The 277,181-nt window shown below is 43.2% G+C and overlaps 11 protein-coding genes, 1 long non-coding RNA gene and 3 other non-coding genes across 29 annotated transcripts; 12 read left to right on the top strand and 3 right to left on the bottom strand.

Moving 5' to 3' along the window:
* Nucleotides 1-20,781: 20,781 nt before the first annotated feature.
* On the top strand, nt 20,782-24,832 carry LOC124014210 (E3 ubiquitin-protein ligase TRIM39-like). 2 transcript variants are annotated; one of them, XM_046328980.1, is made up of 8 exons: nt 20,782-20,874; nt 21,497-22,074; nt 22,231-22,326; nt 22,550-22,783; nt 22,940-23,087; nt 23,183-23,209; nt 23,487-23,668; nt 23,920-24,832. In XM_046328980.1, the coding sequence occupies exons 2-8, from the start codon at nt 21,499-21,501 to the stop codon at nt 24,316-24,318; spliced, it is 1,662 nt and encodes a 553-aa protein (XP_046184936.1). In that variant the 5' UTR covers nt 20,782-20,874; nt 21,497-21,498; the 3' UTR covers nt 24,319-24,832. The 2 variants fall into 2 exon arrangements, with proteins under 2 accessions (XP_046184936.1, XP_046184937.1); XM_046328981.1 differs by lacking the exon at nt 20,782-20,874 and having other exon boundaries at nt 20,881-22,074.
* Nucleotides 24,833-38,396: 13,564 nt separating this feature from the next.
* rpgrip1 (RPGR interacting protein 1) lies at nt 38,397-50,231 on the top strand. Its single transcript, XM_046327973.1, is given in 30 exon segments — nt 38,397-38,603; nt 38,902-39,135; nt 39,362-39,475; nt 40,140-40,257; nt 40,388-40,599; nt 41,054-41,156; nt 41,665-41,811; nt 41,983-42,088; nt 42,216-42,242; nt 42,335-42,481; nt 42,590-42,663; nt 42,893-43,113; nt 43,280-43,386; nt 43,534-43,584; nt 43,702-43,881; nt 44,217-44,334; nt 45,300-45,478; nt 45,480-45,674; nt 45,677-45,815; nt 46,067-46,362; nt 46,619-46,970; nt 47,406-47,602; nt 47,709-47,768; nt 47,894-48,232; nt 48,652-48,727; nt 48,849-48,946; nt 49,070-49,259; nt 49,357-49,441; nt 49,582-49,715; nt 49,891-50,231. Coding segments are annotated over 29 exon segments (4,383 nt in total). The 5' UTR covers nt 38,397-38,603; nt 38,902-39,047; the 3' UTR covers nt 50,121-50,231.
* Nucleotides 50,232-50,500: 269 nt separating this feature from the next.
* Nucleotides 50,501-65,677, top strand: fam113 (family with sequence similarity 113). 4 transcript variants are annotated; one of them, XM_046327830.1, is made up of 13 exons: nt 50,501-51,147; nt 51,558-51,639; nt 51,992-52,071; nt 52,588-52,668; nt 52,821-52,972; nt 62,039-62,189; nt 62,414-62,660; nt 62,996-63,061; nt 63,574-63,627; nt 63,921-63,998; nt 64,222-64,361; nt 64,674-64,860; nt 65,121-65,677. In XM_046327830.1, the coding sequence occupies exons 1-13, from the start codon at nt 51,145-51,147 to the stop codon at nt 65,258-65,260; spliced, it is 1,461 nt and encodes a 486-aa protein (XP_046183786.1). In that variant the 5' UTR covers nt 50,501-51,144; the 3' UTR covers nt 65,261-65,677. The 4 variants fall into 4 exon arrangements, with proteins under 4 accessions (XP_046183786.1, XP_046183784.1, XP_046183787.1 ...); XM_046327828.1 differs by having other exon boundaries at nt 63,529-63,627; XM_046327829.1 differs by lacking the exon at nt 50,501-51,147 and adding an exon at nt 51,161-51,388 and having other exon boundaries at nt 63,529-63,627.
* A 79-nt stretch (nt 65,678-65,756) lies between these two features.
* Nucleotides 65,757-110,798, bottom strand: LOC124013526 (dynactin subunit 1-like). Of its 8 annotated transcripts, XM_046327821.1 has the most exons (33): nt 110,699-110,798; nt 108,006-108,107; nt 87,722-87,976; nt 86,307-86,391; nt 85,946-85,977; nt 85,747-85,764; nt 85,044-85,067; nt 84,557-84,610; nt 83,693-83,863; nt 83,355-83,378; nt 82,760-82,957; nt 82,339-82,543; nt 79,253-79,331; nt 78,953-79,112; nt 75,883-75,987; nt 75,399-75,590; nt 75,052-75,168; nt 74,699-74,851; nt 74,400-74,566; nt 72,968-73,136; nt 72,583-72,651; nt 72,294-72,415; nt 72,123-72,213; nt 71,791-71,952; nt 70,989-71,120; nt 70,681-70,806; nt 70,383-70,525; nt 69,853-70,019; nt 67,815-67,945; nt 67,314-67,512; nt 67,139-67,212; nt 66,931-67,020; nt 65,757-66,835 (listed from the first exon to the last, which is right to left on the bottom strand). In XM_046327821.1, the coding sequence occupies exons 2-33, from the start codon at nt 108,024-108,026 to the stop codon at nt 66,698-66,700; spliced, it is 3,873 nt and encodes a 1,290-aa protein (XP_046183777.1). In that variant the 5' UTR covers nt 108,027-108,107; nt 110,699-110,798; the 3' UTR covers nt 65,757-66,697. The 8 variants fall into 8 exon arrangements, with proteins under 8 accessions (XP_046183777.1, XP_046183782.1, XP_046183775.1 ...); XM_046327826.1 differs by lacking the exons at nt 108,006-108,107; nt 110,699-110,798 and adding an exon at nt 91,903-92,065; XM_046327819.1 differs by lacking the exons at nt 108,006-108,107; nt 110,699-110,798 and adding an exon at nt 89,780-89,797.
* On the top strand, nt 89,064-96,604 carry LOC124013528. Its single transcript, XR_006834887.1, has 2 exons — nt 89,064-89,524; nt 96,380-96,604. It is a non-coding gene; the product is annotated as an uncharacterized LOC124013528 (long non-coding RNA).
* Nucleotides 110,799-111,534: 736 nt separating the features above from the next.
* tdrd7b (tudor domain containing 7 b) lies at nt 111,535-139,455 on the top strand. Its single transcript, XM_046328546.1, is given in 20 exon segments — nt 111,535-111,700; nt 113,216-113,428; nt 113,934-114,078; nt 123,237-123,456; nt 125,489-125,568; nt 126,366-126,619; nt 127,021-127,223; nt 127,225-127,647; nt 128,261-128,456; nt 128,677-128,788; nt 128,912-129,114; nt 129,376-129,510; nt 130,035-130,118; nt 130,486-130,620; nt 131,152-131,265; nt 133,400-133,551; nt 133,707-133,924; nt 134,145-134,328; nt 134,567-134,727; nt 136,060-139,455. Coding segments are annotated over 19 exon segments (3,453 nt in total). The 5' UTR covers nt 111,535-111,700; the 3' UTR covers nt 136,281-139,455.
* A 1,614-nt stretch (nt 139,456-141,069) lies between these two features.
* LOC124013958 (calcium-binding protein 2-like) lies at nt 141,070-146,811 on the bottom strand. 2 transcript variants are annotated; one of them, XM_046328543.1, is made up of 8 exons: nt 146,706-146,811; nt 146,073-146,144; nt 145,550-145,682; nt 142,877-142,907; nt 142,377-142,520; nt 142,177-142,286; nt 141,801-141,948; nt 141,070-141,575 (listed from the first exon to the last, which is right to left on the bottom strand). In XM_046328543.1, exons 2-8 carry the CDS (start codon nt 146,141-146,143, stop codon nt 141,547-141,549), a joined length of 666 nt encoding a protein of 221 aa, XP_046184499.1. In that variant the 5' UTR covers nt 146,144; nt 146,706-146,811; the 3' UTR covers nt 141,070-141,546. The 2 variants fall into 2 exon arrangements, with proteins under 2 accessions (XP_046184499.1, XP_046184500.1); XM_046328544.1 differs by having other exon boundaries at nt 145,550-145,679.
* Nucleotides 146,812-151,307: 4,496 nt separating this feature from the next.
* Nucleotides 151,308-174,128, top strand: LOC124014527 (SH3 domain and tetratricopeptide repeat-containing protein 1). 2 transcript variants are annotated; one of them, XM_046329628.1, is made up of 20 exons: nt 151,308-151,755; nt 155,197-155,268; nt 156,888-157,018; nt 157,630-157,735; nt 158,182-158,325; nt 159,439-159,637; nt 162,691-162,767; nt 163,041-163,239; nt 163,537-163,667; nt 163,793-163,834; nt 164,008-165,387; nt 165,501-165,609; nt 165,723-165,783; nt 168,663-168,855; nt 170,705-170,885; nt 171,004-171,154; nt 171,251-171,373; nt 171,907-172,057; nt 172,877-173,073; nt 173,482-174,128. In XM_046329628.1, exons 1-20 carry the CDS (start codon nt 151,596-151,598, stop codon nt 173,758-173,760), a joined length of 4,086 nt encoding a protein of 1,361 aa, XP_046185584.1. In that variant the 5' UTR covers nt 151,308-151,595; the 3' UTR covers nt 173,761-174,128. The 2 variants fall into 2 exon arrangements, with proteins under 2 accessions (XP_046185584.1, XP_046185586.1); XM_046329630.1 differs by lacking the exons at nt 151,308-151,755; nt 155,197-155,268; nt 156,888-157,018; nt 157,630-157,735 and having other exon boundaries at nt 158,182-158,299.
* Nucleotides 174,129-175,121: 993 nt separating this feature from the next.
* On the top strand, nt 175,122-193,396 carry LOC124013991 (serine protease HTRA3-like). Of its 2 annotated transcripts, none has more exons than XM_046328617.1 (9): nt 175,122-179,440; nt 188,077-188,176; nt 188,446-188,668; nt 189,853-190,047; nt 190,217-190,249; nt 190,579-190,693; nt 191,499-191,556; nt 191,651-191,746; nt 191,995-193,396. In XM_046328617.1, exons 1-9 carry the CDS (start codon nt 179,020-179,022, stop codon nt 192,161-192,163), a joined length of 1,410 nt encoding a protein of 469 aa, XP_046184573.1. In that variant the 5' UTR covers nt 175,122-179,019; the 3' UTR covers nt 192,164-193,396. The 2 variants fall into 2 exon arrangements, with proteins under 2 accessions (XP_046184573.1, XP_046184572.1); XM_046328616.1 differs by having other exon boundaries at nt 190,498-190,693.
* A 28,394-nt stretch (nt 193,397-221,790) lies between these two features.
* acox3 (acyl-CoA oxidase 3, pristanoyl) lies at nt 221,791-249,901 on the bottom strand. The gene is given in 19 exon segments (XM_046328325.1): nt 221,791-222,539; nt 233,729-233,815; nt 234,254-234,321; nt 234,598-234,772; nt 237,061-237,176; nt 243,082-243,195; nt 243,498-243,620; nt 243,911-243,982; nt 243,985-244,030; nt 244,135-244,257; nt 244,858-245,040; nt 246,234-246,330; nt 246,745-246,833; nt 247,011-247,154; nt 247,361-247,450; nt 247,821-247,895; nt 248,597-248,830; nt 249,004-249,157; nt 249,673-249,901. Coding segments are annotated over 19 exon segments (2,247 nt in total). The 5' UTR covers nt 249,810-249,901; the 3' UTR covers nt 221,791-222,419.
* Nucleotides 249,902-249,923: 22 nt separating this feature from the next.
* On the top strand, nt 249,924-263,106 carry LOC124013797 (sentrin-specific protease 3-like). The gene is made up of 11 exons (XM_046328326.1): nt 249,924-250,116; nt 250,897-251,640; nt 251,932-252,090; nt 252,723-252,834; nt 253,936-254,083; nt 257,738-257,785; nt 259,188-259,265; nt 259,530-259,667; nt 261,484-261,567; nt 261,697-261,747; nt 262,034-263,106. The coding sequence occupies exons 2-11, from the start codon at nt 250,935-250,937 to the stop codon at nt 262,142-262,144; spliced, it is 1,635 nt and encodes a 544-aa protein (XP_046184282.1). The 5' UTR covers nt 249,924-250,116; nt 250,897-250,934; the 3' UTR covers nt 262,145-263,106.
* Nucleotides 263,107-264,307: 1,201 nt separating this feature from the next.
* On the top strand, nt 264,308-273,998 carry LOC124013795 (eukaryotic initiation factor 4A-I). Its single transcript, XM_046328324.1, has 11 exons — nt 264,308-264,394; nt 265,753-265,804; nt 265,976-266,108; nt 266,662-266,801; nt 267,566-267,734; nt 268,186-268,295; nt 268,907-269,050; nt 269,969-270,106; nt 270,998-271,087; nt 271,671-271,750; nt 272,293-273,998. Exons 1-11 carry the CDS (start codon nt 264,372-264,374, stop codon nt 272,435-272,437), a joined length of 1,224 nt encoding a protein of 407 aa, XP_046184280.1. The 5' UTR covers nt 264,308-264,371; the 3' UTR covers nt 272,438-273,998.
* Nucleotides 267,870-268,012, top strand: LOC124014644. The gene has a single exon (XR_006835068.1). It is a non-coding gene; the product is annotated as a small nucleolar RNA SNORD10 (small nucleolar RNA).
* On the top strand, nt 269,517-269,655 carry LOC124014645. Its single transcript, XR_006835069.1, has one exon. It is a non-coding gene; the product is annotated as a small nucleolar RNA SNORD10 (small nucleolar RNA).
* Nucleotides 271,894-272,036, top strand: LOC124014643. The gene has a single exon (XR_006835067.1). It is a non-coding gene; the product is annotated as a small nucleolar RNA SNORD10 (small nucleolar RNA).
* Nucleotides 273,999-277,181: the final 3,183 nt, after the last annotated feature.

Below are 277,181 nucleotides of genomic sequence, written 5' to 3'. Positions count from 1 at the left end.
GATCAACTTTGGTACTATGGGGGATAGCAGATTGTCATAGGCTAGAGCTTTTGCTGTTTGTTAGGCCTAATCATTTTGTTGGCTGACGAAAAGTAAATGTCTACAATTCTTCCAATATCTTCAATATAAGCGCCGTTGCATCCCCGATGTGTCTGTCTTCACTTGGAGCCTGTGAGAATGATCCGATCACGTGGCAGAGAGACCTGTGAGTGAGAGGTGCTTCGGCATGCAGCTGGGAGAAGGGAATTATAATTACTATATTCAGCCCAAGGGCACAATGGTCAGTGGCTGCAAAAGGCCTGGATTCTTTAGGGAGCATTACAGCCACAACAAAGGGGATGCAGTTGGGAAATTTGAAGCATTATCAAGTGCTCGTCAAATTGGGAATGAGAGACTGATGAAGTGTGTGCAGCCTGAGCAAAAAAACAAAGCAGAGCTGATGCCTTTCATGCAACTTTTTTCAAATCATCATTGGAGTCGCATCATGCAGCCTTAGAATGTATTTTAAAAATCTAAAGATATAGCCCAACATTTGTATCACAACTAAAGTTACATAAATAACTCTAAATTAAGCATATAATGTCTTTGTTAACTGCTCAACACAGAATAGACACATGTGCGCACTCCCTCAAATCGTTTGGAGAAAATATCCTTTCTATTTTATTCAGCTATGTTAAATTGTATTCCTAATACTATAAAATAATATAAAATAATGCCATGGAATTCTAAGCAAATCTTGTCTGCTATGTGAACAAGTGTAGCCCACAGCCATACGGCATAGCCAGATCAAGCCCTAACATAAGGACAACTCAGAGTACGCTATTCAATCTGTTTTTCTGATATAGATTACATTTTCTTCATATCATGTTTCTTTAGACCTGTCCAAAATAAATAATGGATTTATTGTGGTGTGGGCTATATTTGATGGATTTATTATACTTTTAAAAATGTAGATGTTCCAAAGGTCTGCATCAGTGTAGGCTATGCGTGGAAGCCAGGAGATTCTACATGTGTTTATATTCATTAACGGTCAATTACCATGAGGCTGGCAGTTATTTGCTTGACAATCACCAGCTGACAAAATTACACGACCGCCACAGCCTTAGCTCCACCCCCAAACAAGACCACATTATGTTGGTCCGACCAGACCAAATATGAAATTATTATAGATGTCTGTGTTTCACAAGTTTGGACATCACAGTACAGCACAGTAGAGTACAGTACAGCACAGCACAGCACAGTAGAGTTCAGTACAGTACAGTAGAGTACAGTACAATACAGTACATTAAACTGTACTCTACCCTAGTGTGCTCGACTGCATGTACTGAACACCACTGTACAGCAATCTACTGTACAATACTGCACTCTATTTGTCTCTACTGTACTCTGTTGTGCTGTCCAAACCTGTAAAACATAGACGTCTATGATTGGTTCAGATTTGGTCTGAACTGACCAAATTTCAACTACTTTTCAACGTCCATAGACGCCCGGTGTCGGTCGGTGCTCAGGCATGAGGATGCTTGTTGCAGTAAATGGAAAGGTGGTAGGTGGTAGGTATCATGGTACAGTAGGTGTCAGTTAGAGCAGGGATAGTATACATTAACTGGAGAGAGAGAGAGAGAGAGAAGATAGAGAGCGGCAGAGAGAGAGGGAGGTTGAAAGTGAGGGGGTTCTCCAGACTGTTTTCAAAGTCTTGCTGTGACCACCAGACAACAGAAATATAAAATTACTCAATAATTCATAATGTAAGGTTCTGAACAAATAGAGTAAACATTCAAACGAATGAGTAGGAAAAAGCTCAAACCAAGTTTATTCACCCCACTGGGTCATACAACTGCAAAGACAACATACAAGTCACACAAGCACATCTTTATACCGTCCAACTAGGTGGAGTCATCTACTTGCATGTCTAAGATAGACACTCCTCTGTTGTTAGGAAGGAACACAATAGGTTCCTCTTACTGGTATTTTCATTGCCCTTCCGAAGTCTAGGACCCTCATGGGCATGGAAATGTGTCTGCTAGATAGGACTGTAATCAGATGGTCTTTGAGGTGGGCCCCTGTGGCCAACCTCCCAGCAGTCTTCTCTCTTCAACTGTTGACGTTATCTGGAGTTGAGTTCCACATCCCTCAAGGTCCTGGTCCCGCACAGCAACTGCCTTATCAGGAACTGAAACTAGACTGTGGCACTTTGCCTCCCTCCTTAGGAACATTCATATTCAACAACAACATATTTGAACAGAATATGAACTTCCCCTTTTCTCACTCAGTAACGTTCCATATCACTCAGTAACTTTCCACACACAAAGTTCCTTGATCCCTAACCCCTAGTTCTGATATGGTAACATGAATAAGTACATTTCAAGCTAGAATCTAACAATAAACAAACTTGAGATCATTAAAAACACTATAACTAATTGGTAGGTCTACTTTTACTCATTACTTCTGAGAGCTTTCATTATCCTCTTGCCCCATGAGGGCCATGCATTATCATGCTGAAACATGAGGTGATGGCGGGGAATGAATGTCACAACAATGGGCCTCAGGATCTCGTCATGCTATCTCTGTGCATTCAAATTGCCATTGATAAAATGCATGGTGTTTGTTGTTTTGAGTTGGGGCGGCAGCGTAGCCTAGCGGTTAGAGAATTGGACTTGTAACCAAAGGTTTGCAAGATCAAATCCCTGAGCTGACAAGGTACAAATCTGTTGTTCTGCCCTTGAACAAGGCAGCTAACCCACTAGGTCATCATTGAAAATAAGAATTTGTTTTTAACCTCTAGTGACTCCCCATCCCGCATGAGGGAGCGTAATCATCGCCTGACACTAATTAGCATAACGCAACGGACATAAATATTCCTAGAAAATATTCCTATTTATGAAAATCACAAATGAAATATATTGAGACACAGCTTAGCCTTTTGTTAATCACCCTGTCATCTAAGATTTTCAAAATATATTTTACAGCCAAAGCTAGACAAGCATTTGTGTAAGTTTATCGATAGCCTAGCATAGCATTTTGTCCAGCTAGCAGCAGGTAACTTGGTCACGGAAATCAGAAAAGCAATCAAATTAAATCGTTTACCTTTGATGAGCTTCGGATGTTTTCACTCACGAGACTCCCAGTTAGATAGCAAATGTTCCTTTTTTCCAAAAATATGATTTTGTAGGCAAAATAGAGCTCCGTTTGTTCTTCACGTTTGGCTGAGAAATCGCCCGGTAATTGCAGTCACGAAAACTGAGAAAAATATTCCAAATTAGCTCCATAATATCGACAGAAACGTTGTTTATAATCAATCCTCAAGGTGTTTTTCAAATATCTATTCGATAATATATCCATCGGGACAATTCGTTTTTCAGTAGGACCGATTGGAGTAATGGCTACCTCTGTATTTTACGAGAGAATCTCTCTGGGAGCATCAGGTGACCACTTGCACAATGTAGCCGCTTACGGGTATTCTTCAACATAAATGCGTAAAACTACGTCACACTGCTGTAGACACCTTCGGGAATACGGAGAAAGAGAAAAAAAATATGGAGAAAGAGTAATCTGGTTGATAGCCCATTCACTGCTCAATAGGGACTCATTGGAACGCAGCGCTTTCAAAACAGGAGGCACTTCCGGATTGGATTTTTCTCAGGCTTTGTCCTGCAACATCAGTTCTGTTATACTCACAAACAATATTTTTACAGTGTTTTCTATCGTAAGCTGTCAAATATATGCATATTCTAGCATCTTGTCCTGACAAAATATCCAGTTTACTACGGGAACGTGTTTTTCTCCAAAAATGAAAATACTGCCCCCTAGTCACAACAGGTTTTTAACTGACTTGCCTAGTAAAATAAATTATTCCTGCCTATACCATAACCCCACCTCAAACGGTGTTGCATTACACTAATCGCACTGGTGACCTTACTTGAATCAAAATGCAACACTTCAAAATGTAGCTATCAGTCTTCTACAAATTGTCCTCTTAACAGTGATGTACACACTATTCCTGGTCTGTGTGCTTCTTGAGCTGTGTTAGTTTTAACAGGACTTGCAACCTCATCTACCCCCTCTCCCAATTCATTTCAATGTGATAATCCATCCAAGTTATTTGACAAAACAGTTTGTTTCTCTTTCAGCTACCAAAATGTCGCTGACTGTGTTCGGCAGGTTGTCCTCTAACCAGTGCTGTAAAAATATGTCCAACAGCACATATCCCTGCTAACCACTTGACAAAACAGGGGTTTTGGTTTGTGTGTAGTTTATAAGGTGGTTGTTTAAAAAAATATAAGTAAAATGATTGCTAGTATCGTTTTAAGGAAACCAATGCTAATACACTGCACCGTGAAAGTCCAGCGTGTTCGTTGCACTTGGCCAGTCAAGTTTATTTGAAGTGCAAACATTTGTTTAAAAAATACCCACCCAGGATGATTTTAAAACCCATCCACAACAAACGTCTGAGATTTATCATAGTAAATTAACCCCAAAAAAGCTGGTGTGATGCTCAGAGCTACTGCAGAGTTCGCTACACAGACCTGGCCAGTGTGAGGAAGCAGGATTAGATACAGACACGAGTAGACAATGAGGCTGTGTGGCTCGGCCTGTTCAGACTCCTGGAAGTGGTCAGACAGAAGTGACTCCTCCTTCAGATACTGGTAGCCTTGACAACCCAATAATGACAGAGGGATTCAGTCCTGTGATGCTGCAGTGCACAAGGCACGAGACACGTGGTCAGACAGATGGTTCAATTGGAACTGGAATGACAGCTATCCTTTCGTTTGCTACAGTTGTGAGTTACTGTATAGACTCTTCTACTAAAGTGTGAAAGAAATACAGTATTCTGTATTCTTCCATTTGTGGTCTTTGAGTGTTACACAAAATTATACTGTTGCAACCTTGAAATATAGTTATAAACAGTTTTCCATATACAAGGTCTAAAACATGTTTAATGCAATTTGTAAGTAAAAATTTGTGCAGAACAAAAGGACGGTATAACTTTCCTTTTACTTTGTAACATTCACTGCGATCAACATGACGTTTTATCCACGTCGGTGTATTTGTAAGCTCCTCCGGTGAAGAAGACAAAGTCGGTGGTGAGAATGAGGCTGACCCCAAATGACCAGAACATGGACCTGAATGAACCTTGACTCATTCCACATTTTGTTGTGTTACAGCCTGAATTCAAAATGGATTAAATCGATTTTTTCTCTCTCCCCCATTTACACACAATACAGCATAATGACAAAGAGAAAACCTGTTTTAAGACATTTTGCAAATCTATTGAAAATAAAATACAGAAATATCTAATTTACATAAGTATTCACACCCCTTTGCTATGGCACCCCAATTTGGGCTAAGGTGCATCCAATTTCCTTTGATCATCCTTGAGATGTTGCTACAACTCGACTGGAGTTCACCTGTGGCCAATTAAATTGTTCGGACATGATTTAAAAAGAAACACACGTCTATATAAGGTCCCAAAGTTGACATTACTTGTCAGAGCAGAAACTTTACCATGAAGTTCAGGGACCTGTCCGGAGATCTCTGAGATACAATTGTGATGAGGCAAATGTCTGGGGAAGGGTATACAACTATTTCTAGAGTGTTGAAAGTTTCCAAGAGCACAGTGGTCTCCATCATTGGCAAAATTCAAAAATTTGGAACTACAAAGACTCTGCCTAGAGGCACGTGAAAGACTCTAAGATTATAAGGCAAACGGTTATGTGTTCTGCTTAGAGAGAACTGTGACTCTTTGGCCTGGAGAAATCCAGGGACAGCTCATCACCCGTCTAACACCATTTCTACCGTGAAGCATGGTGGTGTCAGCATCATGCTATGGGGATGCTTTTCAGTGGCAGGGACTGGAAGACTGGTAATAATAGAGGGAACAATGAATGGAGCCAAATACAGGCAAATTCTTAATGAGAACCTGCTTCAGAGTGCAAACGACCTTAGAGTGCAAACGACGGGGCGGAAATTTACATTCCAACAGGGCAATGACCCCAAGCATACAGCCAAAGCAATGCTGGAATGACTTCAGAACAAGAATGCAAAAGTCCTTGAGTGGCCCAGCAAAAGCCCAGACATGAGTCCCGTTTAAAAAATTTGTGGAAAGACTTGAAGATTGCTGTTCACCATGTACCGTTTCCAGCTAAAACAGTCATTTACAACATTAACAATGTCTACACTGTATTTTTGATACATTTTATGTTATTTTAATGGACAACAAATGTTATTTTCTTTCAATAACAAGTGAACCCAACATTTTGAATGGTAGTGTAGGTTCTGGATAGCAGGAAGCTTTGCACCAGTGATGTACTGGGCTGTACGCACTACCCTCTGTAGCGCCTTACGTTCAGATGCAGAGCAGTTACTATACCAGGCGATGAGGCAACCAGTCAGGATGCTCTCGATGGTGCAGCTGTATAACTTTTTAAGGATCTGGGGATCCATGCCAAATCTTTTCAGTCTCCTGAGGGGGAAAAGGTGTTGTCGTGCCCTCTTCATGACTGTCTTGGTGTGTTTGGACCATGATAGTTCATTGGGGATGTGGACACTAAGGAACTTGAAACTCTTGACCCGCACCACTACAGCCCCGTCAATGTTAATGCGAGCCTGTTCGGCCTGCCTTTTACTGTAGTCCACGATCAGCAACAAGAGGTTGTTGCCCTTAGTTTGAAGATGTAATCTGTAGCCTTCTGTGTTCTCTTTTTGACCCCGTCTGCATATTTGCAATCAAATGCCAGAATTGTCGCCATCTCCTTAGCTAATACACTCTAATTCCACTGATGTCAACACTTGGTCCTCCAGAAAGTGGAGAGCATCACTTATGCAGTTCTACTACGTGCCATCTTTCAAAAAAGCCGTGTCAGAAAAGATTACCTACACATACTGACCAGCTCATATTATAGCTAGAACCGTGCTACATGGTTGACCAATCCGAACTCATCTCTCGGAATGTTCAGCCCACTCATTATCTCAACCAATCATGGCTAGCAGGAAGGTTTGCCATATTTTTCCATGGCTAAACAAACTAGGCTCGTAATTTAACAATTTATTTTATATTTACAGATGGCATACAAGTTTGCCATTGAGGCACATGAAAGTTCACATGTTCCAGAAGGCATTTCTGCCAAAAAAATGCATTTGGATAAAAACATAAATGTCAAATGGCGCTCCTGTGAGGTATTGACACATGATATATGCTTAGTTTTCTGAAACGAGTTACATTTGGATAATAATGCATTTAAAGACTGACAATTAGTTGTTTTCCAGATTTTAAATATATATATATATATATATATATATATATATATTTAACGATGATTGACGGGAAAAGTATTGTAATACCCATTGGGTATCTCACTGGACCCTCATTTACCATGTCTTGAAATATGAAGACAGACAAATTAAAAGTACATTTCCATTGTAATACTTCTGACAGCCAACTCTCTAACTCCGCCCATAACCTTTGTACTTTATAACATTCCCAGAAGGCATGGATTTTTATTATGTAATGAAAAATTAGCCTGGTAATCTAATTTAATTTACTGTGGGCCTAAGACCTATGGGTTTAACCTTATGAATTAATTATTATATGAGTTCCCGAGAGCCCATCAATTACACAAAAAAAAATAACAGGAATGTATTTTGCCTAATAGTTTTTATGACTATATATAGTAGGCTATTAAATCTATTTTCCTGCATGAATTAATTTGTCTGCATGTCTATTCAACAGCATCAATATAGCTTCCCTCCCTCTCCTCGCCCCTACCTGGGCTCGAACCAGGGAACCTCCACACACATCGACAACGGTCACCCTCGAAGCATCGTTACCCAACGCACCACAAAAGCCACGGCCCTTGCTGAGCAAGGTGAACAACTACTTAGCCTAAAGTAGGCTAATGCAATTGAAGGCAATAAATAGTTGCTTACTAAAACACACAAAGTTGTCCAATTTCTTTAATAGGATTTGAAGCAATAGCCTACCCGCGTGTTGTCAATTATTTCAGCACCGTTTTGCGCTGCTTTGAGACTAGCATGGGGATTGGTTCCGATAAATCCGATTTTTATTTTCACTGAATCTTTGTTTGGATATTGGTTAGGCTACAATTAGGCTGTGGAAATGCAGTGGTGGAAAAAGTACCCAATTGCCATACTTGAGTAAAAGTACCTTAAGATACCGTAGTAGAAAATGACTAATATAAAAGTGAAAGTCACCCAGTAAAATAATACTTGACTAAAAGTATTTGGTTTTAAATATACTTAAGTATCAAAGGTAAATGTAAAAGTATGGATCATTTCAAATTCCTTATATTAGGCAAACCAGACGGCACATTTAAAAAATGTTTTTACAAATAGCCAGGGGTACACTCAGACAATTTACGAACAAAGCACTTGTGTTTAGTGAGTCTGCCAGATCAGAGGCAGTAGACCAGGAATGTTTCCTTGATACGCGTGTGAATTTGACCGTTTTCCAGTCCTGCTAAGCATTCAATATGTAACGAGGACTTTTGGGTGTCAGGGAAAGTATATGGAGTAAAAAGTAAATTATTTTCTTTAGAAATGTAGTAGAGTAAAAGTCGAAGTTGTAAAAAATATTAAAAGTAAAGTACAGATACCCCAAAAAATGACTCAAGTAGTACTTGACACCACTGTGGAAATGTTAGGATTATTTAGGCGTACTAAATGACTGGTCAAGGTGTACAGCGCCACATTTTCCTAACGGAAACCCTGAGGCCTACATATGCTACTTTAAAATGCATTTTTTGTTTTTCTTGGAATAGAAACACCATAATATTGATCAAAGATGCCCTCTGGTGGTTGAACTAGCATTAATGGCAACAATGGCCGACAGTAAAATACTATGATGTCATGCACTCAAACATGCCATGCCATACCATACTTACTGCAAGCTGTGCTGTGGTATGACGCAACTTTTAAATGAGGACCCACTGTAGTATTTGAAATAAAGGTTTTAGTATATCTACCATACTGTAATGTGTGTTTATTCTTAGATAAGTTTTACTATTTACTACAACAGAACACTGTTGTCATAGCATGTTCTACCCCCATTGGACACTTGAAAACAATTTACTGTGTTATGCTTGGGGTTCGTCCCAAACGGCACCCTAGTCCCGGCCTATATAGTGCATTACTTATACAAAAGTAGTGCACTATATAGGGAATAGCGTTGCATTTGGGATGCACTTGTGGCGGTCTTTATGTGTACCATAGAAGAACCAAGAAATGAAAAGCGACACCACGGCTGTCTTTTTGGGCATTTATGTAGATCAGCAAAAATATTATGAAAAGACAGGACAGGAATACATCAGTCTCCAATTCACCATCTGACAAGTTGTTCTACAGAGGAGCATGAAGAAAGGTAAAACACATACCCCGTCTTACATCTCCAATACATTACTAGGTGCTTTCAGTGTTAACAGTATTAAAATACAACAACTCATGTACAAAAACACCGTATTACAAACAATCTACAACGTGAAATCGCATTTATCCCGTTCAGACCTTTGAGGGTTAAAACTACATATCCCATAATGCAATGCTAGAATAAATAAACAGCTCAGCTAACCATCTGCACCACAGAAAGACATGCTAGCTCTGTAAAACTATATCAATAACGATAAAGCTCTGAAAGTTACATGTTTCAATAGTCTCACACTCCCTTATAACAATACCTATAGCATTAACCTTGGAATGCTTTATTAGTTAACGTTATGGATTTCTAATCTGCGACACACCTTTCTCTCAATGTTTTATCGGATGAGGAGAACGGGAGCTACGGGTCGTACCAGGGTGATTGTAGGTAATGTATGCACCCAGATGAAATAAAACACATTTAATTTGAAAAAACCCGAAGATGTTAATATCATCCAGCTACTGTAGCTGCCTACGTAATATCAACAGGCAGTACTAGTAGTTCAACAATTGAAAATAGAAACCAAAAGTAAAGTTCCTGTTGATCAAAGCGATCTGACTCCCCCTTCTGTCTGAACTTGGAATATTCCCTATCGCGGGACTTGGCAACTGATCCTTAACCTGGATATATTTTCTGCGTTGTGTACTATTCTAATACTTTCAAAGTTGATGGAATAACCATATTAACTCTCATACACATCCATGGTCCCAACAACTACAAGGAAACATTTGGTAAGGAACAGAAAGGGGAAGCCCTTAAGTTAGAGGAAGCCCCAAAGGTTTTCTAAGATAGAATGCCATCCTGGATAGTATCATTCCATTATGTAATGTTCTGAGTGTACTGCATTTACATGGAAAGGTGTCTCGAGTCAGCTCCAGAATTCATGCTCCCTTAATGTACAGCATGTGTCACATTACGACCTGTGACTATAAATGGAACGTCACATTACAGTGCCCTTTTTACTATGTAGATTTTATCCAAGTGTTACCATAATTGGCTTACTGGCATGGTGAAACATGGCACTCATAAACATGTGACAGAATGTCTGTGGTCTGTCTGATAATAATGTTGTAATGTAGTTCATTCATCCTTGTGGAAATACGTAGTTACTGTAGCTGCCAGAAACTAAGGCTGTGTCCCAAATGTCACTCTATTCCCTATGGGTCCTGGTCAAAATTAGTGCAATAAAAAATAGGCTTCCATTTGAGGCACAACCTGACAAGAGAAAAAAAAAATATTTAGAAAAGAGATTTTGATGAGGAGCTCGCAGAACCCTGAACACTGAGGAAATGCAAATAACCATTGCCATATATGGATCTGTGCCATTCACTTTGAACTGGGCATGTATAGGTCGGAATGCGGTTGTTTTGAAATCAAAGCGAAGTCTCCAAGTAGCCACATGTGCACATTTGTTCATATTCTTTGCTAGTAAGTGAGTTATTAGCCCAGTTATAGCTCATTTCTAGTCAACAGTGGTTGCTTTCAACAAGAGCACAAAATGTGTGCATTTCTAGCCATCTTTGAAAAGCATTCAGGTAGAGAGTGTTTTTTTGTCTCAAAGGGGCAGTGTTGTATTTTGAGACATCTTGAAAAAGCTAAGTAGCCACTAGGCAGAGTTTAGCGTAATTTGTCTGATTGTCTGTAAAAATGGTATGTGAATAATAATGCATTTTATTTTGTAAATTGATTTCTTTCATCAAACACAACATTTTCGGTCACCTCCTTGTCTGAAAGACCGGTGGATAAACGGGTTAATGTCAAGCTCTGCATGTTTTTTCCCCCAGAAGTCTCATGGAATGGTAGGCCTACATTGAACACCACACATTGGCTGCTACTGTAGGCTGAATGATAGAACAGCTATTTCCATGTTAAAATGTTATGGGATGCATTTTCACCACGCTTTTGATGGTAGGCCACTCTGGTAGGCCTACATTATGATCAAATAGCCACAGTAACTTACTTGGCCACTGTTAAAACTGGAACTTTGAGCAGGTACAGCCTCAGTGTTCACAGTAAACGTTCATTTTTAGTTAGGGCTCAGCAGACCTGAAATCAGTGCTGAAAATTATTTGACGGAACATTGGTAGGGGTGCTATCCTGGCCACAGAGTAAACCTAATCATGGAATAAAAAGTATTTTCAATTGAGATTCTCCATTAGGCCTAGTAATAGACATAATTTAACAGTAATAATGTATTACTGCCACGTTGTATAATGATAGGAGACAAGCGCAGGAATACGTAATAGGTTTTTTATTTTCTCCACCCAAACAAAGAGCGTGGTGTAACCCTCTAAATAATACACAAGATGAGACCTGTAAAACAAGTGCACAATAACACACAGCATGGAAGCCGATACAACAGCACAGGTGCTCACAAGACCAACAGACATGGTAGCAATAACCGACAAGGACAATGGGGAACACACATATACACATACTGATCAAGGGGAATGGCAACCAGGTGTGTGTAATGAGACAAGACAGTCCGGGGTTGCTGGTAATGAATCCAGTTCAGTGACGCCTAGAAGGCCGGTGACATAGACCTCTGGAGCTGGTGAGCGGAATGAGCAGCAGTACAGGGGGATCCTTGACAAATACCTGATTGTTAAACAAATCACTTAAAAAAGTAGGCTACCTGTGCATGTTTGTCCACTCCAAAATAATTCCAGCATCCAAACAGTGCGCTGCATGTACACTCGCTCCATCTGATGAATGGAAATAGACATCTGTTAACAAAACACCAAGCAGTGTGCCTTATGACATTCAGCGATTGCCATTGATTAGGCCTACATTAATAGATGTGTCTTGCTAACAAATTGACTTTTGTTGTAGCCTGAAAAGTTGGGACACCTGAAATGGGGCTGAAACTGTCCAGGGAAAAATGGGATGGTCACCCTAACACACATGGCCATGTAACGGATCTCGTCCTCCTCTTCTGAGGAGGAGTAGCGAGAAGGATCGGAGGACCAAAACGCAGCGTGGTAAGTGTTCATGATGTAATATTTAATGAATCAAAACTGAACACTGAAATCCAAAAACGTGAACGAACGAAAACCGAAACAGTCCTGTCTGGCGACATACACAAAGACAGAAAATAAACACCCACGAAACACAGGTGGAAAAAGGCTACCTAAGTATGATTCTCAATCAGAGACAACTAACGACACCTGCCTCTGATTGAGAACCATACTCGGCCGAACACCAAAAAACAACATAGAAAAACAAACATAGACTGCCCACCACAACTCACGCCCTGACCATACTAAAACAAAGACAAAACAAAGGAACTAAGGTCAGAACGTGACTGGCCAGTTTACTAGACTAGGCCACAATGTGTATTACCATGAACATCAAATAGGCCTACCGGTAACAGTGACGTGGTGGTAAAGAAATAGGTGGGTAGACTGATCGCCGGTCACGGTGAAAAAAGTACTCTCCCTACTCTTTCAACAATGCATTTTTTGGGGAAAAAAGTGGGTAAACTGTGTTTACTTGCATTTACGCCTGAGTAACAGGCAGTTTACTTTGGGCACGTCAGTCATCCGAAATTCCGAACAATAACCAGTATGCCAAAGAAGTTATTAAAGCAGCAGAGAGACAGGCTGAAAGGCTCGTCAAAGAGCTGGAGCGGGAAATCACTTGGCGACAGAGAAATGTGTGTGTGTGTGTGTGTGTGTGTGTGTGTGTGTGTGTGTGTGTGTGTGTGTGTGTGTGTGTGTGTGTGTGTGTGTGTGTGTGTGTGTGTGTGTGTGTGTGTGTGTGTGTGTGTGTGTGTGTGTGTGTGTGTGTGTGTGTGGACAGATGTTTCTGGACATCGCATCACAAGGAAGTTGAGTGCTTAAGAAGTAGATGGGTACATATTGTTATCCCATGGTGTGGGACTGCCAAACTATGATTGACACTGGAATATCACATCCTTGAAACAGTTCAATTCAACTCTTGTCTAGCTAAAGTGAAATCAACCCGGTTAAGCCATGGTTTATTTTTTACCTTTCACTACTAAATATTTCACAGGACTAACAAATCATTGTCTTCAGTAAGGTGGGGTTTAAGACATTATTTTGAAGATACTGTAGATAATGAATCATAAATCATTTTGCACCAAACAACTCACCTGAAGATAATTCAGGCTAAGATCATTTCAGGTGTTTTTCCCTACCTTTACCATGGGATCACTTACACATGTCCTTGTTTTTGAAAGAAAAGCTACATTTTATGTCCATTAAAATAACATCAAATTGATCAGAAATTCAGTGTAGACATTGTTAATGTTGTAAATGACTATTGTAGCTGGAAACGTGTTAAGGGATTTTTGGTCAATAATGACTAATTATGTATACATTTCAATCAGGACTGAATAATCAGAATACTATTATGTTACTGTATAGATGTATGAATGTTCTTTTAATCCTAGTACTGAATATAATGTGTGTAAATATAATCAATAATTAGAACAATGACTGTCTGTTGCTTGGTAGAAATGAATGAACTTATCGTCAGACTGGCTAGAATGCTTATCTACACAGGGAGACCTTGGCTCGGTCATAAATTATATTTAATTGGTGGGAGACAATGTGGAAAGGCTTGAGATACTGCCTTTGTAACAGGGTGGAGAAGAGACGGGACAGTTCGAAAACTAATGACGTCATTTTCAGTTTAAAACCTGTGGTAAACTGTATCGTGTTCAGTACTCTCGAGAATAAATGCTACTGATTGATTTTGAGACTGGTCTCTGTTCATTTTATGCAAATCAGGGACTTACAAATTCTTAGGAGTGGACAGAGTGTTTAATTGAATTGGTTAATGAGCATTTTCCTGTTTGTTTATGGCGGTACACAGCTCATTTAGTGCGGTCTTAGTGCCAGCATCGGTCTGTGGTGGTATGTAAGGAAGCTACAAAAAAAACTGATGAAAACTCTCTAGGTAGATAGTGTGGTCTATAGCATATCATGAGATACTCTACCTCAGGCGAGCAAAACCTTGAGACTTCCTTAGATATCGTGCACCAGCAGTTGTTTACAAATATACATAGACCGTCACCCCTTGACTTACCAGAGGCTGCTGTTCTTTCGTGCCGATACAGTGTGTAACCCGCCAGCTGCATGTGTTATGCAGGTGAATGAGGACCCAAAAGCGACTTGGCGAAAACAGAGTCTTTAATCCAGTTTAAGGAAATAACAATACTCCTAGACAAATCGGAGCGGTAAATAAAGCATAAGAAACAATTTCACTCGTAATCACGAGAACTGACTGGAGACTCGATAATGAACTGCAGGTTGCCTCGGGAAGGCACTTGACCGTAGCAGACTCAGACACCTGCTCACCACGCAGCATCTGAGGGAAACACGACACGACAGGGCGATACAAAGACACAGCACGGTGAACAGTATACAAGGATCCGACAGGGCAGAAACGGAAAACAAGGGGAGAAATAGGGACTCTAATCAGGGGAAAAGATAGGGAACAGGTGTGGGAAGACTAAATGATTGATTAGGGGAATAGGAACAGCTGGGAGCAGGAACGGAACGATAGAGAGAAGAGAGAGAGGAAGGGAGAGAGAAAAAGGGGAACGAACCTAAAAAGACCAGCAGGGGGAAAACGAACAGAAGGAAAAGCAAAATGACAAGACAATATAAGACAAAACATGACAGTACCCCCCCACTCACCGAGCGCCTCCTGGCGCACTCGAGGAGGAATCCTGGCGGCAACGGAGGAAATCATCAATCAGTGAACGGTCCAGCACGTCCCGAGACGGAACCCAACTCCTCTCCTCAGGACCGTAACCCTCCCAATCCACTAAGTATTGGTGACCCCGTCCCCGAGAACGCATGTCCATGATCCTACGTACCTTGTAAATAGGTGCGCTCTCGACAAGGACGGGAGGGGGGAGGGAAGACGAACGGGGGTGCGAAGAAAGGGCTTGACACAGGAGACATGGAAGACAGGATGGACGCGACGAAGATGTCGCGGAAGAAGCAGTCGCACAGCGACAGGATTGACGACCTGGGAGACACGGAACGGACCAATGAACCGCGGAGTCAACTTACGAGAAGCTGTCGTAAGAGGAAGGTTGCGAGTGGAAAGCCACACTCTCTGGCCGCAACAATACCTAGGACTCTTAATCCTACGTTTATTGGCGGCTCTCACAGTCTGTGCCCTGTAACGGCAAAGTGCAGACCTCACCCTCCTCCAGGTGCGCTCACAACGTTGGACAAACGCTTGAGCGGAGGGAACACTGGACTCGGCAAGCTGGGATGAGAACAGAGGAGGCTGGTAACCCAGACTACTCTGAAACGGAGATAACCCGGTAGCAGACGAAGGAAGCGAGTTGTGAGCGTATTCTGCCCAGGGGAGCTGTTCTGCCCAAGATGCAGGGTTTCTGAAAGAAAGGCTGCGTAGTATGCGACCAATCGTCTGATTGGCCCTCTCTGCTTGACCGTTAGACTGGGGATGAAACCCGGAAGAGAGACTGACGGACGCACCAATCAAACGACAGAACTCCCTCCAAAACTGTGACGTGAATTGCGGACCTCTGTCTGAAACGGCGTCTAACGGGAGGCCATGAATTCTGAACACATTCTCGATGATGATTTGTGCCGTCTCCTTAGCGGAAGGAAGTTTAGCGAGAGGAATGAAATGTGCCGCCTTAGAGAACCTATCGACAACCGTAAGAATCACAGTCTTCCCCGCAGACAAAGGCAGACCGGTAATGAAGTCTAGGGCGATGTGAGACCATGGTCGAGAAGGAATGGGGAGCGGTCTGAGACGACCGGCAGGAGGAGAGTTACCTGACTTAGTCTGCGCGCAGTCCGAACAAGCAGCCACGAAACGGCGCGTGTCACGCTCCTGAGTCGGCCACCAAAAGCGCTGGCGAATAGAAGCAAGAGTGCCTCGAACACCGGGATGACCAGCTAACTTGGCAGAGTGAGCCCACTGAAGAACAGCCAGACGAGTGGAAACAGGAACGAAAAGAAGGTTACTAGGACAAGCGCGCGGCGACGCAGTGTGCGTGAGTGCTTGCTTAACCTGTCTTTCAATTCCCCAGACTGTCAACCCGACAACACGCCCATAAGGAAGAATCCCCTCGGGATCAGTAGAAGCCACAGAAGAACTAAAAAGACGGGATAAGGCATCAGGCTTGGTGTTCTTGCTACCCGGACGGTAAGAAATCACAAACTCGAAACGAGCGAAAAATAACGCCCAACGAGCTTGACGAGCATTAAGTCGTTTGGCAGAACGGATGTACTCAAGGTTCTTATGGTCTGTCCAAACGACAAAAGGAACGGTCGCCCCCTCCAACCACTGTCGCCATTCGCCTAGGGCTAAGCGGATGGCGAGCAGTTCGCGGTTACCCACATCATAGTTGCGTTCAGATGGCGACAGGCGATGAGAAAAATAAGCGCAAGGATGAACCTTATCGTCAGACTGGAAGCACTGGGATAGAATGGCTCCCACGCCTACCTCTGAAGCGTCAACCTCGACAATGAATTGTCTAGTGACGTCAGGAGTAACGAGGATAGGAGCGGACGTAAAACGTTCTTTTAGAAGATCAAAAGCTCCCTGGGCGGAACCGGACCACTTAAAACACGTCTTGACAGAAGTAAGAGCTGTGAGAGGGGCAGCAACTTGACCGAAATTACGAATGAAACGCCGATAGAAATTAGCGAAACCTAGAAAGCGCTGCAACTCGACACGTGACCTTGGAACGGGCCACTCACTGACAGCTTGGACCTTAGCGGAATCCATCTGAATGCCTTCAGCGGAAATAACGGAACCGAGAAAAGTAACGGAGGAGACATGAAAAGAGCACTTCTCAGCCTTCACGTAGAGACAATTCTCTAAAAGGCGCTGGAGAACACGTCGAACGTGCTGAACATGAATCTCGAGTGACGGTGAAAAAATCAGGATATCGTCAAGGTAGACAAAAACAAAGATGTTCAGCATGTCTCTCAGAACATCATTAACTAATGCCTGAAAAACAGCTGGCGCATTGGCGAGACCAAACGGCAGAACCCGGTACTCAAAATGCCCTAACGGAGTGTTAAACGCCGTTTTCCACTCGTCCCCCTCTCTGATGCGCACGAGATGGTAAGCGTTACGAAGGTCCAACTTAGTAAAGCACCTGGCTCCCTGCAGAATCTCGAAGGCTGATGACATAAGGGGAAGCGGATAACGATTCTTAACCGTTATGTCATTCAGCCCTCGATAATCCACGCAGGGGCGCAGAGTACCGTCCTTCTTCTTAACAAAAAAACCCCGCCCCGGCCGGAGAGGAAGAAGGCACTATGGTACCGGCGTCAAGAGACACAGACAAATAATCCTCGAGAGCCTTACGTTCGGGAGCCGACAGAGAGTATAGTCTACCCCGAGGAGGAGTGGTCCCCGGAAGGAGATCAATACTACAATCATACGATCGGTGAGGAGGAAGGGAGTTGGCTCGGGACCGACTGAAGACCGTGCGCAGATCATGATATTCCTCCGGCACTCCTGTCAAATCGCCAGGTTCCTCCTGAGAAGTGGGGACAGAAGAAATGGGAGGGATGGCAGACATTAAACACTTCACATGACAAGAAACGTTCCAGGATAGGATAGAATTACTAGACCAATTAATAGAAGGATTATGACATACTAGCCAGGGATGACCCAAAACAACAGGTGTAAAAGGTGAACGAAAAATCAAAAAGAAATAGTCTCACTGTGGTTACCAGATACTGTGAGGGTTAAAGGTAGTGTCTCAAATCTGATACTGGGAAGATGACTACCATCTAAGGCGAACATGGGCGTAGGCTTGTCTAACTGTCTGAAAGGAATGTCATGTTTCCGAGCCCATGCTTCGTCCATGAAACAACCCTCAGCCCCAGAGTCTATCAAGGCACTGCATGTAGCACCCGAACCGGTCCAGCGTAGATGGACCGACATAGTAGTACAGGATCTAGATGGAGAGACCTGAGTAGTAGCGCTCACCAGTAGCCCTCCGCTTACTGATGAGCTCTGGCTTTTACTGGACATGAATTAACAAAATGTCCAGCAAGTCCGCAATAGAGGCACAGGCGGTTGGTGATCCTCCGTTCCCTCTCCTTAGTCGAGATGCGAATACCTCCCAGCTGCATGGGCTCAGTCTCTGAGCCAGAGGGAGATGGTTGCGATGCGGAGCAGGGAAACACCGTTGACGCGAGCTCTCTTCCACGAGCTTGGTGACGAAGATCTACCCGTCGTTCTATGCGAGCATGGCGCTTGTAACGCCAGGGTAGTGGGTTCGATCCCCGGGACCACCCATGCGTAGAATGTATGCACACATGACTGTAAGTCGCTTTGGATAAAAGCGTCTGCTAAATGGCATATATTATTATTATTATTATTATTCTATGCGGATGGCGAGAGCAATCAAAGAGTCCACACTGGAAGGAACCTCCCGGGAGAGAATCTCATCTTTGACCACTGCGTGGAGTCCCTCCAGAAAACGAGCGAGCAGCGCCGGCTCGTTCCAGTCACTAGAGGCAGCAAGAGTGCGAAACTCTATAGAGTAATCCGTTATGGATCGATCACCTTGGCATAGGGAAGCCAGGGCCCTAGAAGCCTCCCTACCAAAAACTGAACGGTCAAAAACCCGAATCATCTCCTCTTTAAAGTTCTGGTAATTGTTTGAACAATCAGCCCTTGCCTCCCAGATAGCTGTGCCCCACTCTCGAGCCCGGCCAGTAAGGAGTGAAATGACGTAAGCAACCCGAGCTCTCTCTCTAGAGTATGTGTTGGGTTGGAGAGAGAACACAATATCACACTGGGTGAGAAAGGAGCGGCACTCCTTGGGCTGCCCGGAGTAGCAAGGTGGGTTATTAACCCTAGGTTCCGGAGGCTCGGCAGACCAGGAAGTAACAGGTGGCACGAGACGAAGACTCTGGAACTGTCCAGAGAGGTCGGAAACCTGAGCGGCCAGGTTCTCCATGGCATGACGAGCAGCAGACAATTCCTGCTCGTGTCTGCCGAGCATGGCTCCTTGGATCTCGACGGCAGTGTTACGAGCGTCTGTAGTCGCTGGGTCCATTCTTTGGTCGGATCCTTCTGTTATGCAGGTGAATGAGGACCCAAAAGCGACTTGGCGAAAACAGAGTCTTTAATCCAGTTTAAGGAAATAGCAATACTCCTAGACAAATCGGAGCGGTAAATAAAGCATAAGAAACAATTTCACTCGTAATCACGAGAACTGACTGGAGACTCGATAATGAACTGCAGGTTGCCTCGGGAAGGCACTTGACCGTAGCAGACTCAGACACCTGCTCACCACGCAGCATCTGAGGGAAACACGACACGACAGGGCGATACAAAGACACAGCACGGTGAACAGTATACAAGGATCCGACAGGGCAGAAACGGAAAACAAGGGGAGAAATAGGGACTCTAATCAGGGGAAAAGATAGGGAACAGGTGTGGGAAGACTAAATGATTGATTAGGGGAATAGGAACAGCTGGGAGCAGGAACGGAACGATAGAGAGAAGAGAGAGAGGAAGGGAGAGAGAAAAAAGGGAACGAACCTAAAAAGACCAGCAGGGGGAAAACGAACAGAAGGAAAAGCAAAATGACAAGACAATAATAATAATAACAATATAAGACAATTGGCCAATAGGACCGATGGCAAAGGCAGATAAGGTACTCGTCTGCAGATCCTCACAAGGCACCCGATCTCCTTCCGCGATACCTCTTCGGTCTTTTTCTCCTGCAAATGACGGGGATGAGGGCCTGTTCAGGTATTTGATTTTGAGAAATCATGGAAATGTATTTTTTGTCCTTCTGAATACCTGCCTATTTTTTGTCCTTCTGAATACCTGTCTGTTTTTATCCTTCTGAAAACAAATACATTTTACCTTTATTTAACTAGGCAAGTCAGTTTGGAACAAATTCTTAATTTCAATGATGGCCTAGGAACAGTGGGTTAACTGCCTGTTCAGGGGCAGAACAACATATTTGTACCTTGTCAGCTCAGGGATATGAACTTGCAACCTTCCGGTTACTAGTCCAACGCTCTAACCACTAGGCTACCCTGCCACCCTAATACCTGTCTGTTTTTTGTCCTTCTGAATACCTGTCTGTTTTTTGTCCTTCTGAAAACCTGTCTGTTTTTAGATGTCTGTTTTTTGTCCTTCAGAATAAAAGGAAAGGGAAAGGGAACACCAATACCTTCCTGTTTGACAGTCACTTTTTACATTGGAGTAGCACCAGGAAGAAATCTTTACTATTGTTTGTGTTTCTTCAAGTATTGTGATGCAATGTTATAATGTGTGTCAATGTAGCTCAGTGGTGAAATGGAGTGGAAAGAGTTAATACATCAGGAAGTTCCCATACATACACTATCCCACTTTATGAAGGGGAGGGGCTTAAGCAATTGATTGGAACACAGCAGAACCTAGATAACTCTACTCTGTCACCTGAGGGCAAACCCTTGGCTGCCAAGGTAAGTGACAACTTTGATGGGGATAAGTTTAGTTTCAAGGAAGAGGTTATGACTTCACACCGAGGCAAGAATTAAGGAGAGAGAAACTCTTCAATGCAGTTATTTCCTATTGACTATAACCTAAAACGCTGGGTTGGCTGTCACAGTACACTGGTTTCCTGCTCTGAGTATGGGCTATGATGACTCTTTGTACTTTGACCGCTGATATTTTTCACAGACAGCTGATAAGGCATAAGGGCTGTATTCACTAAGAATCAAACAGGTCGAAACGGGGAGGGACTAACCTGAACTTTTCCAATCAGAAACGCTAGATTTCATCGAAAAATGTTCTGCTATGGTGTGCACTAATGAATACACCCCGGGGCTGAGTTTTAAGGTCATGGTTTGTCGCTAAAGCAACTGCATGCAGGGAGCTACACTATAAGTTTGAGTTAACTGTTTGATTTACTTTCTCTGAAGCATAGTGTTTTACATGGGATTATAATACATTTGAGTTTTTTTTAATGATCAAATTAGGGAGTATTTGATTTCATTTACAGCTGAAATACATTTGAAAGACTGCTTGGGCTATTTTGGGCTGCCTTTCTGAAACGGTGTTTGATCCTATCTGTTCTATCTGAAGACATGGCTTCTTCAGGCGATATATTATCTGAAGAGCAGTTCCAGTGCTCTATCTGTCTGGATGTCTTCACTGAGCCAGTCTCCATCCCATGTGGCCACAGTTTCTGCATGGCCTGTATAAAGAGACACTGGGATAGCAGTGATGCCTGCTATTGTCCCAAATGTAAGAGGGTGTTTGCGGGACGCCCTGATCTCCTCGCGAACTCATTCGCTAAAGACATTTCAGAAAAGATCAGGGCGAACAGACGGAACGGAATCAAGCAATCGGATGCCAAATCTGGAGGCGTGCACTGTGATGTCTGCATGGGGAGAAAGCTCAAGGCCCTGAAGTCCTGCCTGGTGTGCCTGACTTCTTACTGCGAGACTCACCTGGAGCCTCATCAGAGAGTGGTGACTCTGAAGAGACACAAGCTGGTGGACCCTGTGGAGAAGCTGGAGGACAGGATGTGTAAGAAGCATCAGAGACTCCTGGAGCTGTTCTGTAGGAGTGACCAGAGATGTGTGTGTGTGCTCTGCACGGAGACGGAGCACAGGGCTCACGACACCGTTCCAGCAGAGAGAGAGAGTACAGCCAAGAAGGTAATGCTCTGATTATTCTTTCATTTTGACTAAATCTCATTTGTATTTTTAGCCAAGACAAATTCCTACGTTCCTGATTTTCATTCGGAATCTGATTCCAATTCTGGTTCCATTTCTGGTTTCAATTCTGGTTCTTCATCTGATTCTGATTGACAGGCTCAGATGAAGAAAACTGAGGCAGAGGTGCAGCAGATGATCCAGGTCAGATTGAAGAAGTTGGATGAGATCAAACACTCAGTCAAACTTAGCAGAGTGAGTCCTTATATTGAGCATCTTGTTATCTACTATCACTGATTCAGTTCCATAGGCACACCCGAATGTGACTGTTTTCTACAGTATTTCCTTGTTGTCATCAAGCAAGTTCCAAGAAAGAAATAGAGGGCAATGTGCACAACGTCAATGTTCATTTCTGGGTGGGTTACCATAGGGTTCAACTCTCGGCCTAACTGTTATCAAATGTATGTCATTTGATCAGATAAATTCAAAGAAAGAGATAGAGGATGGAGTGCAGGTCTTCACCGCTCTGGTTTGCTCCATCGAGAGAAGCCAGGCTGAGCTCATCGAGTTGATCGAGGAGAAGCAGTCAGCAGCAGAGAGGCGAGCTGAAGGGCTTGTCAAAGAGCTGGAGCAGGAAATCACTGAGCTACAGAGGAGAAGCACTGAGCTGGAGCAGCTCTCACACACTGAGGACCACCTCCACCTCCTAAAGGTCAGTGTCCCTCTCTTAAGTTGAATTTTCACCTACTCCCTCATTTCCATCAATGAATGACGAAATGAAAATCCGACTTAAGTGGAAGTTAGGATTCACCTCACTGTCAACATCAGAGGATGTTGTCTGAAGTGTTTCTCCTGTTTCCCATGGTAGATTTTTCCATGCCTGTGCACCCCTCCAACCACCAAGGACTGGTCTGAGATCAGTGTTCACTCTGACCTGTGTTTGGGGAATGCGAGGAGAGCTGTATGTCTTCTGGAGGAGACAGTGGAGACAGCAAAAAACAAACTGTCAATTAAAGGTCGTTGTCATCTTCTGTCTTCTCACTACAGTTATGAAATCCATTGTAAGACGTACATTTTTATGTTGTGTTTTCTGTGGTTCCTTACCTTGCAGAGCATGAAAAGATACAGCTGTGTGCAGGTAAAGTTTTCTTTATTGTTGGAAATGGAAATGTATCATTTGAATTAATACTTTTTCTCTTCATTGTTCAGCTGTTGCTTCCGTGATGGTGATTCCCTAGAAGAATGGCCATGCAGTACAAATATAACAGAATCATTTGAACGTTGACACATGTAAATGTTCAATGTGTTTAATGTTATATGCCTGTTGTTACCTTTTGACCCTGTAAATTAGAGCACCAAAGAAAAATATGGACAATAACATTTTGTTTTCTTATCTATTTTCTGTCTCCTCAAAGTTGACGTATCCCTGGACCCGAGCACTGCCAACCCCTGGCTGGTCGTGTCTGAAGATGGTAAGCAAGTCTGGGACGGGGACATGGAGCCGAGCCTCCTGAACGGCCCTCAACGATTCGACACGGCACCCTGTGTCCTTGCCAAGGACGGCTTTGCCACCGGGAGGCACTACTGGGAGGTCGAGGTGGGTTTGTACTGAAATTACAAGGAAAAAGCATGACTATCAGACTGAAACATTGGTTAAAATGCATTAAATCTGTGGGGCATCATGATCACCAAAGTTCTGGAGATTCTTTTATTTTTCAGTGTAAAGTTTTTCTCCATACCCCTGGTGATACTGTAGGTATAGGTAAGCCTATAGGCACCTTACCCTTAAGTATTGGTAAAGCTACTGGACTATAGGGGTGTGAGTTGTACTTTTTTCAATTGGTCAAGGTCGGAGACAAGACGGCTTGGGACCTGGGTGTGGCCAAGGAGTCCATCAACAGGAAGGGCATGGTCACACTGAGCCCTGAGGACGGCTATTGGACGATATGTTTGAGGAGAGGAAGTGAGTACAGAGCATGTGAGGGACAGTCGGTGTTGCTCCACTTCAGAGAGAAACCACGGAAGGTTGGGGTGTTTGTGGATTACGAGGAGGGGAAGGTGTCGTTTTATAATGTAACCGACAGGTCTCATATTTATTCGTTCACGGGCTACCAGTTCACTGAAAGGATGATCCCTTTGCTCAACCCAGATATGCGTGACAGCGGGAACAACATATCACCGCTCATTATATGTCCTGTTGATGTTTTCAATGGAGGCGGTAGTTTGGATGATGACATAACAATATGAAATTGACTTTGTCATGGACAATACATTTCATTTTGAAAGTGTCCTAAAGAGGACAATAGAAAACAAAATGGACTTAAATTGCCATGGACTAAAATTGATAAATGGGTTATAGAAAGATTCAGTAAGATTCACTCCATTTAATTTTGTTGAATTCAATTAAATTATGAATGCTCTTTTAAATGCAGATAGGTTGTGTTTTATTTATTTATATTTTATGTCATTGTCTGAGAAGAAGACAAAAGTTAACCAATCTTTATTAGCTCATGTCATTAGCAACGGTCATCAAAATGTTTTTTTTTTACTATTTGAATGAATGCAACAGTTGTACAATAGATGAAGATATTCCAAACTTTTCAAATCCATCATATACTGACTGAATAAAACATTGTTCAAGCATGGACAAATCGTTTATAGATTTGGGGTATTTAGGTTGGAATTCAGGTATTCAATGTACTGTAAAATGTTTTTTTTTTTTAATATATACGTTGTGAAAAATAAATCTATATGTGCCTCATTTGCATACACTATCTATACACTATATGTATTTGCATACACTATCTATACACTATATGTATTTGCATACACTATCTATACACTATATGTATTTGCATACACTATCTATACACTATATGTATTTGCATACACTATCTATACACTATATGTATTTGCATACACTATCTATACACTATATGTATTTGCATACACTATCTATACACTATATGTATTTGCATACATTCATAAGTTAACATAAAGGGGTGGAACAGGGCTACAACCACCAAAAAATGTATCTGTCTCGGACTACCTGAGCTGTCTAGACTGCCTCATTAATACTTTTGTCACATTTTATTACATAATTTAATAAGTGTGTCAATGGAAGGATGATGTAGTAACCAAAAAAGGGTTAAACAAATCAAAATTGGTAAAAGACAAAGTCCATATTACGGCAAGAGCAGCTCAAAAAAAGCAAAGAGAAATGACAGTCCATCATTTCTTCAAGACATGAAGGTCAGTCAATCTGGAAAATTTCAGGAACTTTTAAAGTTTCTTCAACTGCAGTTGCAAAAACCATCAAGCGCTATGATGAATCTGGCTCCCATGAAGAAGGAAGACCCAGAGTTACCTCTGCTGCAGAGGATACGTTCATTAGAGTTTACCAGCCTCAGAAATTGCAGCCCAAATAAATGCTTCACAGAGTTCAAGTAACAGACACATTTCAACATCAACTGTTCAGAGGAGACTGTGTGAATCAGGCCTTCATGGTCAAATTGCTGCACAAAACACTACTAAAGGACACCAATAATAAGAAGAGACTTGCTTGGGCCAAGAAACACGAGAAATGTACGTTAGACCAGTGGAAATCTGTCCTTTGGTCTGATGAGTCTAAATTTGAGGTTTTTAGTTCCAACCGCTGTGTCTTTGTGAGACGCAGAGTAGGTGAACGGATGTTCTCCTCATGTGTGGTACCCTACCATGAAGCATGGAGGAGGAGGTGTGATGGTGTGGAAGTACTTTGCTGGTGACACTGTCAGTGATTTATTTAGAATTCAAGGCACACTTAACCAGCATGGCTACCACAACATTCTGCAGGGAAACACCATCCCATCTGGTTTGCGCTTAGTAGAACTGTCATTTGTTTTTCAACAAGACAATGACCCAACACACCTCCAGGCTGTGTAAGGGCTATTTGACCAATAAGGAGAGTGATAGAGTAGTGCATCAGATGACTTGGCTTCCACAATCACCCGACCTCAAACCAATTGAGATGGTTTGGAATGAGTTGGACCGCAGAGTGAAGGAAAAGCAGCCAACAAGTGTTCAGCTTATGTGGGAACTCCTTCAAGACTGTTGGAAAAGCATTCCAGGTGAAGCTGGTTGAGAGAATGCCAAGAGTGTGCAAAGCTGTCATCAAGGCAAATGGTGGCTACTTTGAAGAATCTCAAATATAAAATAGATTTTGATTTGCTTAACACTTTTTTGGTTACTACATGATTCCATATGTGTTATTTCATAGTTTTGATGTCTTCACTATTATTCTACAATGTATAAAATTATAAAAAATTAAGAAATACCCTTGAATGAGTAGGTGTGTCCAAACTTTTGACTGGTAGTGTATGTTTGCGAGATCAGACATAATATTACTATAATTCGAGTGCTCATTTTTGGAAGATGCTTTCATCTGCAAACATTTAAACTGTATTAAATCTTACTTTTTCAATTGCACGAAGAATTAACACCCACTTCTCTTTCTTGTGATGTAACTGTCGAGCAAAGCGTTAGCGCTCTTATCCATGCAACAGAAAGCCAATGTATTCCATTGAGCCCATTTTAGCCATTGCCGGAGTGTGTTTGACAGGTCATTACAAATGTTTCCGCAATCGTTATGTCAACAGGAAAACACTAATGTTACAAGCAAGTGTGGGAAAGATTTAAGTGACACATGGATTTTAAAAGCAATCAATCCATTGAGATGTAGGTGCAGTAGCAATTTTAGCATGTATATTTTGGTGTGGCAAAACAAACAAAAAGATATGCATGCCAGCAAAGCCACTACGAAACACAACACTAAACAGTACATTAATTGCACTATAATGGTGACAAACGGTGCCCACAAACTGTTAGGGCCTACATAAAGCTGTCCCAACAGCAGTCCCAACACATTTACATTACATTTACATTTAAGTAATTTAGCAGACGCTCTTATCCAGAGCGACTTACAAATTGGTGCATTCACCTTATGACATCCAGTGGAACAGTCACTTTACATTAGTGCATCTAAATCTTAAAGGGGGGGGTGAGAGGGATTACTTATCCTATCCTAGGTATTCCTTAAAGAGGTGGGGTTTCAGGTGTCTCCGGAAGGTGGTGATTGACTCCGCTGTCCTGGCGTCGTGAGGGAGTTTGTTCCACCATTGGGGGGCCAGAGCAGCGAACAGTTTTGACTGGGCTGAGCGGGAGCTGTACTTCCTCAGTGGTAGGGAGGCGAGCAGGCCAGATGTGGATGAACGCAGTGCCCTTGTTTGGGTGTAGGGCCTGATCAGAGCCTGGAGGTACTGAGGTGCCGTTCCCCTCACAGCTCCGTAGGCAAGCACCATGGTCTTGTAGCGGATGCGAGCTTCAACTGGAAGCCAGTGGAGAGAACGGAGGAGCGGGGTGACCTGAGAGAACTTGGGAAGGTTGAACACCAGACGGGCTGCGGCGTTCTGGATGAGTTGAAGGGGTTTAATGGCACAGGCAGGGAGCCCAGCCAACAGCGAGTTGCAGTAATCCAGACGGGAGATGACAAGTGCCTGGATTAGGACCTGCGCCGCTTCCTGTGTGAGGCAGGGTCGTACTCTGCGGATGTTGTAGAGCATGAACCTACAGGAACGGGCCACTGCCTTGATGTTGGTTGAGAATGACAGGGTGTTGTCCAGGATCACGCCAAGGTTCTTAGCGCTCTGGGAGGAGGACACAATGGAGTTGTCAACCGTGATGGCGAGATCATGGAACAGGCAGTCCTTCCCCGGGAGGAAGAGCAGCTCCGTCTTGCCGAGGTTCAGCTTGAGGTGGTGATCTGTCATCCACACTGATATGTCTGCCAGACATGCAGAGATGCGATTCACCACCTGGTCATCAGAAGGGGGAAAGGAGAAGATTAGTTGTGTGTCGTCTGCATAGCAATGATAGGAGAGACCATGTGAGGTTATGACAGAGCCAAGTGACTTGGTGTATAGCGAGAATAGGAGAGGGCCTAGAACAGAGCCCTGGGGGACACCAGTGGTGAGAGCGCGTGGTAAGGAGACAGATTCTCGCCACGTCACCTGGTAGGAGCGAACTGTCAGGTAGGACGCAATCCAAGCGTGGGCCGCGCCGGAGATGCCCAACTCGGAGAGGGTGGAGAGGAGGATCTGATGGTTCACAGTATCGAAGGCAGCCGATAGATCTAGAAGGATGAGAGCAGAGGAGAGAGAGTTAGCTTTAGCAGTGCGGAGCGCCTCCGTGATACAGAGGAGAGCAGTCTCAGTTGAATGACTAGTCTTGAAACCTGACTGATTTGGATCAAGAAGGTCATTCAGAGAGAGATAGCGGGAGAGCTGGCCAAGGACGGCACGTTCAAGAGTTTTGGAGAGAAAAGAAAGAAGGGATACTGGTCTGTAATTGTTGACATCGGAGGGATCGAGTGTAGGTTTTTTCAGAAGGGGTGCAACTCTCGCTCTCTTGAAGACGGAAGGAACGTAGCCAGCGGTCAGGGATGAGTTGATGAGCGAGGTGAGGTAAGGGAGAAGGTCTCCGGAAATGGTCTGGAGAAGAGAGGAGGGGATAGGGTCAAGCGGGCAGGTTGTTGGGCGGCCGGCCGTCACAAGACGCGAGATTTCATCTGGAGAGAGAGGGGAGAAAGAGGTCAGAGCACAGGGTAGGGCAGTGTGAGCAGAACCAGCGGTGTCGTTTGACTTAGCAAACGAGGATCGGATGTCGTCAACCTTCTTTTCAAAATGGTTGACGAAGTCATCTGCAGAGAGGGAGGAGGGGGGGAGGAGGATTCAGGAGGGAGGAGAAGGTGGCAAAGAGCTTCCTAGGGTTAGAGGCAGATGCTTGGAATTTAGCGTGGTAGAAAGTGGCTTTAGCAGCAGAGACAGAGGAGGAAAATGTAGAGAGGAGGGAGTGAAAGGATGCCAGGTCCGCAGGGAGGCGAGTTTTCCTCCATTTCCGCTCGGCTGTCCGGAGCCCTGTTCTGTGAGCTCGCAATGAGTCATCGAGCCACGGAGCGGGAGAGGAGGACCGAGCCGGCCTGGAGGATAGGGGACATAGAGAGTCAAAGGATGCAGAGAGGGAGGAGAGGAGGGTTGAGGAGGCAGAATCAGGAGATAGGTTGGAGAAGGTTTGAGCAGAGGGAAGAGATGATAGGATGGAAGAGGAGAGAGTAGCGGGGGAGAGAGAGTGAAGGTTGGGACGGCGCGATACCATCCGAGTAGGGGCAGTGTGGGAGGTGTTGGATGAGAGCGAGAGGGAAAAGGATACAAGGTAGTGGTCGGAGACTTGGAGGGGAGTTGCAATGAGGTTAGTGGAAGAACAGCATCTAGTAAAGATGAGGTCGAGCGTATTGCCTGCCTTGTGAGTAGGGGGGAAGGTGAGAGGGTGAGGTCAAAACAGGAGAGGAGTGGAAAGAAGGAGGCAGAGAGGAATGAGTCAAAGGTAGACGTGGGGAGGTTAAAGTCGCCCAGGACTGTGAGAGGTGAGCCGTCCTCAGGTAAGGAGCTTATCAAGGCATCAAGCTCATTGATGAACTCTCCGAGGGAACCTGGAGGGCGATAAATGATAAGGATGTTAAGCTTGAAAGGGCTGGTAACTGTGACAGCATGGAATTCAAAGGAGGCGATAGACAGATGGGTAAGGGGAGAAAGAGAGAATGACCACTTGGGAGAGATGAGGATCCCGGTGCCACCACCCCGCTGACCAGAAGCTCTCGGGGTGTGCGAGAACACGTGGGCGGACGAAGAGAGAGCAGTAGGAGTAGCAATGTTGTCTGTGGTGATCCATGTTTCCGTCAGTGCCAAGAAGTCGAGGGACTGGAGGGAGGCATAGGCTGAGATGAACTCTGCCTTGTTGACCGCAGATTGGCAGTTCCAGAGGCTACCGGAGACCTGGAACTCCACGTGGGTCGTGCGCGCTGGGACCACCAGATTAGGGTGGCCGCGGCCACGCGGTGTGGAGCGTTTGTATGGTCTGTGCAGAGAGGAGAGAACAGGGATAAACAGACACATAGTTGACAGGCTACAGAAGAGGCTACGCTAATGCTGTTATGCGGGTGAATGAGGACCCAAAAGCGACTTGGCGAAAACAGAGTTTTTAATCCAGTAAAGTTACTTTACAAACAAAAGGCATAATACTACTCGTAATGACGAGAACAGACTGGAGACTTGATCAAGAACTGCAGGTTGCCTCGGGAAGGCACTTGAACGTAGCAGACTCAGACACCTGCTCACCACGCAGCATCTGAGGGAAACACGACACGACAGGGCAATACATAGACACAGCACGGTGAATAATAGACAAGGATCCGACAGGGCAGGAACGGAAAACAAGGAGAGAAATAGGGACTCCAATCAGGGAAAAAGATAAGGAACAGGTGTGGGAAGACTAAATGATTGATTAGGGGAATAGGAACAGCTGGGAGCAGGAACGGAACTATAGAGAGAAGAGAGAGCGAGAGAGTGAGAGAGGGAGGGGGAGAGAGAGGGATAGAAAGAGGGAAAGAACCTAATAAGACCAGCAGAGGGAAACGAATAGAAGGGGAAGCACAGGGACAAGACATGATAATCAATGACAAAACATGACAGTACCCCCCCACTCACCGAGCGCCTCCTGGCGCACTCGAGGAGGAATCCTGGCGGCAACGGAGGAAATCATCAATAAGTGAACGGTCCAGCACGTCCCGAGACGGAACCCAACTCCTCTCCTCAGGACCGTAACCCTCCCAATCCACTAAGTATTGGTGACCCCGTCCCCGAGAACGCATGTCCATGATCTTACGTACCTTGTAAATAGGTGCGCTCTCGACAAGGACGGGAGGGGGAGGGAAGACGAACGGGGGTGCGAAGAAAGGGCTTGACACAGGAGACATGGAAGACAGGATGGACGCGACGAAGATGTCGCGGAAGAAGCAGTCGCACAGCGACAGGATTGACGACCTGGGAGACACGGAACGGACCAATGAACCGCGGAGTCAACTTACGAGAAGCTGTCGTAAGAGGAAGGTTGCGAGTGGAAAGCCACACTCTCTGGCCGCAACAATACCTTGGACTCTTAATCCTGCGTTTATTGGCGGCTCTCACAGTCTGTGCCCTGTAACGGCAAAGTGCAGACCTCACCCTCCTCCAGGTGCGCTCACAACGTTGGACAAACGCTTGAGCGGAGGGAACGCTGGACTCGGCAAGCTGGGATGAGAACAGAGGAGGCTGGTAACCCAGACTACTCTGAAACGGAGATAACCCGGTAGCAGACGAAGGAAGCGAGTTGTGAGCGTATTCTGCCCAGGGGAGCTGTTCTGCCCAAGACGCAGGGTTTCTGAAAGAAAGGCTGCGTAGTATGCGACCAATCGTCTGATTGGCCCTCTCTGCTTGACCGTTAGACTGGGGATGAAACCCGGAAGAGAGACTGACGGACGCACCAATCAAACGACAGAACTCCCTCCAAAACTGTGACGTGAATTGCGGGCCTCTGTCTGAAACGGCGTCTAACGGGAGGCCATGAATTCTGAACACATTCTCGATAATGATTTGTGCCGTCTCCTTAGCGGAAGGAAGTTTAGCGAGGGGAATGAAATGTGCCGCCTTAGAGAACCTATCGACAACCGTAAGAATCACAGTCTTCCCCGCAGACAAAGGCAGACCGGTAATGAAGTCTAGGGCGATGTGAGACCATGGTCGAGAAGGAATGGGGAGCGGTCTGAGACGACCGGCAGGAGGAGAGTTACCCGACTTAGTCTGCGCGCAGTCCGAACAAGCAGCCACGAAACGGCGCATGTCACGCTCCTGAGTCGGCCACCAAAAGCGCTGGCGAATAGACGCAAGAGTGCCTCGAACACCGGGATGACCAGCTAACTTGGCAGAGTGAGCCCACTGAAGAACAGCCAGACGAGTGGAAACAGGAACGAAAAGGAGGTTACTAGGACAAGCGCGCGGCGACGCAGTGTGCGTGAGTGCTTGCTTAACCTGTCTTTCAATTCCCCAGACTGTCAACCCGACAACACGCCCATAAGGAAGAATCCCCTCGGGATCAGTAGAAGCCACAGAAGAACTAAACAGACGGGATAAGGCATCAGGCTTGGTGTTCTTGCTACCCGGACGGTAAGAAATCACAAACTCGAAACGAGCGAAAAACAACGCCCAACGAGCTTGACGGGCATTAAGTCGTTTGGCAGAACGGATGTACTCAAGGTTCTTATGGTCTGTCCAAACGACAAAAGGAACGGTCGCCCCCTCCAACCACTGTCGCCATTCGCCTAGGGCTAAGCGGATGGCGAGCAGTTCACGGTTACCCACATCATAGTTGCGCTCAGATGGCGACAGGCGATGAGAAAAATAAGCGCAAGGATGAACCTTATCGTCAGACTGGAAGCGCTGGGATAGAATGGCTCCCACGCCTACCTCTGAAGCGTCAACCTCGACAATGAATTGTCTAGTGACGTCAGGAGTAACGAGGATAGGAGCGGACGTAAAACGTTCTTTTAGAAGATCAAAAGCTCCCTGGGCGGAACCGGACCACTTAAAACACGTCTTGACAGAAGTAAGAGCTGTGAGAGGGGCAGCAACTTGACCGAAATTACGAATGAAACGCCGATAGAAATTAGCGAAACCTAAAAAGCGCTGCAACTCGACACGTGACCTTGGAACGGGCCAATCACTGACAGCTTGGACCTTAGCGGAATCCATCTGAATGCCTTCAGCGGAAATAACGGAACCGAGAAAAGTAACGGAGGAGACATGAAAAGAGCACTTCTCAGCCTTTACGTAGAGACAATTCTCTAAAAGGCGCTGTAGAACACGTCGAACGTGCTGAACATGAATCTCGAGTGACGGTGAAAAAATCAGGATATCGTCAAGATAGACAAAAACAAAGATGTTCAGCATGTCTCTCAGAACATCATTAACTAATGCCTGAAAAACAGCTGGCGCATTGGCGAGACCAAACGGCAGAACCCGGTACTCAAAATGCCCTAACGGAGTGTTAAACGCCGTTTTCCACTCGTCCCCCTCTCTGATGCGCACGAGATGGTAAGCGTTACGAAGGTCCAACTTAGTAAAGCACCTGGCTCCCTGCAGAATCTCGAAGGCTGATGACATAAGGGGAAGCGGATAACGATTCTTAACCGTTATGTCATTCAGCCCTCGATAATCCACACAGGGGCGCAGAGTACCGTCCTTCTTCTTAACAAAAAAGAACCCCGCCCCGGCCGGAGAGGAAGAAGGCACTATGGTACCGGCGTCAAGAGACACAGATAAATAATCCTCGAGAGCCTTACGTTCGGGAGCCGACAGAGAGTATAGTCTACCCCGAGGAGGAGTGGTCCCCGGAAGGAGATCAATACTACAATCATACGACCGGTGAGGAGGAAGGGAGTTGGCTCGGGACCGACTGAAGACCGTGCGCAGATCATGATATTCCTCCGGCACTCCTGTCAAATCGCCAGGTTCCTCCTGAGAAGTGGGGACAGAAGAAATGGGAGGGATGGCAGACATTAAACACTTCACATGACAAGAAACGTTCCAGGATAGGATAGAATTACTAGACCAATTAATAGAAGGATTATGACATACTAGCCAGGGATGACCCAAAACAACAGGTGTGAAAGGTGAACGAAAAATCAAAAAAGAAATAGTCTCACTGTGGTTACCAGATACTGTGAGAGTTAAAGGTAGTGTCTCAAATCTGATACTGGGAAGATGACTACCATCTAAGGCAAACATGGGCGTAGGCTTGTCTAACTGTCTGAAAGGAATGTCATGTTTCCGAGCCCATGCTTCGTCCATGAAACAACCCTCAGCCCCAGAGTCAATCAAGGCACTGCATGTAGCACCCGAACCGGTCCAGCGTAGATGGACCGACATAGTAGTACAGGATCTAGATGAAGAGACCTGAGTAGTAGCGCTCACCAGTAGCCCTCCGCTTACTGATGAGCTCTGGCCTTTTACTGGACATGAATTGACAAAATGTCCATCAAATCCGCAATAGAGGCACAGGCGGTTGGTGATCCTCCGTTCCCTCTCCTTGGTCGAGATGCGAATACCTCCCAGCTGCATGGGCTCAGTCTCTGAGCCAGAGGAGGGAGATGGTTGCGATGCGGAGCAGGGAAACACCGTTGACGTGAGCTCTCTTCCACGAGCTTGGTGACGAAGATCTACCCGTCGTTCTATGCGGATGGCGAGAGCAATCAAAGAGTCCACACTGGAAGGAACCTCCCGAGAGAGAATCTCATCTTTGACCACTGCGTGGAGTCCCTCCAGAAAACGAGCGAGCAGCGCCGGCTCGTTCCAGTCACTAGAGGCAGCAAGAGTGCGAAACTCTATAGAGTAATCCGTTATGGATCGATCACCTTGGCATAGGGAAGCCAGGGCCCTAGAAGCCTCCCTACCAAAAACTGAACGGTCAAAAACCCGAATCATCTCCTCTTTAAAGTTCTGGTAATTGTTAGAACAATCAGCCCTTGCCTCCCAGATAGCTGTGCCCCACTCTCGAGCCCGGCCAGTAAGGAGTGAAATGACGTAAGCAACCCGAGCTCTCTCGCTAGAGTATGTGTTGGGTTGGAGAGAGAACACAATATCACACTGGGTGAGAAAGGAGCGGCACTCCGTGGGCTGCCCGGAGTAGCAAGGTGGGTTATTAACCCTAGGTTCCGGAGGCTCGGCAGGCCAGGAAGTAACAGGTGGCACGAGACGAAGACTCTGGAACTGTCCAGAGAGGTCGGAAACCTGAGCGGCCAGGTTCTCCACGGCATGGCGAGCAGCAGACAATTCCTGCTCGTGTCTGCCGAGCATGGCTCCTTGGATCTCGACGGCAGTGTTACGAGCATCTGTAGTCGCTGGGTCCATTCCTTGGTCGGATCCTTCTGTTATGCGGGTGAATGAGGACCCAAAAGCGACTTGGCGAAAACAGAGTTTTTAATCCAGTAAAGTTACTTTACAAACAAAAGGCATAATACTACTCGTAATGACGAGAACAGACTGGAGACTTGATCAAGAACTGCAGGTTGCCTCGGGAAGGCACTTGAACGTAGCAGACTCAGACACCTGCTCACCACGCAGCATCTGAGGGAAACACGACACGACAGGGCAATACATAGACACAGCACGGTGAATAATAGACAAGGATCCGACAGGGCAGGAACGGAAAACAAGGAGAGAAATAGGGACTCCAATCAGGGAAAAAGATAAGGAACAGGTGTGGGAAGACTAAATGATTGATTAGGGGAATAGGAACAGCTGGGAGCAGGAACGGAACAATAGAGAGAAGAGAGAGCGAGAGAGTGAGAGAGGGAGGGGGAGAGAGAGGGATAGAAAGAGGGAAAGAACCTAATAAGACCAGCAGAGGGAAACGAATAGAAGGGGAAGCACAGGGACAAGACATGATAATCAATGACAAAACATGACAAATGCAAAGGCGATTGGAATGACAAGTGGACTACACGTCTCGAATGTTCAGAAAGTTAAGCTACGTAGCAAGAATCTTATTGACTAAAATGATTAAAATGATACAGTACTGCTGAAGTAGGCTAGCTGGCAGTGGCTGCGTTGTTGACACTACACTAATCAAGTCGTTCCGTTGATGTAATAGTTTCTGCAGTGCTGCTATTCGGGGGCTAGCTGGCTAGCTAGTAGTGTTGTTTACGTTACGTTGCGTTAAAAGAACGACAATAGCTGGCTAGCTAACCTAGAAAATCGCTCTAGACTACACAATTATCTTTGATACAAAGACGGCTATGTAGCTAGCTATGTAGCTAGCTACGATCAAACAAATCAAACCGTTGTACTGTAATGAAATGAAGTGAAAATGTGATACTACCTGTGAATGCGACCGGGTTGTTGAGTTCTATTCAGAAGACGTTGGCTAGCGTTGGCTAGCTAGCAGAGTCTCCTACGTTAAGGACGACAAATAGCTGGCTAGCTAACCTCGGTAAATTAAGATAATCACTCTAAGACTACACACTCTAAACCTAAACAACACAATTATATTGGATACGAAGACAGCAAAGACAGCTATGTAGCTAGCTAACACTACACTAATCAAGTCGTTCAGTTGAGTGTAATAGTTTCTCCAGTGCAGCTAATCAGTGGACGTTAGCTAGCTGGCTAGTGAAGACTACGTTAGGACGGCGAAATACGATAATTACGCAATTATCTTTGATACAAAGACGGCTATGTAGCTAGCTGAGAAGAAATTGCTAAGATTAGACAAATCAAACCGTTGTGCTATAATGAAATATAATGAAATGTAATGAAATGTAATGAAAAATTTGTAAGTCGCTCTGGATAAGAGCGTCTGCTAAATGACTTAAATGTAAATGTAATGTAAATGAAAAAGTTATACTACCTGCGGGAGCGAACACCTTACCACTGCTACACCTTGCTATCAGCGGAGCCTTGTCTGGCAGCGAAACAGTTCATTCAGCCTCATTTACTGCCTTTAAAAAAAACATACCTGATATGGCTGACTTGTTTAAACAAATGTGGTTTCTACTGACAATTGAGATGTACAAACTATGGCATAAGGGAACGATGAGCGGACAAGAGGCAATCCATAATGTAGATGAAGATATTAATGAGCAAGCTAGGACGGACGTAGTGAATATAACTATTTGTTCAGCACTTTTGAAATGTACAGCGACAGAATTCAGGACATGGCCCGTTCTTACCTTATTCTCCCTGTACACCAAGTCAGAACCGTAGGATAAATAACAGAAGCAGACAATGAAAGCTCTTACACTATTCAATGGTAACATTTCTCTAAAACAGTCTATAGGCTACATGTGCACCACCAAGTCAGAACAGTAGGTGAAATCAAGACCAGAAAAGGGACCAACTTATTATCAAGAGGCACATGGGCTACTAACAGGTTACTACACAATATACACTTAGTATTACTTTCTTTGCTACAGTATACATATCTCCCTGACATATTACATAATTTATGCAGCAACATACAATACATTTTTGGAGCTGTGTTCACTGCCTTCCAAACAACTCATTGTTGAATTTGCGATTTCCAACTTGTTGTGTAATGTTTATGTCCATGATACGTTTTATCTATAATTTCTCTTCATTATTTATCCTCATATGACAAGGATTGAAATGGATTTGCCAGTAGACTTGACTTGTCATCATGACTTGATTCATGATGACGACTGCTAGCTAAGATTTTGAAAGTATGATGTTGGCATGATCAGTCCAATCAAAGCTACTGTACATATAACGTGATTTGACATCATTTTATCTGTGGCTAATGACATTCCAATGTAACTCTATGGCAGCTCCCAAAGAGCTAGAATTTTCAATGTCTACCCTTAGACTTTGCAGTGACGTAGTGTCCCCAGTGACAGAACACTGAGTCAATCTGGCTTGCCCAACCACCACAGAAAGCACTGAGCTAGGATGAAACACCTGCATTTTGGAGCTGCCCAACTCAAGAAAACAAAAACAGAGACCATGTTTGTGCATATAACCTAGCTCAGACTGTATTAACTCAATGACATAATTTTTTTTTACATAGTGTGCGAATTGATATGTTACATGTATTAATATTTATACTTTTTTTGCTAAAAATGTGGGGCTCAAAACAGGTTCTGCCCCACCTGCCTTTAATGACGGGTTGCCACTGATTAGGTGATTATGTGGATGTTGCACCCCTCAAACACAGGAAATAGATTGCTGAAAAGGAAAGATCCTCAGGTGGGCGGGGCATGCATGTTGCTAATGTCATGTATCCCTCCTTCTTCTTTTCCTTCTCTCCTCCTCCCCCTTCACCTAGTAACCACAAGTGCCCCTGCCCACCTCTCTTCCTCTCACCCTCTCCTCCTTGCCCAGTTGTCTGTACATATCTAGGATCAGTTTATCCTCTCCTAATCCTAACCTCAGCCAGTTAAGCCAAAACCTAAAAACTGACCCCCAGTGTCTAACTTCATCCTAGACCATTCCTTCAGCCTAGCTAATCAGATTAAGACTGAGATAGGATTAGTAAAGGAGCAGGTGGGACACTAAGACTGTGTCCAAAATGGTACCCTCTTCTCTACATAGGGTCCATTCGGGCTCTGGTCAAAAGTAGTGCACTAAATAGGGTGCCATTTGGGATAAAAACTGAGACAGGCTGGAGGCTGTACACCGAGAGAGAGAGAGAGAGAGAGAGAGAGAGAGAGAGAGAGAGAGAGAGAGAGAGAGAGAGAGAGAGAGAGAGAGAGAGAGAGAGAGAGAGAGAGAGAGAGAGAGAGAGAGAGAGAGAGAGAGAGAGAGAGAGAGAGAGAGAGAGAGAGAGAGAGAGAGAGAGAGAGAGAGAGAGAGAGAGAGAGAGAGAGAGAGAGAGAGAGAGAGAGAAGTGGGGGGAGGGATCCTAAGGATTAGTTCTATTGGGCTCTATCATAGTAGCTGAGTTAGAGACACTTATAGTGCCTGGAAGATTGTGACGGGACAAAATGTAACCCTCAACTACTTCATTTTTTCACAATTGGTATCGTCATCATAACATTTAACAGCATCGACTTTGTCATCCTCAACACTTCTTCTGTAACTGATTACCTGCATGCTACTGTGACGAAACAGGTAGGTGACAACACTGCTTGCTACCATACTGACACTGTGCTGTGCTCAATGAGCTGCAAAAGGAATTCAGCTTAATGTCTGGGCTTGAAATGTCAGTGAAGTAGAGGTAATATGCTCAAAGGTAAGGCCCTTACTATCGTTTATGTTAAAAGTACAGAGTAAATAGGCATTATTCTTAAGATCTATTCTCTGCCATGTATGAGTCATCTGTGTGTTTTCTCCTAGCTCAGAAATTATTGTAAGGGACAACTAACATAATATCTGGAAGTCTACTGCTTCGTATTCTGTTGTTTATCAGGAAGCACCAAAAGAAAATGGATTCTGTGACCATACCGACTCACTACGTGTGATGTCAGTCCCATCCTCTGTGATGACATCACCACCAGAGCCCCATCTCCATAGAAATAAGCATTGTGATTGGCTGAACCTTCATTAGGACCAATCATGTCTCTGACAGTGGACGAGACAGCCGGAGATCTACCAGTGAGGGACGTAGGGCTGATGAGAGGAGGGCTGATGCCCACCGTACCAGGTAAGAAGGATGGAGTGGGGGAGAGTGAGATGGGAGGGGGTGGGGGGAGAAGAGTGAGGGGACAAGAGAAGAAAAGAATGTAGAAGAAATGAAAACAAAACAGTGCATTTACATTTTAGATTCATGTCGTATAAAAGGTTAGTATCAGGAAATAAATAGATTTGATTGAAGCAATGTGGTTTAACACCCTGTCTCCTTCGCTTTCTGTCTGTCTCTCCTTTGCCAGACTCTGTGAGAGACGGAAGGTCATGGAAGAAACCACAGGTGCTCAAGTTAAAAGGTCAAACAAAACCAGGAACTCACAGATCAAAACCAGGAACTCACAGATCAAAAGGACAATGTATCTATTTCTGGGATTTTTTCACCTCTAATCCCTTCTCTATCTTTCTTCCTTCTCTTGTCTTTCTTCTCTTAGTCTCTTCCTCTCTTTTTTCTTCCCTCTCTCTTTCATCCCTCCTAATTACATTTCTTTCTCCTCTTCTTCACTGTCAGTTTCTTCCACCTCTCCCTCTCTCTTTATTCCCTCTCTCTTTATTCCCTTTCTCTTTATTCCCTCTCTCTTTATTCCCTCTCTCTTTATTCCCTTTCTCTTTATTCCCTCTCTCTTTATTCTCTTTCTCTTTATTCCCTCTCTCTTTATTCCCTCTCTCTTTATTCCCTCTCTCTTTATTCCCTCTCTCTTTATTCCCTTTCTCTTTATTCCCTTTCTCTTTATTCCCTCTCTCTTTATTCCCTTTCTCTTTATTCCCTTTCTCTTTATTCCCTCTCTCTTTATTCCCTCTCTCTCTTTCTCCCCTTTCTCTTTCTCCCCTTTCTCTTTATTCCCTCTCTCTTTATTCCCTTTCTCTTTATTCCCTTTCTCTTTATTCCCTCTCTCTTTATTCCCTCTCTTTCCCCTCTTTCTCCCCTTTCTCTTTCGCTCCCCCCACACTTTTCCTCACCTCTGTTCCATTCCCTTATTTTCCCTCTCCTTCTTCCTTCTTTTCCTTCCTCCTCTCCATCAGACCGCCAGAGGGTGTTCCAGGTGCCCAGGGAGCAGCTGGAGGACCAGTGTTTCCGTCTGCAAGAGGAGAACAACCTACTGAGACAGCACACACGCACACAGGAACAGAGGCTACGCCGGTACTTTTCCAATGAGACACGCTTCTTTTTGTTCTGCATTGCATAACATTTTGCTACGGTGTGCCCTAATCAACACAACCCAGCTGAACCAGACCACCCAGTGTATATCCTCCATGTCCTCTCTCCTCAGGATGTCCACCAAGTTGATGCGTCTAAGGGAGGGGCGTCCGGGTGAGGCCGGTACCAGGGTCAGGGAGGGGGACATGGAGGACATGATCCAGGAGCTGGAGGCGCGTGTGGCCACCTTGGAGAGCCAGAAGGGGGCACTGCAGAGCAAACTCAGCATGGCCAGGCAGCACATCATGGACCTGGGGCCTGGCCGGAGTTACCACAGACACAGAGGTACTTAGCTGTCTGTGTAACCATAGAGCGATATTTTGAGTCATCTTTGTGAAAATAATTTTACGTAATATTGTTTATGAAATGATATTTATTGTCCTCCCTCCCTGTACGTCATCACTGATGTGACATGACTAAATCTCCACCTGGTACAGCCAGAAGAGGAGTGGCCAACCCTCAGAGCTTTGTTCCTCTCTGGGTTTCTTCCTAGATTCCTGCCTTCTAGGGATTGTTTTCCCGAGCCACTGTGCTTCTGCATCTGCATTGCTTGCTCCTCGAGGTTGTAGGCTGGGTTTCTGTATATCACTTTGTGACAACTGCTGGTGTAAAAAGGGCTTTATTAAATACATTTGACTGATTGAGTAAAGGAGTGAAAGCTATCCAGTGGATTCTCTGTAGGCTTCCACTGATCCAATCACATATCCAGTCATGCACCTTTCCCCTTTTCCCCTTTCAGGGCGGGGAATGGATGGGCAGGGAGGAGTCACACGAGCAGCACAGACAGCTCCGCCCCACTACGGCCTCAGCCTGGAGGACACCAGAGGAGAGACAGAGAAATTGTAAGGAGAGAGCGAGGGAGAGGGAGAGAGTGGGTGTGTGTGTGTGCACGCAAGAGACCATGAGCAAAAAAAAACAGTTGAGTAGAGAAGCAAGTGTCCAACATTCGTCCAACGTTCTTCCTTCCACCCCTCCACCACTGTACCACTACTAAACAGACATACGCTCCTCGGGTCTGTGAGTGAATGCCTGTCTGCATAAGAACAGACCATTCCAATTGCAAATCAATCTGATGTAGAGTTGGTGCAAGCAACCCATGAGGCAAATCATAGGCCATGTTCCAATATCCACACAAGCAAACCACTTAGAATACATGCTTCATTTAATACATTGCTTTATTCTAAGTGGTATTACTATGAAACCACATCAATTGCCTAACAGTACACTAACAGAGCCATAGACGACAATGCTTTGCTGTGAGGCCTGTGTGATCTTGCCTTACCAGAAGCATAACTACTCCTCTTTCCTCTCCCTCCTATATTTCTCCGTCTTCTTTCCTCTTTGACCCAGCAGGTCCAGTGTGATCCAGACCCAGAAGGTGAGGGTGACAGAGCTGGAGCAGGCTGCCCAGTCCCTGAGAGACACACTTGGGGAGAAAGAGAGAGAGATAGAGGACAGTATGAAAGAGATGAGGAGACAACAGGCCAACGGACACAGGTGGGGGCAGTTCGCACGCACACGCACACGCACACACACACACACACACACACACACACACACGCACACGCACACGCACACACACACACACACTTACCCATTCCTACTTCTTAGCACACCTCTGAGCTGTAGTATGTTGTGAATCTGAACGATGACCTTTTCCTTCTCCAGGATCACTATAAAGGACAATGTGGACGTGATCCGCCTGCAGAAGCATCTGTCAGACAAGAGCGCTGCCCTGCGTGTCAGCCAGGAGAAGTTCAACGTGTTGCAAGAGGTGGAGGGGCTCTCTCTACCTCGTTGATCCTTCTTTCACTTCATCATGATGAGATACTGACAACTTCTACCTTGTTCTTTCTTTTTCTCCCCCTGTCTTTACCCCCCCCCCCCCCCCCCATTTCTAGGCTTATGAAGCTCAAATGGAAGAGGTAGTAAGGGAAACCTTCAGTGTGACTATGAACAATCAATCAATAACATGAAAGAACTTGTATTGACCGTCTAATATTCCCTATGTCCGCTAAAGGGTCAGAGGTCACTGAAGGAGAGCCAGGGGGCATTGCTGGAGAAGGTAGAGGAGCTGAGTGAACAGCTGAAACAAGAGAGACAGAGAGCGCTGACACTGGAGGGACAGCTCACCGCTGCCACTCTTTCCATGCAAGCCCTCGAGGAGGTATTGCAACGAGTCTGCAAGTAGGGGTGGAGGAAGTAGGTAGAAGTTGTCCCTCCCTACCCATTGATACAAGGCCAAATACTTCTAACTGCATACTATTCCATTCAGTTCCAAGAGAGAGTGTCAGACCTGGAAGGAGAGAAGAACCTACTGAAGGACAGCTATGATACACTCCTGGAGAGGTGAGGAATTAATTAACTATCGTAAATGGACTGACACTGTTTCTGTCTTTCTCTTCCTTCACCTGCCCACCTCTCTCTCTCTCTCTCTCTCTCTCTCTCTCTCTCTCTCTCTCTCTCTCTCTCTCTCTCTCTCTCTCTCTCTCTCTCTCTCTCTCTCTCTCTCTCTCTCTCTCTCTCTCTCTCTCTCGTGCTCTCTCTCTCTCTCGTGCTCTCTCTCTCTCCCTCTCAGCACTTTATCTGCCCACTGTCATGTGGAGGAGAAGGTGGATAGAGAGAGAGAGCGGGAAAAAGATAGGGAGAGAGAGAAAGAGGAGATCTGGAGGATGGACATAAAACGGCTCGAGGAGATTCTGCGAGTGGAGAGGGAGGAACGAGGGAGGCTGGAAGAGGAGAAAGAAAGGTTGCAACTGGACAAAGAGAGGATAGAGGAACAACAGGGGAGGGAGAGAGGTGAAGGAGAGAGAGATTAAGTTCAATACTACTTATTGGTAAAGCCAAGAGTTTCTTCTTGACCATGTAAGGAAAACTCCTTACTTATTGGGTATCAATTGTGTTATAAATATCATAGGCAGTCTATTCTGTTGTTTGACAATTATTTTTATATGCATTTTCATAGAGTCCGTTGAGTCGATTAGAGGAAAACATGATCGAATGGAACAGGAAGTTCTACAGCACAGACAAGAAGTGACATCACTGCAGGAGAGACTGGACTCAGTCACAAAGGTGAGAGATTATTATTGACACGAATAACATGTCAAGAATATGTTAATAACAACTTAATAATATACTGTATGTTATAAAACTGTTTTGCTCCGTTTTTCATGTCTCTCCATTCTCTCTTTTTCTTCTTTCTCCCTCCGTTTCTCTCAGGAGTTTGACATGAGTGTTGAGGACCTCAGTGAAACCTTGATACAGATTAAGGTTAGTCCCTTCTCAGATTAGTTAAATAACGACAATATAACAAGCTAACAATATAAGAGGTCCTTTAAACCTTATTAACTTTCTCTCTTACTGTGCCTTTTGAAATCCCTTTCGTAGACATTTAGGTTACAGCAGGAGGGCCGTGAGGGTCTGCGGTTCCTCGGGATTGATGGGAAGGTGGAGGACTCATCGAGAGAGCTGAGGGACCTCCAGGCATCCCAAGCAGAGACTGTGTTAGAATTACAGAAGACCAGAGACTTACTGTTACTGCAGCACCGCATCAATAATGATTTGCAGGTAGGCAGATAGGCCTACCTGTTTTTCTTTTTAATTTCTATAATTGTAAAGCAATGTTGGGTCCTTGAAAAGAGATATATAAATCCCATGTATTATTATTATTAACACACACACACACACACACACACACACACACACACACACACACACACACACACACACACACACACACACACACACACACACACACACACACACACACACACACACACACACACACACACACACACACACACAGACGCGCATGGACGCTTGCATACACAAAGGTAATTATAAAGGTTATCTTCAATAACCCCCTCTCCTCTGTTGTCCTTCCTATTCCTGTCCTGTCACAGGCTGAGTTGAACACAATGATAGAGAGAGCAGAAAGAGAGTGGGAGGAGACCAAGAGGAGGGTAGCGGAGAAAGATAAACTACTTGGAAGAAGAGCCTTGCAGATCAACACTTTACAAGGTACACATATTAGCCACTAATTTGTAGTTTATAAGTGTGTAAATTAGTAGCTTATAAGGCCATTATAATGTCTTATTAGCCATATATTAGGTCTTAAGGAAGAGTTTTCTAATTCAAACATTATAAGTCACGTTTTACCGGCCAATCCTTAATAACCTCATTGTAAGCCATAAGAGCATGTTACACAAGAAACACACTTTTAGTAAGCAGTCTCATTGTGGGACTCCTAAGGGCACAGTATCTCAACATGTGATCCCTAACTTTAAGTGTGACGACTTACAATGTTTGAATAAGATATCACTAATTCAATTCAAATGGTATCTAAATAATTATTCTTCAAAGGAATAGTCCGCTCAAAAATGTTCTTTCGTATTTTTTTCATTACTCTACTGTTGATACAGTCCCAAAATGTTTTGCATGTCAGCAGTCAAGTTTTCACGATATATGACTTTAATGAAGCAAAGTTTAATGCCGCATTCACATGCTAGTCGGAACTAGGAAACTCTGAAATATCCGACTTCCCCCCCTCCCACCTTTATTTAACCAGGTAGGCTAGTTGAGAACAAGTTCTCATTTGCAACTGCGACCTGGCAAAGATAAAGAGTTGCTGATTCATTGAACGCGGCAAGTGTATAACTACAAACAGTTAGCAAGTTGGAAATGTCAGAGTTTCCTAATTCCAACTAGCACGTGAACGAGGCATTACTTGCCACATCATCATCATGATGCGTTTTGCATCATATGATTCATTTTCATGATGTGGCAAGTTACGCTTTTCATTTTAAACGTCCAATATCTTGAAAACTTGACTGCTGACATGCAAAACATTTTGGGCAGAAATGAAAAAAATACATATAGTTTTCGAGTGAATTATTCCTTTAATATCAAACATTAAATTGAGCGTTATCTACTAAAGCTCAGCTCAATGAGTTTAAAAATCACTTTTTTCTTCTTCTTCTTTAAAGCGCAGCTGAAGGAGTTAGCCTACAGCCCTAGGAACTACAAACGGAGCATACCACTACAGTACACCTGGCCGGGGTGGGACCAGGAAGTGGTACAGCCCATTGAAGATGACACCACTTTCTCTCAATTACGAGCGGGGGGAGTCCCTTTTGGAGATCCACCTCAGGGGGGCAGCTTTCACCCCTGAAGGGCTACGGACCATGGGGGGCGCCCGGAAAGGGGCGGGATCAAAAGATGAAGCGGTCGTGACCTTTTGCACTTACGCCCTCCTGGACTTTGAAATGCACTCCACACCCCTGGTTTCGGGAGGGCAGCCCAACTACGGGTTCACATCGAAGTACCCTCTCTCTGCTCGTGATTTGGGGAGGCTGGGGGGTCAGGGGGGAGGGGTGCTGGTGGAGCTGCACCAGGCATTGGGAGGGGTGCGTTTTGTGACCCGAGGGGGGGGGCGCAGGTGCCACTGGTTGGAGCGGTAGAGAGGAGAGGGGAGCAGGTGAGCGGACGAGTCAACATCGCAGGTAAGTCTTAGCATAACCTGGTGTCATTATATTGCAGCAACAACGGTTTCAGCTATCATGGATCAACCACTGTTATAGCCACAATTGTGGCTTTATTATGTGTTCTAATGTGCATCATTATTAGCAGACACTATGCGAGGCCATGCAAATGTGGCCCAGTAGAACTGAAACATTAGATATACAGTATACCAGTAATATGACATACTGTGTGATTGCGCCCATCACTGAGACTCACCTATTATCCCTTGAAGGCTCGGAGGGAGATGTCATAGGGATCCTGGACTTCTGGGTGCGTCTCTTCCCTCCTGCGGAGCCCGTGGACACACTGATAGAGAGAGGAGTGGACAGAATGACAGAGAGAGGAGCAGACAGACGGATAGAGAGAGGAGCAGGCCGAATGACAGAGAGAGGAGCAGACAGATGGATAGAGAGAGGAGCAGACAGGATGACAGACAGACTGATGGACAGAAGGACCATCAGTCCACAGAGACAGTGGAGCCCCATCTGGGCCCAGAGAGGTCTAGGCTTGGAGGACAGTCTGCGTGAGGTAGGCTACTGAGACAATTTTACAACAGGTCTGTCATTTAAAATCCCCAGGTTTTATAGAAATCCTAATTGGAAGATTTCCTGATATCCAGCTTATTCCCTCTTGATTCCAGGAATCTTCTAACTGGGATTTCTGTAAAACCTGGGAATTTGGGGAAAGTTACCGGAATATTGTAAGCCTAGCTCTGCTCTTAAAAGACCAAAGATTCACTGGGTGGTTGAATTCATGCAGAGCACAATGTTATTTTCCGCTACAGCAGGAACTATTTGACTATGGCAGAGGTATACCCAACGAGCTGGAGGTGGTGCTAGAGCATTGCGTGGGTCTAAGCGCCCGCTGGCCGGAACTACTTCCGGACTCCTACCTCATGTACCGTCTCTACGACCTGCCGCCTCACGCCTCCCCCACAATACCGTGCAGCGCCGACCCACTGTTCAACGACACGGTCAGCTACCCTCTGGCCGTGACCACTGACGTTCTGGAGTACCTAAGAGGGTGCAGTCTCTGGGTCTATGTGTTCGATGACAATGATGATCAGACTCCACCTGCTTACCTGGCCAAGACACCCATACCACTCCGCCCGCTGGCAGCAGGACGATCTATCAGAGGTGAGAAAATGACAACCCTAATCATACCCTATCTATCACCAATTCTGTAGAGCTACAGGGTGCCCTTGATTAGATCCGTCAGGTGTCTTAGTGCTGAGTTGGAGTAAAACCCTGCAAAACCTTAAACTCTTCACATTGTTAAAGACATAATAGATCATATTGTTTCATAGAAATAAAAAGTATATCTCACCTTCATGCTCTGACCTCTCAGGTGACTTATCCTAAAGGCCTGTGTTCCCAAACTGTGCACCCCCTAGTTCCCAAACTCTCCGTCAACAAGAGGGGCGTGAACAGTGTGTCATGAAGCTGATCCTAGATCTGTACCTAGGGGAAACTTTGGTCGCACCCCGAAGCCATGCTTCCTGCTATACTTCGCTTCCATCTGCATCTTGCTTCCTACCTTCCTCCCTTCTTTAATTCCGTCCTTACTCTCAGGTGACTATGTTCTGAGGGACACGGGTGGCGGCCGGCGGGGGATGGTCCGCGTGTTCATACGATGGATTTACCCCTTCCAACCACCAGAGGGCAGCACCCAAAGAGACAAGGAGATGGACAGGATGGAGAGAGCGATGGAGAGGAGGAGCGAGAGAGCAGAGGAACTGCCGAGGCCTATTGCCAAGCCTAGGGTGAAGGTATGGTTCACATTTCATTTTTACATAGACTGGTCACATTAATTGTTAGCATCTCCTTTCTCTTAAAAACCTTTTTCTACCTCTCGTTATATTCTCCTTATTTCAGTCAAAGGCTGTTGAGCCCAGAGTGGACAGACCTGCTGCACATAAAGAGACCAGCATTCAGGTATGGCACACACTTGCACACAAACAACCAACCATTGTCATCTGAATATGCAACAAAGAATTTGCTCTATTATGAGATTTGAAAACCTCAAGAGATACTGAGTTATCACTCTTTCTACTTGTTAGCCCAAGCCCCGTCCTCCACCAATCAAGCTGCGATTACCCCAACCCAACGCCCAATCAGAGCGAGCCACACCTGTGACGTCCCCGGAACCCAGTGTCGCCACACCCCTCCAATCTCCAGTGAGAAAACGGGCCACGCCTCTTAGATCACCTGCCACACTCTTGACACCTGGGACGAGTCAAGCCACGCCCTCCCAGTCGCCCACCAGGAAGCAGGCCACCCCTCTGAGGCTACCTGAGGTCAGAGGTCAGCGTTCGCCTGTGTCAGAGTTGACCCCATCTCGACCTGACTCGGCTCATTCCACCAGGAGTTCCGCCAGTGATGATAAGAGTTATTTTAAGGTGAGTGGATATAGATAGTATAGCAAAAATGTAAATGCAGACAAGGGCCATAAGCAGTGCAGGAAAGACAATTGGGCTCCCGAGTGACACAGCGGCCTAAGGCACAGCATCTCAGTGCTAGAGGTGTCACTACAAGACACGCTGGTTCGAATCCAGGCTGTATCACAACCAGCCGTGATTGGGAGTCCCATAGACCGGCACGCAATTGGCCCAGTGTTGTCCGGTTTAGACGTCGTTGTAAATAAGAATTGTTTTATGTCTATGTCTATTTAAATAAAGGTAAAATATATAACGAATTATAGGGAATAATTTCAAAAGCAGGATCCCATTTAAAAGGTGTGTACTAAAAGGACTAATGATTTGATCATCATATGTTTAAGAGTGAACGTTTGACACCTTTGTCTCTTCCTCCCTCTCAGGACACCCCCCCACTGGAACAGGTGTCTATGGAAGAGGAGGAAGAGGAGGAGGAGCAGGAGGAGAAAAGTGACGAAGGTGATCATTCATTACAGTGCTATCTATATCCTATTTAAGAACAATAAAGTACTCTTGTCCTGGAGTTGAATAGGAATCTCCTGATGTCATGAACAGTCATTGGTTCTACTTCCCTCTGTAGCCCAAGTGGATCGTGAGGTCATGGAATCCAGAGAATCAAGGACCTCCAACCGTAGTGACGTCCTCATTATTCCTCCATCTTCAAGGAGAATCAGAAAGGTAAGAATCAATCAATCAATTGGGTCTGGTGACTAACTGATTGAGGTAAGAATGAGAAAAATAGAAAAATAGACATCTTACATTTTTCTCATTTTCATTGAAGTCTTTATTTCTGTGTTTCAGGGAGACAAGTTGAGAGTGGAGATTCTCTCTCTCTCTTTTGAGCCCACCTCCCGAGTGGCTCTCGATGAGTCAGTGCAGCGTGTCTATGTAGAGTACCGCCTCCTGGGAGTTCCCATGGAAACCACAGAGACACCCATGTCACTCCGTAAACCATCGGAAGGGGAGGAGATACATTACAACTTCACACGAGGTGTGTGTGTCTGTGTTTGGATGGGTGTAGGTGTTGATACTCAAAATCCCTGTCTCACCATATATTCTTTATTTCCCTCATTCTCCCCTTCTCCCAGTCATCTATGTGGATGGCTCTGAGGCAGCCCCACTAAGACAGTACCTGTACACCATGCTGGAGGGAACTGACCCAAACCAGGGCAGGTGAGAGAGAGAGAGAGATGACCCCCCCCCCCCCCCCCACAATTTATAGTGCCACCAGCCATCACGGGATGATACCCCTGAATGTGTATATGCCCTTTTCAATAGAGTCAATACATGCTATAATGTGTGTGTCTACCCAGGTTGAAGTTCACAGTGGTCAACGAGCCAATGGATGATGACGATGATGAGGAGTGTACCGATGTTGGCCACGCTTTCCTGGACTTACAGGAACTGCTGCTAACAGGAAATGACATCACCGAGCGGCAGATCGACAGTGAGATTCTATATTTCTATTGTTGTAAATATTTCTGTGACATATTCTGTAATATCTCCTCCCTTATGCACTGCATTTCTTACTCTACTCACCCCTATTTCTCTACCACTCCTCTTTCTCTTCCTCTCTCCTTCTCTCCATCTCCCCCTCTCTCTCGCTCTCTCTCCCTAAATAGTTGTCAGTGTGGATGTAGAGAAAGAGGTGATGGGAAAACTCAAAGTCTCTCTGGAAGCAGCAAAGACTTTGACTGGGATATACTGGGACTGTCGCCAGAAGAGAGATCAAGAGACCAAGAAGGATGAAGAGAATGACGAGAAGGAGGAAGAGAAGGAAACATTGAAGAAAGAAGGCGAAATACAAGTGATAGATTATGACATTGATGATGATGACAGTGACTTTTACTAAAAGTGGAAATATGAAAAGGATATCATGAAACAGATAGGAATTGTGGTCCCTGTGAATAGATTGTGTGACTGACAAACTGACCACTCTTAAAATAAAGAATATTGAATAACCGTAAACGTCTGACCTTGTATAATAAAACATATTACTGTCTGATAAAGTTATTATTTTTCGGAGTGTAAACTAACAAAATACTCTATAAATAATATTTGTAGAATCTTGTAGAAATGGAGATCAAACTGCATCTAAAAAAAATAGCTGCATGTTTGTTTGATCAATGAGTCCAATGGCAATGATACTGTTTATCATCTCGTTATGATCACAGTGACTTTAATTTACTACCATCTGCTGGACAAAGTTGGTCATTTACGACCGATGAGCGCTCATTACGACTTGACGCCCGCTCGGCCAAGTTCAAATTCACAAATCAAATTTCACGGCGTGAATGGTTTGCAGATAGATGGAAGTCATCGGACCCAAAGATTAGCCACATTTCGATGCAAAATTATTACAGTATTTTATCAAACCATAGAGAACGTATTGTCTAACGTGCGTCTAATGCTAATTGAAAATACATTTATGTTGATTGCTTTCTCGCAATGCAGGTGGAATTGGACTTCTCATTCCCCGTCTTGCTAGCTGGCTACTACTGTCTAGCAATACAGGTGCAAATTGGTATTGCAATTAATTCGCGTGCGAATGACTAGTCATATGTTCAATAAAATCAGACGAGGATTGTTGTGGCGAAAGAATCACGTACAAAAACGGCATATTTAACCAAACCGCTCTGGAAAATCAAGTGAACAGCAAACTGCATTATTTTTTTCGCTCCAAAAACTCAACGGGGTTTGCTAACGTTACTAGCTAATTGTAGCTAGTAGTAGCAGCTAACTAATAATTGGACCATTTGGACAATAACTCGATTATTCAGATCAGGGGCGTCCTGGTTAAGAGGTTTGACTTCAACCACCTGCCTACATTTATTAATGTTAATAGCTCAATCAAGATAATTAAAGTTCAACCAATCATGGTAAGTATGGTGACCTGGTTGATAGCTCTGGTCCATGTGCGTTAGTGTCCGTGAGGAACGAGCACGAACGCCTTGAACCAGAGCTAACCTGAGACATTATCAAGGATTTAACATCCTTGTTAATAACCGTCTGACATAGTTGCAATGAGTTACCAGATAGCCTTTTGGCCTGCTTAGCAATGTGTGTTCGCTTTATGTGGAATCTGCAACAATTGGACCCCATGCATTGGTGACTATTGAAGTGAGTAGGCTACTTCCCAGCAATGTCTATGAACACACCACTAACTATATAATTGCTACTCTGTCCTCTGAACCTCTGTTATCCAATCCAGTGCTCACACAATATTAAATCAACGTCTGATAGGCACTCCTATAAATATTGGGAACCTAATCTGTACTTTAATGAACAGAGGGAGAACATGAAGGCTGTGAGCCAGCGGCAAGCCAGCCAGCTCTTACACAACAAATTTGTTGTTGTCCTGGGGGACTCAAGTAAGTGAACCACTGACATGCATTGGTTTGTACAGTCTTGCATATCTCCAGGCCCAAGAAGCCCTAGCCCAGGGGTATCAAATCTTACCCAACGAAGTCTGGATACGGCAGGTTTTTTTTGTTCAACCTGTTAATGAATTGCACCCACCTAGTGTCCCAGGCCTAAATCATTGCCTGATTAGAGGGAAACAAATAAACACTAACAAACAAAGCAGTAGAACTGGCTTCCGGGGTCCAGATTTGAGTGCTTGCCTGTGGTGATCAAATTGAATGTGCAGTGCACCCTTTGGATGACAAATTGCCAACTGAACTTAAGTTGTCAGTCAATGTCCATAATTTGTGTTCTCCACAGTTCAGCGCTCAGTGTATAAGGACATTGTGCTTCTGCTGCAAAAGGACAAATATCTCAGCTTGGCTCAGCTCAAGAGTAAGGTAAACCTTGACTCTCAGATTTGGTAGGTGAAAGGGAGATATCCCATGCAACATTTCTAGAAATAAATTTGATCTATAGATTAAGTCTGGGTGATATATTGTCTTTTAAGGTATAACGGTATGGATCCTTACAATAAAGTGCTAAATAAATGAAAACTTCACTGTCAGTTTTGTCATAGTTTGGTTGAGTATAAAAACATTTGATTGGAGAAAGCACAATAAAACTATTTAGAATGCATTAGTTGCCATCCTAGGGTCATGCATGACTCATAAAATAGAAAACTTGTATTATTCAGAAACCTAAAATACTATCAAAATGCCATACTGTAAAAAATAAGAAAAACATTGATATTATATTTTGACCATATTGTCCAACCCAATCTCTCTATTTTAATATTTTTGCAGCTTGTCTTTCAATGTGTCCTAAAAAAAACAGATCCATGATTGATTTAATAATACCAGGACTAAAGTGGCTTCTAGCTTCTTCCCCCTCACAATCTACCCCCTCATCACCAGGGAGAGATGAGCTTCGAGCAGGACATCCTGGTGGAGGGCGGACGGCTGGGTCAAATGACCAACGGGACGGAATACCGTGAGGTGCGTCACTAGGATGAGAAGACGGTGATTCTTTAGGAAGTATACCTGCACTGGGAATGAATGGTCCTATTTGACACAATTATAACTCTTGGCTTCCACGTGCACTCCCTGATCTCTTATGACATCGGTCTTCTCCTTTATCTCGTCCTAAGGTGCGTCAGTTCCGCTCAGACCACCACCTGGTGCGGTTCTACTTCCTGACGAGAATCTACTCGCGCTACATGCAGAGCATCCTGAGGGACTTTGAAGACGGTCTCAAACCAGACGTCGTCATCGTTAACTCCTGTCTCTGGGATGTCTCCAGGTGACCAGTCTGTTAAGGATGTCTGCAGGTTTTACACACACTTTTTTTTTTTGTCAAGCATTCATGATACCTACTAGGTCTGTTTTATAGTGTTGACATTGTTAATCTTCTCAATCTGAAAAGTCCAAGAAGAAAAGGGGGCAATCAACTAAAAGGCAAGACGAGGACAGTCTGCTTATGGATAATTCCTGTTTTCCTTTCACGTCTTCAAATCCGAAATAAGTTTAAGTTGTCATATTGCTGAAAACAAAAAAGCACTCATTGTACAAGTAGATAATGATGAGCGAAGATAAAGAATGGGTTCCATTTCTCATTACTGGTGATGCGGGTCTGGTCCTGTATCATTGGTCAAACGCATATCCTTTCCAAACCAAGCCTTCAAAATAAGAGTTTGGTGTGTTGTGCGACAAATCTTTGTTTTAGTTGCAGATGCCAATGCTGAATAAACCAATAAGCCATTAGAGACTGAATGGTTTTATTGGTTCTGTCGGGATGTGTAATGGACTCTAGTTTTCTTATTATGGTAAAGTGTTTTCTAAAAATGTTTTTTTTTTTTTGCTGTGGCGGTTGACTTTGCATTGCCTCCTTGAGGGCTGGCTGCTCCAGTCATAGCTTTAGGCTATTTCATTCAGAAGATATTCAGACCCTTGAATTTTTCCACATTTTGTGACGTTACAGCCTTCTTTTAAAATTGATTTAATAGTTTTTTCCCCACCTGAATCTACCCCATAATGACAAAACCTTTAAAAAAATAATAATAATAATAATATCACATTTACATAAGTATTCAGACCCTTTACTTAGTACTTTGTTGAAGCACCTTTGGCAGCTGTAGAATGTTTAGGATCTGGGGACCCCATGCCAATTCTTTTCAGTCTCCTGAGGAGGAAAAGGTGTTGTTGTGCCCTCTTAACGACTGTCTTTGTATGTTTGGACCATGTATGGACACCAAGGAACTTAACTCTCGACCCGCTCCACTACAGCCCTGTCGATGTGAATGGGAACGTGTTCAGCTCACCTTTTCCTGTAGTCCATGATTAACTCCTTTGTCTTGCTCACATTGAGGGAGAGGTTGTTGTCCTGGCACCACACTGCCAGGTCTCTGACCTCCCTATAGGCTATCTCATCGGTGATCAGGCATACCACTGTTGTCATCAACAAACTTAACGGTGTTGGAGTCGTGTTTGGCCACGCAGTCGTGGGTTAACAGGAAGTACAGGAGGGGACTAAGTACAAATTGGATTGGGTCTGGGTATCCGGGAGGATGTTGTTGTGAGTCATGCCCAGCCTTTCAAAGCACTTTATGGCTACCGACGTGAGTGCTATGGGGTGGTAATCATTTAGGCAGGTTACCTTTTGCTTCCTTGGGTACAGGGACAATGGTGGTCTGCTTGAAACGTAGGAATTATAGACTCGGTCGGGGAGAGGTTGTAAATGTCAGGGAAGACACTTGCCAGTTGGTCTGTGCATGCTTCGAGTACATGTCCTGGTAATCTGTCTGGCCCAGCGGCTTTGTGAATGTTGACCTGTTAAAGGTCTTGCTCACATTGGCTACCGAGAGCGTTATCACACAGTCGTCCAGAACAGCTGGTGCTCTCATATGCATGCTTCAGTGTTGCTTACCTCGAAGCCAGCGTAAAAGGCATTCAGCTCGTCTGGTAGGCTCGCGTCACTGAGGGTCTCCCTTTGTAGCCCATAATAGTTTTCAAGCCCTGCAACATCCGAGGAGCATCAGTCGGTGTAGTAGGATTCAATCTTAATCCTTTATTGACGCTTTGCTTGTTCGTCGGAGGGCAAAGTGGGATTGCTTACAAGCGTCCGGATTTGTGTCCCGCTCCTTGAAAGCGGCAGCTCTAGTCTTTAGCTCTGTTAGGTTCTATTTATCAGAGTAAGAACTTGACGGACACCTTGAAAGCTTAAACTAGTGATGCACCGATATGACATTTTTTTTGTCCGATACCGAAATCCAATATTTTCCTTGCCCAAAAAAACAGTACTGATAACCGATATTTAAAATGTTGGCCTTTTAAGCATTCTAGTACAGTTAACTATTTAACAGGCACACGGACGCAGTGGTCTAAGGCAGTGCATCTCGGTGCAAGAGGCGTAACTACAGTCCCTGGTTCGAATCCAGGCTGTATCACATTCGGCCGTGATTGGGAGTCCCATAGGGCGACGCACAATTGGCCCAGCGTCGTCCGGGCCATCATTGTAAAACTGTCTTAGTTAAATGAAGGTTATACCCACATACACCACACTGACCAAAAGTTATTTTGTTGGCATTTACTTTTTGTCCCCATTACCAGTAAAACCGATTTCTTTCACTTACTTGCTGTGCTGTTTTGTTCAGTCATTTCATTCTCAACCAGGATTTCTATTGAACGGCGTTTGTTTTTGTGTGTACCACTACTATTTGACATGTTAAGTAACACTATTTTTACCAATCAGGACCTGAATACAACATAATATGACATCACATAATGTAATACGTTAGTTCATTTGTTACGTAGTAATTACACATTGATTACACTTTCCCTCGTATTTCATATGTCACAACGATGCATCGATACTTATGCTATGAAGCTGATAAAGTTGTCTCCGGCACCTGCGTGGCTGGTCTTTAAAATAGAAATGCTAGCTAGCTAATGGATGCAAACAATGTTCTTCCCCCAAAATATAGCAAGCTAGCTAACTATATAGCTAGGTGTCATCTAAAATAACCCTAATCTATAAGACAGTTATTTGATTAATGGTGGTCGGACCCATCTATGTGAAGCTAGCCACAATAAGGATTAGCCACAATAGTGGACTTTGCGGTTAGCCTTCAAAATCAAAGTTTGGCATAATTCTATTTGTATTAATTTGCATCAATGACACTTATTTTGAAGGCAAACATCAAATTGCACTTTTGTGTCTAATCCTTATTATGGCTAGCTTCACAACACAACACAAGCTCTCTAGACTGATGAAGCTAGCTGGCTGCTTATAACGTTAGCTTTGGGCAACAGGGTTAAGTAGCTGGCTAGCTATTTATTTTCATGAACTGAAGATAAATTTCGATAGACTAACAACAAGTGGCAACCTAGCTAATACTTACTCACAAGGATTCCTAAATCATTGCTAAGAATAATGAAAATGACTGCAGTTTCAATTGGTCATTGTTTTCAGGCTGGTTGTATTGGTGCTTGCTAGGTACCAAGCTAAAGCTCGCTATCCCAGATGTTGCGGTATCGTAAACACATCATTCGTGGTCTGTGTTTGCTTGTTTGCAGACTTTTTTGTACAGCTTTGACAGTGCTACTGTATCTTTTTTGACACTCAAAGACCCAAACGGCATTCCATAGTATGTATGTATGTTGTGAAGCTAATAGCAGTGACGCTATTACTGTGTAACTCTGGTAGGGCAACATCTGAAAAATAGCGCACTTGGTAGTGTGTACCGGTGCTTGACCAGTCGGAAAAAGCCAACATCCACGACAGAGAACGGTTGATTGTCAAGGGCTTTAACCACTTGCTCCTACCCGACACACAGGCGTCCCATCTGGAAATGCAAATGCGGTACGCTAAATGCTAATAGCACTCGTTAAAACTCAAACGTTCATTAAAATGCACATGCCGGGTACTGAATTAAAGCTACACTCGTTGTGAATCCAGGCAACCAGTCAGATTTTAAAAATGCTTTTCGGCGAAAGCATGAGAAGCTATTATCTGATAGCACGTAACACCCCAAAAGACCCGCAGGGGACGTAAACAAAATAATTAGCATAGTCGGCGCTACACAAAACGCACAAATAAAATATAAAACATTCATTACCTTTGACCATCTTCTTTGTTGGCACTCCTAGATGTCCCATAAACATCACTATTGGGTCTTTTTTTTCGATTAAATCGGTCCATATTATAGCCTGGATCCATATATAGCCTAGATATCGATCTATGAAGACTGTGATCAAGGAACAGAATAGCGTTTTATAACATAACGTCATTTAAATAAAAAAAAGTCGATAAACTTTCACAAAACACTTCGAAATACTTTTGTAATGCAACTTTAGGTATTAGTAAACGTTAATAAGGGATCAAATTGATCACGAGGCGATGTATATTCTATAGCTGTACGTCTGGAAATAATGTCTGGGTAAATCTCAACCAAAATATCTGGTTGGAGACCGGAAGAAAGGCGCTACCTTGTGCCCGTTTGACCAAGAAACAAATCGTAGGCAAATGACAAGACTGTTGACATCGTGTGGAAGCTGTAGGTATTGCAACCTCGGCCCCATTTAATGTGGTTCACATTCAACAATGGATTCTAGTGTCGCATGGATATATTTGCGCATTTTCAGTGATCAGATTTTCCTGCGCTTTTCGATGAAACTCACGTTCTGTTATAGTCACAGCCGTGATTTAACCAGTTTTATAAACGTCTGAGTGTTTTCTATCCACACATACTAATCATATGCATATACTATATTCCTGGCGTGAGTAGCAGGGAGCTAAAATGTTGCGCGATTTTTAACAGAATGTTCGAAAAAGTAGGGGGTAGGAGTAACAGGTTAATGGATTTCACCTTTGAGTTGTCTCGCTGAAATTCTCTTACTCTTTCAAATGACTGCTCGACTTGTTGACTGCTCTTTTCACACAGCAGTCATTGTGTGTGCTAGGTTAGGAATGCTGTGTTGCCACGTAAATTTTTCTCTATCGCTAAACATTGCATATTTATTGCTTGGCAGGAAACTAAGTGATACGGGCAATAAATGGTTCCCTTAACGTGACCTGACCTTGACCCCTTATCCAAGGCTCTCTCCCCTTATCAGTACTTCCACATGTGACCATTTTCCCTGCACTCAGCCCATTCCAAGCTTAATTGCTCCCACCATAACCCTTCCTCCTACAGATAACCACTAACTCCAGATAACCATTAAGACCCTCGGCTATGGCACCCCTCATGTCTCTATTATAACTAATGATTAATAATGGTTAAAGCTCAGAAATCCAAACCCATCAGCTCGATGCAGATGTTACCTGTAATCCATGGGTTCTGGTTGGGATATGTACGTACGATCACTGTGGGGATGACGTCGTCAATGCAGTTATTGATGAAGCCGGTGACTGAGGTGGTATTTATAACAGTTAAAACGGCCAAGAAGTAGCCAATTCCAATGGAGGCCTATTCATGTTCTAGAGTACAGACACAATTAAAACATTGACAGATTAAATTGTTTCTGTAGGGCCTATAAGCAAACAATAAATAAATGGGCACATTTGAAAACGGGCATAGAGCCACTTGGACCATGAGATCAAATCTTTCCCCAAAATGCTTTTCTGGCCATCCCTTCCCATTTTCAACTCTCATTTGCACCTTTTTTCTTAACTGAATTACACATGTTAATGCCACTGAATAGTGGCTACAAAGCACAATAAGGCCGACATCAAACGCCATAACGGCTACTCAGCGAAAGCAAACGCAGGACAAAAGTGGAAATAAAAGGCATAAATCAAAGGATTGGTTACACTAATCACGGGAGCGAAGAAACTGGACTGAACAAATGGAGAAATCAGGAAGTAGGCCTAGACTACAAAGGAAAACTCCACGTTTTTAAAGGGAGCTGAGGCCACGACTGGCCTTATTCAGCACAGCTTAACAGACAGCGCATCTCCTGCATCTCCACTCTTTGTCACTGGTACGCCTATAGCGGAGCTCTGTGGTGCTGAAATGGACAACTCTGTTCAGTTGACAACAGATAATGTATATCCCCTTTTGGGGAATTTTTGACTGGTTATATGCATTGTCCTTTTTTGCCTCAGTGGATTAACGTGAACTTTTTCTGACCAGAAAGTTGACGCAATTGGGGAAGGTATTTGGTCCACTAACCGAAATGGAATAGAATGCTTAAAACCTTGGTATTATATCTATGGCTTAAAACACACAACCACCTTTAAGGTCACTTGTAGCCTAAGCTTGCCAAATCATGGTCCTTTGCTGTCACAACAAATGCTCAACTCTTATTTTGAAAGCTAGGTTGGACAGGATATGCATATGGTAAATGAGATGGGACTACAGATATAGCCCCACCCACATAACAAGTGATGCGAAAAATAACCAATTCCTTATTTCCTCATTATTTTGAAAAATAGTGCTTTTACATTTTTGGCAGTTTTTAGGCTAGTTCCAACTAAAAGCAACTTGTTTTTTTGATGTTATGGATTTTATTTACCTTTTATTTAACTAGGCAAGTCAGTTAAGAACAAATTCTTATTTTCAATGACGGCCTAGGAACAGTGGGTTAACTGCCTGTTCAGGGGTAGAACGACATATTTGTACCTTGTCAGCTCGGGGATTTGAACTTGCAACCTTCCAGTTACTAGCCCAACGCTCTAACCACTAGGCTACCCTGCCGCCCCAAAAGACGTGAAAATGTGAACAAATTTTGAATTATGTGGAAAAGCATTTAGCATCTGACAATTTTGGGCATAAAAATGGCCTAATATGTTTTTCTTGTTTGGACCGATGACATAAGCACAGTTTCACCGTTACTACATTTAGTTTAATTATTGGAGTGGCTCGCAACGTGAGTGAAGTGGATACGTGGATACCTTTTCATTTCGCCTGTAAGAACAAGTTCTCCCGTCTGACTAGTCTTCGCTGTCACTGCCATAGAGGAATAACGGAGCACAGTGACAGTCATGCTTGCACCTTAACATCACTGAAAACCACAAGTTTCTAGCCCAAACCCCATTATACCGCGAATTGGCGCATATGTTATATAATTTTATAAACCATGTCGCGGACTGTTTTTTTAATTACTCTTGGTCTGTGAGGTTTTTGGTTTGATAACACACGACCATGTTTAGTCATGTTGCCTGGCTTGCTAGCTAACATGGTACCCCTTGGTGATGCACACATTTGGATGGCAAAAGAAAAAGGGATAGTTGGCCTACGCATAGTAGTGCCTCAAAAGTAGGAAGCGTATGTCTAATCAATGTAATTCTAAGCTAAATCTGAATCCAAAATCCATATTTTTCTGATGTTCCTTATTTTGTTTGGTGCCTAACTTTAGGGAGCAGTGTGTGTGTGAGAGAGAAAATGGATATGTGTGTGAGAGAGGGAGAGTGTGTAGGCTGTGTGTAAAGTTGTCTGAAGAGTAGGCTATAGATGTGGGGTCCCCCGCCTTCCTTAATGAAAAGGCAGATCATTATGCGTTTATGACTTACTTACATTCCTCCTGCCCACATGTAGGCCTTTGGATATGTGCAAATCAGCTGTTTTCTGCAATAGCCTTTTCTATTATACAGTAAAAAGTTGTTTCCCCTATATTAATTTAGCAGCGGCATACCACTGCTGCAAAATAAACTCAGCAAAAAAAGAAGCAACCCTTTTTCAGGACCCTGATCTTTCAAAAATAATTCGTAAAAATCTAAATAACTTCACTGTAAAGGGTTTAAACACTGTTTCCCATGCTTCAATGAACCATAAACAATTCATGAACATGCACCTGTGGAACGGTCGTCAAGACACTAACAGCTTACAGACGGTAGGCAATTAAGGTCACAGTTATGAGAACTTAGGACACTAAAGAGGCCTTTCTATTGACTCTTAAAAACACCAGAAGAAAGATACCCAGGGTCCCTGCTCATCTGCGTGAACGTTCCTTAGGCATGCTGCAAGGAGGCATGAGGACTGCAGATGTGGCCAGGGCAATAAATTGCCATGTCCATACTGTGAGACGCCTTAGATAGCTCTACAGGGAGACAGAATGGACAGCTAATCGTCCTGGCAGTGACAGATCACGTGTAACACCTGCACAGGATCGGTACATCTGAACATCACACCTGTGGGACAGGTACAGGATGGCAACAAAAACTGACAGAGTTACATCAGGAACGCACAATCGCTCCATCAGTGCTCAGACTGTCCGCATTAGGCTGAACTGAGGGCTTGTAGGCCTGTTGTAAGGCAGGTCCTCACCAGACTTCACCGGCAACAACGTCGCCTATGGGCACAAACCCACCGTCGCTGGACCAGACAGGACTGGCAAAAAGGGCTCATCGCTGACGAGCCGCAGTTTTGTCTCACCAGGGGTGATGGTTGGATTCGCGTTTTTCCGGAATGAGCGTTACACCGAGGCCTGTACTCTGGAGCGAGATCGATTTGTAGGTGGAGGGTCCGTCATGGTCTGGGGTGGTGTGTCGGAGCATCATCGGACTGAGCTTGTTGTCATTGCAGGCAATGTCAACACTGTGTGTTACAGGGAAGACATCCTCCCTCATGTGGTAGCCTTCCTGCAGGCTCATCCTGACATGACCCTCCAGCATGACAATGCCACCAGCCATACTGCTCGTTCCGTGCGTGATTTCCTGCAAGAGAGGAATGTCAGTGTTCTGCCATGGCCAGCTGAGAGCCCGGATCTCAATCCCATTGAGCACGTCTGGGACCTTTTGGATTGGAGGGTGAGGGATAGGGCCATTCCCCACAGAAATGTCAGAACCTGCAGGTGCCTTGATGGAAGAGTGGGGTAACATCTCACAGTAGGAAATGGCAAATCTGGTGCAGTCCACGAGGAGGAGATGCACTTTGTATATCTTTATTTATTTTTATGAGTCACTCTGATGGCATAACATGGCAAAATGTATAGAATTGCAGGAAATTAGCTTTAAAACAGCAACATTTTCTCTGCGGCCAAGAAGGCCTATATATAAATGTAAATGTAGAAACCGCTCTATTGTCCACAGCCACTACTACGCCCCGCCACTCCCCCATGCAAACTTTGCTGCTGATGAAAAATATCCTAGGGGAATACTGAACTGTGAAGTTAAATTCAATTTGTTGTATTGTGTAGAGGTGTAACTATCAGAGACAGGTTTTTGTGCAGAATGTATCCAACACGGAAACATGTGTTCTGGGGGGGACAGGGCTAACCCCTTGGGTATCCCGATACTACTCTGTATTGCGACAACTTCATCCTGAAAATACACATTTTCTTACATTATACAACTTTTTTGTGTGCACATTTAAACAACATTTAACTTTTTTAGGGCCCTCACCAGTTTGTCCCTGGTCTTGTCACCCAGGTATAACCCTAAATGGCACGATGAGTACCAGGAGAACCTTCATAAGCTCTTTGACAAGATGAACTCCATCCTGCCTCCTGAATGTCTGGTCATATGGAACATGACCATGCCCCTGGGGAAGAGGATCGTAGGGGGCTTCTTCGTTCCTGAGGTAGATGGATGACGAGGCCGGGTTGTGTTCAATAAGCGCGGATTTGGAACCATCTTGATTTACTACCCAAACTTGAATGCTTATTTTTGGCTTTCCGCTTTAAGAATGTTTGCTCCTATTTAATGTGACCCAGTAATTTCTCAATTATAGTAAATGATGTACAGTGCACAACAATGATGGCTAAAGAACTATTATAGCTTCCCCTTTTAATTTCTCTCAACCAGATAGAGCACAGGGGCCAAACGCTGTGCTACGACGTGATCCAGGCCAACTTCTACAGCAGCAAAATGGCCGACGCCTACGGCCTTGACGTCCTGGACCTTCACTTCCAGTTCCGCTTCTCGCTTGAGCACCGCATGAAGGATGGGGTCCACTGGAACTCTCTGGCCCACCGACGCATCACCACCTTACTACTGCAACATGCTGCAGAGGCCTGGGGAGTGGTGCTGCACTGTCCTGCCACTACGATCGGTTAGTACACACACACATACACACTGGAACTCTCTAGCTCACTGATACTTCACATCCTTACTGCTACTGCACAGGTCTGGGGGTTTGTGCTGCACTGTCCTGCCACTACGATTGGTTAGTACACACACATACACACTGGAACTCTCTAGCTCACTGATACTTCACATCCTTACTGCTACTGCACAGGTCTGGGGGTTTGTGCTACACTGTCCTCTCACCACCGTTAGTTAGTAGAACACCACACACACAGAGTATAAGAAATATACATACACACATCGCCTGTCTGTTTTTGAATTTGACTGTCAGTTGAAAGACTGGTATTCTTCTCCCTGTAGAGCACATTGATCATTCAGAGCAGCAGCAGCTTAAAGCCTACACAAAAACCATGACCAAGAACACAGGTAAGTGGTGGCTTCCTCCTCACTGTATTGGTCAGTACAGTTTTACCATGCCAGGTTATCGTGACGTTGAGGTTCTAAGAATATTTTGAAGATAAATACACAACACAGAGGATGAGAAGAGTAGAAACTAGAGTACTAATGGGGAATTGTAAATAGGAGTTGGGTTTCAGTTCAACACCTGTTTAGAATCTGTTGAATGTCACTTGAACTCATAGCTACGTGTGCTACGGTCTGTACATTGAGTCTGGAGCAGGATACTTATTTGGCCATTGGCCCAGTTGTACTGCAAAGACTTCTGATTGGTCAACCCCAGGCTAGGGTGGGGGGGATTATAAATGGCATCCTGTTCCTTTTGTTCTATGGACAAAAACTGAGGACAGGGGAGACTGAACATCTACCTCCCAGCATAACATCTGATTTGTCCTTCTCAAATAAACCAATTTTTCTCCCCCTGATTTGCTTTGGAGTTGGTGTTATTCCCTCATTGCTACACACCTGGCACTACCCAACAGAGCCTCATTTCAGGAGACCAGACCCCAGGATGATGAACCCAGGTCACTGCAGTGGTAAAGTGATTGACTTGACTGCCTGGTTCACTTGACTACTGTGGAGTTTAACCTGCATCTTCACCTAATGTCACTTTAAAAAGGCTGCTGTCATTCACACCCACTTGACTTGCCTCCTTCACACGTGTCCCTCTGTGCACAGCACCTGAGTAACCAATTCATTCACAAGTCCCACAACTGCATAATGATTCATGACCACAGTTTATGGGAGGGTTTGGATCCTAAGGAATCTTTCGGTGAGTGGAGACAAATGTATGTATAATGTGTACTGACCCTGCGATGTAATTCACCAGTTGCCTGGGCAACGGAGAGGTTTGGACACTATGACGGATACGAGCCTCAGGCAAACTATTTCACTCCCAATTCAGCAGGTATGAATCAGATATTTGTATAATGACAACTTCCTAATACAGCTCTTGTGAAACCTTTCTGGGAAGAACAATTCTGTATTCTTTAATTCAACTGCAACATCAGTCTCTCCTCGTGTCCTGTATCTCTAAAAGGTGGCAGCCTGCATTTGACTCTGTCCTTCAGATCTATGGAAGGATAGCTTACGTACATTAAACTGAACAACATTTCTCTTTTCTTTTTTAGCTCTAGGGTGGCATCCTGCTGAGGACTCGGGCCTTGAGCCCTACAGACCAGCTTCGGATGAACCCTACAGACCAGCTTCGGCTGAACCCTACAGGCCTCTGGAAGGGAAATACAATGACTGCGGAGAACAGTTCCACGAGGTAAGGGGCAAACACCATTGAGGGTTTTAAAGGGACACTTCACCACTATTTCCCATTTTCTCATGTAGATACTGGTATGTTGCTTGAAATTATGACCCCTTTAAAAGTGGTGAGGTTGAAATTGCACTTAACTAAAACCGTTTTAGCTTGGCCTTTAATCTGTGATTTGATTGCCTTTTTACTTTTAATTTCTTCCATTTTATTTTTATTGAAGTGTTGCGATTCTAAATGCACTTTTAAATTGTCAAGTCACAATTTAACAATGTCCAACACATTTAAAAATTAATAGACAATTTGACTTGATTCTATGAGGACGCATTCCCCAAGTCCGGCGCTGGCTACTTCGGCTTCGAGGAGAACCAAGCCAACAGACCGGTCAACAGACGGCCGACTGCCCCAGTGCATCACAGACACACGGCGGTCTACAGACATCCCCCAGTCAACAGACACTCACTGAACAACAGATGCAGTGAAAATAACAGGATGGTCCGGAACAGGAGTAAGTTGAAACGCGTGCACACAGTAGTTTAAACATGGGACCTCTGACACTGGCCGTAGTAGGCAAGACAGATTTTGGACACAGCCATGAAGTGTAATTCTTTGTACCTATCCCTCTAGATTCCATTGTGAAGTCTCTCCTCCCTTGCTTGATGCAAAATGAATTTACAAGTAGAGCCTCTGCTCTGTAGCCAAGAATTGTATCAATCCTGGGGTGATTGGGCTATGACTGTTTAGCACTCTACCTGTTCTCTCTTCCAGCTGGACACTCCAGGCCGGTGCAGCATAATGAGGGCTACCACCCCAGACCCTACGTCCCTCGCCGTCCTGAGAACAAGTATGTGATGAGGAAGAAACAACCCAGGAAGCACTACGCCCCATACACATGCCAGAGATACTGACTGGAAAGCTGTTATACAGGCCATGTAGCTCTTTGCTGTGGACTGTGCAAACTAGGACAGAGCTTTTCCTGGTTGGGTTAGGGGGTAAAAACTCCTGGCCCTAAGGAGGGAGTGGCACATTGGGTCAGGAGTTTTTCCTGGACCATGTATATAGTGTTCAAAGTCATGGTACTTGCTCGTGTATGGGCAGTGCTTAAAGTTATTTCATAATTATGTCATTTGCTTGTGCCTCACAACTACATTCCTAGAGGGCTGTGTTGTCTTCTGCTCAAGAAAGTTTTTTTTTTTTTTACTATTGAGGCTGAAAGGCTGTAACATTCTGTCAGTCTATATCTTAGTATGTTCTTGCCCTGGTGGAGGTTGGTTGTATGTTTAGGCATACTGGAAATTTTTTACAATAAACTTACACTGATTTAATGTTTAGTTCTCATTGAGTCTCCTTGTGTTTTAGTCCAGGTCTAGGCATGGAAGGAATTTCATGTTACCAAGTAATCAATTTTGTTAGGTAAGAACTTTATTGGTCTGTTTTTGGATACAGGACAGATGGATAGTCACTCAGTCCACAATGAACACTGGAGAGTAGGTATATATGGTTGAAATGTTATACAGTATAATGGCTTTTGAGATTAGGATGTGGCTAGTGCTGAAAGTTAGACTATTCAGCATTTACAATTCATGTCTTTTCCACCCAGACATACATCTACCATAATGACACTGGTACATATGATAGACCATAGTTGAATGACTAACACCAACACTATCAGTGAAACCTGGTTGCTGTAGGCATGTCACACCCTACATTTCTCAAATTAGCATCCCATCTCAACATAAGTTAAAGGTGTCTGAATTGGAACTTCATTGTCATAGGGTGCCTTGACACCCTGATTTAGAATAAATTAGTCTAACTCAAACGGGAATCACACATTTAACGTGGCTAAATGGCATTTATTTCAGTGGTGAATTTGCTTGGTCCCGACTGCTGGTTTACACCGGTGTAGATTTAAATAATCACCACGGTACAAAAAAAAAGTGCAATGCATGAATAATTGTGCCATCTGCAGTTAACCAATTTCTGCTCCATCATTTTGCTTGGTGTGCATACATTTTGTTTGTTTCTCCATACTTTTAAATCAATTCTAGAGATGCAACATTTACGAGTCAAGTCGTTTTGAAAAGACTTCTGACAATCATGTAGAACGTGTTGGTAAAGAATAGTAATTACTCCATGTATTATAACTAGACGAGAACACGTGTGTGTCTCTTTGGCATAGATCGGTAATACCTTTTGACCAGGTGGTGTAGTGTAACCGTGTCCTGAGAGAATCTGATGAACAATAGGAAATGGACTGGAACGGATTTTTTTTTTTTTTGCATCTGCTGTGATCTGATTGGAGGAGCTTGCTATCACTTGTGGACGCAGGCCAATGGGATGGCATCTTAGGTCATGAGGAGGCGGTGCACTTGCTGCAGGTGCTGCTGTGATAGGACAAGACGGTGCACCTGCTCCTGGCCCTTGGCACATGGGATGGCCACGCGCCCTATGAACACCGTACCCCCCTGCTTCTCCTCCTTGGCCTGAGAGGACAAGAGAGAAGAACAGGTCAAAGGACAACAAATAAAGTCTTATACCTAAACCAGGTATTTGAGTGCCTACAATGTGTATGTGTTACCTTGACGAAGGAGGAAATGGGGAAGGTGGCAAAGTCAGAGGAGACCTTCGCCCCAGGCTGCTGAGAAACCACATGCTCGGACACTTCACCCTGATAGAGAGAGATGTGTCCATTTCCATGATAGACACAGAGATAGGTGGACAAAATCTGTCTGGTGTAGAGAAATACTGTGATTATTACTAGGGTTGATCATATAAATTCAGGTCACCTTCAGTTTGTCCAGAGCGTCACTCAGAGACTGCAGTCGAGCTGTCTGGTCCAGGAGCTGAGCACTCGCACTCACTGTAGGGGAGAAAGAGACGGTACACGTGAGATTTTATTATCTTAGCGCAAATACACACGTACTGAAAAACCACGACGCTACACACCCACATCCCACCCACCTGGAGTCTTCCCGGTGATGTCGACCACCTTAACGGCGGCACTCATCTTGAGCAGGGTCCCCAGGAGCTGGTCTGTCTTCCTGTAGAGAGCCCCGTGGAGAGGCCCCTCAGCAGGGGGAGAGGTGGAGGCCTCTCTCAGAGGAAGCTTGGGGACGTGGAGGGGAGGGAGGGAGGCTAACTGGGCTCTCATCTTCTCTGCCTGGAGGAGAGCGATATACAGAGTTATCAATAGAGACAGAGACACAGTCATCAACACAGAGCCAACTCCAGTCAAACATACATGCATACATTAAAATGGACAACTAGTGAATATATGTTCCATGGTAAATAGACTTCAGTGAACGACATCAAGAGAAGCATACAACACAGACTTCTGTATTTTTGCAGATCATTGTTCTCGTTACTGGTAACAAGAGAAAGAATGAATCCATATTTTGATTAGGACAATAGAGCTGGCACTAAAAGTGACACACACAAGTCAGTTCCCTGCAGTGTTCTGACCTTCAGTCTGTTGTTCTCGTTCTTCAGGTGTTTGATGCCCAGTCTCTGGGTCTCCACCTGCTGACGGAGGAGAGGGGAGTCCACCACCTGCATCGGCCCAGACAGGCCCCCTGCTCCTGGGGCAACACCCGCTGGAGAGGAGGAAGGGAGGGGGTGGAGGAATAGGGAGGGGTAAGACATTTGTAAATTAAAACAGTCGGAACATATTTAGCAGATTATAAACCCTAATCACATGGCTTTAGGATTGGATGATATTATGATAGTATCATCTATCGAGGATGATTGACAGCCATCGATGGTGATGTGACAGACGATACCACGCCTATTTCAGCTTGACTGTGGCCGCACAGTAAAAAGCAGTCAGGCAAAGCCAGCAGAGAGTTTCATGGGTGACATTGAGCAAATGGCCTTACTTTTAAAAACGTCAATGAATATTCGTATTGTTACTGGATGTAACACGGGTATTTTCAGATTTCGACATTTACAAAATGTTGTGAAAAGTACAGTAAATGTAAAATGCACATAAAATCAACAGTAAATGTAAAATGCACATAAAATCAACAGTCTTGGATCAGGTCGAACAACTATTGCGTCCTCACCTTGGGTCGGATCATTTCCTCATCATCTCCAAAGTGTTCCCTGTCAATTGCTACCATGGTCATGCATATGCTTTTTATAGTTCTTCTATTAGGAACATTTAACATCACCTTCAGCATTCAAATGTTTGTAAAATAGCTTGCGTAAAATTACGCTTTATTAGTTGAGCGACAACCAATGTAATATCGTAGGTTATTTTTTATCAAATGTGCTGTTGAAAATGGTGTTTTACCGGAATAAGAGTAGCATAAGCTACCGCCAGAGATAACTCATCTGGCTCACATGCTGATCGGGGGCACTTACATTCAATTTCATTTTATTGCGGAGGGTGAACCTGAACAATTAGTTTTGGTAGTTTTGCTTGAAACAAAAATCTGTATATTTTAGATATACATGGTAAAGTTGATCATTTCACAACAAGGACAGCAATCATCAAGTCTTGTCCAAACGTAAACTGTCTAAATCATTCGATTATGAGACAGAGTACATCCAAACTTGTGCTTTATATTCATTGGCTAGGTTATACCAAATGTTTTAATTCAATCTTGCTCTAACACTTTTTTATAAAATTACAAATTAATTAGTGGGTGATGTTGATTTCAGATCAAAAGTGTGGGGGGCGGGGTGGTTGGACGAAAATGGCTAACATTTAACAGGCTGACTCATCTGCGTTGCCAAGAGCTAAAATAAAAGTCAGTATGATATTTTAACCTGTGTGTCGTGATAGCGTTTGGTGTGGGGGGGGCAAAATAAATGTATGCACGATGGCGCACGCGCGCAGCCGGTTTGGGTTCCGTGTGGGGTGGTAGGTTTCCCTTATGGCTTAGCTCAGGTGCCTACATACACACACATATCACCTCAGACAGATCCAGCTCATGATCTCCATCAGCAGAAGATTTTAATTTAGAACGGAAAGCTTGTGTGTGTGTGTATATGCAACAAATGTTAGTGCATCGATCCCTTCCTCTAATCAAACCAATCGTATCGCTCATGTAACGTTTCTGAGCCAATGTATCGAGATACGCATCGAATTGTCTTGAAAAGGGAAAGATGCATATCCCCCCAGACAGGCCTACACACCTCTTTCGTGCCACAGCTCCACCAGAATGGAACAGGGCAGGCTACTGGAAAATATTTAGCTTCAATAATTTGCTTTGTCAATGTCATGGTAACCCTGTCCCTCCCGTAGCACGCGAGCTCGCTGTCTTTAAAAAAAAAAATTACATTCGTATTTGACATTTTTGTGATGGCCACTAGGAGGCGAAAATATTGTCTATCAGGCGATTTTCTATGTACAAACTCACGACTAAAGTTGATTTCGTCCAAACCCCACATGGCTTTTTACATGTCAATCTTCTGAAAAAGCTTCATCAGAATGTGAGTGATGGTATAATGTGAGGTATAAAGGCGTGTGAGGTATCAAAAGACTCATGAGACTCACCTCCGGCGGTTCCTGACACGATGGATGCGATGCCAGAAGCAGGCGGGGCCCTGAGGCCCTCAATGGTCACCTTTGACTGGTTGGAGAGACGCTGCTTCAGCTCTGCTTTCTCTGCCTCCAGCTGGTCGATGTCTGCCTGCAGGGCGTCCATGGTTTCCTCAAACTCCCTGGGTTGGGGAGGGAGAGTGAGAGTGAGAGAAAAAAAAACGTAGGTTTTACACAAATACTTGATCAATGTAATACATTCACTATGTGAATTAAAATAATGTCCTCTCCTGGCTCTACAGCAGGCAACGATGCAAAAACACTTATATTAGGTGAAAATATGCCATCTCTCCACCAAACAGACTATCTACCATCTTCACCCCTACTCCTCTCTTACGTCTCCCATATGTTGATCTGAAAGGCACTGGGATATGAGAAAGTTAAATTCTTTGCACACAACTATACACAGACAGAAGTGTCCTGATTCTATAACATCCTCCTTCCTTGCTTAATAGTCCCACAGCCACCGTGTTCCCCAGTCCTACTTCTCTTTCTTCTTGAGCAGGGCGAGGGTCTCATCCAGTTTGGTCTGGATCTTCTCCACACGTTCGTCTGCATCTTTAGTGGACGTATCCAGCTTCTTCTCTAGCAGGCTGAGACGGACGTGGGCCTCACTCAACTCCTCTCCCTGGGTTAGAGAGACAGGGAGAGTGTGCGGGTGTTAATATGAGAGATGGTGAGTGCATGCGAGGGAAAAATGTGTGTGTATAAGAAAAAGTGCAAGGATGAGAATAACCGTGTGTATCTTTGTGTGTGCGCGAGAAAGGAGAGACATGTCCGTACTTTGATCTTCAGGGACTTCTTGAGCTCCTTGATGACAGTGTCTCTGTCCTCCAGTTTGACTCCCAGACCCTCTGCGTCAGTGATCTCTGCCCTGAGGGCCACTGCACGAGCCTCTACCGGGGGAGTCTATGCAGGGAGGGGGGAGACAGGAAGGGGATGAACTGTGAATGTCAATTAAACGAGGGGCAAACGTGCAACAGACGTAGTGTTCTTAGTTTTGAAAAGGCTAGAAAATGTGAAGAAATTCAGTCTCCAGCCATACCTCCCGCCTAGTGTCATACTCCCCCCTGTCCTAGTCCCGTACATACCTTTCCCTGTGGTCGCTCGGCGTCATACTCTCCCTCCTGCATGGCGGTAGCCATCTTGTTCATGGTGGAGATGACAGAGCTGCAGGACTGACGCAGACACTCATGGGGATTCAGGCCATGGGACCCATACACCTGGAGAGGAGGGAGAGACAGTCAGAGTGTTTGAAGGGGTTTGAGCAAGACAGAATCACTATTCTTGATCACAAAGTAGTTCTTTGGGATGTAAGGTGATATTTTCTGTTTATTATTATTATTGTAATTTCACCCCATTTCTCTCCAATTTCGTGATACACAATTGGTAGCTACGCTCTTGTCTCATCGCTGCAACTCGCCAACCAGCACGGGAAAGGCGAAGGTCCACCAAATCATGACCCGCCGAGCCACGCTGCTTCTTCACACACTGTTCCCTTAACCAGGAAGCCAGCCGCACCAATGTGCCAGAGGAAACACCTTTCGACTGACGACTGAAGTCAGGCTGCAGGAGCCCGGACCTCCACAAGGAGTCGCTAGAGCGCAATGAGACAAGGAAAGTCCCCCGGCCAAACTATCTCCTAATCTGGACGGTGCTGGGCCAATTGTGCGCCGCCCTATGGGGCTCCAGGTCACGGATCAAACCCCAGACTGTAGTGGCACCTCAGATCTGCAATGCATTGCCTTAGACCGCTGCGCCACTCAGGAGTCCCTCAAGGGGATTTTTAATATTAGATCAATGATTCTGTGCAATCCAACTGCAATGTAGTCAATCGCAAACATGCAATGATCAGTCTATACTCAATCTATATTCAGTATATGGTCACAGTACCTGTTCAACAGCCTTGAAGGCCACGTCCTCCAGTTTGAGGGTGTTGAGCCCCTCCTGTTCTCCTAGAGGGGCGACCATCTGCGCCCCCGCCGCAGCTACCTCCTGTAGCACGGCAACCACCCGAGTCAGCTGACGCCTGCAGTCTGTTAGAGTCTCTGACACCTGCCATTGGTCCACAGAACTGTCAGTCAAATTCTCATGCAGTAGTCCCGGTTCCACAAATGCAAAGTTGAGTTGCATTACTGTACTTTATGAGCTACTGTAAATACTTGGCCCAGGGCTAAAGCTTCCCAACCTAAACATAAGACCTAAGCATAGCACTCGGCACATACCGGTGCGCCAAAGGCCAGAGCGGCGGGCACCCCTGGCACGTCGGTCCCTGGCATCCTGCGTCTGATCTTCTTGCAGAACTGTTTGATGTCGCTGCAGGGGGTAAATAACAAAAGTATAAATTGAGATAATATGTCATTTCTATGTAGATCAATTTAAGTATTGTATTCGACCTGCAGGATGTGTCTAGGTCCTTCAGCAGGATGTTCAGGTCAGCCCCCTCTTGCCCCGGCTGCAGGAAGGCCCTGAGACGCACCACCTCTGCACCCATACAGTCCAATGCACTCTGGATGAACTGGAGGTCAGAGTTCAGAGGTCAAATTCGGTTCAGTGTTATAACTGATTTTATGTAAGATATGTTTGTAATAGGCTACAAGGGTATTTTCTTTTTATAAATATAGTCTTTCTAGCAATTGTATAATAAAATGTAATTGCGCATTTGTTGATGAAGGATGGTTGTACCTTGATGTGATCAGCCAGCTGCACGGTGCAATCTTCAGTCTGATCAGCCAGGTGGATGCTGTACAGTTGCTGCAAAATAAAAACACATTAGTCAATGAGTGGCTTACAAGGCCTTACTCATAGCATTGATTAACTTGATAGTATGTCAGTGCTGGGGTGTGCGAGTTGAGAGAATGAGCACAATTGAGTGGACAGAGCGTGTGGAGTGTTCTGTCAAGAGTGGCCCAATAATGGTATGGTGAAGCAATAGTACGTCTTGGTCCTAGCGCTTTCTCGAGTGTACAGCATGTGCGGTCAATTGTGTGTTATATATTGAGTGTCATCAAGAGTTTATGTGCGAAGTGTGTGTTCTCTGTTGCGAGTGTTCAGGGTGTGTATTGCGTACCTGGTAGTACTTGATGGCCTTGGTGAGAGGCTCCACGTGTACAGTCTCATCCAGCTGGTCTTTGTGCAGCAGGTCTATAAAGAAGTCTAGAGAACGCTCATGGACACTCATCTCTGAGTAGAGAGTCCCCATCCGCTTATACACCTCCACACTGCAGCAGTTCAGAGATCTGAGGGAGAGGGGAGAGAAAAGGAAATGTATGAACTTCCTGATTTGGCCTCGTTTTCAGTAAGAAATTAAGTGGCCATGACTGGAGCCAAACAAGGGATGTCTTGGGGGGGGGGGGGGGGTTTAATGTGGGTCTCTCGTGTGTGTTCGCACGTGGCAAGCGTTTGTCCATTCACTCTGCCAAAACAGTACAAAGTTAGTCATTCACCAATTTAGATAACTTACCAGGTCTTGAAGTCACCTAGGCTAGCTAGTGCTAGTCAACTTTTCTCACCAATTAGTTTCAGCTGGCTGGTGTGCAACCGTGGTAAAGGTGGTTTGGCATTGGATAGCCCATCTCTGTGGCTAGTTATGGATCGTAAATAAATGAACAATGTAAATGTTACACATCTTAGTTCTCATTAAATGCTATTAATATTTGTATATACGCATTTCTACAATGCATAGTTGGTTTGAGGTTTTTAAGTTATTGAAATTTGGAGCTATCGACCTTTTAATATATTGTCCAATATTGTGTAATTTACTGATGGTCCCCAACTAACCCCATGGGGATATCGAATGTCAAACCAAATTGACCGTGGACATTAAGATCGGGCCATGTGCAGCTGCACTCCAAATTGATACTTACTTGGGTGCTGCCAGCTGTGTGCAGGATTGAAATAAACCCAACCCAAGAAAAACTGTTACGTTACCCTTCATTCCGTGACATGCCCTTTTTTCCTATCATGCAACTCTGTTTTGGACGAGGCCGACTTCATGACCAAAACGATCCTATTTACACGTTGTAGTCCATTTTACACTAGAATAAATGTTTCTGACTCAGATGCTACAGAGGCCAGTTGCTTTTTTTAGGGGCATTCGCTCTTTCAAGAACATGCCACTCCTTGATTTCCCCTTGCTCGATTATCATTAGATGTACACTATTGGAAAACAAGTGTGATCAGGCAGGCGAGAGAGACAAAGCAACCACTTCAATATGCTGTTACTATTTTAGAAGTATAAGTGGGATTATAAACTGGGTGGTTCGAGCCCTGAATGCTGATTGGCTGACAGCCGTGGTATATCAGACAGTATTCCACAGGTATGACAAATAAATATTTGTACTGCTCTAATTACATTGGTAACCTGTTGATAATAGCAATAAGGCACCTCTGGGGGTTGTGGTATATGACCAATATACCACAGCTAAGGGCTGTATCCAGGCATTCCGTTTTGCCCTTAGCCGTGGTATATTGACCATATTGCTTAATTCGATCCTCCTTACTGTTCATATTTGTGCAGCGTGGCCTGTAGCAGGGTTAGAGAATACACCAGTCCAGAGGCAAAGCTGAGTTGTTCTCCAGGTGGTCCTCTCATCTTCATCCCAGTCCTCTCCACTGGGTTACCATTCAGATCAAACTTCTCTTGGGCCTGCTTGCTGATCAACTCAGCCTACAGAGAGGGAGGAACACACACATTAGGCACACTCACACACAGTAAGAACCTTAAATACTCACACACATTCCTCGTCAAATTCTGAGCTTGTAATACTAATCAACTGGAACACACAGACGCACACAATACCTTGCAAATGAGTCTTGGTATGAGCAAGAGCACCAGAATACAGTCGTGGTCTCCTCCATGACGCAGGAAGGAGTCGGGCATGAAGGAGGTGAGGAGAGACACCTGTCGGTTGGCCTGGCCCACCTCCATCTTTCTCAGCTCCATCTCGATGGCCTGGGGAGACACACGTGAATAGGATAAACATGTTATGTGTTGTTGCAATGGTAGAATCTCACACACCCTGCGATAATAGGCCTTTAAACTACTACATTCACTGATAAATATCTGATGTAAAAAAAAAAAAAACAGTGATCTGGTGGTCCCTGTAAAGGAACCACTGCACTAAAATGTATGTGTGTGGCACACTTTCTTACCTTGGCGTAGGCCTTGGTCTCAGCAAACTTGATCTTGAAGTCAAACAGCTCAGCAGGAGGCTGTTGGACCTGCTCTGCATTGGCATTCTGAGCAATGGTCAGCTCCCTGTTGGTATCCTACACACACAATTCATATACAAATAACCAGAATAAACCAGTCAGCTAACAAGACCTTTGCCATTTTGCCTAAAGGCTGATGTATTCAGGATGTCAGTAAAACCCTGACTGAGGCAAAGAAGTTCACAGAATCGTTTTTTTTTACTATTAACAACAATAGTGTTAAGTGTCCTTCTCCCGATTGCATGTTGTATGACACTACACCGAAACAATGAATTCAAACTCTATACCTGTAGGCTGGTGGTGAGCTCGCGATACTTGTTGATGGTCTGCTGATAGTCAGCCACCGTCTCCTGAGCGGCCTCCACCCTCTTCTGGGCCTCTCGCACCCTGGCCCCGTTCAAGTCCAGCTGCTCCCTCAGCTCCATCTCCGTCTCCCTGCTGTTCTCCTGCAGCTCGTCATTCATCTCGTTGATCGCTTCCTGGAATGGGTCAGAGGTGGAAGAGGTGTCTTATGTGGTGGTGTGGGGAGTATTGAGTGGACAGGGTTCAAACACAAAGGGGTGTATCTCGGTCTCTAAAACAGTGTCCTTACTAATATAGTGTGTGCACATCAGGGGCATAGCGTTGACAGAGTTGGCTATTCAAAACATACCAACAGAGTTGGTATGGGTGTGTGAACTCAAATCACTGACTACTCAAACCATACAAAGTAACAGGGTTGACATTGATATTAAGGTAACAGGGTTGACAGGAGTATTGATTTGAACTCACCAGGTCTGTGACAGTCTCTCTGAGCTCTCGGACTTTCTCCTCCAGGTCCAGATTCCTCTCAGTCAGAGTCTCCACCATCTCCTCTGCCCCGAGAGCAGCATCAACCTAGGACACAAATACGTATGATGCAAAGCTCTTAAAAGTAACCTAGGCATATACAAAAATAAATTATACACATACAGATGAGAGTAATCCGAAGTGACACTAGCATAGAAAAACTTCCTATGTTGTTCATGGAGATCATTAGGTAACCTCAAACCTGCTTCATCACCTCAAGTAGTATACAGTGCATTCGGGAAAGTATTCAGCCCCGTTGACCTTTTCCATATTTATGTTACAGCTTTATCCTAAAAATGGATTAAATAAAACATGTTCCTCAATCTACACACAATAGGTGAAAATAGGTTTTTAGAAATTTTGGCAAATATATTAAAAATGAAAAAACCTTATTTAAGTATTCAGACCCTTTGCTATGAGACTAGAAATGTAGCTCAGGTGTATCCTGTTTCCAATGATCATCCTTGAAATGTTTCTACAACTTGATTGGTCAACTCAATTGATTGGGTAGATTCATTGGACATGATTTGGAAAGGCACACACCTGTCTATATAAGATCCCACTGTTGACAGTGCATGTCAGACCACAACCAAGCCATGAGGTCAAAGGAATTGTCCATAGAGCTCCGAGACAGGATTGTCTCGAGGCACAGATCTGTGGAAGGGTACCAAAATTGTTTTGCAGCATTGAAAGTCCACGAACACAGTGGCCGCCAACATTCTTAAATGGAAGATGTTTGAAAACACCAAACTCTTCCTAGAGCTGGCCACTCAGCCAAGCTGAGCAATCAGGGGGAGAAGGGCCTTCGTCAGGGAGGTGACCAAGAACCTGATGGTCACTCTGACAGAGTTCTAGAATTCCTCAGTGGAACCTTCCAGAAGGACAACCATCTCTGCAGCACTTCGCAAATCAGGCCTTTATGGTAGAGTGGCCAGACAGAATCCACTGCTCAGTACATGACAGCCCGGTTGGAGTTTGCCAAACAAGATTGAACTATTTGGCCTGAATACCAAGCTTTGTGTCTGGAGGAAACCTGGACCATCTGTACGGTGAAGCAGCATCATGTTGTGGGGATGTTTTTCAGTGGCAAGGATCGAGGGACAGATGAACGATGATGAAGTCCTGAACGCTCTGGAGCAGGTTCCCAGACTGAGCACACAGCCAAGACAACGTGTCTTCGGGACAATTCTCTGAATGTCCTTGAGCCAGAGCCCGGACTTGAACCCTATCAAACATCTCTGGATAGACCTGAAAATAGCTGTGCAGCGACACTCCCCATCCAACCTTTATTTAACTAGGCAAGTCAGTTAAGAACAAATTCTTATTTTCAATGAAGGCCTAGGAACAACTGCCTGTTCAGGGGCAGAACGACAGCTCGGGGATTTGAACTTACAACCTTCCGGTTACTAGTCCAACGCTCTAACCACTAGGCAACGCTCTAACCACTAGGCTACCCTGCCGCTCGAGAGGATCTGCATGCAGAATGGGAGAAACTTGTAGCGTCATACCCGAGAAGACTCAAGGATGTAATCGCTGCTAAAAATGCTTCAACAAAATACTGAGTAAAGGATTTACTTATTTAAATGTGATATCAGTACATTATTTATACATTTGCAAAAATATCTAAACCTGTTTTTGCTTTGTCATTATGGGGTACTGTGTGTAGATTGAGAGAAAAAACTATTTAATCAATTTTAAGGCTGTAACATAACAAAATGGGGAGAAGGTATAGGGGTCTGGTGGTCTATAGGGGTCTGAATACTTTCCGAATGCACGCACACGCACACACACACACACTCAAAAGTTTGGGTCACTTAGAAAAGCACATTTGTTGTCCATTAAAATAACATACAATTGAACAGAAATATAGTGTAGACATTAACAATGTTGTAAATGACTATTGTAGCTGGAAACGGCAGATTTCTTATGGAATATCTACATAGGCGTAAAGAGGCCCATTACCGGCAACCATCACTCCTGTGTTCGAATGGCACGTTGTGTTAGCTAATCCAAGTTTATAATTTTAAAAGGCTAATTGATCATTAGAAAACCCTTTTGCAATTATGTTAGCACAGCTGAAAACTGTTCTGATTAAAGAAGCAATAAAACTGGCCTTCTTTAGACTAGTTAAGTATCTGGAGCATCAGCATTTGTGGGCTCGATTACAGGCTCAAAATGGCCAGAAACAAAGACCTTTCTTATGAAACTCGTCAGTCTATTCTTGTTCTGAGAAATGAAGGCTATTCCTTGCGAGAAATGGCCAAGAAACTGAAGATCTCGTGCAACGCTGTGTACTACTCCCTTCACAGAACAGCTCAAACGGTCTCTAACCAGAATAGAGTGGGAGGCCCCGGTGCACAACTGAGCAAGAGAACAAGTGCATTAGTGTCTAGTTTGAGAAACAGACACCTCACAAGTCCTCAACTGGCAGCTTCATTAAATAGCACCCAAAAAAACAGCTCTGGGTCTTCCATTCCTGTGGCGATCCTCATGAAAGCCAGTTTCATCATAGTGCTTGATGGTTTTTGCGACTGCACTTGAAGAATCTTTCAAAGTTCTTGACATTTTCCTGTCTTAATGATAAACTGTCCTTTCTCTTTGCTTACTTCAGCTGTTCCTGCCATAATATGGACTTGGTCTTTTACCAAATGGGGTTATCTTTTGTATACCACCTCTGCCTTCCACAAATTAACCGCTTACAAGGCAAACCTGTTCATTGAAATGCATTCCAGGAGACTACCTCATGAAGCTGGTTGAGAGAATGCCAAGAATGTGCAAAGCCATCATCAAGGCAAACGGTGACTACTTTGAAGAATCTCAAATATAAAATACATTTTGATTTGTTTATCCCTTTTTTGGTTACAACATGATTCCATCTGTTATTTCGTAGTTTTGATGCCTTGACTATTATTCTACAATGTAGACAATGGTAAAAAGAAAAGAAAAACCCTGGACTGAGAAGGTGTCCAAATGTTTGACTGGTACTAAAATATAAATAAACTGGCTGACTAACCTGCTCCTTCAGCTCATCAATGGTGGCCTCAGCCTGCTTCATCTCCTCCTGTAGCTTCTCCTTCTGGGTCCTCAGAGTCTCCAGCTCTCCATTCTTCTTCTCCATCTGCTTCTGGAGCTTCACATGCTCCTGCTTCTCAGAGGAAGACAGGTCACGCATCCTGGGAGGAGAGATAGTTATGTAAAAGCTCAAACCAAAGGAAAAAATTATGGATTGGTTTTCTGGACACACATTAAATTGAATCCTGGAGTAAAATGCATGTTCAAGGGAGATGGGTGTGTTTATTTTAAACACACTCACCTGACCAGAGCCTCTTTCAGCCTGCTGTTCTGCTCCTCCAGCTGCTTGACATGGTAACTGGAGGCAGCTCCATCAGAACCTGGTGAAGAAATGCAGTTAGGTTGTCTCAACTTGCCAAGCAATACTGGATAAATCCTCTTAAAGAATAGCTACTTGGTTTGTTTGTCTAAGGAAGTCTCAAGGTTTTGCTCACCTGAGGTAAAACATCTCATGATAAGCTGTAGACCACACTATGCATTGTTCGTAGCTGTCTACATACCACCACAGACCAATGCTGGCACTAAAACCGCACTCAATGAACTGTATACCACCATAAGCAAAGAGGAAAATGCTCATCCAGAGGCGGCGCTCATAGTGGCTGGGGACTTTGATGCAAGGAAACTTAAATACATTTTTCCTAATTTCTATCAGCATGTTATATGTGCAACCAGAGGGGGAAAAAATTCAAGACCACCTTTACTCCACACACTGACGCATACAAAGCTCTCCCTGCCCTCCATTTGGCAAATCTAACCATAATTCTATCCTCCTGATTCCTGCTTACAAGCAAAAATTTAAAAAAGGAAGCACTAGTGACTTCAATAAAAAAGTGGGCAGATGAAGCAGATACTAAACTACCGGACTGTTTTGCGAGCACAATCTGGAATATGTTCCGGGATTCTTCCGATAGCATTGAGGAGTACACCACATCAGTCACTGGCTTTATCAATAAGTGCATCGAGGACGTAATCCCCACAAATGTTGTACGTACATGCCCCAACCAGAAGCCATGTATTACAGGCAACATTCAAACTGAGCTAAAGGGTAGAGCTACCGCTTTCAGAAGCGGTACTTATAAGAAATCCCGCTATGCCCTCCGACGAACCATCAAACAGGCAAATCGTCAATACAGGACTAAGATCGAATCGTACTACACCGGCTCCGACGCTCGTTGGATGTGGCAGGGCTTGCAAACCATTACAGACTACAAAAGGGAAGCACAGCCGAGAGCTGCCCAGTGACACAAGACTACCAGATTAGCTCAATTACTTCTATGCTCGCGTCGGGGCAAGTAACACTGAAAAATGCATGAGAGCATCAGCTGTTCCGGACGACTGTGTGATCACACTCTCCGCAGCCGATGTGGATGTTGGCCTGTTTAAAGGTCTTAATCACAAGGCCGCAGGGCCAGACAAAGTACCAGGACGTGTACTCCGAGCATGCGCTGACCAACTGGCAAGTGTCTTCACTGACATCTGTAATACCAACATGTTTCAAGCAGCACACCATAGTTCCTGTGCCCAAGAACACTAAGGTAACCTGCCTAAATGACTACCGACCCTTAGCACTCACGTCTGTAGCCATGAAATGCTTTGAAAGGCTGGCCATGGCTCACAGCTACACCAGAAACCCTAGACCCACTCCAATTTGCATACCGCACCAACAGATCCACAGATCATGCCATCTCTACTGTACTCCACACTGCCCTTTCACACATGGACAAAAGGAACACCTATGTGAGAATACTATTCATTGACAACAGCTCAGCATTCAACACCATAGTGCCCTCAAAGCTCATCACTAAGCTAAGGACCCTGGGATTAAACACCACCCTCTGAAATTGGATCCTGGCCTTCCTGACGGGCCACCCTCAGGTGGTGAGGGTAGGTAACAACACATCCGCCACGCTGATCCTCAACACGGGGGCCCCTCAGGGGTGCGTGCAAAGTCCCCTCCTATACTCCATGTTCACTCATGATTGCACGGCTAGTCACGAATCCAACACCATCATTAAGTTTGCTGATTAATACAGTGGTAGGCCTGATCACCGACAACGATGAGACAGCCTATAGGGAGGAAATCAGAGACCTGACTGTGTGGTGCAAGGACAACAACCTCTCCCTCAACGTGACCAAGACAAAAGAGATGATTGTGGACTACAGGAAAAGGAGGACCGAGCACTCCCCCATTCTCAACGACGAGGCTGTAGTGGAGCAGGTTGAGATCTTCAAGTTCCTTGCCATCCACATCACCAACAAAATAACATGGTCTAAGCACACCAAGACAGTCGTGAAGAGGGCACAACAAAACCTATTCCCCCTCAGGAGACTGAAAAGATTTGGCATGGGTCCTCAAAAGGTTCTACAGCTGCACCATCGAGGGCATCCGGACGGGTTGCATCACTCCCTGGTATGGCAACTGCTCGGTCTCCAACTGCAAGGCACTACAGAGGGTAGTGCGAACGGCCCAGTACATAACTGGACCAAGCTTCCTGCCATCCAGGACCTCTATACCAGGCGGTGTCAGAGGAAGGCCCTAAAAATTGTCAAAAAGACTCCAGCCACCCTAGTTATAGACTGTTCTCTCTGCTACCGCACGGCAAGCGGTACCGGAGTACCAAGTCTAGGTCCAAGAAGCTTCTAAACAGCTTCTACCCCCAAGCCATAAGACTCCTGAACAGCTAAATCGAATGGGTACCCAGACTATTTGCATTGCCTCCCCCCACACTGCTGCTACTCTCTGTTATTATCTATGCAAAGTCACTTTAATAACTCTCCCTACTGTACATATTACCTCAATTACCTTGACACCAGTGCCCCAGCACATTGACTCTGTACCGGTACCCCCTGTATATTTCCCCACCATTGTTATTTACCGCTGCTCTTTAATTATTTGTTATTCTTATCTCTTACTTTTTGGAGGGTATTTTCTTAAAACTTGGTTAAGGGCTTGTAAGTAAGCATTTCACTGTGTTGTATTCAGTGCATGTGACAAATATGATTTAAAAATGACAAATTATTTGTTTCTTAGGAAAAAAATAAAAATACATTTGAGTAGCTACTCAATAATCCCTGTAGTAAAAAGGGATTGACATTAAGTTCCAGGAAGAACGAAATGCCATAAATTTAGCAATTGTTCACACCAACACACTACTAGTGACCTCTGACCTTTCTCCTCAACCTCACAATCAGAATTGTATTACTTCAAAATTTGGTAACATTAGTCATAAGGTCCATTCAATCCAAACAACTTTATTTTCCCCCTTAAGAGTAGGTCAACATGCTACCAATCAATTAACATTACCACCCTGTAGAGTGAACTCTGACCTTTCTCCTCGACCTCGTGTTTGATGATCTCCAGGTCCATGGTGAGCTCCTCCACCTTCTCCTTCAGTGACTCCACCTCCACCTGCAAGCTCTCCGACCGCTCCTCGGCCATCTCCTTGTCCAGTGTGGCCATCTCGATGGCGTCCGCCGTGTCTGACATCTCCTCCATGTAGCGATCCTTAGACTCCAGGGCCTCCCGAGCATCCTGAATGACGAGAGTTGACATCAGTAATCTCACTTCACATACAAGACAATTACATCAGGTACCCTATAAGAAAAATAATAATTTCTGCCAAATAGAATATCATGTTTTACTGTTCATTGAAAATGTTTCTTATCTAATAGGGAAAGTGGACAGGTACCCATAAAGAGACATCAACATGATTTATTCATTTCTATGGTGGGTACTATTACTTGTTACCTTCTTGGCCTCCTTGAGTTGTTTCTGCAGGTCGGCCTGCTGCTCCTGCATCTTGGTCTTCCATTCCTGCAGCTGCTCCAGCTGGATCTTGTACTTCTCCAGCTCCTTCAGCTTGACCTTGTCCTCTGCCCGCTTCATCTTCAGGGTCTCCAGCTTCTCCTCTAGATCCTTCACCTGACCTCGCAGAGACTCCTCCTCCTGGGGGAAGAACGGAATAAAGAAGTGGAAAGAGCGAGGCAAGAGGGTGCACACAGAGAATCACTTCATGTTGATGTGTGGTCAATTTGGAAAGGCATTTTTAACAACGAGAGAGGGGATAGTTGACATCTCAGAGAGTGACTGGAGTCTAAAGCACCCGCATATAAAACCCCCACATAGCTCAAATACATGCTCCCACCACCAAGGACCATCGTTACAGTGACACAGTTCCACTGACATGAAACTAAAGATGGAAACTCTGCCCTCTGTGGGCACATTGGGGAAGTGCAGTAGTAGTGAGGTTGAGGAGAAGCACTCTTCTGAAACACCCTGTGAACTCAGTCAAACAACATGCCCAGGCCAGATCTACGCATGCGTCCAGGTAATGTTACCCTACCTGCTTCGCTACGGGAGGCTCAGCCTGTTTACAATGGCAACATGAATAGAACAGTCAACAGATGATATGACAAATGAGGAAACAATGGATTGAGGTGATACCTTGGCCTTAGATTAGTGTTCCCCAACTCTGGTTCTGGAGAGCTTCAGTTAAGGCAGGCTTTTGTTCCAGCTCAGCACTAAAAACATCCATCAACTTATCAAAGTCATAATGACTATTTGACTATGGTGTTTTCTTGCTGTGCTAGAACAAAAGCCTACACACAGTACACAGAAACATAATTGGTGTACACTACCTTAGCTAATGATCTGATTGGCTAGGGTGGGTTGTGGACTGACCTTGCTAGGGGTGGCAGGGGGAGGAGCACCGGGTGTGGTGGGGGTTCCGCTGGGCAGGGGGACAACGGGAGCCCCCAGTGCACCCTTGGAAGACAGGCTGCCCTCACTGACATCCTCCCTGGAAAGAGAGCTGGACAGACCAGAGGCCGGGGTGGCTAAGACTCGGGGGGTCTGGGGAGGGGAAGAAAGGGAGAGATGGAGAAAAGATAGAAAGAGAAAAGGGAGAGAACAGGAAGGAATCGAGAAATAAAAGTAAAACGCATGTAAAAGAGAAAACAACATCCGTGAGACAGTACCATTACCTGTTAATCCCAGTGATCATAGAGGAAACAGACTGCCACCCAGAACACAGGTACATAGCCTGGTCCTAGATCCATTTGCTGTTATTTGCCCATAAGGAGTAGGCAAGAGAGCAGAAACAGACTGGCACGCAGGCTAAGAACAGACAAACAAACCCAGGTGAACTAAGGTCAACCCATGGTAAAGTGAACCGGTCATAGTGAGTCAACACACCTGGCACACAGGTGATAGAACGCCACACCCAGTGCCATATAAGTCTCCCCTTACAGTACTGATCTGGCCTACACTAAAAAGTATCAACTGTCCTTGAAGGAACTGGCACAGGTTTACTGAACTATATGGAAAAAGGTGAACTCTGGTTGTAGATGGTTGCTAAACTACAGCAGCAAGTTACTATTTCCCTTTTGTGGGAACTTGGTTTCAAAAACAAACTATATACACGCTGTAGTCATTCCAGTTATTGTAGGGATTTTGACCAATGACCAGAAAAACCAGAGTTCACCCCTCCAGGATGTGAGTTGGTCTCTCCCTGGGGGAGGAGGTGGTTTGAGGCCTGGAACGTACCATGAGGAGGGAGGGGAGGGAGCTGGAGGAGGAGAGGCGATCAGGAGTGTTCAACTGTTGTTGTGTGTGATAAAGTAGACTCTGTTAGGGCTCGAAGAACTGTCTGCTGCTGTGATCTCTCTTCCTGTGGGCATTCTCTACATATCAACTTTACACACTACTACACCCACATTCTATAGTTAGGCCGATGCAGATACACATACTCCATGTAGTGTGTGTGAAATACTGCATGTTAATTATTGGCTACTATCAGATTAGACCTATATGATGTACACTGTAGCAGGAATATCGCACTCTGAACATAATTTATAGACTGTAGATGACCTTCTGCATTCCTAATCTGTTACATTCCTACAACATCCATATCTAAGAGCTATAACCCATGTTTCATTTTATGTGATACACAAAATGACAGACAGGTGAACTCTTCCCTCTTAGTACCCCTGTTACCTCACTGAATGCCTCTGCCTGATGTTCAAAGGCTCACCTTGGTACTACGGCGGGTTACGAACTGGAGGAGGGTGGGTAGAGGCGGAGGAGAGGATAGAGGACACATACACAGATAGACATACATAGGCCCAGCAGAGGAGGCGAGGGCAGCAAATAGCAGTACGAGAGGAGCAGAAATACACAGGGTTAAGATTAGTCTACACACAGAGATATCACTCTACAGGCAGGATTACTACTGTGTGTTACTGGATTAACCACTTAAGTCTTTATGCAAGTATGTACTGACCATAACTACTGTGTTCAAAATCTGAAGACATACTGTAATAGATTAGTGGGTGAAGTTGATTTTTGAAAGTATATCAAATGAGTTCAAATTCAAAACCCAAGTGATGTGCAGGCACAAACACGGCGCATCACAATGCAAGCAAGCATACAGTTGTCTCAGAAAGGTTCACCAAAAAATACAATCTAAAAAAAATGTGCGTAACAGCCCAAAAATGTGAAATCATGCTCCCAAATGTCTCAAGAAATCAAAGGGGGAAAAAATGAGCACACAAAATGTCCATGTAAAACAGTTGAGGTTTAAAATGCGAAAGACAAACTACAGAAAATATATTACTGTTGAGCACAAATATAACCCAGAATAGATCAATTCTAAATAGAAAAAAAAAAGTTGGAAAAGAAAACGTGACAAGCAAGCACCATGGCAAGGCAGATGAGCACAGTTTAAATATCTATACCTTCTTGGGAATGGGCATCTGTAACGGTATTCGGGGGGGGGAAAGGAGAGGGAGAGAGAGAAGTAGGGGAAAGGGAGGACAATCACTTGAAAAAGGAGAAATGGGAGGGAGGGGAAGAAGAGAGGGACGGGGTATAAATCAGCACAAGGGCACAAATCATTCTAAAACAACCCATATATTGTCTGTATTGTTACTGCACCTGTTTGACTGATTTCGGAGTCTCAGGAATGTCTGGGGGGAAAAAAAAAGATTTATCTCAAACTCATTCTAGTTTATAAACTACTTATAAATGCTTTTTTGGTATCATCAATGTAAAGTTTTACAGTGTAGTCTTATGAGTGGAGCATACGAGGAACACCAGGGTCAGTATTCACAGTCTATGTATGAGTGCTGATCTAGGATCAGGTCCCCTCTGTCCATGTAATCTTACTAATAATCATTTGAAAAGGTAAAACTGATCCTAGATCACACTCCTGCTCTGAGACGCTGTATGAGCATGGGTCCAGAACCTGTAGGAGGCCGCCTAAATGACAGTATAAAAGCTTTGTTATCCAGCTCACCTTTCTGCTTGGGCAGGAACTTGGCAGTGGCCGCCTCTGGGGTGTCTGGAGAGGTGGCACTGGATCCATCTTCCACTAGCTGGATCTGACAAAGATAAAGAGGGAGAGAGATGCTCAATACGTCAGTCCACCACAGAGTGTGTGTTTGTGAATACTATTGTTCCAATGCAAGTAGTTTATGCCCACTAAAATGAATGTCTCGTCATCAAATATCTTCTCTTCCCCTTATGCGTGAGTGCGTGCATCTGCATTGGAGTGCATACAGTGCATTCGGAAAGTATTCAGAACCCTGCTGTTGAATTATTTGTTACTTTTTCTATTTTTTTACTTATCACATTTTTTTTTCTTAACTTCTTAAAGCATCGTTGGTTAAGGGCTTGTATGTAAGCATTTCACTGTAAGGTCTACACCTGTGACAAATACGACAAATAAAATTTGATTTTTTCCACATTGTTACTTTACAACCTTATTCTAAAATGGATCAAATAACCCCCCCCCCCCCCTCTATCTACAAACAATACCCCATAATGACCAAGCAAAAAAAAAACTGAAATATCACATTTACATAAGTATTCAGACTTTACTCAGTACTTTGATGAAACACCTTTGGCAGCAATTACAGCCATATGTCTTCTTGGGTATGACACTACAAGCTTGGCACACCTATATTTGGGCAGTTTCTCCCAGTATTCTCTGCAGAAGCTCTGTCAGGTTGGATGCGGAGCGTCGCAGCACAGCTATTTTCAGGTCTCCAGAGATGATCCAGAGATGTTTGATCGGGTTCAAGTCCAGGCTCTGGCTGGGCCACTCAAGGACATTTAGAAACTTGTCCCGATGCAACTCCTACATTGTCTTGGCTGTGAACCTTTGCCCCAGTCTGAGGTCCTGATCGCTCTGGAGAAGGTTTTCATCTGTACTGGATCTCTGACTAGTCTCCTAGTCCCTGCCGCTAAAAAAACATACCCACAGTATGATGCTGCCACCACCATGTTTCGCGTAGGGGTGGTGCCAGGTTTCCTGCACTGTCAAGGGTGGGACCATATAGACAGGTGTGTACCTCAATGTCCAATCAATTGAACGTACTACAGCTGGACTCCAAGTTGTAGAAACATATCAAGGATGACCAATGGAAACAGGATGCACCTGAGCTCAATTTCAAGTCTCATAGCAAAGGGTCTGAATACTTATGTAAATAAGGGATTTCTGTTTTTAATAAATTTGATGACAGTTCTAAAAAACTTTTTCGATTTGTCATTATTGGGTATTGTGTGTAGATTGATGAGGACAAACAATTTAAATGAATTTTGAATAAGGCTGTAACGTAACAAAATGTGGAAAAAGTCAAGGGGACTGAATACTTTCCTGAATGCACTGTATGAAGTGTCTATATTGTGTGACGTGTAAACTTAGCTTACCTGGGACTGGCGCACGAAGATACCACAGTTCTCATCACACTGAAAGTATCTCTTCCCCTGGACCGTGCCGTCGTTCTTGCCCTTGGGCTCGTCCAGGATCACGCCCACCCACTTACCAGTGGCGAAGAGCGTGGCGCCCACGTAAGCCACCGTGCCACGCTGACCTTTACCGATCACCTCTACCACCGAGCCCACCTTGGCAGGCTTGCCGCCCCCGTCTGCACTCATCTTGCTCAGGAGGGGGCTGCTGAAGAGCTGGGGAGGGAGGAGAAAGAGGGGGACACAGCGGGTCATTAGAGGGTGGAGCAGAGTCCACTAATGGTTGCTGGAGGGACAGAAAGCAAGGACTGTTGTTGTACACTGAGCCACTGTAAGTGGTCAGTAAGAACACTTTGATTTTGTTATCATTAAGACTTTAAACCATGAAATGTGTCATTTAAGTGAATAATAGTTGTTGAGGGGGAATGGATATGCCATCAACTCAATGACCTATTAATTGCCTGGCTACCCAGACTCACTGCACCAACACTGCACCACGCCCAAGGACATTAGTTTCTTCTCTGCAAGGAGTCTGGATCAGAGTACCTCCCCGACCCTTCACCGAATGTGAACACATTTGGGCCCATCTGATTGGTCCAGAAACTGATGAGTTGGGTCGGAACACGTGGGTAAAGCAACAGTTTGTAAATGTATCATTGGCTTTGATACTCTGAATGGTTAGAGCCAACCCAATCGCCGATGACTTTGTTTTGCACAATGCCTCACGTCACCAGAAACAACTTCAATGTTGGCAGTCTCAGACTCAAGTGAAGAAGTGGGCTCCCAAGTGGCACAGCAGTCTAAGGCACTGCATCTCAGTGCTAGAGGCATCACTGAACACCCTGGTTCGTATCCAGACTTCATCACAACCAGCCGTGATTGAGAGTCCCATAGGACGGCACACAATTGGTCCAGCATCGTCTGGGTTTGGCCGGTGTAGGACGTCATTGTAAACAAGAATGTGTTCTTAACGGACTTGCCTAGTTTAAAAATATATATATTTATATTTATATAGATATATATATATATTATTATATATATATATATTTTTTTTTGTGAGCCATTAGGCATAGTTCCCTGTGAATATCAGACAGCTGACTTCTGTCTACTAGCTAGGCCATATAGACAGCTAGGAAGAAGCTGAGAGGGAAAATATATGATAAAAGGCCTATTCCACAACAAGAACTAGATTCAAAAAACATATTGTTGATGACATATCATTAGGCCTAGTTCCCTTTGTCTGAATGTCAACCAGCTGACTCGTCGATAGCTAGGACACAGACAGCCTGAGGACACAGTCACACACCCAGTCATATGGTTCAGCACCCTGTAACCATTACAGCCAGCAGACACACAGAGAGCACCACTCACTGTCTAGACACAGAGGAACTCATTCATAAAAATGGTCAAATGGGGGCAGTGGAGGATCTTGGTCTCGGTCTTCGGCGAGGCAATGCCATGTGAGAGGAGACCAGATTCACGGTAGCTAGCCTTCTGGATATCGTCCGAAGGGCAGACAACTGGGAGGACTAGCCAGGATCCAATCATGGCAGGAATGGTGTTAGAAACAAGAGAAGAAGGAGAGACTGAGCTCCCATGTATGCCATTGGTAATAACATTGGAATAAAAATGATCCACCAGGAAATACCCTTCAAAACTGGAATAGACAACCCATGGAGCCACATGATGATCATGGAGCCACAACATGTTAGATCATCATCACCAACATCATCATCTACAGGACCTTGCTGTATCGCCTGCACTGTGAGTAAAACCATGATTTTATATTAATTTCTTTGCCAGCAGTATCAACAAGAAAACTCCTCTTGATACAGTTCTGTTCTCAAAAGGTGGCAAAATAACAAACAAAAAAATGAAATGTAAATCAAATCAAAATGTAGATAGCCAATTACTAGTCATAGGCAAAAATAGCTGACTGTTGCTGTTTGTTCAATCAAATAAATGTAGCTATAGCCTAAAGACAAGCCTAGTCTTAGGCAGAATATCAGATAGACTCACCAAGCTGCCCCGGCCAATACCCAGGCCCATCGCTGGGACGGCCACAGAATGCCGCCTGCGCATTCCAGCCATATTGACTTGTCTTATTTATCACCAAAAACAATTGTATAAAACAAGGAGTGAAAGCTTCTCTCTCTCTCTCCTCTTATATGTCCTTGCAAGAGGAGACAGGAGAGGGGTGCAAAAGAGGAGGGCCTAACCGGATGCTATAGAGTGGTGAGGTGGAGTCGTCTACCGTGTCCGGAAGAGACTTCACTCAAACAATGTTTAAGGCTTTCCTTTAGCAATTAACAGTTCAAAATGATTTTGGGACTGTAAATCGATTGGCTCTCTTTAAATAGATATCATCTGATGTAGCCTATTGTTTCAGTCTGAATTGTTTCATCTAACTTTCTGTCTCCTGAATTAACCTAGTGTGCATGTGCGCCCAGCTAAATGGTGTTCCAAGCTAGTTTTTTTTCTCTTGCTAAACTATTCCAGTTATCACCAATGACCAACTTCATAAATACTAGACCCTCAACTTCAAAGCTAGTTATACAATAATTTCACTAAGAAATCCGCTGGAAAGAAACTTACATTATTTATTGTTTGTAGAATAGTCATGACTGGCTCAAACCATCAGACAACACTGGCAAAGGATATAATTTCTACTTAACGCAGATCCATGTTCAATTTTGAGAACCACAGGCGTCATTGGATTTATTTAACCTGTATTTAACTAGGCAAGTCAGTTAAAAACAAAATCTTATTTACAATGACGACCTACCCCGGCCAAACCCTAACCTGGACGATGGTTGGGCCAATTCTGCGCCGCCCTTTGGGACCACGGTCTGTGGTGATGCCTCAAGCACTAAGATGCAGGGCTTTAGACCATTGCACCACTCGGGAGCCCCCAAGGGCTAAGGTTAGCTGGACGTTTCTGACTGGTCTTGGAACTGTGACAACTGGCAGCCTCTCCCTGCTTGGCTCAATGGGATATGTAGTGTTTTTTTCCAACAGACAGAACACAGTCCGGTACCTTTAACGTTTTATAAACTGACTATCATATTTCTTGATTAAATCAGACTTTATTCATATAATGACACGAAAAAAAAATAGAGAAAATAGCAACTCTACAGAACGCAAAAGGTGTACAATGAATGGCTAAATTACTTCCGGACACAAAGAGTCTGCAAAGCTCCTCCTCACCATTATTTTTGGTGCTTCGGGATTCAACAAACGTCACAATTCTTTGAAGTGCACCGGTGTAATTCTGCCCAATCCCAGTAAATAAACAATAACATTGTAGTCTCCCTGTAGTAGACTGATAAGGATCTCTGTAGCTACTCAAAAAAAGAACATCACTCAGTCAGTGTGAAAGAATGCGTTCCTGATTATGCTCACGCCAGCACTGTCATTGTCACCAATGGAAATTCTCATCCTGGGGAGTATCTATTTCAGAGGTTGTTAGTATCATCCTGCCCTGTAAGGTCAGGTGAAAGTATCTTTGTCATTTAAATGAACAATTTTGACTTTTAAAAAGTTACCTGTCACCTTAAAAGTAACCATCGAAATGTAATTGCTAGTTGCGGGACCAAGCTAGGTGAAAGCGTCATCAAGCACAAACATTATGACAGTTGGCAAGCGAAGATACCTAGCTGGCTAATTAGCTTCAGTGGTTCAAGTTAATTGAACGTCAGTTAGCTAACTGGCGAGAGGGACATAACCGGCGTATGCGCGACTAGTTAGATAGTTAGGGTGTGTTTCGCGGAGGACGAGGCAGTTAACGTTACACCAAAGATTATGGTAACGTTTCCTAACCAGCTAGCTAACGTTAGTCAGTCAATATATGATTGTAAAGTTAGCTCGAGCAAACACATCAGCTAACGTTAGCTAGTTAGTCTGTCAGTACTGTTAGCTACCCTGACTACTCCACTAAATATCTCTTCATAGCTTCAGTTTTCCAACAAAAAGTAGCACTAACGTTAGTGCTTTATAAACTAAATTAATTTGCTAGCTACAGTAGCTAAATCAACAACAAATGCAATTTCATTAGCTAGCTAGTGAACGTTAGCTAAATGCTAACGTTAAATGGTAGTCTAAACGTAAATCATCTTGAGAAGATAGCTAGCTAAGCCACTTACTTGCAAATACACAAAGTTATGTTCGTTGAAAAAAATCAACTGATTTCCCAACGAACTTGTTGATATAATACTAGAAAAATATCTACAGGTAGGGTTAGTTAGCTAAATACAATGTCCACCTAGCTAACGTTACACCAATTTACAGTGTTCGTTGCACATTTTTGTCAGAATAAAAGTCGTCTACTTCCGCTTCTTTGGAATTCAGTATAAAAGTCCGTCTGACAAAAGTGACATTTGAAATGTGTTCATTAGAATTTTATTACAGTAGTTTCAATAACAAGGCCCAATACATAACACATTTCAAAACAGCTGAGCCCTATACTACGAATCCGGTTTAAATCAGCAAGGTCAAATGAGTTCAACTCCACGAAAGTGTCTCACCTTTCAGCTAGATACATTTCTATGGCAATGAATCGTTCAGAACTAACCTGCTCTGGGGCAGGTTAACTCAGGACTAACTCCACAACCCAGCTAACAACAAATGTTCCCATAACTTTTGGGGCAGCGGGTAGCCTAGTGGTTAGAGCATTGGACTAGTAACCGAAAGCTTGCGAGATTGAATCTCAGAGCTGACAAGGTTCTGCCCCTGAACGAGGCAGTTAACACTGTTCCTAAGCTGTCATTGAAATAATTTATTCTTAACTGATTTGCCTAGTTAAATAAAGGTCATATAAAAAAACTTATAAAGAACTTCCCCAAGACATAGACATATCTGATATTGGCAGAAAGCTTACATTCTTGTTAATCTCACTGCACTGTCCAATTTACAGTAGCTATTACACTGAAATAATACCATGCTATTGTTTGAGGAGAGTGCACAATTTTGAACATGAAAAGTTATTAATAAACAAATTAGGCACATTTGGTTAGTCTTGATACAACATTTTGAACAGCAATACAATGTTTCATTGACCAGTCTTAAACTTTGCACACACCTTGACGCCATCTAGTGGCCAAAATCTAAATGGCACCTGGGCTGGAATAATACAAAAAAATACAAAAGAACGGTTGTTTTTTTTCTTTTAATTATCTTTTACCAGATCTATTGTGTTATAATCTACTACATTCCTTTCACATTTCCATAAACTTCCAAGTGTTTCCTTTCACAAGGCCTATCCTTGCTTCAGGGCCTGAGCTACAGGCAGTTAGATTTGGGTATGTCATTTTAGGCGAAATAAAAAATAAAAAAAAGGTTTTAATATTCGAGACATGTTAAATGAGAACTTTGCAAGAACATTCATGTCCATTCATGTCCAGTTTTCTGTGGGTTACGAGAATAGTCCATCAACGTCCCACCAAACATACACAAAACATGGATGCCTTGTTCTCAGAACATAAGATATTAATGTTCTAGATGCATTTTATAGGAATGTTTCAAAAAACATTTGTGTCCCAGAAAAAACTAAGCTATATGGAATTATTTTAAGAAGGTCATACCAAGAATCATTTTGCAGTATGGCTGGTGGCTTTGTCATGCTGGAGGGTCATGTCAGGGTGAGCCTGCAGGAAGGGCACCACATGAGGGAGTCTTCCATGTAATGCACAGCGTTGAGATTGCATGCAATAACACAAGCTCAGTCCGATGAAGCTGTGACACACCGCCCCAGACCACAACGGCTCCTCCACCTCCAAATCGATCCCACTCCAGAGTACAGGCCTCAGTGTAACTGTGTAACGCACATTCCTTCAACGATAAACGCGAATCCGACCATCACCCCTGGTGAGACAAAACCGCAACTCATCAGTGAAGAGCACTTCTTGGTCCAGCGATGGGTTGGGTGGGTTTGTGCCCATAAGCGACGTTGTTACCGGTGATGTCTGGTGAGGACCTGCCTTACAACAGGCCTACAAGCCCTCAGTCCAGCCTCTCACAGCCTATTGCGGACAGTCTGAGCAATGATGAAGGGATTATGCGTTCCTGGTGTAACTCGTGCCGCAGGTGTGATGTTCAGATGTACCGATCCTGTGCAGGTGTTGTTACACGTGGTCTGCCAATGCGAGGATGATCAGCTGTCCGTCCCATCTCCCTGTAGCGCTGTCTTAGGCGTCTCACAGTACGGACATTGCAATTTATTGCCCTGGCCACATCTGCAGTCCTCACGCCTCCTTGCAGCATGCCTTAGGCACGTTCACACAGATGAGCAGGGACCCTGGGCATCTTTATTTTAGTGTTTTTCAGAGTCAGTAAAAAAGCCTCTTTAGTGTCCTAAGTTTTCTTAACTGTGACCTTAATTACATTCCGTCTGTAAGCTGTTCGTGTCTTAATGACCGTTCCACAGGTGCGTGTTCATTAATTGTTTATGGTTCATTGAACAACCATGGGAAACAGTGTTTAAACCTTTTACAATGAAGATCTGTGAAGTTATTTGGATTTTTACAAATTAACTTTGAAAGACAGGGTCCTGAAAAAAGGATGTTTTCTTTGCTGAGTTTATAAATTTGGTGTCATTATGATATCTTATTGACTGATGGCTAACTTGATGGCAGTATAATATTGTATTGCATTGTACATTTGGACAGTGTACATTTCCAATGTATTTAATGAGGGATTTTACCATCACCAAATGGACAGGCTGAAATCAACACCAACGAGCAGGACATTGCACCAACGTGACATTGCATCTCATTGCACCAACGAGCGATGGAGAGGAACCACTTTAACTGCTCGTCCATCCCGAGTTCAGCGAGCCAGTCAATTGGGCATTTCTGCACTATATTAGACCATGTCTAATTTGTGATGGTAAATGCCCATTGTAAGACATTGCAAATAGACAGTTTACATTTATCCATTTCCAATGTATTTAATGAGGGATTTTCCATCACCAAATGGACAGGCTGAAATCAACACCAACTGTTATGCAGGTGAATGAGGACCCAAAAGCGACTTAACAGAAACAGAGTTTATTCCAGTCTTAACAGAAAACGACTAATCCTGAATTCTTTCACAGGTAATGTCCAAACAGGAATAACAGAAATCCTCTAGTCTGTAGAGGGGAACAACAGGAGAAGCGGCCACAGACTGCAGGTCGCTTCGGGTAGGCGCAGGCCGTAGCTGATAGAGACACCTGCTCACTCGCAGCATCTGATGAAGGCAAAAACACGACGGAACAAGAACACAGCACAGCAAACATCAAACAAGGATCCGACAAGGACAGAAGCGGAAACAGAGGGAGAAATAGGGACTCTAATCAGAGGGCAAAATAGGGGACAGGTGTGAAAGAGTAAACGAGGTAGTTAGGAGAATGAGGAACGGAACGATAGAGAGAGAGAGAGAGAGAGATAGAGAGAGAGAGGGAAAGAACCTAATAAGACCAGCAGGGGGAAACGAATAGAAGAGAAAGCACAGGGACAAGACATGACAATCTATGACAAAACATGACACCAACGAGCGATGGAGCGGAACCACAAACACTGCTCGGCCATCTCGAATCCAACGAGCCAGTCAATTGGGCATTTCTGCAGTATGTTAGAGCATGTCCAATTCATGATGGTAAATGCCCATTGTAATACATTGCAAATGGACAGCTGTGTACCTGGTAATTGAACGGGTTACCAGGAGTGATTTTTAATATGGCTTTAAATGGCTTCAGGGGGTGCTAGCGGTCCATGGCCAGGTAGGGCGCACCCCCCACCCGGGTCCTGCCAATGGGTGGCACCCCTGGTCATTTTGGAGGTTTTTCCATTTCTCTGATTGCACCACCAAGCGATGGAGAGGAACCACTATCACTATTCGTCCACCCTGAGTTCAACGAGCCAGTCAATTGGGCATTTCTGCAGTATATTAGAGCATGTCCAATTAAGGATGGTAAATGCCCATTGTAAGACATTGCAAATTGACAGTGGACAATTGTACATAAAGTGTCTGTCCTACATCTGAGAGTGATAAGAAAGATTAGGAAATATATATATATTTTTTTACATGTATTTGTACTGCTCATTTCTGGCACTAAACAGTCTCAATATATAGTGTACTAGCATGTATTTTCATACTGATACCAGGGGACTTTCAGACGAATCTGTGTGAGCCTGTGTGAGTCCTAGAGCAAAACAACCAACATGTACGTGTTGGTAAGAGTCTCACCTCTTTTATGGATAGCCATGTGTGCGCTCCAACACTCAGACATAATTTACTAACAAAGCATGTGTTTAGTGAGTCCATCAGATCAGTCAGTAGGGATGACCAGGGATGTTCTCTTGATAAGTGTATGATTTTGGCTGTTTTCTTGTCCTGCTAAGCATACAAAATGTAACGAGTACTTGTGGGTGTCAGGGAAAAATTATGGAGTAAAAAGTATAATTGTCTTTAGGAATGTAGTGAAGTTAAAGTATGTTGTCAAAAAATAGTAAAGTACAGATACTGACAAAAACGACTTAAGTAGTACTTTCAAGTATTTTTAATGAAGTACTTTACACCCCTGTCTAAGGGAGTATTTATATGCCAACTCAACCCTTCTGTCTCTCACTTGCTGTTTTGCAGAAACCGTCTTCGAATGACCTTCCACCTCCCAACCACCACCAACCAACCTTCCACCTCCCCACCACCACCAACTAAAGGACCATCTTCGGATCCCTGTTCTCCCAGCGGGGGAGTGTTTCGATGCCAGCTGCCCAGCAGAGTGCAACATGTCATCAGTATCTGGCTCTGAGGAGCATTCCTCTGAGACGAGGCCTACCCCAAACTATTAAATTAAATTCCATGTTGCATTCTGTCCTTGTTGTCATTCAGTTAAGCCTGTACTCGATTGAACTATGTACTGTATGTTTGGTGGGACATTGATGGAATATTCTCCTAACCCTCAGAAAACTGGACACATTAATGTTCATGCGTCTAGTACATTAACATTATTTTTTTCTGAGAACATTGTAAACAGGTTCTATATAAGTTCTGACATTAAGGGAATGTTCAAACTTTAACACCAAACCATGCTAAAAAGGTTCTCACTAACATAGATAGAATGTTCCCCTAACTAATGGAAAACTGGACACTAAAACATTAGAGGAACATTACGGGTAAGATTACAAAAACGTTCTCTCTCCCTAGAATTGCTAGCTGGGAAGTTGAGGACCAATGAAATCAGATACCGTACCTCTCACAAAGATTGTGTCATCATCACCTTTATTTGAGGAAGACTACCGATTCAATATTTCATTCATCAAATGTTTTTTTGTGTGTTTTATGTCAAAGGGATACTTCAGGATATTGGCAATCATATCCTTTATCTACTTCCCCAGAGTCAGATGAACTCATGGATACCATTTTTATGTCTCTGCATCCAGTATGAAGAAAGTTATAGCACAATGACTGGAAGTCTATGGTATCATTTAGCATGCTAGCAGTTACCATAGACTTCCAATCATTGCACAATGACATTGTGCAGAGACATAAAAATGGTATCCACAAGTTCATCTGACTCTGGGGAAGTACATAAAGGGCTTCATTGCCAAAATCCTGAAGTATCCCTTTAAAATACCTATCACATTACAAATTTAGTAATGTCAGCATTTGCTTTCCAAACTAAATTTTTCATTTGATTGTATTTTGAAATTTGCAAAAGGCAAACTGACAGCCGCAACCAACCATAGACACATAGGCCTAATCCATCGATTGCAGTTCGCAATCAAGTCAAGACTGGCAGCCATTCTTCAGTCAAATTGCCAGGGTTAGGGGTTCCAAACCCCTTCTATGGATTCTATGTATATGGCCAAGAGTGAAATGAGTGGCAAAAAGTAGTCAAAGCACATCAAAGACTGCATTAACAATTGCAGAGGCGTCATCCCCATTGGGGGCACAGGGGCACGTGCCCCCTCAGATTTATCCTGTTAAAAATCATTTATAAATATTAATCGTATTTTTGGTTGATGTCTCTCTGTAATACTACTAGCCACCAAGACATTTTATGAAGTTAGCCATTTCAGGCTATCAATCAAGTTAGAGTAGCTAGATTGTCAAACTATCTTAGCTGGCATGCCTGTGGCAAGGTTGGTAGACTAGAAAAGCAAGCAATAACCAGATGTACTGAATAAGACTCATATTCCTTTCAATATTTTACACTGTTTTTAGCAGCAATGCAGAGAAGCATATTTAGTTTCTTTAAAAAAGAACCACCCGTGCAAAATTATCCAACCCCCCAGCCATCCTCACATACTTTGTGCCCCCCCCCCTCACTTTTGGAGTGAATGACACCCCAGATAAACTCAAATAAAGATGGCACTACAAATTAAATGTGGCACTGACTCGCACATGGGTTGATGTTTCAGCATTGTCTCAATGAAGAACTTAGCGTTCAACTAGCCATATGCGACATGCACATGCGGTTACAAGCCTGCTAGAGCCGCAGACAGACGAGCAATATCCACCATTGCAGTACGGAAGATGCCTGGAATGTGAAGCTAGCTAGCTTTATAAAAGCCTGAGTAGATCTAGCTTGCTTCGTAGAATACCACTATGGACATGATATCACATAATGTAAACATAAAAAACAAGTAGACCAACATTCTAATCACACACACCTGCTGGGTGGATAACTATGTGCACGTGATAAATCCACGGTGGACTACCAGAGACGGAAGAGGAAGTGAGACATCTCACTTGCTCCTTTTTTTCTGGTTCATATACAGAATATAATTACAAGTGCTATGATCTACCAACAGAGCTACAAAGCACCATGTGCAGTGCCTTCAGAAAGTATTCACATCTCTTGACTTGTCACTGACCTACACGTAATGTCAAAGTGGGATTCTTTTTTGTAATTGTTTTTACAAATGAATAAAAAATTAAGAGTCAGTTAGTAATCAATCGTTTTGTTATGGAAAGGCTAAATAAATTCAGGAGTAAAAATGTGATTAACAAGTCATATGATAAATTGTATGGATCCACCATGTGCAATAATAGGGATTAACATGATTTTTTAAATGACTGTACGCCACACATACACTGTAAGGTCCCTCAGTCGAGCAGTGAATTTCAAACACAGATTCAACCACAAAGACCAGGGAAGTTTTCCAATGCCTCACAAAGAAGGGACCCGATAGGTAGATGGGTAACAATAAAAAAAGCAGACATTGAATATCCCTTTGAGCATCAGGTTTTTTGTATGGGCTGCGTCTCAATCCACCACATCCGCCTATGCAGTGGGGGAAAAAGTACCCAATTTTCATACTTGAGTAAAAGTAAAGATAACTTCATAGAAAATGACTCAAGTAAAAGTGAAAGTCACCCAGGAAAATACTATTTGAGTAAAAGTCTAAAAGTATGTGGTTATAAATATTCTTAAGTATCAAAATGAAAAGTATAAATCATTTCAAATTCCTTATATTAAGCAAACCAGACGCCACCATTTAAATATTATGGATAGCCAGGGGCATGCTTCAACATTCAGACATCATTTACAAATGAAGCATGTGTTTAGTGAGTCCACCAGATCAGAGGCAGTAGGGATGACCAGAGGCGTTCTCTTGATAGAGTGGCTTGTGAAACTATTCACCCCCCCTTGGCATTTCTCCTATTTTGTTGCCTTACAACCTGGAATCGATATGGATTTTTTTGTTGGGTTTGTAACATTTTATTTACACAACATGCCGACCACTTTGAAGATGCTAAATATTTTTTATTGTGAAACAAACAAGAAATAAGACAAAAAAAAATTGAAAACTTGAGCGTGCATAACTATAAACCCCCCCAAAGTCAATACTTTTTAAAGCCACCTTTTGCAGCAATTACAGCTGCAAGTCTCTTGGGGTATGTCTCTATAAGCTTGGCACATCTAGCCACTGGGATTTTTGCCCATTCTTCAAGGCAAAACTGCTCCAGCTCCTTCAAGTTGGATGGGTTCTGCTGGTGTATAGCAATCTTTAAGTCATACCACAGATTCTCAATTGGCTTTGACTAGGCCATTCCAAGACATATTATTTAAATGTTTCCACTTAAACCTATTTAGTGTTACTTTAGCAGTATGCTTAGGGTCATTGTCCTGCTGGAAGGTGAACTTCCGTCCCAGTCTTAAATCTCTGGAAGACTGAAACAGGTTTCCCTCAATAATTTCCCTCTATCTAGTGCCATCCATCATTCCTTCAATTCTGACCAGTTTCCCAGTCCCTGCCGATGAAAAACAGGGTGGTTTTCTCGGGGTGATGAGAGTTGTTGGGTTTTCGCCAGACAGAGCATTTTCCTTAATGGCCAAAAAGCTCAATTTTAGTCTCATTTGACCAGAGTACCTTCTTCCATATGTTTGGGGAGTCTTCCACATGCTATTTGGCGAACACCAAATGTGTTTGTTAATTTTTTTATTTAAGCAATGGCTTTTTTCTGGCCACTTCCATAAAGCCCAGCTCTATAGAGTGTACAGCTTAAAGTGGTCCTATGGACAGATAAGTGATCTTCCTGTCTGGGTTTGCGCCCCCCCCCCCCTGGGTTGTACCGTGGCGGGGATCTCTGTGGACTATACTCAGCCTTGTCTCAGGATGGTAAGTTGGTGGTTGAAGATATCCCTCTAGTGGTGTGGGGGCTGTGCCTTGGCAAAGTGGGTGGGGCTATATCCTTCCTGTTTGGCCCTGTCCGGGGGTATCATCGGATGGGGCCACAGTGTCTCCTGACCCCTCCTGTCTCAGCCTCCAGTATTTATGCTGCAGTAGTTTATGTGTCGGGGGGCGAGGGTCAGTTTGTTATATCTGGAGTACTTCTCCTGTCTTATCCGGTATCCTGTGTGAATTTAAGTATGCTCTCTCTAATTCTCTCTTTCTCTCTTTCTTTCTCTCTCTCGGAGGACCTGAGCCCTAGGACCATGCCTCAGGACTACCTGGCATGATAACTCCTTGCTGTCCCCAGTCCACCTGGCCGTGCTGCTGCTCCTGTTTCAACTGTTCTGCCTGCGGCTATGGAATCCTGACCTGTTCACCGGACGTGCTACCTGTCCCAGACCTGCTGTTTTCAACTCTCTAGAGACAGCAGGAGTGGTAGAGATACTCTTAATGATCGGCTATGAAAAGCCAACTAACATTTACTCCTGAGGTGCTGACTTGCTGCACCCTCGAGAACTACTGGGATTATTTTTATTTGACCATGCTGGTCATTTATGAACATTTGAACATCTTGGCCATGTTCCGTTATAATCTCCACCTGGCACAGTCAGGAAGAGGACTGGCCACCCCTCATAGCCTGGTTCCTCTCTAGGTTTCTTCCTAGGTTTTGGCCTTTCAAGGGAGTTTTTCCATGCCACCGTGCTTCTACACCTGCATTGCTTGCTGTTAGGGGTTTTAGGCTGGGTTTCTGTACAACACTTTGAGATATCAGCTGATGTACGAAGGGCTATATAAATACATTTGATTTGATTTGATTTGAGATACTCCAATCTCCACTGTGGAGCTTTGCAGCTCCTTCAGGGTTATCTATGGTATCTTTGTTGCCTTTCTGATTAATTCCCTCCTAGTGTTCTCCATTTTGCTCTAGGACCCCCACAAGTGTCAAGGTACTCGTTTGAGAGTAAGCCATACAAACCAATGGAAGTATAGAGGTAGTTTTGGTGCCAACAAAAAAAATCAAATATTTCCTGAGCTTTCTTATATCGACTAAATATAAGACAGACACTTATGTTCCTTTTTTTCAATGGTAATATGGCGTGAGTGGGACATTCATCCCAAAATGTTGGTGAGTACACAGGTTGGCGATAGAGAGTATAAATAAATGTTGTTAAATGTTAAAACATTAAAACGCATGTGATATTGTACAAATGTGGGAAAAATGTGCCTGAAATTGATAGCAACATAAACAAACATCAGCAAACATTTTCAAACTGTTTTTGGCGTGAAATAAGGGGAGAGTAGCTAACGTGGCACGCTCAACTTGTGCTCATGGTCACATAGCACATAGCACAACAAAATAATAGCCTAACTTTTTATACATTTCTTTCAAAACAAGTTTGTCTACTTTAGAAGGTGGGCATTAATGAATTAAAACCCAATTTCAGAAACAAAACTGATTCAAATATTTGTAGTGGTTTGCCACACATATGATCAATAGATTACTACAAGTACATTTAAAAAAAAAATGGGATTGACTTTTGCCCATTCTGATTAAATTGCATATGTTGAGGTAGTTGTGTGGGTCACCATTAATTACTCAGATGCAAAAGATATTCAGAGCATTTTATTAAATTAATTGGTAGGCTATCTCAAATTGGCACTCCTCAGACCCTGTTTCCTCTCTAGGTTTCTTCCTAGATACCTGACTTTCGAGGGGGGTTTTCCAAGCCACCATGCTTCTACATCTGTATTGCTTGCTCTTTGGGGTTTTAAGCTGGGTTAATGTATAAGGACTTTGTGACAACTGCTGATGTAAAAAGCGCTTTATAAATACATTTGCTTGATGGATTGCATTTGACTGTTGACTGTTAAAAGGCCCTCTATGATGAACCTTGAATGTTAGCGTGACTGTGATTTGTAAAGGTCTGACAGGCTCTTTGGAGTTAGAGGTGACTAGCCTATTTAAATGGCATCCAGTATACTATTACACTTTCATAGGGCTTCAACCTCAGGATAACACTCTGGAGATAACAATAGATACCATTTATTGAATAAAATCAAAATGACAAATAGAAATTCAATCGGAGCTCTCTTCTATCCTCCCAACTCACTTGGCATGAGAGGACTTTAACTTTAACATGCATTCCAGTCCAATAATTATCCAACCATCTGGTTCTGGAGAGATTCCAGTCAGGAAGGAGCAGAGCGCAGCAGCACAGAACTATGTGAGAAATGTGAGGGAGAAAAAAGAGAAAGACTGAGTGTGGGTAGCTCAGCTGTAGTGCAACTTGACCCTATGCAGTGTAGCCCAATCCTTCCATCTGAAGTACTAACTGAAGTGTTCCACTGAAGATATTCAATGTTAGGCTCTCAGCTCTCTATAAGAAATAGAGAGACAGAAACTGCGAGAAATAGCCTACAATGTCGCACACAGTGACAGAGAGTAATGTTTTGCCAAGTGTTTTTTTTCTCTCACTCAAAGACAGTTGTAGCATAGGCCTACCGATGAAGAAAACCAAAGTAGACCTAGATGGAATAAATCACCTATAATAAATCCTTCACCACATTTACACAATATTCCGTTATTAATCGGGATACTCATGTATTCTGTTTTTAAGTTGACGCATAATCATCATATCCCGTTTACAATAACCCGAATAAGCTCCTATCCCAGTTTTGAGAAACCCAAATACGATGCTGATCTTAGACTGGATATTGTGGCATGTCAACATCTTATCCCATTTACTGTTGTTTTTTCACGCAGACTTTGCAGCCTCAGTTTTGCATAATAAGCCTATCACCTTTAAAGTTCAGATGGGAACAGTAAAAGCTGGCAGCCTTTTGGGGGCCCGAAGTGAGATTTGGTTGAGGGCCCCCCTCTTGTCGACGGAGAGATAAAGTTAATTTCCTGCTATTCTAAACATTTTGCCATGGGTGGAGAGAGAATCTAGCAATTTTATAACACATTTCATACAATTCTACTAGTTTTACCATGTGTGAGCGAGCCATTTTTGCCATTTTAAAGATAATTTCATGCAATTCTACCAATTTTGCCATGGGGTGGAGAGACATTTTAGCAGATTTAAAGCTAATTTCCTGCAGTTCTAGATAACTGGCTAGCCTAACTTACCAATCTAAAAATGTAGTCAGTGACTGACAAAACAAAGAGAAAAACTGCTGATGCACAACCAGATGTCAAACTTGCACCTGTATTCTTCTATTCTATTCTAACTCTCAACAGTAAAAACAAATGTCTGGGTTGGGGGGCCCCTAGTGGCTGGGGGACCACATATCCCTGATAGTTGGAATAGTAACTGAAGCCTATTATAATATTTAAGATGCAAATCAAATCAAATCAAATTTTATTTGTCACATACACATGGTTAGCAGATGTTAATGCGAGTGTAGCGAAATGCTTGTGCTTCTAGTTCCGACAATGCAGTGATAACCAACAAGTAATCTAACTAACAATTCCAAAACTACTGTCTTATACACAGTGTAAGGGGATAAGGAATATGTACATAAGGATATATGAATGAGTGATGGTACAGAGCAGCATAAAGTAGATGGTATCGAGTACAGTATATACATATGAGATGAGTGTGTAGACAAAGTAAACAAAGTGGCATAGTTAAAGTGGCTAGTGATACATGTATTACATAAGGATGCAGTCGATGATGTAGAGTACAGTATATACATATGCATATGAGATGAATAATGTAGGGTAAGTAACATTATATAAGGTAGCATTGTTTAAAGTGGCTAGTGATATATTTACATAATTTCCCATCAATTCCCATTATTAAAGTGGCTGGAGTTGGGTCAGTGTCAATGACAGTGTGTTGGCAGCAGCCACTCAATGTTAGTGGTGGCTGTTTAACAGTCTGATGGCCTTGAGATAGAAGCTGTTTTTCAGTCTCTCGGTCCCAGCTTTGATGCACCTGTACTGACCTCGCCTTCTGGATGATAGCGGGGTGAACAGGCAGTGGTTCGGGTGGTTGATGTCCTTGATGATCTTTATGGCCTTCCTGTAACATCGGGTGGTGTAGATGTCCTGGAGGGCAGGTAGTTTGCCCCGGTGATGCGTTGTGCAGTCCTCACTACCCTCTGGAGAGCCTTACGGTTGAGGGCGGAGCAGTTGCCGTACCAGGCGGTGATACAGCCCGCCAGGATGCTCTCGATTGTGCATCTGTAGAAGTTTGTGAGTGCTTTTGGTGACAAGCCGAATTTCTTCAGCCTCCTGAGGTTGAAGAGGCGCTGCTGCGCCTTCTTCACGACGCTGTCAGTGTGAGTGGACCAATTCAGTTTGTCTGTGATGTGTATGCCGAGGAACTTAAAACTTGCTACCCTCTCCACTACTGTTCCATCGATGTGGATAGGGGGGTGTTCCCTCTGCTGTTTCCTGAAGTCCACAATCATCTCCTTAGTTTTGTTGACGTTGAGTGTGAGGTTATTTTCCAGACACCACACTCCGAGGGCCCTCACCTCCTCCCTGTAGGCCGTCTCGTCGTTGTTGGTAATCAAGCCTACCACTGTTGTGTCGTCCGCAAACTTGATGATTGAGTTGGAGGCGTGCGTGGCCACGCAGTCATGGGTGAACAGGGAGTACAGGAGAGGGCTCAGAACGGACGCTTGTGGGGCCCCCGTGTTGAGGATCAGCGGGGAGGAGATGTTGTTGCCTACCCTCACCACAGTCCAGGATCTTAAGCACAAGAAATTCTAATTCAGATTGAATTCGTAACATTTCTTACAAATTGCCCCCCTCTCAAAAAAGAAAAGAAAAATACTATCAGAAACATGTTGGGATAGTTTTCAGTTTTTAATTTCCTTCGAACTGGTCAACAAACTGATGTCATTTGAAAATTTGTCACGGAAAATCTCCCTGATCCCAAAATGTATTGATGTCAACTATATTGTTAATGATGCATTCATTCTATCAATTTATTACATTATTCTGGTGAGCAAGGCTATATTTAGTACTCTAGAGCATCAAGGAATGATAGAAGAGAAGCTGCATGTATCTAACTATAGACAAATTGACTAACAAATTGCCTACCAAATGTTGGTAATTATATGCAGAAAAATCTCTTTTTTTAAATGTTTTTTTATACCCTATTTAAATTGCTTTTAATATAAAATCAAATTATGAATATTCCATAGTATTTTAAAGGGGGTATATCAGCTTTAATATTGATGATAGATTGATAGAAGCCACCAATGTAATTGTTTGCACAATTTCCAATCCCTCATATTTGTTGCGGTATATACTGTATATGTTCCTTCTATATTATTTTCCCCTAACCCTACCACCCCTCCAGTAATTGGAGTAAACTAATGGACAACAATACTTAGGCTTCTACTTTCAGTTTATACATACATACTATATACATTTGACAGTATATTTTACATTAGTTATAATATAATAATAATAATAATAATAATAATATATGCTTTAGCTTTTATTGTCATTATACAGTTATCTTTTCTATTGTCTTAGTTTCTACAGATTGTACATTTTAAAAAATTGCTAAGAGTATTATTTTATTATTGAGCGATTGACTATGATATTTCAAATCTCCCAGAAGTGCAATTTGCAGAGTTAGCTTCAAGTAAATACTTGAAAATTCTTCAGCCATTCCTGAACCTGTGAACAAAAACAAGCTACATATACTGTAGGCATGTAACGGCTGTTGGTGGAAGAAGGTGAGGACCAAGGTGTGTGTTCATGATTTTTATTAACTCAACACTGAAATACAAAACAACATGAATAAACAAACCACCGCAACAGTCCTGTAAGGTGCAGAAAACACTAAACAGAAAATAATAAGTTATCTATTGATTCTGTATGTTCGCAGCAAAATCTGCAGAGATGGGATGGTTGTATCCCTCATGTATAAAGTACCAGTCAAGAGTTTGGACACACATACTCATTCAAGGGTTTATCTTTAATTGTACTATTTTCTACATTGTAGAATAATAGTGAAGACATCAAAATTATGAAATCATACATATGGTATCATATAGTAAGCATAACAGTTTTAAACAAATCAAAACATATTTTAGATTTTACATTCTTCAAAAAGCCACCCTTTGTTTGATGACAGCTTTGCCCACTCTTGGCATTCTCTCAACCAGCTACACTTGGAATGCTTTTCCAACAGTCTTCAAGGAGTTCCAACATAAGCTGAGCACTTGTTGGCTGCTTTTCCTTCACCCTGCGGTCCAACTCATCCCAAACCATCTCAATTGGGTTGTGGTCAGGTGATTGTGGACGCCAGGTCATCTGATGCAGCACCATCACTCTCCTTCTTGATCAGATAGCCCTTACACAGCCTAGAGGTGTGCTGGGTCATTGTCCTGCTGAAAAACGAATGATAGTCCCACTAAGCGCAAACCAGATAGGATGGCATATCGCTGCAGAATGCTGTGGTAGCCATGCTGGTTAAATGTGCCCTAAATTCTAAATAAATCACAGACAATGTCACCAGTAAAGCACCCCCACACCCCACACCAGCTATGGGTTGCCACCAATGAACCCGGGGGTGCGTAGCCAACTCGTCGAGCTTCCATGCCCTAGCTGGCTCGAGAGGTTTCCTTGCCCCGTTTGGCTCGGATGGTGCCCATCCCACGCCGTGCCTCAGCCGGATTGTCAGTTCTTATTTGCCCAGCCAGTCCAGGAGTTTTTTTTTGTTTGGGGTGGATTCCGCCGCCGATGGAACCGGGGGTGCCTAAGCCAGCCCGTCGGTCTTCCTGGCTGGCTCGGCGGCTTCCCATCCCACGTCACACTCCACCGGATTTTCGATTTTCGGGCTCCCCCTCTGCAGCAGGATCGACAGGCGTCTTGCCTCAGCCGGATCATCTGGCTTCCATTGCTCAGCCGGCTCGTCAGGCTCTCACGCTCCTGCTGGTTCATTGGGCTCTCATGCCCCAACCAGCTTGCCCAGTGCCCATGTCTCGGCCCATGCCGGGCCGCGCCCCAAGGGGGGAATACTGTCACGTCTGCTCCCGCTCTTCCCCCCCTGGCGCTCGAGGGCGCCAGGCTGCCCTGAATCACGCACTCCTTCCATCCATTACGCACACCTGCCTTCCCTCGTCACGCTCATCAGCGATATTGGACTCACCTGGACTCACTCATCACCTGTTTATTTCCTCCCCTATATTTGTCAGTTCCCCAGCTCTGTTCCCTGCTTCTGCATTGATTGTCTTTTGTTTGTGTTACCTGTTTGCTGACGCTGTTCCAGTCTCGTTCCATGTCCCTTATTTATTAAATGTTTTACTCCCCGTACCTGCTTCGCCTCTCCAGCGTCATTCCATATGACATGATTAGGATGAATAATATCTGACATTACCTTTTTAATTCTATATACTATGACATTTGGTAGAATTTTGGCATCACAACACTGGAGTGTAAGCAGCGTCCAATTTTTTAGGTGGACTGGATCTTTATATTTACCACCTGGGTCGTGTTTCAGCAATAGTGAAATCGGACCTTCTTGCTGAGTATCTGATATTCTACCATTTTTATAGAAGTAGTTAAAACATGCTAATAATGGTCCTTTGAGTACATCAAACAATATTTGAAATACCTCAACTGGTATGCCATCCATCCCTGGCGTTTTTCCGGACTTGAAGGCTTTAATTGCATCTAGAAGTTCCTCCTCTGTAGGTCTTTCTGTACAGCTGTTACACTATTAATAGAGAAATAAAATCCTTACAATTAACTTCAGAAGACGGAAATTAAAACATACGCTTAAAATACTTTGCCTCCTTTTTCAAAATATTGTTTGTTGAATATGTTGGTTTTGTGGGTTATAGTCTATGTATAGTTGCCTGTGTTAGCACTAGTGGTTATAGCGTCACGGTCATTGTTTTGTTTGTTAGTTTGTTTAAGTATTCTTCGTTTAATAAAGAGGAATGTATTCTCATCACGCTGCGCCTTGGTCTCCTCGTTACGACGAACGTGACACATTTGTTTTTGTTTTTCCTCTAACTTATTCTGTCTTTATGTTACAGTTTTTATTGCTATCTATCTGTACTGATATCCTGAATATTATCCTCATGTTAACGTGAACAAACATATAAACATAACATGTAAAGTGTTGGTCCCCATGTTTCATGAGCTGAAATAAAAGATCCCAGACATTTTCCATACCCACAAAAAGCTTTATTTCTCTCAAATGTTGTGCACAAATTTGTTTAAATCCCTGCTGGTGTGTATTTCTCCTTTGCCAAGATAATCCTTCCACCTGACAGGTGTGGCATATCAAGAAGCTGATTAAAATGCATGATCATTACACAGGTGCACCTTGTGCTGGGGACAATAAGACGACACTCTAAAATGTGCAGTTTTTTTATTTTTTTTTTAAGGGAGTGTGGAAATGGCATGCTGACTGCAGGAATATCCACCAGAGCTGTTCTCAGAGAATGTACTGTTCATTTCTCTACAATAAGTTGTTTTAGAGAATTTGGCAGTACGTACTACCTGCCTCACAACCCCAGACCACGTGTAACCACGCTAGCCCACGACCTCCACATGCGGCTTCTTCATCTGCAGAATCGTCTGAGACCAGTCACCTGGACAGCTGTTGAAACTGTGGGTTTGCACAACCAAAGGATTTCTGCACAAACTGTCAGAAACCATCTCATAGAAGCTTATCTGCTTGCCCGTCATCCTCACCAGGATCTTGATCTGACTGCAGTTCAGCGTTGTAACCGACTTCAGTGGGCAAATTCTCACTTTCGGTGGCCACTGGCGCACTGGAGAAGTGTGCTCTTCATGGTTGAATCCAAGTTTCAACTGTACCGGGCAGATGGCAGACAGTGTGTATGGTTATGGTATGGGCAGGCATAAGCTATGGACAATGAACACAATTTGCATTTTGGAATTTGAATGCACAAAGATACAGTGACGAGATCCTGAGGCCCATTGTTGTGCCATTCATCCGCCACCATCACCTCATGTTTCAGCATGATAATGCACGGCACCATGTCGTTGAAGATCTGAACACAATTCCTGGAAGCTGAAAATGACCCAGTTCTTCAATGGCCTGCATACTCACATGGCACTCATTGAGCATGTTAGGGATGCTCTGGATCGACGTGTACGACAGCACGTTCCAGTTCCCACCAATATCCAGCAACTTTTCACAGCCATTTAAGAGGAGTGAGACAACATTTCACAGGCCACAATCGACAGCCTGATCAACTCTATGAGATGGAGATGTGTCGCACTGTATGAGGCAAATGTGGTTACATCATATACTGTCTGTTTTTTTAATCCACGTGTAACGATGTGAAATGGCTAGCTAGTCAGCGGTAGTGCGCGCTAATAACGTTTCAATCGGTGTAGTCACTTGCTCTGAGACCTTGAAGAAGTGGTTCACCTTGCTCTGCAAGGTGTCAGCTTCGTGGATGTCAGTTGTCTATGTGTGCAGAGGGTCCCTGGTTCGAGTCCGGGTAGGGACGAGGGAATGACGCAAGTTAAACTGTTACAGACGCCCATTCCTTTTTTTAAGGGATCTGTGATAAACAGATGCATATCTGTATTCCCAGTCATGTGAAATCCATGGATTAGGGCCTAATGAATTCATTTCAATTGACTGATTTCTTTATATGAACAGTAACTCAGTAAAATCTTTGAAATTGTGGCATGTTGCGTTTATATTTTTTTCTTCAGTGTAAAATGGACAATAACAAAGATTATCTATTATATTGACAAGATGGTCGACTGACCGCTCTAACAATGGAAAAGGTCCGCAAAAGACGCACAGGAGGAGGTGCGATCAGGTGGGAATATTTTAGCCAATGAGAGGACGCGTGTGAACAACAGGCACAACTCCGATATAAAATTGTTTTTCTCAAAGTTTCATATCACTACACTCATAACAACCTAAGCATTATGAAACTTCTAGATCAAATAAGCCTCACCTTTCAACATAGCAATTCACTTTTACCTTGAGCAAATTCTACACTCTCTCATTGCCCCCGATACAAAAACTCCTCACTTGTTATCACTTATTTTCTCACTGACAGATTTTGGGCAGAGCCGACCTTCTCGCTTCGCTTCTACGCTAGCTTGAGATCCCCCCCCCCAAAAAAAACGCCACTTGAATACATCTATGACCAGAAGTGTCTTTTTCGTAGCTGGTTAGGGTCATTTACAGAGCAGGTTAGGTAAATTAAGGTAGCAGGTTAGGATAATTAACGTAGCAGGTTAGGAGAATTAGGTTCATGTCAGGAAAGGAGTTAGACTTAAGGTTAGTGAAAATGCTCTCCTAACCTGCTACGAAAAGTCACTTCCAGTTGTAGCTGTATCGAAGTAGCATATTTTTAGGGAGATCCACGTTAGCTTCGCCCTCATGCGGGTGCTAGTAAACTAACAAGAATGCTAGGTAGCCTATGGCTACTAGGTATCAACAGCCAATCCAGTAGGGGCTGGCAAGTATAGTGAGCTTCGATTGGTCAATGGCGCCGCAATATTGTTGAGTACTTGCATACATTTCAGCTTTCCCCAATTTAGGTCCCGCCATGATGATGCTCTTGCGCCCATGCTTGCACTGCCCAATGGTCCCCGCCCACTTCGCTTTCCCCCGCCCACTTCACTTTCCCCCATTGAAAATGAATGGCTTCTGATGTTTCATGGTCGTCACTGTCTTCCATAGCCACAAAGTCATAAACCCTGCCCATTAATACAATTTATGAACCTAACAATAACCATAGCCCTAACCTTAACCACACTGCAAACCTTATGCCTAACCCTAAGACCAAAAAGCTATATTTTTGTAGCCAATTTTGACTATGGCTTTGGAATCTGACTTTGTGGCTATGGAAGCTTGTGGAGACCATGTTTCATCGCCCCCAGTGCAAAGCTGCGAAGTTGGCCAAACACATTAAGTTAGCCAATCACATCACGGCTGAGGCATAATTCACTTCTGTTTAAATTTATAACAACATTAAACCCTTGTTTAGCATGATCTGGTCCAATTGTGGCATGTTTGCCATTTTTTTAATCCGTTTGCATCCGTTTCAATGGGGAACTTTTATTTTGAATGCAAACTGCCGATCCCATACTTGTTGCTCACGCTAATGTTGTTCACGACACACACGTGGCTACACCAACCACAAACCGGAGGACTGGGAGACGCTTGGCTTGGTTCAAGCGCAGCGTTGAGTGAGAGAGGGGATAGCTCGGAACAGTCAGGGCTAAACTTTCAGGGAGTGTGACGAACAGGTCGTGAATAAATTAACCGGGTCACCATCCCCCGTATTCATTCCCAGCAAGGTAAGAGTTTATTGAATGTGTGATTATTGAATTATTTCACAAAAATTGGATAGATTAACGATTTCAGTTTGATATTAGCCTATTTGTTGGCGGTGAACGCTTTGGATAAGCGCTCTTTGAGTGCCCCCAAGTAGTGACATGAGTACGGAACTCGATAGAGCGCAACGTCGCTTGACATGACACTTGGGGCTTGTTGCTGTTGGTTGACAGTTGCAAATGCACATTTAGAATTTAGATTATATTTGACAGCCTAATTTATCCCAAGAAATTATTTGCTTTTTCGGTTTTTAATGTCCGCGCATAGAGCGTCAACTTCATCCAATTCTCTGTTGGCATGGAGGGTATGGATGTGACATATTACGTCACCACTTGTTCTCTATTCTCTGTGGAGAGGAAATCCTGTGAAGAGAGTGGCACGAGACGCGTTCACTGACCTATTATAAACAATTTATCACGTTGACATATTTTGTTTTTCATCCACAATTTATTTTGTATTTAGACCCACTTAAGTCATCGGTATTCACAAAAAGTCGAGGGAAAGCGTAAAAGAAAGTTGCTGGAGAAAATTGAGGGCGTGCCTTTCTGTGCCAAATTCAAGAACTGTCTGTGTCTTATATCAAATCAAATAATTGAAAATAAACACCAAATCCCTTTGCGATAAAAATGACTCTACAAGTATCTGTTTGAAGCTAAATCAAACTGCATACACTGCAAATTCCAGATTGGGGCGTTGTGCAGTGTGCTGAAGTTATACACGAAACTGAATGCCCTCGATTACAGTGAAATGTAATAGTGAAACTTAATTTGACCATCATGAGAGAATGTCAACATGTTGACTGCAGTAACTAGTTAAGCAAATACCTTATTATTATTATTATTATTTTAAGTTGCTTTCAATATAGATACTGCTTTCTATGTTTACCTGATATTAGTTTACAATGTGGGGCTATGATTTTAGTTTTGAACATGATTCTGTTATCGGCTGCAAAAGTTGTATTTAGACAGATACTAATTGTATCATAAACATCTATTATTATATATTTTTGTTTTAAATTTGTCAGTGTCAGATATTGAACTTAGTTGATGTTTATACTGAGGTTAAACTTTTACAAACTGGAGGGTCCGGTGCCAGTCTGTTTCAACAAAAACAGACTGGAACCCACCTGAGAAACTCTAGATCCTGCGTTTTCTCTGATCAGTGATGAGAAACCTGTTTGACAAGGCACCCCTGACCCAATGGACCAATCCTTTTTAATACAACAAATCTGTATTGTCCCCAAAGACAGGTTCAGAAACATAGGCCTACAACTATAGCTTTGTTACCATAGCAACTATTACCATGTTATTTCCACTTTGTTATAATATAAAGTGCTACCAACGAGTTTGCTAGGCCTCTTCCCTCTGGGCATCTATCCCTCCTTTGAAAAATAGGTATTTTGACTTCATTGGGACGACCAGGTAAAATAAAATAGAAATGGTCATATATAAAATGTCCTTGTTTTGTGTTCTATCTAGATGGCAGACGTAGAGCTGGTGAAGAAGATGTTACGGGAGGTGCTGACGGCCAATAAGAGCGGACCCGGGGTGTCTTTGTCCCGCCTCCAGTCTGAATACAAGGATCTGACTGGTGAACAGATCCCTCATAAGCAGCTGGGTCATGGCAACCTGGACGCTCTGCTGCACAGCATGCCCAGCGTGGTCCGCATGGAGCGCAACCGCTCTGGGGAGGTGAGGAGAGAGTGTGTATATATACACACACACACATACACCAATACACCAACAGAGAGATGTATGGATGAGCAGACAGACGGACACACACACACACACACACACACACACACACACACACACACACACACACACACACACACACACACACACACACACACACACACACACACACACACACACACACACACACACACACACACACACACACACACACACACACAAACTGAGACACTAAGAGCGGGGTACCACCGGGTACATATACTCTTTAGCTCACACCAGCTGGATGCTAATCGTTCAGAATCATTGACTTTTGGAAACGTCATTTTCCAGCCAGCCAGCCACTGGATAAAATGAAGAGTTCAAGCGTTCTAATTATCCCCTAATTACCAGTTCAAAAGTCAATACAGACCGATAATGTAGCTATTAGCTAACTGTTGTTTGTGTGTGTGTGTGTGTGTGTGTGTGTGTGTGTGTGTGGGGGGGTTCTCTCTTCCCTCTCCAGATGGTGTTTTTCGCCTCAGTCTCTGGTGAGACTGCCCACGTTGCCAAGCTGGTGGCTCGCCAGCGTACCTCGAAGAAGACTGGACGACCCCAAATGGTCAACTGTCAGATGAGAGTGAAGCCTGCCGCCCCTCTCGTCCTCAACGGTAGGGCGCGTGTGTGTGTGTGTGGGGGGGGGGTCTGACTGCCTAAATCCATCTGCTTTTTCCATAACCATTAGACTTGTAGACCTATAGAATGGCAAATTGGGTCTTATCTGAGTAGAGGAGGCTTATGTGACTGTCACTGAATGCCTTTTATTGTATTAGCTGAGAGAGGAAATTCAAGTGTTTTGAAACTAAGATTTCACCTCATACTGATTCCATGGAATGCCACCTTTTGGATCAAAACTGGGGAACATTCAGTTAACTTATCAAATTACACAGACACTTGAGCTTGTTTTTAGAATACGCCTGAACTCGATGCCCTACATGAGTTTGCAATGGGACAATGATGTAGGACAATGTAAAATTCTAAGTTGACAGGTTGAAAGATAATTTATAGATATTTATAGATATTTTGGGCCGGTCCAAAGGTACTAAGAATAAAAGCCTCGTACAAGACCAGACGCTGTACCGACACATACACACTAAGAGTTTATTTCCAAAATGCTATATCCACCAATTTTTCACATGGGTGTTTTTTAAAATCAGAAATGATTACTTATGGGTACATTCATGTATGTGTAAAATACTATACTTCGATTTTTAATTCATAGATTTTAGATGTGTATGAAAATGTTTTATTTTGTTGCTAAATGCTATATATCCATTGTTGAGCTGGAATGGAATGTTCATATCCTGTATGTTTGACTGTGATATTTGGTTGTCTCACCTAGCTATCTTAAGATGAATGCACAAACTGTAAATCTCTCTGGATTAGAGCATCTGCTAAATGACAAAAAATGTCAAATGAAGATGTTTTACATACAGATCTCATATTTTAGTTTTTATTTTAAATGTATAATTTGTGAAGTTCTTTATTAAAAATGTAGTTATTTGTTATATTTGACTGTAAAACCCAGCAGTACTACTTGTTTCTGTGAGAGTGAGGCAGATATATAGCATTTTGTAAAAAAAACATGATTATTTGTCGCTCTGAAACCATTAAGTGATAGATTTTAAACATAGGTGTCTGCCATTGAACAAGCCCATTCCATGATTTGACAGTGAAAAAACACACCAGTCTCTTTCAAAATGTCTTTATACAATAAAAGCTCATTTACAAACATTTCAGAAAATGGATATATCAAATCAAATTCAAATCAAATGGATTTATATAGCCCTTCTGTCACGCCCTTACCTTAGAGATCCTCTTTATGTCTCTATTTTGGTTTGGTCAGGGCGTGAGTTGGGGTGGGCATTCTATGTTTTTGTGTTCTGTTCGGAGGCAGCAGGAAAAGGGAACCAGCGATACGAGGGAACATGGCTGGCAAGGAAGCCCCCCCCCCCCCCCCCCCCCAAAAAAAAGTGTGGCAGAGTCTGGAGTCAGACCTCAGTCAACTCCCCGTGCCGTACGGAGCCAAGGATGGAACCAGAGCGGAATCAGGGCGAAATTGGAGGTGAGCGACGGAAGCAAGGCAGAGACAGTGAAGAAGTTGATGGGGAGATTGGAGGAGAGAGTAATGAGTGAGTTGCTGTGTTGGTGCATGAGGCACGACATCCGCCCGACGGAGTGTGTCCTGGATTTGATGTCACCTGAGTCAGCTCTCCATACTCGTCCTGAGGTGCGTGCTAGCCGTCTGGTGAAGACTGTGCCAGCCTCACGCACCAGGCCTCCTGTGCGCCTCCCCAGCCCTGCACGTCTTGTGCCAGCTTGGCGCTACAGATCTCCAGTACGCCTTCTGAGCCCGGTGCGCTACATTCCAGCTCCCCGCATCTGCCGGGCTAGGGTGAGGATCAAGCCAGGACGGATGGTGCCAGCCCTGCTCTCCAGACCTCCAGTGCATCTCCTCTGGCCAGGATATCCTGCACCGGCTCTAAGCACGGTTTCCCCAGTTTGCCAGGAGAACCCAGTGAGGCCTGTTCCAGCTCCCAGCATGTGCCGAGCTAGACTGGGCATTCAGCCTGGAAGAGTGGTGCCAAGGCTACGCACCAGATCTCTAGTGCTCCCCTACAGCCCGGTCTATCCTGTGCCTCCTCCACGGACCAGGCCTCCAGTAGGTCTCCCCAGCCTGGTGAGTCCTGTGCCTGTTCCGAGAACCAGGTCTCCTGTCCGGCGCTGCCAGAGTCGCCCTCCTGTCCGGCGCTGCCAGAGTCGCCCTCCTGTCCGGCGCTGCCAGAGTCGCCCTCCTGTCCGGCGCTGCCAGAGTCGCCCTCCTGTCCGGCGCTGCCAGAGTCGCCCTCCTGTCCGTCCGTCCGGCGCTGCCAGAGTCGCCCTCCTGTCCGGCGCTGCCAGAGTCGCCCTCCTGTCCGGCGCTGCCAGAGTCGCCCTCCTGTCCGGCGCTGCCAGAGTCGCCCTCCTGTCCGGCGCAGCCAGAGTCGCCCTCCTGTCCGGGGTTGGCGGCAAGGGTCCCCATCCCGCACCAGAGCCGCCACCGCGGATAGATGCCCACCCAGACCCTCCCCTATAGGTTTAGTCTGCACCTTTTGGGGGGGGGGGGGTACTGTCACGCCTTGACCTTAGAGATCCTTTTTATGTCTCTATTTTGGTTTGGTCAGGGCGTGAGTTGGGGTGGGCATTCTATGTTTTTGTGTTCTGTTTTCTATTTCTTTGTTTGGCCGGGTGTGGTTCTCAATCAGAGGCACCTGTCTATCGTTGTCTCTGATTGAGAACCATACTTAGGTAGCCTTTTCCCACCTGTGTCTTGTGGGTAGTTGTGTTCTGTTTTTGTGTCTGCACCAGACTGAACTGTTTTGGTTTCGGTCATTCTCTTTGTTTTGTTATTCAGTGTTCAGTTCAAATAAAAAAGATGAACACGTACCACGCTGCACCTTGGTCCTCACCTTCTTCCACCAACAGCCGTTACACCTTCGTACATCAGCTGATATCTCAAAGTGCTGTACAGAAACCCAGCCTAAAACCCCAAACAGCAAGCAATGCAGGTGTAGAAGCACAGTGGCTAGGAAAAACTCCCTAGAAAGGCCGAAACCTAGAGAGGAACCAGGCTATGAGGGGTGGCCAGTCCTCTTCTGGCTGTGCCGGGTGGAGCGTATAATAGAACATGGCCAAGATGTTCAAATGTTCATAAATGACTAGCATGGTCAAATAATAATCACAGTAGTTGTCGAGAATGCAGCAAGTCAGGACCTCAGGAGTAAATGTCAGGTGGCTTTTCATAGCCGATCATTAAGAGTATCTCTACCACTCCTGCTGTCTCTAGAGGGTTGAAAACGGCAGGCCTGGGACAGGTAGCACGTCCGGTGAACAGGTCAGGATTCCATAGCCGCGGGCAGAACAGTTGAAACTGGAGCAGCAGCACGGCCAGGTGGACTAGGGACAGCAAGGTGTCATCATGCCAGGTAGTCCTGAGGCATGGTCCTAGGGCTCAGGTCCTCCGAGAGACAGAAAGAGAGAATTAGAGAGAGCATACTTCAATTCACACAGGACACCGGATAAGATGGGAGAAGTACTCCAGATATAACAAACTGACCCTAGCCCCCCGAGACATATAAACTACTGCAGCATAAATTCTGGAGGCTGAGACGGGAGGGGTCAGGAGACACTGTGGCCCCATCCAATAATACCCCCGGACAGGGCCAAACAGGAAGTATATAATCCCACCCACTTTGCCAAAGCACAGCCCCCACACCACTAGTGGGATATCTTCAACCACCAACTTACCATCCTGAGACAAGGCCAAGTATAGCCCACAAAGATCTCCGCCACGGCACAACCCAAGGGTGGGGCGCCAACCCAGACAGGAATTTCACGTCAGTGACTCAAGCCACTCAAGTGATGCACCCCTCCTTGGGACGGCATGAAAGAGCACCAGTAAGCCAGTAACTCAGCCTCTGTAATAGGGTTAGAGGCAGAGAATCCCAGTGGAGAGAGGGGAACAGGCCAGGCAAAGACAGCAAGGGCGGTTCATTGCTCCAGAGCCTTTCCCTTCACCTTCACACTCCTGGGCCAGACTACACTCACTCATATGACCCACTGAAGAGATGAGTCTTCAGTAAAGACTTAAAGGTTGAGACCGAGTCTGTGTCTCTCACATGGGTAGGCAGACCATTCCATAAAATTGAGCTCTATAGGATAAATCCCTTCCTCCAGCTGTTTGCTTAGAAATTCTAGGGACAATTAGGAGGCCTGCGTCTTGTGACCGTAGCGTACGTGTAGGTATGTACGGAAGGACCAAATCAGAAAGATGGGTAGGAGCAAGCCCATGTAATTCTTTGTAGGTTAGCAGTAAAACCTTGACATCAGCCCTTGCCTTAACAGGAAGCCAGTGTAGGGAGGCTAGCTCTGGAGTAATATGATCACATTTTTTGGTTATAGTCAGGATTCTAGCAGTCATAATTAGTACTAACTGAAGTTTATTTAGTGCTTTATCCAGGTAGCCAGAAAGTAGAGCATTGCAGTAGTCTAACCTAGAAGTAACAAAAGCATGGATGACTTTTTCTGCATCCTTTTTGGACAGAAAGTTTCTGATTTTTGCAATGTTGGGAAAATGCTGTTCTTGAAACAGTCTTGATATGTTCGTCAAAAGAGAGATCAGGGTCCAGAGTAATGCCGAGGTCCTTCACAGTTTTATTTGAGACGACTGTACAACCATCAAGATTAATTGTCAGATTCAACAGAAGATCTCTTTGTTTCTTGGGACCTAGAACAAGCATCTCTGTTTTGTCCGAGTTTAAAAGTAGAAAGTTTGCAGCTATCCACTTCCTTATGTCTGAAACACAGGCTTCTAGCGTTGGCAATTTTGGGGCTTCACCATGTTTCATTGAAATGTACAGCTGTGTGTCATCCGCATAGCAGTGAAAGTTAACATTATGTTTTCGAATGACATCTCCAAGAGGTAAAATATATAGTGAAACCAATAGTGGTCCTAAAACGGAACCTTGAGGAACACCATTTACAGTTGATTTGTCAGAGGACAAAACATTAACAGAGACAAACTGATTTCTTTCCGACAGATAAGATCTAAACCAGGCCAGAACTTGTCAGTGTGGACCAATTTGGGTTTCCAATCTCTCCAAAAGAATGTGGTGGTCGATGGTATCAAAAGCAGCACTGAGGTCTAGGAGCACGAGGACAGATGCAGAGCCTCGGTCTGATGCCATTAATAGGTCATTTACCACCTTCACAAGTGCAGTCTCAGTGCTATGAGGGGGTCTAAAACCAGACTGAAGCATGTCTTCAGGAAGGCAGTGAGTTGGTGCGCAACAGCTTTTTCTAACATTTTTGAGAGGAATGGAAGATTCGATATATGCTGATAGTTTTTTACATTTTCTTGGTCAAAGTTTGGCTTTTTCAAGAGAGACTTTATTACTGCCACTTTTAGTGAGTTTGGTACACATCCAGTGGATAGAGAGCCGTTTATTATGTTCAACATAGGAGGGCCAAGCACAGGAAGCAGCTATTTCAGTAGTTTAGTTGGAATAGGATCCAGTATGCAGCTTGAAGATTTTAGAGGCCGTGATTATTTTCATCATTGTGTCAAGAGATATAGTACTAAAACACTTGAGTGGCTCTCTTGATCCTAGGCCCTGGAAGAGTTGTGCAGACTCAGGACAACCTGAGCTTTGGAGGAATACGCAGATTTAAAGAGGAGTCCGTATTTGCTTTCTAATGATCATGATCTTTTCCTCAAAGAAGTTCATGAATTTATTACTGCGGAAGTGAAAGCCATCTTCACTTGGGGAATGTTGCTTTTTAGGAAGTTTTTTGACAGTATCAAAAATAAATTTCGGATTGTTCTTATTTTCCTCAATTAAGTTGGAAAAATAGGATGATCGAGCAGCAGTGAGGGCTCTTCGTACTGCACGGTACTGTCTTTCCAAGCTAGTCGGAAGACTTCCAGTTTGGTGTGGCGTCATTTCCGTTCCAATTTTCTGGAAGCTTGCTTCAGAGCTCGGGTATTTTCTGTATACCAGTGAGCGAGTTTCTTATGACAAATGTTTTTAGTTTTTAGGGGTGCAACTGCATCTAGGGTATTGTGCAAGGTTAAATTGAGTTCCTCAGTTAGGTGGTTAACTGATTTTTGTCCTCTGATGTCCTTGGGTAGGCAGAAGGAGTCTGGAAGGCCATCAAGGAATCTTTGTGTTGTCTGAGAATTTATAGCACAACTTTTGATGCTTCTTGGTTCTGGTCTGAGCAGATTATTTGTTGCAATTGCAAACGTAATAAAATGGTAGTCCGATAGTCCAAGGATTATGAGAAAAAACATTAAGATCCACAACATTTATTCCAATGGACAAAACTAGGTCCAGATTATGACTGTGACAGTGAGTAGGTCCAGAGACAAAACCCACTGAGTCGATGATGGCTCCGAAAGCCTTTTGGAGTGGGTCTGTGGACTTCTCCATGTGAATATTAAAGTCACCAAAAAGTAGAATATTATCTGCTATGACTACAAGGTCCGATAGGAATTCAGAGAACTCAATGAGGAACGCTGTATATGGCCCAGGAGGCCTGTAAACAGAAGCTATAAAAAAGTGATTGAGTAGGCTGCATAGATTTCATGACTAGAAGCTCAAAAGACGAAAACGTCTTTTTTTTTGTAAATTGAAATTTGCTATCGTAAATGTTAGAAACACCTCCACCTTTGCGGGATGCACAGGGGATATGGTCACTAGTGTAACCAGGTGGTGAGGCCTCATTTAACACAGTAAATTCATCAGGCTTAAGCCATGTTTCAGTCAGGCCAATCACATCAAGATTATGATCAGTGATTAGTTCATTGACTATAACTGCCTTTGAAGTAAGGGATCTAACATTAAGTAGCCCTATTTTGAGATGTGAGTTATCACGATCTCTTTCAATAATGGCAGGAATGGAGGAGGTCTTTATCCTAGTGAGATTGCTAAGGCGAACACCGCCATGTTTAGTTTTGCACAACCTAGGTCGAGGCACAGACACGGTCTCAATTGGGATAGCTGAGCTGACTACACTGACTGTGCAAGTGGCAGACTCCACTATGTTGGCAGGCTGGCTAACAGCCTGCTGCCTGGCCTGCACCCTATTTCATTGTGGAGCTAGAGGAGTTAGAGCCCTGTCTATGTTGGTAGATAAGATGAGAGCACCCCTCCAGCTAGGATGGAGTCCGTCACTCCTCAGCAGGCCAGGCTTGGTCCTGTTTGTGGGTGAGTCCCAGAAAGAGGGCCAATTATCTACAAATTCTATCTTTTGGGAGGGGCAGAAAACAGTTTTCAACCAGCGATTGAGTTGTGAGACTGCTGTAGAGCTCATCACTCCCCCTAACTGGGAGTGATATATAGTGTTTTGGAATGAAACTCTTTACACACACACCAAGTTGCTGTACTGATACACACACACAGTCGTTGTATAGACACCCTCGCTTGGATCAATAGTCTTAGCTGGGATCAGCCCCCGTTCAGGAAATGTGAAGGGAGAGAGAGGGGAGGAGAAGGGAGATTGAGCAAGCGAGGAAGAGAAAGGAGGGAGGGAGAGAAAGAGCGGGTGGGAGAGAGCGAGGGGGGGGAGAGCAAGAGACAAAGAGATGGGGAAAGAGGGAAGGAGAAAGAGAGGGAGTCTAAACGGACAGAGAGAGGAGGAGAGAAGCTCATGCAGTCTCATCGCAGCAGCGAACAGCGGATTTAGAATCAAACGACGAGGTGTTGATTCACATGCCAACGCAGCAGCCTCTCTCTTCCTGCGTTCTCTCTCCCTCCACTCTCGCTCTCTCTCCTCTGTCTCTCTCTTCCTCTCTCTCTCTCTCTCTCTCTCTCTCTCTCTTCCTTCATATCTCCTGAACAGGGGCTGATCACAGCTAGGTATATTGATCCTTTCTGAAATAGAAAACCAAGGGACTCTGGGACTGTGATGCCGCTACTGCTGCTGTGTCTGCCGTCTTTGTCTCGCCACCACCGGTGTCGCCTCACCTAACATCAGACGGCATGTCCCTAGAGGGATAGGGTCACTGGTATGCATTGAGACAGGCCAGCGCGTACTGTAATTAGCTATAGTCACAGCCTATATCTGTGAAGGAGGTGGGATACGGAGGCTGCCGATGGTTGCTGCTGTGGTGTCTCATTCTCAGCAATAGCAAGGCTTGGTAAGTACTAGGTTCTGCAGAGGAGTGGAAGGGAGGAAGAGAAGAGCGGAAAGGATGAACAGAGGAGCAGGGAGGGAGGAGGAGACAGTCAGGCTGAGAGGTGTGGTGTGGTGTGTAAGATCTGGGCTGTTTGTTGTGTGATGTCATTTCAGCTGGGTTGGGCTGATATTGATGATTTATTACCAGAGTGGGGCTCAGGCTGATGATGTCATACTAGGGCTGGATCGGATCAGAGCCTTTACAATGTAAATAGAAGGCTCTGGATTGGATAGGATGTTGGAACTAGGTTAATGGGTGTGATGTTAGCGCTGCAGGGGTATTCTTTGTAGAATATCTGGCATCCAATCAGAGCTTGGATAAAAAAAAGAATATGACGATGCCGGGATTGAGCAGATTAGAAATCTACAATGTCATCAGTTGGATGACGATCGCACTGAAGGTTTTATGACTTGTCAACCTTGCTTTAAGTTATTGCAGAGTGAACTAGAAGGTATCACATCAAATGTATTGGTCACATACCCGTGTTTAGCAGAATGCTTGATGTATTCTATGATGTAGTCTATTCGCTGAACAGCAAGACATAATGATGACAATGGTGGGATCTACAGTGACAGTATTAGTTACTCAGCTGTTTTTATGATTGACTTAAAGATAAGCAGACAGCCCTTTTTCAATGTCTTGTTTACATGTATTATTTATCCTCTTGCCAACTGTGTGTGTGTGTGTGTGTGTGTGTGTGTGTGTGTGTGTGTGTGTGTGTGTGTGTGTGTGTGTGTGTGTGTGTGTGTGTGTGTGTGTGTGTGTGTGTGTGTGTGTGTGTGTGTGTGTGTGTGTGTGTGTGTGTGTGTATACCAGAGGAATTCAAATTGAGGTCCGGATTTCGACAGTTCTTTTTTGTTATACCTGACAATTCATTGCACCCACCTGGTGTTCCAGGTCTGAAGCAGTCCCTGATTGGTGGGGCAGAATGGGAAAAAAGCAGTGGAGCTGGCTTCCTGGTCCACATGTGGTTTTGAGGGATATATACTGTACATATGTATGTGTGTATTTCCTATCATCCTGACATCACTATCTTTCTCTCCTCCCCAGCCAAGCCCAGAACCTCCCTAAGACAGCCAGACCATAGGGGTCGTGGTGTGGGGCGAGGAGGAGGCGGGGGCGGCCGGTCAGGGGGCCAACATGACTTTAGACAGGGGAGGGACATGAGGGACACCCAATCAGAAGGGAAGACTAATCAGAGTTCCAACCAGAACAAACCAACCCATCAGAGCACCCCTACCACCAGGAAGTCCTCTGTGCCCTCAGAGAGGTGAGTGGTTATTGGTGGAAACCATAGACTAGACTGGTTAGACTACACTATTAATTCTAATCATGACTGAAATTAATTCAATAACAAATAATGGAGGGAAAAAAACTTTTCTCTTCTTGGGAGCCTAGTAGTGTGAATAACTTTCCTCTGGGGTTGTTTAACATGCTGTCTCTGTACAATTACTCTCTAGGAACCAAAAATGAGGGCTTCTTATTTGGTCCCTTCTTATTTGTCGTGCTGTTATGTAAATAGTTCGAGTTTCTTCCTCTGTTTTAGGAAATATTACTTTGAGTTGGAAGCATCGCCATCACTGTGAGGGGGGACTTTTGTTCCATGGTCTAAGAATCAGGGAAATGAAAGGACAAAAAGAACTAAGACAAGGATTATTTATCTGTCAGTCACTCTCCTCTCAGTTTCTTTCTTTCTCTTTCTTTCCTCCTCTGTTCTCCTCTTTTTTTTCTTTCTTCCTTGGTACATGACCTGAATGAGAATAGAATCGTGAATGAAGGGCGCTGGAACCCAATGGTTGGTTTAGTTTAGTGGGGCCAGCCATCTCTTCCCTCCCTCCCTCTCTTCCCTCAGTCCTCCCCCCGTGCTTATTCAGCAGTAGCACCAGGGATGCAGCAGCCTCTCTCTCGCTCCCACCCCCTCTCGCTCCCACCCCCTCTCGCTCCCACCCCCCCTCCCACCCCCACAATGTGGCTAACAGCTAGCTAATGAAAACAACTGACCGTACCCCGATTCACTCTTTTTTTGTGTGTGTGTGTATCATTGGTGCTCTCTAACCAGACAATGGACCACAGGGGAGACCGGAGTGACATGGCTGAAAGCATAGGGACAAGGCAGGCTAATCCCTCTCCTATTCTACTACAGATTAACAGCCCAATGAATCAGCATATCTGTAGTCGTACAGTCTGGGCACTTTCATCTGACGCCTCCGATCAAATGCAGAGGGATGCGCGTGGGAGCACACAAACAAAGCAGCACGCACACACACAAGAGCATGGCGTGCGCACACACACAGGAATGCAGATACACATACACACAAACACACTTTTATCTGCAACTAGAGGAAAAATCTGGGTGGTGCAGCCACTGATCGCTTGGCCATTGTCAAGTAATCACTGGTGGTATGTGAGGGTTTGTGGGGTCAATCACATTTTGGCCGCTCTCAAAATCTTGTCTGGCTTCCGAGTTAACTGTTGGGGCTAATACAATTGAACAGTTATAGCAATCCATCATAGTTTACAATATTTATTTTCTAATATTTTAATGTTGATTCCAGTCCAAGTTGCATCTCAGTTTTATATACAGTGGGGACAGGAGTGTTGAACATATGCCCTCTCCTGATTAGGAAGAAACTCATAGGCTACAACTAGGGGAGTTTTTCCTGGTCAATCAGGCAACATAATGTGGTTATGACAAACTATTGGCCCCAATTATGTATGTCTGGGGTTGTGTAGCCAAAGAATGGCCTGTTTATGGTGCATCAGTACTGTTCTGCCCGGCGACCCAGTTGTATGAGCGTATGTATTCATAATGTTATGTCCCTATTGTCTAAGGTCATTCTGGGATGGAGAGACTCCCATCAGAGAGCATTCTGGGTAGCATGGTGTAATCAAGAGAGGCCATCAATAGAAATGGTGTTTGTAGGAAGGCTCACCAACCCATGGACTTGAATAGGGGCCGTTCTAGGAATTATTCTATGAGGAGACCTCTAGACTATCTCAGGCCCCTCGACTCTAGAGCACAGGGGTATTGTTTATGGAGTGTGTACAGAATACTGTATAGTCTAGTCTAGCACTGACTAGGTTGACTGAGTGATTTCGCTGGCTTCTTCCACCAAAGTTTCTGTTCGGTTGAGAAATGGGGACGCAGGCTGAAATGATGTTTCCAAACAGGAAACAAACAAGCAAAAAAATTCAACACACACGTTTGATATTCCTCCATTGATTCATAAGTGTGTCGTTTAGATACAGTAGAAATGGCTCAAAGTCAACACTTCATTTCACTCTCTCTTCCTTTTGTGTAGGTCAGACAAAAGGATGACACTTCCATCACGGTTCCAGAAGGAAGTGCACGCTCACCTATCCAGGAATACCCAAAGCAACAGTAAGTAGTGGCTCGGTGTATGTCCAAGAGCAAGGGTCTTCAAGGCACACAAGCATGGCTGTTTTCATCCTTGCACTCTAATCAGGGATGTATTTCCTCATTCAGGGGTGGCAGCGTAGTCTAGTGGTTAGAGCGTTGGACTAGTAACTGATAGGTTGCAAGTTCAAATCCCCGAGCTGACAAGGTACAAATCTGGTATAAATCTGTCATTCTGCCCCTGAGCATGGCAGTTAACCCACTGTTCCTAGGCTGTTATTGAAAATACGATTTTGTTCTTAACTGACTTGCCTAGTTAAATAAAGGTACATTTTTTAAAAAAATCAGAGATGAGTCTTTACATCTGAGGCATTTCCAGGTACTAGAACCTTATTCAAACAGTTATTAACATATGAATGGCTGGCCCCTCTGGTTCCTGGCCTTTTTAAATTACTGTCCTTTTAAACGCAACACATCTCAAAGCAAGAACATTATGAGTTTAGCTTCAAGCTACAAACTCATGATGTAGTAATAAGATACAGGCTCCAGGAAACAGACTATTTTTGTTGTTGTTGTGTTACCTTGATACACCAAGAGTCTCTCGCAATGTAACACGTCGTTCTTAGATAAGCTACACCTACTTAGGTCCAGGAGTTTTTCTCTGGGCCCTAGTTGCCTGGTCAGGACAGAGAGTCACTTGACTTATTTATTACATATCACCCCAATAACCAGGATATACCTGTAGAGGTTCGTACACATCCATGCCTAACCAACATCCGCTTGACTCTAAAATGTCTTCCGCCCCTTATTTTCTCCTTCAGCTCCCTCAAACCTCAACGAGAGTCCTGGCTCTGGGAAGCCCAAGCCACAGCACTCCCCCAAGGACTACAACCCCTCCTCTGCTGGCGGGAACTACAGTCCCCAGCAGGTGCAGGGGCGTCTCAGAGAGGTGCTGAAAAAATACAGTAATGGCTTCTGGGTGTCTAAGTTACCCCAGCTCTACAGAGAACTGTACAAACAGGACCTGCCTAGCGAAGCACTCAAAGATCTGGAGCACTGGACACACGTATGCACTGTAAGTTATATTGGAGACTTTACTTACAGGTCACATATTTTACTGAATATGAATACAGGGAAGATAAATAAATGAAATGTGTTTGCAAAAGTGTAATACCGATATTGTACAGGGGCGCATTGAGTAAACAAATGTTCCTATAGTTAGTTAGATACTCAGCAGTAGGCTGAATTCAATCATCTGTTTTGCATGAGCAAAAATATTTGCATCTTTAGACCTTTTTGTAAAAGTTGATACTCTCTAAGGCAAATAGCCTGTAGGTCCCCACAGCTGCATAGCATGCAGTGAAATATGTTCTATTGTACAATTCATTACTCCTGTACTATTGTTTTAGAGTGTGTTTTTTAGATGGGCTGGTTCTGTGTATCTGAAGAAGGATCTGGCCTTCTCTTCTGTTTCAGGTAGAGAAACCTTGCAGCAGTAACCCAAAAGAGTTACTCCTATACCCAGCTAAAGAACCAACACATACACAGACCCCATCCCCTGTCCCTGCCAGAGTCCTATCCCCCACCTCCGCCCCTTTCACTCCATCCACGGACATCAAACCCCAGTCAAAGCCCCCTACCAGCCCCCCTACCACCACCATGAGCCCTCTCCCCCTCACCCCCTTCCACCTCCCCCAGTCAAACAGCCTCCCCCTCCACCCTCTCCCCCGACTTGAAACAGAAGCTCGGGGAGCTCCTGGTGAAATACAGCAACGGTCTATGGGCCCACGCCTTACCCAAACTCTACTTGGACACGTACAAGACAAAACTCCCCGAACACGTCCTGGAGAATCTCTCGCTGCTCTCCGACTTCTGCACCGTAGACTACCCCATGCCGGACAACCCCAAGAGGGCCATCCTGTACAAGAGGACCAAGGAGGAGGAGAGCTGCAACAGGAGGGAGTCAGTGGAGGAGCGCAGGGCCAGAGAGGAGGTAGGGAGGAGGCTCAGTTCCCAGGCTGTACCTCCTCTCCTCATCCCCAGGGAGGAGTACCCCTCTGTGCTGGTGGTGGAAGCTACCAATACCAACGGAGTCATACTTCGGTAAGAACCTCTGTAATAGGCACAGGCTGTTATGGCCTGTTGTTTGGTTAAGGGTGATTGGTACTGGCTCTGAGGTCCAGTTGTTTGGTTATGAGTGATTGGTACTGGCTCTGAGGTCCAGTTGTTTGGTTATGAGTGATTGGTACTGGCTCTGAGGGCCAGTTGTTTGGTTATGAGTGATTGGTACTGGCTCTGAGGTCCAGTTGTTTGGTTATGTGTGATTGGTACTGGCTCTGAGGGCCAGTTGTTTGGTTATAGTTCATTATGAACAGGGCATGATTTGTTGACCAGCCCCTAGGTGCTGTCGGAGCTGGACTTACAGCACTGAAAATAAATGAAAATTACTTTGCTGTCCCATAAGATGTGGTTGTGCTCTCGCGCTCTCTCTCGCTCTCTTCTTCCTCTTTATCGCTCCTAACCCCGCTCCCCTCTTTCTCTCTGTGTGTGTGTGTGTGTGTGTGTGTGTGTGTGTGTGTGTGTGTGTGTGTGTGTGTGTGTGTGTGTGTGTGTGTGTGTGTGTGTGTGTGTGTGTGTGTGTGTGTGTGTGTGTGTGTGTGTGTGTGTGTGTGTGTGTGTGTGTGTGTGTGTGTGTGTGTGTATTAACTCGATCCAGGTACATAGGAGAGGGCTACTCCCAGGCCCAGGAGGCTCTGGAGGATAAGATGAGAGAGTTCTACTGTTGCCAAGACAACAACAGTCGTACCCCTCTGGCCTCTCCAACCTCTGGTCAGCTGACAGCCGTCAGGGCTGAGGAAGAGGAGGAGATACTACGAGCACAAGTTACAGAGGTCATGACCGACAAGGTCAAGGTGAGGTCAAAGGTCAATTGGTTGGAACAGGAGACAATGGAATTGAATAAAGATACATGGATTTCTATTGCTTAGGTTACTTGTCATATTAAACATCTATGGTGCCATGTTAATGATTTGAGGATAGGATGAGAGTTTATGGTTTGACATTTTAGAAAATGAATTGCATCTCTCTGTTTTTTTCCACACATACTTTTTGTGTCTGTTGGCTAATCTTTAGGTTTACTATGTGGATCACGGGTTTTCGGAAGTCATCAGCAAGGCCAAAATGTTTGAGCTGCATGATACGTTTTTCAAGCTGCCTTTCCAGGCCACCAAGTGTAAATTGGCTGGTGAGTTTTGATTAGGATTTTCAGTTATATATTTTTTTAACAATAGTGTTTACAGGTTGAGGGTTGGATTCCGATTTCTTTCTTCTCAATGAAGTGTCTGTCTGCCTCTGTTTTCTTATCCAGGTCTGGAGACTTTCTGCCAGGAGCCTGCTGTTCTGAAGAAGTTTGAGTCCATGGCTAGCGGAAAGATCCTATTGGCTGAGATCCTGGAGAGAGAGCAGACCCCATTGGTGGTCCTGTATGACACGTCGCAGGATGATGATGTCAACATCAACGCAGCCTGTATCAAAGCCCTGCAGGACAAGACCCTAGCCAGCCCACTACAGGTGCGCTACTGTTATTGTAATTTGCTGTCAGTGGGTTGAAGAGATTCTTGAGCATCCTTCATCAATACTGTACTAATATATGTTTTTCAGTCATGATTATTTTAATCTTGGGGTAATATCTAAATATTAGCCTTCCCATTTTCGAAACCTTAATGAACCGTGGAACATATTCCCAGATGCCAGATTGCACCTTCACACATTTTTAAATATGCGGAATGGGTTCATGTCTAACCCAGCCATGGTTCTCTCTCCCCCCTGTAGGTGAACAGTGCCTATATGAACGTGGCGGTGAGAAGTGTGTGTTCAGACGGGACCATCTACTGCCAGCTCCCTTCTCGAGGCCTGGCCAAACTCACTGAGATACTGGAGAAGACCGAGGCTTACTTCCACTCACAGGTACCTGTTTGTGTGTGTGCGGGTGCGGTGTGCAACCCTGTGTATGTATGTGCCTGCGCGTGTGGTAGAGCCTCTGTCACTCATCCTTATACTCTGAGGAGGCATAGTGGCAGATAGTTGTTTCCAGATTGAGATTAAGGACCATAATCTGGGGTTAAGACACAGGCCACTTAATCTGATCACATGACACTGGAACTGACCTACTGGGACTGGCCTACTGGCCACATACTACTACTACCTAGCGTAGGCCCCCCCCCCCGTTATAATTCATTAAAACCGGTCAAATTGTTCAGATTATTTCAGATGCATACAATACAGATATATACATAGCACAAGGGCAAGCTACATCATGTTACATGTATCTGGTATTTTGTTATTATCTTGATGTGTTGTTGTTAGATTTTTATTTATTTATTGACTGTGACAGTCACCATAGGCCTCTTGTTTCTTTTTCCCTGTGTCTGTCTCACGTTGATGACATAACCCTGCTCCATATTGACGGCATAATCTCTTCTGTGTGGCAGGTGACATCAGAGTTCCTGGTGTCTAGACCGTTCTGTGGTAAAGGCTGTCTGGCTCGCTACAAGGGCAAATGGTCTCGCGTGGAGGTGAGATGGATACTATTACCTCAGGGTCAATACTGTATAGCTGATGTGGCAGAGGCAGATAGATACGTTTTGCTAGCTGCTGCCAAATAGGAAGGATGTCTACACTTTGGTCCAGAATTGAAAAAAAGGGACAGTTAATTTCAGTCCTTTCTCCACTCTGATCATAGGAGTGTCCTATCTTTGAGAGTGAACCTCACTTATCTTATTATATCATTTGGATTATTTTATCCATCCCAGGACACCCTGGAAAACGGTGATAATTGTTGCTGAATGGACTATCCAGGTTTTTTTTTTTTATGAACTGAGCTGAACTCATTGTGTACAGAGATACCCCAGACTCATGACCTCTCTCGCTGCTTTCCTACAGATAACCAATCTCCATGGCAGCAGAGTCCTAGACATCCTTTTCATAGACTTGGGGGTCCAGGCCTCGGTGGAGGTGTTTGAACTGAGGGAAGTCCCGTCCCCTTTCCTACACGACCTGATTGCTATTCCACCACAGGTCAGCACACGAGAGGACAGAGGAGAGATGTATTGTGGGACGGGGGATGGTGTGTGTGTGTGGTTTGTTATGAGCGTGCATCCTGAGGGTTTTTGCTTTGAAACAAAGGCCTGTAGGTGTTCAGATAGTCTGACATCCTGGTAAACTGATATGATGTCAATGGTAATGTCCAACAATGAAAATACAAACAATATGTATATAAATTACTTTTGTTTTGCTCAGAAAACTTGGGGGGGACAAATAAAACCAACCCGCTCCAGTTGGGGAACCGTGAAATAGAGCCTCCCACAATGCAAGTGATGTCTGCATGGTGCAGTTGGTGAAAAGCAACTGCAGCAACTTGAAGGCAACTTCGTCAAAAGCTGCATGAACTTTTGATCTTTTTTTAAACCATAATGCAAATATTTTGAAAGGCGGTGACCAACGATGGTCATCGACTTGACTAAAGTGATCCGCTCGAACACGCCCTCTCTCTAGGCAGTGAAGTGTTGTCTGGGTAATGTAGTCTGATGTGCAGTAGTCTCTCTCTAGGCAGTGAAGTGCTGTCTGGCTGACCTGGCTGTTAGTGGTGTGGGCTCTTGGACCCCAGACGCTGTTCAGTGGCTCCGAGACGCCGTGCTCAACTCTACAGACTGTAGTATGAAGGTACATGAACGCACACAAATACACATGCATACACAAACACAACGCTGTAAATCTGCACTGAGACACATGATATGCAGTTGAAGTCGGAAGTTTACATACACCTTAACCAAATACATTTAAACTCAGTTTTTCACAATCACTGACATTTAATCCTAGTAAAAATGCCCTGTCTTAGGTCAGTTAGGATCACCACTTTATTTTAATAATGTGAAATGTCAGAATAATAGTAGAGAGATTTATTTCAGCTTTTATTTATTTCATCACATCCCCAGTGGGTCAGAAGTTCACATACACTCAATTAGTATTTGGTAGCATTGCCTTTAAATTGTTTAACCTGGGTCAAATGTTTCAGGTAGCCTTCCACAAGCTTCCCACAATAAGTTGGGTGAATTTTGGCCCAATCCTCCTAACAGAGCTGGTGTGACTGAGTCAGGTTTGTAGGCCTCCTTGCTCACACCCGCTTTTTCAGTTCTGCCCACACATTTTCTATAGAATAGAGGTCAAGGCTTTGTGATGGCCACTCCAATACCTTGACTTTGCTGTCCTTAAGCCATTTTGCCACAACTTTGGAAGTATGCTTGGGGTCATTGTCCATTTGGAAGACCCATTTGTGACTAAGCTTTAACTTCCTGTTGCTTCAATATATCCACATAATTGTCCACCCTCATGATGCCATCTATTTTGTGAAGTGCATCAGTCCCTCCTGCAGCAAAGCACCCCCACAACATGATGCTCCCATCCCCGTGCTTCACGGTTGGGATGGTGTTCTTCGGCTTGCAAGCATCTCCCTTTTTCCTCCAAACATAACAATGGTCATTATGGCCAAACAGTTCTATTTTTGTTTCATCAGACCAGAAGACATTTCTCCAAAAAGTATGATCTTTGTCCCCATGTGCAGTTGCAATCCGTAGTCTGGATTTTTTATGGCGGTTTTGGAGCAGTGGCTTCTTCCTTGCTGCACAGCCTTTCAGGTTATGTCGATATAGGACTCGTTTTACTGTGAATATAGATACTTTTGTACCTGTTTCCTCCAGCATTTTCACATGGTCCTTTGTTGTTGTTCTGGGATTGATTTGCACTTTTCACACCAAAGTGCCTTAATCTCTAGGAGACAGAACGCATCTCCTTCCTGAGCGGTATGACGGCTGCGTGGTCCCATGTTGTTTATACTTGCGTACTATTGTTTGTACAGATGAATGTGGTACCTTCAGGCATTTGGAAATTGTTCCCAAGGATGAACCAGACTTGTGGAGGTCTGCAAAAAAAAATCTGAGTTCTTGGCTGATTTCTTTTGATTTTCCCATGATGTCAAGCAAAGAGGCACTGAGTTTGAAGGTGTGCCTTGAAATACATCCACAGGTACACCTCCAATTGACTCAAAAGTTTCTAAAGCTATGACATAATTTTCTGGAATTTTCCAAGTTGTTTAAAGGCACAGTCAACTTAGTGTATGTAAACTTCTGACTCACTTGAATTGTGATACTGTGAATTATAAGTGAAATTATCTGTCTGTAAACAATTGTTGGAAAAATGACATGTGTCATGCACAAAGTAGATGTCCTAACCGACTTGCCAAAACTATAGTTTGTTAACAAGACATTTGTGGAGTGGTTGAAAAACGAGTTTTAATGACTCCAACCTAAGTGTATGTAAACTTCTGACTTCAACTGTAGTCATTGTTGTTTTTTTTACTCCACCAGTGACCTTTTCATAATTTCTTGTTAAAGTTACCTTTTACTGCAGTAGGCTAATACAGGGTCACACATAGTGATTCTTGGTAGTCAAAAGTATACACCTCACACACATGATTATGGGCTTAAAAAAAGAAGACACCTGTACCATGTCAGATATAGAGTTGAAATGTGTTCAATTTTGATTTTGCATCCCAATATTACACTTTATATACATCACAGAACACTGAAATATAACAAAGTGGTTTGACATTGTAATACAGGATTTTCATCATTCTTTATTAATATTCTTGATTAATTATGAAAAATGTGAATAACATTCCACCAATGAGGCTAAAGGGGTGCTTTTGGTCATTGACTACAGGAAAGGGTTACAGATGACATCCTCTGAATTCTATTTCTCTCTCTCCCTCTCTCTACCCCCTCCCTCTATCCCTCCACAGATAGCCAAGCTGGACAAGACCAAGCGCAGTGTAGTCCATGTCTACCTGTTCACCGACAAGAACTTCCACGACCCCACGAGAAGCCTCAACCGCCAAATGGCCGCCTCTGACCTCTTCAAACACCAAGGAGACGTCTTCCTAAGCAGCCACAGGTAGGGCTAGGAGTTGATTCCAAAAACAAGTCTATTCCTAGTTCCTAAAGTATGGAGTCTCCTGCCATTGTGCTGGACTCTCGTGGGGTTTGGATAATGGAAAAATACACATTTTAGTGACAATTGACAATAAAGTAGATGTTGTGTTATCACAGCCCTTCCAAGACCTCCATCTGTACCTCCACTGCCACCCTCACCTCCACAACCACAACCACTCCCAGCTCCAATGGGACCAAGCCCCAGCTACGACGCGCCCACTCTGGCTCGGGACCCAGGCCAACGGGGGGTACAGGCACCCCTCCTGGAACTCCCCCACCTCCCTCAACCACCGCCCCTATTAAGCTACCCCCGCTGCTGGACCTCCCTCCTGCAGGTCAGAGACATATTTACATATTTACATATTTACATGCTTCATAATGTTTATTTTTCATCGGAAAATGAAAGTACTTGTGTTTTGCGCAAAGCTGTTTCCAACCTCGTCGTCTGTTGTTCCCGTTCGTTGATTTAGAAAGGTCGATGCCACAAAACAACCTATGCGTCATAGTGCTGAAACCTTAATGTCCAAACTCTCCATATCTATGCCTCTGCTGCAGGTCACAACATGGATATCTATGTGTCCGTGGCCTGCCACCCGGGTCACTTCGTACTGCAACCCTGGAGAGACATGTACAAGCTGGTAGTTCTGATGGGAGAGATGATCCTGTACTATAATAAAACAGAGGAGAAGCCTCTCAAAGTGGAGAAGAATCAGATATACGCTGCTAAGGTGGAGAACAAGTGAGAAGAGGGAGGAGTGGGTGGGAAAGGCTGGGAATGTGTCTTGGGAGTATGTGTGGGCACTGTATATTTCAAGTGTGTATGAGGGATTTGGGTAGGGCTTCTAGTAGGATAGTCTGGCTGCATTCAATAATTTGATTAGCCATCTAGATTATTTGGTCCCCCCGGGCTAAGGATTAACTTGAATGAACTTGATTAGTTGACCTCTAACCTCTGACCTCTCTCGGTGTCCTCCCAGTTGGCACCGTGTGCTGGTGAAGGGGGTGTTGACCAACGGCCTGGTGTCTGTCTATGAGCTGGACTACGGTAAACACGAGCTGGTCAGCTGCACCCAGCTTCGCCCACTAATCCAGGAGTTCAGACAGCTGCCATTCCAGGGCATCACTGCACAACTCGCAGGTAACTAAGGAAGTGTTGCCCTCCCGGCAACCATATTATGTACCTTAGATTTTGCTATTCACCTCAACATAGCAAAGTAATCTACAACAAGTGGTTCTTGTTATTGGCACACGTTAGAAAAATAGTTAAGTCCCTCAAAATGGGTTCCATTTGCTGTTGTTGTTGTGAACACACAAATAAAGCATCCCTACCCTCACTTAGTAGTGTGTCACATGGGCCTTAAAAGGCCCAGTGCAGTCAAAAACATGACTTCCTATATTTTATATATATTTCCATACTATGAGATTGGAATAATATTGTGAAATTGTGAAACTCATGATAATGCTCTTTTAGTGTAAGAGTTGTTTTAAAAGACTGATGTTTCAGCCTGTTTTGATGGGATGGAGTTTTGGTCTGCCTGGTGACATTACCAGGCGGTAAATGAGTTAATCGACCAATAAGAAAGAGAGTTCCAAACCTATCTGCCTATAAAAGCTGTTTTTCAATTTTTCCCTCCCCACTCCCTGACAATCCTAGCCAGATTCTTGCTTGAGAAATGCTAAGAGGCTATTTTTGTTCCTTCTTTACAATTTTAATTGAAACCATCACAATAAGGTACTTACTTACTTGTTACCCAGAAATGATTTGATATTGAGAAAAAAAATGTTGCTTTGGAACTTTAAGCTCCTTAACGTCCTGATAATTCCATTAATTCAAAACCTTGGAGAAGGGAGGCCTCAGGTGGCAACGATAGACATTGGTCGTGTCTGAATACCCATAGTTGCAATCTAAATATTAGGCTGTTTGGATATAAGAAAGTTTTAAAGAATGTGAAATGTAGAACATTTTGTGTGCTTTAAATGCCAAGATGTCGGATTTCCATCTTGTAAAATTCGCTGCACACTATTGAAGAAGAGAATCGTCTTTTCACACCCACGTGTGTTTGACAATAGCTGATAATCAGAATAGGGGACACGCTCTACAGAAATGTATGAATGGCGGGGAACAAGCGCGATTGCGCATTAGATGATGCTTTCTCATTATGGATGAGTAGTATGTTCATATTTGTTGCTTACTACATACGTTTTTACTAAACATTACATTTTAAATAGTATGTAGTAAGAACAGTACACATTATGTAGTTTTAGTAAGTAGTAGGCGACACAGATTTCGGACACGGCCATTGACTGGAGAAATGCTTTCCATTTTATGAAATTATAAGGTACTTTCGTGTGCCTTTTGTTATAACGCTTGTTTATTTGTAGAATACTAATCGTTTTCAGCATTCAATGCTGATGTACAGTATTCATTATTTTGGTGTAAGTCTATGTGACATTCTCCCTCCACCAATAGGAGTGAAGCCGAGGCAGTGGTCGGAGGAGGCTTCCATCGTGTTCCGGAACCACGTAGAGAAGAAGCCGTTGGTGGCCCAGCTGGAGGCCGTACAGGAAGCGCATCACCCCTGGGACAGGAAGTTGACCGTCTTCCTGGTCGACACCTCGCAGGAGGAGAGGGACATCTGGGTGCATGACATCATGGCTGAGTTCACAGACGAACTCACCAAAGAAGTGTAGTTGGATAAACTGTATAGTGCTGGTTATGGCAGGAACAACTAAGTAGTTCTATCCAAAACAAATGTAAAAAAAAATATATGTACACATTTGTTTTGGATACCTAAGTGTAGTTGGATGCTGGACTTTGCTGCGGGCGTTGCTATGAGAAACCAGAACGCTTGTTGGGGTTGCTATGGAAGACCATTGGGAGATGGTTTAGAGATATGTCACTTAGACTTGTCATTTTGTGTTTGAGAGTGGGGTGACACAGTGACAACGAAACACACTCGCAGCAGCATGGCATGATATTTTCATCAAAAGCTCAATAATATCACCCTCGTGCTGACTTACCTTACAGCTTTGCCACACAGAGGAGTTGTCATAGTGAACTGTTGAATATCTAGTCTCGTTATGGGATGGGTTTCCCAACGCCTCCGTAGCTCATAACATGGTACAGTACTTTGTTTCTCTGGACAACCCAGACTCACACCACTTGTTGAACAGCAAAGTGCTTAATTTGACAAATTCCGTTCCTTAACTGGAAAACATTGATATAATCTGTTTCTCTCTCTTGTCCAGGTTGTGGGAAAGAAATAGCAGTCAACATTCGCTACAAAGGATTTTGGAAACTCACCTGGCTTTCATTAGGCTACAGTGTCTATATAAAGAATTTCTACTCTGGCTATACAAGCTATGGAAATGTATATGTGGTGCTTTAGCTGCATTATCGATCAACGATGCACAAAAAGTATTTAACTCAACTTGTAAGAGACTGTGGTTGGTTTAAAGGCCTTTACCAATAGCCTGATTAAACTAGATTGAAAGGCGAACAACAATAGTTCGTGCCGCATTCGGTCTGTTATAGCCAGGCTAACTTTACCAAGGTCTGTTCATGGGAATCTAATATAAAAGGTATATATATATATATATGTGATACATGATGTGATACATTATCGATCAGCAACGCACAAAAAGTATTTAACTCCACTCAGAGACGGTTGTTAATTGAGACACAGAGTTCCAGTATGAAGGCCTTTACTGAACCCAGGCCTGTTTATTTGAATCTGACGTCATGAAGGTTTACAAAACACAGTTTAAAGGGATAGTTCGGCAATTATTTTGTCCATTAGACCGCTTTCAAGGGAAGGAAACCTGGATAAGTAAATACGTTACAATCACTGAACTATCACTTTAAGACATTCCCTCGAGTGAATTGATGATGCAAAGAAGCCATTGTTATTTCTTCTATTTCCCACTCATGTGACTTATCTCGGTTTTAAAAACGTTGGTTTTAATTTATTTATTTTTAATTCATTGATTTTTATTTTATTTTGTGTCGGACAACAAGACTTTCTGCAGATACAGTATTCTTAGACCAGGAGTTTTGAGTGACCACGTGACCTGACCGAGAACATTTTTTGGGGCCCTAGCTACAGTATTAGGTTATTACTGTACTATAGGGCCCAAAAGTTTTTTTTTCTGGTTATGTCATCTAGGTCGGGAAAAACTCCTGGCCCTAGATACGCTGCATGTTATGTTGGAAATTGTGCTGAATTGCGTGCACATAATTTGATAATACAATATATGCTAACCGGTATTTGTGTTTACCTGACAATGCTCTCTGCTTTACTGTTGGAGTGACGGGATCGTTGGAGTTTTACTGAAAACAGAATAATTACAGCCCAGCTAGCACATTTCGTTCCTTGGAAGTTGTGGGAACGTACGTTTTTGTTTTCCCGTTGGTTCTGGGAACGAAACCATACGTTTTCTGACCGGTAAAACTGAATGTTTTTTAACGTTCAAAGAACGGAGGTGAACATTTTGCCTGTTGGGTGAAAGTCCATTTTTTGGTTGTAGGAAGGTTCTGCGAACGTTTTACTATGGTTCACTGAAAGTTTTCCTCTGAGGGTTTATTAACGTTCTGATAACGTAAATTATAGATTATTTGAAGGTAAGGAATAAGGAATAACTTTAAACTTTCACTGAATGTTTCAATAAGATGTTTAATAACACTGCTAGCTTAGTTTAACTGTTTTAAACTCTAAGCACAGATAGCACACATGGGAAGAGAAAAATATATATATTGTGACACGGCGTCAGTGAGATTTTAACCAATGATCTTCTGTTCTCTATCCATGGAATTAGTCTTCTGCGCCACCAGGATGAAACTAGCATGCCATGTTTGTTTTTTTCAAGCTGTTCATTTTAGTCAATTCAAAAGACCCCATTTCAAAGGAAACAAGCACTCATTAAGTTTAGGTGTGGCCAATTAGTGGCCACGGCAAACACACCTGAACACACTTAACAAGATAGAGAATAGAGAGGGTTTTGTTGATGCTAAGAATGAAATGTACGTGTTTTTAAATAGCATTATTAGAACTTTATCTGAATGTTACTAAAGGTTTATTACATTTCCACAGAACATTGTTTCTTAATGTTCTCTGAATGTTCTGAGACATTACTTTTATATAGAACCATGAGGAAACCTGTAGAAAATGTTATAATGAAGTACTGAAATTCCCACAGGAGAACGTTGTTTCTTCACGTTCTCTGAGCAATTTGAGAACATGACTTTAAATAGAGCCATAAGTAAACATGAAAGAAATGTTATGCTGAAGTACTGAAATTCCCACATGAGAACGTTGTTCCTTTACATTCTCTGAACTATTTGAGAACATTCCCAATGTCAAACCAGTTGGAGAATGTTCCTAGAACATTACCAACATTTTAATTCAATGTAGCCATGTTCTGTTCATGTTCTGAAATGTTTTGTTAAGGTAATGAAATACCAAGAAAATAACATTTTTGTCAAGTTCCTTAAACGTGCTGAGAATGTTCCAAATCCAAGCAACTATCCTGCTCCATTCCCAGAAAGTTGTGGGAAGGTTGTATGCAAAATAACCATAGGACAACCACAATCTCACCAAGCACTAAGAAACATATGGTTCTCAGAACGTTATGTTCTAGCTGGGAGTACTCTCGCCTGGTCCCAGATATGTTTGTGCTGTCTTGCCAATTCTATTGCTACATTTGCTAATGGAGTTGGCTAAACAGTACAAACAGATCTGGGACCAGGCTATATTTCCTTTGCTTCAGGGTTATTATTTTATTTTCATTTTGTTAACCTAACATTTAGCCTTGGTTAATTGCATACAGTATGTACAACATTTTAGGAATAAAGTTCTAAAAAAATGAGTTTCAAATTTGTCAAGTTATTTGCATAGTAAAGGTTACGGGTTTAGGTTGGAGTCATTAAAACTCGTTTTTCAACCACTCCACAAATTTATTGTAAACAAACTATAGCTTTGGCAAGTCGGTCAGGACATCTACTTTGTGCATGACACAAGTGATTTTTCCAACAATTGTTTACAGACAGATTATGTTACTTATAATTCACATTATCACAATTACAGTGTGTCAGAAGTTTATATACACTAAGTTGACTGTGCCTTTAAACAGCTTGGAAAATTCCAGAAAATTATGTCATGGCTTTAGAAGCTTCTCATAGGCTAATTTACATAATTTGAGTCAATTGGAGGCGTACATGTGGATGTATTTCAAGGTCTACCTTTGCTTGACATCATGGGAAAATCAAAATAAATCAGTCAAGACCTCCACAGGTCTAGTTCATCCTTGGTTGCAATTTCCAAACTCCTGAAGGTACCACGTTCATCTGTACAAACAATAGTACGCAAGTATGAACATCATGGGACCACGCAGCCGTCATACCGCTCAGGAAGGAGATGCGTTCTTTCTCCTAGAAATGAACGTACTTTGGTGCCAAAAGTGCAAATCAATCCCAGAAAAACAGCAAAGGACGTTGTGAAGATGCTGGAGGAAACAGGTAAAAAAGTATCTATATCCACAGTAAAACGAGTCCAATATCGACATAACCTGAAAGGCCACTCGGCAAGGAAGAACCCACTGCTCCAAAACCGCAATAAAAAAGCCAGATTATGGTTTGCAACTGCACATGGGGACAAAGATCGTACTTTTTGGAGAAATGTCTTCTGGTCTGATGAAACAAAAATAGAACTCTTTGGCCATAATGACCATCATTATGTTTGCAGGAAAAAGGGGGGAGGCTTGCAAGCCGAAGAACACCATCCCAACCGTGATGCACCTTGGTGGTAGCATCATGTTGTGGAGGTGCTTTGCTGCAGGAGGGACTGATGGCATCATGAGGTGGAAAATTATGTGGATATATTGAACCAACATCTCAAGACATCAGTCAGGAAGTTAAAGCTTGGTCACAAATGGGTCTTCCAAATGGACAATGACCCCAAGCATACTTCCAAAGTTGTGGCAAAATGGCTTAAGGACAACAAAGTCAAAGTATTGGATTGGCCATCACAAAGCCCTGACCTCAATCCTATAGAAATATTGTGGGCAGAACTGAAAAGGCGTTTGCAAGCAAGGAGGCCTACAAACCTGACTCAGTTACACCAGCTCTGTCAGGAGGAATGGGCCAGAATTCACCCAACTTATTGTGGGAAGCTTGTGGAAGGCTACTCGAAACGTTTGACTCAAGTTAAACAATTTAAAGGCAATGCTTCCAAATCTGTCGTTCTGCCCCTGAACAGGCAGTTAACCCACTGTTCCTAAGGCCGTCATTGAAAATAAGAATTTGTTCTTAACTGACTTGCCTAGTTAAATAAAGGTAAAATAAAATTTTAAAAATACTAATTACGTGTATTTAAACTTCTGACCCACTGGGAATGTGGTGAAATATATAAAAGATTAAATAAATAATTTTCTAATATTATTCTGACATTTCACATTCTTAAGTGGTCATCCTAACTGACCTAAAACAGGACATTTTTACTTGGATTAAATGTCAGGAATTGTGAAAACTGAGTTTAAATGTGTTTTGGCTAAGGTGTATGTAAACGTCCGACTTCGACTGTACATGTGTAGATATTTCTTCTGTCCCATGTCTTTATTTTGTACTTAGAAAACGCAGACTGTAAAAAAATTCTACAAAAAAAAATGTTTTTCAAAAGTCCTAGGTTGTAATTCTGAAATTCTAATTCTTTATTAAAATATCAAAATGGTATCTTATTTAGATGTCATACAGCCAATCAGTGTCTACAAACGGATTCATCAAAAATACATTTTCGAATATAATCTTGCCCATTGTACACCATATTTATTTTCTCAGTGACAGAGTATAGAGGAGAGAACCGGAGAGGGGAGAAAAGGAGCAGTGAGGAAATGGAGGAGTACATCTCATCCGTAAAGCTGATCATACACACAAATGATAGCATCTTCTCAGGTCTTCCAGCACTTACCGAATGGACAAAATCATGACGAACTCTGGATGGCAAGAGAGGGAAATGAGAGAGGCTACAAAATGTATGGGCACCACTGCATTAGATAATTGTATGTTTGTGTGTGTGTCTGTGCGTGTGCGTGTGCATGTGTGTGTGTGTGATCTTACTTCTATGTGTGTTGACCTGTTTCTGCATGTTTGTGAGTGTTTCCTCCATGTGTGTGTGACCTTACATGTGTGTGTATGTCTATGCACAGTTATCTCCTTACCATCAAAGTCGATGCTTCCGTCTCCGTTGATGTCTATCTCTTTGAGTATCTCTTCCAGCTCTCCTTTCTTCAGTTTCTCCCCCAGTAGACTCTTCACCGCCTCCTTCATCTCATCCTGGCTGATCTTCCCATCAGAGTCCTGGTCAAACTGAGAGGAGGAGAGGGGAAAGTTATAATGGAGGGATGTTGAGGAGGAGAGAATGTGGGTGACTAAGTGAACATGGGAGTTCATATTGGCTGAGGACCTAACAATAATGAAGAAGCTGGGAGATTTTAATGAGAGTTTGTGTAGGGCCATAATGTCTGTGTTTGTAGGCCTGTGTTTTATGATCATTTACTCAATTTCAGTCTCTTTGGATCTGTGTCAGTCTCCTACCTGTGAGAAGGCGGACCTGAGCTCTTTCAGCCCCAGCATGTCTGCTGTCTCTCCCATTATCCTGGGACCCATCAGCTCACAGAAATCGTCAAAGTCCATCAGACCGCCCACTGAAGGGAGACAGCCAATCAACAGTCAGGACACAGGTAGGAACTGGACAATAGGCACATTTAAATGAAAATAGCTTAAAATGGACATACTCCTCATTTTGATCTGTTGCACTATCTCCAGCAGCTCCATCTCAGTGGGCATGTAGCCCATGGTCCTCATGCACTCAGCTACGTCCTTGTAGTTCAGGTAGCCGTCACAGTCGTAGTCAAACTCCTTGAAGGCAAAGTCCAGCTCTGTGCCAAAGGTTAAAGGTTATAGGTCAGAAGGTGATGATGACACCATAGAAATAGAATTACCAGAAAGGACATCGCCATTCAAGTCAACGTTCCGTGATGGGTGGGCCTGGCTGCCATATTGAGTGTACCCATGAATATACCGTCAAATTGCCGTGGTCTTAGGGGCTTTTCCCCAATCTAGTCAAACTATTTCTATGGATGATTCAAAGCTACCCACTTTTCACAAATATAATGCCTGTCTGAATCCTAACTTGAGTAACACGGGTTCAGTGTAATAAGTTGTGCAACTACTCAATCTACTGTAAGTAAGCATTCTATTGTATGTGCAATATCACTGTGATAAGAAGACTCACCATCCAACTCTGCTTGGGCCAACTCCCTCTCCTAAAGGAAGACAACGGGCAAAGGAGAGACACTATATAAACAAAAGTATGTGGACACCCCCTCAAATGAGTGGATTTGGCTATTTCAGCCACACCCGTTGCTGACAGGTGTACAAAATTGAGCACCCAGCCATGCAATCTCCATAGAGAAACATTGGCAGTAGAATGGCCTTACTGAAGAGCTCAGTGACATTCAACGTGGCACCGTCATAGGATGCCACCTCTTCAACAAGTCAGTTCATCAAATTTCTGCCCTGCTAGAGCTGCCCCGGAAACTGTAAGTGCTGTTATTGTGAAGTGGAAAAGTCTCGGAGCAACAACGGCTCAGCCGCAAAGTGATTGGCCACACAAACTCACAGAATGGGACCGCCGAGTGCTAAGGCGCATGGTATGTAAAAATCCTATATCCTTGGTTGCAACACTCACTATATGGTTCCAAACTGCCTCTGGAAGCAACATCATCCAACATCATCGTCGGGAGCTTCACAAAATGGGTTGCCATGGCCCGAGCATGGCCAGGCTTAAGATCACCATGAGCAATGCCAAGCGTCAGCTAGAGTGGTGTAAAGCTTGCAGCCTTTGGACTCTGGAGCAGTGGAAACGCTTTCCCTTCAGTGATGAGTCACACTTCACCATCTGGCAGTCTGATGGACTAATCTGGGTTTGGTGAATGCCAGAGGAATGCTACCTGTCAGAATGCCTAGTGCCCACTGTAAAGTTTGGTGGAGGATAAATAATGGTCTGGGGCTGTTTTTCATAGTTCAGGCTAGGCCCCTTAGTTCCAGTGATGGGAAAACTTAACGCTATAGCATACAATGACATTCTAGACGATTCTGTGCTTCCAACTTTCTGGTAACAGTTTGGGGAAGGCCCTTTCCTGTTTCAGCATGACAATACCCCCGTTCACAAAGCGAGGTCCATACAGAAATGGTTTGTCGAGATCGGTGCTGAAAAACTTGACTGGCCTGCACAGAGCCGTGACCTCAACCCCATTGAATACTTTTGGGATGAATTGGAATGCCGACTATGAGCCAGGCCTAATCGCCCAACATCAGTGCCCAACCTCACTAATGCTCTTGTGGCTGAATGGAAGCAAGTCCCCGTAAGAAATGTTACAACATCTAGAGGAAATCCTTCCCAGAAGAGTGGAGGCTGTTATACAGCAAAGGGGGGGGGGGGACCAACACCATATTAATGCCCATGATTTTGGAATGAGATGTTCGAGGAGCAGGTGTCCACATACTTTTGGCAGTGTAGGGTGTGTTTTAGTGAGGGAGCTGCCATAGAGAAACAACACTGTCTGCCTTTTGAGTAATATTATAGTGTTTGGATCCAGATATACTGGAGGGGGTTCACCTTAAAGAGTCAAATGCAGGTACTTTTGGATGGAAGTTTAGCACAGGCGATTTGAGATTTACACAGTTGTGTAAGAGGAGGTTGGAAGCTTTTGGATCAGGTCTATCTGGTGTGGTAGGAAGTTAGTGAGGGATCGGGGACAGGTGGGGATGTTTCCTGATCATGGTGGATTAAATCGTCATGGTTTCTATTCTGTTTGGGACACCGGTCAACCTCATTCACACGTGTGTTTTTTATTTGTTTAACTACTTTATTTGTCAGTTAAGAACAAATTCTTATTTACTATGCCGGCCTAGGAACCGCGGGTTTACTGCCTTGTTCAGGAGCAGAATGGCAGATTTTTACCTCGTCAGCTCACAACCTTTCGGTTACTGGCCCAACGCTCTAATCTCTAGGCTACCTCCCGCCCCAGCATGTTGTTTTTACACGCATAGCCTACACACACTGCATGCTCAATATGATCTAGTTTAAGTTCTAGTCCAAATGATTCTATCCTAAATCAATGTCTCCAAGCTAAGTTTTACAGTGTCAAGGAACAAAGTAAGAAAAGCAGAAACTGTTCATTAAACATCAGATGTCAATGTCACACCGGTCACTGGTGGGTTTAAACGTTTACAAATATCCCAAACAAAACAAGTTCCTAAAACAATCATACAACTTTCCCTTTGTGTTTGATGCTCTTCCCGGCAGCTTCTACCCCTTAATCCTAATGAATGGTGACGCTGAGCCACACTAAGGATCTAATAATACTGCTGTGTCTATAAGGATTAGTTGGAGAGGATAACTAAGGTGTGTGTGTGTGTGTGTGTGTGTGTGTGTGTGTGTGTGTGTGTGTGTGTGTGTGTGTGTGTGTGTGTGTGTGTGTGTGTGTGTGTGTGTGTGTGTGTGTGTGTGTGTGTGTGTGTGTGTGTGTGTGTGTGTGTGTGTGTGTGTGTGTGTGTGTGTGTGTGTGTGTGTGTGTGTGGCTTAGAGAGTTATTACCTACACACACACAAATGCAGGCAGGAAGGCACACACACACGCAGGCACACGCAGGTAGGCAAGCAGAGAGGCAGGCACGAATGCGCAGGCACCCACTCACACACACAGCATGCAAAGATCAGGATCTCAGCTAACGTTGTAGCTTCTATGACTTCTCATTCCTTTGCATGCATATCAATGTCCCCGTGTGAAAAAAAAAAACACCGGACTGTTGTCAGCCTAGCATGTCGCTACTCAGGGTTATAGCTCAGAGGTGAAAGTAACTTTAATGTGTGTGTGTGTGTGGGGGGGGGGGGGGGGGCGTACCGCTCCAAACACGCTGCTGAGCAGGGTGGTGTGTATCTTCTCCATGTCTTTCCTCTTCTGCTCTTTCTTAGACACCTTCTTGGGAGCCGACTCCGAACTCGAGGACGAAGTCTTCCGGGATTTGCCACCTCTGCTACAGAACATGAGCCAAGAGGCACCAGGTGTTCACAATATTGGAGACATTGGCAAGAGCTATCTTGACACCTTAATAAACGTGGCGACGCCACACAAATAGGATCATCTCTCAATGGCTTCGTACATGTTCAAGTTTTACAACTAATAGTTGTGATACAATAGAATTTTTCTGCACAAAAATATTCATACAAGTATTGTGGAGACGCCGCTTGATGGTTTTGTCGATATTTTAGGGCATCACAAACACGTCAGGTAAATCACAACCATTGAGTCAACAATATCACTTTTACAAACTGACTGTGTACGGCGCCAATGTCTCTCAATAACTCTATTGTGCCCATCATGGTCAATCGAGTTCTCCAGTCTCAAAAGTAGACGTTGATCTTACCTGTCTGTAGAGGTTACAGAGGCTGCAGACGTTACAGAGGCTGCAGACGTGGTGGACGGGGTCTTAGACATCCTGAATAAAATTAATACATAGATGAGTGGGTGTGTGTGTGTGTGTGTGTGTGTGTGTGTGTGTGTGTGTGTGTGTGTGTGTGTGTGTGTGTGTGTGTGTGTGTGTGTGTGTGTGTGTGTGTGTGTGTGTGTGTGTGTGTGTGTGTGTGTGTGTGTGTGTGTGTTGATAACTCCATTCTCAGAAACTGATATTGCCAGGTGTCACGGTTTGCAAAGCATACCCAACACACTGCGAAAATAGGTAGCATAGTGGTTAGAGCGTTTGGCCAGTAACTGACACATCGCTGGTTTGAATACCTGAGCAGGCAAAGTGAAAAATTGGATGTGCCCTTGAGCAAAGCACTTATTTGCGCCAGGGGTGTTATGGCTGACCTTGTAAAACAACACATTTCACTGCACCTATCCGGTGTATATTACAATGTATATATATATTTTTACTGTAACCTACTTTAGGGACATGTACACATACACAGTCAAGGTGTAGGAAATCAACCAATCTGTAAGGAAAAGTCACTTCCACTCTATATTTAATGCAAATATTACAGACAGAAAATATCCTTACCTTTAGCTGGTCCTCCTGCAGTAATGTGAATGACAGGACTGGGTCCACTTGCTCTCCTCAACCTTCATATCTCTCCTCCTTCTCTCTCCCTCCCTCTGTCTATCCCTCCCTCTGTCTATCCCTCCATCCATCAAAGAGCATTACCAGGTGATTACCTGGCTAAATGTGTCTAGGTCAGAAAGCCAAACACCGCCAAACACACTTAACACAGTGTGACTGAGCACAAGTCACAGAGGTCATGACCGACAAGGTCACAGTCACACAATGGAATTGAATAAAGATACATGGATTTCTATTGTCTTGTCACATCTATGGTGTGTTAATGATTTGAGGATAGGATGTTTATGGTTTGACATTTTAGAAAATGTGCATGTTTTTTCCACACATACTTTTTGTGTCTGTGGCTAATCTTTAGTTTACTATGTGGATGGGTTTTCGTCATCAGCAAGGCCAAAGTGTTTGAGCTGCATGATGTTTTCAAGTGTTTCCAGGCCACCAAGTGTGTGTGTTTTGTGTGTGTGTTTACAGGTTGAGGGTTGTGTGAAGTGTGTCTGCCTGTTTTCTTATCCAGTGTTTCTGTGTGTTCTGAAGAAGTTTGAGTCCATGTGTGTGTGTGTCCTGTGTGATGTGTGTGTGTGTGTGACAAATTATAAAGAAAGTGTATTGTCAAGGCTATTATTGTATTGGGTAGCTACCTGATATCTTGAACATTATTTATTTTACATGTATTTGTAGTTTGACATTAGTGATAGTTAATAGCGTTGTTAATAGCGCTGTCAGGGCTATTATTTGGGGTACAGTATTGGGCACCCAATTTAGACGTGTAAAAAGTATTTTGAACATATGGTATTTCTGTTTCATTTCTGATTCTGAAAAATGCAAATACAACTCATTTATTTGGTTAAACAAAATAAAGCACAAAATAAATGTATGATGTTTCTTTTAAATTTTATTTAAATTCATCAGATGCAGAGCAAATAAATTCATTGGAGATTTTTTTTTATATATAGGATTCGCATAAATTGGCTATGTGGTAACTTTATTTTACGGTACTATTTCATATAGTGTTTACAACCACAGGGTTCCAAAAGGGTTATTTGGCTGTCCTAAGTGTGTAGCATTTATCATGAAATAACATGATATCAACAGGTATTCCTTATTTCTAACCCCAATTCATAACTACATGTTACCAAATGGTGCATAGATATTGAGGAATTAAACATAAATTCCTGAATCAAATCACATTTTCGTCATTGCCTCCTATAAGAAAAAATTGGAATTGAATTGACCCAAACCTTACATAGATAATAGTCATGCACACTTAAGTAAAAAAACAAGTCAACAGTGGACTGAAAACACACCAGAACCTAAAAAAACATTACTTAATGACCTATTCATCTTCACAATGTAGGTCTAGCCCTAGGCATCTCGCTGGGGCCAACTTCATGAGGATACACAAGGGCTTTCCTCTGTACCATCTTGCACTTTGTCTTGCACGTCGTTCGCCTGCTTGCTGTGCAGTTGGGTCCAGGGTATCCCTGTGTGGTGGCTTCCAGCTTTCTGTGTCTCTTGCTGGGGCCTGCCTGATGGCTCTCCTCCCCCCAAGACAGAGTACTGTGGCTGGGCTGGGAACAGTAGGGCTGAGGGAGGTAGCTCTGGAGGTTATCCATGGGTCTCATCAAGGAGGAGCCAGCCTGCTGGCTCTCGTCCCCCCGAGGCAGAGTGCTAAAGCTGGGGTGGAGGCTGGGGCTCCTGGGGGCCCCTCTCGAGCTCACATCGTTTTCTCTCCTTCTCTTTCTCGAGGGTATGGCTGAGGTGGAGGAGGAGGAGGTAGGCAGGACTGGAGACAGTACATGCTCATGGTGCCTGGATGATGAAGATGCCACAGTGGCTGAGACTGAGGATGATGAAGTGGAAGGCAAGTATGGATGAAGGTGCTCTGCATGGCGTCTTGGAAGTTTCTTTGTGACTGAAACAGTGGGTGAGCAGGAGGAGTCAGTGATGCGCAGCACTTGTTTCACCACCATAGGAGGAGGAGGAGAGGGACAACGCCTGATCATCTGGCTGTAGAGGAAACTACAGGCCTGCCTGTCTTCCCAGCTGTCTAGAAGGTGGGCCTGGAGGCAGGCCAGGCTTGGGAAGGGCAGCTGACACAGGGCACACTGGTAGCCCTCAGAGCCCTGGTAGCCCCGGTGGTAGCCTGGACTGTTATTGGAGGCCTACAATAAAATACAATACAACTTTATTGTCCATATATTTCAGTAAACAACAGAAATGTGTCTTCTGCTCAATTCTCCCCCTTCCTCCACACACATACACTATACACACACAACACACACATACAACACACATAGACCTGGCTGGAGACATAGCGGACGAAGTCGGCCTGGAGGTGGTCAGTGCATCTGCCTCGCCACGATCCCAGTTTCGCCTCAAGGTCATTGGGGATGGAGTAGAGATGACAGGCCCTATCAGCCTCCTGGTCCTGCTGGTTATTGTGGACATGGCTGGGGAAAGACGGTGATGGCTCCTCAGATACATGCACCAATGGAGGAGGAGGAGACGGACACAGCCTGATCATGTCACTGTAGAGGCGGTTACAGCCTGTGCTGTGGGTCCAGCTGACCAAGAGGTGGGCCTGGAGGGAAGCAAGGCTGGGAAGGGGCAGCCGACACAGGCCACATTGGTAGCTCTGGAAGCCCTGGTCGTCTGTTCCCTCAGTCAGATCCTGGAGGACGGAGACATGGTAGAGGAAACCAGCCTGGAGGTGGTCGGGGACTCTAGAGGTGCCTCCCAGGTTTGCCTCAGGGTCATCGGGTATGGAGTAGCACCATTTGGCCCTGCCAGACAGCTGGTCATGCTCCTCAATGCTAAATACCTCATCAAAATACACTGTGGAGGGAAGACAGACAGAAGTAAAGGTTAATGTCCAAAGCAGCAGCCTATTCCCTACATAGTCCACTACTTTTGACCAGAGAAGTTGCACCCTATTCCCTACAAAGTGCACTACTTGTGACTAGAGAAATTGAACACTGTTCGCCACATACTACACTACTTTTGAACAGAACCCTATCCCTGGTCAAAAGTTGTGCACTGCATAGGGAATAGGGTGCAATTTGGGTCATCAAGCCAGTACTTGGAAATGTATGCTGACTTATTTGTAAATTACAGAGAAAAAGACACATTCAAGCAAATAAACCTTCTTTATAGTAAACCTTTTATGGAAATACATTCACAATATTTTAATAATTTAACAGTTTGTAGTCTTACCACTTCGTAGATCCATTTCTTGGTAAAGGATGGGGGATTGAAAAAGTTTGGATGTCATTGTAACTCACAACACCTCTGCTCATTGAAAGTAATGTTTGAGTTCTGAAATGATTTGCATATATTGGGTGAAAAATGCATTCCAGTCTAATGTTTGGTTCTGTTTCCCAGGGAATCATGTGAAAATTCGGATACATCATAGAACTCAATTATGATGGAACCCTGATGTCATAATTGATATCTACCACATGTTCTATTTTTTTAAGGTAGGTTAATATTTCCTGGTAAACAGCAGAACTAAACACGCGACTTTTTCAGAAAGAAAACATGCATATCACAAAGTATTTCTTTCATAAAAAACGTGTTTTTTTTAAAGTAAGCTTAGACATTTTTTTAATATTATGTTGCATTGATTACATATTTTGTTATTGTGTTATGGGCTATTATTGTGTGTTTTTATGCGAAAAGTGATTGAAACCACATTTAATACTACAGATACTAATGGAAAGTTTGGGTCATTCTTTTCAGTCAGTTGGACTCTATAGCGCTGTAGTGTAAACCTACAGCAGACTATACTAAGTGTTAACTCCAGGCTGATATAGAAGAGGAAAGGGAAACGCTGATGTTTCCTATGATGTGCCAGAGTTTAGTTTTGGCAAAGGGCATGCAGGAGACACTGTGGAAATGTTCAAATGATGCAATGGCTAGGCCTATAGGCTATATAGGAATTTGAATTATAAATTGTATCAATAGGTCTATGCAAGTGTTACACATTCTTAGATTCGGATAACGCGTAATACATTTGGATTTACACATTTTCTCGTGTGTGTACGTGTGTGCATGCGTGCGTGCGTGCGTACAAGCATTTCGCTACGCTGCCTCCGCAATAACATCTGCTAAATATGTGTGTGACCGATACAATTTGATATTATTTGATTCTGACTAGTTTACTGCAGTAGCAGTTTCAGAATGTGAAATAGCTGAGATAACAAGGAATTATAAATGACACTATACAGTCAGAGAGCTGGATTAAAAAATATATAAAACACCAGGAACTCAAAGTTCTGGAAAAATGCATTTGAGGATTGAGAAAATAAATTACATCTTTCCCACAGGCCAATATTTAAAACGGGGAATTCCTGTTTCTGTTGACAGAACAGTCAGCGCTGTGGTTTTTGGAAAATAAAGAAACGTTATTTGTTTAGTCAGGGATTATTAACCTGTTCAGTGCACTTTCTCCGCACCTGTGACACAGTGAACTGGAGTGTCTCATGAGCCAAGCGTCACAGGAAAGGACATGACAATTCTGATGATGTTGGGAAATCTATAAGAAAAACAGCGATTTTCTCTAAATATATAACTTTAGAATACCGCAAGTAACAAGTTGACAACACCATATTGCTATTATTCGATGACAGTACATCTCTAAGTGTGGGGTTTACTCAAACGTTTCATGTTATATTCGACGGGATAGTAAAAGTTTATGAGCCCTTATGCGTTCTGCGTGGATAGTGCGCGTGAGGCGCAAGGAGGGCGCGGTGGCGCGTGACCCACTGTCGATCGCGGAGTTTTCGGTAGAGCCGCTAAGGTTACATGGAGAAGTGGGAAACTATTTGATCGAAGATGTCAAATGCGGAACAGGAGGTAGAACCGGTCCCGGTGGCGGTGGGTAACGGAGTTGACACGAGTCGCCGTTACCGGAGAAAGCTCTCAGCAGATGACCACAAGCATCATCACCATGATCCGGTAAAAATTGAGACTATCACCCGAAGTAGAAAAATGGGTGAGTAAGTGATACAAGTAAAAAAGTACAGATGTACAACCCTCTGCAGTAGTAGTCTACCTTGATATTGTTATTAATTAGGACTATTTTGGGATATATTACAGGCCAAGGCCTATATAATCATTAGATGTATTTGTTTTCTCAAATACAAACCTTTAGGTAATGATAATCTTTAGGAATAGTTTGACCAAGGTGAAATTAGTTTTATATCGGATATTCGGTGGTTATTCGGTTTTCTCTTCTAAATAGCTATTGAACCAAGCATGCCATAAATATGAAGATGGCATATTCTGAATCAGGGGTGGATGGAGAATAATACTTTAAAAAAATAAAAATAGGATTTCTGATTTCAATCTTCAATAGCTCTTACATAAAGCATGCCACGACTATGATAACGATATATTCTGAATCAGCGGAGGATGGACAAAAATCTACAAGCTGTTTTTTTTTGTGGGGAAATTTGGAGAGAGAAAAATATTCAGACTTTCAATCTTCAATGGCTCTTACCAAAGACTGCCATGACTAAGACAATTATATATTCAGAATCAACCACTTTGTTTGTTTCTTGAAATATGTACAGCATCAGCCAAAGTTTGGACACACCTACTCATTCTAGGGTTTTTCTTTATTTTTACGATTTTCTACATTGTAGAAATAATAGTGAAGACATCAAAACTATGAAATAACACGTATGGAATCATGTAGTAACCAAAAAAGGATTAAACAAATAAAAATACATCTTGTATTTTAGATTCTTCAAAGTAGACACCCTTTGCCTCGATGACAGCTTTGCACACTCTTGGCGTTCTCTCAACCAGCTTCATGAGGAATGCTTTTCCAACAGTCTTGAAGGAGTTCCCACATATGCTGAGCCCTTGTTGGCGGCATTTCCTTCACTCTGTGGTCCAACTCATCCCTAACCATCTCAGTTGGGTTGAGGTTAGGTGATTGTGGAGGCCAGTCGATCTGATGCTGCACTCCATCACTCTCTTTCTTGGTCAAATAGCTCTTATACAGCCTGGAGGTGTGTTTTAGTTCATTGTCCTGTTGAAAAACAAATGATAGTCCCACTAAGAGCAAACCAGATGGGATGGCGTATTGCTTCAGAATGCTGTGGTAGCCATGCTGGTTAAGTGTGCCCTAAATTCTAAATACATCACAGACAGTGTCACCAGCAAAGCACTCCCACACCATCACACCTCCTCCTCCATGCTTCACGGTGGGAACCACACATGTAGAGATCATCCGTTCACCTACTCTGCATCTCACAAAGACACGGCAGTTGGAACCAACAATCTCAAATTTGGACTCCATAACAAAGGACAAATTTCTACCTGTCTAATGCCCATTTCTCAAGTTTTTTGGCCCAAGCAAGTCTCTTCTTATTATTGATGTCCTTTAGTGGTGGTTTCTTTGCAGTAATCAACCATGAAGGCCTGATTCACCCTGATTCACTCCTCTGAACAGTTGATGTTGAGATGTGTCTGTTACTTGAACTCTGTGAAGCATTTATTTGGGTTGCAATTTCTGAGGCTGGTAACTCTACTGAACTTATCCTCTGTAGCAGAGGTAACTCTGGGCCTTTCTTGTGGTGGTCCTTGTGAGAGCCAGTTTCATCATAGCGCTTGATGGTTTGAGTGTGCAAAGCTGTCATCAAGGTTAGTTACTACATATGTGCTATTTCATAGTTTTCATGTCTTCACTATTATTCTACAATGTGGAAAATAGTAAAAATAAAGAAAACCCCTTAAAGGAGTAGGTGTGTCTAAACTTTTGATCGGTACTGTATATTTTTCTTCTTTCAATCTTCAATACATCTTACACAAAGCGTGCCATGACTATGAAAATTATATATTCTGAGTGGAGTAAGTATGGACACAAATCCACTGCTTTTTTTTTGCTTTGAAATGTATTACAAGAATATTCTTCTGGCTTTCAGTCTTCAATAGTTTTGATGAAAAAAAACAAATGTGCACCTAATGACTGTAAAACTATATTTGACTGAATCATTTTGATGATTTTTTCCATCCTCCCCCGATTCAGAATATATCATTTTGAATTATCATGATGATTTGAAGATCCATTGAAGATTGAAAGCAACAACAAAAATTCTATCTACATTTTAACAACTGAAAAAAGTTGTGAATTTCTGTCCATCCTCCCCTGATTCAGAATATATCATTTTCATAGTGATGGCATGCTTGGTCCAATAACTATTGATGAGAGAAAAAACAAATATCCACCTAATATCGAATGTAAAACTAATTTGACCATGCTAATATTTTGATGATTGATTGTCTAGTACTAAAAATAGTCATAATAGCTCCAATTGATTGAATTATTTGACAACTTGATGATTTGAAGGTCTATGGTGGTCTGTTTTGTTCCCCTTCCCCTCCCTTTCTATTCTTCCTGTTTAGATGGGGACACTATGAAATCAGAGCTTGGCAGATGCCTCCTGTTCTCTCGCTCGCTCTCTCTCTCTCTCTCTCTCTCTCTCTCTCTCTCTCTCTCTCTCTCTCTCTCTCTCTCTCTCTCTCTCTCTCTCTCTCTCTCTCTCTCTCTCTCTCTCTCTCTCTCTCTCTCTCTCTCTCTCTCTCTCTCTCTCTCTCTCTCTCTCTCTCTCTCTCTCTCTCTCTCTCTCTCTCTCTCTCTCTCTCTCTCTCTCTCTCTCTCTCTCTCTCTCTCTCTCTCTCTCTCTCTCTCTCTCTCTCTCTCTCTCTCTCTCTCTCTCTCTCTCTCTCTCTCTCTCTCTCTCTCTCTCTCTCTCTCTCTCTCTCTCTCTCGTTCTCTTTCTCTCTCGCTCTCTCTTTCCTGCACTTGTCATAATAAACAACATGAAAGACATGTCACCCTCTGACTCACCAAATTGAACAATGAAGTACTACAAAGTTATAGAAAGTTTGATTTGTTACCATTTTTTTTTAACAATCTTGCATTCTACGTTGGTAACCAGTTTCTAATAGCAATAAGGAACCTCGGGAGTTTGTAGCAAATGGCCAATATACCACAGTTAAGGGCTGTATCCAGGCCCTCTGCGTTGTCGTGCATAAGAATATCCCTTAGCCGTGGTATTTTGGCCATATACCAATTACCCTCGTGCCTTATTGCTATTATAAACTAGTTACCAACGTAATTAGAGCAGTAAAAATAAATGTTTTATCATACCCGTGATATAAGGTCTAATATAACACATTTGTCAGCCAATCAGCATTCATGGCTCGAACCACCCAGTTAAACATTTTTTGTATATTTATCACAATAGTATAAATTCTGTCTTCAATAGTTGGTAATACGTTGTTACCACTTAACTTAAAAAGCATTCCAGTACAAAGAGTTATGACTTGTTCTAAGCATGTATGACCCATTAAAATGTCTTATGACAAGGCTTATAATGTGTTGTGTCTCTCTATTCATAACCAAGGCACCTGTTTATTACAGAGAGGTCATTCTCCAGAGAAGCTGGCAGTGTAAGGGGAACCATGTCAACGTCTGAAGACAGCTTCCCAACGGGTAACATTTAACTGATCTAGGATCAGGTCCCACCTGTCCATGTAATTAATTAAGATCTGAAAAGCAAAACGGATCTCAGATCTGCACTTCTACTCTGAGATGCTTTGGGGATGGACCCAGACATTTGACACCAGTTAAAGGGGTCAATTCCATCTTCTCATGCATGTATATCAGACACTTCATTCTCAATGTGGAACTTTCATGAAATTGAATGGAATTTGACAAAAGTTCCAACCACAGTATTCTAATGAGGAGTGGAGAGAGTTTGGGGTTTGGCTTCGGCAGTTGGAGTAGTTATGGTTCATGGGTTCTCTCTCTCTCTCTCTCTCTCTCTCTCTCTCTCTCTCTCTCTCTCTCTCTCTCCCTCCTCTCACTCTCTCTCTCTCTCTCTCTCTCTCCTCTCTCTCTCTCTCTCTCTCTCTCTCTCTCTCTCTCCCTCTCTCTCTCTAAGATGAGCTCTGTTATTTAACTGTGGGTTTTCACTGACATTCTGCTACGAACCATCATGATATTTCATAGTTCATGCAGACTGATTTTTCCAATATCAGGATATCAATAGCAGGGGTTGAGGACCACAAACAGTGTTTTGGGTTCAGTTGGTTGCCTTCTGCTCTAGTAGTTTGATCCACACTACCATTGTAGACTTATTATCGTTAAAAAACCTCAAATTAATTTAGGGCAGGCGAAGTGACATTGAATTTTGTTTTTCTGGTCCCAGATCTGTTGAACTGTTTTGCCAACTCTTATGGTCATTGTTACATTTAGCATCACAGTGACCATAGGAGTTGGCAAGACAGAAGAAACAGATCTGGGACCAGGCTAGGAATTCACTTCTCCTTATGGTAAATCATGTGGTTGACAGTGAACTTTAACTATCTTGCAACCTTGGACCTGAGAGAGCCTGAGAAAGACTCTTTGAAGTCATTGATTAATCTCTGTAGGTCAGTCACACTGTCAGTCAGTCAAAATGTCACCAGACTAGTGATATGGTAGGCTCCAAAATAGCCCTCAGTTAATAAAGAAATAGGAAGTAAAGCAAAATTGAGGATAAAGTATTAGTACTATACTGGTCAGCATATTGACATTATTTCGGAGAGTTTCTAGTTGCTTTTTGTCTCTAACTATGGCAAATCTTAACCTAAACATTTGACCTACCTTTGGATGGTATATAATAGGCTATAATTGTGTGATGAGGAAGTTAATTACCTCAGCATGGTGTTTTAAAATGCAATGTTCTTGTTTTATTATTGAGTCACCTGAATATCTCTGTCACCACTTTCCTACAAAACATTAACTAGAGAAGAATTGCTCATACTCAGCTTGTCATAGACTATAATGGAGATTTAGAGACAGATATTGATTGGAGTGTATTATAACGAATTGTATTTTAAAGTACTCAATGTCCATCGCAAAGGAGCAGATTGACACACACACGCTCACACACACTATGGGTCTTGGTCAACATAGTGCACTATACTGTATAAAGAATAGGGTGCCATTTTAGATGTATCATATTGTTGTAGCGTCGCCCATGCTGCTGGCCATGGTTGAGTGGCCGGACAGGCTTCCTGCCTACATGTTGTTGTATCATATTGTGTTCCTGTCACGTTGTGTTCCAGCTCTACCCATGTTGCTGGCCATCGTGGAGGGGCCCGACAGGCACCCTGCAGACGAGGGGTCTCAGGAAGTGCTGCGGGGGAAACTCTGCCTCCTGGAGGCCGACAGCGCGGAGGTCAACGCTCTCTTTACGGTATGACCCTCTTCGTTCAACCTTTATGTATCCAAGTAAGTCTTGTTGAGGCAATATGTACAGCTAAACCGCATTCGCTATGATACTGTTCTCAGTCACACCCCACTTGGTCAACATGCTTTGTCACAGCTTTTGTGGAATTATCGCAAGTGTGTAAAGATAGATTGAATGGAAGGAATGCCTTATGTATGGTGGAGCCATTTTTGCAGATTTGTTATAACCTGCTTTGCTGCTACATAGACTTCCAGTCATTGTGCTAATACTAGTTAGCATTGGCTTGCAAAACTACCTCTAACATCCTTCATACTGGACACAGAGACATAAAAATAGTATCCACGAGTTAATCTGATTCTGGGGAAGTAGATATATTGCCCTTCATACTGGACACAGAGACATAAAAATAGTATCCACGAGTTAATCTGATTCTGGGGAAGTAGATATATTGCCCAAATCCCAAAGTATCCCTTTAGATGGTTTTGTTATCAGTTTGTGATTGTTCACATTGAATACCAATACGTATCTTACTTACAGATTACATTGCTTCATATTGACCAAACAGGTTTAATTGACTCAACTCAACCTCTCCTCTGTTCTCCTCTCCTGTTCTTAAGGAACTCTCTGCCAGGCTGGTCACCATCAACAGTGAAGAAAACGTTATATTCGTCGCATTCAAAACATTCGAAGAGATATGGAAGTTCACCACATATTACACAATGGGTATGTCTTATAAACACACAGATATGGGAAACTACGGAACAACCTACTCTGTTTGTATGGGATAAGAGGAAACTTGGCCACAGTGCTTCTACATCTGCATTCTTTGCTGTGTGGGGTTTTAGGCTGGGTTTCCGTATAGCACTTTGTGACCTCTGCTGATGATAAAGGGCTTTATAAATGCATTTGAATTTGATTAATTAGATGTTCAAATCAAATGAGTTATATTTTCTTTGAACATGAAAGTACTAGCTACATAATTTCTTAACAAATACTAGGTAAATACCAACTGGAATAGGACTTTAAATGACAGTTTCCTCACTAACTTGACCTGTTGAACTCTGTTGTCCAGGCTTCTTAGGCCAGTGTATGGAGAACCTGTTGCTGGACCAGGACCTCTGGCTGACCTTTGACCTATTGCGCTCTAACTTCTGACCTCTGTTCCCCAGGCTTTCTGGGTCAGTGCATGGAGAACCTGCTCCTAGACCAGGATTTCTGGTTGAGCTCTATGGACCAGAAGAACGTGGGCATAGAGATCTCTATCCAAGAGGACACTCTCAACCTAATGTACAAAGGCATTCTCATGCAAGAGGGTAACTCTCTGACTCTCAACTCATTCCTAAAATGTTGCTGTTAATTTTAACATGAGGATATCTGACTGACAGCTTTTTTCTATGTTTGCAATGTGCATTGTTGTTGACCAACTCAGTGGCCTTATGGTTAGAGTGTCCGACCTAAGATTGGAAGGTTGGGACTTCAATCCCTAGTCCAATCATGCCAAATCCTCAAAAAAAATCTTATAGTGTTATAAGATAGTACAGTTATCCCAACTAGCGTATAACGTTCTGAAAACCATATGTTTCTGAGAGCGTGGTTGTCCTATGGTTATTTTCCATACAACCTTCCCACAATGTTCTGGGAATGGTGCAGGATACCCAGCTGAGGACCATATGTTTCTTAGGTGGGAATTTCAGTACTTATGCATAACGTTTTCTACAGGTTTCCTCAAAGTCATGTTCTCAGAACGTTCAGAGGAAGTTAAGAAACAATATTCTTCTGTTGGAATTTCAATACTTCAGCATCATGTTTTCTGCAGGTTTTTCTCATGTCTCTATTTAAAGTCATGTTCTCAGAATGTTCAGAGAATGTTAAGAAACAACGTTCTTTTGTTGGAATGTCAGTACTTCAGCATAACGTTTTTTTGCAGTTTTCCTCATGGTTCTATTTAAACTCATGTTCTCAGAACATTAAGAAAACTTTCCATTAAAAAACACAAGAAAATATTAGTAACGTTCAAAGGACGTTCTAAGAATGTTATTTGAAAACAGATATATTTCATTCCACGCATCAACAAAACTCGGGGGGGGGGGGGGTATTGTTTGTGTGTGCGATGTGGGATAATGTTTGTGTGTGCTTATGTGCGCTACGTATTGCACGTTCGTTGATTCTTTGTTGTTTTGAAGTTTCACTGTAATAAATATGTGGAACTCTACTCTCGCTGCGCCTTGGTCCGATTATTTATATAACGATCGTGACAACCATATGACTTTGTTCCCAGAACCAATGGGACACCAAAAACGTACATTCCCACAACTTCCATGGAACAAAATTTGCTAGCTGTGATTTTATCAGATATTAGGTACAATGTTATACATTCCTAGAAGCCCTTGAAATAAAATCTTACCAAATCTCTTCCCCTCTCTTAGGTTCCTTCTTCGCCAGCTGCAGTTCCACCCAGATGTTTGACAGCTCCACCTCTGGTAGTGACCTCTACCTGGAGCAGGGGGACATAGCCCTGTTCGAGCCCCCGTTCTTGGGGTCGGGGTGGACTGTACTGTCCCTGGGGGATGGGGCCCGGGGGACCAAGCCCAAACCAGCCCTGGAGCCCGTCATACCCTTCCACCAGTCAGTAAAATATATAATTTCACCATATAATTTCACCACTGTTAATATTCTGCAATATAAATATATATACAGTACCAGTCAAAAGTTTAGACACATCTACTCATTCAAAGATTTTTCTATATTTTTACTATTTTATACATTGTAGAATTAATAGTGAAGACATCAAAACTATGAAATAACACATGGAATCATGCAGTAACCAAAATAGCGCTAAATAAATCAAGATATATTTTAGATTCTTCAAAGTAGTCACCCTCTGCCTTGATGACTGTGTAAAATATAAAATATATTTTCAATTGTTTAACACTTGATTCCATAGGTGTTATTTCATCATTGTTTTGATGTCTTCACTATTATTCTACAATGTAGAAAAAACATAGTAAAAACAAAGAAAAACCCTTGAATGAGTAGATGTGTTCAAACTTTTGACTGGTACTGTATTAATGAATAGTTTATTTCCAAAATGTTATATCCACCAATTTTTCACGTTGTGTTTTTTCATCAGAAATAATTTATTATGGGTATCTACAGATGTGTGTAAAATATGACTGTTCTCAGATGTGTCTTAAAATGTGTTTCTTTGCAAAACACTACAGTTGAAGTTGGAAGTTTACATACACTTAGGTTGGAGTCATTAAAACTTGCTTTTCAACCACTCCACAAATTTCTTGTTAAAAAACTATAGTTTTGGCAAGTCGGTTCGGACATCTACTTTGTGCATGACACAAGTAATTATTCCAACAATTGTTTAAGAACAGATTATTTCACTTATAATTCACAGTATCACAATTCCAGTGGTCAGAAGTTTACATACACTAAGTTGACTGTGCCTTTAAACAGCTTGGAAAATTCCAGAAAATAATGTCATAGCTTTATATGCTTCTGATAGGCTAATTGACATAATTTGAGTCAATTGGAGGTGTACCTGTATTTCAAGGCCTACCTTCAAAATCAGCCAAGACCTCAGAAAAAAATGGTAGACCTTCACAAGTCTGGTTCGTCCTTGGGAGCAATTACCAAACTACTGAAGGTACCACGTTAATCTGTACAAACAATAGTACGCAAGTATAAACACCATGGGACCACGTACCCGTCATAACGCTCAGGAAGAAAACGCGTTCTGTTTCCAAGAGATGAACGTACTTTGGTGCGAAAAGTGCAAATCAATCCCAGAACAACAGCAAAGGACCTTGTAAAGATGCTGGAGGAAACATGTACAAAAGTATCTATATCCACAGTAAAACGAGTCCTATATCGACATAATCTGAAAGGCCGCTCAACAAGGAAGAAGCCACTGCTCCAAAACCGCCATAAAAAAGCCAGACTACGGTTTGTAACTGCACATAGGGACAAAGATTGTACTTTTGGAGAAATGTCCTCTGGTCTGATGAAACAAAAATAGAACTGTTTGGCCATAATGACCATTGTTATGTTTGGAGGAAAAAGGGGGAGGCTTGCAAGCCAAAGAACACCATCCCAACCGTGAAGCACAGGGATGGCAGCATCATGTTGTGGGGGTGCTTTGCTGCAGGAGGGACTGGTGCACTTCACAAAATAGATGCCATCATGAGGGTGGAAATTTATGTGGATATATTGAAGCAACATCTCAAGACATCAGTTAAAGCTTGGTCACAAATGGACAATGGACAATGACCCCAAGCATACTTCCAAAGTTGTGGCAAAATGGCTTAAGAACAACAAAGTCAAGCCCTGTGTTCAAGCAAGGAGGCCTACAAACCTGACTCAGTTACTCCAGCTCTGTCAGGAGGATTGGGCCAAAATTCACCCAATGTATTGTGGGAAGCTTGTGGAAGGCTACCCAAAACGTTTGACCCAAGTTAAACAATTTAAAAGCAATGCTACCAAATACTAATTGAGTGCATGCAAACTTCTGTTGGGAATGTGATGAAAGAAATAAAAGCTGAAATAAATAATTCTCTCTACTATTATTCGGACATTTCACATTCCTAAAATACAGTGGTGATCCTAACTGACCTAAGACAGGGAATTTGTACTAGGATTAAATGTCAGGATTTGTGAAAACTGAGTTTAAATGTATTTGGCTAAGGTGTATGTAAACTTCTGACTTCAACTGTATATATCCATTGTATAGCTGGAATAGAATGCTCGTATCCTTTACATTTGACTGTGATATGTGGTTGTCTCACCTAGATATCTTAAGATGAATGCACTAAAAATAAGTCACTCTGGTCACTCGAGTGGCGCAGCAGACTAAGGCACTGCATCTCAGTGTTAAAGATGTCACTACAGACCCTCGTTCAATTCCAGGCTGTATCACAACCGGCCGTTATTAGGAGTCCCATAGGGTGGCACACAATTGGACCAGCGTTGTCCGGGTTAGGGTCATTGTAAATAAGAATTTGTTCTTAACTGACTTGCCTACTTAATAGAAGAAATAAGAACACTTGCTAAAGTGTTAAATGTAAATGTTTTAAATACAGATCTCATATTACTTAATTTAATTCAGTGGGGACTGCCGAGGGGAGGATGTCTCATACTAATGGCTGAAACGTAGCCAATGGAATGGCATCAAATACATGGAAACCACGTGTTTGATGTATTGGATACCATTCCACCTATGCCACTCCGGCGATTACCATGAGCCCATCCTCCCCAATTCAGGTGCCACCAACCTCCTGTAATTTAATTCTTTAAAGAATATATTGAATTTTTTTTTGATGTGACATTTGTACAGTTCTTTATAAAATAAAAAGTGAATTGTTACATTTGACTGTGTTAAACCTAGCAGCACTGCTTATTTCTCTAGGAGGGAGGCGGATATGTACTATTTTGTAAATATATTTGTTTATGTCTTTCTGAAATGAAACCATCGTGATTGTTTAAAATCTAATACATGTCTGTCTTTGAACAACCCAATGCCATGATTAGATTAGATAGATAGATTAGCTAGAAAAAAACACACCAATATCATTCATACATTTATTAAACAATAAAAGCTCATTTACCAACATTTCTGAAAATTGATATATAGCATTTTGGAAATAAACTTGACATTGTTTCCCTCCTTAAAGATGGTTCTTGAAATCCTGTGCGGAGAACATCTTAGTTGGTAGTGGCAAGGCAGCATGTGACTTCCTCTACCAGTTTGGTAAGCAGTTCAGATTCCATCACTGTACAGATTTCTACACAGTAAATCAATGTAATCTAGTTCTGTAGTATTCTTCATTGACTTCCCAGTCTCCCACCTGTAGGATAATTACCTAGACATACCTTAGATCTAAGGTCTCCTCCGTCCGGTCTCTTTCCCATAGAATTTGAATTATTGGGGGAATTCTAAACCCACTAGGGGGGGGGGTTCTAAACCAACCCTAAAATTCTAATTCCATCCTTCCCTCTCTGTATCCTCCTCTCCCCATACTAGCCACAGGCTCCTGCATTGCCATTGTGGAGTATGACGCAGGAGGACCAGATGAGCTGAGCCTGGAGCAGGGTGATCACATCCTCATTGTGGGCCTGTTGGTGTCTTGCTTCGATTGGTTCACTGGCAGGCTGGAGAGGACAGGAGAGGTGGGACTGGTGATGACAACACTGGTCAAGCCAGCTGATGATACCCTTTGTGAGTAAGTGTATCTCCCTGAGTTCTATCAATCGATCATTCAATCAATCAGCCGATATCCTTTGTAAGTGTATCCTTCTGATGAGTTATATTTTGATGAACTGCGTCATGATGTTTCCCTGCAACTATGCAGCTCTATGATATTGGCCATTCTAGTGTATGCAGTAAATATACATAGACTTTGGACAATGCTTTCAGAGCCATGGTGAATTAGATGTTCAAACACACATAGAAGGTCCTCGCGTTCCTTTTAAAAAGTGTTATTATTCTACCTTTTTTTGCTTCATCAATCCCTTTTTAGGTCGGCGGACATATTCCTAGACCAAGAAGAAAGGTTCTTTTTTAACCTGAAAGAAGAGCAGATCAAAGAAGAAACTATTGCCTTGCTGAAGAAAATCTCCCAGAATGATGTTGGATCCGTCTACAAACTTGGTGAGACAGAAATGGAGAAATGTGCAAGCGCATTTTGTTCGTGATGAACAGCTCTCTACGACTGCCATACTGTGAAAAGACGGTTAGTTTTGATATTGATTCATGAATTATCCCTTTTATTCCAGATCTGATTGATCAACCAGATTATCCAAAGGAACCAACTCAAAGTAGGTGTATTTATTGTTTGCTTTGTACAATTAGCACAGTCTGGACAGTTGGGTTTGAGTATTACATTGTTTTTCTTCTCAACATAAAACAATATTCAAATAATGAATTTATTCTGGCTCCACCCACATGTCCACCATATCATAAATAGTCATCTTCATCTAATGTCTTACAGATGGTTCCCAAGGAAACATGGACGCTCACCAACAAGCAGAACTGAAGAGGAAGATAGAAGAGATTCTACAAGAAAGGAAGGAGAAAATGCCTTGTGCGACTGTGATGACAAACGGAACTCTGGAGGACCACAGTGTGTCCTCTAAGACTACATTACCCAGTGGGCCTCACTTCACTGTCCACCCAGTAGAGGAAGGCACCATCATCAACCAAGAGAAACTCCTTCCTCTTCTATCCTTTCTGGGCGGCTCTGACTACAAGCCAGATTTTGGCACGCTCTACGGACAAACCCCAGAACTGCTCCTTGCCACTTTCAACGGCCACTCGGATGACATTGACGAATTGGTGGCATACTTAGGCATAGCCAGGGAAACGGCCAGAAAGAAGCGTCTCCATTGGTCGCAGAGCCGCCTCTGTTTGCTTTTGGGGAAACTCTGCGTGGGAAGTTCAAAATTCTCCCAAGCTCGAGTTTACTTCGAGGAGGCCCTCAGCATCCCTCGAGATGGATTCACGGACATGCTAATGCTAGCTAACATCTACGTAAACCTAGCTGTGATCTATCTCATGCAAAAAAACACAGAGAAGTACTTTGCTTTGTCAGAGCGGATTGCTGCATTGCTTATGGGTATCCCTGACTGCGTCTCTACTGTAGAAAAAGACTCTGAAGTTCTCAAGTTCATCCTGAAGAAAGCGGTTCTCGCTCATAACAAGATGGCTGAAGCACGTGCTTGTTTCCTTCTAGCAAAGCTCCACTGGAGGCGAGGCAAGGGGGCGGACGCTGTCCCGTTCTTGGAGAGACTTCTAGTTCTCTCGGCAGAGCCAGCAGGTGTCCGGAGCGTCAGGCCCAGCCACGGTTACCTGAGCCTGGGGAGACTGTACAACCAGCTCTCTCTCCCCCATCTCTGTGTCAGCTCAGCCAGGAGAGCCACAATGCATCCGTCCGCTAGGCTAGCCGATTGTCTGAATGGAATGGGGCTAGTGCTGGAGAACACTGCCAGACTCTATGGGATCCGGAAGCAGGAATACACCATTCCAGCTCAAGTGGCTCTGTATCTGAGCCGGTCGCTCTCTTTCACTGGGGAATTAGCTGGAGTCGGTGGCAATGGTGACAACACTCTAAGCCAGGCACTAACACTCTGTCTATCCCAACTGTTTCAGAAACACGGGAAACTAGGACGCGCGGTGCGCTCCATGCACACTCTCATAGACGATCATTGCGGGCCGTCATCATCATCGGGCGCCACTAGCAGCCCTGAACGCATCAGCGCCCTCGTGTGGCTAGCATGGCTGCACATCTGTGACAGCCAACCGGAGGTATCACTAGATGTTCTAGACTCAGTGCTGGCCTCCATGCCAGAACACTGCACTACTCCACAGGAAGGTCTGATCTCGTTGCTGTTTTTCTTACGTTTATATCTGCAGTATGTTTGTACCCTGGCTGTTTGTCAAATTTCCCAATTGAAAAAATTAAGATTGATGAATTTAATCATTAAGGATTGGTCCACAACATGAGGGGTGTGGCCCTTCGATGCACGGGAGACCTGCGGAGGGCGGCAGAAAGCTACCAGGCGGCCATTTATGTGTGTGAGGAGTTTGAGGACAGGTAATGATCATTCTTGTGTGTTTTCAATTTGTACATTGTATCAAATAGATCATCCTTCACTGCTATTGATACTATATAATGTTTCCTTATTGTGAAATAAACCCTTCTCTCAGGGCCAACTGGGCGGTCGCGCAGGCTAACCTGGGGTTGCTGAGTCTGAAGGCTGGGGCTAAGGTAGGGTTGTAAATGTTTTGGTTTTGCAACTTCTTCTTGTCTTTTACATTCGACAGGGTTTGTTTTACCATCGGGGAACACTTTGAAAATAAATGTTTTAATTGATGTTTTCTGGTGATATCCTCTAGGATCAAATCCACATCTTGCTAGATGTGCACATAACAAAAATATAAACACAACATGTAAAGTGTTGGTCCCATGTTTCATGAGCTGAAATAAAAGATCCCAGAATTTTTCCTTTTCTAAGATAATCCATCCACCTGACAGGTGTGACATATTAAGAAGCTTATTAAACAGCATGATCGTTACACAGGTGCACCTTGTGCTGGGGACATAAAAAGTGTACTGTAAAATTTGCATGGATGTTTCAAGTTTTGAGGCAGCTTACAATTGGCATGCTGACAGCAGGAATATCCACCAGAGCTTTTGCCAGAAAATTGAATGTAAATTTTTCTGCCATAAGCCAACTTCAACGTTGTTTTAGAGAACTTGGCAGTACCTCCAACCGGCCTCACAACCACAGACCACATTTATGGAGTTGTGTGGGTGAGCGGTTTTCTGATGTCAACGTTGTGAACAGAGTGCCGTGGTTGTGGGGTTATGGTATGGGCAGGCAGGCAGGAAGGCAAAAGCTACAGACAACTAACACAACTGCATTTTATCAATGGCAATTTGAATGCACAGAGATACCATGACGAGATCCTGAGGCCCATTGTCGTCCCATTCATCCACCGCCATCACCTCATGTTTCAGCATGATAATGCATGGCCCCATGTCACAAGGATCTGTACACGAATCCTGGAAGCTGAAAATGTCCCAGTTCTTCCATGGCCTGCATACTCACCAGACATGTCACCCATTGAGCATGTTTGGGATGCTCTGGATTGAGGTTTTACGACAGTGTTCCATTTCTCACCAATATCCAGAGCCATTGAAGAGGAGTGGGACAACATTCCATAGGCCAAAATCAACAGCCTGATCAACTCTATGCAAAGGAGATGTGTTGTGCTGAAGGAGGCAAATGGTGGTCACACCAGATACTGACTGGTATTCTGATCCATGCCCCTACCTTTTTATATAAAGGTATCTGTGACCAACAGATGCATATCTGTATTCCCAGTCATGTGATATATTAGGGCCGAATAAATGTATTTCAATTAATTGAATTCATTATATGAACTGTAACTCAGTAAAATCTTTGAAATTGTGGCATGTTGCGTTCATATTTTTTGTTTAGTATACAGTGGGGAGAACAAATATTTGATGCACTGCCGATTTTGCAGGTTTTCCTACTTACAAAGCATGTAGAGGTCTGTAATTTTTATCATAGGTACACTTCAACTGTAAGAGACGGATTCTTAAACAAAAATCCAGAAAATCACATTGTATGATTTGTAGGTAATTAATTAGCATTTTATTGAATGACATAAGTATTTGTGATACATCAGAAAAGCAGAACTTAATATTTGGTACAGAAACCTTTGTTTGAAATTACAGAGATCATACGTTTCCTGTAGTTCTTGACCAGGTTTGCACACACTGCAGCAGGGATTTTGGCCCACTCCTCCATACAGAACTACTCCAGATCCTTCAGGTTTCGGGGCTGTCACTGGGCAATACAGACTTTCAGCTCCCTCCAAAGATTTTCTATTGGGGTCAGGTCTGGAGACTGGCTAGACCACTCCAGGACCTTGAGATGCTTCGTACTCAGCCACTCCTTAGTTGGCCTGGCTGTGTGTTTCGGGTCGTTGTCATGTTGGAAGACCCAGCCACGACCCATATTCAATGCTCTTACTGAGAGAAGGAGGTTGTTGGCCAAGATCTCGCGATACATGGCCCCATCCATCCTCCCCTCAGTATGGTGTAGTCGTCCTGTCCCCTTTGCAGAAAAGCATCCCCAAAGACTGATGTTTCCACCTCCATGCTTCAGGGTTGGGATGGTGTTCTTGGGGTTGTACTCATCCTTCTTCTTCCTCCAAACACGGCGAGTAGAGTTTAGACCAAAAATCTCTTTTTTTTCTCATCAAACCACATGACCTTCTCTCATTCCTCCTCTGGATCATCCAGATGGTCATTGGCAGACTTCAGACGGGCCTGGACATGCGCTGGCTTGAGCAGGGGGACCATGCATGCGCTGCAGGATTTTAATCCATGACGGCGTAATGTGTTACTAATGGTTTTCTTTGAGACTGTGGTCCCACCTCTCTTCAGGTCATTGACCAGGTCCTGCCGTGTAGTTTTGGGCTGATCCCTCACCTTCCTCATGATCATTGATACCCTACGAGGTGAGATCCTGCATGGATCCCCAGACCGAGGGTGATTGACCGTCATCTTGAACTTCTTCCATTTTCTAATAATTGCACCAACAGTTGTTGCCTTCTCACCAAGCTGCTTGCCTATTGTCCTGTAGCCCATCCCAGCCTTGTGCAGGTCTACAATTTTATCCCTGATGTCCTTACACAGCTCTCTGGTCTTGGCCATTGTGGAGAGGTTGGAGTCTGTTTGATTGAGTGTGTGGACAGGTCTTTTATACAGGTAATGAGTTAAAAAAGGTGCAGTTAATACAGGTAATGAGTGGAGAACAGGAGGGATTCTTAAAGAAAAACTAACAGGTCTGTGAGAGCCGGAATTCGTACTGGTTGGTAGGTGATCAAATACTTATGTCATGCAATAAAATGCAAATTAATTACTTAAAAATAATACAATGTGATTTTCTGGATTTTTGTTTTAGATTCCGTCTCTCACAATTGAAGTGTACCTATGATCAAAATTACAGACCTCTACATGCTTTGTGAGTAGGAAAACCTGCAAAATCGACAGTGTATCAAATACTTGTTCTCCCCACTGTATATATTATTTCACCCAAAATAAAATTCAAGGGTCTGGCGGAGAGGCATCTCACGGAAGCCGTGGAGCTGTTCTCAGAGCTGAGTGGAGAGGAGCATGAGGTGAACTTTATAACAGTGCTGCTGGAGCTGGGACAACACTGTGTGAACCAGAGATTCCTGGAAAGAGGGAAGATCTACTTTGAGTGGGCTCTGCTGATGGCCATTAAGTCAAACCATTTAGACAGTAAGTGTTTTTACTGCTTACCTCCTTTTCTCAGTGTAAGTGTGTTACGCATAGAAATGGTCAACTTACACACACACACAAAAACACACACACGTGAAATTAATTCCACATAGAAGATTCCTGATTCATCATTTCATCCCCAAATATGTTTTGAGTCCGTATCCATTAACCACTCGAGCTTAGCAGGCTAACAGTCCTGTGGCCTGCAGGAGAGGATTGAATCACTTTTGGTCACATATACACTGAGTGTACAAAACATTATGTACACCTGCTCTTTCCATGACATAGACTGACCAGGTGAATCCAAGTGAAAGCTATGATCCCTTTGAGACAAGTGTGCCACTCAGAGGGTGAATGGGCAAGACAACATATTTAAGTGCCTTTGAACGGGGTATGGTAGTGTGTGCCAGGCGCTCCGGTTTGTGTCAATAACTGCAACGCTACTGGGTTTTTCAAGGACAATAGTTCCCCTTGTGTATAAAGAATGGTCCACCGCCCAAATGACATCCAGCCAACTTGTCTTTGTCAGGGTATAATGACAAACACTGCAGATCAAAGTCTACGTTGAGACCGAAGGGAGCAAGGGTATTTAAATTAAATGTAAAGACATTTTTAAATGTAACTTTTATTTAACTTTCCCAGCAGAGATCCACACAGCCTCTCTCGTTTTAACAATACATTTTTGAGGTCACCCCCTCTCCTAGGGAGGGTAACATGTTCAATGCCGATATAATGTCGGGACGAAATCGAGTGGTAGTTAGAATGCAAGAATGCTTTTTTGCGAGACTGTCCTTGAAAAAGGTCATGTATCGATGTGTTTTGAATTTCCCAGTGGCAGTATTAATCTGACCATTGCTGTTGAAATCTGATAGTTTTTGGCAAATTCTTTTGTTTCAACAGAATTGGCTGAAGGGGAAACTGTTTTTCTTGGGAAGCGGACAACTATCAGCCCTCAAAAAAACTGTTTCGATCAGTAGGTTTCCTGTAAATATCAGTGTATAGAACGTTATCCCCACACAAAATCGGAAGATCAAGGGAACTGATTTGTGTGTCAGATTGCATAGTAAATCTCAGGTGCTCAGAACAAGAGTTAAGAAACACATGGAATGCCTAGGGCTGTTGTGCATCACTCCACCATAAAACAAAAATATCATCAATGTACCGTTTCCAAATAATAATGTTGAGCAAGAAAACATTTTTGAGAGGATTGAAAATGTACTGTTTCTCCATGAAACCCACATACAAATTAGCATAGTTAGGGTCACGTTGCAAAATAAATGTTCCATGGCTTCAATTACCGCCCTCGTGTGGAATATTTGTGTATAACGACTCAAAATCAAAAGTAACAAAGTATTATCAGGGAGAGGGAGAGGATCAATAGGTTCAATAATAGATATCATACTGCTGGTGTCCTTTACAAAGGAGGTGAGCTGTTCTGCAAGTGGTCTAATAAAATAAAAAAATCAACAAAAGTTGATAAAGGCGCCGTTACTGAGTCCATGTCCTTTACAATAGGGCGCCCTGGAGGTTTTGTAACATTCTTGTGTAATTTTGGCAAATAATAGAATGTGGCAATTTTAGGGTGTTGAATAAGCCAAAAAGTTGTGTTCTTTTTTTGTGATTTGACCAGAACTTAATTATCTAAGCATTGGAGTCAACATGGCCAGCATCCCTGTGGAACACTTTCCATACCTTGTAGAATCCATGCACAGACAAACTGGGGCTGTTCTGAGGGCAAAAGGGGATGCAACTCAATAGTAGGAAGGTATTCCTAATGTTTTGTACACTCCGTGTATATACTGTTGCTATGTTGTCCTGACTCTATCCATCCATGTTATGTGTGTCTCAGGTCAGTTAAGTGCGACGCGGCGTCTGTGCCACCTGTACGGAGCTGTATGTTCTGACGAAGCTCAGTGCATAATCTACAACGAACATCAGCTTGCCATACTGGCTACCCGGGGAGACAGGGGACAGGAGGGGGAGGTGCTGGAGACCATCAGCCAGCTATACCTCAGTCTGGGGACAGAGAGGTGTGTGTGGAGTGGGCAGGGGTGTGTGTGAGTGTGTGAGATGTGTGTATGTCTGTCTGTCTCTAGTTGGCAGCAAATTATAACATTTCTGCCCCTTCCTTTCTATCTTCGTATCCAGTGCTAGGCGGTCGGCTCTGGACTATACCAAGCGTAGCCTGGGTATCTTCATTGACCTGGGCCGGAAGGAAAAGGAGGCATATGCCTGGCTGCAGGCTGGGAAGATATACCAAATGCTGGGCCAAACCGAACTGGTGGACCTCTATGTACAGGTCAGAACCTATTCTACTGTATTTTATTCTATTATACAGAGCAGACAGCATTGACTCAGAGTTACATTGACTTATTGATTCTTGTATTCCTCACAGGTGGCCCAAGATGTGGGCCTGAGTACAGGAGACACACACTTTATCCTACAGCTGCTGGAGGCAGCAGGGGATGTCTTTTTCAACCTCAACCAGGAGAGAGAGAAGGCTGTCTGCTTCTATAGGGTACACACACATGCTGCTTATATGGGGTAGGACAGAGGGTGTGTGTGGGTACATCCATGCATGTGTATGTCTACATGTGTGTGTGTGACCTAATGTCTTTGTGTGTGTACATGTACAGAACCAGTCAAAAGTTTGGACACACCTACTCATTCCAGGGTTTTTCTTTATTTGTACTATTTTCTACATTGCAGGATAATAGTGAAGACATCAAAACTATGAAATAACACATGGAATCATGTAGTAACCAATAAAGTGTTAAACAAATCAAAATAGATTTTATATTTGAGATTTTTAAAGTAGCCACCCTTTGCATTAATGACAGCTTTGCACACTCTTGGCATTCTCTCAACCAGCTTCATGAGGAATGCTTTTCCAACATACACATCTCAACATAGTTCTGATGTCTTCACTATTATTCTACAATGTAGAAAATAGTACAAATAAAGAAAACCCTTGAATGAATGGGTGTGTCCAAACTTTTGACTGGTACTGTAGGTGATCTCACCTGTGTGTGTATCCATGTGTGCCTCCAGGACCGTGCCCTGCCCATCGCTGTGAGGACCAGCAGTACAGAGGCCAGACTAAGGCTGTCTAACAAGCTGGTGGAGCTGCTACTGCAACTGAAGCTGTATGGAGAGGCCGTGGAGTACGCCCAGGCCGCCCTGGACATCAGTGTTACATTGGGTAGGACACAACAGAGCCAGTGTATTCTAGCTATGGCCACCAGATGTCAGACTTAGGTTGAATCCCAAATCACCCCTTTCTCCTTCCCCTAGCCCCTCTGCCCTCCATTTGCGAGTTGACGCACGCCTCCACCATATGCACAAGTGTCCCAAAGTTGAGGGTGTAAAAACTATGGAGGATGTAGGGCCTAATTAGTCCAGAAATAGCGCCATGCCTTATGGGATTCCACTATTTTTGAGTTTATCGCAATTTCACACAAAAGAATGGAGAGGCGTGTCTAATTATATACCATGTGTATTTTTGTATGTCTGATTTCGAGACTTGACACATACAAGATGAAATACCTCCCAAATTAAATGTTTAACTGTTACTGAGGTTTATATCTTGTAAAATGACAGGGGGATTTGTTCATTTGAATTTCATGCTTGTTTTATTATTCAAAAAATTGGAACATAAATTGCATCATTCAAGTAATGAGTGTGTCCCAAAGTTGTTGGGTTTATTGTTCCCCCTTGCCCCTTTCTGGAAGTCAACCTCAGTTTTGTCAACAACACGTGACAACTGATGACCTTCTGAGCGAGTTGGTAGGGTCGAGGGGGTAGTGTGAGATTCTTACTTGTATTTACTTGTATTTACAATTAGCAGATCCTCTTATCCACAGCAACCTACATGAATGCATTCAATGAAGTTTGGTAGAATAAAACGGACAAATAGCCATTATCAGCAGGGAAGAAGAAACAAGTGCAAACGCCATAGCCTGGTTATAGCTCATTCATTAAAGAAATACTAATAAAATGATGGTTGTCTATTTTGAAATAGGAAATCGTCTAAATGAGCGCGTGGCCTTCCACCGGCTGGCCACCCTGTACCACTGTCTGGGTCAGTTTGAACTGGCTGAACACTACTACCTGAAGACCCTCTCCCTCTGCCCCTCGCCCCTGGAGTTTGATGAGGAAACCCTGTACTACGTACGAGTCTATCAGACGCTAGGGGACATTATCTTCTATGACCTGAAGGTAAAATGATCTGAAAACAATGGAAGTTATACATGGACAGTTTTTTGCATTTTAGGTTTGAAATGCACTATTGAAAAGAAATACAAATGGTTTTGATTTTAAAACTGATGGTTGACAAGAGTACATGAGAGTTGTTGAAGTCAATTCCACCTTAAGTTACAGTCAATACAGGATTTGAATTGCACTCCTTTGGAGTAATTCCATGTCATAATGGAGTTGACCCCAACCCTGAAAAACATAGAGGATCCAAGAAGATGCATGAATTTGCATTTCATTGTGTTCCTATTCTCCCACTCATAAGACTGCTTGACTCACATGGACCCGAAACACCATTAACGATTCCTCCACTGAACCCATCCAATCTCACCGCTAAACCCTGTCCCATAACCTTTCACCTTTGACCTTTAGGACCCCTACGATGCCGCGGGGTACTACCACCTGGCGCTGGCAGCAGCCATGGACCTCGGCAACAAGAAGTCCCAGCTCCAGCTTTGCACACGATTGGCTACGATCTACCACAACTTTCTGGTTGACCGGGAGCTCTCACTCTTCTTCTACCAGAAAGCGCGAGCGTTCGCCTCAGACCTCAATGTACGCCGCATCAACCTCTCGCCCGACCAGAACTTCAGTAGTATGTCACAGTACAAGTCCAATACGGTTAGCACTCAGGAACCAACAATTAAGTAACCACCAAACCACCATCTTGGTTTGTAGTTTGGCAGAAGAATGGAGAGTTTAAGGTATCAGAGGAAATTGTGCCAAGTGGATGTCGTATGGTTTGAAGAAGTATACATACACACATTTTTAAACTGTTGAGATGTGTTGATGTGATTTTGCCAATTAGGGTTCTGTGCCGTACTGGACAATTTCACTTATAGAATCATATAGCAATATCTAGAATTGTCTTCAGTTGAAGACCTGAAATTAGATGAAGTCATGGTAAAAGTAATGAATCATGAAAGACATACAGTACCAGTCAAATGTTTGGACACCCTTACTCATTCAAAGTTTTTTCTTTATTTTTACTATATTATACATTGTGGAATAATAGTGAAGACATCAGAACTATGAAATAACACATATGGAATCATGTAGTAACCGAAAAAGTGTCAAACAAATCAAAATATATTTTAGATTCTTCAAAGTAGCCACCATTTGCCTTGATGACAGCTTTTGCTGTAGAATGCTGTGGTAGCCATGCTGGTTAAGTGTGCCTTGAATTCTAAATACATCATGACAGTGTCACCAGAAAAACAGCTCCACACCATCACACCTTCTCCTCCATGCTTCACGGTGGGAGCCACACATATGGAGATCATCCGTTCACCTACTCTGCGTCTCACAAAGACACGGCAGTTCGAACCAAAAATGAGACCAAAGGACAGATTTCTACCGGTCTAATGTCCATTGCTCGTGTTTCTTGGCCCAAGCAGTATTCTCCTTATTGGTGTGTCCTTTAGTAGTGGTTTCTTTTGCAGCAATTCGACCATGAAGGCCTGATTCACGCAGTCTTCTCTGTACAGTTGATGTTGAGAACTCGGGCTGTTTGGGCTGCAATTTCTGAGGATGATAACTCTAATGAACCTATCTTCTGCAGCAGAGGTAACTCAAGGTTTTCCTTTCCTGTGGTGGTCCTCTTGGGAGCCAGTTTCATTATAGTGCTTGATGGTTTTTGTGACTACACTTGAAGAAACTTTCAAAGTACTTGAAATGTTCTATATTGACTGACCTTCATGTCTTAAAGTAATGATGGAGTGTCATAACATGGACTTGGTATTTTACCAAATAGGGCTATCTTCTGTATACCACCTCTACCTTGTCACAGCACAACTGATGGGCTCAAACACATTAAGAAGGAAAGAAATTCCACAAATGAACTTTTTACAAGGCACACCTGCATTCCAGGTGACTACCTCGTGAAGCTGTTTGAGAGAATGCCAAGAGTGTGCAAAGCTGTCATCAAGGCAAAGGGCGGCTACTTTGAAGAATCTCAAATATAAAATAGATTTTGATTTGTTTAACATTTTTTGGTTACTACATGATTCCATATGGGCTATTTCATAGTTTTGATGTCTTCACTATTATTCTGTAATGTCGAAAATAGTAAAAAAATGAAGAAAAACCCTTGAATGAGAAGGTGTGTCCAAACTTTTGACTAGTACTGTATATGTAATAAAAGTAATATAAGAGAAGATAACGGGAGTATGGAGGTCCAGTTGTTAAAGGTTATAGTGGCGTGAATGTCTTTGTGAGAGTAAAAACAATATGTACTGCACACCTGGAACCCTATCCACAAATAGTGCTAAATCTTTGAGCAGTTGTGAGGGTGCTTCGGTAAATACAAGCCAGATGGAACGCTTCTCTGGCTTCTCCAGATGGTGTAGAAAATAAGAGAGAAAGACATGGAGAGGGAGAGATAGATGGAGAGGGGGGGGGAGAAAGAGACCGTAATCTGTCAGTAAACTCACTTCAAAGACTTCAAATTAACAACGTGCTGAATTGGAATTATGTAAACAAAATATGCCTTGAAAACATGACTACTAAAATGTGGTTACAGGCAAAGAGAAAGAACAATGCTGCGTCTTTCTTTTCTGCCATGAGTGGCATATTCAGTACAGCAATATCACAATTTAAGCAAAATCCCATATTTTAATCCTAAAAATAACACATCTAAAGTGTGCTTAGGAATCTTCAAAATATCACCAAGCACTGCTTCCCCATTTCAGGGGCTTCAAACGAATCACCTTTCGGCGAATTGTTTTGAATCCAAAATAGGTGACCAGGCAGCGCGTTCCCTGGCCTGAAAGGGTATCGAAGAGGTAGGTGAGAAACCTGACCATGGAGACCGGGGTGAGAAGGTGATGAAGCATACCTTCATGAGCAGTAACTGAAAACCAACTGGCATTTGGAAAGTTCGAGGTGAGGGAGAAAGTGTGGTGGAACAAGTATTGTTAGAATTGTTAAGTATCATGCTAGCGTTAGCTGGATCGAATGATCCTTTAGAAAGCCAGAGAAATGTTGAGCAACATTAGCCAATTTAACTGCTCAAATAATTGTTTTTATGGTGTGAAAATTAGCTGGCTAATAAAGTCAGACAACGCTACATCAGATGAGCTAACGTTAGTAACCTAACCAATTCGTTATACGACTCCTTGCCGATCTCCAAGTTATCTTCGAGTTAGTTGCTTACTGGACCCTGGCAATCTGTGTGAAATGTTAACTAGATTACAAACGAACTACTATATGTGAACTAATGTTTTCCCTCTACCAGTATGTGGTTAATTTTCAGAATGAGAGAATCGGGTGAAAAGGAGGCGTTGCTTGTTAAATAAACAGTTAAATGGGTCTGCAGCTGGGGACTGGCTTAAGATGGATGCCACTATATAGAGGTGAAGGGAACACCACACACACTACCTCGTTCTCACTTGTTCAATGCAGATACAAAGGGGGTATGCCAGGTGTACTCTCTGCCTGAAAGAGATCAATTATGCCAACAAATTGTATCATTCTCTGCTGACCCTCTGCTGGCACATTGCAGAACAGATGTCCTCAGGCAGAAAGTGTACAATGTAATGATATGCAGTGTAGACCAAAGATATTGCCTTTGTTGTGTTGAACTTGACTGTATCACTTGTGTGTGGGTGAGGGGGGATTATTCAATGTTTGACTCGGTGAATGTTATTTTTGCACACCTGTAGCCTTGTGCACTTCAATGATCTATGTCTACTCTGATTCAGAGGGGTTGGGTTAAATGCAGAAGACACATTTCAGTTGAATGCATTGAGTTGTACAACTGACTAGGTATCCCCCTTTCCCTACTATAGTGGCCACTATAATTGAGCAAAAATAGAATGCCTGTTCGTTTCATTTTATTTCTCCTTAAGCTAGCTCCCTAGTAGTGCAGCGGTCTAAGGCACTGCATCTCAGTGCTAGAGTCACTACAGTCACCCTGGTTCAACTCCAGGCTTTAATTAACACAACCAGCCGTGTTTGGGAATCCCATCGGGTGGCGCACAATCGGCCCAGTGTTGTCCAGGGTTTGGCCGGTGTAGGTCGCCATTGTAAATAAGAATTTGTTCTGAGCACACTTGCCTAGTTAAATAAAAAATATTGTTTTTTCCCCCAAGTGTAATATTTAGATGTGTGTGGTCACAAGCATTCTATTAGAGGCTGTCATGGCTACCTGCAATATTAGTGTATTGTTTTTTCCTCAAGACTTGAGTGTCATTTGCAGTAAAGTCTAGGCAACAAATAACATTGGATTGCTTTCTTTACATTTTGTAGCTGTGAGTTGGGTTCACATTAACCACTTTTTATTTTACACACCGAGACTGATCATGTAGATCATATTCTTTGTTGTTTAATTATTCAAAACCTGTATTTTACCCTGTAGGGATTTTTTGCATGTTTCAGTGCAAAACAAAAGTGTCGCCTGTTTTGGGACCTCACCAGTTTGCACCCTTGCCCATTAACGGCCAGCACAATGGATACACGTGACTGGAACAAGGGGTCCAGTGTTTCCGAAAAGTGCCAGGAGTGATTGACATTGAGTTTCCAAATGAACATACCCACTATGGGCCGTGGTTTAAAGTAATGCACTATACAGGGGATAGGGTGCTATTTGGGATGCGTCCCATATGACTTGTTGGACACCCTCACTTATCTACCATGACAAACATTTATTAGCTCTAACCATGTTATGCCCATTCCCCTTATAGAGAGAACAAGAGAACAATAGAGAGAGGGAGAAAGAAAGAAAGAAAGAAGTATGTGCTAAAAACAGAACCACATCTGCCATTATGCCGGTACTGGCTGGTCATCTTAAATTGTCCTTAAAAGGGGTACTTATAAAAACATGGTACTATCGAGCATGTGTCCTAAATGGAACATAGGGCCCAAAAGGGTCAAAAGTAGTCTGCTATATAGGGAATAGGGTGCCATTTGGGACGCAACCCATGCACTCATTCACATCCAGACTGAGGAATGGATTACCTAATGTTTTGAAAAGGGAAAAAATAGAATGTGTCAGATTAGTCACTAGCTGCATGGATGCCCATGTTGTTTGACAGAGACCCAATAATTTCCATCAATATTTCGACACTTTTTTGGGCCCCCATGTATAATATTGTCCAGGTTGTGTTGCTACTGACAACAACGTTCATTTCCAAGTCACGCATCTCAAGGTATGATGACAACGTTCATGCTAGATATGGTAAAGAGTAGACCGCAGAGTTATGCGTGGTCAAGAGGGTCCAACGCTCCGCCTCCTGGGGTCGCGTTTTTATTGTCAACGACCTCCTACTTTGCGGAGCTACTTTGGCTTAGTTTATTAATTCGACGATTTTAAAAACAAGCACACATAAAACTTGAAAAAGACAAATAAAAGAATCGAAGATAACACACAATACAGTCTGGGATTTATTTCCATTGTTGTCCTCTTGTGACATGGTGGTTGGTTAAAATCACTTGCGCTTTGGAGGGGCAGAGCCAGACCAGACGCAACGAATGATATTGGATCTTTAAAAAAGTGAAAAAACAAAAGGCACCGCACTGCTGTGCTGAGATTCATTGGTGTTCATTGCAAATATAGCGCCAGCCAGTGCATCGGTTAGACGCACAATAACGGCATATTTGGGATCAGTTTCCACTCCTTTGGGATAATGTTTCCCATTTAATCTGGATCAACCACGGGCGGCTGCATATGATTAGAAAACTTTTCCGTTTTAAGAAAATCCCGGATGTCTGCCCTGCAAGCGTAATTGTATCTCGACAGTCTTGTGAAAGAGATGCGTAAAAGTGTGGAGTGTTGCTCGTTGTTCAATCTTCCCAAATGACCGGCGACCGTTTTTCCACGAACATGACTGTGTAAATACTTAGCCTAACATTATTTGTTATTATTTTATAGTTTTTATTTTCTCATATCTCCACTGCACTTGATCGCAAACGATGCAGGTCCTACTGTTTGCTACGGTTCTTTACTATATCGTGAACTTCGTCGGGGCTGAGCCCAACCCAAAATGCTCGGAGCGGTGCGACGTGAGCACTTGCCCCAGCCCTAGCTGCGCGATGGGGTACGTTCCAGACCGATGCAACTGCTGCCTGGTTTGCGCCCAGGGAGAAAGCGACCCATGCGGGCGCAAAGATGACCTACCCTGCGGTGATGGACTCGAATGCAAGCACCCGGCCGGAAAGCGGCTAGCCAAGGGCTTTTGTCAGTGCAAATTGGGTCACAAAGTTTGCGGCAGTGACGGCGTTACCTACGGGAACGTGTGTCAGCTGAAGGCGCAGAGTAGGAAGGCTCTGCAGCAGGGGCTGCCTGCCATCACCTCCGTCCAGAAGGGACCATGCGAAATCAACAATAACAAAGGTAAGTCATTTGTGTCTAAAAAGAAAACAACAATAACAGTTGCAACATACATGCATACTGTAGCTCAACATTAATCAGTAACAGCAGAAATGTATGGGCTGCAAACACTGTTGCACTTCATGCAACAGACATGGATGGATAATTTAATACATGTTTATATATAGTGCACTACTTTTTGGGGGGGCTCAATGCACTATATAGGGAATAGGGTGCCATTTGAGACATAAATATAGTCTAGGCTAGAGGAATATATTTAGCAACCCCTAAACACCTCCTTTGTGAAAAGGGGAAGAGAGCAGACTGTCTGGGTCATTAAAGTTAAACCCTACAACTTTGCCCCTAGACACTGACCTGAGGCCAGGTTTGTGTTTCTCCAAATCATTTAGTTTAAGATTGGGGGAGCGAAACGGATCACCATCATTATTCTCAGCCAGACTCCCTATAGATTACAGTCTCACACGATGAAACTAATGACCAGCCACTGAATGACTGAGTTCACTTGTCAGAATGTTTGTTTTCCTGTCTATTTTTTTATCAGCCTTTCCTGTGTTCTTTTTTCCTCCTAATACCCGGCAAAAACAAGCGTTTAGTGTGAAAAAACTGAAAAAATAACAAAATTATGATTGTTATCGTATGTGCATTGTAGTGGCCATTAGGTCAAATAAACATGACAGTAAATGGGGACAGTAGACACAAAACATAGTTGGCACATCCTGATGTCCACTACAGAGGACATTTATTATTGTTATTTAGCTCTTATATAATGCTAGCACATTTGGTTCCTTAGAAGTGGCTTCAATGTAAGTTTTTGGTTTCCCGTTGGTTCTGGTAAAATGTTTTTAAAAATTAATGTTCTGAGAAGTGAAAATGTATCTCGCTCTGGGCATGTTAATTTTAGGTTGTAGGGAGGTTCTGAGAACGTTTTACTATGGTTCCCTGAATGTTTTCCTGGGAGGTTTTATTAACATTCTGAGAAATACAATTATGTTATTTGAATGTAATTAAATAACATTCTAAATGTAAAGGTCATTTGGAGGTTTTTGAATAACTTCCTTAAAACTTTCACTGAATGTGTCAAGACTTTTAATAAGACTGCTAGCTTAGGTTAACTGTTTGAAGTTTGTGCTTGAAGTGCTGGTTAAGTGCTGGTTAAGTGCTGGTTAAGTGCTTGAAGTTCAAGCACAGATAGGACACTTGGAAATTCATTCGCATTAATCATGCAAACACATTTATTTTTTACTGTGTCATGGCATCAGTGAGATTCAAACACTATTATATTCTGTTCTCTATCCATGGAATTAGTCTACTGCACCACCAGCATGGAGCTAGCATGCCATGGTTTATTTTAAACTTATACAAAGCTGATCATTTTAGTTTTTTCAAACAGAACCCATTTCAAAGGAAACGTTAAGATCAGGTGCGGCTAGTTAGTGGGTGCGGCCAACACACCTGAACACACTTAACAAGATAAGAGGTTAGAGAGAATTCTGTTGACGCTGAGAACGGAATGTATATGTTTTTAAATAACATTCTTAGAACGTTTTTTGAATGTTACTAATGTTTTTTTTTTTAATGGAAAGTTTTCTTAAAATGTTCCGAGAACACGACTTTAAATATAACATCAAGGAAACCTGCAGAAAACGCTATGCTGAAGTACTGATATTCCCACAGAAGAACGTTGTTTCTTAATGTTCTCTGAATGTTCTGAGAACATGACTTTAAATAGGACCATCGGGAAACCTGTATGAAAGGTTATGCTGAAGCACTGACATTCCCACAGAAGAACGTTCCCAATGTCAAAGCAGTTTTGAAAACGTTCCTAGAACATTACCAAAAAATATATATAATGTAACTATTTTGGAACTTTTATGAAGTGTTCCGTTAATGTCGCGTCTAGTCAAGGTGGGTGGAATCAGGCGCAGAGAGCAAATAGTTAATAGTAGTTTATTCTCCGGTGAACAAAAATAAACACAGACAATCCAAAATACAAACCGGGTGAAAATATCCAAAACAGGATAACAGACAAACCGGAGAATAAATAAACACAAAAACACAGACAGCCGAAACGAAATGACAAAAACAAACAATCCCGCACAAAACAGGGGCGGGACAACCTACATTATATTCAGATACTAATTAACTAACACACAGGTGAAAACAATCAGACAAAACCAACAGATAACAGAAAAGGGATCGGTAGTGGCTAATAGGACGGTGACGACGACCGCCGAGCACCGCCTGAACGGGCAGGAGAGCCAACCTCGGCGGAAGTCGTGACAGTTAACGTTATTTTCTTGGTATTTTATTACTTTATTTTGTCAAGTTAAGAGACCATTCCCAGAATGACCATTCTGAGAATTTTGGGGGAAGTCTGAATGCAATACAACGATAGGACAACAACGCTCTCACCAAGCACTAAGAAACACATGGTTGTCAGAACGTTATGTGCTAGCTGGGACTGCTCAGTAACCTCACCAAACTATTCCTGAGATATTTACATATAGAAAAAAATCTGAATATCAAACTCACAAATATGATAATTACACAATTACACACACTTACCATAAAATTGCTGGGTCTCAGGAGGTTATAGGCATTTCCTGGCCAAAGGTGGCAGTTGCCTTGGTTTCCATTCAGAACGTTTTCATAATGCCACTTCATAATGCCCAAGAAGCCGGTGTTTGGAGGATATATTGGCACGGATGTTGCAAACCGTATATGATATGATACACACTACTGTTAAAAAGTTTGGGCTCACTTAGAAATGTCCTTGTTTTTGAAAGAAACTCCGGGATGCTGGCCTTCTAGGCAAAGTTCCTTTGTCCAGTGTCTGTGTTCTTTTGCCCATCTTAGTCTTTTATTTTTATTGGCCAGTCTGAGATATGGCTTTTTCTTTGCAACTCTGCCAAGAAAGCCAGCATTCCGGAGTTGCCTCTTCACTGTTGACGCTGAGACTGGTGTTTTACCCGTACTATTTAATATAATATACTTGTGAGGTGTCTGTTTCTCAAACTAGACACTCTAATGTACTTGTTCTCTTGCTCAGTTGTGCACCGGGGCTTCCCACTCCTCTTTCTATTCTGGTTAGGGCCAGTTTGCGCTATTCTGTGAAGAGAGTAGTACACAGCGTTGCACGAGATCTTCAGTTTCTTGGCCATTTCCTCGCATGGAATAGCCTTAATTTCTCAGAACAGGAATAGACTGACGAATTTCAGAAGAAAGGTCTTTGTTTCTAGCCATTTTGAGCCTGTAACCGAACTCTAATGCTGATGCTCCAGATACTCAACTAGTCTAAGAAAGAAGGTCGACGACATCCGATCCTCGTTTGCTAAGTCAAACGACACCGCTGGTTCTGCTCACAGTGCCCTACCCTGTGCTCTGACCTCTTTCTCCCCTCTCTCTCCAGATGAAATCTCGCGTCTTGTGACGGCCGGCCGCCCAACAACCTGCCCGCTTGACCCTATCCCCTCCTCTCTTCTCCAGACCATTTCCGGAGACCTTCTCCCTTACCTCACCTCGCTCATCAACTTATCCCTGACCGCTGGCTACGTCCCTTCCGTCTTCAAGAGAGCGAGAGTTGCACCCCTTCTGAAAAAACTTACACTCGATCCCTCCGATGTCAACAACTACAGACCAGTATCCCTTCTTTCTTTTCTCTCCAAAACTCTTGAACGTGCCGTCCTTGGTCAGCTCTCCCGCTATCTCTCTCAGAATGACCTTCTTGATCCAAATCAGTCAGGTTTCAAGACTAGTCATTCAACTGAGACTGCTCTTCTCTGTATCACGGAGGCGCTCCGCACCGCTAAAGCTAACTATCTCTCCTCTGCTCTCATCCTTCTAGACCTATCGGCTGCCTTCGATACTGTGAACCATCAGATCCTCCTCTCCACCCTCTCCGAGTTGGGCATCTCCGGCGTGGCCCACGCTTGGATTGCGTCCTACCTGACAGGTCGCTCCTACCAGGTGGCGTGGCGAGAATCTGTCTCCTCACCATGCGCTCTCACCACTGGTTTCCCCCAGGGCTCTGTTCTAGGCCCTCTCCTATTCTCGCTATACACCAAGTCACTTGGCTCTGTCATAACCTCACATGGTCTCTCCTATCATTGCTATGCAGACGACACACAATTAATCTTCTCCTTTCCCCCTTCTGATGACCAGGTGGCGAATCGCATCTCTGCATGTCTGGCAGACATATCAGTGTGGATGACGGATCACCACCTCAAGCTGAACTTCGGCAAGACGGAGCTGCTCTTCCTCCCGGGGAAGGACTGCCCGTTCCATGATCTCGCCATCACGGTTGACAACTCCATTGTGTCCTCCTCCCAGAGCGCTAAGAACCTTGGCGTGATCCTGGACAACACCCTGTCGTTCTCAACTAACATCAAGGCGGTGGCCCGTTCCTGTAGGTTCATGCTCTACAACATCCGCAGAGTACGACCCTGCCTCACACAGGAAGCGGCGCAGGTCCTAATCCAGGCACTTGTCATCTCCCGTCTGGATTACTGCAATTCGCTGTTGGCTGGGCTCCCTGCCTGTGCCATTAAACCCCTACAACTCATCCAGAACGCCGCAGCCCGTCTAGTGTTCAACCTTCCCAAGTTCTCTCACGTCACCCCGCTCCTCCGCTCTCTCCACTGGCTTCCAGTTGAAGCTCGCATCCGCTACAAGACCATGGTGCTTGCCTACGGAGCTGTGAGGGGAACGGCACCTCAGTACCTCCAGGCTTTGATCAGGCCCTACACCCAAATAAGGGCACTGCGTTCATCCACCTCTGGTCTGCTCGCCTCCCTACCACTAAGGAAGTACAGTTCCCGCTCAGCCCAGTCAAAACTGTTCGCTGCTCTGGCTCCCCAATGGTGGAACAAACTCCCTCACGACGCCAGGACAGCGGAGTCTATCACCATCTTCCGGAGACACCTGAAACCCCACCTCTTTAAGGAATACCTAGGATAGGATAAAGTAATCCTTCTCACCCCCCTTAAAATATGTAGATGCACTATTGTAAAGTGGCTGTTCCACTGGATGTCATAAGGTGAATGCACCAATTTGTAAGTCGCTCTGGATAAGAGCGTCTGCTAAATGACTTAAATGTAAATGTAAATGTAAAGCCCATTTTTATTTCTTATTTAACCAGAACAATAGTTGTCAGGTGTGCTAACATAATTGCAAAAGGGTTTTCTAATGATCAATTAGGCTTTTAAAAGGATAAACTTGGATTAGCTAACACAACGTGCCATTGGAACGTAGAAGTGATAGATGCCGATAATGGGCCTTTTTACGCCTATGTTAATATTCCATAAAAAATCTGCCGTTTCCAGCTACAATAGTCATTTACAACATTAACAATGTCTACACCCTATTTCTGATCAATTTGATGTTATTTTGATGTGCTTTTCTTTCAACAACAAGGACATTTCTAAGTGACCCCAAACTTTGGAACGGTAGTGAATATGTGTATGACATTAGCATATGATGTTATGGTATTATTCAGTCGAATACTATACCAACATATGAACCCATTTAACTTACAATGTGTATTTGCACACAAGGCATTGAGTTATTCCAGCTGGAATGCAATTTTAACTCATCAGCATTCAGGATTAGACCCACCCTTTGTTTAAAAGAATGTACCACCATAGAGATTCTATTAAATTACTAGAGGGGATATGTCATCAACTCAAAGTTCCATAATGGGGCAAAAATGGCAGCCATTTCGGTCAGAGAGAAATCCAAAACCAGTTTAATTGAAATGAATGGCAGTATAGGCATACGTAATGCATTCCTTGCTTTTACTTTTGCAGGAAAATAAAAGTTAGGCATGTGATGTCTTAGAAATTGTGTAATGGAATTATAGTCAACCTAAAATATTGTCATATCATTATAAATAGAGTTTATACAGGTTTTATACCAATTTTCTGTATAAATAGATAATAATAAATAATAAGATATAGTTTCTCGTACACCGAATTCATTGAAAGATAGGCCTTTCAAATTGGCCAATTATTTGACCTGACCCAAATAATACTTTCTCACTAATGAGGGAAACAGAATTGGATTGTAATGTGTGGCATAGACATCACTGTTTACCGAAGGATACTTTACAGGAAGCAGGAAGGCCTATGAAAAATTATGGCATATCCGATTTGATCACAAGAGGGCTTAATGGTGTGAGGTACTTTTAAAGCGTGTAGCATACTTGGGTTCAACTACTATTTGAAATCATTTTGACTGTGCAATTGGGCTTGATTGAGCTTACCTGGTGCAATGGAACCAATATACAGATGTGTTTGAAAAATTGAAAGACCCATGACCCAAGATTGAAAGACCAATGTCTGCTCATATGACTGAGTACATGGAGTTTGTAAGAAGAGGGATAAGGATGACTGACTAATGAGATTTCTGCACCTAATCTAATCTGCTCATTGGTCGAAATCATTCATGAGCCAATTAGAATGAAGGGCTTTGTAGAGAACTCACACATAAAGATTTGTGATTGGTGGCATTTTATCTGAATTTCTCCAATAATTGGCCAATTACTTAAGTTTCCTTTAACTAAACGGATCATTGCCAGTGCTGCATTACAGTGTGGGATTGTTGAGTTAGGAGTAGAGATATCTATAAGTAGTACCAGGAGAGGAGTACTGTTTACATGTTGTTTTTACTTCTCAGATCTCACATACTTTTCACTTGCCTCATGTCTCAGTCTATATGGCTATGTTTAAACAGGCTGGCCAATTCTGATCTTTTTCCACTAATGGATATTTTGATCAGCCATAATAATTGGGCAAAATAATTACTCACTCTTACTTCAGTCAAATACTATATCATCATATAAACCCATTCAACGTACAACATGTATTCCAACACAAGTCATCCTTGAGTTATTTCAGATAGGCCTACTACCACTTTAGACTAAACCTAAAATGATCTTGTCATTATCATTAGGATGGGCTGGCCTTCGGGCTAATGACATGTTTAGTATCTTCAAACTGTTCTTCGATCAAAAAACACATTTTCCAGAGTCATCTCAAAGCTTTTTGGCCACCACTCAGGATAATAGTAGCCTGTAGTCCCAAACAAAACAGCACAAACAAATCTGGGAGCAGGCTAGAATAATGGCCGAGTTGGGTTTTTCCATGGTTACTGTCAAAATTGTGCCATCCACTGGTTTGGTTTTCTAATGCTTGATTAGCCAACTGAAGAGGGCCAATTTGTAGCCTAGTGCCGAAATATGCTCTTCTGAGATCCCCCTTTGCTTGCATGTTTAATTCTACACTCCCTTACCCAACAATTTACAATTGGTTAGGAGGATGACCATAGCCAAATATTTGATTAGCAAATGGATAGGATGTGTTGGGAATAGTTCTAAAATGTAGAGCCAGATGTAGAGCCATGTGGTCTAAAATGTAGAGCCATGTAGAGTCTAAAATGTAGAGCCATGTAGAGTCTAAAATGTAGAGACAGGAGTTTTTCCTTGACCATGTGACCTGACTAAGAAAAACTCTGGACCATATTTATAGAAAGTTTTTCCTGAGCAGGTCATCTGTGCAGGAAAAACTCGAGGCCCTGCTAACACTGCTTGAGATGAATAGGAGTAACTGAATGGACATCATGCTTTTCATATTTAGGTCACTAGTACACTGCCAGCTAGTTCCAGGACAGGGTGTGTTGTTTGTCTCCTCTCTAAAATCAGCTGTGTAACCTGATTGTTTATACGAGCCAAGGCGATCATACGCACGCACACATGCATGCACATACACGCACACACACATAGCCAAGGCAGTCTAGTCACAGGAAACCACGGTCAGCTGAGGAGAACAAACGCCAGCCAGCGGAGAAGACCGCCATGTGCTGGAAATAACCGAGCGTAATTAACATGAGTTTACTGCAGCACGCCACACACACAAGCACACACACACTCACGCACAGGCCACTAAGGCTTTTTCATGGCCCTGAAGGAGCACAACCCGGTGAAACTACCCAGCTGTTTTTATACCAAATTACTGAGGTTTCATGTAGGAAGGGGTGGAGTATAGAAAACAAATATTGAAGGGTATTGCACAGGAAGTTCACCTAAGAACCTGTACTCGTCAGACTAAAAAAAATATGTGTTATTGCTATTTTAATGTTGTTGTTGTTGCTGTTCTTGTGGCTATTTTTAAAGGCAAGTTTTTACTGACCACTTGATCAAACCTGAAAACACTCCTTGCCCTGGGGGTGGCAGGGTAGCCTAGTGGTTAGAGCATTGGACTAGTAACTGAAAGGTTGCAAGTTCAAATCCCCGAGCCGACAAGGTACCAAATCTGTCGTTCTGCCCCTAAACAGGCAGCACTGTTCCTAGGCCGTCATTGAAAATAAGAATTTGTTCTTAACTGACTTGCCTAGTAAAATAAAGGTAAAAATAAAATACTTACTGTGAGCACTTTTAAGCAGTGCATTTAATAAAAGCGTTACACAACATTATTAAGGCTCATACATGGATGGTTTAAGTAAAGCGTTTCCAATATATTATTTTCCTGCACATAAGGTGGCAGGTAACATGTTAAGAAGCGATCGTACTATTGCTGGAGAGGTGAGAGTGTAGAGGAGTGACTGTGTTATATTATTAACATGAGTAATTCTTCCCGCTAGTATAGGTACTTCACACCCCACCAGTCCCAGGTACAAGTTTAACTTCATCGCTGACGTGGTTGAGAAGATTGCGCCGGCTGTTGTCCACATTGAACTTTTCCTCAGGTACAGTGTGTTTGTGTAGGCAGACTCACACACAATCTTATGTCGTACTACAGTGTGTGTTGTGTCTGTAAAGTATGTGTAATGATGGTTGAACCAAAATAATCATTTTTATCACATATAACTAACAGGTAGTAACTTCACAACAGTGTAGATGTTATGTAATCTCTCATCATAAGCAATAAGCACAAAACCCATCACAGTAAACTCTTGTCTTGTCGTTGTTCTATCTTGACCTCTTTTGAGCTCTATATTGACCTCTTGCCCCACAGGCACCCTCTGTTCGGCCGGAATGTCCCTCTGTCCAGTGGGTCAGGCTTTGTGATGTCAGACACAGGTTTGATAGTGACCAACGCCCATGTAGTCTCCAGCACCAGGCCTGTGTCGGGCCGTCAGCAGCTCAAGGTCCAGATGCACAATGGTGACGTCTACGAAGCGACCATCAAGGACATCGATAAGAAGTCAGACATCGCCACCATCAAAGTCAACCCACTGGTGAGAGGAATGTGTCTCAGGATTGGGGTCAATTTCGTTTCAATTCCAGTCAATTCAGGAAGTACACTGAAATTCCTAATCCAATTGGAATTGAAGGGTTGTTTATTTCTGAATTAGATATTGCGTAAGAGTCTGACAAAAGACATGCTGCTTTTTTTTGTTTTAGGCGTGTTCTTATGCATAGGCCTATTGTCAGATCTCTAGACCTATTGTTCATTGTACTGAGACATATGCGACAACTTCTTGTTGTTTGTGGTTAGAGGAAGACTGACGCTGAATTTTTTTCAAATGGAACCGTCCAAATACTATGTTCTGGTTCACATAATAGCTGTATTGTATTCTACAATAAGAAGGTCTTACTGTTAAAAACAGGGGGAATAGGAACAAAGAAACAACAAAGAAAAGAAAAAACACAACAAAGAAAAGAAAAAACCCAGGGCGAATTCCTGTACGTTAATGAGATGAATAGCTATTTGATGGATGTCATGAATGTCAAAGGTCACAAATAGTTATGACTGATGTCATATCCTGTTTGTGATAGGATTAATCAGGCGTGGTGAAACACAGGTCAATTCAATTCACCCCTGGGTGTAAGCTGAATGTTTTAGGCCCAGGTGCATAGATTATGACACGGACCCTACCACTTTAGGGATAAGTAGGGGGATTTTAAGATGGGCCAGTAATAATATAATAATAATATATGCCATTTAGCAGACGCTTTTATCCAAAGCGACTTACAGTCATGCGTGCATACATTCTACGTATGGGTGGTCCCGGGGATCGAACCCACTACCCTGGCGTTACAAGCGCCATGCTCTACCAACTGAGCTACACAGGACCATATTACGTAAGTGTTCAATCAACGAAAGCCCCTAAAGTTTCCAAAACAATGGATCTGCCTACCGAGAGAAAGACAGGGAAACGCGTGAGCAGTGAGAAAGACCTCAAAGAATTCCTACACAGCCCGGTCCCTCTCTCTTTAACTCTATTTCTGAATCTCACATCACGATATGAGTCAGAAACATGTATTCTAGTGTCAAAATGTACTGCAAAGTTTAAAAAGGATAATTAATATACAAATATTGAAAGCATTTAATGAGACAACTAAAAGAGGCACCCAAATTACCCCCCTTTAACGCTTCTCTCCGTCACCCCTCTCTTTCTATCCCCTTCCTCCCTCTCAGAAAAAGCTCCCGGTGCTTTTGCTAGGACACTCGGCCGACCTTAGACCTGGTGAGTTTGTGGTTGCCATTGGCAGCCCCTTCGCTCTCCAGAACACGGTTACCACAGGGATCGTGAGCACTGCACAGAGAGACGGGAAGGAGCTGGGCATCAGAGACTCTGACATGGACTATATACAGACGGACGCCATCATTAACGTGAGACAATCAATTCTATTCAATTTAGCTTAACTTTATTTAAAGGGCAATTATAGCAGACTTCACTTATAACCAACTCAAAAGGCTGTCTAGCTGTCAGACAACTACATACACATCCCATTGATTGACTGAATAATTGATTGATGTATTGTTTTTGATATTTTCTCAGTATGGAAATTCAGGCGGACCTCTAGTTAACTTGGTAAGTGTTATGTCGGGCCCCCAACACTTTTTCACGATCTTCACTGTGATTGATATTGAGTAGAGGCAGTAGTGAGACCGCCATAGAGCTTTTTTTAAATACACCAGTATGAAAGTATCCCAAGATGGCCATCTTTTTGGTCACGTTACCAGGATGTTAATGTCTATTGTAGTGTTCTATTTAATTCAATGAAGCCAGCCCTGTTCTAAAACCCTAATAACCTGTCACCCTGTATTGTCTGCCATCAGGACGGGGAGGTGATCGGTATCAGTTGTGATCCAGTTCCTATTCGTAACACTCTGTTAAGTTGTTTGTCTGACTGCCACCAGGACGGGGAGGTGATTGGCATCAACACTCTGAAAGTGGCTGCTGGGATCTCCTTCGCCATCCCTTCTGATAGGATCACACGCTTCCTCAAGGAATCAATGGACAAGCAGAGCAAAGGTAGGCCCGCACCTCCCCACTGATAGGACAACACACTTCCTCACCGAATCAATGGACATGAAAAGTAAAGCCAGGCCCGCCCCTCGTATATGATAGGATAACACTCTTCCTCAACGAATCAATGGACAAGCAGAGCAAAGGTAACTATGTCTGAGATAGCCAGACAGCTATTAGCTACTGGTATGATCACATTATAATTCTGTCAGGATTTGGCCAGGGTTGTTCCGGTTTTTGGTCACTAGATGCCCCCATTGTGTTTTTTGACCTTTTGTTTTCCCTTGATCCCCATTATTATTTGCACCTGTGCCTCGTTTCCCCTGATTGTATTTAAACCCTTAGTTTTCCTCAGTTATTTGCTCTGTGTTTGTATGTTAGCACCCAGCCCTAGTATTCTGTGTACTCTTGTTGATCCCGGTGGACTCTCTTGTGGAATTCTGTTTTTTGTTCTTGTTTATTTATTTTTGAGTATCTTTTGAGGCTTTTTATGCTATACCTACCACCTTGTGGATTTACCTTTTTGTCTTGGAGGATTACCTTTGTTCTTGTGGAATTCCTTTTGAGGTTGTGGAGTTACTTGTTTTCCTGAAGGACTTCACTTTTTTACTTCATTAAATACACTGTCTCAAGTACTGCTGTATCTGCCTCATCTCCTGGGTTCTGCAGACTATTCGTGGCTCAGTTGGTTAAGTGACTGTTTCTCACTCCAGAGACCCGGGTTCGTAACCGGGTCCTGACAAATTCAACGAAGGCAAATCATGTATTATTATGTATGTTAAAGGCAAATTATTGTTTTTTTATTTTAAAGAAGTGAGATCATTGAAGAAACGGTTCATTGGAATAAGGATGCTCACCATCAACCCAGCGTAAGTCTTATGCAAGAATGACACTGTGCAATACTACAGTTACCAACAATAGTTTGTTAAACCAAGACAGACATTTCTAATTCGTCTTGTGTAGGCTGGTTGAGGAGCTGAAGCAGCAGAACCCAGACTTCCCTGATGTCTCTAGTGGGATCTACGTCCATGAAGTGGTGCCTCACTCTCCTGCACAGAAGTAGGTGGCCTCAGTCAAAGCTACCATACACTGTGCAAATAGCATAGTTTCCCTGAGAAGGGTCAAGGTGACTTTGTATGGAAATTTAGCATGGACTATTTCATTACATCTCTTGGTTTTCTTAAAAGAGTAATTTATCACTCTCTTTCATACTTTTAATATCTTTACCCACGTGTCTCTCTTTGCACTATAGCCTTCCTCATCTCAAAATAATGTGTTTTTACCCTCATCCTCCTTTCTACACACAGAGGTGGTATCCGAGACGGTGACATCATCGTGAAGCTGAACGGCCGTCCTTTGCTGACCACAGCAGATCTACAAGGGGCGCTCACGGAGGAGACAGCCCTGCTGCTCGAGGTCAGGAGGGGCAACGACGACCTGCTCTTCAACATCCAGCCTGATGTCATTATGCAGTAACTCAGTAAACATGAAGACATTGACCAGGAGTACTGTACTCGAGATATATTTCTATCGGACCATTCTGTAAACGTTAGAACGTCACTCATGAACATGCTCCCAGCCGTTCAACATCGAGCCAGGCGACGTCTCCATGCAGTAATCACAGCAACCGTGGTGTGGAACCCGTGAGACTGAAAAAGTATACTGACCAAACAAAACAAAAACTCTGGTTGAGAGCCCTATACACTGATAAAGCTGCCCCTATAGTCACTGACCTAAGATCAGTTTGTATTTGTTTTGGGAGGGTAAAACTGATCCTAACTCAGTGCCTAAAGGGTGACTTTTAACTACTCCGAGCCAAGGGGAGAACGCTCAACAAACAAGTCAAGAAACCGAAAACTGTGTTTGTTGGAACCTTGATCTGGAAACAACAGAGAGTGACTGACCCTTGCTTGGTAAATCCAGCCAGAAAACTCTCTGGGGTCTGGATGCATTTAGGACTGAATGTTGGAACGCCCAGTGAAATGAAACACTTGATTTTTAGTATTGTTGTATTTGTGTTTTGTATCATCTGTCTTTGTCAAAGCATACCAGCTGTTTTTTGAGACTCACTTACTCCCAATGCAACTGATCATTGGTAAGACAAGTTTAGCATGTAGTTTAATTCAAAGATTTGTCCATTGTTACACTGCTTTTATGGCCTTTTAAAAAAATCTGTTGAACAGAACTTATTTCTGTACATGCGAGTACAGTAGCTATGTGTCCAATGCTTTCCGTTTGAAACCATTCCATAATCAACTGTTAATGTTGTTTTTGGGTCAGTTATACTTTGAAAGAAAGACCAGAATTTGGTCAGAAATGTTCAGTTGGAAGACCACATTTTTATTCAACTGGTAAAATGTAAGCAAATGTCTGTTTGAATCTCACTGTTACTGGATTCTTGATGTCTTCTACTATAACCGACCCATTGGGAACACTTTACATGAATGTCCTAAGGGTTTATAAAGGGTTTGTAAAGGTGCTATAAGCAGTTTTATAAACACTTTACAACATTGACCTGTGCTTATAGCATGAATAAATCAATTCCCTTTACAGTCAGTTACTTATATCTTAATCATCATGACTTAAGAACAGATTGAATGTTTACAAATCTGGATTCCTTTACCAACAGGCTATGTCAATGGGAGTGATTGTTTTAGTTTTTGCTACTTTTTATAATGTGTATAAAATCAAATAAATTGCTGTGTAGGACGTTCTTGCATTAGATCCAGTGAGACGTGTGTGTGCGTACATGCGTGTGTGGGTGGGATTCCTTTGACAACATTCTGCTGTACTTGGACATGGTTGACGAGGAAGTTAGGAATGTTTACTGCTGCAGGCTGTAAGGAGCTTAGCCTTGTTTAATTACAATCAGGTTATTGTGGCTGCGCTATATATATATATATAGCAGCCAGATATATATATCTATATATAGACAGACAGACAGACAGACAGACAAGGGGCATACTTTTCCATCCTCCACCAGCACAATCGGTCATCGAGTAAGGTGAAGATGTATTTATGTTAAGTTAAGGATCCTAAAAATAGTCGTACACTTTTACTTGTCTTGTCACAGGTCATAAATGTATGTCTAATGTCCTAGGAGGATGTCTGGAAGGAAACTGGGAGAGTTTCATACACCATTCACTTCCATGGTAGACTTGACCCATATTCTGGTCGGCCAGAGAGTCTGCGTATTGTTGGCTCATCTTCTTAATGCAGCTACTACTAATTTATCTCTGTATACAAACGTGACATGTTGCTATGACAGAAAGAAAATTCAAACCAAGATTTAATTGCAACTCATATCTAAGTGGGTGCTCGTGCTGGCCCCTTTTTTCCCCCATTTCTGATATGATGGATCGTTCGCTCCAAGGACCCTTTGATTTATTTACTCAAGAGGATGAGTTGAGCATGTTGGAAATCTTGCGACTTGCTCGGAAAGACAGTACCGTGCAGTATCAAAGAGTCCTCACTGCTGCTCGATCATCCTATTTTACCAACTTAATTGAGGAAAATAAGAACAATCCAAAATTTATTTTTGATACTGTCGCAAAGCTAACGAAAAAGCAGCATTCCCCAAGAGAGGATGGCTTTCACTTCAGCAGTGATAAATTCATCAATATCTTTGAGGAAAAGATCATGATCATTAGAAAGCAAATTACGGACTCCTATTTAAATCTGCGTATTCCTCCAAAGCTCAGTTGTCCTCAGTCTGCACAACTCTGCCAGGACCTAGGATCAAGGGAGACACTCAAGTGTTTTAGTACTAGCAAACAGCTGGAGGCAGGGCTTTCTCCTATAGAGCTCCATTTTTATGGAATGGTCTGCCTACCCATGTCAGAGACGCAGACTCAGTCTCAACCTTTAAGTCTTTATTGAAGACTCATCTCTTCAGTAGGTCCTATGATTGAGTGTAGTATGGCCCAGGAGTGAGAAGGTGAATGGAAAGGCACTGGAGCAACGAACTGCCCTTGCTGTCTCTGCCTCTAACCCTGCCTCTAACCCTATTACAGGGGCTGAGTCACTGGCTTACTGGTGCTCTTCCATGCCGTCCCAAGGAGGGGTGTGTCACTTGAGTGGGTTGAGTCACTGACGTGATCTTCCTGTCTGGGTTTTGCCCTCCCCCATTGGGTTGTGCCGTGGCGGAGATCTTTGTGGGCTATACTCGGCCTTGTCTCAGGATGGTAAGTTGGTGGATGAAGACCTTCTTCCGGAGACACCTGAAACCCCACCTCTTTAAGGAATACCTAGGATAGGATAAAGTAATTCTTCTCACCCCCCCCTCCCCTCCCTTAAAAGATTTAGATGCACTATTGTAAAGTGGCTGTTCCACTGGATGTCATAAGGTGAATGCACCAATTTGTAAGTCGCTCTGGATAAGAGCGTATGCTAAATGACTTAAATGTAATGTAAATGTAAGATATCCCTCTAGTGGTGTGGGGGCTGTGCTTTGGCAAAGTGGGTGGGGTTATATCCTGTCTGTTTGGCCCTGTCCGGGGGTATCGTCGAGATGGGGCCACAGTGTCTCCCAACCCCTCCCGTCTCAGCCTCCAGTATTTATGCTGCAGTAGTTTATGTGTCGGGGGACTAGGGTCAGTACGTTATATCTGGAGTATTTCTCCTGTCTTATCCAGTGTCCAGTGTGAATTTAGGTATTCTCTCTCTCTCTCTCTCTCTCTCTCTCTCTCTCTCTCTCTCTCTCTCTCTCTCTCTCTCTCTCTCTCTCGCTCTCTCTCTCTTCTTGCCTTTCTAGGGAGTTTTTCCTAGCCACCGTGCTTCATCACCTGCATTGTTTGCTGTTTGGGGTTTTAGGCTGGGTTTCTGTACAGCACTTTGAGATATCAGCTGATGTAAGAAGGGCTTTATAAATACATTTGATTTTATTCTCTCCCTGTACCCGGTGAATAGGGCTATACTTGTAACTGCAGATCTATTGTTTATGAAGTATAACAACCTTATTGGGTGTGCCTCGACTAATAGTCTTGCCAGTGTGAAATCTCTCTTGGATCACATAAAACAATAACATTCTTTTGGACTGGGTTCAGTTTTCCCCCATCAATATTGACTATATGACTTAGGTCATGGTTTATCCATCTTGCTCAAGCATAACCCTCCCGAAACACTTTATGAATATTATTATCACAATAGGGTGCTGACTTTCACCTCAACTTCACACTTAACCCAATGAGTAACCAATCACCATTTGGAACTTGGAACAGATCCCTCAAGGAGTAAGGAACAGCCAAGGAACACATTTGGTTTAAAGCTTTGTGATTCCAGAAACGATTTCTTGGTAAAAGGTATTAAAAAGAAACTCAATCTATTCTCCATCCTGCTTTAGTTTGAGTCTCTCAAACAAAGAGAAGAAACCAGGGGCCGTATGTATCAAGCGTCTCAGAGTAGAATAGCTGATATGGAATCAGGTCCCTCCTGTCCAAATAATCTAATTTATTATAACCTAAAATGCCAAACTGATTCAACATTAGCATTCCTATGCTTTCTCAATACAGGTCCTTATTCCAGAGGTTGAAACATTGAAGAAAGTCCAGATAGAAATACATCATGTTGAACAGATAATATTATTTGTTAGAGAGCATAATCTATCATGTCTGCTCTATAAATTAGATTTCTATCTGCAACAGTAACTTTTCAGCCTTGTGAACATGCACATTTCCTTTTAGCTGAGTGTGTACATTGGAAGATTTACTCAGACATACAGGAGATTTGTTGGTGGTTAAGACAACAAGATATGGGTGATTCTACAGAAGTGGTGCAAATTACAGTCCCACCCAAAAAAACTATGGAGAAAAAAACAACAGTTATGTCTCCAATCTTAAGACATTTACTTACATCATGACATGTTCTAATTCAATCAAAAGTAATAACAAACATCTTGTTAAATTAATACAGTATGGGGCCTCCCAGGTGGCGCAGTGGGTTCTGGGTTCGCGCCCAGGCTCTGTCGTAACCGGCCGCGACCGGGAGGTCCATGGGGCGACGCACAATTGGCCTAGCATCGTCCGGGTTAGGGAGGGTTTGGCCGGTAGGGAAATCCTTGTCTCATCACGCACCAGCGACTCCTGTGGTGGGCCGGGCGCAGTGCACGCTAACCAAGGTTGCCAGGTGCACAGTGTTTCCTCCGACACATTGGTGCGGCTGGCTTCCGGCGCTGTGATGGCACTGTGTTAAGAAGCAGTGCGGCTTGGTTGGGTTGTGTATCGGAGGACGCATGACTTTCATTTACATTACATTACATTTAAGTCATTTAGCAGACGCTCTTATCCAGAGCGACTTACAAATTGGTGCATTCACCTTATGACATCCAGTAGAACAGTCACTTTACAATAGTGCATCTAAATCTTAAGGGGGGGTGAGAAGGATTACTTATCCTAGGTATTCCTTAAAGAGGTGGGGTTTCAGGTGTCTCCGGAAGGTGGTGATTGACTCCGCTGTCCTGGCGTCGTGAGGGAGTTTGTTCCACCATTGGGGGGCCAGAGCAGCGAACAGTTTTGACTGGGCTGAGCGGGAACTGTACTTCCTCAGTGGTAGGGAGGCGAGCAGGCCAGAGGTGGATGAACGCAGTGCCCTTGTTTGGGTGTAGGGCCTGATCAGAGCCTGGAGGTACTGAGGTGCCGTTCCCCTCACAGCTCCGTAGGCAAGCACCATGGTCTTGTAGCGGATGCGAGCTTCAACTGGAAGCCAGTGGAGAGAGCGGAGGAGCGGGGTGACGTGAGAGAACTTGGGAAGGTTGAACACCAGACGGGCTGCGGCGTTCTGGATGAGTTGTAGGGGTTTAATGGCACAGGCAGGGAGCCCAGCCAACAGCGAGTTGCAGTAATCCAGACGGGAGATGACAAGTGCCTGGATTAGGACCTGCGCCACTTCCTGTGTGAGGCAGGGTCGTACTCTGCGGATGTTGTAGAGCATGAACCTACAGGAACGGGCCACCGCCTTGATGTTAGTTGAGAACGACAGGGTGTTGTCCAGGATCACGCCAAGGTTCTTAGCGCTCTGGGAGGAGGACACAATGGAGTTGTCAACCGTGATGGCGAGATCATGGAACGGGCAGTCCTTCCCGGGAGGAAGAGCAGCTCCGTCTTGCCGAGGTTCAGCTTGAGGTGGTGATCCGTCATCCACACTGATATGTCTGCCAGACATGCAGAGATGCGATTCGCCACCTGGTCATCAGAAGGGGGAAAGGAGAATATTAATTGTGTGTCGTCTGCATAGCAATGATAGGAGAGACCATGTGAGTTTATGACAGAGCCAAGTGACTTGGTGTATAGCGAGAATAGGAGAGGGCCTAGAACAGAGCCCTGGGGGACACCAGTGGTGAGAGCGCATGGTGAGGAGACAGATTCTCGCCACGCCACCTGGTAGGAGCGACCTGTCAGGTAGGACGCAATCCAAGCGTGGGCCGCGCCGGAGATGCCCAACTCGGAGAGGGTGGAGAGGAGGATCTGATGGTTCACAGTATCGAAGGCAGCCGATAGGTCTAGAAGGATGAGAGCAGAGGAGAGAGAGTTAGCTTTAGCAGTGCGGAGCGCCTCCGTGATACAGAGAAGAGCAGTCTCAGTTGAATGACTAGTCTTGAAACCTGACTGATTTGGATCAAGAAGGTCATTCAGAGAGAGATAGCGGGAGAGCTGGCCAAGGACGGCACGTTCAAGAGTTTTGGAGAGAAAAGAAAGAAAGGATACTGGTCTGTAGTTGTTGACATCGGAGGGATCGAGTGTAGGTTTTTTCAGAAGGGGTGCAACTCTCGCTCTCTTGAAGACGGAAGGGACGTAGCCAGCGGTCAGGGATGAGTTGATGAGCGAGGTGAGGTAAGGGAAAAGGTCTCCGGAAATGGTCTGGAGAAGAGAGGAGGGGATGGGGTCAAGCGGGCAGGTTGTTGGGCGGCCGGCCGTCACAAGATGCGAGATTTCATCTGGAGAGAGAGGGGAGAAAGAGGTCAGAGCACAGGGTAGGGCAGTGTGAGCAGAACCAGCGGTGCCGTTTGACTTAGCAAACGAGGATCGGATGTCGTCGACCTTCTTTTCAAAATGGTTGACGAAGTCATCTGCAGAGAGGGAGGAGGGGGGAGGGGGAGGAGGATTCAGGAGGGAGGAGAAGGTGGCAAAGAGCTTCCTAGGGTTAGAGTCAGATGCTTGGAATTTAGAGTGGTAGAAAATGGCTTTAGCAGCAGAGACAGAGGAGGAAAATGTAGAGAGGAGGGAGTGAAAGGATGCCAGGTCCGCAGGGAGGCGAGTTTTCCTCCATTTCCGCTCGGCTGCCCGGAGCCCTGTTCTGTGAGGTCGCAATGAGTCGTCGAGCCACGGGGCGGGAGGGGAGGACCGAGCCGGCCTGGAGGATAGGGGACATAGAGAGTCAAAGGATGCAGAAAGGGAGGAGAGGAGGGTTGAGGAGGCAGAATCAGGAGATAGGTTGGAGAAGGTTTGAGCAGAGGGAAGAGATGAGGAGAGAGTAGCGGGGGAGAGAGAGCGAAGGTTGGGACGGCGCGATACCATCCGAGTAGGGGCAGTGTGGGAGGTGTTGGATGAGAGCGAGAGGGAAAAGGATACAAGGTAGTGGTCGGAGACTTGGAGGGGAGTTGCAATGAGGTTAGTGGAAGAACAGCATCTAGTAAAGATGAGGTCGAGCGTATTGCCTGCCTTGTGAGTAGGGGGGGAAGGTGAGAGGGTGAGGTCAAAAGAGAAGAGGAGTGGAAAGAAGGAGGCAGAGAGGAATGAGTCAAAGGTAGACGTGGGGAGGTTAAAGTCGCCCAGCACTGTGAGAGGTGAGCTGTCCTCAGGAAAGAAGCTTATCAAGGCATCAAGCTCATTGATGAACTCTCCGAGGGAACCTGGAGGGCGATAAATGATAAGGATGTTAAGCTTGAAAGGGCTGGTAACTGTGACAGCATGGAATTCAAAGGAGGCGATAGACAGATGGGTAAGGGGAGAAAGAGAGAATGACCACTTGGGAGAGATGAGGATCCCGGTGCCACCACCCCGCTGACCAGAAGCTCTCGGGGTGTGTGAGAACACGTGGGCGGACGAAGAGAGAGCAGTAGGAGTAGCAGTGTTGTCTGTGGTGATCCATGTTTCCGTCAGTGCCAAGAAGTCGAGGGACTGGAGGGAGGCATAGGCTGAGATGAACTCTGCCTTGTTGGCCGCAGATCGGCAGTTCCAGAGGCTACCGGAGACCTGGAACTCCACGTGGGTCGTGCGCGCTGGGACCACCAGATTAGGGTGGCCGCGGCCACGCGGTGTGGAGCGTTTGTATGGTCTGTGCAGAGAGGAGAGAACAGGGATAGACAGACACATAGTTGACAGGCTACAGAAGAGGCTACGCTAATGCAAAGGAGATTGGAATGACAAGTGGACTACACGTCTCGAATGTTCAGAAAGTTAAGCTTACGTAGCAAGAATCTTATTGACTAAAATGATTAAAATGATACAGTACTGCTGAAGTAGGCTAGCTGGCAGTGGCTGCGTTGTTGACTTTGTAGGCTAGCTGGCAGTGGCTGCGTTGTTGACACTACACTAATCAAGTCGTTCCGTTGAGTGTAATAGTTTCTGCAGTGCTGCTATTCGGGGGCTAGCTGGCTAGCTAGCAGTGTTGTTTACGTTACGTTGCGTTAAAAGAACGACAATAGCTGGCTAGCTAACCTAGAAAATTGCTCTAGACTACACAATTATCTTTGATACAAAGACGGCTATGTAGCTAGCTATGTAGCTAGCTACGATCAAACAAATCAAACCGTTGTACTGTAATGAAATGAAATGAAAATGTGATACTACCTGTGAATGCGACCGGGTTGTTGAGTCCTATTCGGTAGATGTTGGCTAGCTGTTGGCTAGCTGTCGGCTAGCTGTTGGCTAGCTGTTGGCTAGCTAGCAGAGTCTCCTACGTTAAGGACGACAAATAGCTGGCTAGCTAACCTCGGTAAATTAAGATAATCACTCTAAGACTACACACTCTAAACTACACAATTATCTTGGATACGAAGACAGCAAAGACAGCTATGTAGCTAGCTAACACTACACTAATCAAGTCGTTCAGTTGAGTGTAATAGTTACTACAGTGCTGCTAATCGGTGGGCGTTTGCTAGTTGGCTAGCTGCTGGGCAAATAGCTAGCTGCTGGGCAAATAGCAGTGAAGACTACGTTAGGACGACGAAATACGATAATTATGCAATTATCTTTTATACAAAGACGGCTATGTAGCTAGCTAAGAAGAAATTGCTAAGATTAGACAAATCAAACCGTTGTACTATAATGAAATGTAATGAAATGTAATGAAAAAGTTATACTACCTGCGGAGCGAAGTGCCGATGCGACCGCTCGCTCCAACCCGGAAGTACTTTCAACCTTCGTCTCTCTCCTGAGCCTGTACGGGAGTTGTAGCGATGAGACAAGATAGTAGCTACTAAAACAATTGGATACCACGAAATTGGGGAGAAAAAGGGGTAAAATAAAAAAATAAAAAATTTAAATTTGAAAAATGAATACAGTACAAAGTCATTGTTTGTACAGTTATTTATATTGAGAGGTTGCTGTCCCAAAGCCTGACTCCTAAACTTCATGTTTGAAAATAAAGCAATTCATGATTTGTCATTTTTTAACACAATTGTAACATCTTGAGTCGTACTATTATTACATTATTATGATTTTTTTTTAAATGTAACCTTCATTTAACTAGGCAAGTCAATTTACAATGACAGCCTACCGGGGAACAGTGGGTTAATAATTAAAATTCCTCAAACATAGAAGTATTATACACCATTTTAAAGACAAACTTCTTGTAAGTCCAACCACAGTGTCCGATTTTAAAAAGGCTTTACTCCGAAAGCACACCAAACGATTATGTTAGGTCAGTGCCTAGTCACAGAAAACCATACAGCCATTTTCCAGCCAAGGAGAGGGCTCACAAAAGTCAGAAATAGCGATTAAATTAATCACTAACCTTTGATGATCTTCATCAGATGGCACTCATAGGACTTCATGTTACACCGTACATGTATGTTTTGTTCGATAAAGATCATATTTATATCCAAAAATCTCAGTTTACATTGGCGCGTTATGTTCAGAAATGCATTGTCTCAAACAAACATCCGGTGAAAGTGCAGAGAGCCACATCAAATTACAGAAATACTCATCATAAACATTGATCTAAGATACAAGTGTTTAACATACATTTAAAGATAAACTTCTCCTTAATGCAACCGCTGTGTCAGATTTCAAAAGGCTTTACGGCGAAAGCACACTTTGCGATTATGTTAGGTCAGCACCTAGCCACAGAAAACCATACAGCCATTTTCCTACCAAGGAGAGGTGTTACAAAAGTCAGAAATAGAGTTCAAATGAATCACTTACCTTTGATGATCTTCATCTGATGGCACTCTCAGGTCTCCATGTTAGGCAACAAATGTTCGTTTTGTTCGATAAAGTCCATCATTTATGTCCAAACACCTCCTTTTTGTTCGCGCATTTAGCCCAGTAATCCAAAATGCACACAGCGCAAGCACAAAGTCTAGACGAAAAGTAAAAAAAGTTATAGTACAGTTTGTAGAAACATGTCAAACAATGTATAGAATCAATCTTTAGGATGTTTTTATAATAAATCTTCAATAATATTCCAACCGGACAATTCTTTTGTCTTTAGAAATGAAAAGGAACAGAGCTCATGCTCACGGCCGTGCACATGACCAAACAAAAGGCTTTCAACCAGACCACTGGTTCATACAGCTCTTATTCGCTCCCCTTTCATAGTAGAAGCCTGAAATAACATTCTAAAGACTGTTGACATCTAGTGGAAGCCTTAGCAAGTGCAATCTGACCCCACAGACACTGTATATTTGATAGGCAATGACTTAAAAACTACCAATCTCAGATTTCCCACTTCTTGGTTGGATCTATTAATAATATGCATATCCTAGCCTCTGGGCCTGAGTAGCAGGTAGTTTACTCTGGGCATGCTTTTCATCCGGATGTGAAAATACTGCCCCCTACACCAGTGAGGCTAAGCTACAACCCTACAAATACCACCAGGTGATGGAATTGCACCCCTCTCCAGCATGGTCACATGATGAGTAGTCTGTCTGAAAACATTTTGGAGAGAATTAGGGAGCAAGTTGATAAATCTTCATCTTTTTAAGAAGTATCACTTCTGACCGAACATATATCAAGAAATAGTGTATGGTTTTGGGGAAAAAAATAAAGAAAAAAATCAAATTACATTTGTTGTCCATGAAAATAACATCAATTGATCAGAAATACAGGGTAGACATCGTTAATGTCGTAAATGACTATTGTAGCTGGAAATTTAAGATTTTTTATGGAATATCTACATCTACGTACAGAGACCCATTATCAGCAGCTATCACTCCTGTGTTCCAATGGCACGTTGTGTTAGCTAATCCAAGTTTATCATTTTAAAAGGCTAATTCATCATTTGAAAACCCTTTTGCAATTATGTTAGCACAGCTGAAAACTGTTGTTCTGATTAAAGAAGCAATAAAACTGGCCTTCTTTAGACTAGTTGAGTGTCTGGAGCATCAAGCATTTGTGGGTTTGAGTACAGGCTCAAAATGGCCAGAAACATAGAACCTTCTTCTGAAACTCGTCAGTCTATTCTTGTTCTGAGAAATGAGGGCTATTCCATGCGAGAAATTGCCAAGAAACTGAAGATCTCGTACAACCCTGTGTACTACTCCCTTCACAGAACAGCGTAAACGGGCTCTAAACAGAGTAGAAAGAGGAGTGGGCTTTTCTTTCAAAAACAAGGACATTTCTAAATGACCCCAAACTTTTGAACGATAGTATTTGCTGGGATGTACATAGCTATGGAGATCATTTAAAGTTCAAAATATGTCAAAATTGTACAAATTGAAATGGTCACAACCGGAACAATTGACACAGTAGAGATATAGAGATCCATTTAAAAGTCACATGCTCCATGCTCTACTAACTGAGCTACAGAGGACCACCATATACAGTTGAAGTTGGAAGTTTACATACACCTGAGCCAAATACATTTAAACTCCGTTTTTCACAACTCCTGATGTTTAATCATAGTAAAAATGCCCTGTCTTAGGTCAGTTAGGATCACCAGTTTATTTTAAGAATGTGAAATGTCAGAATAAGACGAGAGAGAATTATTTATTTAAGCTTTTATTTCTTTCATCACATTCCCAGTGGGTCAGAAGTTTACATACACTCAATTACTATTTGGCATTGCCTTTAAATTGTTTAACTTGGTTCAAACGTTTCGGGTAGCCTTCCACAAGCTTCCCACAATAAGTTTGCCCATTCCTCCTGACAGAGCTGGTTTAACTGAGTCAGGTTTGTAGGCCTCCTGGCTCACACAAGCTTTTTCAGTTCTGCCCACAAATTTCTAATAGGTTTGAGGTCAGGGCTTTGTGATGGCCACTCCAATACCTTGACTTTGTTGTCCTAAGCCATTTTGCCACAACTTTGGAAGTATGCTTGGGGTCATTGTTCATTTGGATGACCCATTTGCGACCAAGCTTTAACCTCCTGACTGATGTCTTGAGATGTTGCTTCAATATAGCCACATAATTTTCCTTCCTCATGAAGCCATCTATTTTGTGAAGTGCACCAGTCCCTCCTGCAGCAAAGCAACCCCCCCCCACATGATGCTGTTGTGCTTCAAGGTTTCCCCCTTTTTCCTCCAAACATAACGATGGTCATTATGGCCAAACAGTTCTATTTTTGTTTCATCAGACCAGAGGACATTTCTGTTTAAAGGCACAGTCAACTTAGTGTATGTAAACTTCTGACGCACTGGAATTGTGATACAGTGAATTATCAGTGAAATAATCTCTGTAAAGAATTGTTAGAAAAATTACTTGTGTCATGCACAACGTACATGTCCTAACCAACTTGCCAAAACTATAGTTTGTTAACAAGAAATTTGTGGAGTGGTTTAAAAACAAGTTTTAATGACTCCAACTTAAGTGTATGTAAACTTCCGACTTTAACTGTAGGTAGTGGACAAGTGCACACTTCCGGAAAAAGTGTTGAGTCTTGAATTAGATACATAGCCACCAGGGGGGCTCCAACCCTCCAAGAGCCCAAACATCTATTTGTCCAAAACATACAGTAGATATCTATAATGTGCTATACTGTACGGTATGGCACTGTAATGTACTGTACTCTCCTGTACTGTACACAAGTTTACTCTACTTGAGTTTCTTACAATTAAAGAAAGGGCCCATGGACTCTTAATCTAGTTGCATTGGTCTTGAGATCATTCAACTACATTAATTCCGTCTTTAACTTGTTATGGTCTCAACTCACTGGGTCTGGATATTGGGACCAATGTCCTGGTATAAATCTTGGTCTTGGCTCCAGGATATTTCCTTAGTCTTTGGTTTACAAACCATAGACAACCCAATTTGAAGAAGACAATGCTCTCTGATCATTGGCTGATCACTCCCAACCCATAGGAATCCCCATCCAGTTCACTACTTTTAAATGGTGGAAGCCCTCAATTGCAATGTCCATGCTAAAACTGGTTATATCCATGATGAGTCCTCCATTTATCTCTTATTTTGCCTAAATAAAGATAGGTTAAGTGATCATCTAAACATCTAACAACATCATTCATTAAATGCATAAGTAATTCAATCAATCAGATTCATACAGCCAACATTAAACATTTTAAAGGAACGATAGAGATTATATTTCTCTAAATTCAACGTAAAGGTTTTGAAAATCAGGTAAAAAATCATGTTTTTGCTATTTTGTTCATTTGGTATGCAAATATATATTTGTTAATGAATCTGTAGTAGAAGGTTAATCAAAATTATAACTACTGTGAATGGTTCTCTCTTTACTGCAACTTGTTGATCAATTACATTAATTAAATTACATAAATTACAGTGGGGTGGTATGTAATCTGGTATGCAAATACAAACAAAGTGTGTGAGTAATGTATATATATATATATATATATATATATATATATATATATATATATATATATATATATATATATATATATATCCTGAAATTTTGGGAAAAATAGTATACCCCCAACTTGCCCCACTTCTGTAAAATTACCCATATAGGCCATGGTAATACTAGCCTTTCAGCCCAGTTCCTATAAGTCTTGGCACAGAGCGAGGCCGCCGGATTCCAGTTTCCCAGCCCCAACCTCAAACCCCAGTCTGTGTGGGTAACTGATGAATCCAATATGGACGTTGGAGCCATGTGATTTAGTGTATTGCTCCGTCATGGATATATAATAAAGTATTACAGAAGCATTCCTAAACCCCAGAAATTAGATTTCCAGACTGTGTCGAAGGAAAGCTAGTTTTCAGATGGTTCGATCATGGTTTTTGCAACATCGACTTTGTATGTTTGAGTCTCGCATGGGAGTACCTTTCATGAACTTGAACTTAGTATAACTTATGGGCAATGCCAAGATAAGGAGGATGGTGTCATAACTTTATAGCATCAATGATTATATATACTGAATCTATGAACTTAGATACAATATACTTAAACTACAACTTGAACCTAATCTGGGTAACTACCATAATAGGAGTTTGACAGATTGTAAAACACTGTTTTTCTCCATCCTGAGAATCTCCACGATGACAGAAACAAAATATAATCAGATAACAACCATACTGTTGACTTTGGCTCACCGAACCACAGATATATCTAATAAATGTATCACTTCACTTCTCATTTCACAGTCCGCCCAATGAATGATAATCCTCTGCATTCTAAACTGCCATCTTTTATGACTCAGAAGGAAAATTGGCAGAAAACTTCATTTACATTTGAGTTAAAATGCAAGCTAGCTAATATGGGGTGGGAAAGTCAGTGAAGTCAGTGGAAAATGTCCAAAGGGAATCATAGAGCATGCATTTGGGAGAGGAGAGTTGAGGCCAAAGATCCTTCCCACATAAGAAGGCTTGCATCTCCTGTGCAATTGGTCTTGGTTTGGCTCTCTTTCTTGTAACCCTAAGTGTGTGTGTGTGTGTGTGTGTGTGTGTGTGTGTGTGTGTGTGTGTGTGTGTGTGTGTGTGTGTGTGTGTGTGTGTGTGTGTGTGTGTGTGTGTGTGTGTGTGTGTGTGTGTGTGTGTGTGTGTGTGTGTGTGTGTGTGTGTGTGTGTGTGTGTGTGCGTGCGTGCGTGCGTGCGTGCGTGCGTGCGTGCGTGTGTCTCATCTCTGTCAGCTCTAATTTTAAAGCCAACGTACAATTTAGTGTTCACGAAATAAATGCTGGAAAGGACTGATACTATAAATGGTGAAGTGCTTTTACTATAGTGTACACAGGCTTAACTCGCTGGTGTCACTTTAAAAATAAGTGTTGATAGATTCTGCCTCTCTCATAGAAGGACATGGTCCCAACGCTAGAGATACAGATTGACTCATGTTTAGATTTCTCCTTAAACTGACCTATGAAAGTGTGAGTGTTTTGCAATTGTGGTTAAAGGGAAAATAGATATAAAAGTCAAGTCAACATCTACCTTAGGAAATGTAAATGCAACAGAGTTGAGAAACCAACATGCAAGCGGTGAAACTAACCGACAACAAACTCTCACTGGTACTTTCAAGACAACTGGGAACCTGGTGGAAAAAAAGTAGGTCAAATCATGGCCATTGATCCAAGAGAGTTAAACAGGAACAGGAAATTGTGGGTAGAATGAGAGGAAGTATAACTTCTGTGATGCTGGAAGAGGTTCAATTCTTGGTGCTTTCAAGACAACTGGGAACTTGGGGAAAAAAGTAGGTCAAATCATGGCATCATTGATCTTTAGGTCGGAAAGGTCAGAACTTTAGAAAGATGCCAGAGTTTTCGACTTGGAATTACAAACTTCTTTCCCCAGTCAGAGCCTGTTTTTTTCCCGTGTTCCCAGTTATTTTGAACACAGCAAACGTGGAGGTATAAGACCACAAGGCCAGAAGATGATTGGAGATCTTCTGAGGGTATTAGATGGTTGTTTATGTGTGTTTGTATTCTAGCTAGAAGAAAGTGAATGGGGAAGGAGTCAAGCCTTTCCTGTTTGCATGCCAATTCAGTACTCAATTTGAGTAGTACACACACAGACGTCACCATAAAATGTATTCCCAAGTTCATATCCAAGACTTTCTTTAGTTCTATGGCTGTGTTTAGACAGGCAGCGCAAATATTTTTTCGTTTGACCAATCACATTAGATTTAGTCCACATCAGATCTTTTTTCAGAGCTGATCTGATTGGTCAAATAAGGCCCTTTATGGGTAATGTCTAGTTCTCCGAAGTTGGATGACAGTTTTGTGTGGATCCTTCTTCTTCTTCAGTCTCTCTCTCTTTCTCCCTCTCTCTAGACACAGCTGGTGCCTCCATTCCATCTCTGTTTCAGACCACGTGTTTGAAAAGGAGTGTCTCAAACCCAAACCACTGGTGCAGTCTCACAACAATATAGAGCTCTACCTCAAAATTCACCTCTGCTCAGCACACCCCCCTTTATTCTGACTAGAATTCACCTTTATCTTTTGCAGCTATGAGCTTCAAACCCTGTGAAACAGTTCATAATGTTAACTATAAGAAAATACATTCATATCTAGGCTAATGTATGTTCAGTATGCTCTAAGTTGAGTTGAAGCTTTAAATATTGCTAACAATACAGTAATAGACACAGCGAGACAGTTTGGATTGAGTTATAGTCTTCTGTTCTAAATTAATTGCAATGAACTTGTCCTTCCAGAAAACAAACAGCTAGAATTTGGCCTCCTAGAATCTCCTGGGGTTCTAGAATGAATGTCTGGAATGTAACGCATAGAGGCGCAGTCAGTGAACCCAGAGAAAGTTTGAGACAGAGAGGGAAGGAGAGAAAGATGGAGTGATGGAAGAGCAGACATTGAAGGAAAGGGAGAGAGAGGGAAGGAGAGATGGTACAGATATGGAAAATGAGTGCGGAAAAGAGACAAAGAAGAAAGGAGACGAAAAGAAAGAGTGATGGCAGAACAGACAGACATTTAAGGGAGGGAGGAAAGGAGGGAGGAAAGGAAAGAATGAGCGAATGTACAGACATAGAAAGGAGGGAGACAGGAGAAAAAACATAGCTGTCCTAGACAACCCAACCACATGTATCGCTGAAGAGCTAATGCTGTGGTCAAGCCTGGAGAATTGTAGCAACAAGAACCCATCCAAACACACATTCACTATATATACAAAAGTATGTGGACACCCCTTCAAATGAGTGGATTCGACTATTTCAGGTCTGGGCTAGGCCCTTATTTCCAGTGAAGGGAAATTTGAACTCTACATCATACAATGACACTCTAGGCAATTCTGTGCTTCCAACTTTGTGCCAATATTTTGGGGAAAGCCCTTTCCTGTTTCAGCATCACAATGCCCCCGTGCACAAAGCGAGGTCCATACAGAAATGGCTGGCCTGCACAGAGTCCTGACCTTAACCCCATTGAACATCTTTTGGATGTATTGGAACGCCGACTGCGAGCCAAGCCTAATCGTCCAACATCAGTGCCCGACCTCACTAATGCTCTTGTGGCTGAATGGAAGCAAGTCCCCACAGCAATGTTCCTACGTCTAGTGGAAAGTCTTCCCAGAAGAGTGGAAGCTGTTGTAGCTGCAAAGGGGGGGCCAACTCCATATTAATGCCCATGATTTTAGAATGAAATGCTCAACGAGTACATACTTTTGGTCATATAGTGTATTTAGGTGCCAATGGTCATCTACAGGGAAGACAAGTGTCTACACTGTTTCCACTGCCAATAACTTTAATTCATTGGTCCTGTCCATCCTTAAACAGGAAATAATGAATTTCTACAAGTCATCTATCTTGGATTCACCAGTTGTTGTTTGTAGGTCAGAAGTAGTTCAATTGGTCTCCAAGAAATGAATTACATAAGTCTACGTGCAATTCATGATGTTGACATTTTACTTTCGACATGAACAAGCTGCTCGCTAACATTGGGTGCAATCGTAAATTCACTCTGGCGATTTACTCCGATTTCAGTGTGCCAGTGTTATGCTGGTGAATGAGGACCCAAAAGCGACTTAACGAAAACAGAGTCTTTATTCCAGTATAAGACAAAAGTAATAATCCTGGATATAACAAGGAGAAAACAAAACAGGAAAAACTTAAATCCACTCGTAGTAGCGAGGACTGACTGGAGACTCGACCATAGACTGCAGGTTGCTTAGGGAAGGCACCGACCGTAGCAGACTAAGACACCTGCTCACACGCAGCATCTGAAGAAGACAAAACACGACAGGGCGAGACCAGGACACAGAACAGCGAACATCATACAAGGATCCGACAAGGACAGAAGCGGAAAACAAGGGGAGAAATAGGGGCTCTAATCAGAGGGCAAAATAGGGGACAGGTGTGAAAAGAGTAAATGAGTGAGTTAGGAGAATGAGGAACAGCTGGGAGCAGGAACGGAACGATAGAGAGAAGAGAGAGAGGGAGGGGGAGAGAGAGGGATAGAAAGAGGGAACGAACCTAATAAGACCAGCAGGGGGAAACGAACAGAAGGGAAAGCACAAGGACAAGACAATATATGACAAAACATGACAGTACCCCCCCACTCACCGAGCGCCTCCTGGCGCACTCGAGGAGGAACCCTGGCGGCAACGGAGGAAATCATCAATCAGCGAACGGTCCAGCACGTCCCGAGATGGAACCCAACTCCTCTCCTCAGGACCGTAACCCTCCCAATCCACTAAGTACTGGTGACCACGTCCCCGAGAACGCATGTCCATGATCTTTCGTACTTTGTAAATAGGTGCGCCCTCGACAAGGACGGGGGGGGGGGAGACGAACGGGGGCGCGAAGAAAGGGCTTGACACAGGAGACATGGAAGACAGGGTGGACGCGACGAAGATGTCGCGGAAGAAGCAGTCGCACAGCGACAGGATTGACGACCTGGGAGACACGAAACGGACCAATGAACCGCGGAGTCAACTTGCGAGAAGCTGTCGTAAGGGGAAGGTTACGGGTGGAAAGCCACACTCTCTGGCCGCGACAATACCTAGGACTCTTAATCCTACGTTTATTGGCGGCTCTCACAGTCTGCGCCCTGTAACGGCAAAGTGCAGACCTCACCCTCCTCCAAGTGCGCTCACAACGTTGGACAAACGCCTGAGCGGAGGGAACGCTGGACTCGGCGAGCTGGGACGAGAACAGAGGAGGCTGGTACCCCAGACTACTCTGAAACGGAGATAGCCCGGTAGCAGACGAAGGAAGCGAGTTGTGAGCGTATTCTGCCCAGGGGAGCTGTTCTGCCCAAGACGCAGGGTTTCTAAAAGAAAGGCTGCGTAATATGCGACCAATCGTCTGATTGGCCCTTTCTGCTTGACCGTTAGACTGGGGATGAAAACCGGAAGAGAGACTGATGGAAGCACCAATCAAACGACAGAATTCCCTCCAAAACTGTGACGTGAATTGCAGACCTCTTTCTGTAGCTCAGTTGGTAGAGCATGGCGCTTGTAACGCCAGGGTAGTGGGTTCGATCCCCGGGACCACCCATACGTAGAATGTATGCACACATGACTGTAAGTCGCTTTGGATAAAAACGTCTGCTAAATGGCATATATTACTATTACTATATTGAAACGGCGTCTAACGGGAGGCCATGAATTCTGAACACATTCTCAATGATGATTTGTGCCGTCTCCTTAGCGGAAGGAAGCTTAGCGAGGGGAATGAAATGTGCCGCCTTAGAGAACCTATCGACAACCGTAAGAATCACAGTCTTCCCCGCAGACGAAGGCAGACCGGTAATGAAGTCTAAGGCGATGTGAGACCATGGTCGAGAAGGAATGGGAAGCGGTCTGAGACGACCGGCAGGAGGAGAGTTACCTGACTTAGTCTGCGCGCAGTCCGAACAAGCAGCCACGAAACGGCGCGTGTCACGCTCCTGAGTAGGCCACCAAAACCGCTGGCGAATAGATGCAAGTGTACCCCGAACGCCGGGGTGGCCAGCTAACTTGGCAGAGTGAGCCCACTGAAGAACAGCCAGATGAGTAGAAACAGGAACGAAAAGAAGGTTACTAGGACAAGCGCGCGGCGACGCAGTGTGAGTGAGTGCTTGCTTAACCTGTCTCTCAATTCCCCAGACAGTCAACCCGACAACACGCCCATCAGGAAGTATCCCCTCGGGATCGGTAGAAGCCACAGAAGAACTAAAGAGACGAGATAAGGCATCAGGCTTGGTGTTCTTATTACCCGGGCGATAAGAAATCACGAACTCGAAATGAGCGAAAAACAACGCCCAACGAGCTTGACGTGCATTAAGTCGTTTGGCAGAACGGATGTACTCAAGGTTCTTATGGTCAGTCCAAACGACAAAAGGAACGGTCGCCCCCTCCAACCACTGTCGCCATTCGCCTAGGGCTAAGCGGATGGCGAGCAGTTTGCGGTTACCCACATCATAGTTGCGTTCCGATGGCGACAGGCGATGAGAAAAATAAGCGCAAGGATGGACCTTATCGTCAGACTGGAAGCGCTGGGATAGAATGGCTCCCACGCCCACCTCTGAAGTGTCAACCTCGACAATGAATTGTTTAGTGACGTCAGGAGTAACAAGGATAGGAGCGGACGTAAAACGCTTCTTGAGGAGATCAAAAGCTCCCTGGGCGGAAACGGACCACTTAAAGCACGTCTTGACAGAAGTAAGAGCTGTGAGAGGGGCAGCAACTTGACCGAAATTACGAATGAAACGCCGATAGAAATTAGCGAAACCTAGAAAGCGCTGCAACTCGACACGTGACCTTGGAACGGGCCAATCACTGACAGCCTGGACTTTAGCGGGATCCATCTGAATGCCTTCAGCGGAAATAACAGAACCGAGAAATGTGACAGAGGAGACATGAAAGGCGCACTTCTCAGCCTTCACGTAGAGACAATTCTCTAAAAGGCGTTGGAGTACACGTCGAACGTGCTGAACATGAATCTCGAGTGACGGTGAAAAAATCAGGATATCGTCAAGGTAGACAAAAACAAAGATGTTCAGCATGTCTCTCAGTACATCATTAACTAATGCCTGAAAAACAGCTGGAGCATTAGCGAGACCGAACGGCAGAACCCGGTACTCAAAATGCCCTAACGGAGTGTTAAACGCCGTTTTCCACTCGTCCCCCTCTCTGATGCGCACGAGATGGTAAGCGTTACGAAGTTCCAACTTAGTAAAGAACCTGGCTCCCTGCAGAATCTCGAAGGCTGATGACATAAGGGGAAGCGGATAACGATTCTTAACCGTTATGTCATTCAGCCCTCGATAATCCACGCAGGGGCGCAGAGTACCGTCCTTCTTCTTAACAAAAAAAAACCCCGCTCCGGCGGGAGAGGAAGAAGGCACTACGGTGCCGGCGTCGAGAGAAACAGACAAATAATCCTCGAGAGCCTTACGTTCGGGAGCCGACAGAGAGTATAGTCTACCCCGAGGGGGAGTGGTCCCCGGAAGGAGATCAATACTACAATCATACGACCGGTGAGGAGGAAGGGAGTTGGCTCTGGACCGACTGAAGACCGTGCGCAGATCATGATATTCCTCCGGCACTCCTGTCAAATCACCAGGTTCCTCCTGAGAAGAGGGGACAGAAGAAACAGGAGGGATAGCAGACATTAAACACTTCACATGACAAGAAACGTTCCAGGATAGGATAGAATTACTAGACCAATTAATAGAAGGATTATGACATACTAGCCAGGGATGACCCAAAACAACAGGTGTAAAAGGTGAACGAAAAATCAAAAAGGAAATGGTCTCACTGTGGTTACCAGATACTGTGAGGGTTAAAGGTAGTGTCTCATATCTGATACTGGGGAGAAGAGTACCATCTAAGACAAACATGGGCGTGGGCTTCCCTAACTGTCTGAGAGGAATGTCATGTTTCCGAGCCCATGCTTCGTCCATAAAACAACCCTCAGTCCCAGAGTCTATCAAGGCACTGCATGAAGCAGCCGAACCGGTCCAGCGTAGATGGACCGACATGGTAGTACAGGATCTTGATGGAGAGACCTGAGTAGTAGCGCTCACCAGTAGCCCTCCGCTTACTGATGAGCTCTGGCTTTTACTGGACATGAATTGACAAAATGTCCAGCAGAACCGCAATAGAGGCAAAGGCGGTTGGTGATCCTCCGTTCCCTCTCCTTAGTCGAGATGCGAATACCTCCCAGCTGCATGGGCTCAGTCTCTGAGCCGGAGGGAGGAGATGGTTGCGATGCGGAGAGGGGGAACACCGTTAACGCGAGCTCTCTTCCACGAGCTCGGTGACGAAGATCTACCCGTCGTTCTATGCGGATGGCGAGTGCAATCAAAGAGTCCACACTGGAAGGAACCTCCCGGGAGAGAATCTCATCCTTAACCTCAACGTGGAGTCCCTCCAGAAAACGAGCGAACAGCGCCGGCTCGTTCCAGTCACTAGAGGCAGCAAGAGTGCGAAACTCTATAGAGTAATCCGTTATGGATCGATCACCTTGACATAGGGAAGCCAGGGCCCTAGAAGCCTCCCTACCAAAAACTGAACGATCAAAAACCCGTATCATCTCCTCTTTAAAGTTCAGGTAATTGTTAGAACACTCAGCCCTTGCCTCCCAGATAGCTGTGCCCCACTCTCGAGCCCGACCAGTAAGGAGTGAAATAATATAATAATAATATATGCCATTTAGCAGACGCTTTTATCCAAAGCGACTTACAGTCATGTGTGCATACATTCTACGTATGGGTGGTCCCGGGGATCGAACCCACTACCCTGGCGTTACAAGCGCCATGCTCTACCAACTGAGCTACAGAAATGACGTAAGCAATCCGAGCTCTCTCTCTTGAGTATGTGTTGGGTTGGAGAGAGAACACAATATCACACTGGGTGAGAAAGGAGCGGCACTCAGTGGGCTGTCCAGAGTAACATGGTGGGTTATTAACCCTAGGTTCCGGAGACTCGGAAGACCAGGAAGTAGCTGGTGGCACGAGACGAAGACTCTGAAACTGTCCTGAGAGGTCGGAAACCTGAGCGGCCAGGGTCTCAACGGCATGACGAGCAGCAGACAATTCCTGCTCGTGTCTGCCGAGTATTGCTCCCTGGATCTCGACGGCAGTGTTACAAGAATCCGTAGTCGCTGGGTCCATTCTTGGTCGGATCCTTCTGTTATGCTGGTGAATGAGGACCCAAAAGCGACTTAACGAAAACAGAGTCTTTATTCCAGTATAAGACAAAAGTAATAATCCTGGATATAACAAGGAGAAAACAAAACAGGAAAAACTTAAATCCACTCGTAGTAGCGAGGACTGACTGGAGACTCGACCATAGACTGCAGGTTGCTTAGGGAAGGCACCGACCGTAGCAGACTAAGACACCTGCTCACACGCAGCATCTGAAGAAGACAAAACACGACAGGGCGAGACCAGGACACAGAACAGCGAACATCATACAAGGATCCGACAAGGACAGAAGAGGAAAACAAGGGGAGAAATAGGGGCTCTAATCAGAGGGCAAAATAGGGGACAGGTGTGAAAAGAGTAAATGAGTGAGTTAGGAGAATGAGGAACAGCTGGGAGCAGGAACGGAACGATAGAGAGAAGAGAGAGAGGGAGGGGGAGAGAGAGGGATAGAAAGAGGGAACGAACCTAATAAGACCAGCAGGGGGAAACGAACAGAAGGGAAAGCACAAGGACAAGACAATATATGACAAAACATGACAGCCAGAGTGCAGAACAACTGCTGAATTGATACTGAACAAAAATATGAACGCAACATGTTAAGTTTTGGTCCCATGTTTCATGAGCTGAAATCAAAGATCCCAAGAATGTTCCATAAGCACAAAAAGCGTATTTCTCTAACATTTTGGGCAGAAATTTGTTTACATCCCGTTGACCATTTCTATTTTGCCAAGATAATCCACCCATCTGACAGGTGTGGCATATCAAGAAGCTGATTAAACATCATGATCATTACACAGGTGCACCTTGTACAGGGGACAATAAAAATGATCAAAGACTCCAGCCACCCTAGTCATAGACTGTTCTCTCTGCTACCACACGGCAAGCGGTACCAGAGCCCCAAGTCTAGGTCCAAGAGGCTTCTAAACAGCTTCTACCCCCAAGCCATAAGACTCCTGAACATCTAGTCAAAACGCTACCCAGAGTATTTGTATTGCCCCCCTCATCCCCTCTTTACACCACTGCTCTGCTACTCTCTGTTGTCATCTATGCATAGTCACATTAATAACTCTACGTACATGTACATACTGCCCTCGCACATTGACTCTGTATCGCTACCCCCCTGTATATACAGTGGCTTGCGAAAGTATTCACCCCTCTTGGAATTTTTCCTATTTTGTTGCCTTACAACCTGGAATTAAAATAGATTTTTTTGGAGGTTTGTATCATTTGATTTACACAACATGCCTACCACCTTTTGCAGCAATTACAGCTGCAAGTCTATTGGGGTATGTCTCTATAAGCTTGGCACAGCTAGCCACTGGGAATTCTGCCCATTCATCAAGGCAAAACTGCTCCAGCCCCTTCAAGTTGGATGGGTTCTGCTGGGGTACAGCAATATTTTAGTCATACCACAGATTCTCAAATGGATTGAGTTCTGGACTTTGACTAGGCTATTCCAAGACATTTAAATGTTTCCCCTTAAACCACTTGAGTGTTGCTTTAGCAGCATGCTTAGGGTCATTATCCTGCTGTAAGGTGTCAGTCCCAGTCTCAAATCTCTGGAAGACTGAAACAGGTATCCCTCAAGAATTTCCCTGTATTTAGCGCCATCCATCATTCCGTCAATCCATTCACTGTGGGGATGTTGTTCTCGGGGTGATGAGGTGTTGGGTTTGCGCCAGACATAGCATTTTCCTTGATGCCTAAAAAGCTCAATTTTAGCCTCATCTGACCAGAGTACCTTCTTCCATATTTTTGGGGAGTCTCGCATAGGCCTTTTGGCGAACACCAAACATGTTTGCTTATTTTTTTCTTTAAGCAATGGCGTTTTTCTGGCCACTCTTCCGTAAAGCCCAGCTCTGTGGAGTGTACGGCTTAAAGTGGTCCTATGAACAGATACTCCAATCTCCGCTGTGGAACATTGCAGCTCCTTCAGGGTTATCTTTGGTCTCTTTGTTGCCTCTCTGATTAATGCCCCCCTTGCCTTGGTCCCTGAGTTTTGGTTGGTGGCCCTCTCTTGGCAGGTTTGTTGTGCTGCCATATACTTTCAATGTTCTAATAATGGATTTTAATGGTGCTCCGTGGGATATTTTTTTATAACCCAACCCTGATCTGTACTTCTCCACAACTTTGTCCCTGACCTGTTTGGAGAGCTCCTTGATCTTCATGGTGCCACTTGCTTGGTGGTGCTCGAATCCCCGAGCTGACAAGGTAAAAATCTGTAGTTCTGCCCCTGAAGAAGGCAGTTAACCCACTGTTCCTAGGCCGTCATTGAAAATAAGAATTTGTTCTTAACTGACTTGCCTAGTTAAATAAAGATTTTTTTAAATGTGTGACTATTTCGTGTATGTCAATTACATGAAATCCAAATATAAATCCATGTAAATTACAGGTTGTAATAAAACAAAATAGGAAAAACGCCAAGGGGGATGAATAATTTTGCAAGGCACTGTGACATGAAAACATCTTAATCAGCTCTGCTGGGTTGAGTAAAATGGTCATAGTAAAGTGGTCTCTCATTTCTTTGGGAATTATCTAGCAAGCTAGCCAACTTTAGCCAGTTAGCTTTGGTGCTTGACTCCCATTGTGAGTTCAGAACGCTCGGATCAACCGTACTCCTCGGCCAGAGCTTCCAGTGTGAGCTCTGAACGCGCCGAGAGCAAACATCTGATCAGCACATCTGACAACTATCTGAATTTCCGAACGCCCAGGGCGCACTCTGGCACTCCAGAATTAATTTACGAACACAACACACGCTAAGTAAGTAAGTAGCCTTGAGACGGAATGGCTTATAGGAGCAGAAGCCTATCTCCTCTTTCTTTAGCTTGAGGCAGCTTGATGTACACCCCCTGGATAGGATGCTAGTCTATCGCAGTACCTTACCCCAAGTCTATATTCCTTAATGCTGAGTGCCAAGCAGATGTATCTGGTACCATTTTTTGTCTTTGGTATGACTGGTGCCGGTGACCTCTGGCAGACTCTATGGGGGTGCCACAGGGTTCAATTCTCGGGCCGAGTATTTTCTCTGTATACATCAATGATGTCACTCTTGCTGCTGGTGTTTTTCTGATCCACCTCTATGCAGACGACACCATTCCGTATACTTCTGGCCCTTCTTTGGACACTGTTTACAAACCTCCAGACGAGCTTCAATGCCATACAACTCTCCTTCCGTGGCCTCCAACTGTTCTTAAATGCAAGTAAAACTAAATGCATGCTCTTCAACCAATCGCTGCCCGCACCTGCCACCCGTCTAGCATCACTACTCTGGACGGTTCTGACTTAGAATATGTGGACAACTACAAATACCTAGGTGCCTGGTTAGACTGTAAACTCTCCTTCCAGACTCACATTAAGCATCTCCAATCCAAAGTTAAATCTAGAATCGGCTTCCTATTTCGCAACAAAGCATCCTTCACTCATGCTGCCAAACATACCCTCGTAAAACTGACTATCCTACTGATCCTTGACTTCAGCGATGTCATTTACAAAATAGCCTCCAACACTCTACTCAGCAAATTTGGATGCAGTCTATCACAGTGCCATCCGTTTTGTCTCCAAAGCCCCACTACCCACCACTGCAACCTGTATGCTCTCGTTGGCTGGCCCTCGCTTCATATTCGTCGCCAAACCCAATGGCTCCAGGTCATCTATAACTCTTTGCCAGGTAAAGCCCTGCCTTATCTCAACTCACTGGGCACCATAGCATCTCCAGCAGGTATATTTCACTGGTCACCCCCAAAGCCAGTTCCTCCTTTGGCCGTTATTCCTTCCAGTTCTCTGCTGCCAATGACTGGAACGAATTGCAAAAATCACTGAAGCTGGAGACTTATATCTCCCTCACTAACTTTAAGCATCAGCTGTCAGAGCAGCTTACTGATCATTGCACCTGTACATAGCCCACCTGCAAATAGTCCACCCAACTACCTCATCCCCATATTGTTATTTATTTTTAAGCTCCTTTGTACCTCAGTATCTCTACTTGCACATTCATCTTCTGCACATCTATCACTCCAGTGTTTAACTGCTAAATTGTAATTATTTCACCACTATGGCCTATTTATTGCCTTACCTCCCTAATCTTACTTCACTTGCACGCATATAGACATTTCTATTGTGCTATTGACTGTATGTTTGTTTATTCCATGTCTAACTCTGTTGTTAGTGTCGCACTGCTTTGCTTTATCTTGGCCAGGTCACAGTTGTAAATGACAACTTGTTCTCAACTGGCCGACCTGGTTAAATAAAGGTGGAATAAAGGTGAAACATTTTTTATAATAATTGGGGCGGCAGGTAGCCTAGGGGTTAGAGGGTTGGGCCTTCCTGCCCCAAGACAAGGTAGTTAACCCACTGTTCCCCGGTAGGCCTTCATTGTAAATATGAATGTGCTCTTAATTGACTTGCCAAGTTAAATAAAGGTTCAATTAAAAAAAAAAAAATTCCAATAATCGAGCTCCCATCCTTCCAATTTCAGGGCAGACTCTCTAACCACCAGGTTACTGACATTAAACATTGACAGATTTGGGACAAATCTCACTGAATCTATTGTGAACTATTGTGTAAGGAATAAGGCCAAAGTCAAGTGTTTAGACCAGGGATCTCCAACAGTAGCTTGACAATCAATTATTGAAGTACATGCAATTGCCAAGTGTTCCACCGCAAACTGACATAAACAAATATCAGACACCGCAAGCCCCCAGCTACTATCTAATCAACGCAACATTGACATTATCTCACATTTCCAGCAATATTGCCCATCTGTCTGTGGTGCGTGTGTTTGTCTCACACGGGGTGCAGCCAGCCAGTTGATGTGTTAATCGTCTTGTGGGTTGACATAAATACTTTCCCCTTAATCCTTCTCAATGATATCTGTAAAATAGGCAAACTTGGTAGAAGTAAATCATGAGCAAGTATATCATTTGTATGTGTTATTTGGAAATTTTGCCCTGAGATGAGCAGCAGCAATAGATGGCACATTCCTCACTCTTTTTGTGCAATTAAAGGGCCAGATTCACAATTAAAGGGGAATTACACAAAAAATATATAAATGTGTTAGTTTTCTTCCAGACCTAAAAGAAAAGGGTCTCCTGATGTGATTTAAGCATGGATTCAGAACCTTCAATTTTGATGTTTCTCTATAAACATTTTTTTTTTTGAGTGAAAAACAAAAAAAAATCTAAAACCAACTAAAATAAAACTGAGAAAACATAAACTGGGGAAAAAACAACAACACTGACATTATAGGGCCCCCTTAGAGTTGTTTATTAACAATTACTTTACCAAGTATTTTGACAGAAAACAGTGCACTACTTTCTCTTGTACACTAAGGACGTGGAGGAAGAGTTGCAGGGGAGAGGAGAAGAGAAGATTTAGCCTATTAGAAAGTTAGAAAAAAATGAGTAGCTCACAACATCACACTCATGCTAGAAAAGGTTGGAGACTGACTAACCCTTTTCTCAATGGTGCTCTGGTATTATATACATACTTACACGGCAATCTCCTAAACACACTATAAATACCCCTTATCTGATTTGAAAGTTTGAAATACACTAAGAAACAGCAACATAAACATGTAGGATCAATTCTTTCCCAGATTAAGTGAATGTTACACACGTAAGTCGCTCTGGATAAGAGCGTCTGCTAAATGACTTAAATGTAAATGTAAACAACAACTGGGACAAAATATGTCATCCACATCCTTATGTAAACTTAATTTGAAGGGCCAGAGGTCGGAGGACAAGGGTTGTAGTGTGGAATAATGAACATTTATTTCCCAGACGACGTACATGCGTGTGTACGCTTGCGTGTGTTGTGTGCATGTGTCGCCAGGATAACTACACTAACAACACAAAACTGGGGAAATCTTTGATGTTTTCAAACTTTGTTCAGACCCATAGATGGATGAACGAAACATTGGTCACCCTTCTTAAGACAGAGCCAAATGTAGAATTCTGTGACTAGAGTGCCTCCATAAGAAAACAATATCAGGACATTTTTAGCTTAGATAGTGTGTTGATAATTCATCATTGGGGTTTTCTAACTTGGTTCGGACCCATAGATGGATGAACCTCGACCGGTCCCTCCTTAAGAATACATAGCTAATTTTAGAAGCCAGCGGTGCCCCTAGCTATATTTAAAACCATGTCTATTTATATGACCAAAACCCCTGCTTAAAGAAACAATATTTGGATATTTTGGGAGGTTAGTGAGTTTATAAGGATGTAATCTGATTTTGATTGGAATGAATGTTGGATGCCCAACATAGAGCTCAACTGATAGGTATGAGAAAATATGAGAATATAAAAGTACTAACAATATTAAATGTTATGTGATCGTAAAAAACGACTAATGTGACCCACTAGAGTTAAAATTAGATCCCTGCATGGGCATGAATTTTAAGCCCGAGACCTACCAATGCCCGCGACCTTCAGGCCCTACACTACCCAGGCCCGACTGTTTCTGACAAATTGAAGGCTCGGCCCTGCCCTGCCCGAAATATCAGAAATAACTTCCTCCGTTAGTGAAGTCCATTAGCTGCTCATCTCTGTCTCGCTCCTGCATGCGCTCTGCTCATGTCGGGTCTGCGTCTGTGAGTATCCATAGCAACGGCTCTGCTTGGGCTGCGCTGCTCAATGACGAGACATGAGAGAGCAGTTAGCTAGCTACTTTTCATCACTTTAAACTCCAACAACTCAAGGAGCATTATTCTTTTTTTGTGAAAAAAATCTCTCCTGTCTAACCTGATGTAGGCCCCATCGGGCTCGGATAGCAGAGCTCTAGTTCAAATACGAGTGTTAGCCAGCTGAGCTAAAACCTTTTGGCTTGGGGAGCGAAAAGGCTTTGGGAGCTAACAAGTCAGCAGGTCTCAGACAAGGCTACTACTTATCAAGCATGCATGGTTACTTGAGCTGAGAATATCAAATGAGTTTTTGATTCACTGAAATAATAATCCATCAATGCAATTCATGTATATGTATTAGTAGAAATATTGTATTTATTTTACAAACCCTTTATTCAGTCATTATTTTACAAAATGTGCACAATTTATTACATTTATATATTACCACATGATTATATGTGTGGTAAGTATATACGTGGCCTCATTGCATCATTTGGCAATCAAAATAAGCTCTATTTCACAAATATCACATTACATGAATTTATAGTTACATTAATTATACAGTTACATTAATTATACAAAACAGACATCCTTATGTAGTATTAGATACATAATCATATCAAGAAGCTGGCATCAAATCTATTGAAACGTGTTAACAAAGGTACTTGAACATAATCTCTTCTCTTTAGCGTGCTTCCAGTCATAGGCACTGATTCCAACAATTACCACAAACATAGTTGATTATCATTCTTTACCGTATTCAGAGGAAGACAGTGGTTTATAATTGCATTGCCTCTACACTCATTAAAAAGGCCCAATATGTCATTCATTTCATATCTGATAATACAAAGTTCATATTTCAAAGTGAGGAGAAGGAGATTCATCTAATATGAAGGCTTCTTCTTGTTGTCTTCTCGGCTGATGAAACTGGGTGGTGTAACTGGGGAACAGAGGACTCTAGAACCGGGATCTACAAACCTACAGTTTGGGTCGGAGGGAACCCACCACAGGCTTGTCTGAGGTGAACTCTGCCCACCAGGACGGGCGCTCTAGAACCTTGTTCCCCTGCATCACCGTGGACCACAGGTTCTTATAGAGCTGGAACACAGGAAAACAACACCATCAAGAATTGATAGGACGAAGTGTTATGTGTGTCTATGACAACATTTCAAACGGTTTAGATTGATGATTTGTTCTTTTTTAGTAACATGCTGGAATCCTAGTGGCGGTTTGCTGTGTGTAATTGGGGCAAGTTACTTGAAGAACTGTTGGCATTACAAGCAAAATTATGAAAGGTCAAAATCAACTAATCTTAAATCATGAATTACTCACAATAATATTATTTTGACCTTTATTTAACTAGTATGTATGGGCAAAAGAATGTCTTTCAAAGGGAAATGACGAAAAATGCCAAAGCCTATTGTTAATCCCTCGCGTCTATCCAATATTGATCACTAACAAACCGGACATACTTAATGTCACAACAACCACAAAAACCACCTTTCACATACAGAAACCGTACAAAGCATTATGTTTATAGCTGTGTTAAACTAGGTTTGTTATGTTATGAACTGAAATGTTTCTGAGAAGAGCTGGTTGAGTAAAGCTGACAAGAGACAATATTTATAAAAACACTGAGGTTTATGATTGAGATGTTGCACACAGACACACACACACACACACACACACACACACACACACACACACACACACACACACACACACACACACACACACACACACGTTTCCAATGTGGTGATTTGAAATAGGTGATACTGTATACAGTATCTCGATAAGACAGTCACAGCTGGGCTAGTATGTCCGTGTCCCAAATGACACCCTATTCCCTACACTGGAGGGCACCTCTGGTCAAATGTGGTGCACTATAAAAGGGAATAGGGTACCATTTGGGTCACAACATAGGAGTTATATTATACTGGGAAAAAATGCAACATGCAACAACTTCAAAGATTTTACTGACTTAAATTAATTGTTAGGAACTCAGTCCATTTAAATAAAATGAGGCCCTGATCTATGGATTTCGCATGACTGGAAATACAGATATGCATCTGTTGGTCAGATACCTTAAAAAAAAAAAAATTGGTAGGGGCGTGGATCAGAAAACCAGTCCATATCTGGTATGACCACCATTTGCCTCGTGCAGTGCGACACATCTCCTTCACAAAGAGTTGATCAGGCTGTTGATTATAGCCTTTGGAATGTTGTCCCACTCCTCTTCAATGGCTGTGCGAAGTTGCTGGATATTGGCGGGAACTGGAATACGCTGTAGTACACGTCGATCCAGAGCAACCCAAACATGCTCAATGGGTGACATGTCTGGTGAGTATGCAGGCCATGGATGAACTGGGACATTTTCAGTTTCAAGGAATTGTGTACAGATCCTTGTGACATGGGGCTGTGCATTATCATGCTGAAACATGAGGTGATGGTGGCAGATGAATGGCACAACGATGGGCCTCAGGATCTCGTCATGGTATCTCTGTGCATTCAAATTGCCAAAGATAAAAATGCAATTGTGTTCGTTGTCCGTAGCTTATGCCTGCACATACCATAACTCCACTGGCACTCTGTTCACCCACACGACGTAATACACGTGGTCTGTGGTTGTGAGGCCGGTTGGACATACTGCCAAATTCTCTAAAACAACGTTGGAGGCGGCTTACTGTAGAGAAATGTACATACAGTCATTTGGAAACCGCTCTGGTGGACATTCCTGCAGTCCGCATGCCAATTGCACGCTCCCTCAAAACTTGAGACATCTGTGGCATTTTGTTGTGTGACAATACTGCACATTTTAGAGTTGCCTTTTATTGTCCCCAGCACAAGGCACACCTGTGTAATGATCTTCCAGTTCAAACAGCTTCTTGATATGCCACACCCATCAGGTAGATCGATTATCTTGGCAAAGGAGAAATACTCAATAACAGGGATGTAAACAAATTTGTGCACACAAATTGAGAGAAATAAGCTTTTTGTGCATATGGAACATTTCGTGGATCATTTTTCAGCCCATGAAACATGGGACCAACACTTTACATGTTGCTTTTATATTTATGTCTAGTGTTTTCAACACAGGAATGAGAAGAAGCATGAAGTCTTATCTGATCTCTATGATTTACTGACCTCAACAGGGAGAGACAGACCACACTAATGATTACAATGTTATGTTAATAATTTATATTGTTATAAGGCCTTTATGACAAGTCAAGTATCCAGACACTAATATTGTATGTGCTCAGGGTATTGTCCATTTGTTCAGTATATTTAAGGTACATTTGACCCCTATCTTCTAGCTATAGATATACATATAGTACTGTATAATCATTGTATATTCCCCTCAATGCTTCCAACCCCATTCTATAAGAATTTCTAGGAAGTTCTAGAAATCCCCTGTGCTTCTGGGCTCAATCTCCAGCACTGTGTTTCCCTGGCAACACCTCAGGCAGGGTGTTGATTGGACAATGCATGACTTATGTCATTTTAAATGGTCCAGTCACTCACACAATGTTTGCAGGGTGATGGCACCCTATTCCCTCTATAGTGCACTGGGCCCTGGAAAAAATATTGCACTATAAAAAGAGAATAGATTTCCATTTGTGACACAGGCACGAAATCGCTGACCTCACCGGTATAGTATTAGTTAGTACTTCTTGGCCCACACTTGATATGGGTTTGGGTGGGTGTTGTCATGGTGATCTACCTCGCTCCACATTTGTTATGGGTCTCTGGATCGTGTTAAGCTAAATGTCAATGTAATTAAAAAATAATGTGTTTCTATCTAATATACAGTCAACCAAATACACTACATCACTGGTTCCCAATCTTTTTATAGTCCAGTACCCCTTCAAAACATTCAACCACCAGCTGCGTACGCCCTATAACACCAGGGTCAGCACACTCTCCAATGTTTTTATTTTCTTCCATCATTGTAAGCCTTCCACAAACACACACTATACAACACATTTATTAAACATAAGAATGAGTGTGGGTTTTGTCACAATTGGCTCGTGGGAAGTGACAAAGAGCTCTTATAGGACCAGGGCTCAAATAATAATATTATCATTTCGCTCTTTATTTATTTAGCCATCTTACATATAAAACCTTATTTGTTCGTCAAAAATGGTGACTAACTCACCACAGGTTAATGAGAAGGGTGCGCTTGAAAGGATGCACATAACTCTGCAATGTTGGGTTGTATTGGAGAGTCTCAGTCTTAAATAATTTCCCACACACAGTCTGTGCCTGTATTTAGTTTTCATGCTAGTGAGGGCCGAGAATCCACTCTCACATAGGTACGTGGTTGCAAAGGGCGTCAGTGTCTTAACAGCATGATTTGTCAAGGCAAGAAACTGAGTGCAGCCCTATCCAGAAATCTGGCATTAAATAACATTTTCTCAGAAACGCTTGTTGCAATTTTGATGAGGCTCTCTTGTTCAGATATCGGTATGTGGACTGGAGGCAGGGCATGAAAGGGATAACGAATCCAGTTGTTCATGTCACCCGTTTAGGGAAAGTAGCTGTGTAATTGCTCACTCAGGTGCTTCGCTGTATCACATTTCTCTAAAAACAAGTCTCTCACCATTGCCGCCTGCTATAGACCACCCTCTGCCCCCAGCTTTGCTCTGGACACCATATGTGAACTGATTGCCCCCCATCTATCTTCAGAGCTCGTGCTGCTAGGCGACCTAAACTGGAACATGCTTAACACCCCAGCCATCCTACAATCTAAACTTGATGCCCTCAATCTCACACAAATTATCAATGAACCTATCAGGTACCTCCCCAAAGCCTTAAACACGGGCACCCTCATAGATATCATCCTAACCAACTTCCCTCTAAATACACCTCTGCTGTCTTCAACCAAGATCTCAGCGATCACTGCCTCATTGCCTGCATCCGTAATGGGTCAGCGGTCAAACGACCTCCACTCATCACTGTAAAAACGCTCCCTGGAACACTTCAGCGAGCAGGCCTTTCTAATCGAACTGGCTGGGGTATCCTGGAAGGATATTTATCTCATCCCGTCAGTAGAGGATGCCTGGATATTTTTTTAAATGCCTTCCTAACCATCTTAAATAAACATGCCCCATTCAAGAAATTTAGAACCAGGAACAGATATAGCCCTTGGTTCTCCCCAGACCTGACTGCCCTTAACCAACACAAAAACATCCTATTGCTTTCTGCATTAGCATCGAACAGCCCCCGTGATATGCAGTTGTTCAGGGAAGCTAGAAACCATTATACACAGGCAGTTAGAAAAGCCAAGGCTAGCTTTTTCAAGAAGAAATTTGCTTCCTGCAACACTAACTCAAAAAAGTTCTGGGACACTGTAAAGTCCATGGAGAATAAGAACACCTCCTCCCAGCTGCCCACTGCACTGAAGATAGGAAACACTGTCACCACTGATAAATCCACCATAATTGAGAATTTCAATAAGCATTTATCTATGGCTGGCCATGCTTTCCACCTGGCTACTCCTACCCCGGTCAACAGCACTGCACCCCCAACAGCAACTCGCCCAAGCCTTCCCCATTTCTCCTTCTCCCAAATCCGTTCAGCTGATGTTCTGAAAGAGCTGCAAAGTCTGGACCCCTACAAATCAGCCGGGCTAGACAATCTGGACCCTTTCTTTCTAAAATTATCTGCCAAAATTGTTGCCACCCCTATTACGAGCCTGTTCAACCTCTCTTTCGTGTCGTCTGAGATTCCCAAAGATTGGAAAGCAGCTGCGGTCATCCCCCTCTTCAAAGGGGGGGGACACTCTTGATCCAAACTGCTACAGACCTATATCTATCCTACCATGCCTTTCTAAGGTCTTCGAAAGCCAAGTCAACAAACAGATTACCGACCATTTCGAATCTCACCATACCTTCTCTGCTATGCAATCTGGTTTCAGAGCTGGTCATGGGTGCACCTCAGACACGCTCAAGGTCCTGAACGATATCTTAACCGCCATCGATAAGAAACATTACTGTACAGCCGTATTCATTGATCTGGCAAAGGCTTTCGACTCTGTCAATCACCACATCCTCATCGGCAGACTCGACAGCCTTGGTTTCTCAAATGATTGCCTCGCCTGGTTCACCAACTACTTCTCTGATAGAGTTCAGTGTGTCAAATCGGAGGGTCTGCTGTCCGAACCTCTGGCAGTCTATATGGGGGTGCCACAGGGTTCAATTCTTGGACCGACTCTCTTCTGTGTATACGTCAATGAGGTAGCTCTTGCTGCTGGTGAGTCTCTGATCCACCTCTACGCAGACGACACCATTCTGTATACTTCTGGCCCTTCTTTGGACACTGTGTTAACAACCCTCCAGGCAAGCTTCAATGCCATACAACTCTCCTTCCGTGGCCTCCAATTGCTCTTAAATACAAGTAAAACTAAATGCATGCTCTTCAACCGATCGCTACCTGCACCTACCCGCCTGTCCAACATCACTACTCTGGACGGCTCGGACTTAGAATACGTGGACAACTACAAATACTTAGGTGTCTGGTTAGACTGTAAACTCTCCTTCCAGACCCATATCAAACATCTCCAATCCAAAGTTAATAGGAAGCCAATTCTAGATTTCTATTTCGCAACAAAGCATCCTTCACTCATGCTGCCAAACATACCCTTGTAAAACTGACCATCCTACCAATCCTCGACTTTGGCGATGTCATTTACAAAATAGCCTCCAATACCCTAATTGGATGCAGTCTATCACAGTGCAATCCGTTGTCACCAAAGCCCCATATACTACCCACCATTGCGACCTGTACGCTCTCGTTGGCTGGCCCTCGCTTCATACTCGTCGCCAAACCCACTGGCTCCATGTCATCTACAAGACCCTGCTAGGTAAAGTCTCCCCTTATCTCAGCTCGCTGGTCACCATAGCATCTCCCACCTGTAGCACACCCTCCAGCAGGTATATCTCTCTCGTCACCCCCAAAACCAATTCTTTCTTTGGCTGCCTCTCCTTCCAGTTCTCTGCTGCCAATGACTGGAACGAACTACAAAAATCTCTGAAACTGGAAACACTTATCTCCCTCACTAGCTTTAAGCACCAACTGTCAGAGCAGCTCACAGATTACGGCACCTGTACATAGCCCACCTATAATTTAGCCCAAACAACTGCCTATTTCCCAACTGTATTTAATTAATTAATTAATTAAGCTCCTTTGCACCCCATTATTTTTATTTCTACTTTGCACATTCTTCCATTGCAAAACAACCATTCCAGTGTTTTACTTGCTATATTGTATTTACTTTGCCACCATGGCCTTTTTTTGCCTTTACCTCCCTTCTCACCTCGTTTGCTCACATTGTATATAGACTTGTTTATACTGTATTATTGACTGTATGTTTGTTTTACTCCATGTGTAACTCTGTGTCATTGTATCTGTCGAACTGCTTTGCTTTATCTTGGCCAGGTCGCAATTGTAAATGAGAAGTTGTTCTCAACTTGCATACCTGGTTAAATAAAGGTGAAAAAAAAGATATATATATATTTTTTGACATTGTCCGTAAGATTGAGTTCATTTGCACACAAAAAAATCATACAATGCTGGAAAGCCTGTGTGTTGTCCTTGTTAATGCTGACAGAAAAGAGCTCCAATTTCTTAAATCATAGCCTCAATTTTGTCCAGCACATTGAATATAGTTGAGGACAGTCCCTGTAATCCTAGATTCAGATCATTCAAGTGAGAAAAAAATCATCACCCAGATAGGCCAGTCAAGTGAGAGACTCATCATCATGCAAGTGGTCAGACAAGTGAAAATTATGGTCAGTAAAGAAAAGCTTCATAAAGTTGTCTTTCAATTAAAAAAAAAAAAAAGTGTCAATACTTTGCTCCTTGACAACCAGCACGTATGTTGTAAAAGCGTTACATGGTCGATGGGCCATATCATTGCATAATGCAGAAAAAAACATGAGAGCTCAGGGGCCTTGCTTTAACAAAGTTAACCATTTTCACTGTAGTGTCCATCTCCTCTTTCAGGCATTCCCTTGGAAGCAAAATCAAGTCAAATTTTATTGGTCACATACACATGGTTAGCAGATGTTATCGCGAGTGTAGTGAAATGCGTATGCTTCTAGATCCGACAGTGCAGCAGTTATAGGTAATATCGAGCAATTCCACAACAAAACCTAAAACACAATCTAGTAAAGGAAGGGGATGAGAATATATAAGTCTAAAATATATGGATGAGCAGTGACAGAGCTGGAAAGATGCAATAGATAGTGAAGGATACAGTATACACATATGAGATGAGTAATGCGAGATATGTAAATATTCTTTAAGTGGCATTATTTAAGTGACGAGTGTTCCATTTATTAAAGTGGCCAATGATATCAAGTCTATAGGTAGGTAGCTGCCTCTCTGTGCTACTGGTGGCTGTTTAACAATCTGATGGCTTTGAGATAGAAGCTGTTTTTCAATCTATCTGTCCCAGCTTTGGTGCACCTGTACTGATCTCACTTCTGGATGGAAGCGGGGTGAACAGGTAGTGGCTCGGGTGGTTATTGTCTTTGATGATCTTTTTTGCCTTCCTGTGACATCGGGTGTTTTAAGAGTCCTGGAGGGCAGGTAGTTTGCCCCCGGTGATGCGTTGTGCAGACCGCACCACCCTCTGGAAAGCCCAGCGGTTGTGGGCGGTGCAGTTGCTGTACCAGGCGGTGATACAGCCCGACAGGGTGCTCTCAATTGTGCACCTGTAAAGGTTAGTGAGGGTTTTCGGTGACAAGTCACATTTTTTTCAGCCTCCTGAGGTTGAAGAGGCGCTGTTGCTGGATGAGTCAACAGAACCTCTCGGTGGATGCTGCAGTGTACCAAGCGGCGTAGGGAGCAACTAATTGCATGCGCGTTACCACTCCACTATGTCTCCCGGTCGTGGCTTTTGCTCCATCAGTACAGAAACCAACATATTGACCACCAAAGTCCATTTGGTATCACAAAGCTGTCCAGTACTTTAAAAATATCCTCTCATGTTGTCCTGGTTTCCAGAAGAGGAGGTCTTCCTTAATTGACCCTCCATAAAAGTAACGGACATATACCAGCTGTGCAAGGCACGCCATGTCTGTTGACTCATCCAGCTGTAACGCATATAATTCACTGGCTTGTATTTGAAGCAGTAATTATTTCAAAACTTCTCCTGCCATGTCACTGATGCGTTGTGAAACAGTGGTGTTTGATGAGGACATTGTCTGTACAGCTTTTTTGGCCTTTTCCCCCAGCACTGTCCCAGCCATATCTGTGGCAGCAGGAAGAATTAAGTCCTCCACAATAGTATGGGGCCTGCCTGTCCTAGCCACTCGGTAGCTCACCATACGCTTCTAGACGCTTCTTATTAATGGTATCTGTTGCTTTTATATTTGTTGTCACGTTTAGTTTCTAAACGTCTGTGTGAAGGTTTCCCGCGAGAAAGAAACGGTTAATGTGATTGGATGTTAATTATTTGACTAGGCTACCTGTATTTGACATTGTGCTGTAATTTCGCTGAACACTAGATGGTTTCATTTTATTTTTGGCAGTGAAACGAGGCTACTCAGGGCGAGGAAAAACCCCTCACCCAAGTGTTTAGCCCCATTGGAAAATATAAAATGTAAGGTTTAAAAAATGAATAAAAATAAATAAGTGAATCACATTTTTATTTGGCGTACCCTCGATGGCATTGCGTACCCCAGTTTGGGAATACCTGCACTACATGACCAAAAGTATGTGGACATCTGCTCATTTCAAAATCATGGGCATTATTATAGAGTTGGTCCCCCCTTGCTGCTATAACAGCCTCCATTCATCTGGGAATGCTTTCCACTAGATGTTGGAACATTGCTGCAGGAACATCCACTGATGTTGGGCGATTAGGCCTGGCTCGCAGTCGGCATTCCAATTAATCCCAAAGGTGTTTTCGATGGGGTTGAGTTCAGAGCTCTGTGCAGGCCAGTCAAGTTCTTCCACACCGATCTCAACAAACCATTTCTGTATGGGCCTCACTTTGTGGACGAGGTCATTGTCATGCTGAAGCAGGAAAGGGCCTTCTCCAAACTGTTGCCACAAAGCACAGAATCGTCTAGAAGGTCAATGTATGTTGTCCGTTTAGATTTCCTTTCACTGAAACTAAGGGGCCTAGCCCGAACCATGAAAATAGCCTCAGACCATTATTCCTCCTCCACGTAACTTTAACAGTTGGAACTATGGATTGGGGCAGGTAGCGTTCTCTTGGCATCATCCAAACACAGATTCTTCCGTCGGACTGCCAGATGGTGAAGCGTGATTCGTCACTCCAGAGAACGCAATTCCACTGTCCAGAATCCAATGGCGGTGAGCTTTACACCACTCCAGCCGATGCTTGGCATTGCACATGGTGATCTTAGGCTTGTGCGCGGCTGCTTGACCATGGAAGCTCCCGACGAAAAGCTATTGTGCCGACGTTGCGTCCAGAGGCCGTTTGGAACTTGGTACTGAGTGTTGCAACCGAGGACAGATGATTTTAACGCGCTGCGCGTTTCAGCACTCGGGGGTCCCATTCTGTGAGCTTGTGTGGCTTACCACTTCGCGGCTGAGCCATTGTTGCTCCTAGCCATTTCCACTTCACAGTAACAGCACTTACAGTGGTCTGGAGCAGCTCTAGAAGGGCAGGAATTTTACAAACTGACTTGTTGGAAAAGTGGCATCCTATGACGGTGCCACGTTGAAAGTCACTGAGCTCTTCAGTAAGGACATTCTACTGCCAATGTTTCTCTATTGAGATTGCATGGCTGGGTGCTCGAATTTATACACCTGTCAGCAACGGGTGTGTCTGAAATAGCCAAATCCACTAATCTCAAGGAGTGTCCACACACTTTTGCGTATATAAAGCTCAATGTCAAGGCCAGGGAGCAGAGAGGGTCAGACTCACACCATTGCGTGAGGTTGGAAGGAAATGCCATTGCTTCAGCGACACCATAAAACAACCCTAATTCGGTTAAACGTCTGCTCTGAAACTTGCACCTGTGAACATGCATTAATAGCAACATCAACAACATTTTATAGCAATGCTACTAGCAAAAGCAGGTAAGACAAACACTATTCTTGCTACTACCAGTACTACCATTACTAATACTACCACCAGCACTACTACCACAGAACTCCATCTCATGCTTCTGTGACTGTTCTGTCGTTCTACTATTAGTGTCACTATTAAATAACAATGATGATAAATATATTGATTAAAGATCTATTTAGATTTGCTTACAATTGTACAGATTTATTCTACTACTCAGCTCAGGATAGGAAGGCATGTTTATCCCACTCTCTCCAGGTCCAGTATTGTGTGTGCGTGTGTGTACTGTCTGCCAACGAAAGCAGCTGTGAGTCTTCACAGAGTGAAAACAAAGCATCCATTTTCTGAGCCCAGAAAGACAAGGGGAGCATTTGAAAGCCAGACTCCTACCAAAACAGATGACACACACAGTTAAAGGTCATACACACACACTGCGACATCGTGCCTCCTTAGTAATGCATTATCCTGGCGGACACACCCACACACACACACACACACACCGTCCCTCCCCAACCTCACTCCTGGCTGACACACTTGGGCCTGTATGTTTATAGGTTTGGGTCAGTGTGTTTACTGGAAGATGACAGCAGCCTCTGGAACTCTCCTCTTGCTCTATTCCAGTAAAAAAAGTGTTCCATACTTTAAAAGTAGGTTAATAGCAGAACACTCTGTAGACCTTTTGTTGTTTGGACCATTGTGATGGTCTATGTGGAAACTCAGTGTCTCAAACATTGTTGTTGTGTCTCCACAGACTCTTCAAACACAAGAGCACTGTCTGAGTGCATGGATGAATAGGTTACTAGCATTACTCAAACAGACATGATTTGATCAATGGATGAGTATTAAGCCTAGTGTTATTCGTTATCCAAACAGCCATTAAACTAGGGTAAATGAGTAAGACCAAACAAGTGTGTGTGTGTGTGTGTGTGTGTGTGTGTGTGTGTGTGTGTGTGTGTGTGTGTGTGTGTGTGTGTGTGTGTGTGTGTGTGTGTGTGTGTGTGTGTGTGTGTGTGTGTGTGTGTGTGTGTGTGTGTGTGTAATGCTTTGTTCCTGCAAGTTAAGCAGCTATAGGTCCACAATCTCATTCGGCTGCTCTGTTTCTATTCTAACCTTTCATATTTCCATTTTTGTTTCTGTATAGTGAATTGTGACGGTGTCTAAAATGTACTTTAAAATGCACCGGATCAGGATTAGATAGGACTCTGGCGCTGACACATTTCACACGTCGCTCTTGTCTTACCTCCCCGTCCGCATTGCCAATGGGTGAGTTGAGGATGAAGTCAGGAGGGGCAACGGCGTCCACCAAAGCTATGGCCTCGTCCTTCAGCTGTTAGAGGGAGAGAAGGAGAGAGGGACTAATGGGAAGAATGGCGGGAGAGACAGAAAGAGTATTCACACAGACGAACACAGTGATGGTTCTCTAAAGAGAGCACACTGCAAGCCAATAAACACCTATGAGGTCATCCCCCTCAGTCCTCCAAACATATGAATAAAATCATCACTTTAACTCAAGACCACATGACATTTAATGGGGTATTTAGGCCAATCTCATTTGTTTATGCATGTTAGGCTTGGGCAATATTCGGTTTATTCCGTAAACACTGGGGTATTTCTAGATACCAACAGTATGATTTTCAATACCGTTTAAATTAAAATCGATTTTTAACTGTATTAAACATACATGCCCAAGTGTATACCTAGGTATGGTACAGAAACTGTATGAAAATATGGATACCGCCCAACCCTAGTTTATATGAGAACTGACCTGAGAGCAGAGGGTGAGGATGGCCTGCTGGATCCAATCAGCTGGCTCCCAACCAGAGAAATAACCCCCTGGAGGAACACAACAGCAACACACAGAATATAATACATAACCAGGCGTGCTTAAAATCTCACAAGGATACAGTCTTTGGGAGATGTTGACTTTGGGAGATGTATGAATCAAGTGTCTCCGGGTAGGAGTGTTGATCTAGGATCAGGCCTATCTGGTCCATGTTATCTTATTCATTATTATGTAAAAGGATACACTGATCCTAGATCAGACCCTATATGAATATGGGGAAGTCAAACTTGAATGAGAAAGACGGCCAGCACTCAAATGAACCTGACCCTGGTACAGCGTGGCCATGTGGTTGCTGAGGGTCCACAGGCCGTAGAGGGCACAGAGCTGTTTAAGAACTGGTCTGAGACCAGTCGGTGTGTCCTCATCATGGGTCTGGTCGTGAAACCTCTGCACCACGGTGTGCTCTATGTACACGATGGACAAGGAACGGCAGTAGAACACCTGGATATGCACAGACACACACGTACGCAAACACAGAGAGCGCAATGTTTGGAAATGTAAAAAGCTACTTGTACTAACACTGTAGGAATGACAAAAAGTGACAAGTTATACTAGCTAAACGTAAGTACGCATAGAGAGAGAGCAAGAGAAAAAACAGTGGTACTAGATTCCAATTTCCTAACACTGCAGGTTTGAGAGTGAACCAAAAGCACACAAACCCCAATCCACTACACCCCCCCTCGAGTTATCATAACCCCCATTCTCAGTCCTGGTATTAAATTGTGTGTCTGTGCCTCTCCCCCTGTTTGGCCTTGACTGGGTGATGCCCACCCTTCCTGTTCCATGTCGGCAGAGAGAACACAGATCCTCTCCCACGCCTCTGAACTCCTCTACCGCTCTGCCAAGGTCGCTGTGTTCCCCACCTAGTCCCCTGGTCTGGGTACGAGCGTCTGCTAAATGACTTAAATGTAAATGTAAATGAGTACATTTCATGACAGGTTGATGGAAATTTGTCGGTAAACTTTCCAAATGTTGACAAAACAATACGCTAGACAAGGTGGGATCTTTTTGTGTTTGTACAATTATTTATGCGAGAAATGGTGGTGGAAATGGCTTTATGTGCAAATATTGATATAATAACCATCATATCGAAATTTGGAGTCACGCGACTACACATTGTGTGGTCGTCCCACTACGACTCGAGAAAGAATGCAGTTTATAAGGCTACAGATTAAATAAGTTACGATGATCTTCAAAGGGTGGTGAAATTGCACGGTGATGAGCTTGACGCTCCTTTCCAATAAATATCGAGGGTCTTATTCTGGTGAAGTGATGATTGATGCCTGGCTTATCTCACTCTTGTCCATAACAATCTCATCATGTAGGCTAGCCAACCCACACTGCATCTGCAAGCTGTTAGCTAGAGTGGGGGTTTTCAAACTTTTCTTGCCCAGGGACCCCCACCCAGGCGACCCAAAATGTTGCCATTATAAAAGGTAATTTTTTACAATAAAAAAATATCTATATGTATTGAGCTGAGATAAAATGTTGCAGTTTTGAAGCTAATTTCCAGCAATTCTACACAGTTTGGCATAGAGTTGAGAGACAAATTTTTTGTTTTAAAAGGTAATTTCCTGCAATTCAATGCATTTTTCCATGGCGAATGAGAATCCGAGAATTGAACCCTGTGGCAACCCTTTAGAGACTGCCAGAGGTCCGGACAACAGGCCCTCCGATTTGACACACTGAACTCTGTCTGAGAAATAAATATATATATTAGTTCAATATATTTTCTGCATACGTTCTGTTTTTTTGTCATTTACTGTTTTTCCATCCTAAAAATGACCACAGCGTGCCTAAGAATTTTCTATACAGAAAAAAAATCCTGTAATTAGCTCAGATTACTGTCATTTCCTCTATATTAAAGCGATAGTTCGATATTTTGGCATTGAAGCCCTTTAACTACTTCCCAGAGTCGGATGAACAGGAAAAGCTAGCATGCTGTTCCTGTAGAGTTCCAGTCACTGCGCTATTGCTAGTTAGCATTGGCTCGTGAAACTACCTATAACTTCTTTCAAAACGGATGCAGAGACATAAAAATGGTATACACGATAGTATTCTGTTACAGCTAGCGATATTCATAAAATAATTTGTCCCCCAAAAATTCTATAATAACTTTGCGGATCCCCTGCAGTACCGCCACAGACCCCTAGTGGGGTGTGGACTACAGTTTGAAAAACCCTGGGCTACAGCGCATGTGCCAAGACCAAACTGGGCACATTTGCTATATATCGCAACAGTTTGTGTGACAAAACCATGGGTAGAGTTGAATGCAAGGGAAACCCATTTAAAAAATAAATACATTGTATTCGGTACATGGGAATTTAACTGCAAATGTTATTTTTATGTGCACTACGTCATGACGCACAGCCTTTCATCCGCAACAAGTCAATTTGATGGAAACCTCTCTGGTGGGAAAATGCAATTTTTTTTTTAAATATTTACATGAAAATCTTTCGCCAATTGGATGGAAACCTAGCTAATGACTGTTCTAGAAGCACTTGGTTGGTACACGTGCCTGTAGAGAAGCAGATAGCCCAGAACTACAGTATCTTATGAGGACCTTTCAGCTTCTGAAATGCAATGACATCAATGTAAAAACAGCTGTATAAATGTTCAAATAAAATCATGAAAGTGATGATGGAGATGAAAGTGGAGGACCAGTAGTTTAATGTTTTATCTGACCTTACTCAGTCCCCTCCTGTTGTGTGTCTGTGTGTACTATTTACCTGGCTGTTGTTGCGGGCCTCAAAGTCAGCCTTGCCAGAAGCCTTTTCCTTAGTCACTCTCCTCTCGCTCTCTCTCAGTAGGAAACACACCAGCCATTTATACGCTGCCAACGGCACTGAGGTGGAAAGAGAGACAAGGAAATATGTTAGGCTTCAGATCATAAAAACACAGATGTCAACCGCTAATATGATTTATTCCGTTATTTTATATACAATATTAAATAATGGAAGACATGAGTAAGCTTTCTAGTGTTAAAAACACAGATTTCATCAGGGAATATTTACAATATGAGCGTATTAAAAAGGAAACGAGTTTGACTTCAGAGATTATCAGGTAATATTTCAAATATGAATTTATGGAAGAGTATCAAGAAAGATTTGCAATGCATAGGGTATCAATTCAACTTTTTGTTCTCTATCATAATACACTTAATCTTCTAGCAAGTCATGGAACAGCTCTTGGACAACCCTGTCATAGTCTGTTAGAAATCAAAAAGTCAGATCACATAGAAGAAGTAGTGAGGGACTAACCTGAATCCTTCTGACCATGAAAACACTGTTTTATTGGGCTAGCTTTATAAGGAGTGGGGGTTGAGCGAGTGAAGGTATGTGTGTGCGAGTTGTTTTTACAGCTTCTAGGGCCAAGGAATGCAAAGGAGTGTGTAACATGATGATGAATAACAACAAACATATGATCCTGGAATGATTATTAGGAGAATATGAGAAGCTTTATGGTTGTAAGGTTTGGAGACGCAGGAACACACACACTAACCAGAGACATTGAGAACATTGAAGGGTCAGAGAATGAAATAATTATAACAGGAGAATATTGGGGATAGGGCTGTCCCAGAAAAAGAAAAAAAAAAATCTTTGTCGACCAATCGATTAAACCTGTATTTTCCATATATTGACACAGCAGATGTGTTTTTAATCAAATCAACTATATTCACTGAGCTTGTCTGATGCTTTAAGCACACTGTTTGATTAAATAATTAAGACACACAAATGACTAGAGGGAGTCCGACCAGCAATTTGATTTGATCGTGCCTGCCGGGCTCAGACTTGCTGAGCTGTGTTATTTAAAAAAAAATTTTTAAACAGACAGTAGAGTGACTGTGCTTAGCACCGGTCAGAATGGTTGAATAACCGTTCCCCCATTTCTACCCCCCATTGACTTGAAACCCCCTCACAAATGAAATGAACCCCCACACAAACCCCCCCTGAAATGGTTTCATCCCTGTTTAGTGTTTGTGCTACAGTTGGAATTTGGGTCTATTTTCTAGGAGGTGATAACATTTGATTTGCTTTGTAATTTGTCAAAAAACGGTAAACGACTTGTCAAGTCATGTGCTCCGGTTCTTGTATACACTGTAACGCGTACATCGAAGAGTTGTAATATGCAGAAAATTGGCCAAACTAAAGTTAATATTTCAGGCAATGGACGCAGCAATGTTTGACTTTGTTTATTTGCGTCTTATAGTGAATGGCATTCTGGGATTAGGGAGTTTTTGCTCGTCATACATAAACGAACATGCCTGACACCATGAAGAATTTAGCTGCTGTTAGCTTAGTTGACACGCATCTCTTTTCTAAACAATTTTACATTTCTCCCTAGTGCTCACCAGAGATGGGGTACATTGTAAACAGTCTAGCTGTTTGTTCACTAACTTGTGTTTTTTTTTGGTTTTGTTATTTAGACAGGTTTGTGGAATGAGTTTGGCTGTGGATGTATTCTGTGTGATGTTTGGATGATGAAGTTCACATTTATCTTTTACAATAAAAGGTGAAATTTAGGGATACAGTTGTGAAGTCCTTTATTTACCATCAGTAAAAAATATTGTTTAGATGCTTTTCAGACAACGCTGTTTAGACACGTTTGTTGCGTCATACTTCTGTTGCTACTGTTCATCACAAATGTAATTGCACTAGAATTGTATTTATATATATTAATACCTGTGTTCTGTTTTGTATGATGTGACAATGTAAATTGTTGATTTGTATTTTGAATAATAAATGGGGAATAAAAATCAAATGTAACGGTACGCTGCAAGGACCATTCAACAAGGATCACAAATATGTGATCGTATGTGTTAAAGGGTTCAAATATATATTTCCCAGGGCACTGACAGGCATGTTTGGAAAAAACACATATTTTCCTGATGTTGAAATCAGGCTCATTTTTTGGTTCTGAATGAAGTTGAAAATAAGTCATTTATATAAGTCTATGTTTGGACCAAATCAAGGCTGGTCTAGGCCTGAACCAAACATAACGTCTACCATTGGTTCAGATTTGGTATGAACCAGACCAAAAACCATCGTCTGTGGTTGTGGAAATCAAGGCCAGTCCGGAACTGCACCGAAAAAAAGACGTCCAAAAGGCAATCGGTCCGTGATTACTAAGGTGTAGCCTACAGTGTTGATTGAAATACAATTTTATGAATGCCCTTCTATGTGGTAAGCCTACCATTTGTAACACACACAAAAAAAATTGGCTTGTGCGTACTAGGGTGTAGCCTACCATGCCCATCCATGTGGTAGGCCCACCGTTTGTAAAACAGGCCATTGCATTGGCTTTATTAGTCCTGATTCCTGTAACGTATCAATTTTGCTATTTACACTTTGAATATTAGCTGGCCAACATTATCAGGAGTTATCGCGAGACTATTTGCAATGCGTTTACACAGCGGGAAATGCTTAAGTATTTTATTTTTCACTATGATCATCTTGTCAATAAATCGGCGGATGTAAACTTGAAACCAATGTTCACGACAATGGGTTGAAACTCCTGGACAACAATTGTGATTGGACAATATGGAATGGACAGACTACTTTGACCTTTGACCTGTCTGTCCTGTTTTAGGATATGTTGCTTTGATAACACGACAGCTCATTTTTTATTTGATTGAGCGCCATTTAGGTTCGGCTATTTGATCGGAGAAACCTGCATGATGTAAAAAGTGTCCGGTCTCATTACATTGTCACACATTTCATCTCCAGCCTGTAGGTTACAGAAAGGCCACATACGCTATCTGCTACATGATTTATAGGAGTTGTTTTTTTTGGACTGAACATCAGTGGAGCGCTGCAGTGTTGCTTTTGTCAAACAGCACCCTGGAGAGATGCGCTGAGAATGGACTAGAAAAATATTTTTGGCCCCTGCCTTTCAAAGTGGGCACTGCTTATCAAAGGGCGACATCAGCGCTCACCTAAAAAACCCATATGCCTGGGGATGAGAGAAATTGCCATTGGTTTTTGGGCAGAATTATGTGAGGTTTTGTGTGTTGTTGTTGGTGCGTTTTGGTCAGTTTAGCTCAGAGAATGCCTTCCTAATTAATTTTCTGCCATAGGCGGCCGCCTAATCCTGCCTAAAGAGCAGGCAGACCGTGCCTATAGCATATCATGAACACATCAATAAACTGGTTATAACAAACTCTGAACACCATAACACATGTGACAGCAAAATGGAGGACGTGACAAATAACACTCGAAAGGGGGAATATTTACAGGTTGCTCAGGAGGTAAAAAATAAAGTCAGATGTGTGGAATAAATGTGACTAGTTGTGGAAAATACTGGAGATCAAGAAAAATAAGGTAAGGAGCAAGCGCTCTGTGCATATTGTGTGTGCCAAACAGGTGCTGTATAGATTACAATATAATTTATCTGACCATTTGGAACAATGTAAACAACACAAAACAAAGTATAAGCACACCAGAGAGTCTGTTGTAATGGTATTTTTTGTTAACCCTTTATTACATCAAAGGCTAAAAACAGTTGCATTCATTCGTGAATGAAATTTCCTGAAATGCAACGGTTTCTTTATTGTTTAAGCCAATTATTCAAGGCTCACTTTATTTTAAAACTAAAATACCTGACTGCATTTCAAATCATGAGTGACTCCTGTGCTGTGTGATGACATGAACGAATGAATGATTGATTGATACAGTAGCCTATAGAAGTATTGAAATATAGGCCTAATTAAATTACGGTATGAAGACAAAACAGGATGTGCTCTAAGGCCTATAGCTCAATGGTGGTTATACAAGGCTGCTATACTAAGCCTACTAATGATAATGACATGACCTATTATTATAACGACGATCATAATAATTGTAATAATAACAAGGGAGATCAAGAAAAAGTGTTTCTATTTGGACCAGTGTAAGCACTAAATAAATTCTAAATTACCAGAGAGGCTGTTATTAATTATTTATTTTTTAAAGGGTACAGACTTTATTACAGCAAAGCACAGGTTGAAAACAGCCGAATGTGTTAAAGGGTTTACTTGACATGTCGTTGCATGAGGTTTGGTGCTAACGCGATCACTAGGCTAATGAACAAACACTCAAAAACAGCCCACAGAAGCAGAATCTGCCTTATTTCTGTAGATGTATGTGGATGATTTATAAAGCCAGGCACATTAAACAGTTAGGCTGTTGATTATAGACCTAATTAAGTTTCCTCTCTCGTCACTTTTCTCAGACAATAAGGCACAAGGGCTGTTTTCACATAGCAACATGGTCTAGAAAAAGACGGCAATTCAACAGCGCAGTGTTTCAGAACCGTGGACAGCGACCACTACCCAAGGAGGGAGAAAGCACATTTGTTTTAAATATTAATTTTATTGGTGTCGTATATGGTTATATTACATAAGAACAATTTCAGTGGCTCGTCATGGATTGATGGACTGCCATCCCCACGCAGGATGTCCACTTGTAACTTGTACACCATATTACATTTTTCTTTGTCACTGCTCGACTACAGAAACTTTGGTTAACCAACAGCCTACAATCAACCAGTCGACTAAATGGCGTCAGCCCTAATTGGGGAGCTTTAGAGTTTAAGATTTAGTGTTCAGATGATGTTAGTTTACAGGAACCTTCATTTTTCAAGTTTAACATAATTCACTTTTGAAGGAGTAAAAATATCAAAAAGGTGGCGAGAAAATAAGAACAAAAGTTGGTCATCAACGTGATGAGAATGAGATACTCCTTTAGGGAGCACTGTGGTGGTGCTGTTGTCGGGCAACTGCATTCGAACGGCACATCCCATCATAACAGGACGAGATGACTATCTCTATAACAATGACAGTAAGTCACCAGCATGCGTTAACAACCAACTCAGTTAACACAGTGTTGGACGCAACTGAAGCACGTGTCTTGAACGTTACTCCACCTACTCCTTCTTATGAGACAGACGCATTTGCTTGGCCTTCACTGTGGCAACACAAACAGTATGATGGTGACAGACAGCGACCCGATCCGGTACGCAAAATGGCCACCTTTATTTTCCCCCTTTCTCGTTCCAATTCAGCCAATTAGCTGGCAGAGTAGACCTCGGTCGCTCGTAGACCAGCGGCACCCTCTGTGGTATATGTGAATAAATGGACCAGATGTTTTGCAGATGTGTGTGTTTGTGTATATATGTATATGTGTGCCATATGAGGAAAGAGGCTTTAACCAAGGTTCACATTATCTGTTCCCTCTTAGACTGAGGCTGTCTGGACGGCTTTTACCTCTGAAGGGCATTCATTCAGTCACACAGCAGCATGCAAAACACAGCTAAAGCCGGTGTGTGTGTGTGCACGTATCTGTGTTTGATTCAACACGTTCTATTTGCGTTGGTTTAGATTGCTTTTTTGAATTTAAATCATTTGGTTCCAGCCCTCTATAATGAAAGCTATGGTTGAGCTATATTACAATAGAAAAGATGGGGATTTTGTGACTGCTTCAAACAGGCACTTCCAGGGGCAGCTTGCCCTGGTGGAGGAATGGGGGTCCTTCAGAGGGTCAGTATGGCTTCGCTTGCCTTCTACCAGATGTGACAACTGGAAAGTGAGTGTTATCTCTGGCATCATGACAAATAGCTTTCCAGTACAGCACTTTCCAGTAGTATAACAACACTGGGCATGTTACATAACTGACTGGCCATGGGCAATTTCTGCACGGAGCAGAGTAGTGACTAGAGAGAGTTGTGTGTGTTGTAGCTGTAGAGACAAGTGTGTGTGTGTGTGTGTGTGTTACCTGCAGAGTCCATGCACTCCTCCACCGACGTTGCCGTGAACCTGGTCTCCAGAATGCTGTCAAAGTCTTCCAGGAAGTTGACAGACTCTAGTGGAGACTCAATCCTCACTCCATCTACAACAAACAAATAATAGTTTATAAGACATTTATAAGCAGCTTATGGCGACACAATCCTCACTCCATCTACAAAAACAGCAACAAAACCAGCACATAAAACAGTGAGACAAACAGTTAACATTACAATCTCATGCGTAAATTGAAATATTTCAATGGCACACAAATAATGTGCCCAGTGTCTTTAGGATTTCAGTTACTCTGAAACTGATATGTAATGATATACAAAGCAGTTCCATAATGGTTTATAAAGCATTTAGAAGCAGACCATGAAAGAAAGTGTTCCTGGTGTTAATACTAACCTTGTTGTTTGGCGTGTAGTTGGCTGAGGAGGTAGTTGCTGGTCTGCTGCAGGAGCACGTTGTTGTCTCCCTCATATGTACAGTTAGGGTCGTTGTCATCCCTGAGGCTCCCCAGACGATTCACTACAAGGGAGTCAACATTCAGCATCATTATTAGGAGACAGATTTGATGTGGATTAGGGTTAGGGTTGTGGTTGAGGCAAGGGTTGAATTGGGATGTGGACATGAAGTTAGGGTTAGGGTTGAGGCTGGGGTTAGGGTTGAACTAGGATGTGGACATGAAGTTAGGGTTAGGGTTGAGGCTGGGTTTAGGGTTGAAGCAGGATGGGGACATGAAGATAGGGTTGTGGTTGGAGCTAGGGTTGTGGTTGGAGCTAGGGTTTTATTATTATATTATTATGAGTGTGACTTACTGGCCAGGTATCCGTGTCCTCCGCAAGCCTCACGGCACTCTTGGATACCCCTCTGAGCCGTCCAGGACCCCAGGGCTTACTGGAGCAGGAAATGGCATGGATCTCTCTGCCGAGCTCCGCCTAGTTAAAACACATACCGCACAGAACTAACTATGGGTGTTTGTGTGTCTTTTTCGCTCTCCCCTCTCTCGCCATCTCGATCCCCCCCTCCTTCCCTTCCTTACCTGTCTGTCGCTTTTGTCCTTCATCATCATACCGATCTGGAACTCCACAAAGTTCCCAAAGATGGATTTAGAGAAGTAGTCCAGAGCGTACACGGCCGCCAGGTAAGGGATCAGACGCCATTGCTGCAACCAGACAAAGGGATACCGAGTCAGTTGCACAATTGAATACATTCAACCGAAATGTGCCTTCCGCATTTAACCCAACACATCTGAATAAGAGAGGTGTGGAGTGCTGCCTTAATCAATGTCACTGGCGCCCGGGGAGCAGTTATTGTTGGGTGTTAATTGCTTTGCTCAAGAACGGCAGATTTTTCCACCTTGTTGACTGGAGGATTCGAACCAGCGACCTTTCCGTTACTGGCCCAATGCTCTTAACCACAAGGCTAACTGCCTACAACAGGGTACCTTTAAAAAACAAAATAACTTTAGATTTTCTGATTTATTAAGAAAGCTAAACGCATGTATTTTTAGTTGTTGAGTAAATCTTTCTAAAAAAAAGTTATTTCTGGATATTTAGGCAAATTAGCTGGCTAACTCATTGATCCTGCTTTGTAGCATACCCCACTGGGGTCCACAGAAAACATATTTAACCTTCAATGGAATGATTTTTAGGGACACATATCCTCAGGAATGTCTCTGGAAAAATGGGGGGGAAACTCCTGGCTTATACCTATGTCCACCAACCTAACCTAACCAACTGAAAGGTCCATAACTGTACATTACCTGGAGCTGGTACTCTATGACAGGAATCTCCTGGTCGTCTTTAGGTCCAAACTGGTGTCGGGTGGCAGAAAAACGGATAGCTACAGTCATGGCTAGCTTCAGGTTGACCACAGCCATTCTGGAGATGGAGACTCTGCCCCCCGACAGGGCACCCAGGGAAGCCCCGAAACGCTTGTTAGGGTCCTGGGGGCCAGAGAGAGGTGGGAGGGATTAACGTTGAGTTTTAGAATATTAACATTCAGTTTTTCTATAGTTTCATAGTTTATTTCTGGGAGCCCTTAAATAAACTTTGAAAAATAAGGCTTATGCAAGAGCGTAAAACTCTAAGTAAGTATTCACTTCAAATCTGATTCTGGTGGGAAATCCCACTCAAAGACTAAATCAAATGATTAACTCCCCTTACATGTACAGAAGCATTTTCCAACCCTTCCCTCACCCTTTCTTTCTCACGCCTTCTTCCTTTCAGCTCATAATTACCAATTAAACCAGCAGTAAAAAGGTACCAATTTTGACCAGCATGCAGGGCCTTGCTGGGGATCCAAACCGAACTCCTGTATTATACTTAAATGCTTATTCTATACTACTGAGCCGTTTACTTTAAGTTTGTATTCTTATCTTTTATTATGTGTTATTGTTGTTGCCTTGTCGAGAAGGAACATGCAAGTAAGCATTCCGTTGAACAATGTGAACCATGCGTATCCCATACATATGACTAATAAAACTTGAAACTGCAACAAACCACAGAACAATTAAGGCCTACCTCCTCCCCGAGTCATTATTTGTTTCCTCAGACCAAGTTGTGTCCTCAGAAGCCTCCTCAGACCAAGTTGTGTCCTCAGAAGCCTCCTCAGACCAAGTTGTGTCCTCAGAAGCCTCCTCAGACCAAGTTGTGTCCTCAGAAGCCTCCTCAGACCAAGTTCCCTCCTCAGACCAAGTTCCCATCATTCAAGAGAACCCAGAGAGCCCTGGTATTTTCTTTTGACATGTTTGTCTAAACCATCCATGTTTGTGTGTGTGCGTTCACATGTGTTGCGTCAAACCCACCATGTTTGTTTGGAACAAAAACAGATTAAAGAGTCGTGGCTGTCTGAAGACTACGAACCAGAATGTTTTTATATACGTTTTAATTTGACATCTCATCACTGTCACGACTGAGTAGAGTCTAGCCAAGTTATTTAGAAGGTTGGAGTTGGAATCCGGGCTAGAACTTTACAACGCCAAACTATTTTTCTCTGAGCCGGAGAAGAACAGAATATATATATTTGATCATAGTTGTACACGTAGTTTGTTGTAAAAATGTGATTACTACTTCCTTCCTTATATATTTTTTCCCAGAGAGGAACAAAAGCTATTCATGAGTGTGTGTGTTTCCTCACCTTAAAAGGTGTGACGTAGTGTCCTTCAGGGGTGACATCACCGGTCTTATTCAGCATATTCTCCCGAGGGATTCGGACATTGTGAAACACCGCAAACCTGGTACGGGAAACAAAAGGCTCAGACTTTTGTGCAGGTCTATCTTAGGAATACATTTCAAATCATAGTTAGTGTGGTGATGTATACAGTACAGCCCAGTTCTAAGCACGGGTACTGTAGAAATCCTGCACACCCTGGAAGAAAATATTAAAACATTCATTAAAAAGAACATTCTCATGGTTGAAACGTCTGTTCCATAGGACATTGTGGAAGTTCTAGAGTAATTTAAAGTAGGATTCAACTGCCCTCTGGTGGTCTTGCGAAGTGTCACCACCAAAGTTCACAATGAATATTACTCTCTCTTTAGTAAAATTATTACTGGTACTCATTTTGACTGAATGCCATAGAATGCAGTGGTGTGATGAGGAGAAATGCATTGTTTAAATTCGCAATAAAACATGGTATTGAACTTACCCATTGTCCAGTCCGTTCTGGCCGAGCTTCTTGCCCATATCTCCAACAATTACTCCTGGCATCGCCAGCAGAGTCTTGGGATCTCTGACCTGTCAAACACATTCTTTTAGGTTACAATATCACAGTTTCACCAGCAAAGATAGTAGAAGCATGTTTTAGTTTTAAAATGTAAAATGTGTTTTTAGAAAATCATAAAGGATTGCTAACTCTGAGGACACAAAGTAGTACATGTATGCAAAAGGTTCATTTAAATAAGCTCCCTGTACCTGAACTATGAAGGAGTGCAGGCCGTGACAGGCTCCGTCAGGGGTGTAGAGCTGGGCGAACACCACAGCGTGTGTAGCCGTCTTCCCCAGGTTCCCCACCCAGAACTTGGCAGCCTCAAAATCAGGGGAATGGATCACAAACTCCTGAAAGAGAGAGTTCACTTGAGTATAGTATATTCTTAGTACAGACCAGCGATCATAATATATATATATATATATATATATATATATATATATAGATACAAACAAAGGGCATTAAAATGAAAAAGGAGACTGACACATTCAAAATCTACAGATGAAATAACTCAATATTCCGTATAGAATACGGTTCTAATGGAGTCAGAGGGCACCTGTGTGCTGGGATCATACTTGGCTGTGGTCCTCATAGCTCTGGTATTGCTGCCATGGCTCAGCTCTGTCAATGCAAAGCATCCAAATGTCTGTGGACAGTCAAACAACAACAGGTGCAGCTTAGGACGTGGGACACCACAACAGTTACATTGTATTTCAACAGCTTTGTGTGACTGGGATACATGTTTTTTGAAATAGAGAAATTGTCTGTTGTATAATTTAAAAATTATATTAAATAACCATTTGTGTAAGAAGTAGTATTTTAGTTACAGCATTCTAATGAGAGTCTAAGCATAGCTGGCAGCATAGAGGTCAAAGAACATATTTACATAACACACTGAAAGGCAATAACCTGCCACTATAAAGAAGAATGAAATCACTTTTAAGATGTGTTTACATTGAATCCAATACATTTTAAAGGGAGATATCAATTCATGTGAATGCTGACTGTTTGTTTACCATCATGTCCTCTGTATCCTGCACAAACTGGCTGTGTCTCTGGGATCCGGAGTTGGCCACAGTCGCACCAAACATCTGAAACAGAGCATGAATGTGATTATACTGTAACCTCTCATATCATTACTCTTGAGAAGATACATGCATAATGTCATACTGTACAAGAGGTTCAACAACATGCATATGACTAAAGGTCAAGGCTTAGAGGCAATAGATAGACTTGTATGGGAGGTCATCAAAGTGAGTGTGTTAACTCACTTTCACAGTCCCCAAATCCAGTACAAATTCAGTTTTATATTATATAGAGCCATTAATGCATGGAACTCCACTCCATATTGCTCAAATGAACAACAGCAAACCTGTTTTTTTTTAAACAGGTAAAGCAGCACCTCACGGCGCAACGTCTCTCCCTATTTTACCTAGATAGTTTGTGTGTATTGATATGTAGGCTACGTGTGCCTTAAAAAAAAAGAACATTTAACATTAACATTTAACATTTAAAAATGATGTAGTTCTGTCCTTGAGCTGTTCTTGACATAATACAGAACATTAATAGACATGTTTTATGTTTTGTGTGGACCCCAGGAAGAGTAGCTGCTGCATTTGCAGCAGCTAATGGGGGATCCTAAAAAAACACCAAAACTTAGGGTCGTAACTACTGACAACCCTCACCCCTTTGTTGAGGGAGAACTTAACCCCCAGTGACCAGTTGTACATGTCCAGACAGTCCTTGAGCACTATCTATCTAACTCTCTCTCCCTCCATCCATCTAAACTCACCCCTTTGTTGAGGAAGTACTTGGCGCCCAATGACCAATCGTACATGCCCAGACAGTCATTGAGCACTACCGTCCTCCACGGGTTCGCCATGATGTCATCGCGTGTCAAGAAGTCATACCGGAACAGCTGTTTACACCGTCTGAAAGTGACCTCACGCATCCTCTCCGTTGACATGTCCTCGCCGGACTGCCGGACGAAGATAGGGTCATTCTCCAACATCCGGAACACGTGTTGCTGTGGAATTATGGGAGAAAATATTATAAAGTGACTTGTGTAAGATATTCCTCTAAGAATAGGTCTAACAGTCAGTTTCCTTTGGCAGATTTTCTTTACATAGCCCAGAGCTTTTTATTTGCAAATAGAAGGCTCTGACCTGGCCTACCCTTAATGCTCATTACAAAGCCTACCTTAAATGCTAGCATGTCCTCTCCCTCAAGGAACATGACCATCTCTTTCCAGTTGAAGGATGCTTTCTTCCTGTATATGTCCAGAGGTCCACTAGGGAAGTCGGGCAGACCCATCTCCATCTTGTCACTCCGGTCGTACTTAGCCTTGGTGTAGCTGTGGACACTCATTATATTATGTAAGGCACTTTAATGAAAAGAACAAGATGCTTAGCTAGCTGGATAACATTATTAAGAACCTGCAGAGAGAGAGAGAGAGAGCACGCAATGGCAGTGGAGGACACGTGTTGTGTAGTTCAAAAGTCCCTTCCAGACAATCAGCTATGTACATTACATGTAGAGCAAGGGTCAATTTCTGACAAAGCCCTGCATGACATCACGTAGACTTGCTCTACCAGCAAATAGCTGTCACCCTCATACTATTAATTGTCACAATCACCTAGACTACATCAAAGTGCCATTTTGTTGACACCAACAGGCAAATAAACAAAACAACTTTCATAATAGAACACAGCTCACTGAGAACTCACCGCGTGTCATACTTTCACGGCTTCCACTGCTTATAATGTCTATTTTCTATTTTGCAGCACATCCATAGCTTATATAACACATTTTTTTCTAACTTCATGAGAAGCAAAATCTTAGAAAATGCCGAAAATGTGGTACTCTTACCTGCACCTTACCCTGCACCGCTTAAGATAGGTCATAAATGACGCGATGGAGTGCGACGGGTTTCGTGTGTTGTCAGTCGAGAGGGTTTTTAGCATAAATTCGCTTTGCCTCACTGTTTCTTCCTTAGCACCTCTCATAGACTATCAAACATTTATTTCAATAGTTGTATTTGAATGTGAAATGAAAATAAAAATAATATGTATTACTGCCATCCCTTTCTGTTAAAAGCGATGTTATTTTCTTTAAACCGGAAGTCCGGAAAGGTATCAATGTTAGCTGGGGGGGAGTGGTGGTGACGATTGCTTTACTACATCAGTGTCTGCTTCATTGAATGAGGTTTAACAGAAAAGTCGCTTCTGTTTTGGTCCCAAAAATAATTTAAAACACTACGCAAACGTTTAACTGTATATAAGAAGCACATTTGCACTAAACTGCAGTTTAACGGTGAGTGCGGGGTTGCATTTTACTTGAGACAAAAACGATAGGCGACCGGCAGTTTATGTTGCTATTTAGCTGATGTTAGCTTGCGAAGTAGCTAGCTATATCCTTGCTATGTAGTTAGCATCGTTTTACGCTTAATTGGTTACTAATGCATTGCTTATACAATGTGCATGCCAAACTGTAAAATAGTTTTGATAGTTTTAAAGTTAGTTAAACTTCGGTCCTGTCGAAGCAAGCTAAACATGTTTCATCGCTATCCCATGAACGTTAGCTAGTTATCAGCTGCTAACGTTAGCTGCAAACGACAGCTATCAACTGCATAGTTAACTAGCAACCTTGCCAGCGCCTGTGAGCAACATTGAATACATTATGACATATCATTCACTTTTCTGCATCGTCAATAATTATCTTTTGTTTCCAGTTCACAGGTTTCCTAAATAAAGTGCAGCCTGCTAGCTCGCAGCTGAATGTTACAATTAATGACTACCAAAATGAATGGCGTTCGCAAGGCACAGGATGTAAATGCATCAATGCACGCTATGTTGAAATTTAGAAGCGTTGAGCTGCTTACAATAATTGGGCTAACCGGAAAGTAATGTACTAGTTTTATGCCCTATTGAGTTGCAGAAACCAACGTGGTTACAGTCATGCTTGCAGAATTCTATGCACTTGCTTTGCATGTTGTATATTTGCTTATTATTGTAGTGTCCTACCTACTGAAAAACATTGGAGGTGCATCATGTGACATTTGTCTCTAATTTCTCCACCTTACTCATTCCCCAGGCGACGAGCTGGCGCAGGTCGTGGGGTGCCCGTGGACCATGAGGGACAGTGGAAGCAGCCTAGCACAGAACCGTTGGCAGGGGCAGCTGGGCCTAGCTGTGGGCCAGGAGGACAGTGGGGATGGAGGTGGTGGTATAGCAATCTCCGGGGGTGACCTGGAGATGGACCCCACCTCAACCCACCAGATTCCCAGCCCCATGCCCCTAAAGCTGGGCCAGAAGGAAAGGGTGGCCTGGGAGGCCGAGGAGATGGAGGGGGAAAACGATGAAGATTTTGAAGATGAGGGCTGGGATGATGAGGATGAGGAAGGACAGACGGCTGAGGAGGAAGGAGAGGAGGCTGAGGTCGTATGGGAGGTCCCACACATGGTCCCCACCACATCCCTACAAGAGCAGAATCATCATCACCAGCTGCAATCACCACTGGATGACCATGACAACAACCAGGCCGAACCTGAAGCCAGGGACTTTTCCAGTGTCCCTATCCAGTCCAGGCTCAACGGGCTCAAGCAGCGCAGGCTGAGGCGCTGGAGGAAGCTCCACTCTCATGAAGGTCTACGGCTCCGTCTCACTCAGCATTGGAAGACCTGGCGTCACCGGGCACAGTGGGTGGGCACCCTGGGGCACAGGAGGGTGAGGAGTTGGCGTCGGTATAGTTTGTATTCCAACCGCCAGAGGACGGGAGTGGACCCGGTTCTGAGCAGCCCACTGTCAGATGACGAGCGGCTCGGTGGGTCTGAAAGAGGTGAGATGATCCCATGGAAGGTGTATCTGACAAACTGAAGACTCTGTGTTCTAAAGGGCTGTTGATATGATCAAAACAACTGCGAGTGTACACTCAAGTCTCTATTTTTTGCTGGCAAACAGAATTCTTATTTAATATACCCACTGTTGGCAAAATTGGAACGCTTGTGTTGGCACTGGGCTAATATGTTTCAATGACTGACTATGCATCTCAAAAGGTATCACCATTTTTATATAAACTATACTATAATTATCTCACTATTCACTTACTAGACCTTTGTCGTCCCTGCAGACAACCGGTTGAATGGTTACTCAGGAGACTACCAGTCCAGTCAGATGGGTGGTCTGGTGGAGAGTGGAAGAAGGGAACCAGAGGCCTCATCGTACTCCATTGTCAGAGAGAAACCTGTGGCGGTCACTCTCACTGAGGAACACATGAGCTGTGTGCATGGTAAACTGAAACATACTATTTTGCTTCGGAAAATTACCTTTTCTAGTTTAAATTATGTAATTAAGTTACTCAGGGATTTCCTGCTATTGAAATAATTGGGCAGGGGGCCTCCCGAGTGGTGCAGTGGTGTAAGGCAGTGCTAGAGGCGTCACAACCGTCCGTGATCGGGAGACTCATAGGGCGGCTCACAATTGGCCCAACGTTGTTAGAGTAGGGTTTGGCCGGAGGGGGCTTTACATGTTTCATCGTGCTTTAGCGACTCCTTGTTCTGTGCGCCTTCGCCTCCCGAGCCCATTGGGAAGTTGCAGCGACGCAACGAGATTTAAATTGCTACATTGTATAGAATTGACCTCAATGGGTCTAATGATGAACTTAGCCTTAAGATGCTTTTGGGAAACGGGGCCCAGTTCAAGTAAGAAATTAAGCTTGTTCTTTTCTCAAATCATTGTGCTGGTGTATGAAGTAGTTGAGGTAATATGTACATGTTGGTATGGTTTAGCTTTACACATCTGCTACCAACACGATATGAATATAGGACTGACCTTGGCTGCTCAAGGTCACAGAATCCTCTACAGTCAGTGTGATTCCATATTACTCTCCCAACATTCTGTATTGTTTTCCCGTTGTCTCAGGGATCCTGGATGACTCCCTCCAGAAGTACGGCAGTCTGATCCCCATCCACGCTGACGACGTGGTGGAGAAATTAAAAGACATCTTCAACGACAACTTCTCACAGCCTCACAGGTCTGAGACGTGTACACACACACATATGTATGTGTATGTATGTATGTGTATATATGTGTATGTATGTGTGTGTGTGTATGTGTATGTATGTGTATATATATGTATGTGTGTGTGTGTGTGTGTGTGTGTGTGTGTATATATGTATATGTGTGTGTTCACTTTCACACACACAGGCAGATGTGCGAACACGCACAGACATGCAAAGCAATACACGCTCAGGTGCACATTCTCACACAGTGCCCACACATACAGTACAAACACAGATGAATCATAATGTCTTGTAGAGAACAACACCAACACAGCCTAATATTTATACAATCTGATGTCCCTGATGTCTGCCTAATGTGAGGTTCCTTTTAAATGTTGGCCATAAAAATCCTGGTGCTCTTTTGCAAAGGCCAGGTGGAATATAAAACCAAGTCTATCTGTCCCAGAGAGTAGTTCCTTCTAGCTTCTATGCAGCACTCTAATTTCAGACATAGAATTAGAATCATTCTAATTGCCGGAGTGAATTGGAACAAAAGGGAATGGAAACCACCCACATGTTATTAGTATCACCCAGGTTCTGAGTATGTTCATGGAAATGAGTCTTTGTGTTATGACAAGACACAAATGTTACAAATTGAAGATCGTGATGTAAACCATCTGTGATGGAACCCCCTGTTCATCACCAGGGCTTGGGAACCAAAGGGAAGAAAACTGAATGAAACTATTATGGACAAGTTGGACTCTCCAATAAGAAAAGCTTGTTTTTGCTATGTTGTGCCCTAATGAATATGACCCGGCTGTTGCCCCATGTAAAGTTTTAACGAGAAACAAATGTTTATGGTTCAAGTAATCCTTGACTAATAGGTCCTTCTGTAGCTCAGTTGGTAGAGCATGGCGCTTGTAACGCCATGGTAGTGGGTTCGATCCCCGGGACCACCCATACGTAGAATGTATGCACACATGACTGTAAGTCGCTTTGGATAAAAGCGTCTGCTAAATGGCATATATTTATTATTTATATATATATATTTCCCAAAAAGACAAGGTGGTATAATGCAGAAAGGCTTTTGTAAAAGTTCCATAAAACTCATCTCATGTTTTCATTTCCAACAGGAAAGTAGTGGTCCAAAATCTAATCCAGTCCTACCAGAGGTCGTCCGGCACGGCCATGGTGCGAGGGTTCCGTGTCAACTACAAGCGTCATGTCCTCACCATGGATGACTTAAGCACGTTGTATGGACAGAATTGGCTCAATGACCAAGTGGGTGGGACCCTTTACTAACACTTTTGTAGTTTGTCAAATGAACTTCTATGTAAGCGTGTATTTTTTTTATGGGCTTGTGATGTTACAATTGTACATCTTTATATACCATGTCAGCCTTGTTTTTAACTCTATTCATATGACTCCCCTCACTCATATAGGTGCAGTTTATTCTAGAAATGACCTAAATATTTTTTTATCAGCACTTTCAGTGAGCGATGAACTCGAGTGGCACCAACTGATAAACAAACCTGAAAGTGTTTTTTTTTTTTAATACACTAAGTTGACTGTGCCTTTAAACAGCTTGGAAAATTCCATAAAATAATGTCATGGCTTTAGAAGCTTCTGATAAGCTAATTGACATAATTTGAGTCAATTGGAGGTGTACCTGTGGATGTATTTCAAGGCCTACCTTCAAACTCGATGCCTCTTTGCTTGACATCCATGGAAAAATCAAAAGAAATCAGCCAAGACCTCAGAAAATAAGTTGTGGACCTCCACAAGTCTGGTTCATCCTTGGGAGTAATTTCCAAACTCCTGAAGGTACCATGTTTATCTGTATAAACAATAGTACGCAAGTATAAACACCATGAGACCAGGCAGCCGTCATACCGCTCAAGAAGGAGACTCATTCTGTCTCCTAGAAATGAACGTACTTTGGTACGAAAAGTGCAAATCAATCCCAGAACAGCAGCAAAGGACCTTGTGAAGATGCTGGAGGAAACGGGCACAAAAGTATCTATAGCCACAGTAGAATGTGTCCTATATAGACATAACGTCAAATGCTGCTCAGCCACTGCTCCAAAACCTCCATAAAAAGCCAGACTCCGGTTTGAAACTGCACATGGGGACATGGACTGTGTGTGTATGTATGTGGGTGCGGCAGGTAGCCTAGTGGTTAGAGCGTTGGACGAGTGAACAAAAGGCTGCAAGATCGAATCTCCAAACTGACCGGGTAAAATTCTGTCGTTCTGCCCCTGAACAAGGTACTGTTCCTAGACTGTCATTGAAGATAAGAATTTGTTCTTAACTGACTTGCCTGGTTAAATAAAGGTAAAATAATTAAACAATGAATGTTCTGACTTGAAAATGGCTGTCTCGCAATGATCAACAACCAACTTGACAGAGCTTTGAGAATTTAAAGAATAATTGGCAAATATCTAAATAAATAAAAATACTATTCTTCCACTTTGACACTAGAGTATTTTATGTAGATTACAAAAAGTTAAATTCATTTGAATCCCAGTTTTTAGCAACAAAGGGTATAATTACTTTCTGAGGGCACTGTAAAATGCCTGTGCCAAAGCCTGCCACCTATCCTCCAATGAAGGTGTTTCTATATGTGCCTAGATGTCCTTTTTATCTACTGTATTTTGTTTTTTGTTTATGCATGCATGTATATAGATGTAATGTGTTATAGATGACGCCGAAGGAAATGTTTGACCATTTTGTAGTCTGTATTATGTATAGTCAATTATTGTATTGTTGTGGAGCCACACTAATACATTTTTCACATGCTGTAAGGCCACATACATGCTCGGGTCTTGGATTCAAACTTGATATTTGCTCATGTAAAATGGTGGTGGAGAAGAAGGCAGAGGTTTTATGTGCCCCATCCGATTGTTTTTGCATTTGCTTTGTTTGTAACTTATTTCTTTACTTACTTTGTACATAATGTTGTCTGTCTCTTATGACTGAAAATAACTTCTGGACATCAGGACTGCGATTACTCACCACGGACGTGCATAATCCTTTTTTTCCTTTTAAAGAGTCTTGACGAGCCCGACGTGAACGATATACTGCTTTATCGGGAATAGGCCCAGATTTGCGTGAAGTGGAGGCAGAGATGAAGGGGCCAGAATATTTTGTAACTAACAGCTAGTGCGCGATATCTGAGGAAGTCTCGAGCTATTGCTCGTCTGAGGTAGAGTGTCCCATAAGTTTTAGACCACACCATCTACCTAGAGTTCTAATCTGTATTTTTCATAGCTGTTACATACCTCAGTCAGAGGCTGGCACTAAGACTGCATTGAATGAGATGTATTACGCCATAAGAAAACGCTCACGCAGAGTTGGCGCTCCAAGTAGCCAGGGACTTTAATGCAGGGAAACTTAAATCCGTTTTACTACATTTCTACCAGCATTTTAAATGTGCACCCAGAGGGGAAAAAACTCTGGGCCACCTTTACTCCACACACAGAGATGCATACAAAGCTCTCCCTCGCCCTCCATTTGGAAAATCTGAGCCCCTTATCACTTTTGCCTTGTGGCAAGTTTCCACATTATCCTCAAATAGGCATTGTTTGTCAAACTGTTCCTGGATTGTTGGGAGAAGTTGCTCTCGGAGGATGTGTTTGTACCATTCTTTATTCGTGGCTGTGTTCTTTGGCAAAATTGTGAGTGAGCCCACTCCTTTGGCTGAGAAGCAACCCCATACAATAATGGTCTATGGATGCTTTACTGTTGGCATTGACACAGGACTGATGGTAGCGCTCACCTTGTCTTCTCCGGACAAGCTTTTTTCCTGATGCCCCAAACAATCGAAAAGGGAATTCATCAGAGGAAATGACTTTACCCCAGTCCTCAGCAGTCTAATCCCTGTACCTTCTGCAGAATATCAGTCTGTCCCTGATGGTTTTCCTGGAGAGAAGTGTCTTCTTTGCTGCCCTTCTTGACACCAGGCCATCCTCCAAAAGTATTTTCCTCACTGCGTGCAGATCCACTCACACCTGCCTGCTGCCATTCCTGAGCAAGCTCTGTACTGTTGGTGCCCCAATCCCGCAGCTGAATCAACTTTAGGAGATGGTCCTGGCGCAGTTCTTGATGATCTGATAAATGGTTGATTTAGGTGCAATCTTACCGGCAGCAATATCCTTGCCTGTGAAGCACTTTTTGTGCAAAGCAATGATGACGGCACGTATTTCCTTGCAGGAAACCATGGTTGACAGAGGAAGAACAATGATTCCAAGCACCACCCTTCTTTTGAAGCTTCCAGTCTGTTATTCGAACTCAATCAGCATGACAGAGTGATCTCCAGCCTTGTCCTCGTCAACACTCACACCTGTGTTAACGAGAGAATCACTGACATGATGTCAGCTGGTCCTTTTTGTGGCAGGGCTGAAATGCAGTGGAAATGTTTTGGGGGATTCAGTTGATTTGCATGGAGAGAGTGACTTTGCAATTAAGAGCTATTCATCTGATCACTCTTCATAACATTCTGGAGTATATGCAAATTTCCATCATACAAACTGAGGCAGCAGACTTTGTAAATGTATATTTGTGTCATTCTCAACTTTTAGCCACGACTGTATATAGTCTCGCTAATGTTATTTTACTGCTGCTCTAATTACTTTTATTTCTTATTCTGATCTGTATTTTTTTTAAACTGCATTGTTGGTTAGAGGCTCATAAGTAAGCGTTTCACTGTAAGGTCTACACCTGTTGTATTTGGCACATGTGACTAAGATTTAGATTTGTAACCAGAATTTCTGCATACATTTAGCATTTTCTGCATTGAAATATTGCACGACTTATGCAACATTGTATTTGTGGGTATGTCTAGTTAAGATTGAGCCCTGTATGCAAATATCTGTTACTTTTGAACAGATTAAAAGCAGGGCATTGTGCATTGTTTATTCAATGTCTCTTCTTTAGGTCATGAACATGTATGGTGACCTTGTGATGGACTCGGTGTCCGAGAAGGTAGGAATAATTTTAAATGTATAATACAACATACTTCCACGATATACTACTTCAACAAAATGCATAATATTTGTCTTGAATACAATACAGTGGCAAGAAAAAGTATGAACCCTTTGGAATTACCTGTATTTCTGCAGAAATGTCTTATATAACTTGATCTGATCATCTAAGTCACAACAATGGACACAGTCTGCTTAAACTAATAACACAAACAATTATATGTTTTCATGTCTTTATTGAACACTGTAAACATTCAAAGTGAAATTGTCTTGATGTCTGTTGTAGATTTACTTATGTGTTTTCGGTCGTTGTCCTTTTGCATCACCCAACTTCTGTTGAGCTTCAATTGGCAGATATCCTAACATTCCCCTGCAAAATGTCTTGATAAACTTGGGAATTCATTTTTCCGTCGACGATAACAAGCTGTCCAGGCCCTGAGGCAGCAAAGCAGCCCCAAACCATGACGCTCCCTCCAACATGCTTTATAGTTGGGATGGGGTTTTGATGTTGGTGTGCTGTGCCTTTTTTTTCTCCACACATAGTGTTGTGTGTTCCTTCCAAACAACTCAACTGTAGTTTCATCTGTCCACAGAATATTTTGCCAGTAGCGCTGTGGAACATCCAGGTGCTCTTTTACGAACTTCAGACGTGCAGCAATGGTTTTTTTGGACAGCAGTGGCTTCTTCCCTGGTGTCCTCCCATGAAAACCATTCTAGTTTTTAATGTTTTACGTATCGTAGACTCGTTAGAGATGTTGGCATGTTCCAGATATTTCTGTAAGTCTTTAGCTGACATTAGGATTCTACTTAACCTCATTGTGCATTCTGCGCTGTTGCAGTCATCTTTTAAGGACAGCAACTCCTAGGGATAGTAGCAACAGTGCTGAACTTTCTCAATTTATACTTTTGTAACCCTTTCCAGCTTTATGCAAGTCAACAAGTGGTAATCTTAGGTCTTCTGAGATATTTTGATCAAAACATGGTTCACATCTGGCAATGCTTCTTGTGAATAGCAAACTCAAATGTAGTGATGTTGGTTAGAGCTGCCCTGCCCTATAAAAAAAACATCTCCAATCTCGTCTCATTGATTGAACTCCAGGTTAGGTTGACTCCTGGCTCCAATTAGTTTTTGGAGAAGTCATTAGCCTAGGGGTTCACATACTTTTTCTAACCTACACTGAATGTTTTAATTTATGTATTCAATATACAAATATTCAATTAGTATGTTGTTAGTTTAAGCACACTGTTTGTCTATTGTTGTGACTTAGATGATCAAATGTTATGACCAATTTATGCAGAATACCAGGTAATTACAAAGGGTTCACATACTTTTTCTTGCCACTATATATTCAGTGAAGGAGAACATCTGTAGCATCTGATGTCTTTTTTTCCTTCTCTCTCAGGTTCACTTCTTCAACAGTTTCTTCTACGACAAGTTGAGGACGAAAGGCTACGATGGAGTCAAACGATGGACAAAGAATGTAAGCAATCATAAAGATATTTGTTATCTAATAGTTTTTTTTTGTTGCGTTGTCCTCAATATACCCGCTTTGCATTATCCTTTCTCAATCAAGCAATAGTGTTGTCAGTTTATTTGCATTCTAACTAAATATGCAACAAATTGTGAACCAATTGACATTTGTGCACCTGTCAAGAATACAATGGGGGGGGGAAATCTGTTACGCATAGAGACCTGGGCCTTAAACCACCAACGCCTGAACATGTTCCTACCTCTTCCCTCCCAGGTGGACATCTTCAAGAAGGATCTCCTCCTGATCCCTATCCACCTGGAGGTCCACTGGTCCCTGGTCAGCGTAGACATCCCCCGTAGGGCAATCACCTACTTCGACTCCCAACGCACTCTCAACCGACGCTGCCCAAAGGTGAGACAGCCATCTTTCAAATGCATATTTAACCTTAATTTAACCCGGTAGTCCAGTTACGGTCAGAACACTTCTTTCCCAAGTGAGACCTGACCATGGGTCACACAGAGAAATTTTGCTTGCTAAAATCTGAGTGAACGTACTGTTTTGTGCCATACCTTTTTTCTTCTCTGACATGTAACCTCTGTAAAAAAAAAAAAAAATTAAACTTTTTTTTAAATTAAAATTACAATTTTTTTTTTTTTTTTTTAAATGTCCCTTTTTCAGGACCCTGTCTTTCAAAGACAATGTGTAAAAATCTAAATAACTTCACAGATCTTCATTGTAAAGGGTTTAAACATGGTTTCCCATGCTTGTTCAATGAACCATAAACAGTTAACGACCGTTCCACAGGTGCATGTTCATTAAGACACTAACAGCTTACAGACGGTAGGCAATTAAGGTCACAGTTATGAAAACTTAGGACACTAAAGAGGCCTTTCTACTGACTGAAAAACACCAAAAGAAAGATGCCCTACGCATCTGCGTGAACGTGCCTTAGGCATGCTGCAAGGAGGCATGAGGACTGCAGATGTGTCCAGGGCAATAAATTGCGATGTCCGTACTGTGAGACGCCTAAGACGGCGAGACAGGACGGACAGCTGATCGTCCTCGCAGTGGCAGACCACGTGTAACAACACCTGCGCAGGATCAGTACATCCAAACATCACACCTGCGGGACAGGTACAGGATGGCAACTACTTCTGGCCGAGTTACACCAGGAATGCACAATCCCTCCTCCAGTGCTCAGACTGTCCGCAATAGGCTGAGAGAGGCTGGACTGAGGGCTTGTAAGCCTGTTGTAAGGCATGGTCCTCACTAGACATCACCGGCAAGAACGTCGCCTATGGGCACAAACACACCGTCGCTGGACCAGACAGGACTGGCAAAAAGTGCTCTTCACTGACGTCGCAGTTTTGCCTCACCGGGGGTGATGGTCTGATTCGCATTTATCGTTGACGGAATGAGCGTTACACCGAGGCCTGTACTCTGGAGCGCGATCGAGGTGGAGGGTCCGTCATGGTCTGGGGCGGTGTGTCACAGCATCATTGGACTGAGCTTGTTGTCATTGCAGTCAATGTCAACACTGTGCGTTACAAGAAAGACATCCTCCTCCCTCGTGTGGTACCCTTCCTGCAGGCTCATCCTGACATGACCCTCCAGCATGACAATGCCACCACGCACATAACGAGCAATATGGTTGATTTCCTGCAAGACGGGAATGTTAGTGTTCTGCCATGGCCGGCGAAGAGCCCGGATCTCAATCCCATTGAGCACGTCTGGGACCTGTTGGATCGGAGAGTGAGGACTAGGGAAATTGCAGGTGCCTTGGTGGATGAGTGGGGTAACATCTCACAGCAAGAACTGGCAAATCTGCTGCTGTTGTCCATAAAGAGGAGATGCACTGCAGTACTTAATGCAGGCCACACCAGATACTGACTGTTACTTTTGATTTTGACCCCCCCCCTTTGTTCAGGGACATACTATTTCATTTCTGTTAGTCACATGTCTGTGGAACTTGTTCAGTGTCTCAGTTGTTGAATCTTGTTATATTCATACAAGTATTTACACATGTTAAGTTTGCTGAAAATAAATGCAATTGACAGTGAGGATGTTTCTTTTTTTGCTGAGTTTATTTGGGATGTTGTGGCATCTAAATTTCTATTTGTTACAGCACCTGATTTGTTTCATCTTGTTCAGAGTGGTCTGTTTGGGTGTTTATTTGGTCATCTTTGAAATTAAGCGAAATTCGCTCTTTTGTTTTCCACCTCCTCAGCATATTGCAAAGTATCTGCAGGCGGAGGCTGTCAAGAAAGACCAGAGAGATTTCCTTACAGGGTGGAAAGGCTATTTCAAAATGGTGAGTCGGTTTGTCTTCAGTTATGATTCGTAGTGTAACAACAATTGCTTTACATGAATTAACAACCAATGTTGTTTGTTTGACATTGGTGATGGTATTTTCTGGGTGCATTTACTGTTTGTGTTTCAGAATGTGGGCCGTCAGAACAATGACAGTGACTGTGGGGCGTTTGTTCTTCAGGTAGGTCCAAGTCCTGATTTAAAATCCGAGAGCCATGGACCATAGCTGTTCTTGTACTACACACTTGTGTGCTGAATTCTAAATCAAGCCAAGTCCTTACTCCCAAGACCTTGTCACTCGTTCAGATTTAGGATTGGATAGCTTTAATATTGTAACTGCTTAACAATGCCCTCTGAATGGGGATGTAGAGCAATTTGGTGCTAGAGGGCCTGTATGTTGCTTTCGGGGCCTTTGTGTCCAACACTAGGGGTAAGCATGATTTCTAACCTGTCGGTGTTCCTTCCAGTACTGCAAGACTCTAGCCCTGGGTCAGCCGTTCAGCTTCGGCCAGCAGGACATGCCCAAACTGAGGAGACTCATGTACAAAGAACTCTGTCACTGCAAGCTCTCGCTGTGACACCACGCCCTTTGAGGATTTTTAACAATGAAGTGGGGGATTCTGAGGAAGCGAGGGATGGATTATAATGACCTATTCTAAACTAGCTAGTGACTGAAAGAAAGGAAACAACTTTTCAAAGGAATCATTTTTTTCCTCTTGACGACATTGATATCCAGAGACTTTACAACTACAAGTGGACTTTTTATCTTTTCGACCCCTGTTATCTGTCCCCTCTTTTTTTTTTTTTTTTCTTCTCCCATGACCCTAGTTTTAATTTAATTTTGATGTTTGTTACCTTGTGATTGACAGAGGCCAAGTCTTTGATTATATCCCAAAAGGCACACTATTTCCATATGTAGTGCACTACTTTTGATCATGGGCCCTGGACAAATGCAGTACACTATATAGGTAAATAGGGTTCTATTTCGGATGCAAACCAAGTCTACTATACTCTGGTGGTGAAATGGACTTATCACCTTACTGGTGCAGGAACCCCCCAAACGGACAGAGAATAACAACCAATCTTCACTTATGTTCTGTTTTAAAAAATCTTTGTCAGTAAAAAACATGTTGCTATGCTTATTGTACATGGTGTTTTTTTGGAGGGCAGTGATGTTTTTTTATTTTGATTTAAAATAATAACAATCTTACTATGTCCTGTTGGAGTCATTGGTTGGACCATGTTGGCGATAAACAACCTTGATTCCCAAATGGCATTCTATGCCCTTTTATAGTACACTACTTTGACCATAAGGTTCTGGTCAAAAATAATGCACTATATAAGGAATGGGGTGACATTTGGCACGCATTTATGGAATTACATTTTCCCTTCTAACTAAAAGAGACATTGTTGATGTGTATGTTTTGTTTTTATATTGTTTTTCGAGCAGACTTTTGATGGAACATAATTGATTGTTTTTATACCTTTTTTTTAAAAAGCATTTATGGTTGATCAGAATAAACAAGTCCATGGCAAGGAACAGAAATGAAAGTTGAAATTCTTTCCTGCTTTGTATAATGTATTTATTAGCTAGTGTGAATAGAGGAAGAGGATTATTTCTCTAGTACTGTGGTGTGGCATCTAGATGTTCTGGGTTGTGTGCGGGTTTGTTTGTCTGGGTGATCCTATCTAAAAAAAGACTAAGCTATTCATGCATACCTAAATGACACTAAATATATTTCAAGATTTTGCTGGAGCAGTGTAATCGCAGCAAAAGTTTGCTTCCTGCTAGTAGTGGCCAAGTGCTCGCTTCTAGTAGTTACACATGGATGTGGAAGGTAAGCTTGCTCATACTGACTTCTATAGTTCCAGTCATTATAATTCTAACACAGTGTGGTTTGCTTTTTGAACCAATATTAGAGGGTAAGGTAGAGTGGAGGTTGTCCGTCACATCTGTTTTATGGCGCGAGTTACCAAAGCAGACAATGTTAGTCATTAGGTAAGTTTTATCTCATTACTAAAAATAGAGGGTAGTCAAGGTAGGTGGTGATGCTGTAAATGACTCATGTTCTTCCAAAAAAGTTCAGGGTACAAGTACAACGTGTTCATTGCAACACAGCAGGAGACATGTCATCTAATTATTACTGTAATTTGCGAAATTTCTATTTTTAATATGTTCATCTAACTAGGTATGACTGTTAATAAGAACAAATTCTTATTTACAATAATGGCCTAACCCAGCCAAACCCGGATGACGCTGGGCCAATTGTGCCCTGCCCTGTGGGCACAGCCTGGATTCTAACCAGGGACTATTAGTAACGCCTCTTCCACTGAGATGCAGTGCCTTGACCGCTGCGCCACTCGAGAGCCCAATGGAGTGACGTATAGAGTTGCAGGGGGTGGCTCTGGTGATATGTGGTGCTAAATGAACTGTTCCTGCATCGGTTTCAGAAATCTCATTCTAGAAAGTAGAAGTTTTTAACATGATCACGCTGATCTAAGATCAGTGTTCGAGCGTATTCAACGTTGCAAAGGAAATAACCAATGAAAACTGACTTCAAGCGTGCTTTTGCCCAATAGTTACATGCGATGGGAGGGTTATGTATTATATCCCGCCTACTTTAATGTAATTAAACGCGAGTAAGCTGCCAATCACTTTATAATGACGTATGAGTTAACCAATGATATATCAAAATGGGTGGAGTCAGAGTTGATTGATAAGGCACTGCTGCAATGAAATCGCTAGTTTGCTCAACACGTAGACGTATATATAAGGTTTCTGCCACATTCTCTTCCTTTGTGATAATGTCGGCTGAATATGAAGACAGGTACAGTAAGGAACGCACATTTTTGGAATTGTATAGCGTAAAATTAATCAAATTTCAAAGAAAAAAATATGTATTATCGTAACGCATACTATTTGAAAATGTATTCGACGTTTAAAGCGCTAATGTTGAACCTATTTGACTTGTTAGATATCTGGCTAGCCTGTATGCTAACGTTATATGTAGTTAGGTTACGTTAAATATGTGTAAAGGTCCCTCAACTCGGCCTTTTTAGGTAACGAGTTACTCGTAATATATAACCAACATCGATCGACAGCATTTTATTTTCTGTTGTGAAAACGTACGAATTAATTTCTTTATGTTTGGAAAACCGCAGCCGGAACGTTAGCCAATTTTCGGTACGATATGCTGCGGTGCCGGCTTGTCGGCAAGCACGTGAGAGACGAACTTGATTTGAGCCGAGTTCAGCCTAGGCCTTTCAAGAATAGGCGTAACGGTTGTGGCTTTTCTGCGCTGTAATGTGAATTTAGCGAGCCTCACTTTTGAAAATACGTCGATATATTTATTAATCGAAAGATCTTGGGCAGGTCCAGCAGGATGGCTCGAGCAAAGGGCGGGGGGTGGAAATGTCACGCACATGGTCGTAGTTACCGGCGTGACAATGGCAGGCCTTATTGTCCTGCTATTGCTAGTTTTGTTTGACGTATTTATCACATCCCAAGTGGATAGGTATTGTGTTTAAAAAAATGTTCGCGATTTGTTGACTTAATTTTGATCTGGTTCACAATTCACTCAGCGTGATCGACATTGGGCCTAGTTTGCTAACTAGCAGGCTAATGCTTAACATGTAGATTACCAGCGCATGTAAACCATAATTCTTTTCGGGATTACTTTCAATTGTAATATTACGTTAAGTCAGTTTTTGAACATCTAAGTAATTTTAAACAAGTATTTTACACGTTCAATCGTCGTTTACGCATGCTGCTAGCCGTCACTGATATTTCGGGCCTTGGTAAACGACCATCTTGAAATATCTGAAAAAGAAATGGCCGCCTTTCGACCATGGGCGTTTTTCCGGGAAATGCCTCCCTCCCACTCTACATGTTCTACTCTACACAATCTCCATTGTGCAATTCGTCTGTTTAGCAATACTTACTAAACTGTTACGAAACGGTTAACTGACTTTATTGTAATCATTTTCTAGTAGAAATTACGTCTCCACCATAAACAATTTCTCACTTGCACAGTATCGCCTGTCCAGTGTAGCCTATAAGTAACGATATTTGTCTTCACGCTTAAAGGCAGCCTTACGTTTTAAAATGTGTAGGATTCTTTGCTGTTGTCCCTTGTGGAATTTACTAATGTCATATTTAATTTATTTTTTTAAACAAATTTTTCAGACCTCCCAGAGACAATGGCCCTGAGGGCATGGAGCCAGATGGGATCATTGAGGTGAGTAATGCTTCATTGTTACAGCTGCTAAATTGGATGAAAATGAAAAGTGATTCAAGAGCCCCAATTCCAACTTGATGTGTTTTATCAGCTTAATTCGCTGCTAAAACTGTAGGTTGTCAAGTTGCACTGGATAAGTGTATGGTAATGTTTATATTTGACTTTCTACAGAGCAACTGGAATGAGATCGTGGACAGTTTTGATGAGATGAACTTGGGCGAGAAGCTGCTCAGGGGAATCTATGCCTATGGTTTTGAAAAACCCTCTGCTATCCAGCAGAGGGCTATCCTCCCTTGTATCAAGGGTGAGTATTCAACCACACTCACACTTCAGATGGTTGGGTCTAAATGTTATTAACCTTATAAGGGAGTTCAACTCTTAAGAAAGCATGAACTTGTCACCTTAAAGACCTTAACATTCACTTAGCTAAGGGAACTAAAGTCACTACTTCTGCTTTGCTTAAAGCCCCCTGTCAACTGGGCAAGGCGGTGTCCTCTAATGGCACTGAGTCTTATATCTGCCAGGGGAAGAGCGAATGAGACCATGTTCATCCCAGTCAACTCTGTTCAGTGGGGAATAGGCTGGTTCATGCTATGGGCACAGATGTAACGGCCAGTCAAATGTAGTGCATTTTTACTTTAATTTACTGAGAATTTAACTCTGAAAAACTGGTAGTGGATGGTTCGTTATACTTAAATGTGTATGCTTGTTAGCTGACGTGCTAGTAAAAGGCATGTGTTCAAGTCATCGCAAAATAGCTGTGGCGTTAATGGTATAGTAAATGCAAACGGGGGGGGGGTATAGTATGCCACTTTTTATATAAAGAGCTGACTATCTCCCATCCTGCCTGCTCCCAGGTTATGATGTGATTGCACAGGCTCAGTCTGGTACTGGGAAGACTGCCACCTTCGCCATTTCCATTCTGCAGCAGATTGACATGGAGCTGAAGGGCACCCAAGCCCTGGTCCTGGCCCCCACCAGAGAGCTGGCTCAGCAGGTTTGTCCTGGGGGGAATGGGGTTGTTACTTGACAGAAATGTAACTAGATTACACCATAAGTAATGTCACACTATTCTAAACTCGTTGCCTCCTGTGTGGTAACCTAATGTTCCCTGTCAACTGGGCAAGGCGGTGTCCTCTAATGGCACTGAGTCTTATATCTGCCAGGGGAAGAGAGAATGAGTCCATATTCATCCCAGTCAACTCTGTTCAGTGAGGAATAGGCTGGTTCATGCTATGGGCACAGATCTATAACACCTGTACATTGTTACCAATTTGTAAGTCGCTCTGGATAAGAGCGTCTGCTAAATGACTTAAATGTAAATGTAACAGTTTGTATAGCGTATAAAAGAAATGTACATGTCAGGTTTGGCCAGTACAAGTCAACCAGGCCAAAGATTTCTCCCTATAATAATATATGCCATTTAGCAGACTCTTTTATCCAAAGCGACTTACAGTCATGTGTGCATACATTCTACGTATGGGTGGTCCCGGGGATCGAACCCACTACCCTGGCGTTACAAGCGCCATGCTCTACCAACTGAGCTACAGAAGGCCCTCTAATGGGCTACACATGCTTCACAATACTCCAATGCCAGATTAATTGGGAATTAAATAACCTTGTCACTTCAACTGACATTCTTTCAAACCAATACCAACTGTTATTCTAGTTGCACCTCTGACACAAACATCACCGATCAGAACTCAAAACGATACCCCTTTATCTAATACTTTTGTTTCTTTTTTTCTCTCTCCTTAATAGATCCAGAAGGTGATCCTGGCCCTGGGTGACTACATGGGAGCCTCCTGCCATGCCTGTATAGGAGGGACCAATGTCCGTAACGAGGTTACCAAGCTCCAGGCTGAGGCCCCTCACATAGTGGTGGGGACCCCTGGCCGCGTGTTCGATATGTTGAACCGCAAATACCTGGGTAAGTGCTGGGCTAGTGATTGACCAAACGTTTAATTGACAATCAATGGTTGAAGTTACTTAGAGGCTTTACAATATTTTATTGCGTGTGCTCAATTATCAGATGTAGTGAGTGACCAGGTGTGGTTATAGAGCTGTATAGTGATGAAATCCATGCGTGTCAACTGACTCTGGAACCCCCTGAGTGTTCTAGTTCTGCCTGTCAGCGTTCTGTTGGCTGGTGTGTTCTAAACCTCAGGGCTCTGGAACTCGTGATCAGATTCCACACTGGCTGAATACAGCACTCAATGACTTGGCACTTTTTGTTGTGACGTAGTAGGGGGAAATTAATTTGTGATTTCATCCGTCTAATATTGCTAGTGGTGATCTTACCGTTACAGATGGAATTAAACTATTTGTGTATGCATGTTTAATTAGTTCTTGTTGCATCATTACGCCTTCCCTCCATCCAGCCTCCAAGAACATCAAGATGTTTGTGCTGGATGAGGCAGATGAGATGTTGAGTCGAGGGTTCAAGGACCAGATCTATGAGATCTTCCAGAAGCTCCCCACCAGCACGCAGGTACGTCAATCTGAGTAGTACCGACTTTAGCTTGAGACATTTGACAGATGTCTGTCGTTGACATTACTAGAAACATTTGTCATGGTTAATTGCTTAAGGGAAGTATGAACTTGATGCAGTGGCGTTACACTGAAACTGTCCCACTCCCTATAGTATGGGGGGGGCCAGAGATAACTCTCCTCCCAGCTTGTGTGCTGTGTCTGGAATGAAGGTCTTTGGTAGAGAATCTAGAATCTGCTCTCCACAGTGACTGGGCTCTCTGTCCCTCCTCACGACTTAATAGCAGTTTACAACTTATTCACTTGCTTCACAGCTGTCAGCTTACAACAAGTCACCACACTCAACCATACCTGTCACTCATGTGATAGAGGTTGGCATTGCCTCCTCCCTGAGGTTGAACTGTTCTAGACTGTTTGTGGTAATGTTGATTAACTTCAACATGCCTAACCTCCATGTGGTTGACCATTGCTCTCTAAAACTGCACCCTATTCCCTTTAGTGATTGAGTGCTCGGTTTGGGGAATTGGATGCTACCCGGTAGTAGCTAGTGGAAGTATGTAATTTATCATCTGTTAATTCTATATAATGGCCTTTAACCTCTAACCCCTCCAGGTGGTCCTGCTGTCTGCCACCATGCCCCAGGATGTGCTGGAGGTCACCAAGAAGTTCATGCGTGAACCCATCCGCATCCTGGTCAAGAAGGAGGAGCTCACCCTGGAGGGTATCCGCCAGTTCTACATCAACGTTGAGAAAGAGGTGAGGGTTGCCCTTAGGCACATATCTAGGATCAGTTGAAGGTGGGATTGTTTATTTAGATGTAGACTTTAGGTGAGTTTAGAGTAAGGCTTGGTTTGACTTTACCTACAGTCATTTGCTTCTCACTTTAATGATTGTGTTTACATGGTAAACGCATCGTCTGACAGCTGGTATGTGAACATTTGGTTCAACTTAATTGAAGTGAACTCAAATTGTTTTACCTTCTATTTAACTAGGCAAGTCAGTTAAGAACAAATACTTATTTTCGATGATGGCCTAGTAACAGTGGGTTCAGGAGTAGAATGACACATTTTTACCTTGCCAGCTCTGGGTTTCGGTTACTTTTACTGAACCAAAGGTACAAAAGCCCCACTAAGTAGCATATCAGCAGCTCATCACAGAACCATAGGCATGGTGTTAACTCCCACTGTCAACATTAAAACTTATCTTGCCAGTAAAGGTAAAGACTGTTTTATTAAAGTTGTGCTTGTCAACTGATCCCAGAATCCCCTGGGGCTCCATGTGGCCTGGGTTGGCCTTCTGTCAGCTGGTTGTTACTGGGCCTCAGGGCTCTGGGGGCATGATTATTATTATTATCTGACGGTTGCCTTGAAAACACACCCCTCTATTGAACAAATGCCCTGTAATGGTTATTGACTCTTGGGCATTAGTTTTGATGATTTATAACTTCTCATGAGACTTTTAGTGATTAGACTAAGTTGGCTTGCAGACTAAGGTAAAAGAAAGTTGAGATGTGTAAATTGAAAGAGAACTTTGGAGAGGGTTCACTCATAATGACCCAGCACATCTTCCCTAACTCCTTAATGTGCATTAATATGTGTTTGCCTAACTCGTGCATCAACGCTATATTCTATTGCTTTGTCATCCCCCGATCTGTTCCTCTGTCTCACCTGTTAGGAGTGGAAGCTGGACACCCTGTGTGACCTTTATGAAACCCTGACCATTACCCAGGCTGTGATCTTCATAAACACCAGGAGGAAGGTGGACTGGCTCACTGAGAAGATGCACGCCAGGGACTTCACAGTCTCTGCTCTGGTAAGAGACAATAAACTTGAATGTCTTTGGCCTTAAACTGCTCTGGGTAAGAGGCTAATGGGGCTTTAAAGAAGTTGGATCATTGCATGTATGAACACTTCTCTTGAAGTGAACTTAGGCTACAGCCTTGGTTTGAGAATTTATCTTGTCGTTCTCTGTATGTTCTTACTAGACCTGGTGGTATATTGGCTTTTATTTTTAATCATCCCTGTAACTGAACTATTGCTTTTTGTAGGTCATTGTAAATAATATTTAAATAAACATTTCACTTGCCTAGTGTCAAGTTGATTAAATGCTGCTCTGTCATGAGTCATTTTAGACTCCCTAGGGCTTCGAGTTTCTTGTTAAAATTCTAAGAATTATTGTCCTAACAACTCTGATCTGATTTTAAATAACATAGCTATGTCAATGTGAGGCTGTCCCATAGAAATGGCACGACACCTTTTTATACATCTATGCTCTGCCCTCATCTCCCCTGTCAACTGGGCAAGGCAGTGTCCTCTAATGGCACTGAGTCTTATATCTGCCAGGGGAAGAGAGAATAAGTCCATATTCATCCCAGTCAACTCTGTTCAGTGAGGAATAGGCTGGTTCATGCTATGGGCACAGTATTTGCATGTTGTGTAGTGGTTTGATGTTACATCAAGCCCAACTCCTGAAATCATGCAATAATATTTTCTTCAATGTCCAGGTCTAGAATCTCATAGCCATAATTGGTGTAGTTTGTGGATTCATATCTTTCAGCGAAACATAGTAATGGCTTACCATTGACCCTAAACTCTACTTTACTTTTATACTTGTTAGATATAACTATGCTGTAGGAGCTAGGAACCCAAGCATTTAGCTACACCCACATGCCTATTAAGATGTGTATATTATTTCCTCTTCCAGCATGGAGACATGGACCAGAAGGAGAGAGACCTGATCATGAGGGAGTTCCGCTCAGGCTCCAGTAGAGTTCTTATCACCACTGACCTGCTGGTAAGTCACTTCCTGCAATGACATCGAGCTCAAGAAGTTTCCATGCGATGGTGTCTCACTATGATGGTTCCCCACCCACTTCCTGTTAATTTAAGTCCAGAGATAACTCTCCTCCCAGCTTGTGTGCTGTGTCTGGAATGAAGGTCTCTGGTAGAGAATCTAGAATCTGCTCTCCACAGTGACTGGGCTCACAGTCCCTACTCACAACTTATTAGCAGTTTACAACCTTGTGCTGATGTAACTTTTTTCCTTGCTGTTGACTGATTCAAAGTAGCAAATATTGCACAATAAATGTTTCCAGTGCTACATATCCCTCTAGTCTAGATGGTATTGCTCAACAGTTTAATTGGTTGGCATGATCCTCCATTTCCATAGAGTAGTTTGGCTTTCTCCAATCTCTATAAAGTACAGTATTTTACAGCGCTTGATTTTCAACCTTTGTACGTAAGTATTACTGACTATTCTATCATTGGCCACCTGGGCCTATTTGTACTGTGACCTGTGTCCCAAATGCCATCAGCTTGTCTTTAGTCACCTTTTAACCTGGGACTGACTGTCCCCCATCTCTCTCCTTGTCCCCCAGGCCAGAGGTATTGATGTCCAGCAGGTGTCACTGGTCATCAACTATGACCTGCCCACCAACCGGGAGAACTACATCCACAGGTGATACTAATACTATGACTCCCAGCATAAAGCCTTAGACTTATTGTCCTTTGTGGAAATATGTCTGACTTCATGTGGTTGACGTTAAAGCAAATGACATTGATACCAGGTCAGCCATGTGTTTGACATGCTAAACTATGGCTGTATAATGATGAAATCCATGCGTGTCAACTGACTCTGGAACCCCCTGGGTGTTCTAGTTCCGCCTGTCAGCGTTCTGTTGGCTGGCGTGTTCTAAACCTCAGGGCTCTGGAACTCATGATCAGATTCCACACTGGCTGAATACAGCGTTATGTAGTTTGGTACTAGTTGGTTGAAATTGCGAATCCTTTCAGTGTTCCATCGGGTTTCATTCAATGGTTTCACAAGATTTAAGTAACGAATTGGGGGGGGTTAATAGCATGAACCTATAGCTCTTTTCCAGTGGTGCAAAGCACTTAACATTCAATGAAGGGTCATATCGACCTGCCACAGTTGATTTGAACTGCATGTCACCTTAGATGGAACCTAATGTCCAACCTAACCTCTGCTTCCTCTGTCAGGATTGGCCGAGGTGGTCGTTTCGGTCGTAAGGGCGTTGCCATCAACATGGTGACTGAGGAGGACAAGCGTACGCTGCGGGACATCGAGACGTTCTACAACACCACCGTCGAGGAGATGCCAATGAACGTGGCTGACCTCATCTAGTTTTCTACATTCTAGAGGATTTCGTTCAGCCCCAGGTCCCCCCCTCCTATCTCCGTCCCAACCTCCCACTTCATCAAACACTGAACAAACACGTCCCCCTGCCCCTTTAAATGAGGTTCCTTGGTCCCTACCACCTTTACCTGGGATACAATTAGATCCCTCCTGTTTCACCATGATTCTGATCCTTGACCTATTCTAACCCAGCTCAATTTCTCTTAACTGTGGGGGCGGTCTTTATGGCCCATTCCTTTAGTCTGCGGTTAAGCTTATTTGAGTCCTACCTAACCCCTCCCATTGTCTTTCCAAAGTCAAAAATGTGTTCTGTTTTGATGGGTTTGTTTGTTTTTAAGCTCAACTCCCTGACATGATGGGGGCAATCGTGCTACTCAGACTGAAGTTTAGAATTGATAATGGTTGTTAACTCTTATAGTTAGAGGCCACATCATTCATTACTATAATGGCTTCTCTGCCTCCTCCCAACTCAACCCTGTCCTGACTATCCAAGTTATGGTTATGATATATCCACTCTATCCCCAATGGTGCAATTTAGTGGCATTTGTGTATGGGGGGGTGTGACTTGCTTTTATGCTGACTCTGGCTGTCTGATTCTGCACCATACATACCCTATAATGCACAGTAGGCAATAGGGTGCCATTTTGGATGCACCGTTCTTACTATTGTAAAGTGTATCATTGATCTACAGTCAGTGGGTGTTTTTGAGTTCTTCAGTAAGTGTGCAACAAAACTATACCATGGATTTTTTGGTCTTGGAGATGTTATTACATTACCATTTGCCAGAATACAGATTCTAAAGATTACAATGTATACTGAAATTGGTATCCAACCCTATTCTCTCTGGGTATTTAAAGGTTCGTTTAAGGGGCTTCAACAAATAAATAAAAAAAATGTATAGAAAAAAGCTGAAAAAAACATGCAATCATGAATGAGTATGAAATGTTTTCCTCTTGATGTCTGAGCTCTCTGCTGTGCTATTCTCTTGTTTATATTTCTGCTTTATCCTGTATAGTCCCAAGTTGTGAGGTAGCATTAATTTTTTGTTTGAACCCTGTTGCTTATTGGTGGGGCTGCATGGGAACTGACTGCTCACTGCAGAATAGGTTATGGAGGGGATTTACAATCCATACCCTGTTTTGAACTGTCACAAGAACCCTGCTGTGGGAGTTTTGAAGGACAGGGTTTTTTTTTCTCACGAGAGTTATCTGATTTGAAAGGGTGGTGTCACTTTTGTAACCTACCTCACCAAACTGTTGGGGGGGTCTTTACACGTAAAGGACCAAACTACAAATGATTGAGTATATAGAGATTAATATTATAACATGTTTGTTTTTTTTTCACAGCTAAAAAAATATGGGCTGTCATTGGGTGGGTTGTCAGGGATGTGGGGATTTATTGATTTGTCAGTGCTATTTTTAAAATGTGATTATGAAAATTAACCTTTTTTGAGACAGAGGCCATGTATCAACTTTTCTACATTGGGTTCTGTATAGTATTTATTTTAATGGTCTTAAATAAAAGGTGTTTCTCCTTTTTAACAAGTTAACCATGGTTCAAGTTGCATTCATATCCACTTCCTCACGTTGAGGTCATATACCAAACAGCCTTGTTTTATACATTTAAGTTGTACTTTAGTGGTGATGGTGGGTTACAATGTGCATTCATATCTAATTTCAGACATTTAGGTTAACCTTAGTATTTGCTTTAAATTGATGCTTTGGATATTGAGACCCTATCAACTTCTCCCAGATTAATTAGTGGGAACTATTTTTCAGTCCAGTATGAAGCTAGTGTTGTGAGCCAGTGCTAATGCTCAACTCCTGGCTGACTTTGTACTGGACACAAATTATATCAACTAGTTATTCCTACTCAAAGTAGATCAAGGGCCTCATTGTCAATCTCTTTAATTGCTAGGCTTTTTGAGTGACGGTGGGTTACAAACGGGTACTTGACATTTTCCACCTTACGATGCCATTGTGGTTCAAGCGCACTCGTATCCACCTTCACATCGGGGCAGTTGAATGATTTATGGACAAGTACACCTAATCAAAGTGAGACTTCCTAAAGAGTAAAGGTATGTAATTGGTGTATGCGAGATGGAAATTTGTCTTGTGCTTTTATCCATGCAACCTGCTTTACACGCACATTTGGCTGGACAGGCTGGCACAGAATACGCCATTTTATAGGGGTAAAGCTCCATGCTCAAGGGAATGGCAGTTTTTGGTGGGTTACAAAAACGTACTGTTTAAAATCGCCACCGGGGGGCAACAACCTAGTCGGATTACCGAACTTTAAAACTACTTTGAACTAATTGTATCTGTCTTCTGAATAGGCCACTGCGATTCTGCCTTAACTCTGGTGGTACTATCATGTTCCGAAAGGTCAGACAAGGCTAACTACAATTTAACATTTTGAATTTAGTAAATATTTATGAGGAAGGTCAAACGAGGCTGACTAAAACATGGCAACTTTAAGGAAGTAGATATTTTTCAAGTTGCTCGTGTCTAGTGATTAGACTTCTGTTATATGATCTAAACAGCATAAAGTATTCACTTTATTGCTACATTTCTGTGATACATGCATGGTACTGGAACTTTGCCATGGTTCTTTGGTATTACTAGACCTATTGTCTTGAAGCAATTGGGCCCCCTCTGTAACAGACGTCTAAGTAATTTCCCTGTGATATGTGCATGGCACTTTCAGAGTTGGGTTGATTTGTTGCAAGTGTGTCTGGTGAAAATACATAGTAACAGATTGACATATTAGGCATGAACTTTTTCTAGGCTTACGTTTCCTGTCACAGTTGGCCAGTTTGTAGTGTGGGAAATAAAAGTATTGTAAAAATACTTTCAGAAATCAAACCTTTAAAGTCAAAGAAGTGTTTTTTCGGATTAAGTGATTTATTGAGATATATCAGTAGCTAATTTGCTCCAAGGGTGCAGTACTACTATGGCTGACCTAGTAAAACAACACATTTCACTGCAGCTATCCCGTGTATGTGACAATTATACATTAAGAAAAAGGGGAAAGGAGATATCATATTGGCTACGGACTCAGTCATTTTTTTCACAGCCTGTCCTATATATGAAGTCTGAGTTTAGAGGTGTAGTTTTGCTTGATGACCACAAGGTGTCGTTTTTTTTTTAGATGTGAACAAGCCCAAGTCAGCAAAAGTTCATCAGAATGTGTAGCCTAGCTCTAGCTACACCAGTAAGACCCAATAAGCCATATGTATGTGCTGCTGTGTCTGTGAGTGTTTCTTTTGGAGAGTGAATGACTCGGTCCATTCAGAGACATGTTGATACTCACCAGCCATCCTTAAATGATCTTGCCGTTTTAATGGTTGGTATTTTGCAAGCCTGTTGGTTAGTTAATCTACCATCATCTCTCTCAACGTCCCTATGTAACCTAAATTATAGCAGCAGCTACTCAAGCCCAAATGCATCTTTATTCAAGATTCCTCAACACACCAGGACACACACCATTTCCCCCCATCCCTTCACTCACTCCACCTCTTTCCCCTTCCCAAACAGACAGGTCTGAGTGCTCCACTTCCCAACTCCCCTATACATTTACATTTGTTTGACACCTCATCACATGTTATGTTTCTGTATGTTATTATACATATACACTCAGTCACAGTGTAGGTGGCCCAATGACTAACCCAAACCACTTTCACTGCTCTGGGTCTATCTGTCTGTAACCCCCAACTGCCACCTCCCTCTCCCCCCTGCTCGATTATGCGAGTGGGAGGTTCGTAAAGGGCCTGCCAAGGTCTTTCTGGCCTGTGACGGATGGCTGGGAGACTGAAGGCAATATTAGCATGAGAAGAGAGGGCCATTCAATGGGCCTGTCAGAGATGACTGAGGAACAACCCCCTCCTTTCCATCCCTCCTTCCCTCCCTCTATGTCCTTCTCCATCAGCACCAAAAACACACCACCCTTCTCTTCTTCAGCCAGCTCCCTCTCTCCTCTGTCCTTTTTTTTCTCATTTTCCTCCTCCACTCCTTCAACTCTCTCCCTCCATTCTTATTCTCTCCTTTCTTTCTGTCGTGTTTTCTTTCTCTGACCCTCTAATCTATCTTTCTTTCTTTTTTTTAACCCCATTTCTTAGTTGATTTCATCCCACTTAATTTCTGTTCGTTCTCATTTCCCCTCCTTTCCATCAAACCCAGTGTTATTGGGTGTGATTTCCATAGCATTTGATCCTCATTATTTGGTCTGGCGCAAATTAATTTGATAATAAAACCTCAGATAGGGTTTAGATATACCCTGCCCTGAGTGGGACTCAATGGCTATGATGCCATGCTACGCTTCTTAAATGCACATTGAGTGACTGACATCCACAGCCATTTTCAAGTTTTATCATTGATTTTCAAGCCGATTTAAGTCAAACCTGTAACTAGGTCAAGGAACATTCGATGTCATCTTGTTCAGCAACTCCAATGTATATTTGATATTGCGTTTTAGATTATTGTCCTGCTGAAAAGTGAATTTGTCTCCCAGTGTGTGTTGGCAGGCAGACTGAACCGGGTTTTCCTCTAGGATTTTGCCGGTGCTTAGCTCTATTCCGTTTATTTTTATCCTTAAAAACGTCCTAGTCCTTGCCGATGACAAGTATACCCATAACATGATGCAACCACCACCATGCTTGAAAATATGAAGAGTGGTACTAGGTGATGTGTTGTGTTGAATTTGTCTCATACATAACGCTATGTATTCAGGATTT

This window comes from Oncorhynchus gorbuscha, linkage group LG25, assembly GCF_021184085.1.
Source record: "Oncorhynchus gorbuscha isolate QuinsamMale2020 ecotype Even-year linkage group LG25, OgorEven_v1.0, whole genome shotgun sequence".
Classification (NCBI taxonomy): Eukaryota; Metazoa; Chordata; class Actinopteri; order Salmoniformes; family Salmonidae; genus Oncorhynchus; species Oncorhynchus gorbuscha.
Note: the sequence above shows the minus strand (reverse complement) of the source record. Positions and strands in the feature narration are given on the sequence as shown.

Coding starts and splice junctions, on each gene's coding strand:
- LOC124014210 (XM_046328980.1), top strand. CDS start 21,499: ATGGCTTCTTCAGGCGATATATTATCTGAAGAGCAGTTCCAGTGCTCT. Junction 23,210..23,486: donor AAAGATACAGCTGTGTGCAG/GTAAAGTTTTCT, acceptor GTCTCCTCAAAG/TTGACGTATCCCTGGACCCG. Junction 23,669..23,919: donor GGCACTACTGGGAGGTCGAG/GTGGGTTTGTAC, acceptor CAATTGGTCAAG/GTCGGAGACAAGACGGCTTG.
- fam113 (XM_046327828.1), top strand. Junction 52,669..52,820: donor ACGGGACGGAATACCGTGAG/GTGCGTCACTAG, acceptor TCTCGTCCTAAG/GTGCGTCAGTTCCGCTCAGA. Junction 62,190..62,413: donor GGGGCTTCTTCGTTCCTGAG/GTAGATGGATGA, acceptor TCTCTCAACCAG/ATAGAGCACAGGGGCCAAAC.
- LOC124013526 (XM_046327821.1), bottom strand. CDS start 108,026: ATGGATGGCATACCAGTTGAG. Junction 70,526..70,680: donor AGAAGTCCCTGAAGATCAAA/GTACGGACATGT, acceptor TCTCTAACCCAG/GGAGAGGAGTTGAGTGAGGC. Junction 67,213..67,313: donor CATCACCGGGAAGACTCCAG/GTGGGTGGGATG, acceptor TCTCCCCTACAG/TGAGTGCGAGTGCTCAGCTC.
- LOC124013958 (XM_046328543.1), bottom strand. CDS start 146,143: ATGTCTAAGACCCCGTCCACCACGTCTGCAGCCTCTGTAACGTCTGCA. Junction 142,908..145,549: donor TCAGCAGCGTGTTTGGAGCG/GTACGCCCCCCC, acceptor GTCTTCCTTTAG/GAGAGGGAGTTGGCCCAAGC. Junction 141,576..141,800: donor CGGAAGCATCGACTTTGATG/GTAAGGAGATAA, acceptor CTTGCCATCCAG/AGTTCGTCATGATTTTGTCC.
- LOC124014527 (XM_046329628.1), top strand. CDS start 151,596: ATGTCAAATGCGGAACAGGAGGTAGAACCGGTCCCGGTGGCGGTGGGT. Junction 155,269..156,887: donor TGAAGACAGCTTCCCAACGG/GTAACATTTAAC, acceptor GTTGTGTTCCAG/CTCTACCCATGTTGCTGGCC. Junction 159,638..162,690: donor CCCGTCATACCCTTCCACCA/GTCAGTAAAATA, acceptor CCCTCCTTAAAG/ATGGTTCTTGAAATCCTGTG.
- LOC124013991 (XM_046328616.1), top strand. CDS start 179,020: ATGCAGGTCCTACTGTTTGCTACGGTTCTTTACTATATCGTGAACTTC. Junction 179,441..188,076: donor CGAAATCAACAATAACAAAG/GTAAGTCATTTG, acceptor CCGCTAGTATAG/GTACTTCACACCCCACCAGT. Junction 191,747..191,994: donor CCTCACTCTCCTGCACAGAA/GTAGGTGGCCTC, acceptor TTCTACACACAG/AGGTGGTATCCGAGACGGTG.
- LOC124013797 (XM_046328326.1), top strand. CDS start 250,935: ATGAGGGACAGTGGAAGCAGCCTAGCACAGAACCGTTGGCAGGGGCAG. Junction 251,641..251,931: donor GCTCGGTGGGTCTGAAAGAG/GTGAGATGATCC, acceptor TCGTCCCTGCAG/ACAACCGGTTGAATGGTTAC. Junction 261,568..261,696: donor GGAAAGGCTATTTCAAAATG/GTGAGTCGGTTT, acceptor TTTGTGTTTCAG/AATGTGGGCCGTCAGAACAA.
- LOC124013795 (XM_046328324.1), top strand. CDS start 264,372: ATGTCGGCTGAATATGAAGACAG. Junction 264,395..265,752: donor TCGGCTGAATATGAAGACAG/GTACAGTAAGGA, acceptor CAAATTTTTCAG/ACCTCCCAGAGACAATGGCC. Junction 265,805..265,975: donor AGCCAGATGGGATCATTGAG/GTGAGTAATGCT, acceptor GACTTTCTACAG/AGCAACTGGAATGAGATCGT.